The 257,550-nt window shown below is 35.9% G+C and overlaps 3 protein-coding genes and 1 non-coding gene across 7 annotated transcripts; 1 reads left to right on the top strand and 3 right to left on the bottom strand.

Annotated features, from left to right (window-relative positions):
• Positions 1 to 2,478: 2,478 nt before the first annotated feature.
• On the bottom strand, positions 2,479 to 2,551 carry TRNAY-AUA (transfer RNA tyrosine (anticodon AUA)). Its single transcript has one exon. It is a non-coding gene; the product is annotated as a tRNA-Tyr (tRNA).
• Positions 2,552 to 23,848: 21,297 nt separating this feature from the next.
• Positions 23,849 to 67,386, bottom strand: LOC138706638 (protein wings apart-like). Its single transcript, XM_069836172.1, has 14 exons — positions 67,035 to 67,386; positions 61,436 to 61,674; positions 57,199 to 59,072; positions 49,235 to 49,362; positions 45,595 to 45,715; positions 41,513 to 41,761; positions 39,966 to 40,181; positions 38,675 to 38,897; positions 35,583 to 35,698; positions 33,777 to 33,876; positions 32,104 to 32,286; positions 30,338 to 30,426; positions 29,615 to 29,716; positions 23,849 to 25,191 (listed from the first exon to the last, which is right to left on the bottom strand). Exons 2-14 carry the CDS (start codon positions 61,614 to 61,616, stop codon positions 25,027 to 25,029), a joined length of 3,747 nt encoding a protein of 1,248 aa, XP_069692273.1. The 5' UTR covers positions 61,617 to 61,674; positions 67,035 to 67,386; the 3' UTR covers positions 23,849 to 25,026.
• Positions 67,387 to 79,147: 11,761 nt separating this feature from the next.
• Positions 79,148 to 91,909, top strand: LOC138706635 (alpha-2-macroglobulin receptor-associated protein). The gene is made up of 7 exons (XM_069836167.1): positions 79,148 to 79,418; positions 79,828 to 79,969; positions 83,271 to 83,444; positions 85,616 to 85,726; positions 89,007 to 89,097; positions 89,233 to 89,389; positions 91,543 to 91,909. Exons 1-7 carry the CDS (start codon positions 79,230 to 79,232, stop codon positions 91,762 to 91,764), a joined length of 1,086 nt encoding a protein of 361 aa, XP_069692268.1. The 5' UTR covers positions 79,148 to 79,229; the 3' UTR covers positions 91,765 to 91,909.
• Positions 91,910 to 103,715: 11,806 nt separating this feature from the next.
• mask (multiple ankyrin repeats single KH domain) lies at positions 103,716 to 236,475 on the bottom strand. Of its 4 annotated transcripts, none has more exons than XM_069836168.1 (40): positions 236,134 to 236,475; positions 211,819 to 211,963; positions 189,843 to 189,996; positions 189,468 to 189,612; positions 187,796 to 187,943; positions 187,422 to 187,573; positions 183,949 to 184,083; positions 183,754 to 183,849; positions 181,109 to 181,298; positions 180,826 to 181,000; positions 178,331 to 178,457; positions 178,027 to 178,242; positions 175,560 to 175,827; positions 175,366 to 175,475; positions 171,777 to 171,965; positions 169,565 to 169,769; positions 167,288 to 167,598; positions 166,048 to 166,206; positions 163,076 to 163,354; positions 158,859 to 159,272; positions 156,165 to 156,375; positions 152,975 to 153,295; positions 150,419 to 150,598; positions 147,803 to 147,966; positions 146,273 to 146,474; positions 145,858 to 146,188; positions 143,515 to 143,647; positions 143,301 to 143,426; positions 140,023 to 140,335; positions 138,864 to 139,443; positions 135,974 to 136,096; positions 134,081 to 134,251; positions 131,416 to 131,560; positions 129,219 to 129,330; positions 127,556 to 127,672; positions 125,118 to 125,782; positions 122,737 to 122,880; positions 120,835 to 122,577; positions 107,538 to 107,747; positions 103,716 to 105,071 (listed from the first exon to the last, which is right to left on the bottom strand). In XM_069836168.1, the coding sequence occupies exons 1-40, from the start codon at positions 236,329 to 236,331 to the stop codon at positions 105,045 to 105,047; spliced, it is 9,834 nt and encodes a 3,277-aa protein (XP_069692269.1). In that variant the 5' UTR covers positions 236,332 to 236,475; the 3' UTR covers positions 103,716 to 105,044. The 4 variants fall into 4 exon arrangements, with proteins under 4 accessions (XP_069692269.1, XP_069692270.1, XP_069692272.1 ...); XM_069836169.1 differs by having other exon boundaries at positions 183,955 to 184,083; XM_069836171.1 differs by having other exon boundaries at positions 134,081 to 134,230; positions 183,955 to 184,083.
• Between the last annotated feature and the right edge of the window lie 21,075 nt (positions 236,476 to 257,550).

Below are 257,550 nucleotides of genomic sequence, written 5' to 3'. Positions count from 1 at the left end.
CTATTCTGAATTACTTGAAATTTTACAATATTATCTGCAAAAACAATCCATATTTCGTGAACCAATTGCGTTGGAAGAATGTCATATCCAGTTACTTCTAACTGTGGAGTGCACAATTCCGCCTGCTGTGACGCAACTGTGTGTGAATGCTGAGATCAGGCTGGGACAGGCCCCTGTGGATCACACGCAAAAAATTCGCCTACCAGGTTGTCAGCCGATGCATCTATGCGATCCACTCCGGCTCGTTCTGCCCTGTTAACAATTTGCTATAGTTCATAAAAAATCCCAGCGATCCGTGTGGATTTTTGCAATGCAGTGCAATATGCTATGAACATTTACAGTATACTTTTAATTGGACCCGGGGTGCGAATTGAATGTTTTCTCCAGGTGGGGGAGGGAGATATTAAAAAAAAGCTGTTCTTGAAATCTTACCATTTCTGTATTAAAAGATTCAATAGCAAGGATTTTCTCTTCAAGTACTTACGTTGAAATTATGTGTGAATGGCAAAATATTTTTGAGAAAACCTAAAGAAGAAAATAGTTCTTGATGTCAACCAGAAATTTAATGAATCCATATGCCTGTGATATACCTACATAGAGTCCAATCTTCATGGTTCTCTATTAAGCATTAAAAAAACATTAACTTTACTCATTCCTCATGCCTTGAACTGTGTACACGAGTCTTGAATATAATTCTGGTTATCTTTTCTCCTATGAACTGTTTGACTGCAGAGTTCTTTTGAAAATATATAGATAGCCAAGATAATCTTTTAAAAAATAAGAGGCAGTCCTTAGTTTTACAAGCAGACTGCTGTAATACTAAATTTCAGACATACCTGTAGCAATGAGTAAATGTGGCTGAAGGATGTATCTCTTGTACTCACGTTTGCAGGCCAGTTATTTGTTGACTGTCACTTCATCATACATCTGACAAACCAATTTTGATAAACTGTCAAAACTGCCACTCCATCATAATCTGACCAACCAATTTTGATAAATTGTCATGACTGCTGCTCTATCATACATCTGACACACCAATTTTGATAAACTACCATGACTGTTGCTCCAGCATACATCTGACTAACCAATTTTGATAAACTGTCAAAACTGCCATTCCATCATAATCTGACAAACCAATTTTGATAAACTGCCATGACTGCTGCTCCATCATACATCTGACTAACCAATTTTGATAAACTGTCAAAACTGCCATTCCATCATAATCTGACAAACCAATTTTGATAAACTGCCATGACTGCTGCTCCATCATACATCTGACTAACCAATTTTGATAAACTGTCAAAACTGCCATTCCATCATAATCTGACAAACCAATTTTGATAAATTGTCATGACTGCTGCTCTATCATACATCTGACACACCAATTTTGATAAACTGCCATGACTGTTGCTCCAGCATACATCTGACTAACCAATTTTGATAAACTGTCAAAACTGCCATTCCATCATAATCTGACAAACCAATTTTGATAAACTGCCATGACTGCTGCTCCATCATACATCTGACTAACCAATTTTGATAAACTGTCAAAACTGCCATTCCATCATAATCTGACAAACCAATTTTGATAAACTGCCATGACTGCTGCTCCATCATACATCTGACTAACCAATTTTGATAAACTGTCAAAACTGCCATTCCATCATAATCTGACAAACCAATTTTGATAAACTGCCATGACTGCTGCTCCATCATACATCTGACTAACCAATTTTGATAAACTGTCAAAACTGCCATTCCATCATAATCTGACCAACCAATTTTGATAAATTGTCATGACTGCTGCTCCATCATAATCTGACAAACCAATTTTGATAAACTGCCATGACTGTTTCTCCAGCATACATCTGACTGACCAATTTTGATAAACTGTCAAAACTGCCATTCCATCAAAATCTGACAAACCAATTTTGATAAACTGCCATGACTGCCACTCCATCATACATCAGACTAACCAATTTTGATAAACTGCCATGACTGTTGCTCCATCATACATCTGACTAACCAATTTTGATAAACTGTCAAAACTGCCACTCCATCATACATCTGACCAACCAATTTTGATAAATTGTCATGACTGCTGCTCCATCATACATCTGACAAACCAATTTTGATAAACTGCCATTCCATCATAATCTGACAAACCAATTTTGATAAACTGTCATGACTGCTGCTCCATCGTACATCTGACCAACAAATTTTGATAAACAATCGAAGTCCTTGCCGATTCTTACATGTTTGCATAGTGCTTCAGCAGATTGCTCTGCACTTAATTAAGGAAAAAATCATCTTTCAGGCATGTAGACAATTGTGACTTATTTACAATCTGTCAACTCATCTAGCAGAATTGAAACAAATTCAGACTGAGGTATTTCCAGTTTATTAAAGATTTTATTAATTTGTCCTACAGAATAATATCTGTAATATTGACAATTAATATTTGAGGAGAAAAATTCGCTCCGGCGCTGGGGATCGAACCCAGGTCCTTGGTTCTATGTACCAAGTGCTCTGACCACTGAGCTACGCCGAATTCAATCCACAGCACCGGATCGAATCTTCCTCCTTCGATGTTTCCCTTTGTGGCGACTCCAAGTTAGGCATATATATGTTGACGTTTTATGTCCAAGTCAACTGTCATTGTACAAGTGACGCACTCAGCTGAGTGACTGTTTGGCTGGGATTCCGCAGTTAAGTGCACAGTAATCTGTACAGATTACAGCTAGCAGTGCATATTTCTGACCAGAACTACACACAAGCAAATGGTCTAGGGATATTTTTGTAATATTTCAAATTTATAATATTGCTTAATATAATTTATTAGTAAAATCATGTAACCTTACTGTTGTCATCGAGACGAATATATCAATAACTCTGTCATATGTTTCGAAAATAAATTGTTGTAATTATTATTTCCATATTATGTCCACCACTGAGAAGTAACGGTTAGTATGTCCGACCATGAAACAAGCAGGCCCAGGTTCAAATCCTGGTTGGAATAAGTTACCTGACTGAGGTTTTTTCCGGGGTTTTCTCACAACCCATTAAGAGCAAATCCTGAATAATTTCCAGTGCTGAAACCTGGACTCATTTCGCTGGCATTATCACCTTCATCTCATTCAGACACTAGATAAAGTACGGTATCGTAAATAGCCAATTAAAAAAAAAAATAAGCGATGGAGCAAGACGAAAAAGTAGGCCTACTTGCAAAACTGATTCATTAAGAGAAAGAGTTTGGACACTAATTTTATTGTCGACTTAAGATGATGCATTCTTTTTCAAACACACTAAATAAAACCATAACCAAAAGTTGGCAATAATGGCACCAGCAGTTTTGCAATATCTCTTTATGAGAACTGTATGGAAGTAAGAGCTTCACTCAAGTCACTTTCTAAATATGGGAACTTAATGAAAAATCATTTTTCACAACTCTTAAGGTGGTGATGGATTAAATTTATATTTTCTAAAATTGTTAAGGTGGAAATTTGATATTTCGTACACTTCATCTCCTTCCTGCAAGTATTTTTGTAATATTCATTAGAATCAGATGAATGGTATTTAAGTTATTTAAAAAAGAAATCGCATATTCTCAAAATCTATCTCCTTCTTACAAAATGTAAGTTTCATAAAGCTTTTTTTTTTTTTTTTACATCTGTGTTATGGTTAGAAAAGAACTCGGTACCCAGCATTTTAAAATTGCATCTATAAATGAGAGAATTTATTTTAATATACATACACAGTGTTCTGCCAAATAGCAGGTCTTTTACTGCAAACCCAGCAATCTCAAATCTTTCCTATCTTCTGCCTGCCTCTTAGTCTGCACATATGATCCATGTATCTTAATGTCGTCTATCTGATATATTTTCTTCTGCCCCGAACTCTTCTCCTGTTCACCATTCCTTCTAGTGCATCCTTTAGTAGGTAGTTTCTTCTCAGACAGTGACCTAACCAATTTCTTTTCTCTTTCTGATTAATTTCAGCATCATTCTTTCTTCAGCCACTCTTACCAACACAGCCTAATTTCTTAGTCTGTCCATTTCATATGCTTCATCCTTCTCCATATCCACATTTCAAATTCTTCTAGCGTCTTCTCTTCACTTCGTTGTAATGTCCATGTTTCTGCCCCATACAATGCACTTCACTAGTCTCTTCTTTAGTTCTTTTCCAGAGGTCCGCAGAAGATGCTCCTTTTTATATTTAAAGCTTCCTTTGCCATTGCTATCCTCCTTTTGACTTCCTGGCAGCATGTTACTGCTTAGAGTACACCGCAAGTATTTTTTTAAACATATGAAACTTAAAAGTTAAAAAATTTTTAGTGGTCACTAGATATGTTCTATTTTTTTAATTTCTGAAATGCAGTAAGTAGTTTATCAAAACACTGCTACTGTTTTGTTAACTACAGAATATAAGCAGGAAATTCACATGATGTGTATAATTTAACCACAGTATATAAAACCTGCAGGAAAAATTTCATGTTCCTAGCATCAAAACTGGAAGAGCCTTTACATTTTGAATGTGACAAAATATGTTAGAAAAAACAAAAAAGTAAGAATACAGCTTGCAAAGTTTGCATGCCATTCAAATTCAGGAGAGCAGCCATTTAAATATGACGTAATTATTATGCTTCAAGTGCAGCAGATCACTGAAACTTGCTCAACATATAAATATTGGTACTGTAAGAGATTGCCGATTCATTTTTCGGAAGAAAAAATGCGACTTATTGAAAATGACCAAAATTTCATCCATCTCTTCCCTAAACAATCTGTGGCGCTACAGCCTGTGAAGGGCCTAGACCGAACAGCTGGTAGCTGGCCTCACGTCCACATGCCGAAGCAGAGTGGACGATCATCCAACCAGAATGGAGGTATCGTGTGGTTAGCACGATGATCCCCATAGCCGTTATAGCTGGCATTCGCAACCGGATTTCGCTACCTATCGTAGCTCCCAAAGTGCATCACGATGCTGGGTGGGCACCGGTCCCATACACTGGCCGAAATTTCATGAAAAAATTTCTTCCCCCATGAGGACTCGTACCAGCGCACATTCCGTAATGGGAGTCCTAGGCAGGATGCCTTAGACCAACGTTTCTCAAACTTTTTTGAAATGGGGACCACTTTTAAAGTCAGAACAGTTCCGCGGACCACCTTACTCTTGTTCCCTTCGAAAGCAAATTTATCACTTTCGTAGCATATTTTAATACCAGTATACTTATATTTTAAAATTGAATTAAGGTTCGGTACTTTGGTCCTCTGTTATGAATTCGGGTGGTCCCTGGCTGGGTAACAGGCGTGGCGCCAGATATGCAGGGAAAAGATGTCGAGAAGCACTACGTATATAGTGCTTTAAATCCCTCTTTTGTTGCTGAGAGTAGAATGGGAAGTCAATAGACGGGTAGGGTAATAATTTCATAAAATGTCTGTATTGGGAGAAAGAGTGAAATTTGACTGCCATGTGTCATTTCCAAACTCTGAGATTTTAAGCTATAGTGTGATACGCAATTCGTTCGAATTTTATTTTTTTCTTCTGTCTTTTTTGAAGAACCACAAGGGCAGACCTCGAGGACACAGGTGGTCCGCGGATCATAGTTTGAGAAACGCTGCCTTAGACCACTATGCCACAGCACGGGACTTCCCTAAACAATGTTCCAAGAAAATCCTGCATCACTGAGTTTATAATTAGAGGCAATTTAATGATCTCAGGAGATTAACAGGATAATTAAATCAGAAATGTTTAATAAAAAACCAAATGCCTAGTGTGCATCCTCGCTAATTTATTTTAATGGTGAATCCACTTAATCAACTGACCTGGGACACGCATATCAAACACACATGCAAGAAAGTATTTTCCACTCTTCACTCATTAAAAAGATTATACCACTATCCAGCTAAATTAAAGCAGATGCTTGTACAGATTCTTATTATGCCTCATTTCAATTATTGTGACGCTTTATTCAGTGATCTTGGGGTGGATTTATCCCAGAAACTGCAACGTGTTCATAATGCGTGTGTTCGTTTCATTTGAAATGTCCGCTACTACGATCACATTTCGCCTTCTTTCGATAAATTATTGTGGCTCAGGTTAAATGAGAGGAGAAAGTTACATACCCTTTCTCTCTTATACCGAATTTTGCACACCTCTACTCCCTCTTACTTATCTGTCCGATTCCACAGTCTTTCTCGGTATCATAACTTAAATACTCGGTCACAATATGACAACACGCTAGAAATACCACTGCACACATCATCTCTTTATTCTTCATCTTTCACTGTTGCTACTTCTCATCACTGGAATTCTCTGCCGCCTGAAGTCAAGGGCTGCCGAACTTTAATTTCCTTTAAATGTAAATTAGAAAAATATCTTATGATGAGTTGCCAGACCTGACATGTTGCAAATGTGTTCCACTGTATTTATTATTATTATTTTTTCTTATTTTTATTATCTAAATCATGTTTATTTATCACTTAACGCCAATATGTATCCCACTGTGTTGTTGTTTTTTTATTATTAATCTATTTTTGTGTACATTTTATTCAATTGTCGGTTTCTGATTTAATTATGTAAGTCCTACTTAATTGTAATCTAATATTAATATGTATACTAATGTGTTTATTTTTATTTTTACTGTGTACATTTTTCTTTTTTTATTGAATTATCGGCTTCTGTTTTTATGTGATTCGCATTTGATTCTAACAAATTAATATGTATTTCACTATGTTTATTTTTATTTTATGAGGTAAATTTTATGTAACTACCTCTTTTGATCTCATTATGCAATCAGTATGTAATTACTTAATTCTGATCAAGTTTTATGTTCAACTGTGTAAGCAAGTTTTAATCCTGGTTGAGTGTAAGAGAAGGCCTTAAGGCCTTAACTCTGCCAGGTTAAATAAAGCCATTATTATTATTATTATTATTATTATCATAATGGCGTGCATGCCCAGAGCCCAGTTAATGATTGGTACTTGTTCTGACTCTGAAAGAAAAAGGTGAATCAATATTAAGGTAGAAAGGAAACCAATGGTTTAAACAGTATTGTTTTCATATTTATATACATTTGACATGTAATATTAAATAAAGAATCCATGAGAAATAAAATACATAAATCCCTAACTCATAAACCAGATATCTGAAAAAGTATTTGGGTGCTTAAAGATAAGATACCTATATAAACCAACAAGAATTCATTTTATTCGACTCAACACTCTTCGTAGAGCGTCAGAGTGAGAGAAACCTGCAAAAACAACTACATATCATTATTTATCAGATATTTGAGTGATTATGTACAGTACAGGTGTCATACTCTACAGTAATCAAATGCTACCGATCCAACGTATCGTGAAGGTGTCTTGAGAAATACAAATTGTGGATATACAAGAAAAAATAAATTATATTAACCTTCCACTATCAATAAAGAAATAAATTATATTTTCTTAAAAGAAACTGAGACCAAATGGTCAGGTACTCCCGTGTTTTAAACAAGCACATTTAATTTTGTAAAAATTGGTAATTACTAAAAGTACTGTAAATATTTCATTAGAAATTTCCCTCAGTGTGACTGCTCCTGCAGCTGTGTAGCTTCTCTTCTCCCACCAGAATACGTGTTGTTCTGTGAACACACTCCCGTGAGAATTCTGGCTCACAGATAGGGGTCTAACCCCAGCACCCACTCAAGCAATATAAAATGTGTATGTAATAAATATTATAGGTACAGAATTTAAGAGGCAATGATTTACTTGATACTATCCAAGTTCTGTTCTGAGAATATAAATTAAGACATATATATATATATATAATTATATACATATACAGGCAGTATCAGTAACAAATTTTTTTCATTCCCTTTCCTAGTCATTTCCAATAAAACACATGAGAATGCTGGGGTCAAGCAGTCGAACGCATTGCCTTAGCATTGCTATGGTAGCTACTGATGACATTGCATTCGTAACCATTTCCTTGTAAGAGTAAGTTGTACAATTTTGCATTTGATTAAAAGAGTGTCATAAAAGTTCACATTCAAAACTACTGACTGAATCTTCTGAATATTTCTTTTCACACATAGTCAAATAATGTAGCCTCAGAGCAAAGAGTACTATTGAACGTTCCAGGATGTAATTTCACATCTGAGTCCGAGAGACAGTGTATTAGTACATAAAAAGTTGTATAATGGCTAGGAAAGTTTTGCTCGGTTCCCTCTCATATAACAGGATATTTGTCTTTTTCTTCTTTGTCAGGGCTCAGCAGATACAGGGCATTCAAGAATCTGTACATGACACAATCAATAATGTAACTAGTTACATAGCCAAGAGAGCCTTGATTTCCTCTCTAAACACTTCCAATTTCTCCCTTTCTTACTTCATAATGAATGGCTGACTGGCTGTCCAATGGCAAAATGATTTGCATAATTTTCCGATATAGACCAGCTACTGCTGCTAACCTTAAGGCCTGTACAGCACTTTTTAGTGCTTCTCTAGAAAGCTGGTAGTGTTGATACAAGTAATTAAATCTAAGAGTCTAATTAATAATACACGATTATTATAAATTTTCACAAGAAAACAGTGAACAGTCATGAGCATGGACTAGACATCAAAGTATTGCTATACCTTCCTCAAACGCAATTTCAGTTTAATTTCCTTTCTTATTAATTGAAAATAAATAATACTGTAATTGTCTGTCACATTATGTTCTATACAAGAAGCACAAGTGACAATGTATCAGCATTATATAGGAATGTGTCTTAGTAATTACTAAGAATGAGAATTTTATGTACACTAGAACCTCTATTATCCGTGGTAATGAAGGGGGTGGACTGAACGGTTAATCGAAAAAATCGGATAATCTGTATCATAAAACAATTTCATAAATTAAGTGTATAATACTTTGGCCTACAATTTTGTGATTTCCTTCGTGGTCTTATGTTTAACGTGCTTTGTAGTGGATCAGGAGTGCGCTAAAAGTTCGGTTGTCAACGACGGCTTCTGAAAACCAAGGGTTGTTGGTTTATTGTCTGTGGAAATACAAGAGTAGTAGAAGTCTCATGTTGGAGATTTACATACTTTATACACCTTATTCTTATATTTTATTAAATCACTTTCAGTTGTACTCACGTACTTTGAAGCAACATTAACCACAGTTTCTCCTTTCTCAAACCTCTCAAATATTTGTAATGTTTTTCGATATTTAACACAATACGTTTTCTTTTGACAATTGTGGAAGACATTTTGCATAGAAGTTATACATTCGGCCACTCCAATAATAAGGATAGTTCTGAATGGTACACGGGTTTGTGAAAGTTCTTGGGGTAGTAATCCTTTGAAAGCCGATAGTGACTATTTCTATTACCGACAGTGAAGCATTTCTACTAACTATGTATATACTGTGTAAGGGTAAAAGTACTTTTGGATAACTACATAGAAACATATTGTACAGTACTTCATATTTTTTCTGCAGCAAAAAAAAAAATAAATAAATAAATAAAAAGCTAGGAAAAAAAGGTCGGATAATCCGACAATCGGTTAATAGGGTAATGGATAATCGGAGTTCTACTGTATAAGGATATTTTGTTTAGAAGACCTCAAAGCTCCAAAACAGTCCTTCAGATATGCAATCAATCAAGCACCCACCATAATGAACAGAAACAGCATAGCAAAGATACCAGTGACTCATGACATACCTCCCTGGGAATGGAAGAAACCAAGAGCCTTTCCATCTCTGCCAAGCAACAATACAAAACAAACCAACGGTGAAATATTAAAAGGCAGAAGTACTTAAGATCAAAGAAATAATATGATGATCACTATTTGAATAAGTCAAGTCTGAAGCTGGATACTACATCCCATCAACACAAGGAAAGTACTTCATCCTATGCTCTTCTGTTTCAAGCCTTGGCACAGAGTTACTTGCTATTGATGCAGCTCTCCAATACTGCAAACTTGTACCAAATCTACAACCTACAGATTCCCTCGACAGAATAATAAATACTATTCATAACATGATCTTAAAACAAAAGCTCTTTTAACCTATGAAAAATTAAGAAGGCTTCCAAATTGGGATAAATGGAGTAAATACAAAGATTCTAAATTTACATTGAGGACTCAAAATGGATACAAACAAGAGGTAGAAAAGCTTAAGCAAATTCTAGAAATACCAAGTGAAAAGGAAAACTTGATGTCTCGATATAATCCACTTAATAACTTCAAAGTAGACTGCTGCCTTGATCTTGATGAAGTCTTCAACAAAAAAGATATAAATCCAGAAATAGCAAAAGCCTACAAACAATAGAAAATATCCACAAAAGGACTGGTTGTACATTTACACTGATGGATCTCTCATGGATCAAAATGAAGGAGCTGGAGCAGGAGCTACTTGCCAATACTTTTCTCTTTATAAAAATGTTGGCAAGTACACAACAAATTTTGATGGCGAAGTTGAAGCCATTTATACATCACTTCAAAATGTATTTGTTTGGCTAAACCAGTGCAAAAACATAGTCATCCTGTCTGACTCCAAAGCTGCAATCCAGTCCATCAGCTCAACTACAACCCCTAAAATGAAAAAGTAAAAGAAATTCATTGCATGGTAAAACAAATTCAAATGCTAAATAAAAAAGTGGTCTTCCAATGGATCCCGGCCCACTGAACGGTAACGAGAAAGCAGATATGTTAGCAAAGAAAGGAACTTATATCAACTTAAAAACAAATTTCAAGTTCCCATATGAATCAATAAAGCGAGTCATAAAAAGAATAAGTTACAGCGAACAGGCAAGACATCAAAATTCAAACTGCAAAGAATCATTCAAAGATCCAAAACTAATTCCTGATCTACCTCGAAAATCTGCCATGGCCATGTTTAGATTGATTACTGGTCATGATTGCCTCAGTAAACACCTCCATCGTATTGGAGTACTGAATTCACCTAAATGCTTACTGTGCACCAGAGAAGAGGACATGGAGATGGAGCACCTGGCTAATTGTGAAACTCTTACGACATTTGTGGACCTTCCATCAAAATATTGGGAAACAAGAAGGATGATGACTTCATTGTTAAATCCAGAGCATTAGATACACACACACACACACATGATAAACAAGCAATGGACAGAAGATTGGTTAAATGGACGAACAGGAAGAGCACTATGGAAAATTTTGAAACAACCCAACAATATTAAAAGCTACAGTGATATTCCTAGACAGGTACAAACTTTTGCTGCACAGGCTGGAATTGTTACAGAAGCTTACCTGCATTGCTGTAAATTATCAGAGTCACAAGTATGTAAAAAAATGTTTAACAGAAGAAGAAACAATTGAACACATCCTACATCAATATAATAACACCAACCATAAACTGCAGGAAAGATGAAAAACTACCCACTACACGAAATTCTCACCAATCCACAGCCCTGGAAAATTACATATTTAATTTACAGTGGACATTGTGTAATCAGCTTATAGCTGGAGACACGTATTAAGAAGTAAGTAAGTATATTTTGTCTAGAGTACATATATTGCTGATTTTTAGTACGACTTGCATTCCAGCACAAATGCTTTCAGAATACAACATTTCATAGAGAATACAAACGCAATTTTAAATATTTGAGAATATTTGACATGTGAGAGAATATAAATGCATATATATATATTTTTTTCCTCGCTGTTATTTATACTCGCCTGAACATCTCTAGTCATATCGCGAAATCCGAAGGTCTGTGTACTGTTTTGAGACTGGTCCTATTGTTGTGAACTAGATGGCGACCATATATGTATTACTGATTTGTTATGAATATGATTTCGGTGATGAATGAGACCGGTGATATTCAGGGATGTTGTGGCTTGAATTTCCTGGCATTTGCCTTGAGGGAAAACCCTGAAAAAACCTCAACCAGGAAATTCAACCCGACCAGGAATCGAATCCGGGCACTCTACGTAAGAGACCAGCATGCTGACCTCTACACCATAGAGGAGGTCCCAAATGCTTATTTCAAATTGTGTTTACTAATTTATTAATTATTCATTTACTAATTCCCTTTTGGTTGCTCACTGGTTATTTCAGAGATGGAATTAATGCCCATATTACACACATGTGATGTTAAACTCAAACATGTTACGCGATTTTATGCTTCGGGTAAAGAATTGTCGTCCTTTGATTAGTGTTAGCAGCATCAGCATTCCTCCCACTTCATGATGCTTTGGAAACTCTGAAGATGGAGGAAAGTGTATTGAGTGCACATGAAAGAAAAGGGAAATAGTGTAATCTAAATTTAATCAGATATTTTCTGGAAATGAGTTAACCGAGCTCAAAATGATAACACAGGTGTTACATGGAGAGCAGACTGAACTTGGGTTAGTAACAAAGTACACATTCCATTTTGCAAAATGTGTTCAGTGATATGGAGAGGATTGTCTCAGCCTTTAAATAATTAAAGTTAAATGGCAGAAGATTGAGACTCTCAGAAGAGAATATGGATTAGATAATTACTGTATTACAAGGTTATTTCAAGTAAATTTTACACAAAAAATTGAAAGGAAAATAAATTATGAACACTAATAAATACTATTATACCATACTCATATATTATATGAGTGTTATTTCGCATATCATCGGCTTAGAGTGTAAACCTGCTAACCGCCAAAAAGAAAATTTTACAAGGTAAGCAAAAAACTAAGTTTAAATTAACTCTGAAACTTTACAACCAAATCCAAAGTACAGGTGGCATTTGTATCTATACTTTGGATTTGGTCCTAGAGTTTCAGAGTTAATTTAAACTTAGTTTTTTGCTTCCCTTGTAAAAATTTCTTTTTGGCAGTTAGCAGGTTTACACTCTAAGACGACGATGTTACATTAATCAACTTAACTTTTAAGAGAATATTTGGATATAATAGTTTTATTGAATAAGAACCTCCTGAATTTACAGGCTGCCACTGATGACAAGGTAAAAATGGTTTCAAGAAAAGAAAAGAAAACAATAATTAAGTATCTAATTGAGATTGATTTTTAAATAATTGCTGATAAGTTTTATCGAGCGAAAGTTTTTCCGTAAGTATAGAGATGATTCCTCAAAATTCTAATCTAATGTAGAGTCATAATCACTATTTCATGGATGTTCGTCACAGGTAGATCTAGACGCTTCCACAAATCTGAACTGTTGAGGTATGGTACCGTGTTTGCCAACCATTAGCCCTATTACCTCCATCTAAGGGATTATTTAGATGAATACTGACATCCTTTTAGAACATAAAATTCTCATTCCTACTAATTACTTATTAAGAGAATGGAATTACCGAAGTTGAAATCCATCATTTATGATTATGGGACTGAAGCCGGATGGTCTATGGCGAGTCCTTGGCATCAACCCCTTTGATTTGATTACCTGGTTGGGTTTTTCCGAGGTTTCCCCCACCGAAAAGGCAAATGCCGGGTAATATTTTGGCGAATCCTCGGACCTCATCTCATCTCACTACATCTCGCCAAAAAAAGAAAAAAAAAAAAAAATGTAAAAAAATTGTACAAAATTGTAGAAAATTACTAAATTGTAAAACTATAAAAATTTGTAAAAATTGTAATTGTAATATTGTAAAATGTTGACATGTTCCACATCTTAAAGCTTCATTGCTCATGTAAGATCTATGGAATAAAGTAAATGAATGAATGAATGAATGAATAATAAACCCATATTTTTCTGTCACATTAATCTAAAATTTTTAAAATATTGCAATAATTCTTTTAAATACTCTTCAAATATAAAAAAAATTCTAAAATTGAAATCCAACAATTAAATATACGAGAGAATGGAACTCTTAATTTCATTTCCGCACTATTTAAGTGGATTTTAAGTCTGTTTAATCAGATACAGTATTTAACGATGCTGTCAACCATTAGGTTATTTAGCGTACATTGAATTTGTGAAAGTGGGACAATATATGGCAAGATGAGGCAGAGGACTCGTCATGAACTGCCTGACTTTTACCTTACTTACTTACAAATGGCTTTTAAGGAACCCGAAGGTTCATTGCTGCCCTCACATAAGCCCGCCATTGGTCCCTATCCTGTACAAGATTAATCCAGTCTCTATCATCATACCCCACCTCCCTCAAGTCCATTTTAATATTATCCTCCCATCTACGTCTCGGCCTCCCTAAAGGTCTTTTTCCCTCAGGTCTCCCAACTAACACTCTATATGCATTTCTGGATTCGCCCATACATGCTACATGCCCTGCCCAACGCAAACGTCTGGATTTAATGTTCCTAATTATGTCAGGTGAAGAATACAATGCGTGCAGTTCTGCGTTGTGTAACTTTCTCCATTCTCCTGTAACTTCATCCCGCTTAGCCCCAAATATTTTCCTTAGCACCTTATTCTCAAACACCCTTAACCTATGTTCCTCTCTCAGAGTGAGAGTCCAAGTTTCACAACCATACAGAAGAACCGGTAATATAACTGTTTTATAAATTCTAACTTTCAGATTTTTGGACAGCAGACTGGATAAGAGCTTCTCAACCGAATAATAACACGCATTTCCCATATTTATTCTGCGTTTAATTTCCTCCCGAGTGTCATTTATATTTGTTACTGTTGCTCCAAGATATTTGAATTTTTCCACCTCTTCGAAGGATAAATCTCCAATTTTTATATTTCCATTTCGTACAATATTCTGGTCACGAGACATAATCATATACTTTGTCTTTTCGGGATTTACTTCCAAACCGATCGCTCTACTTGCTTCAAGTAAAATTTCCGTGTTTTCCCTAATCGTTTGTGTATTTTCTCCTAACATATTCATGTCATCCGCATAGACAAGAAGCTGATGTAACCCATTCAATTCCAAACCCTGCCTGTTATCCTGAACTTTCCTAATGGCATATTCTAGAGCGAAGTTAAAAAGTAAAGGTGATAGTGCATCTCCCTGCTTTAGCCCGCAGTGAATTGGAAAAGCATCAGATAGAAACTGACCTATACGGACTCTGCTGTATGTTTCACTGAGACACATTTTAATTAATCGAATTAGTTTCTTGGGAATACCAAATTCAATAAGAATATCATATAATACTTCCCTCTTAACCGAGTCATAAGCCTTTTTGAAATCTATGAATAACTGATGTACTGTACCCTTATACTCCCATTTTTTCTCCATTATCTGTCGAATACAAAAAATCTGATCAATAGTCGATCTATTACGCCGAAAACCGCACTGATGATCCCCAATAAACTTTTACCTTACAGTTGGGGGGGGGGGGAACTAGATCAGGTAATTGGTCCAAGTAGTGATCGAATCCATATCGAAGTGCAACTCCAGAACAGCAGGCAAACAAGTTACTGTCTGAGCTACATTAATAGCTCCCGTAAGTGAATTAAGAAATTTATGACTCTTAAGTTCCGTATTATCTCTTGCGGCATACTAAGCACACAATTCATGATTGTTTAATAGCAATGAAATTCAAACTGGAGGGAAAGAGTTAAAGTAAACTGTATAAAATGCTATAGAAAATAATAATAATAAAAAAGTGAATAAATGTTCATAAAACATGCTTTATATTTTAGCCAGTCAACTGCACTGTGCTACGCACATATTTACAACTACATTTAAATTTGTGTCAGGTACACTTCCAGAATGCAATGTTTTAAACCTCTACTACTGCACTTACAATTCCGGAAAATCTGTTGAGCCCTGTTCCTTAAGCATAGTAAAATACCTTGCTTGCAGCAGGGAGTGGATAAACAAGGACAAAGTTGACAAATGGAATTAATATTTTAAGAGAACAGTGCAAGAATAAACTTTACAATTCCTTATATATGTCAACTGAGGACTTGAGAGCTTGTAAAAAAGTTTACATGACAAAAGAAACCATCAGTCCCCAAAGTACGCACACTCCTATATAAGAATACGAGAATACTGTAAAAATTTATGCCATCTTAAAATCACAATACTTTCATTACACTTTGTATAAAAAAAAAGGCTATACTTCATTTTTCGTAACAAAAGTAAAATTATTTAATGGTTGCACTCTTCCAATGCATAACATACACCTCCTCCACATGTTTGCAAATCTTGTCTGACAAATTCATCAGGCTTCACACAATACATTTATACTCAGCCATTCAATGTCTCACAATAAAATTAACCCTTCGAGTCTCAGTGATCAACACCCTTACTCAGGCCATTTCTGGTGAAAGAAAGTAATTTTCAACATAACCTAGGACAAGAGATCATATGTAATCTACACAGACTGCTAGAATAAAGTTAGTAAGTTCTAACTGAAGTTGGGGTATTGCACTTCAACCTGAACCAGTCTTCCTTTAAAACAAATGCCTACGATGCACACACTAAACAAAAAGTATTGTAACAGAAATTATCAAATGAAATATTTTGAGTAGTAAGTTAAAAAATGTTTATTAGATAAACACAGAAACTAGATATAATACAATTTAGTTGAAAAAAAAAAAAAGTCACTGATAAAGGAACAGGAAAAATGAAGTGCCCTATGCATGGGTTGACGAATGTTATAATAAAATAAACCTATACTGTATTACTTTTCAGAATTATTACTCCCTCCAGAGCACATAATAAGATGCAACCAGAATAAGATAATTATGATTATCAGAAGAACTTGATGCATCACTTGATAGCAGTGAAAGAGGTTAATACTAAAGATAAGAACAGGACTAAAATAAAACTCCATATATAACACACATGCTCATTTAAGTCAAATAACAACACAACAGGGAATGTATGTAAAATATAGTCTGGTCAGTTTATCACTGTATGAGACAACTTACGAACTTGAATTCCTTCACTTTTTAAATTTTATTTTAAAATTGTATTTCCTTTAGGAAATGCAAGGCATTCACAGTATTTAATTAATAACTGAGATAAACTGTAACAGGTTCACCAGCGAATAGGGATTATAAAGAATGGACACTTCGCGTCGGTACCTTTGATGTAGCCGGACTGATTTCAATGACCTTCAAGCCAGCTAGAGCGTGAGATTCTGCTTTCTCTCTAGAGTTGGCGCTGACATCACACCAGCTAGCAGTCGACACAGCGGAAATATAACACACATAATTAATACATCTAGGTACATTATGTACTCAAAATAAATTTGATCCATAAAATAATAAATCCGTCATTGACTGTAATGGCTAGACTCTAGAGTTCCTTTATAATGAGAGTTGAGACGTTGACCCCAACAACAATTAAAACGTGTAATGATTTGATAGCACTAAAAATGGAAAAACAAAACTCTTATGAGAAGTAAAACCATCTACCTATATTATATTATATACAAATATTAAACGAATTTGATACATAAGTTTATAATATATTATATTATTTTATAATATAATTTATTATATCTGAAATATAAAAAATTATTATTACAACTAGTTCGTTACTGAGAAATAAGGAAACGCTGTTAACTTGAATTTATTTGAAGCAAAGTGTTACTGGTTTATGGAATAAGGTAGGTGATGTTTGAATGCTGTGTCTCAACTCTATTCTCAATTATTATCTTAGCCTATGCTCGATTACACTAACCTCTAGCACTTGAAAGTAGAACTAAACGCTGGCGCACAGAGAAACAAAAGACACGAAAATTCGCTCAGTGTTCATTCTTTATAATCCCTATTCGCTGGGTTCACTACAGCAACAAAAGCCAAATGTTTTGGGGTAAGAGGTTTTCCCCTCTTACTCTTCAAGTGTTGTCTAGTGTATAGCGTAACTGGGGCTATGCCATGTGTGTGGTGTATTTTCTTCTTTGGCATTACTGATTCTATGCACATTGTGCCTGGTAGAATTAGTAACATTAAGAACTGTAATATTTAACCTAATAATGCTAGAGTGAGGATTATTTTAATGCTTTGTTAGAGCTCTCCAAGTTTTACTAATCAGGAAATAATTGCTACATACATGTTGGTGCATTTGCATGGACTTACTTTACTTTATTGGATCTTAAGAGTATTTATTTCAGTCACTGACTTCACAGCATATGTTTAAGGTGCTACACCTTTACATTACATATTTAAAAGACGTATGAACGTTTTCGTTGGTCTACGCCAACATCAGATACGAAGTACATTTCAGCAGTATCAGTGCTCTCTACATAATATCTACAAATACAAAACATACGAGTATTTAGTGGCATGCAAAATGAGACATATTAAAAACCAACATTGCTGTGATACACATTGACATTCTATATGACTGGCTTGATTGTCACTTACTTAAAATACACGTATAGATTACAAAAAATATTGATTTACATATGTATATAAGTGCAAGTCTTCACATATGAGATAATAAAATGACATGATTTAAAAGTGATAAAAATAATAAAATATAAAACTAAGATAAAAAGTATTATGAATGTGAAGAGTTGCAAAATTACAGTAATTACATAGGAATATAATAAATGTAATTACTGTAATTATATTTTATTATTTTTATCACTTTTAAATCATGTCATTTTATTATCTCATATGTGAAGACTTGCATTTATACTGGGTGTTCAGTTCAAAGTGTGTCATGGCTCACTGTATGCCGTCATGTGGCTAGTCGATGAACCTAGAGAATTCAATCTTCCTACATTTCCGCAGAGGTGTATTACTTATGTGCCAGAGAAGTTGCCTAGCAAGTACGGCGTTCATTCAGAAGAGTACTTACCGATACATACGGTAACGCCGGTAGTGGAAGGAATATGAACTGCTTCGAAACATGTATTGAGATGAGTTTTTTCTTACTGTCGGGATATGAGGAGAGGGTTAAGACGATTACTTATGTTTTGTTGACATTAACTTCGACGGTCAACATGGACACGGAGCATTTGATTTGTGTTGTGGAATGTTACCATACGCAACCGATGATAACAAATACCCTGCGTACGACTTGGCCGCACAAAACATAATTCGAAAGAGGTTATGGTAGCACACAGACTGTACAGACCGCCATCTGTTGCTACGACGTTCAAGTTATACCGGTACCGTACACGTTCTCAAGTTCAGATTGAACGCTTTGATTAATAGGCAACTTCTCTGACACAAAAGTTGTAACTCGCTTCAAATCTCTGACTCATCAACAGTGACGTCATGACACACTTTGAAATGAACACCCAGTATATATATGTAAATCAATATTTTTTGTAATCTATACGTGTATTTTAAGTAAGTGACAATCAAGGCAGTCATATAGAATGTCAATGTGTATCACAGCAATGTTGGTTTTTAATATATCTCATTTTGCATGCCACTAAATACTCGTATGTTTTGTATTTGTAGATATTATGTAGAGAGCATTGATATTGCTGAAATGTACTTCGTATCTGATGATGTTGGCGTAGACCAACGAAAACATTCATACGTATTTTAAATATGTAATGTAAAGGTGTAGCACCTTAAACATATGCTGTGAAGTCAGTGACTGAAATAAATACTCTCAAGATACAATATAGACTTCGCTGAAAATTAAAAATGAATTGCAAAATATTACTTTATTGGGTTATTTTACGACGCTGTATCAACATCTAGGTTATTTAGCGTCTGAATGAAATGAAGGTGATAATGCCGGTGAAATGAGTCCGGGGTCCAGCACCGAAAGTTACCCAGCATTTGCTCGTATTGGGTTGAGGGAAAAGCCCGGAAAATACCTCAACCAGGTAACCTTGGCTTGGATGTCAGGTGACTGAACAGGGACGGAAATGCTATCTTGGATAGATGCTAATGCATTTCTCAATCGTGTTTCATTCTCTGATGAAGTCACCTTTCAGACTTGTGATAAAGTGAACTGTCATATCTCTATTAGAATTTGGGGGAGTGAAAACCCACATGTGGTAATGGAACACAAGTGCAACAACCCGAAACTGAATATATGGTGTGCCCTGATATCGAATTCTGTGATTGAGTCATTCTTCTTTGTGGAAGTCACATCTCACATGGACAATTATCTAAATAAACTACGAAATTATGCAATCTGATAACATAAAGACATTATATTTTTCATCAAAATAGGGCCCTACCACATTACTCAAATCCAGTCAGAAGTTACCATAGAGATGGAATGGAAGAGCAGGTTCCATTGATATTTGTCGGACCACCAAAGGCATACATGTAGAATGCACTGAAACTTAGCGAGTTTCTCCAACAGAGAATCAAAATCCCGTTATTCTAGCATTATTAGGTTGAGAAACCTTTACATTTATTATTGGGAATAATTCCACCAGATACAGTGTATTATGATGCATTATTAATTTTAAAAAATTATTTCCTTCAATTGATTCTGCATAGCAAAGAATGACTATGCCTCAATGAAGTTCTCATAAATGTATTCAGTACAGTAGCTGATCAGATATTATACATTGGTGAAGAGAGAAAAGAAAAGTAGCTATCAATTATATACAGTATAAACATTTTGTGTATGGCATTAAATAATGTAAATTTCAAGGTCATATGCATTAAACATTTCTGCACTTTTAATGCATGATTTGTTTCCTGCGTGTTCCACTAGTTTCACTTATAGTGATGATGTCAGTGAGAATTTATTTTTTCTTTCACTTATAGTGATGATGCCACTAAGAATTTATTCTTCCTTCCTCCAACTATCACTCCTCCATGTTTTGAAAACAGTTCTTTTATAAACACACTAGAAGGCTGCATTTCAAATAAGGCAAAGTTATTTTGAATATAACTTTCATTGTTTCTTTAAAATTAATTCAGTATAATTATTTATTTGGTAGGGTCATTGGCTAAGAAAAAACTGCCTACTGAAGGTTGCACTGGAAGGAATGGTGAACGGAAGAAAAGTTCGCGACAAAAGAAGATATCAGATGATAGACATTAAGATATATGGATCATATGCAGAGACTAAGAGGAAGGCAGAAAATAGGAAAGATTGGAGAATGCTGGGTTTGCAGTGAAAGACCTGTCTTGGGCAGAAAACTGAATAAATGAATTATTTATTTGCTACAAAGTATGTAGGCCTGAATAAATGAAGAAAAAATTCTCCATAAAGTAATATCAATGTAATCTGAAGCCTGAAAGGAAGTAAAGACAAGAGAAGATAGCAAGAAAAAAATATTTTATTGAAAAGATATTCAACAATAATTTGTAACTTTACCTGGTATTTGAGAAACGACACACACTAGAACAAAACCTGAGAAAACTGTGAAAGTCTGATAATTACTTTCCTCACTCCTCTGTTTTAGTCTCTTCCTGCATTAAATAAATCATATTTTCAAGTCTCATTTACCGATATTTGCTATAGATTATGCATTAATGCAGTGATACTGTTTTTAAGAGGTTCACAGGCCAGATTGTGCTAATGTAGCTTTTCTGATATCAAAAGAAAACTTACACTGAACATACAATAAGGAAAGGGATGTATCTATATTAAGTATTGTGTCTGAAACAACATAAATAATGAAATAAAATAAACGAAAACCTTGGAAGTCATCATTTCATCAAAGACATGAATGTTTTGAACAAGCATGCACAAATTGGATATAAAATAAGAACACACAAGCTGGACTGCAAACACGAGAATCTATTACCAATGCTAACCAACACTGCAAAATGAAGCGTTTAAAATGTTTTGATTATGTAACACTGAAAATGCCTCATTAGGAAGTTATACACTGGTACATGAAATACAATTGAACTGACTGCTGTTTTTTTAATGTATACCATATTTACACAAATATAATACGCACCCCAATTTTTTAGCCTACAATAATAATAGTAATAAAAAAAAAAACACAATAAAAAAAATTAAAATGATATCAAACTGGTTGTAAAGACATCCTTATCTTTAGCTGGACTTTCTCTTTAATGGGTTTATTTACACTTAAATCCAGGAGCTGTAGAATTGATGTCATTTCACATAGAATTACCACTAGTTCGGTATTGAGGCTCTGTAGCTTTTTCTTTATCTTTCCAGTTAAGTATCCCTGAAATGTGTCAAGACAGAGCAGTGATGGCAAGTTCAGCAGTGCCCCTGGTCGACAACTCCAAACAAATTCAATCCACTCCACCATTACCTCCAACTCTGCTTTTGAGCATGAATTTGCCGAGGTCTTTGGCGATGTTATCCTCTTTAAAATAAAAATGGTGGAAGTTTGTGACCATCTGCATAACAGTTATTCATTTCTTTTCACCACCAGTTATTAATGGGAACTTCTTTTGCCCTTCGTTCTTCAATAGTGCAGTTGCTTGCCATGTCCAGCCATATAGGCAATGCAGATCTGTCCTATCTGAAAACTGTCTCATTTCCAGAACATGGTAACATATTGTTGATATTTTATAAATTTTTCTTGAAAATTCGCTGGGAGTTTCTGACATAGTGGTTCAACATCTTAGGGATAGGTCGATGCATTCCATAAAGTGATTAAGCCACTCACTACAGTCTTGAACTTCTACCTCAGTATGTTTAAAGTCCTAGCTACCTTACTGGCCTTTTCTCTTATAAGTTCGCTATTTTCCCATTTTATACGAAGTCCTAAACTTGGTTGTCATCTTCAGAAAGTCGCCCGTTTTTTAGCTCAGATAACCTTTTTTTTGTTTGCTTTACATGTGAATAATGCTGACTTATGCTTCCACCATAATCTAACACTGCACTCTTATACATCTGAAACTCTTACAGTATCCCTATTGGCATATTTTTCGGTATACAGTATCAGTCTAGTACATACAGTCACGAAGCTAAACACATAGGGAATATGCATCCATTGACAGTTGAACTTGCTAGTAGCAAGCCACTAGGATCGCTATGATCGCCTCATCACAGACCCCTTCCCTAGCAGACGACAAAATGTATTGTACTTTCATTATTGTGTTCTTTTGGAAAAATTAACACCTTCCTTCTATAATTGAAATATTAAATACATAGGGTTTATTTATTATTTTCATGAAGTATATCATATGTTTTATAAACTCACCTTGCTGGATCTTTCGGAAGAAGGATAACTCTGGCCTCTTTTTCTTATAATTTACAGCACTACAAACATCTCCTCCGTGTCCCATATTATTATTCCAATTATTGTATTTTAGCCATTAACATTTATTACAACCGATAACGAACATTTCACAGTTTACACAACTTTTCATTTTCTTCACAACAATGGGAAATACGGCACAGTCTATTTTTCTTAGTACTCTTAGTTGCTAACCGCTTGGAGCACTGAATCACGAGAAATGCAAAAAATCACCTCAAGCTTCGTGACTATATGTATTAGACTGCGGTATCACTTTACATCATAAGATTTCCTGAACTTCATGTCCATTTTGTCACTAACAAACATTAACACACACAAAATAGTGAACTTGTGAAACACTTGTTCTTACTCTGAACACTGATTCACAATGACTAATGGCATGCCACTTTTTCATCAGTGATTGTTGATAAATTCTTTTTGTTTATTTACAGACATGCAATCGTTAAAAGTTGTATACATAAAATCTCAGAATAAAAAAACAAGTGTCATTAAATCATCATTGTATTTAATGGTAATTTATAGTATAAGAGAGTAAAATTAGATTTTATCTGTGATTGGGAAGTTTAATGTCTAAGGTGAAGCCAAGGGTGATAATTTCTATAAAATCTGTTTACTGTCGTGTGCTATACAATATTTTATCCATTACTGTATCTAATTTTAATTCTAATCTGTAGGCCTTTTCTTTGTAATATGTTGTTTGTGAAGAAGGTATAAATGAACGAATGTATGGATTTTTTTTATTGTTAATGTGTTGGTTGTCATGGAGAAAGTGCTTTAAAAATTTTAATTCACTGCTATGAATAAAGCCATCCGTATTAATAATGATTAACAAAAATAGACATAAAATTATGAATGAAAAGAGAACAAAATACCGAGAAAACAACCACCCACAACTGCTGTTTCCATCAGCAGTTTCCCGTCATATCTTACAGCATAAATAGAAAATTCATTTAAATATGTTCGAGTTTCGAGTCTAGGTTTGCGTGAAAATATAACACATATCCCAGTTTTAAAGGCAACATTTTATCAAGAGGTACATATTATAATTGCGTAAATACTGTAATGGAGGAACAGATATTTCATTTATTTCACATATAAATTGCTAACAATTATCGTCCTCCAATGAGTGTACAATTCGCAAATTACTTTGCTGTCATATAATGAAGTTACTGTAATTTTCAGAAATAAAACAATGCCTATACCAAGACATATAATGTATATGAACTATCCTAGCATTCCTGCAATGTGTATCTTATATGAAGTACAGAGGAAATGCACAATGAGAGTGGAAATCTTAAGAAAACCACATTTCCGTAACTATATTATCTCACAAGGGACAGACCATACACAGGGCACGGTAGGAAGACTACGATATAAACCTTAAGTTCTTTTAGAACAAAGTACGTCCATCCAAAGCTGAATTTAAGTCAAGTGTACCAACTTTATAAATTATTACACAACACACTGTAAATATAAATTAAAAATAATTTTACGTATATAAAACCAGTAACAGTGCCTCTTGCAACCAAATGTGAGACCAACTTCTTTAGTGATATGAATTTATCAGACGAAGATAAAACAACTACATACAGAGCGCACACAGGGCTTGAAAAATCTGGGTGCCAGCCTACTCTTACTAAAAATCCTTTCACTTGTGAAAAATCCTCTGCTAACGAATGAAAAACGAGGAAAAATTGTTTCAAAGCTAAAATAATACACATTCGTCTTCTCTATATCCAATCTGTCACTCTTCCTTAAGGCTACTAAATTTACATCGTCTCTTAAAACATGTCACTATTTTTCAAGCCCTGAGAATGTAACTTGCACCCAAGGTGCCGTCATGATCTACCAATTCTGTTTGAATGTAGTAGTGTAGTCAAATTAAAATGTTTGGACACAAAGAGTCTCGCTGGCTGGCCAGCATTCGGCTGCTACTTGTCCCTCGACAGGCCCGGTGTGATTTGTGAGCAAACACTAGAAACTGACTGCAAACCATGGTTCTCGCAGTTTGATCCCACAATCTGGCTACAGCTGTACCCACTAGGAAATGCTGTCATCGAGCACAGACATGATCGACGATTGTTCCTGGGTCACATTAACAACATCCATGATGGCTAATTCGTGGGCCGCAGCTCGCATGTCTGACTGCTCGAGGTAGTTGATCACACGCTCGGTCTGGGCTATGCCACGACTGCTGCCCACAGCCTGCAACAGAAGACAACAGTGTGATCCATAGAGGACTTTCCACATTACCACTGCACAGGAAATTATGGTCCAGCTACACAAACTTAACACTAAGAACACATCCTGTCTCATTATACATAATAATGTGTTGATGTAAAAGTTCGTAGTTTTTTTTTTTCTTGTGACAAAAATTTTTTGATGAATAAAAGACAGAAATTAATCAGTAATATTTTTTCCTACATTATCCATAACGGCTGCAAAAGGGTATCTGTCGGATACAGGGGGGAGAGCCATTAATCCTTCCCATTGAAGGCTTTAAGGAACCAACCTGGACAAATACCCAATGTCCCATCCCTACCTTCCCGTGGTGCAGCTGTTAGTAAGCATAATTTTACAAGCTGAACTAAAGGGAGGGGCTACTCATCAATTAGCACTGGTCAGCTTGATGAGTTAATGACTGAATTTGGTATAATTTTCCTCTATTCAATACCTAATTCCCTCTTTACCCTTTCCTATCCAGTCCTCTGACTGAACTCTTACTTTCTTCGACCCCGACGGCATTAGAGCATTCGAGGCCTAGGGGCTCATTTCACTTTCCTTTCTCCTCTTTCTACTTTTCTGTTCCATAAATCCAGATATGCTATTTCTATCTTGTCTGTTTCATTCATTTCTTTCACAATTTTGAAATTCATTTTAATGAGCTGATTTGAACCATTTTCTTGAAGGACACCATGTTTTTAAGAGTTGGCGGTTGTACTGTCCTTTCTCAACCCCCTATATGAAAGGAGGACCACACCTGTCTTTGGTCAGCGGGTCCTTCGGACCTAGCTGGGAGGGCTTACTTGAGTCCACCGACCGTTCCCACCTCTGCCTCCTGTGGGACGCATCTCTATGCCATGACAGGCTAGCATAGATAATTACCTGTTGGTCCGCGGGAGATATTTCATTTCTCTCCTACCACTCATTTCTGAGAGGCATTCCCCAATCCGCCAACTGGGGACGCGCCCGGTTCATTGCATGGTAAAACAAATTCAAATGCTAAATAAAAAAGTGGTCTTCCAATGGATCCCGGCCCACTGCGGACTGAACGGTAACGAGAAAGCAGATATGTTAGCAAAGAAAGGAACTTATATAAACTTAAAAATAAATTTCAAGTTCCCATATGAATCAATAAAGCGAGTCATAAAAAGAATAAGTTACAGCGAACAGGCAAAACATCAAAATTCAAAATGCAAAGAATCATTCAAAGATCCAAAACTAATTCCTGATCTACCTCGAAAATCTGTCGTGGCCATGTTTAGATTGATTACTGGTCATGATTGCCTCAGTAAACACCTCCATCGTATTGGAGTACTGAATTCACCTAAATGCTTACTGTGCACCAGAGAAGAGGACATGGAGATGGAGCACCTGGCTAATTGTGAAACTCTTACGACATTTGTGGACCTTCCATCAAAATATTGGGAAGCAAGAAGGATGATGACTTCATTGTTAAATCGCGCGCGCGCGCACGCACACACTTTTCTGCTCCTAGTGCTGACCTGCTATGGCACTAAAATCGTCCTCCAGTGGCTTAAGGAGGGAAAGCTGGTGATCAACATCTCCCACCTAGGTCCAATGGACCCGTCGACCAACAGCAGGTGTGGTCCTCCAGACATTCTGGGGGTTGTGTGTGAATGAAGTAGCCACCAAAACGTTAAAATATGGTGTTCACTTAAATTGGCTACAACTTGCCATTTTCTCTGTGCTTCAGTGGCTGACCATGATAATATTTTTGAAAAATATTGGAGTGCAAGAGGTCAAATGATTTTATTGTCAAACGCCTGGCATTAGAAAACAACAACAACAACATTATCTATGACTCTTTGCCAATACTGAGGAAGTTTCTCGATTCTGCAATTGAAGAAACCTGCCGGTTTGGAGTTAAAGAAATCGTCAACACAAGTTTGTAAAGCATCTTCGTTATCAAAGGAGTTTCTTGACGACTGTTGGATAAAGAACAGAAAAGATGTAAGATCAGAAGAATATGGGAGATGTGAAATAATCTCCCAACCAAGCTTGTCATGTTAGCGGAGTGCAGATGTACATTATCATGTTGCAACAGCATTTGATGCAGTCTTCCCAGTTGTTTTTCTTCAATTGTGGCCGCAATGCATCTGAATTGTTGGTAATAATTGTCACCAGTTATGGTTACATTCCTGGGAAGCATTTCGTAGTGGTGTGTGTTGTGTGTTGAAATGACAGAAGCATTTTCTTGCTTTCTCCTATGGCATTCTCCCAGTACATAGCACAAATGTTTAGAGCCACCTCCACTGCCCCTACTTCTGTATTAAACTCAAACAGAAGAATATGTCGGAAGTATTCGTTTTTCTCCATATGATGCTCCATCTTCTTTAGCCCAAAGGTAGCACAAACTTTCTTAAAATCCGCAAAATTCAAGATTTATTTATAAGCACAACACTCTAAATAACAAATTACAAACAATAAACAATCTCCTAACAATGCAGTGTTGTGATAAACAAAAATGCTACGAACTTATACATAAACCTGATATTATAAAGAATTTAACATAATTACTACACTAGGTAAAACTTTCTTTCACAGTAACCTCAATTTTACTTTCTTATTACATAAAGTATAGAGTGATTTGCTTACTAATACCTACAACCTCTTGGCATATAGCATCTGTATACTTTTCCCTTAAGTTGGTGTTAGTCTGAGAAACTTGGCGACGAAAGATTCTTTTGAGACTTCCAAGTTCTCTCATGGTTTCATCTGAGGCGTGACATCATCTTGATGAACTTATCCAGTAGTTTGTTCATCATGTTACCTAATTTACAAATTCTTTTAAGATTTAAAAGTCGTTGTTGTTTTCTAATGCCAGGCGTTTGACAATAAAGTCATTTGACCTCTTGCACTCCAATATTTTTGAAGATATTATCATGGGCAGCCACTGAAGCACAGATTTTGAGGTCTTCCGAATCCATTTCTTGGTTTGAGTTGCACAATGGGCAGTTAGGGGACTGATATATTCCAATTCTATGCAGGTGTTTGGCCAAACAATCATGGCCTGTTGCCAATCTAAATGCAGCTACAGACGATAGAAGTAGATTTAAAAGTAAACGTCTATGACAACAGCCTGTGAGTGAGTATGTAGAGAACGCCCACTGGATTTTCATACGCTGCAAAATGATTGAGAAAATTGGGCAGTGATACTGCATAACATTTTGAGAAAAGCTTGGTGATACCCAAGAGGAAACCATTTGGAAGATTCAGTAGACTTTGGACAATGATGCCATGGCATCACACAAATAAAGGGAAGTATAATTGCTTAAAACATGGCAGCACACATTCCAGTAGGCCCTCAAAAAGCCTCACTGTATAAAGGTAATGCTAGTGGTAGTGTTATTGTTATATGGCTTGTTCTAGTAAAAATATATGGGAATAGACCTAGAAAGTTATTAAATATGATTATTCAAAATAATGAAATGAAAAAAATGAGGTTACATCTTGTAGATAATCGGACTACTCTTTGCTGAACCTTCATCAACCACAGTTTTAGAATCAGATATGACAAAAATGGACTATCACAATGCAGCCAACATTGCAATGAGGAAGCAAGCATATCCTGAACAATGACTGCCTGCCTATAAAATATAGAGAAACGTAATTCTATAATATCGCATCTGCTTTCAAATGCCTCAGAAAAAGAACAAGTAAAATCTATTATTTTCTGCAATAAGGAGGTATTTTGATCAAACATACATTGTTTTCACATTAAGGATCATAGTACAATCTATTGAAAGATAACTAGTGCACATTTCCCATTATCTACACTTAGGTATTTTTCGTTATGACAGACATTAAAGAGTGTGTGTATGTGTGTGTCTACTCACTTCACTTGCGTGATTCAATTTCCGCATATTGCGGATAGATGGCAGGACTGTGACCTATTTTCAAGTTGCACATCACTTCGGCAGGCCACACTGTGTATGATGTGTATGTATGAAGAGTTATGTTGTGTTGTCATCACCATTATTATAATCGTCACTACTGCCTTCATCACGGTATTTATCCTCTTTCAGTTTATCCTTCTACAGTGCGTATACTAACTGGCTCCGCAATGAAACAAGTGACAGTATTCGACCTGGCAATGAAGAGAAATGCCTGGTTTGAACGTAGGAATATTACGTCTCCTGAATCATTGTTATGATGTCTCCGTCCACCATTCAATGTGGCCAAGGTCACTGACTCAATACCTGCACTGATATCAACACAACTCGAGTCCCCGCGTTCTACTTGCCACTTCTGCTGCGAGCCAGTTAGTATACATACTGTACTTCTAACCCTGAGGCTATTCCTAACAGATTCAAGTTTTCCTGATAAAGTACATAAAGGAACTGTAATATATTGCATGAGTATCTCAATACATAACAACACTCACAGAAGCTGTAAGATGCATGAAATTGTAGACTTTCTGCAGGACCATCACCATCAACTTGAAGTTCTTTTCTGGCAGACATTGTCGCACTTGCAGCTCATACTCCTGTCACATAACATGTTAGAATCAATCTGAGTGCAACACATTCCTTTCAATCAATCTAATTTAGTCAACATCTTAATCTGTCATCATATCACGCTATTTCTTTTGACATTTAGATTGGTAATTAAGTTTTTTTTTATAAAAAGAAAAAGATTGATAAATGAGTAAACTTTTTTTCAGTTCATTAAGTATCGTTTGGAAAGAAATTAGAAACAAGGGAAAAAATTGCGGATTTCAATAAAATGCATATTTTGACATTCTCTCCAGTCACGTCTAGATGCTAACGGAGAGGAAGAATGTATACACACATGATTTCAAGCAAACATGTATTATGAAGATTGTGGACATGACAAAAAGAAAAACTAGTGTTCTTTCTTATTAATAATCCATAAAGGATCATTTTTCTAGATGACTGAAAACAAGAAAATAGATTTACTGAACACTTGCTTATCAACAAGTGGATTACTAAACCATTTCAGTCCGAAAATTCGAAATTTACAAATTTCTTGGAAGTACGTAAACTAGTATGGGAACCAGTATTATTTGAAATTGAAGTTATATCAGCTTAAATAAACTAAACATGCACGGACAAAGCAAAGGAACAGAAATTTGAAACTGTCTCACCTTATTATCCATAATTAGGTACCCCAACAGTAGCCCCACATACGCCCCTATGAGTGTATGCTCCATATTTCGTCCAGCTTTCTGCAACACTAGAGAGCATGCAACAATTACATCTCTAATATACAGTAACGAGATTTCTTTTGCATGTGCTGTAATATACTGAACATTTCACAAATGTCGAACCCGTGGCTGCTTCGCTGTGCGAGGTGAAGGGGGGGGGGGGAGACAAAACCTTCCGAACAGAATCGTGCAGAAACAGGTGGAAGACACTCGAAATCGTAATTTCTCGAAACTATGGCTTAACTAATAAATAGAAGACGCAAGTGAGCTGACAGCAGTTGTTGTAGTATTGGACAGTGAGTTCAGCTTGTGAACCAGCAGTCTAGGGTTCGACACGCGAGTGAACTTGAGCAGTGTCCAGGCGGAAGCAACGCAGTTGGAAGACTTGAGTTCAAGTGCAGTGGACTGTCCCTGAAGTCCTGAATTCGAGTGCAGTGGACTGTCTCTAGAAGCCTTGGGTTCGATATACTGTGAACTTGAGTGAATGAGCTAGAGGAACTAGCCAAGTCAACGAACTGAGAACTGACAGTTCTGTTTTGTAAATAGTGCTTTGTGAACATTAGTTAAGATTAGCAGTACATTGTTGTTCTCGATAATCCAAGTGAATTGTCATTGTCGTCTGTGGAGAGCAATAACGAATACTGTGTTGCGGTGTGGAGTGGAAATCCCATTGTTGACAGGAGTGTTTAAATTAAATTATAGAAAGTGATTATTGTTGTAACAATAAAGTTACATTATTGTTTGAAATAAAAGTTACAGTATTTATGTACCCATGTGTATCAAGTCTCTCCATACTTTGCTGAGAGTGAAATGATCTGTGAAACAACCAATAGAAAGTTTACAATTCTACCAAGGTAACTTGATCAGCCCTCCATATAGATAGATGTGATCAATGTGAGAAAAGGAATCTTGACAAGTGGATTGATGTGATGACAAGAGAAGAAAGAGTTTAGTGGGCTTTGATTTCAAGATGATGGTAATTATTCAGTATCAGTGAAACAAAAGTTTCGTGAAAAATTTTCTACTCAATTCTACTACATTCTGATATTTTCTGTGACTTCATAAATAAACTTTGTGAAATGGGTTCTGCATAGGATGTTTCAAGAAAATGCAATATCAGGCACTCAATGAGTCCTCCAAATCAATAAAGAAATCAGTACAAGAAATTAACATCTCGTCTAGACAGGCAAAATAATTTTTTTTTATTTGATTATTTAACGACGCTGTATCAACTACGAGGTTATTTAGCGTCGAGGCAAAACAATAAAGAATACTGTTTACACAATGTTAGTTGTGCATGGGTTGAAATTTAACACCATTAAAAGAGGGTATGTCAATGGTTTAAGAAAATTCATGAATTGCCATGGTGCTGGCATACTGAAAGCACACATGTATATACCCAAATGCATATATACATGTCAAGTACTTGATATCATCTTGATCCAACCATCTTCTTTAGGATTCATGTTTGAATCTCTAGATCACTTTTTCATCTACAAAGTTACCCATAATGGGCCGTATAGATGGATCCATCATTATAGCAAGGATGATGGTTATGATGATGAATAATGGAAAAATGACGGGACAATGATGAAGGGGAAATGGAAATATGACTACAAAATTCTTTCCATCTTTACCCTCCTTCAATTCACAGTGTGCCTTACTTTCAAAATATTAAATGGTATATAAAAACATTCGCAGCTTACATTTCGCAACAGTCTCTTCTATAAACTCCTCGTGAGATTTTGGTTGTGCTGATTCTGCTTCAGGTACCTCAGTATCTTTCTTGCCATCAAGGATGGCATCTGTCTTCACCTCTTCGACCCTAGCAAGCTCCTCTTGCTGGTAAAACAGGCTAATTAGGGCTTCCACTGCAGATTTTTCATCTTCTGTTAATAAGAAATAACTGAAAGTTATTCTAAGTACTTTATCACGAGAACATTTCCATCTACTACAATGTTACCACAAATATTCACAGCCATAAAACAGCACCAAATGGAATTTTTTTCGAAATCGATTATGTCTGTCCCTTTCAGTACCTTAGCTATATTTGGATAGGTGGGATGACCTTAAAAATCTACAATTTGTTCAAGTTACAGATATGGTAAATGGGGCTCTCAAAGCATATCACAAGTGCAGAAAAACATCAGCCTAAGAGTATGTAAAATCTTTGCTTGACTATGGCAATAAAGTATGAACAAGCCACAAAGCAGATGAGAGTTGACTTGCAGCAACTGGATTAAGTTTATGAGAAAAACTATGACAGACATGTGAAGGAAGAAGCTAATTACATAAAAAATGCTCTTGTACATCACATTTCAAGTACCCGGTACTGCATATTGTGTTTATTACAAACTATTCTAAACATGAATAATTTCAAGGGAAAAATTGTTCTGGGGCCAGGAATCGATCCCGGGACCTTTGGCTTAGCACATCAATGCTCTACCAACTGAGCTACCCAGGAACTACACCCGACACCATTTCAATTTTCTCCTTTATTTTCACACACCTCAAGTGGGCTGACAAGATGCCAGAAACCCAACTTTGAGTGCACACAAACTCTGTAATGTTATGAACATTTATGTATATCTTTTTTTTTTTTTAGTTGGTTATTTAACAACGCTATATTAACTACTAGGTTATTTAGCGTCGATGGGATTGATGAGAGCGAGATGGTATTTGGTGAGATGAGGCCGAGGATTTGTCACAGATTACCTGGCATTCGCCTTACGGTTGGGGAAAACCTTGGAAAAAACCCAACCAGGTAATCAGTCCAAGCAGGGATCGAACCCGCGTCCGAGCTCAATTTCAGATCAGCAGGCAAGTGCCACAGCCAACTGAGCTGTACTGGTGGCCTACTTACGTATCATACGGTCCTGGCATCAAATAATGCAACTGGATGCGAAATTAGTTTTGCATTTCAACATATGTTCCCATAACAATGCATATTTATTTATATACTGTACCAAACATATAGAATTTACTATTTTAAGATTGCAGTGGGCATATTTGTGTATAAATTCGAGACATGTGTTTGGTTCCTCAAAGTAAGTAGAGATTTATCACCATAACAAAAGAATAGCAATCCCCTTTGTCTTCAGCTGTAGCAATGTATTGTATCATGGAGCCCACATGCTCAGAGACCTCCCCTTCCAACCCTTCTGAATGTCTAATACAGCTACACAATTCTCGCAAGAATGGAAAAAAAAAAAAAGGGGACAAATTCGTAACAGAAATTAAAGGATGATATTAATGTCACATATCTACGAAATAAAATTAATATACTGTAATTATTTGGTACAGTCCATGCTATGAATAAAAGAATTACTAACTCATGTAGTCCTGTTACTGAAGGAACCACAGAATATACAGTACTTACGCAGAAAAATGCTCTCTGGATCTGCAGGTGCTTTAGCTTCATAAAGTAACTTCCTGTTCGCTTTGCTATGTTCAACAAGATTGATCAGTAATATCAGTGCCTGCAACACATACACAAAATAGTCATAAAACATACGAGGTACAACTATGTGAGGGAAAGAAGAATGGATGACGAACTGTAATAAAAAAAGGTACTCATACTTTGGATTATGTAATAAAATATAACCAGAAATGGCATTTCCTCATTTTACATCTCATATGTAATTTATCAAACTCCCAAAACTAAATGCTTTAAAATTTCTTCTTCCCTGTCAATTCATAAAGCCTCTGCAATACAGTCCATCTGATTCCCCTCTCAATCTGTAGAACAGAAATAAGGCACTGTTATATTTACAGATGGATCAGTCAGATCACCTGAAGAAGGTACTACAGCTGGAGTTACATGCCCTCTTTTTTTCAATTTACCATAATGTTGGTCCATCTTGAACTAATTTTGATGGGGACATAACAGTTATCTACATAGTATTACAGAATCTGTTACACAGAATAAATGAATTTCAGAAAGTTGTAATTTTGTCAGATTCCCGAGCTGCAATGTAAGAAATAGCAGAGTCATCAACTTCAAAAAGTGTCAAAATCCAGTAATCTAGAAAAATTATAAATAATTTGATAAATTAAAAAAATATATATAATTAGTATACAATGGATCCCATGACATTTTAATATACATGAAGGCCCTGACAAAAATAGGTACAACAATAAAACAGAAGCGAAGCCAGGCATTTTCTTTCGATTCTATAAAACAAATCATCCACAACAAATTTCATTTAATCAAAATAAATTAATTAATTAAAAAAATTAAATTAAAAAAGAAGAAGAAGAAGAAAAGAAAAAAAATAGAGGACAAAATTGAAGCCATATCATGGGAAATAATACTAAGAAATACTGAAGAAATTCCACAAGCACAACTAAAATTTGCTGTTGCATTGTTTAGATTCGTGATAGGCATGAATTTTTATTAAACCATCTACACAGAATAGGAGTATTCAATACACCTTCTTGTATCTTATGCAACATCAATGAAGAAATTAAATATGAAACATCTTAAAAGATGTGCAGCTGTAGAGGAAAAAAGATACCTTGGTGCAAAAGTATTGGAGTGCACACATATTGTATGCACGCGTCCACACAAGAATTAATATTTTAGATAACCTATGGTACTCATGCAACTTCTGGCAATGTTCGACTTGGCACTTTTATCTTTTCTCCCTCTGTCTGCCACATAGCTAAGTTTTGTTAATTCATATAGATTTTCTGTCTAGAGATGTTTTCAGAATCAAAATGTAGTCTTGTAGATAACTACTATTAATCTGGATCAAAATTCTTTGTGCACATAATGAATATGAGAAAATTTCGCTGAATAGTTCGGGGGGGGGGGGGGATGTACACAGATACACAGCATATCGCAAACAGCTTTTCAGTATCAAGATGCTAAAAATGTATATTATTTTCGAAGTTCCAAAATCGAATTTTTATAGCACTATAAAACATACTCCATACTTCGTAATATTACTATTATTACACTTAAAAACATACAGGAAAAGAAAACATGACAATTGCTGTAAAATGCATCAAGTTGGGCAAACATATGCATGCAATCTCTCATTTCTTTCTAAATTCCAATTATCTACTTAAACAACTTGGCACATTTATCTCAAAACCAAACGAGAATTTCAATGACACATTTATCTCAAAAGCAAACGAGAATTTCAATCGGTATATGAAGTTTCAACTTAGTGAAGCTTACCAAAACAAGCAAGTCAAACTTCTTCTCGTCTGGAACGTAATTTGGAACTTGGAGCAGGACATGAAGGCTAGCATCCACAATGCCTACTCTTTCCCCCACCAGTGTGCTTCCATACGCTGTAACAGAGAAGCTCTCTTTTCTACCAACATCACAGAACAATTTTTTGAACAAAATGATATACTGTATAAATTAAATTTAGGTATTCATTTTACAGAAATCAATTCTCCACACTTTGTAATTATTATATGCATAAAAAGTTTTCCTTATATCTAATAATTCTATAACTGTCTCATTTGTTAGACTGAACTGATTTACTGATTTATTTCCAATGCATTCAACTAAGGCTTTTCTAGAATTGTGTTAGTCTGGCAGAGTCTCATACTATTTCTGATGTGGTAGCATCATTAAGGCTTTGCAACATGGCTGCTCATCAAAGAATGTTTCATATAAGATCAAACAGATAATCATGTTTTTGTCTGGTTTTTCAATTCAACACAAGAGGCTCGACAGTTTTCATTGGACAATTAATATTTGAGGAGAAAAATTCGCTCTGGCGCCGGGGATCGAACCTGGGTCCTTGGTTCTACGTACCAAGCTATGCACCAAGGACCCGGGTTCGATTCCCGGCGCCGGAGCGAATTTTTCTCCTCAAATATTAATTGTCAACATTACAGAGATTATTCTGTAGCATAAATTAATAAATCCATAATAGTTTTCATTGGGGTCATTACAAATGTCTAAATATGGTACACCTGACTGACCCAGTCAGCAATTTGTAAGAGTCCAGACAGTCAGAGTGGCTCAGTCAAATACAGTTAGCTGTCTCTTATGACTCCAACAAGTATGATATCCTTTTTTATTATTTGCCCCTTTGTTCACCTGAAAATGAAGGTAGTGATAATCTTCGAAACATTGTGAATTCGTATATTCATTATCACCTAGAAGTCTAAGTTCCCTCTTTCATTATCTCATTCAAGCTGTTAAAAATTATGTATAGCATTTATTTCAGAAGAAAGTCGATAATATTGCAAAACAGGCAACATACTTGCAACCAAGACCTCTTCAAGTGATATCTCTATCCAATGCTTTTGCTTCAGTAAAGTCTCATTTTACAAGCCTATGGATCAACAATTGGCTCTCTTCTGACAAAGGAAAAATTTTAGTCTGTACAAAAGAAACCAAATGGCCTCAAAATGTACAAAAACTTGCCCAAACATGTTTAACAAGAGCCGGAACAGGTCACATTGTCACTCAATTGTACCTACACAGATTTCACATTTCTGATAATCCTACTTGTCTGTGGTGTAATAATCATGATGAAGATCTGGAACACATTCTTCTATACTGTCCATCAATAAAGCACAATGGAAGTAAATCAAAATCATCATTATCAGTTGCAGAAGTCACAGCCCTGCAGAATATATTGACTACACCCCACTCTGGCTACTAGCAACAGGTATCTATAATGAACACCGATCAAAATACCCCTCATTTCTCGTGAAAAACAACAACTGAATAGACTACAGTGGACTATAGTGGACTTTATGTTGTCAGCAAACAGCTGGATACATTAAGAAGATTGATTTATTTCAGAAGTAGATATAGAGTTGTAACATGTGAATATCTCATTTCTTTTTATGGAGGAGGATCCGAAGACTTGCGCTGGAGCCTTAGGTTTATTGTGCTTAATTCCACTGAGAGGGATGATTGTTTTTTTAAGTCTGGACTACATTCCTGTAAGTATTGTGATTCACTGTTTGATATCATCTATCGAATCAGTTACAATCACCCAGTTCTGATTGATTCTCCTACAAAGCTCTCCATCCCCCTGGAACATCTGCAGCTTCCTCAGATCGATGCCATCTGTATATAAGTCACGGTACTACATCCTGTTGCATCCTATATTGACCTGAAGACTGCATTCCTATTGGCATCACGATTCACTATTTGGTGTCATCTATCAATTCAGCCACACAAAATCCAGTTCTAACAGAATCTGTTACAGAAGTCTCTCTGTCCCCCTGGGACTTCTGCAGCTTCCTCAGATCAATGTCAACTCTATGAAAGTAACAGTACTATATCCTGCTGCATCCTCCATTCATTTTCAACTATTGAAAGATGATTAAGTTGAAATGAATGAAGGCGAAATTAATTAGTGTCAGTGTTTCAATGTCGATAGTTACCCAACAATTAATTTTCAATTGGTTAAGGGAGAAAACATCGGAAAGAATCCTAACCAGGGTTTAAACACAAGCCCACATGTTTCACAGTCATACACGCTAACCATTACTGCATGGCAGGGAACATCTTTTTAAGGAATCCATTTCGAAAAAGAAAAAGATTATCATACCAGCATGAACACCTAATTTTGAACAAATTGAGTCTGCAAACCTTTTTCAAAAGCCATAGTTGTATAATAACCATTGTTATCATAACAGATAAATTCTGTAGGTCCAAAATTAATCTTTATGTATATGGCTGTATATATCATTCTTAGTGCTTGAGTTGTTAGCATACTCGCCATTAGAGCTGGGATTTGCGAGTTCAAATCTGGCCAACAGCAATGGAATTTTGAATAATAATGAAATAAAGCTGAAAAATCCTGTATTACTGGTTTATAGGACTTAGGTGAAGAATGATCCTGCATGATAAAAGACTCCAAGGAAAATTTACTAGTTTTTTTCATCGGTGTTAAAATTAAATTGTGCTACTTATCATACTGAGATATCTCTATCACTGAGAGCAAAAAATAAAACTTTACATTTGTTACCATTTCACAAACTACAACTTCAGCAGCTGAACAGGAATTTCAAAAAGGTCATACCTGGTCATATGACTTGTTACATACTCATATGTTGCCACATTCATTGTTAATTTGAAATCATTGTATAGTTGGTGATGGCAGATTAAGAACTGGATTACATCTAATCTGCCATGACGTAAGTACGAAATGATGTAGTAAAATAATAAATAAAAATTAAAAAATAAATCAATAAATATCTGGCCATATTTGAAGATAATAGAAACAGCTACTATATAAATTTACATGTATCACACGCAATATTTCAAACACGCACACTCCAGATACTCACATTCATTATTGAAGTCATGAGTAAGATTGATGAGCACTTTTAGTGTTGTCAACAGAACCTCACGAATCACAGCACCAGCTGAGACTTTGTCTCCCAGATTTGTGACCGGATACAGAGGGATTTCAGCATCACAATGTCGATACAGCTTTATCAATGTATCAATTAGCATTCCATCCCCGTATTTTAGGAGGTACAGTTGATTCTCCTCATTCTGATTTGTCACCTGTAACAAAAGTATAACAAATGCGACTAACTATACGTCATTTGTATTTTCATGTAAAACTGATATTAAGTTTTAAATAATAATTACAAAGTACAACCACATGTAAAATTTTTGTAGTTTAGAAGTGTTAGATGAGAAATATTTCTTGTATCGAACTACTTTGTTCAGAATTAAACAAATAAAACTAAATAATTTATATACAACATTTCAAAGACTAAATTTGCCTTATGCACTTTGAATGGTAAGAATTTTCATTTAGTTGTGACTGACTACTTCATTAAGATGAACTTTCGAACATACTGTAGCACTAGTAAATTAAGGTACAATTAGGAGAAATTAGATGTTGTGCACTCTGGGTTAGAAACTTACTTACTTACTGACTTTTAAGGAACCCGCAGGTTCATTGCCACCCCCACATAAGCCAGCCATTGGTCCCTATCCTTAGCAAGATTAATCCATTCTGTATCATCATATCCCACCTCCCTCAAATCCATTTTAATATTATCCTCCCATCTACGTCTCGGCCTCCCCAAAGATCTTATTCCCTCCGGCCTCCCAACTAACACTCTATATGCATTTCTGGATTCGCCCATACGTGCTACATGCCCTGCCCATCTCAAACGTCTGGATTTAATGTTCCTAATTATGTCACGTGAAGAAAACAATGCGTACAGTTCTGTGTTATGTAACTTTCTCCATTATCCTGTAGATTCATCCCTCTTAGCCCCAAATATTTTCCTAAGCACCTTATTCTCAAACACCCTTAACCTATGTTCCTCTTTCAAAATGAGAGTCCAAGTTTCACAACCATATAGAACAACCAGTAATATAACTGTTTTATAAATCCTAACTTTCAGATTTTTTGACAGCAGACTGAATGATAAAAGCTTCTCAACCGAATAATAACAGGCATTTCCCATATTTATTCTGTGTTTAATATCCTCCCGAGTATCATTTATATTTGTTACTGTTGCTCCCAGGTATTTGAATTTTTCCACCTCTTCAAAGGATAAATTTCCAATTTTTATATTTCCATTTCGTACAATATCTGTATTAGAAAACACTCACATTCTCCAGTACTCGTAGGCAGCGATCCACTTTCCTCAGCTTGTCAAGTAGAGGTTCTGTCCATTCCACAATATAGTCATCAACCTGACGACAACAGTCACATACTGTTTTCACTATGTGTTCAAGACCTCCCAGCTCTCGCAGTTCTTCCTTGAACCATTCTCCAGCACGTCGAGATGTTAGACTTAGAAGTGTCTCCATGGCAAGCTGCCCCACCTAAAATTACATACCAATTAAAACATCGACATGTTTCCTCCAGATTTTAAGTTATACATAAGTTTTTCAAAATTCGTTAAATTTGCGGCCATAATTATTTTCAATCTCTGTGCATAGCTAATAACTACTGCTCACTCCACGAGACTTTTTTTCAACTTCTTACTGGATGTTTTATTAAAAGCTTTTCCATATGAAGCCAGAATTTCTAGTTCCAGCTACTTCGAATCAAAGAGATTTTACTGTATATTCTACCTCTAAGGTCATGCACAGTAAATGCTACATATGATGAAAAACTTTATGATCCTTTCCTCTGAGTGTTTTGCATATAAATCTCACTGCTTGATCTTGAAGACTCATGCCCACATGCATCAACGTTGGATGGTGTAACTACGAGCTGAAATTGCCACCTAACTCCTGGTGAAACATTTTTACAGTGCATCGACCTCGGTTAGGATTTTAAACGATCATTATTGTACTTGGATTACTTGAATAGGGATGATGGTGAGCATGAAGTTTCATTAGTGGAAAGGGAGAATTCTTACGAGTATATAAGGTGACAGAAAATTTCACGAGGGATTTCGTTTATTAAAATCTACCCTGTTATTTATTTCTGCTGCAACAAATTAATCACTTTAAATAAACCGAAAACAGTCCTAGTTCTTCTATGAATCAGCTGCTTACACTACGATTCTATGCAACTGATATTTTCAATATTTTAAGAGGGAACACCCGAGTATCTTTTTTTCTATGTCGCAAGCTGAACAAAGAAAGGTCAGATGGATCTTAGGATATTGCACAATTCCCTGTTATAATTGGGGCCCTACTAAAATTCATAATTTTCCTTCCTGGATATTTCATCTTTTTTTTTTTTTAATATAACATATTTAAATCCAGTAAATAAGTCTATCAATTCTTCAGACTGACATTAGGATATAATCATTTTCGCTTTTTAGTTCATATTTTATAAGATTTTAACCTAACAGCACTGAAAAACAAAGAAATTCAATGAGAAAATATAGGATACTTTCGTTTTGATGTAGAACAGAGTAAGCACAGTCGTTTTTAGACACTGACTATTAACTTTGCACAGGCATAGATGCTTTCCTTTCGTAATTTTCTAGAAACAAAGTACCATCACAAACTTTACCTTGATTAAATAAGGTGTCAGCTAACAATGTGTAAGTAACCAGTGATTATGAACGGTGCACAAAAATTACATTTTAACCATGGTTCGGTTATTTTTAACTGTGGTTTTGTAACCTATGGTTAATACGTTTTTAACAGAGGTTGATGCACATTACCACTTCAGCCATCATCCTAGCACCACTTACTGTGATGTTGTCCAGATTGACGTGCTTGGCATGGCCCTGGCTCTGGATCTCCGCGCACAACTCCCGCACCTTCTGCTTGTTCTTGTGAAGCTGTGTGCTGCTCATCCCGCAGTCATCAAGTGCATTGCGATGGCTTGCATCAGACTCGAGGAGATTCAGCATCAACTCCAGGCTGTGCCGATCCAGATCCATGTTCAAGCGGTCTTGACTCAACACAAACATCACTGTTGCTGTGCACAACCCAAGACTCTGGAAACAGTCACCATCATCAGAAACTGCTCAAGCTCATTACACACTACAGTGTTTTCCAGTAAAATGTATACACATTTGGAATGTTAATATCACACATAAAAATGAAGATAGATTCTAGATGGCAATTCAATATCTGTGCTTTCAACATTTAGTAGTGACACACACTACCACAAAACATTAACAATGTACAGTAGAACCTCAGTTATCCATCTCTCAATTAACCTATCATCAGATTATCCTGCTCCCTCCCCCCTAATTAATTACGCAAATCCAGCTAAAATTCCACCTGCACACTTCAATATAAGTAAAGGTTCTAGCAAGAGACCTTGTGCAAGGCCACTACATTAACACTAAACACGGGATTAGCCATGCACATGACTTCAAAATCGATATGTGTAAAGGTACGGTCACACGTTGCTACTTTTGCTGCGCAACTTTTGTAATGCAGCTGCAAAAGTTGTGTGTTGTGTTCACACGTAACCCAAAAGTAGCGTGCTGCATGCTACTTTTTGTGCTGCGCAACCTGAGTGCTGCAAAGTTGCAACTGGAGGTTGCGAGTCTGTTCACACACAAGGCGCTACTTTTGCAGCTGCAGTGATGCTGCAGGTCTCCATCTCCGTGTTGACTTCTCAATATACATTTTGTGGTTATGTTCGCATTATTAAGAAACTCATGTGAAAGCTTCCTTATCTATTATTTGCTTTTCTGTCCTAACTAGTATTCAGAAATTGGCATTATTTTTACTATAAAGCTTTTAAAAACGTCTATATATTTAAATGATAACCAACAGCATATTCACGTAATCAATGTTGGTAACTTTCCTGATTGAAACTACTCTACGGAAAATTAAAAAAAAAAATGAATTATATCGTCAGCAAATATACTCAACTGTGTTATGCATTTAGTAACTGTTACAAATAATTTATTTTCATCACATCTAACATTAAAATATATCCAAACAATAAAAGTATCATTGGCACATTTGGGTGGCAACACTGGTCGCAACAAAAGTTTCAACAAAACCGATATCAAAAATGATGTGGCTGCAACCCTGAGAACCCTGTTCACACGCCGCTACTTCTAAGCTGCGTGCAGCATGGAAAAGTAGCGAGCAGCAGGTTCGGAGCCGCTACTTTTCGGGTTGCACCGTTGTTCACACGTCGCAGTACGAGAGTTGCGCAGTTTTTTATACTGCAGCGCTGCAAAAGTAGCGACATGTGACCGTACCTTAAAACACAGATCTCTGCATCACTATTTCACGAAAAGTACAATGTCAGACAAAGAGTGCAGCAATATAGACACATTAAGTTTTACTTCAATGGGCCAACTTGGACTTTCGAGTGGAATTCCAGGTTTTACGGGAGACAACATTCAGTGATGATTCTGGCCTATTTTCAACTACAATAACACTCAAAAAATCAGAAAACTTCACAATGCAATTCATGAAGACTGTAAGAGACAATCAGCAACTACACAAAAATGTTGATTGGGCTATGACATGTGTCAGAGAATTTGAACATATGATTTGTTTCCACGAAGTTAGTGACAAGGCTCCTTTCAGATGACCAAAAGCAATGCTCACTGGAAAGCTACAGAGTGTTTCAAAAACAACTATGGCAACGAAACATGGGTCTACTACAGGTTATCACTTAGAAAAAATTCAACAATCATCCCAATGGAAAAATCTCACATTAAGAAAAGAAAGTAAGATGGCTGGCAAGAAATGTCAAGCTGATGTTGACTTGTTTCTTTTACAATCTGCAGTGAACATTCATCCACATCAAACAGCAAATAGGAACTGATACTACACAATTCCGTAGCGTACCCAATACTTGTTCAAATGCTGCCCACTGGCTCACAACTCAATGACTGTGGAACAGTTTATGGACAAAAACCACAATTCCCAAAATGAAACCAAGAACAAAGAGTCAACGTCCTAAATAATTTAATTACAGTATATTTAACATGGAATCTCAAGAAGACTGAAGAGTGAAAGTTTAATGAAGGATTTTTTAGGATGATTCCTAACACAGCGGAAGTGCTAGGAAAGCTGTTAGCCTACCAAGGTGATGGCAGAAACTGGACACGGCATTATGCCCATTTTCATTTATCACAAAGTTGTGGACTATTTTTAGTATCTTAAGGGGCCATGTATATCATTGAGCGAAAAAAAAAATGTAATTTTTAATTTTTTTTTAATATATATTTCATTAAATGGAATTTCCTCTTTAGTTTAGTGCATTTTTTTTTTTTTTAAATATCACGAATATTTCTGGACTTATGACCTAAAATGCGATGACGTGTTATTCAGCAATACACATCTTCAGTATGTTTGTTGTTAAGTTTCCGTAACTTACATTTTTTAAACAATTTCTCTCATAACTCACAATTTTTAGATAATTTAATTAAATTTTGCAAGCATGTTTATTTCATAGAGAAGAACAAAACTGACCTCTACTACTGTTGTATCTTTATTTTATAGTTCTCATTTTATAATTTTTTTTTTTTCGATAAAAGATGTCACATGATATATAGGCAGCTCATTTGTATAAAATACGAATTTTCAAAACAATAAACTTCACTCATGATAATTCTACCACAACTGTGAAGCAATAAAGTAAAGGAAAGCCCTCCAAGTTTATGCATTAGGAACAATGATATTAGTACATACTTGAAAACAAATGTAATCTTGACAAGTCCATCCCCCAAAAGTGACAAATTTTAACAAACATGGACTATGTCAACTACTGTCATCCTCTGAGGAGTTTAGTGCTGAGAGGAATGCAGTTCCGACTAGTCTGGCACGGTACTGGAGTGGGAGGGAACAGTGACAGCGGCAGTCTAGAAGGAAGTACAATCATACTGAAAACATTCGCCCAATTTACGAGAGCAGTATGCCTATTAGTTTTCTGACGTATTTTTGGCGAGACAGAGATACAACCATTCGTACTTACGTGTTCAGAGAAGGAAAGTACTGTAGAAAATTTTATTTATTTATTCTGAAGTTAAGGCCATCACACCACCAGAAATACAAATACAATAAAATAAATAAAAAGAAAAATCATAATAAAACTACAATAATATAAATGAAAAGAAGAATCATACTATAAAATTTAGTGATTAGTAGAATTGAATTAAATTTGTAAAGTAATCATTTTAAATATACTGTACTGCTGAACTCACTTGAGAAGTAAAACTACTTGATTTGTATTTTAAGATATCACCAACAAATGATTTTCGCATGGCATTATAGGACTCTGTTTTTCACGATACCAATCACACATATTCTAAAATTCCAATAGAATAAAACCAAAAACTTTTCCACAGCAAGTTTCCTTAAAAATGACTTGTAACAGTGAAATATTTAATATGAGTAATTCATAGCTAACATCAGGGAGATGTTTGAGCAAAAATTGCAACAATATATTTAATATATTAATAACAAAACCATACAGGCCTAGGTAAACAATATGTATATGAAATATTCACACACTACTACAAACTGACGATTGCATATTTTTGGACGATTAATACTTCCCACTCCGCTCGGCTTGGCTGTAGCAACAAAAGAATCTACCTGCAACACCCCCCACACCGATGGCAAGAATACCTCAAGTCCCAGCGCTAAACTCGTCGGAGGAAGACAGTAAGTGTGGAGTTTTGTAACAACTAATCCTATGCAAATTAGTTACGTCTTGTAGACTACAAGAGAGATAAACACAACCCACTCCGAAAATATGGTAATATTAAGGCCAGTCGTAATAACTTGTCAGCATGAAAGCTATGGTATTGCAATGATTCACATTATCTCCCATCTTGAAGTAACTCACCTGATCTTTGGTGGCATCGTGTAAGGCACGGAAGAACTTGGCCACTGTCCCATGGGCCCTGACATGCATCCTGAAGGCGGGAGCCATGCATTTGGATGCCAGCGTTATAGCAGAGAGGCACCTAAAAGCCGTAAGAGCTGTCGTTCACAAAACTTGCCACTCACAGATGAGTCAGATACAATCTGTGTTACAAGAAAGATTTATCTGAATATTACGTGAAGATCGCACAGTTAACATGCAGCCATTGAGTCAAACTTTCAATGCCTCAACTTATTCCTACAAGTTAAATTATTATAGGTTATGCGTACACAAAAATAAATGTCCGTTCAGAAATGCGAATTACAGTGGTGCCAACTTTTATTAAATATTAAGGACTAAAAGCGAGTAGCGACAACACTAGTATTTAAAGCAGAGACACATGTAAAAAGATAGAGATGACTGCACCAACATTTTCAAGTAACCAGAATTAAAAATCAAATTATTTCTCAAATAATGTTAATCTTGCTTCTATATGCAATACCTATTAAATAGTTATTTGACTGATATTTCTGGAAGACAGATTGCATGTCTATAATAGAGACTAAAATTTGTGACTCTTGATGTTTCGGAAAACAAAAAAAAAGTGAACAAGTACATGACATCTGCTTTTGCATTTATAAAGTTGTTAAATAGCGAATTACTCACTCATTCAGCATAATATACTAGAATAAACCAACACGCAAAGAAGAATTTTAAGACGAATATAAGGATTCAATATAAAAATCGTACAGTATATGGAATGCAAAGTTTGCACAACTTGAGAATCAAGAAACCTGCAAATTTTGTTCATTAGAAGTTTCTTTTTTCTTTCATTCTTTCTTTAAGTTTACTTTGTGTGTCAACAATCAATGTACGAACTTCAGAATTATAAAATATTTTCCCCATTTATTTACAAAAGTAATGTAACTAAGAACTGGATTTAATGTGTAACACTTTTATTAAGCTGCCAATGCTTATCTACTATATTAGTCATTTACATGAATAAGATTTTTACATGAACGTTTTCGATACCATTTTTTGTATCATCTTCAGACAGATTATAATTAAAATTAACAATTAGCATTTGTAAATGATTGAAAACCTAGCCATTGGTGTGTGTGTTCTGTGAACTTCTTTTCATGATTAAGTGTGTGGTACAGTGCAAAAGTGAAATTAATAATTCGTAAGCTAACCCAGTTCACTTCGTAAAAAACCAAGTGATTAAAACAAGTGCTCTACAAATTGCGTCTTACACAACGATTCAGCATTTTAGTATTATAAAGTTTTACATAAAAACAAAGAGAGAACAGTTATAATCGCCCCATTAAGAGGCAAGACACAACAGAACTCAAAGACAGAATAACAAAACGATCAAACAAGTGTTCTTTTATAAAAGTTTTTATATTGGTGTTATACTATAAGTTTTATATTGCATTTTAGAAATTGATTGATATTAAGTAAGCTTAGTATTACTATTAGCACTAATTACTAGTAGACAAGCGACATCCATAAATGTATCACACACTTAATCACGAAAAGAAGTTCACAGAACACACACACCAATGGCTAGGTTTTCAATCATTTACAAATGTTAATTGTTAATTTTAATTATAATGCATCTGAAGATGACACAAAAAATGGTATCGAAAACGTTCATGTAAAAATCTTATTCATGTAAATGACTATTATAGTAGATAAGCATTGGCGGCTTAATAAAAGTGTTACACAATAAATTATAGCAGCTTATCGGTAACAAAACAAAAATGAAATTGAAAGAACTGGATTGCTCTTCCATTTTGTGACTGACTGCATCCTTAACTATAAATATTATAACAATATATGTTGATACCTAAAATTTTGTCTAATGCAAAAATTTTCCTTTCTTTGTTATTCAATAACTTTTAACTCTATTATCCAACACTTTTCAATAAGCCTATCCAACAATTTTTTTCTGTCTTTATCAGATAAGGGGGAGGACTGTGTGAAGTCAGCTGATGTCCCACATTCTTATATCACACAGTGCATCCAATAATTTCATAAAAAAAAAAAAGAATACACTTCAAGAGAAATATGTAAAATTAGTGGGAGAAATACTAAGCAAATTCCTTCTTATAAACTGAAACTTTTGTGTGGCACCAATAATTTCATAAAAAAAAAAAGAATACACCTCAAGAGAAATATGTAAAATTAGTGGGAGAAACACTAAGCAAATTCCTTCTTATAAAGTGAAACTTTTGCGTGACACCAATAATTTCATAAAAAAAAAAGAATACACCTCAAGAGAAATATGTAAAATTAGTGGGAGAAATACTAAGCAAATTCCTTCTTATAAAGTGAAACTTTTGCGTGGCACCAATAATTTCATAAAAAAAAAAAGAATACACCTCAAGAGAAATATTTAAAATTAGTGGGAGAAATACTAAGCGAATTCCTTCTTATAAAGTGAAACTTTTGTGTGCCACATATGAACTCAGACCCAGTTCAGCCTCTAAACGCTACTACATGCACATTTTTTAACATAACACCTCTATGCTTATTTCAAAACCCTTCTCTTATTCAAGACAGGAACTGTTTCGAGGCAATTTCCAGTAAACTATTAGTTTGTCATGCTCCTTCTAAGGTGTAATTCTCGAGTAACATACTTCTCAGATAAATTGACTAATCAATATTAGATTTAAAAAAGTGCACGCACGTACACGCGTGCGTACGTGCACACACACACACACACACGACTAAAATCATATTTATTTTTCATATTTTCACATTAAGGATACTGCTACTGTAGGAATAAATTTTTAGAAACATCACAATACTTTACATTTCACAAAATGAAATAGCTAATTGAGTTTTGTTAGTTTTCAGCATTTCTGGGTACAGTTCTGATATCTGATATACTAAGAAAACATGTGAAAACGAACTCATTACCTCACCTTTGATGACAGTACTAAGGAAGGCCAGCATAGTATAATAAATAAAATTAAGAACTACTAATATAAATCGAGGTGAAAATCATTACAGCTAAATTTGGGAAAATTTACACTGAGTTATTTCATCAAACTATACTTCAATTACAGTACTTCTATTATATGAATAAACCTTTTTTAATAGTTACGCGCATGTTTCTATAAAATTATTTATAAGTACACAACAGACTTCTCAGACAATGCTAAAAATCTGTACATTTGTTATATTCTCGAAATCGATCGTTTGCATAAAAAACATAATCATCATTCTTCTCTACACTTCATTATGAGATACTTCAGACCTCATGGTCCACAAGTCAGCACCACTGGCAAATTAAAATTTTCACTCAGAATGTGAATGGGAACTTTCAGTATAATTTCATTTTGTATGGTATACTTATTCTCGTGTGTTTGGGTAGGGCATGTAACATGCTTGGGCATTAAGAAATTCTAATTTTTGGTTAGTTTATCAAAGTTACTTCCATTATGACAAAATGGAAACGTAAATTGTGAGAAATGTGTCCAGAATGTGAAAGTAAACTTCCAGGCTATTAATTCGTTCTTAGAAATTGATGAAACATAAGATGTCACTGAATCTTACTTACATGGTACATACAAAGAATATCTAACACAATAGATACAAAATGCAGAGCTCGTACCTTGTGCCTATAGGATTATTATCCTGAAGAGCATCCAGGATATATTCCACATCATCATTGAATTCCTGAAATTCTCCAGACTCTTGGATCTGGTGAGCCTTCTTCACATTTCTGACTACTGTGTAGAACTAGAAAAAAAGAGTATACAATCTCTAACACTTTCTACACAATACACATTCCTTCATTTCCTTTATCCTGTTACAAATGATATGATTTACTTTATTTTCTGGAATTGCACCAATCAAAATGCATACATAAATAAAATTCTTTAATGTGGACTCTCAACCAGGACTTGAACTTTCATTTCCAAGATTATAAGTACATTGCACTTACGAACTGCATTGATTAAGTAGATAGACGTAATTAATTTTTCACAAATTAACACAAGATAACTATAATTTATTATATATATTTTGTGATCTTTCCCTTCACTGTTTTGAATACTGACATTTAAATGTCAGAACTATATTAGTGTTCTACCATAGACCCAAATAAATATATTTCATTATTATTATTATTATTATTATTATTATTATTATTATTATTATTATTATTATAAACCTTTCAGATGTTCTTTCAGTGATTTACCCTTACATAACTAAGATCCGTGAAATTCGCGAAACGTGAAAACGAAAATTATTCTCATTTTGCCAGTATTTTGCACTATTTACTCTTCCCATAACCTCAAAAAATGCACTTCTGAATCACGAAATAACGCGTATTCGTATAATAACACGAAAAAAAAAATCAATTTTTTTAACGAATTCCAGCAATACTAGTTTTATTTGTGGAATCTTAACAATAATGTATTTTTCAATAATATTTTCATATTTCCGACCTTTTTACTTTTTCTCAATGGCACATTTCGTTTCGCCATTTTGTCAATAAATGAATGCACTTGTATATTAAAATCAACTGTAAAAACGGAAAATTGATGCTGGAAGTGCTGCATAATAATATACCACTCTTATCGTGTTTAAAATCTTACGCCAGGGTTATAAAACTTGCATATATGGTATGTTTTTTTTGGGTCAGGACACAAGTTACTACACCAATGTTAAATCTCTATGTATAAAACCAATGAAGAAAGAACTTATTCAGTAGGTCGTATTTAGAAATTAGCAGGCTTTGACAATTTTATTTGTAAAACAAGAGAACATCATTTATGGTTACAAAGTCAAAGCCTGATGTTCTCTTATTTTACATACTGTCAAAGCCTACTAATTTCTAAACATGGCCCATTGACTAAATTATTCTTTGCTGAGGCCCCTCTGCATAATAAATCATTTTACAAGTGAACAGAAATTTCTCTTAATAATGGGATCTCCAAATTTTCGATACTATACCAGTTTAAAATAATTCGCAATGAAATGTAGAAATAATGCTACTTCTTCTTCCAACTGCAGAACGAGTATTATTTCCGTTCTACAACTACATAAGAGAACTGATCAGTCCATCTGCGGAGTAGTCGTCCTAAGTCTCTACGTCCTTGGAAAGTATAATGTAAAATCTTGAAAGATAGCCGGTATTGTAGCATCCTAAGAACATGCTGTTTCCATTTCTGTTTGTATTTATGGACTTCGTTAATGATCTCTTATATTTTGCAATGTTTCCTCAAAGTTCGCTTTTTGTATGATTCCTCAGTGTGATCTGACAAGGCTCGTATAAATTTCATTTGTGAGGCATTTATTTTTTTCTTTTCGACCCAATGTCCAACAATGGCTGCCATATAAGAGACTCGGTTTTGGTATTACTGTACATTATGGAATCTCAATTGAATTTCTTTTCTAATTTGTTTGCCAAAATTCCGTTGTAATATCTCATTCAATCTATCATATTGTATTCATTTTTTTCTATGTATAATAATAGTGCTGTCTAAATTTAATAACTTTACGAAACATACCTGTCTGGGAAAATACTGGACACCTCACTCATCTCTCCATCTTATCCAAGATACAAAATAAAGAATAAATTTCTAGTTCACTATCGTATTGTGCTTTTGTTTTAGACCTATTAGCATTTTAATAAAATTATTAACTTTCATGTTCATCATCCCCAAATAAATTGGCTTACACACATACAACATAGTCAGAAGTACTTTTTCAATATCAGGGATGCTAGAAATGTATATTTCTGCAAAAACCTTGCAATCGATTCTTGTCCGATGATAAAGTAAATGTATTAAATGTCTGAAAGCTTTCTAACTACAAATCCAACAGATCCTCATACTGTGATCCATCTCCCTCTCAAACACTGTGTGCATGTCCATTTATGTGTCTTATCCAATGGCCACGCACAATGCTCAGCGAGTCCCATTCCTTGTGTTGGTCCATAATCCTCACATAAATAAGAGTTAAACAACACAATTCTTGAAGGTGAATGAAACGTCTGGCTCAATAAGCTGATGGCTTGTTACCTAATATGAGGTTCGTGTCAGATACAGTACTTCAGCTTCTCCTAATACTCTCAATCCACTTCATTTTCATTACTGCCAGATAGTCTTGTGGTCAATCCAGGTAGCTTAACAAATACAGTAAAATCTCGTTAATCCAGATCCCGATAAACCAGACTTCACTTAATCTGGTCAGCCAAAAAGAAAACAATGTTTGGAAAAATTAAAGAACCTTGTTTTAAGACTTACTTTTATGCATTAGAACTATGGAATTACAATATTACACCTATAGTATTGAAAATTGCACTTTACTGTATGTATTGCTTTACATTTTACTATACTATATAGTGTATTTAGGGGAACAGATGCATTATAGGACCCACCCTAAATATAAGAATATGCAAAGCCACAAAAAAAAAAGGTCAACGGAAGTAGCGTTTCGATCAATTAAATTATCGATATATATTGTTTTTATTATGTTGCCAACCAACGAATATTGTAGTAAATTAGTTTTATTTTAATCATGGCGGGAATTTCGAATGCTATACTTAAATATAAAAAAGAAGTGGATCAAATTCTTCCTGTTGGCTTAAAATGTAAGCCTAGAATTTGAAATTATGGAATTATGAAGAGAACGTTTTTACTTGCCTTATCCATGAATACAGATACAGTATGTTCTATGGTTTTTTATGGTATTGTACGTTCTGCGAAACATGTAATTCCGGGATGAATTTGAAGAAATGTAAAAGTAAACGAGATGCACTCATGTGGAGATGTCATCAGAAACACTGGTATTTTTCTAAGACTAAAAATGCAGCATAAATGGAGTAAAATTAGTATTTTACGTGAACCATACTGACTTTGTGGTAAATATTTTAAGTTTTAAGTTTAGCTTTGGTTTGTTTCTTTAACTTTTGAATAAAATGTTGTTATTGTTTTCTAATGCCAGGCCTTTGACAATAAAGTCATTTGACCCCTTGCACTCCAATATTTTTCAAAGATATTATCATGACCAGCCACTGAAGCACAGATTTTGAGGTGTCCCGAATCCATTTCTTGGTTTGAGTTGCACAATGGGGAGTTAGGAGACTGATATATTCCAATTCTATGCAGGTGTTTGGTCAAACAATCATGGCCTGTTGCCAATCTAAATGCAGCTACAGACGATTTTCGTGGTAAATCGGGAATTAACTGTGGATTTTGATGCAGAGAGTTCCATTTTTTCCCTTGAGATTGTGTTATCAAATTTTGTTTGTTGAAGTCTAAGTATGTAGATTTAATAAATCTTTTCACAGAGTAATACGTAGATTTAGTAACAGGTCTGTAAGTAGCAGTGCTGCCCTTCTTTGCTAAAGCATCCGCATTCTCGTTTCCCAGGATTCCACAATGGGATGGTATCCATTGGAATACAATTCTTTTATTGAGTGATATTAATTGAGAGAGCATTTTAGTTATTTCTGCTGTTTGAGATGAAGGTGTGTGTTTAGAGACGATTGATAGAATAGCTGTTTTGGAGTCTGACAATATAACTGCATTCCTAAATTTATTGATTTGGCAGAGAAGATTCCTTTTCAATAAAATATAATATATTGTAAAAGAAAGGTGACTAATATGCGCTTAATTTCATTGTTGTTGGTTTCATTAAATGATACACGTTTGTAGTACGCTTTAGTTTTGTTAAGATGGCATACTTGATATAATAATCGAAACTATACGATATATAATCGATACTATGGAATACTCGGGGTGGGTCCTATAATGCATCTGTTTCTATTTAGGCCTATGCCATTCAAATACACCCTAATAAATGTGTTTTGTTGCTATAAACAGAGTTTTAATGCACTTTTTACTGTTCTTGTAACTTATTTAAGTTAATCCAGACTTTCATTAAACCGATCAACTTAACCCCCCAATTAGTCCAGATTAATGAGGTTTTACTGTATTTAAATACACATATGATTGGCAACTTAACAGAATTGCATTGGAGAAAGTTTCATGCTTGCCTAAGTTCTATATGACTTCAATTCATATAGAGTAGTAGAGCATTATTCATAGTTCATAGAATGTGACATAATAGAGAGATTGGCTGAAAAAAACTGATACTCAAATCCCATGAAACGCTTATCAGTGTAATTTGTAACATAATGTAACAAACATTTCGTATCCTTCCTCAACAATCACTGAATCTTGACTGAATACTTCAACCATCAGTTTTGGCAAATATATTACGTAAAACCTCATTTATACATTTTACTGGGGGGGGGGGGGGGGGTCTTACTTTGTATACTGTTTTCGAAGAGGTAGGTTCATGGCCTATCAACCACTGGCAGCACTCATAGAATGGATATGATTGTATTCCAAGACCATCTGAGAGATTTTATAATTGATCCTACAGTCTGTTTCAATACTTGCAAGAGCCAGCCACAAAATGTTCATAAGGAAAAACAATTTAAAAGTCAACAATCCCATATTATCAAGAGAAATATCAATTACAACAGATAGAAGTAATAGACTTGAAGGTCGAAGCAAGAGGATCCATCCCGAAACAGTTTGTTGATTTTTGTAAGGCCATCTATAATTACTATTATTTATTTACTTGCATTGAAAGGTTCCCTTATATTGTTAAGAAATCGCCTGAGATAAGACATTGTATTGTAATTTATTTTTCTCGTTCTTGAATTGATTTTTACTATTCATAACAAAATTACCCAAGTAATATATACAGTATCTATTATTAAAATTTTGTTTTGTAAATGGTATACTTTGTCTTCTAGATAATCCCTGTTTAGGAAAGGTATTTTAATAACAACAACAACAACAATAATAATAATAATAATAATAATAATAATAATAATAATAATAATAATAATAATAACAACAACAACAATAACAACAACTAATGATGAGTCCGGCCAGAATTATTATTATTATTATTTTGTTCTCTTCAGTATAAAAATTTGATCTACCTAGTTCATGCAATCAGATACAGTCTTAGATAAAAAGTTTTGTCGCACAGATACTTTAAAAGTCTCAGAAAGGAGGCAGTGCACATGATCAAAGGATGAGGGGCCTGGTTCACAAGAGGATTAGTTGAGGTAATATTTTTTTTTTTTTTATTTTAGTAGGTTATTTAACGACGCTTTATCAACATCTTAGGCTATTTAGCGTCTGAATGAGATGAAGGTGATAATGCCAGCAAAATGAGTCCGGGGTCCAACACCGAAAGTTACCCAGCATTTGCTCATATTGGGTTGAGGGAAAACCTCGGAAAAAACCTCAACCAAGTAACTTGCCCCGACTGGGAATCGAACCCGGGCCACCTGGTTTCGTGGCTAGACGCGCTAACCGTTACTCCACAGGTGTGGACTAGTTGAGGTAATAAAATTAGTTTTGTTTCGTTGTATGTCTGATCATCTGCACTACCTCCTTTTCTTCATATTGTGCTGGTTTCTAGTTACTACAGGTACCTCAAGTGGGAGAAAGTATGTACAGCTGTCAAAAGAAAAAGTGGCCGCTCTCTAGAAACGAAGTTCCCTTCAGGTATCTCCGCTACAATTCGGAGACGGGCGATGTTAATGTAGCGACGTTGTTATTCCCGGCGTGACTCCTCCTCTTTGCTTAAGTCTTAGGAAGTGAAGGCTCTATAAAGTCTAGGTAGGTAGTATCGTTCGCCATTTTTATTCTTTCGTTGCCAAGCTACCATACGAGGAATCTATTTGCCACGCCGTTAAACATTATCATGTCGTAGCTCCTATGATAATAAATCAAACGCACTGTAATTCAGCAAATAATTGAGCAGCAAATAACGTCTTCGTGTGCTTTCTGTGAACGCCAACGAAAGAGCCAAAATGGCGGACGATTATATTAAGCATTTATCGAGCCTTAAGAAATGAATAACGTCTTCATAAGTGAATCACAAGACGCACACGTTTAAATGTAGCCGACCTCCAACGCGATTGGCTGCCGGAAATTAGAGCGATGGGACTATACATGTTGTTGGACCACGTTACCTGATATCTACAGTTATAATTAAAGTATTCTCCGTCTTACTGCTGTAGCATAATGGTAGTGTTTCGGGCTGGTATTCGTGAGGTCGTGTATTCAAACACAGCCTGGCACTTTTTATGTTTTTTCAATCTTTAAGAGAAAGAGAAAATATAATTGCTTCTGTCTCTTATATGACTGTTTTAGTAATTAATATCAGGTTCATGGCTGTTTTATGGCATAACTTTATCATTATTTATTATAGAAAGAAAGATTATATTCTCAACAAAAATATGTTTCGTGGCATACACAAAACAAACTTACTGTCTGCCTTAGAAAATTCAAACAATTAAAAGTTGAAAGAAAGAAAAACAAACCAAAAAGCCATGATTCAATATTTAATTCATCTTCCTCCCATTTCAATCACATCTTGCAGTCGAGTGGGCATGAAATCGACTAATCTTTTCAGTTCTCAGCCTCTGCATTCCAGGCATCCTGGACGAGTTTCCACAAATCATCAGGATGTCTTGGAGAGGATTAGCCCAATTTTTCCGCATACGCTTCGTTACTTGTGCCCCCATAGCTCAATTAGAAGAACATTGGAATTTAGATGTCAACATCTCAGGTTCAAATCCTTATCAGTCCTTTTCATTTTACTGTGTTATAGGATAGTATAATGTAATAATATAAGAAGAAAATAATAACACTAGTATTATGTAACTGAATTGTTTCAAATCTAACATAAAATTTATTTTACTTAGGCTATATCGCTAAAGAACGAGAACAGAATATAAATGATAATTTGAAAATTATTTATATTACTAAAGAACGATAACAGAATACAAATGATAACTTGAATATTATTTATATTGCTAAAGAATGATAACAGAATACAAGTGATAAGGTAACTTCATTATTATTTATATCGCTAACGAATGATAACAAAATAAAATTATAATTTAAATATTATTTATATCGCTAACGAACAATAACAAATTAAATGATAATATAAACAAAACTCGAACTCATAACTTTCGAATCATTAAGCGAGCTTTCTACCGCTGCTCTACAAGAGACAGATATCGAATAACATCATAGTTCCAAAACTGCTTCTAGAAGTGCACTGCATCATGTAACATCACCGTGATCCAAAGTGGACTTAGAAAATAATCATTGTCCATGAGTTCGGCCTCTTTTTTTTTTTTTTTTTTGACAGCTGTACATTAATTAAGATTTGCAATAGGCTACATCTCAACTTCACTGCTAGTAACTCGACAACCTTGGAGCATCACGTAATTTTGTTTTACTATAATTTATTTTAAATCACTGTCACCTAAAACCAGTATCATCAAAACTGGTGATCTCACAAACATACAGCTGCACCTTGCGAGATTTGAAATGGAACAAATGTAGAAATAAACTTGTGCTCCATAACTACTCTGTCAATTTCCATGGTGAAAAGTCATCAAGGTAACTGGGCTGCAGCAGGGTCATATCACCTGATGAAAACCACCATGTGATAACATTATCTTAAAAAGAATGAATACAAAGGAGTGAGCATCTACTTTCATTATTCTAAAACACTTACACCTTTGGCTTTCCTGTTGCACTTGACACTGGTGATGGCTTCTGCCTGGTCATCAAGATCAGAATTACCAGTGGGCCATGTCACCACCCTGGTGAGCTTTGCCGGTTCAAATTCCTCCTCCAAATCGCTGTAGGTACTGGTACCACAGCTTGGCTGCGAGGAGGACAGCGTGTCTGACACTGCAGTACTGGGCTGGGTGCCAGCTCCTGTGCCGTCCTTGTCATCCACCCACTTGTGTTTGTACAGAGCCAGCCGCTTCTTGCTGCCATCCGACAGAAGGGAACGGCTCTTGAAGATGGAGCCCTTTTTGGTGGCTGGTGAACTTGTCCTTTCTGTGACCACTGCATTGCTACTACTACTGCTGCTGCTATGCTCGCACTCTGCCTGACCCTGAGTGTCAGATGCCACAACACTTTCAACGTCACCAACCTTCTCGTCCGGTTCAACAGTCTTAACCTGCACATCAGCTTCACACTCTCCCTGGGAGGACGCAATTGTATTGATCTGGTCCGCAATGCTGTTACTATCCTCACTGTCTGAGAACCAATCATGATCAAGAATAGTCTTTGCTGGTTCTTTTGGTCCCGCCATCAGAAGCTTCTCTGTGGTCGCACTGAAGTCCACGTATGTACTGGAAAGAAGTTCTTGTGCCTTCAATAGCTTCTCTTGATCTTCTCGATCCAAGTCACTGGAAATAGACAAGTCAGGGACAGCCATTATTGTTGCTTCTGTCTCCTCAGGAAGATGCGATGGCACCTCGGGCACCTCCAACACAGGTACCTCAGGTACCTCTGGCACTGGCATCTCGGACACTTCCGGCACCGGCACCTCTGGCACCATGAGTGCTAAAGTCTTCGTCTTCGGCACTGCTGGGTACGACAAGGGCGGTATTTCGACATCACTGATAATGCCCTCACCACTGATGTTCTCCTTCTCGTCGTGCATGGTCTGCATGCCCTCATACACACTGTGCACACTCTCATCTTCCTGCTTTGCCTCCTCCTGCTCGCATATGACCTGCTGTTCTGGATGCACGTTCTCCTGGCTTTTTTCAGTGTTCTGTGGCTCTGGCGTCTTTTCAACTATCACATGCTCTGATGTGCTATGGCTGCGCACAACACTCGCATCTTTCCCCACTTTACTGGACTTCTTTGGCGATGCCGTAATACTGACCTTACCATTCTCGTTAGTGGTCACTGTCCACGTGTCCACGCTCTCCACATGTCTCCTCCTTGTGTTCCGTAAACTCACACTGTTCTCACTCACAGACTTCGAGGGTGGTTGATGCGCACTCGACTGATCCTTAATCTCGTTTACAAGCTGTGCAGTCCCCTTGAATATCCTGAGCACAATTGGAGGTTTATTCTCTTCTCTCAGAGGTGCCGTAGTTTTGGTTGGACTTGACAAATTCATTGCTTCCAACTGCTCACCAACCGACTCACCAGCAGCGACAGATCCCGAGTTCTTCATTGCTGTAGATGTGAAGAACTTCTTAGAGCCAGCACTGCTAGACTGGCTGGATGAAGAAGTATTGCACTGCTGCACCCTCGAGCTGTAACTCCCCTTGCCATATTTCTTCCCTCCATGTGACCCATAATTGACTTCAGAACTACGATTACTCCCCATGTAAACAGAAGCGTTCAGTCTGATTTCCTCCTGTGGAACAATATCTATATTTCGACTTTTGAAGAATTTTTTTGGTTTGGGCATAGGTTTCACTGGGGAGGCACCACTCCCTGCTAACAGTTTATTCTGCAAACCATCCCCATCTGTGTCAAACGTGAAAGGATCCTTTGACTGGGCAGGGTGACTGGTGTTACGATTGCTGTAATCCATTCGCATCCTCTTGTTGCTGAGGACCTCATCTCTGCGTCCTGCAAAGTATTTACACACATATGAAAAATCCATCACAGCATATGACATTTGTATGAAATATCTTATGTATTTAATAATTTATCTTAGTTCAACAATTGCAATCTGAAAATAAATATTTCAGCTACAAGAGGTTCGTTATCTCCTCAGCGACAAAATTAAAGTGTTTGGCAAGAATGGGATCATATGGATGTCTGCCGTATTACAGATGGGGCTCACATCGAGACAGCTGGTAAGTATAGTTATTACAAGAAGGGAAAAAATTAATTTATAAACAAAAATGGGATCTCAATGCTAAATAAACTTAAATCTTGCAGTCTTCATCATTCAGACAAGCTCAAGAGGACACATGGAATGGTAATATGATGAGCTACAGCTCTAACAGGCCAAGATCAACCAGCTGACTGTTACACTCATGACTATTTACCTGCAGTAGAGATGGGTGATCTGATCAACGTGAGTACAGTACATTGGTTCCCTCCAGTCATTGCAGCTGGTTTGCTAGACCAGATTACACTATTCATTAAAGCTCCCCATTTTCTGATCACAATGCTAGGGAGCACTGGTCCCGTACACCAGTCGAACTTCATGTAAAAATGTCTTCCCACATTAAGACTCGAACCAGCATACATTCCATACTGCCAGACCAAAGCATGCTGCCTTAAACCATGGGTTTAGGGTGCAAGGTTCACACTGAGTGATGGATACTAAGAAATTCAGAGGTATGTGTGAAAAACTAACAGTAAATCGAAAATCACTGACAAATGGGTCTAGTAATAAGAAAATTTTCAGAAAGAAATAACCATATTCACATCTTCTGGAAATATGAGTTTCTTGCTTACATCTTATGTTGTTTTCATTGTATGAAAGCAATTGATAAAAAAATAAAGACTCTTATACCATTTTACTGTTCAAATTTTATATGATTATACCCAGGCCATTGTAAACTTGTGCCTGACAGCTTACCGTAATATTGGTGGTGGGAGATGTGACATTGTCACAATGACCATTTACTACACAACATCCGACAACTTACTCGGAGTTCTGCTATTCTGCTCCATTAATTCAAACAGTAATTATTATGCAACTCCTTTATTACTGTTCTCTTAGAGATGCCTGAAGTTTTTTTTATGTCTGCTGTATTAAATTGTTAGTTTGGATAGTTTGAGTCCGTGTTTAGTTGGTATAGCTCATGTCTTTAGTGAGTATAATTTTTGTATTTAATTGTATGGTTTTTGTGTGTTTAGATTAGATAGTTTGTGCGTTTAGGCTGTATAATTTATGTGTGCAGTTTGTATAGCTCTTCTGTGTTAAGACTATAATTTGTGTGTTCAATTTGTGTAGGTTTTTGTGTGAGTTAAGACTGTATAACTGTAAAATATGTTGTGTGTTTAGTGTTGATAGTTGTGTGTTCAGTTTGTATAGTTTTTTTTGTGGGTGTTTAGTTTGTATAATTTATGTGTTTCGTTTGTATAGTTTTTCGTGTTTAGCTTACATAGTTTGTGTTTAGTTTGTAGGTATAGTGTAAGCTCTCTTGGATTGGCTCCCCAAGTGTAGTAGACTTTCAGCTCACCTTACACTCCTGCAGGAGGCCATTGCCCTTGTGGGATTTCAGGCTTTTCATTTCATTTCATATTAAATTATCTGCAGGAATGGATGGATGCCCATATATATGGACAAATTTCTTCTTCTGCTCGTAAAGTTCATGGATGAGTCATCTGTGCCAACTGTGACACCAGACTATTTATGCAAGGATTCTCACTGTATGAGTTACCATTTTTTGAACGACTTTTTTTGCGACATTTCACAGCAGTGCTACAAATGATTTATATCTTATAAAACTAACACACTAGGCATGTGATAGTAACACTACGTAACATAAGAAAACTGACAACACAACAGCGCTCCGCTTGGCAGCATGAGTAGCTGATAGAAAATGTTACGTTCTGATTGGTTCAGAAAACTACTGCACAGTGTTCACCTTATTCACAGGAAAGGTTGCCAACCCAAATAACAACTGTCAAGTGCAAGGTTACAACGGCCTAGTTATAGAGGTGTACAATGATTTCTAAAGGTTTCAGTTCACAAACTTACTCAATTCACCTTTACTTATCTACATGTTTAACTGGATATCGTCATTCACTATACTCAGCTTACAGAAGGGCAGGAGACAAGAGCTAAAGTATCCAGATGTAATTCAATCAGCTTATCTTTCATTCAGAGTCAATGATACTATGTGAAGAAATAACAGAATAAATAGAAAATGGAAAGAGACAGTGAAGTAGTCAGTGAACTCTGTCGCATGCTGTTCCACACAGCACGAATCCCACAGGAACTGAGCCACAGCTGTCGAGCTTGCACTCACCATTGAAGTTTGTACTCCTGAGAGATGTGCACGAGATGACACCCCACTTTCCGACAGTGCCTGCAGACTTTGCTGCTGAGGGGCGATTGCTGTTCTCGTGGAACAGCTTATCAAATTGAATGCTTGTCTGTGACACAGCATTCAACTTGCGGTTGTACATCTTGGAATATCCCCGAGACATGTTGCCAATCTTCACTTAGCACTCTGGTCTCTTGCTAACTGGATTGGTGGTCAGCCATCTTGAACCAACACAAAAGAAACGTTTTTAATTACTGCAGCCTTGTCTTTACCAATAGCGAATTCCACAAGCAAAAACATGTATCAATTACAATACATTACTGAATTATTCTATAAATAATATTTAACATTTATAGAATTGGCAATTCTACAGAACTAGACCATCATAAGACATACAAGCAAACAGATCACCATTTAAATGTAAAACACGATTGTTACTTAATGAACAACAATCTCTGTCTTCACTAGCACTAAAAACACATCCTTTGCTCATGCAGTCCAGACTCCCAAACACCCACCATCCAGAAATTTCCACCTGGATCTCTCACGCAAACTAAAGTACTTAAATTATGTGTCTCACAGGGCATGCCATTATGTGGGTGATACATCCATTCATTAGTATGTACAACAGATGAGTAGTTCTAGATTATTCTGTGGAAAGTATTGGGTGCCAGAAAGTAAAACCACGTGCTTAATACTCTAACCTGTTCATAATAAGCAAATGTTAGAGAAAAAATGGTGCTTCCTGTGGTGTAGTTCTGCTGTAGAATTACCATAAATTAACTTCGTAGCCTAAGCTTCTATTATTACATCAGGTAATTATACAGCAGTCTACAACATTCTGTGCAGGCTCTCAAGTACGAGGGGGATCCAGGAAATAACGATCGTTCGTGCATACCCGCCGCGCAGCTGACTCCCCTTCCTTGTTTGAAGGTCAACTGGCTTCCTTAACATGTGTTCTCATAATGTTGTGAGTACTGGTTGCAACAAGTCGCCATTGTGCATTTTGTGTTACTTCAAAATGAACGACGTGATTGATAATCCCGCCGACTGTGAGGTGAGGAGTGTGATTCGATTTTTGAATGCCCGACATTTGAAACCTGCAGAAATTTACCGGCAATTGAAAGAAGTGTATGGTGATACTGTAATGAATGAAAGAAATGTGAGAAAATGGTGCGAAATGTTCAACAATGGGCGAACAAATGTCCACGATGAAACTCGACCCGGACGCCCATCACTCATCACAGAAGACCTGAAGACTAAAGTGAACGACAGAATCTTGCAAGACAGGCGCACATCACTCGACGAATTGCATATTGCCTTTCCTGACATTTCTCGTTCTTTGCTTGGTGAAATTGTGTCGCAACATCTTGGCTACCACAAAATCTGTGTACGATGGGTTCCACGGCAACTGAGTGACCAACACAAAACTCAGAGAATGGCCTCAGCATTGACATTCTTGATGCGATATCACACAGATGGAGACGCCTTTCTTGATCAAACTGTGACTGGTGATGAGACCTGGGTGTCTCACAACACCCCAGAGACCAAGTGCCAATCACGTCAGTGGCATCATCCCTCATCACCCAAGAAACCGAGAAAATTCAAACAGACTCTCTCAACACAAAAAGTCATGGCTACTGTCTTTTGGGATCGCTGGATTCCATGCCAAAAGGCACTATGATCAATGCAAATCGTTATTGTGAGACTTTACGAAAACTACGGCGAGCCATCCAAAACAAGAGGCGAGGAATGCTTTCGAGAGGAGTTGTGCTTCTTCACGACAACGCCCGCCCGCACACTGCTGCTTCAACTCGAGAATTGCTGGATCAATTCAGTTGGGAAATCTTTGATCATCCGCCCTATAGTCCAGACCTTGCTCCTAGCGATTTTCACCTTTTCACTAAGCTGAAAGACTTTCTGGGTAGTACGCATTTTGGAAGTGATGAAGAGTTGAAGAAGACAGTGAACACCTGGCTTAATGAACTGGCGGCAGAGAAGTATAACACGGGAATTCTAAAGCTAGTGAACAGATACGACAAATGTTTAAATGTAGGTGGTGATTATGTAGAGAAGTAAAGGAAGCTTCAGTTATGTAACAGACTTTGTTTTTTCAAATAAATATTTTTTTTTTAATTATTACAACAAAACGGTCGTTATTTCCTGGATCCCCCTCGTAGTTAGGGGTCCACTAGCCATGTGATGGCAGTCAAACAGAATGCTGTAAACTGCTCTGTAATTTTAACCTGAGCTGTTGTCAGTCATTGTAGGCACAACTGTTTTAACATCACGTTTATTTTTTTCAATACAGAAATTCGCTTACACGCATTCATCAAATAAGTGATTTTTGGACTATTGACATGGTCTAGGGGTAACAAGAGAGGCTTGTGCTTCGAGAATGTCCTCAGGCATAGGAACGAATCTCAGTTGGGATATTTCCAAGGCTTTCCCTAAACTACAAGACAAATGTTAGATAATCTCCATGATGAATCCTCGGACTCATCTCACCAAAAGCAATGTTGCTAAATAAGTAATTAGATCCTCAAAATGAATACTCGATCACAAATTCATACTCTGTGTATAAGAGAACTAAGTACACCTTATATCACAATAAGTGGTCACAGTAATGCCGCAACAAATGTTTCTGCTGTACAAGCAGTGAGGGCTATTTCGTTTTTCATCCTAAAGCTGTTTTATACACGACATGTGAAACTTCTGCAATACAGGGGTTTTAAGTTGGTAGCCTAACTAATGACATCTCTTCAAAGACAACTAAATTTGGAGGTATCGCTGATTACTCTCTCATAATTTATACTTCATTCGCATTTACTTACAAACTCAATCTTTTAATCTCATCATTAAATGGATGTTAATCACAAACACCACATAGGTAGTAACTTTAAACTTTCATTAAAGTCTGGGCTTAAGTACACAATACCATAGCGGACGTACGGTAACTGCATAGAAGACACCAGCTGTTCGTTCAAATCACTTTTGAACTACTCTTACATCTCGTAGGCTCAGGAATAATATAGAAGAGTTATGGCGAAGATATCTTGGGGGGCAGTGGGGAGCTAAGCCCCCCAGCTGTATCGTAAATACAATGAATATCATCTTTGCAAATAGAGAAAGCATTGACACAAATATATATAGATAATATGTCATTTTAGTACTCACCTTATACCTAATTCGCGTCTTCATTCGTACTTTTGAATTGTCAATATCTGTCGTCGATTTGCAAAAGGGGACATCTACAAAATTGCAAAGTGTTGGAAAATCGCAAAAACTATAACTAAATTAACAAATTAAAATGTTTATATACAGTATTTTTTTATAATTAGATTACTATGAATACACACATTCAGGATTCATTAATATTTTAATTTTTTTTGTCTGTTATGGTTTTTTGCGATTTTACAATACTTTGTTATTTTGGAGTGTCCCCTTTTGCAAATCGACAGATATGATGTTTTGAAGTAATAAAACACTATTAACATTAACTATACGGATATCGTTTGTAAAATTGAAGTTGGTTCACTACTCACTGCTTACTGGTAGGCCTACTGTTGATTTCACTCAATGCTGGTTAACTCTGTCATGTTAAGGGAACGTCTGCTTAAACCCTATTTTTAATACTCTGAATTAACATAGTTGTTATCTAGTGTGGGGTTTATATTAATGATATGAAGGTGTATTTATGTTGGAGATTTGGAGGGTGTTCTCGTAACTTGACTTTGTAGCATAGTGGTTAAGTTACTAGTATGTTGAGTTGGAGGATCGAATCCCACTTAGAAATTAGTGACATTATGAGTGATATAAAATAGGTAATAACATATGACAGATGTTGGTGTTGTGGAAGAGAAGGCCTGATGGCCTTAACTACACCAGAATAAATAAATAAATAATAATAAATAATAAATAGAGGAAGGAGAGTAGTAGTAGTGGTAGAAGGAGGAGGAGAAGAGAGCAGGAGTGTAATTTCGTTTTATTTCCGAGTAAATGAGATATCATTCGAAATATCTGCCACTCCGGAATAGTGCACTTGTTCCAAAATCTGTATTTCGAATGACTGTATTCTGCCTAAAGCTGATCAATTAATTAGTCTAGTGAATTCGGAGTTCCTAGTTATAGCATTCTTCTTAAGAGGTCTTCGGACAGAAATCGTTTACTATTTCTTTACAATTGCGTTACCACAGAAAGGTAGGATCTATTTACATATTTGCCTTCTAGTAAAGTCATACAAACCGGAAACAAAAGACAAATTGAGCGGCGATGCCAATTTCGCATCGAAATAAGCGAAAGTGGCTGCCAGAGAGGTGGATCGCATGTCTTGCATGCAATCTTTTCGGTAGATACATAGATAGGGAAAAGCTTTAGTATATACGGTTTCCTCACTTCCAACGATTTATCTTAAAAAAAAAAAAAAAAAAAAAAAAAGGAGAACGAGAAAGAGAAAGAGAGAGAGAGAGAGAGAGATATGATTTGTCTGTATCTGTCGAATGTGCATCATCACGCTTACGAAAAGGCACTTTAATTTGTGCACAAGGTCGGAATTTTGGGAGGAGAGAGGAAGGAAGGTACCCGTGTTCTGAAGTTTATCAATAGAAAATTACTGTACTTTGTGAACATAATTAGCATCAACAAGGACGGGAAACAGCCATTCTCTGAAAGTTTAGCTTCTCCCGCTACAGTTGCTGTTGTACGTAGATACTCATGCTGACTGCTCTGTTTACAATACGAGTTTTCCACCCTGAATATCAATTATTACTGTTAACCTTCATAAAGTTAGGCCTAATCTATAGCATGCTCTTATTATGGTCTGTTGTAGTGGCCTACCATCAGAAAACAACATACCTATCTAAGTTAACTCCTAGACTGTAAATTCCTTAATCACCAAATAGAAACGTTTCTAAACTACTTCCTATATTCATATTCACCAAGTTTATATTGATAAGAACCATATTTATCACAGCCTACTTGCTGTTAATTCCTGCTGTAATTCTCCCAGAAGTTACTTTCAGAATTTCTATTAAATTTCAAATCAGAAGTAAAATTGTAACTTTAACTCAATTATATAAATTACGGTATGAGCACAAATAAACTGAAACATAGCCTAGGCACAAGAAGATAAACCAATTATTCAAATATCTTCATATTATTGCCATATTGAGAAGTGAACGTGCTATTAACAACCACTCTATTGCAGTTATATTACAACAACCTCTTCCAAAAATACTTTACTATAACTTTACTACATTGGAACTGCAATAAAGCCTTTAACACAGGCATCCCATAGGCCACTATGTTTACTCTCAGTGTATTACTAATTTCAGTTCATGGATGCACTATATCGTCGTAATAACAGTACAAACAATGTAGCACATCATCTATATACTATGCAGCTCAGTAAGAAATGGTATATTTTGATTATTTAACCTCTAAAATGGGTAACTTATTGCTGTTCAAACTCTGTAAATGTTTATAACGTCCCAAGCGTGAACTCCATCAATTCCATTTGCGTAATGGTATATATAAACTGTTCTACAAAATATCATATATCGTACAAAGTTTTCTTACTTACCTAGCCATGATTAATATAATGCGGAAAGAACCTCAACTCTTCGTAAAGAATGACACAAATACAAAACACGAAGCGTAAGTCGCCATGTTTCACATAGAATGTTCAACAAGATGCTTATAACCGGGTTAACAAATCCATAGATAAGCGAACGAACATTTTCATTTCACGCTTCACATCCGCGCAATCATCGATTTTTGTCTGTAACAGACATTACGTGATTCACTGCATTATTACACGTTAATGATCAACCAGTTACATACAACTTTTCTAAAAAAGAACACGACACTTGACTTCACTGGTTGCCTACTTTCGTAACAAACGAAAGTGTACGACCCACACGACCGACCCCTGTGGTATCTGTTCAGAAACTTCCACAAAAGCAGAATATCTTGCTGAACTGTCATAGTCGAAAACACGTAATGCTATTGACTACAATTTTTATTAATTTATTCAAATCTGTGCGTGAGATTGATATCATTTACGGTTGCTAGTACCAATCCCAAAACGATCGATAATTGACTTGATTAAAATTGCAATTCATTGTTACCAAACTTCAACAGCTTTAAGTTTTCATTGCAGAACTATGCAAATTCTACATTCGAACAAGAATTATATAAACAATAGCGATTATAAAACCGTTACAAAGTACTAGCGTGAGCCTCCAAGCGGCAAAAGACAATGCTGGTATTATAGCTATACGAAGTACGAACTCTAGTAATTTGAAGGTACTAGAAATGCGTGGACTAACATTAGTTGTTTCATTGTGAAATAACTATACCGATTAATCAAGCAATTTCATTATGTAAACGTGGAATAGTTTTGGAAGATTATTATTAGTATTGGATCGAGGGAAAATAATTGGGTAATATATTATTATTACGCTAGAAATAACGTTAAACCGCTAATTGTACAATCTACTTCCCCATTTACTTTCTGATTGTATATTATATTTTTTTACTTGGTTATTTAATGACGCTGTATCAACTGCGAGGTTATTTAGCGTCGAATGGATTGGTAATAGCGAGATGATATTTGGCGAAATGAGGCCGAGGATTCGCCATAGATTACCTGGCATTTGCCTTACGGGTGGGGAAAACTTCGGAAAAGACATAAGAAGGTAATCACTCCAACTCCGGATCGGCAGGCAAGCGCCTTACCCGACTGAACTTCGCCAGTAGCCTTCTAAGTTTATAAATTTATACTGTATATGACGTGTGCGAGAAAATAGTGTGATATTGTAGAAATAAATGTTCACGAAAATGTGTTCTCAGCATCCCTGATGATCAGGGTGCGAATTAACAGGGGGGGGGGGATGGAGGTGATTTCCCTCCCCTCCTGTTGGAAAGTTATCCCCCTCTCATAAGTTCATATTAACATCCCTGGCAGGAATAACTTCTATCCCCCTCACAAAATATAATTATTGTTTTAATACGAGTATACTGTATTTTATAAAGTATAAAGTAAGCAAAGAAAATGATTTTGATGTACCGTATTATCATCACCGTCAAGCTGACAACAATCAATAACTTAGGAATTAGTCATCTTATCTTAAGCTTGCTCATCGATATTATTATTATTATTATTATTATTATTATTATTATTATTATTATTATTATTATGTAAAACAAGAAACTCAGTGCAACTAGGCGTTGAACCGTAAAATTGTGATTCAATCGTGACACAAAGGTGAGTTTGTTCATTCCTTTATTATTCTAACTTCCAATGTTTACATTTCATCACAGTAATGTCAACAACAGCAATAATAATTATTATTATTTTATGTATAGTATTCTCCATCTAGGATTCTATCCCCCCTCATCAGAAATTTTATTTCGCACCCTGCTGATGATGAAATACTTTTTGGCGTGTCGGCCGTTTACAACAGCCTAGGCGCCCTAGGACTTCAGCCTTCTCTTCTGAATTTTATTCATTGTAAGTTGCTGAGATTCTAAGAATGAAGTCATACAAAAAAATATGCACATGGAATATGTTATTTTATGTACAAAATAATACTTTTCTACTTGACGGTGCCCAAGAATTTTCGTTCAGAATTTTATTGCAAGATATTAAATTTTATTATGCTCCCAAATCCAAAAGAAAAACTTTTTTTTTAGATCTGTCTGTACGAACAGACGAGTTAATTAATGTAAGCAAGAAATGGTGTCCCAAGAAATATGCTTGCAGCCCCTACGTTGCAATAAAGTTGTCTTAGGTTAGGTCACGGTGGTTACGGGAGGGTTAGGACGACCCTTTGCACGTCGGCCATACTGAAGTTGTCTTCGTAGCTCATTTCGTAAAGAACTGCTTTATGATTCCCGTGGACATGAGTTCAAATCTCAACGATGGTAAAGTTGTACTTGTTTTGTGCAAAGTCAAGGTTGTGAGGGTTTTTCTCGGGATTCTCCCGCTTTTCCTTCGCCATTACTCCAATACTTTCCGTTATTTCTCTATTTTTAATAATCCGCAACGCGACAGCCCATGAAGGGCCAACGTTCACATGTCTCATTCAAAAGCGAACGATCACATACACACACCTGTGTAATATTGAAAGTAAGCTAATATATTTTCTCTGGAAAGACAATAACAATCGTCTAGCTGTTGTGACAAACAAGGAAATTCTATTGGCGGTAAATATCGCTTAAGCAACATAGTAGAAAAATACTTTTGCGATGCACTTAGTACTGTACCAGTAATGTGGCGTGGGAATTTCCTGAGTGTTGACGGTTCAAAAATTATATCACAGTGAAGAGGATGAATTTCTTTCGAGTGTTCTACTAACATTTTATGAAAAAAAAAATCTTCCAAAAATAATTAGAATTGGAATAACGTGTGGTCAGAACGGTGATCCCCCAGTCGTTTCAGCTGGTTTACAAAATCGGATTTTGCTGCCTATCGTAGCTATCCAAAGTTACACCACAGTCTAGTATATACAGTCACGAAGATCAATACGCAGTAAATATGCATCCGTAGATAGTTGCTAACCACTAGGATAGCTAATATCGCCTCATTACAGACAATGCGAAATATACTTGTTTTTTTTTTTAAAGATGGGACATGACAGGAGCATTGTGATGGGAAAAACAACTGAATGTCACATAGCGTGGTAGGCCTGTTGCTATGGTAACAAGGGTCGAGTTGCCAAACTTAGTTTCCACATGGCGAGTGCTTAATAGCTCTCTTGCCAACATTTATTGTGCACACAATGTTAGCATTGGCACGTTTCATCTTTGATTCTCTGTCGATTTTTGTATTGTTTTCTTACCTTCGCGTCAATTGTCAATGAATGTTTTAACGTCAGCCATCTTAACGTCACTTGCTAGCTTCCATCAGCTGGCAGCATGGTAGTCCATATTGGCAACATAGCACTGTAGTTCCAAGCTCGGCCGCTTAACTGTCATGTCGCATCTAAAAAAAAACAAGTATAGTACCGGCACAGTCTTTTGTTCCTAGCACCCTCACAACTTAAGCTTCGTGACTGTATATACGATGCTGTGTGTGCACCATGCACTAGTCGAAATTTAATGAGAAAATCCCTAACCCATGAGGACTCGAATCAGCGCTCATTACGTAACTTGAGTCCAGGCATGACGTCATAGGCCACGAGGCTAAGGCACGGGACACTCCCTTATCATTATCATCCAAATATAGGACATTTTGTGTGACGCCGAATTGATTGACCGCCATGTTGGGCGTTCCTCGTGGTTTGTCCAAAGATTAACAGATGGCAGTGGTGGTGGATTCTAAAGTCGAAACATTCCAAATACATTCCATAATAATTGTAGTTTAATTGACGTCATAAACATAAATTAATAGGAGATATATATGTACACATTACGGAATTAAAATTTGGAGCGAGTCTTGATGGAAGTCCATCTGTATGTAGGCAATAATTTCGCACGACTGTCCACAAGTATAAAACGCATATAGCATATACACATGGGCTCTTGTTTAATGCACATGCGCAGTGTGTTGTGAGCGAAACTTGAACAATAGGGAGCTCTAAATTTTATTTCCGTACTATACATGCAAACCGAGATCACAGATCAAATATAAGGAAAAATGATTTTCAGTCTTCTATGTTCTGTGTACAACGACTTTTACTACACTGTTGGGAGGATATTGTTCAAAGAAAGTATATGCGAATCAAACAATAAGGGGATAGGCTATTCTGCATTAATGAAATAATATAAGCATTTTTATAAAAAAAAACTGAACAGTTATGCATTTAAAAAGAAAATTATGCAAAAAAAAAAAATACTGTTTTCTCAAAATCGGCTCCAACGATCTTTTTAAATAATTTCTCTCTTACCTAAGTTCATGTGATAAGTAAAATTATTATTGTTATGGAAAGAGTGGGTGAAAAAAGAATGATGTTGAAACAGGTCAGAAAGAGAAAAAGGAATTGGTTGGATCACTGGCTAAGAAGAAACTGCCTACTAAAGGATACACTGGAAGGAATGGTGAATGAGAGAAGAGTTCGGGACAGAAAAAGATATCAAATGATAGGCCATATTAAGGTATATATGAATCATATGCGGAAACTAAAATCTGGTTGCTTTATATTGGCGCAACATTTTTAGAAGGAGAAAGAGATATTTGATATGATATTTTTATTATATTTTTCATAATGAAATAAGAAATCAAATTTTAATTTAAAACTTACTTGTGGACGCCTGATTAACAGCTCTCGAATCCCCATGGGTACTAATATACGTAGTTCGATTACCCACTCCGAGAAAAATCACCATTATCCGTCACAGAGAGAGAAATCGCTATCTCCGACCAATATGTGACTCAGAGCGCTGATGGCGACTGTGATTACACGTGACAATCGCAATCGCCAAGAATCAGCCGAACACAAAATTCACACTGTGACAAAATCGCTATTATCTGTCACAGTGATATTTCCGAAGTCCTGTGTTTCGGCCTGGGTGGCGCAGTCAGTATAGTGCTGGCCTTCTGTGCTTCAAGTTGCGGGTTCGAACCCGGTCCAGGTCGATGGCATTTAAGTATGCTTACATGCGACACGCTCATGTCAGTAGATTTACTGCCATGTAAAAGAACTCCTGCGGGACAAATATCCGTCACACCGACGACGCTGATATAAACTGGGCAGTTGCGATTGTAGTTAAATAAAACATAATATTTACATTTTTTTCCGGAGCTGTGACGGCTAAACGCTGGCACATCCCACCACTAATTCAATTAGAGTCTGTCTGAGCGGAAGAGAAGGCCTGGTGGCTTAGGTCTGCCAGATCCACAGCTGTTAGCACGTCTGATCGTAAAACGAGTGGGCCCTAGTTCAAATCCTGGTTGCGGCAAGTTACCTGGTTGAGATTTTTTCCATGTTTTCCTTCAACCAATCGAAGCAAAATAAAATTGCTGGGTAACTTTCGGCGTTGTACCCCTAATTCATTTCAACATCATAATTACACTTACCCTCTTTCATCATCATCTCCGTTTCTTTCCTAAGTTTTCGTGCTTGTACCGAAGTAAAGTTGCGTGAGGGCCGCCGCCAAACTTGGACCCCGTGGATATGTGGTCTTTCGCTGTTGGTGGTAGCGGTATGCACCGTGGGCTCTCCATTGAACTCATGATAACTCGTAGGATCGGGATTGAGGGACTGAGGTGAGGCCTACGTGGAAAGGTAAAGGGATCATTAGGCTGTAGGGGAGTTCGGAGGCGGCGCACAGGGGAATCTGAAGTGTGGAGGACCTTAGGACATGCACACCATTCCATTCCGGGTAGTACAATGAGCCCAACCGAGCGGCCTGCGTGGAGTACAGTCCTAGTCCGTGCCCTCCCCTGAAGGGTGACTAATAGATTATTATTATTATTATTATTATTATTATTATTATTATTATTATTATTAATTCAGTATGCTATGCGAAGCACTACAGCGTAAAAATTACTTACCAACTAAGTAACAGTTAAGAGGAGCCGTCATTCTGCCATACATACATGCATTGTTGGTACGTACCCTAATCGACACAAAAAATCTAGTTTCTCAAAAATGAATATTTCGACTGCTCTTCTCAACGGAATATCTGCGCAACAGCTTCACAGTCACACCGCGGCAGGACTAGTCTTCATCAACAAGGTACTTATTATTTATTGGCGTATTAACGTTCACAACTTTTTGTTGAATTATTGAGGAGAAGAATCGACATCGCTGAGGACCCGATCGATATCAGCCTGGATCCTGTTGTATAAAAAACGAACGAAGGGCCCCACGGTAGAACCCCTGCACTCCTCCTTCTGCATAAGCTTTTCTCCAGCAGTTTCTTACGCCCTCGAACTTAAGTAGGGTTCCCATCCGTCCATCTTTCGGCGGGATTGTCCCGGATCCCAGGCAAATACACTTTTGTCCCGCCTATGCTGATTTTGAGAGCAGCAAAGAACAATACCGGTATTCTAAATATGCATGGAACTACAAATGTGAATGAGCATGTAAATACATTTTCTCAGTAATGTTAACTCTATTGGCTGCATTTTTTTACTTCGTTATTTAACGACGCTATATCAACTACGAGATTATTTAGCGTCGATGGAATTGGTGATATACTCTATTTTTTTTTCATGGGGTGCAGTTTCATAGAAAGGACTTTGCCGACAGACCTTCTACTGCCCCCTACTAATTGGTTGTCATAAATAAATGCCTTCCTTACTGTGACGGAAATCTTGTCTTCGCCTATTAGTAACCAATCACAACTCTCGTTCAGAAGAATTGACAGGTTCCCGTCAAATCCACGTGGACGCAGAGTTGTCGCATCTTTTCCGAATTCCAAGAATCCCGTCAGTCTCATTTCAAGGGTCACCAGGATTGTGGCAACTGTGCAATGTTGGGACGAGGGGACAGGATGGAATTGTCAGAGGTGTTTGTGTAGGAAGTCATAAATCTGTAAGAGGGTGTTCAAAGGAGCCACCGAACTGCACTTCTTGAAATAAAATAAGATATAGCGATACGATATTTGGCGAGATGAGGCCGAGGATTCGCCATAGATTACCTGACATTAGCCTTACGGTTGGGGAAAAACCCAACCAGGTAATCAACCCAAGCGGGAATCGAACGCGCGCCCGAGCGCAACTCCGGATCGGCAGGCAAGCGCCTTAACCGACTGAGCTACCCCGGCGGCTCGCTGCATTCATTCATAGTTTTCTGCTTAAGGGCAGGTCCTTCATTGCAAACCCAGCATTCTGTAATCTTCTGTTTTCTCCCTTCCTATTTGTCTCCGCATATGATCCATATAGCTTAATGTTGTCTATCGTCTGATATCTTCTACCCCGAACTTTTCTTTCGCTCACCGTTCCTTTCAGTGCATCCTACAGTAAGCAGTTTCTTCTTTAGCCAGTGATCCAGGCAATTCCTTTTCCTCTTACTGATCAGTTTCAGCATTCTTCATTCTTCACTCACTCTTTCTAATACAGCTTCATTTCTTATTTTGTCTATCCATTTCATACGCTCCATTCTTAGACATATCCACATTTCAAGTGTTTCAAGAGAATATTATAGATATATTAATTTGTCCTACAGAATTCATCTGTAATATTGACGCTTAATATTTTAAGAGAAAAATTCGCTCCGGTGCCGGGGATTCTCTCAGCTAGCAGTGCATAATAACTGCGGATTCCCTGCCAACATGTCACTCAGCTGAGTGCGCTCCTAGTATAATGGCAGTTGATATTGGACATATACGTCAACATATATGCCTAACTTGGAGTCAGGCCACAAAGGGAAACATTGAAGGAGGAAAGTTCGATCTGGTGCTGTGGATTGAATTCGGCGTATCTCAGTGGTCAGAGCGCTTGGTACGCAGCCCCGGGTTCGATCCTCGGCGCCGGAGCGAATTTTTCTCCTAAAATATTAAATATAAATCATCGTTCACGGTCAAATAAAATGTTTAGAATAACGATTTTTACATTATTAAAAAATAAGGGACAAAAATGCTTGAAGAGAAGAAAAATGAGGGAGCCAGAAGGCTTAAAATTAGGGGCAAATAGGGAGATCCCGAGAAATATGGAGGGTTGGTAGCCCTGCTTTATAATAAAATGTATGTATGTATGTATGCATCACGTATGTATATTATGTGTAACTTTATTATCAATAACGACATATTTTAAGTCTTCATACTTGTTACTTTTCAAGATTACTAATATATTTTTTTCGGAGAAGGACCCGAAGGCAAGCATCTCAGCTGGAGTCTTATTGTGCAATCTCCTTATATTGCAGAATGATTGTTGGAGTCCTTAGAACCGCATTCCTGTAAGTACATGATTCACTGTTTGGTGCCATTTTATCGATTCAGCTACAGCTGACCCATCAGGTCTGAGGGAGTCCGCGCGTACTCAGGAACGTCCCTCCGTCTCCCTGTTGATATTCCAGCGCCTCCTCAGATCGATGGCATCTGTTCTCTAATCACTAGGGCTAGGATTTTGATGTCCTATAAGTAATGAAAAAATGTCCTAAAAACAATGCATTTATGACCTAAAAATCTTTCAAAAATGCCCCTAAAAATGCCCTAAAATTGATCTTACATAATTGGTTTAGTAGGAAAAGAGGTTTTGCACTACTTAATATTTTGACTAGTAATTAAATTAAATTTTACATAATTTTTTCTAAGTAATACACTTCAATTATTTTACCTATTGTAATTTCCATGTATGATCGTTCACCTCTCCTTCGGCATATGGACGTGAGGTCAGCAGTCGGCTGGTTGGTCTTGGCCCTTCCTGGGCTGTAGCGCCATGGATTTACTTTACTTTTAATTACCACGTAGTCTACCACAAGGCCACTCTTATCCGGAATTAGCAGGTATAGAGGAGTCTATATTGAAAGGGTGGTTGGACTGATCCATTACATGGGGTGTACTACGTTAAAATGGCAATATTTGTGTAGAAACATGATTAAAATACGAGTATTATACAAAATAATGGGTATTAATGGACAAAATATTTAAAGAAAATATCGAAGGAAAGAAATATTATTTTACATTAATATTGGGGATTTATGGCCAATATTAAACGAAAATGCCTAAAAAATGACTGAATAAAACAAAAGATGCTCTTATGAGTTGAAACAGGCAAAAAATGCCCTAACAAATATGTCTTAAAACACTCAGTTTATCACATTACATATGAATACTAAAGCAGCTATGTTTCTGGCTTACTAGAAAAAAGATGCAAGTTCATCAAAATCCTAGCCCTACTAATCACGTAGCCTACACGGCCTTGCTGCATCCATTGACCTGAAGCTCCTTGGTCTTCCGTAGTCCGCTGTGAAATCCTCTACTCCTCCCAGGGATTTGTGCAGCTTCCCCACATAGATAACATCTGCAGACGAATCACGGCAAGTTACCCAGCAATTCTTCTTCAAGTGGTTGTGAGGAAAACCTCGAAAAAATCTCAACCAGATAACTTGTCTCAACCAAGATTTGAACCAGGTCCCGCTCGTTTCACTCCACAGCGGTGGACAGTTATAGATAGCTGATTAATATTCTTAAACATTCTTACATCGTTCGTTATTATAAGTAGCTGTATATCCTGTATAGAATTCTGGTTCTGTCTGTTCTTTATGTGCCAACCAGTTTTTTTCTATTCACAATCTTACCCATTTTGATACTTTCCATTTGTCGTTAGGTTCACAGATCAGGTTTATGATCGGGTAAAGGATATTCTGAAAGAGGTCTAAAAGATTTTCATTTCTGACGCTTCTGTGCGTTTTATTTATTGTTATTGTCAACGTTTCTCAACTACGTAATAGAATTTGGAACCGGTAACAGTTTCTCTAACCCTCGTCTGTAGGATTTGTTTCGGAGTTCTCATAAGTTGTTGGGATTGATGTGACTTGCTACCTGGATATTATATGACTTTTTTAACATTATTTATTGTGTATATAATAATAATAATAATAATAATAATAATAATAATAATAATAATAATAATAATAATAATAATAATATTTACTTGTCAGAAATCAGTATACAAAGCCTGGATATGACATCGTCAGGTTAGGGTTAGATAATATACGCACACATACATTCACATATGCACAAATAAACAAACACGGTATGATGCAAATTAACAGATTTATACAAAAACATAAAATAAAAATATATAGGCCTCTATATAAAATAAAATACGAAGTGTCGTCTGACGCACCGAACCACGTGATGCTATATTCATTAATTATAATTAATTACTGCAATTCATTCACTCCTTACCGGATTTCAAAATCCATTTTTGTAGCCTCGCCTTATCCATTATTGGAAATCTGAATAACTTAATATCACGACAGTATTTTTTCTTCTTCTGCAGTTAACAAAATCATAAATTTTGCATTCTGAATTAATAATTTGTTATATAGACGTCTCTATTTGAGACAATAGGCAAACTATATTAACACTCGGACTTCTTTATGTAATTTGACTAAAGAAATTTAATATTCGCGCGATTCGAATGTATGGCTTTTCACTATGACACAGTGAGAAACATATTCGTAGAGCCGTAAACGCGCTCTGTAGCCTATGTGTCATCGTAATTATCTTGCAGAGAAGATATCTTCTTAGACAATAGAATATACCATATTTTCTCGAATACCCCATGCATTTTTTTTCCTGAAATATACAAGTAAAAATTATCGATGCGCGGCTTATTCGAAATGAAGTCGACAACATTGCCCAATTTTCCTCCTGTGCAACTTCTAAGGCGGTAGCATGTGCCCACTATCTTCCCTCGAGGGTATTTCAATTGTTGACATTGTTAAATGGCGTTTGGATTAGCAGTAATGTGTCAGAATCAAGTTCAAGTGTGATAAGTGTATAGTTTGTTCATCTTATATTTTCAATTCTGAAAATGAATACTAGCAAAAGTAGAAAGGTAGCGCAAAATGAAGAAGTTAATAGTGATAGCAGGCACGGTATTACAACAAACCACGTAGCATCATACAAAATAAGGGTAGTTAATTAATTTACTAACGCGTGCTATTAATATCGCATGATGTCGTGTAAATGACCGATTAAGCAAGACAACTGACGTGTGTAGTGCGTAGCATAGAATGGGTTTGAATTGCGTCCAGTTTCAGGATAAAATATTTTGTTAATTGAACTGTATTTGTGTTTTATTGTTATTAATTTGTCGATTTGTCATGAATATTTTTGTTGAAAATTTTATTTATTAATTCTATTCTTATTTTCTTCGTTTATTATTATTATTATTATTATTATTATTATTATTATTATTATTATTATTATTATTGCCTTTCATGAGTGAGGTGCGCGGCTTATTCGAGGACGCGGGGTATTCGAGAAAATACGGTATTATAAAAGGATGACCTTTCCTTTGCTTGATTTTGGCGGCGTCAGGATTTCGCAGTTTGGGGTGAGGATGGGGATGCTATATATACAGCGAAAGATGCTATAAGTAATATATAAAACGAAAATCCTTAATATTTTATATTCCAAAATTGACAAACAAAACAATAAGCAGCATCTTTCACTATACTATATTCTAGCCAAGCATAAGATAAACTTTGTCCGAGTTGCCTGAGAACACCTTAAACTGCATCTACACGGTTCAATTTTCCATGCGTATACGCATGCAATCTGGGAAGAATATTGAAAGAATCAAGTTTAAAACGCGAGTTCCTTTAGGATGAATGAAGATTTTGGGTCTGCATCGTTGCTTACGTAAGCAACGGTCTACAATCTACATAGTGCGCCGTTTTGAATATCTTCACCCGTGTGTGTGTGTGTGTCTATGTATATATATATATATATATATATATATATATATATATATATATATATATATATAAAGTTGTTGTTGTTGTTGTTGTTTAGTCAACTGTCCGAAGACAGGTCTGAACCCCACAAGTGATACCAATATGGCACCACTTATGAGGCAAATGGGCCAGGAGATAATGGGATAGTTCATTTCCCCCTCTACTTAATATTAAATATCAATCTTGCATGCATTGCTTGAATGCGTAAAGTTGCAAGTGGAATCCGCGCAACGCTCGTTTCACCAAAATAGGGTATCCAAAAAATACAAAACACGGTAGTAAATACAAAGAGTAAATAGTATTATGCTCTTTGACGCGTGTCATATGACTGCTTATGCGCATGCGTGACGGAAGCTCAGAAGATTTGTCAGATTGGTGTGGAAAGCCTGTGTTGCGTGAAAATTTTGTAGGTTAAGATGTACAAAATAATTACAGCTGTAATTTTGTTATTATCTGTCACTGGTTCTGGAGAAGGGTGGAACAAGTATTCGGCTGAGGCAAACGTAAAGCATGATGTAACGACAGAATCACCTTCTAATTTTCGAAATTTGGAAAAGCCTTTTCGAATGGCCAAGTTGAATATTCTCTGGTCAAAAGCACAACTAGTAAGGAAACAAAGATTTTATTAATTAATTTGGGTGAAACTAGCGCTGAGATAGTTCCGGCGATTTTGGAAGTGAAAATGGTTGGATAAATTTCAGATCACGGATTCCTTCCTTTCCCTCTTACTTCAAAATTCCAACCTTGTGCACACAAAATAAATTATTGGCACTGAAAAGTGCCTTTTCGTAAGCATGATGATGCCCATTAGGTAAACGTAGACGAATCTGCTCTTTTCAGTATTGAAAGATATGTCAGTGAGGAATCCGTATACTGAAATTTTCCCTGTGAACATCTCAGTAATCAACACTACTTTATCAGGATAAGAGTAGAATTGGATAAGTGCTCCGAAATTAGTGCATTGTGCTTGAGTGTGATATTCACAGGTCTGATGAAAGTAAATTTTCTTTTCAGAGACTAACCGAACCAAAACTTAAATCGTTATTCAGCGAACTCAAAGTCCATGATAAAGAAGAATTGGCATGGAAGAGACTTAAGAATGATGGACTGGATAAAGATGGACTCAAAGAAGCTGAATTGAGGAGAAAGTTAACAGGTAACACAGCCTTTGAAAGCTGAAGTGGACTGTTGTAATATTGGAAAGCATCTTTAATTCTTCTGTGATTTTTTTATATAGGCCTATAAAGGGACAACTACATCTTAGTTGATTTGTTGTTGTTTTTTTTTTTTCAATTCAGTTCAATTCGATAACATTTACTTGGTTTATTTTTTAGGTTTGGTTTCATTTACATTACTTCATGTTATGATAAATTGGAAATGTTACATCTAGTACCACCAAACTGGTGGGGAACTAAGCACTGTACATTTTTCTGTGGAGCACATTTTGTTCAAGTGCTTCATTATTCCTTACCATTCTCATTTTATCATTACTGAATTATCGCCATACCATCACCTTTCATTCATTCATAGTTTCCTTACTATTTCAGATGAAATTATTTAGATACCCAGAACCTGTTGCTTCTTTATTAGCTTGTTGTTTGTCTTCATCGAGGAATCCATAGTTATCTTCATTCCCTTATAACTAAGGGGGTACATACACCTTCGAGTGCAATTTTTTTTTTTTTAATTTTTATTATATTAATTTGATATGGACTCTATAGCTTATAGGCTATCTGTGAAATAAATTTTAAGACATCTGTAGAATTGACCAAGCATTAAAATGTCCTGCCATGCAAACAATTCCAGTCAGCAATCTGTATCACTCATTTTCTCAAACATACACTTTTGAAGGTAAAAAAAAATTGATTTTTCATTTTTATTATAGTAATTTAATATGGACTTTTGGCATTAAATTTGTAAAATAAATTTTAAGATATCTATAAAATTGACAAGTTATACATTAAATACCTGCCATGCAAACACGATGCCAGTTAGCACTTAGCAGTATGTAATTTTATCACTCAGTTTCTCAAAATTGCATTTTTGGTAGCTGTTTAAATCATATCTTCCACTTTTTTTTAATATAATTGCACGAAATTTTGCATGGTCCATTTTTTTTAATGACATCAACAAACTGTAGCTCAGTCTTTAACCTGCCTTTAAAAAAAAATTAATGAAAAATTTCTTAATAAGTTATTTTAAATATACGAAGAAACATTTTTTTCTTCCTCTTGCAGTGCAGATGTTCTATAACCAGTGACCTAGAGCTTGTTAATATAAATGTTACCTTTAAGGCAAAAGAAGAAGTACCTACTGTACTACAAATATTAAAAAGCTTTGGAGTAATTTTTTAAATAGCAATTTGATACAAATACCAAAATGAAAATTTTGAGAATTCACAAAATTAAAAAAATTTAAATGTAGGCAGATATTTTTCTTTTAGATCGAACTGCAAGTTTCAGACATTTAGCAAATAAAATTTTATCAAAATAAGGCTTAAGGATATGGAGGAATAGAATTTATAAAACATAAATTTTTAAGGGTCGAAAGATGCATCTACTGTCTGAGTGCCAGCTCTGAAACCGTGACAGGAATTCGGAGTGGAACCCGGTAGACTGTACTATACTTGCCGAGTCACATCCCCCTGCTCCCCCATTTCCTCATACGGTGTGGTTTCAGAGCTGATGCTCAGACTATACACTGTTCAGTTTTGCAGGCATTTACGCTTGCAATCTGGGGAGAATATTGAAAGAATCAAGTTGAAAACGAATGTTCAATGAAGATGCATGCAGATTTTATATATATATATATATATATATATATATTAATTAATAAATATTAAATATCAACCCAAGACTTATGCCTACTTGATTTGCAAAATTGGGTTGGACACTCCATAGCCTCTTGTATTTACTATAATCTTCAATAAAGCTAATTGTACTTGCCATCATTTTCAGCTTAAAAGGTCCACCATCACCAAACAAAAGAATTTGCAGTTTATTCATGGCCACCTAAAATATTAAGCTGCTCGTTACATGTTACTGTTGAACGAATTAACCCACAAAATATCCATTGGCGATGGGTGTTACCAAGTCTCGCATACACTATCATTTTTAGTCACAAAAAGGCATGCTCAATTGAATGCATTCTGTGCACTATTGCATGCATTGCTTGAATGTGTTAAAGTTGAAAGAAAAGTTGAACTGTGTAGATGTACCTGAAGGTGTATGTAACCTCTTAAAACTCATAACTCATGACTAACATTTTCAGTTCAGGCAGTCCTGTTAGTGCAAGTACGGAAGTGTGATGTATACTTAGCATACAGATTGGTCCCAGTATCTGTAGAATTTAACCTTAAATTCATACAGTGTTGTTGTCGTTTTCTAATGCCAGGCATTTGACAATAAAGTCATTTGACCTCTTGCACTCCAATATTTTTCAAAGATATTATCATGGTCAGCCACTGAAGCACAGATTTTGAGGTGTTCCGAATCCATTTCTTGGTTTGAGTTGCAGAATGGGCAGTTAGGGGACTGATATATTCCAATTCTATGCAGGACAATGGCAAGTTGTAGCCGATTTAAGTGAACACCATATTTTAACGTTTTGGTGGCTACTTCATTCACACACAACCCCCAGAATGTCTGGAGGACCACACCTGCTGTTGGTTGACGGGTCCATTGGACCTAGCTGGGAGATCTTGTTGATCACCAGCTTCCCCTCCTTAAGCCACTGGAGGACGATTTTAGTGCCATAGCAGGTCAGCACTAGGAACAGAAAAGTAGAAAGAGGAGGAAGGAAAGGGAAATGAACCCCTAGGCCTCGAATGCTCTAATGCCGTCAGGGTCGAAGAAAGTAAGAGTTCAGTCAGAGGGCTGGATAGGAAAGGGTAAAGAGGGAATTAGGTATTGAATAGAGAAAAATAGAAGACATTATACCAAATTCAGTCATTAACTCATCAAGCTGACCAGTGCTAATTGATGAGTAGCCCCTCCCTTTAGTTCAGCTTGTAAAATTATGCTTACTAACAGCTGCACCACGGGAAGGTAGGGATGGGACATTGGGTATTTGTTCAGGTTGGTTCCTTAAAGCCTTCAATGGGCAGGATTAATGGCTTTCCCCCCTGTATCCAACAGATACCCTTTTGCAGCCAAATGCAAGAAGGTTCAGAGCTGTAAATAAAGATGATTTTTTTTTTTGTTTGCGATAATCAATAGCAGAACTTTGCACAGGAAGAAACTAACCCATAGCAATATATTTAAAAAGTACCGTACAATTTCTAAAATAAAATTTGTTTTACAGTAATTATGCCTTAGTTCAGTTGTCAGGGTTAGCTCTATATAACAGATCCAACAGAGTAAACTATTCTGTATCAGTTATCTGTACTTCCCTGAAGGTAAAAACAATTTCATATTGAAGATATGGACTCACATGAGGATGTTGTGATCTTCCTACAGGAATAATGAGCTCATATGGTCTACTGGAACACTTTGAAGATGTGACTGATTCAAAGAAGATGAAACAACACAAGTCCTTCAATGACGCCTCAGAAGATCACATAAATAAAAGTCTTTTCAAGGACAAGAAACTGAATAAGCTTTGGGACAAGGCTGAAACATCTGGATTCACGGGTAAGTTAAGTTGTTCTTCTAACCAAACTTGAGTGTAAGTTGCATGTTGCGTACAGATTGAACAAGCAATATTGTACAGATAAGGGGGCGAGACCTAGCAGGTGAGCTGTGCGAGAGGGAAAAGAATGAGCTATCAGAAAAAGAGTTTGTTTCATGATGGATTTTATCTCAGACTAAAACCTATCCCCCTCTTGGAGAAATACACTACAATTAGGCCGGGGCACACAGAATCAGATGCAGCGCAGCGCGACGCGTCATTTTGTCTCATGGTACTTGTCTCCCAATGATTTCTTATGATGTGGTGCACACAGAATCAGATGCGGTGCGGAGGTCGTGAGCAGACACGGGTAGACATGGAGAGACAACATTGAATGACTGCTAGAAGTTCGTCGCGAGGAGACTGTCTGATAGCTGCAGTGTACTGCGCATGCATTAGTAGTGGCTATGATTGCACGCTTTCACTATCTACAGACACTATTGTTGTTGTGGAGTGCACATTATTCATAATGGAGCTCGATGCGGATAAATTAGTTGTTTATTAAGGAAATATACGTTCTATAAAATCTTTGTAACAATATCACGACAATAATGTGGTTTCTAAAAAAATGTGAGAAATTACAAGAGAGATGAAAGCCCCAGGTGGATAATAATATTGATAATAATAATTTGTAGTAAGCCTACTTCTCTACTCTATGCCATCATTCATTATTGATTTAATATATTTTTCTTTATTGTGAGTTGTGAAGTAATTATAAACATACAAAATGACGTTTGTGCGAGATCGTGCGTATTTGCTTGTTTTCCGCACAGAACCAATACGCGGTAAGTGTGAAATACCACATTCAGTATTCCCAACATAACACACATAACAATTTCCCTCTTCTTACCGCTTAAGCGCGACATTCATTTTACTGCTTTAGGCTTTTAACATATTATTTTTAGAGACGTTTAACATAGTAATAATTATAAATTGGAAACTTACCACTGCAATTTCACCTAAATTGCAATGTTAATTATTGTTTTTAAATATTTGCAAAAATTAAGTAAAGTCTACTACTCCACGAAAGTCATTACATTCCTGATACAAATAACATTAAGGAAGCCGTGAAAAAATCAACAAGATTCCAGATGCGGATGTTATTACTGCAATATGTTATATAAATAATATTGTTAAAATATTAAAATGAAAAAATAAATCATTACATAACCTTACCGTTTGTTTTAAGTTCGCATTTATAGACTGGGGGAAAAAAAAAGACAGATGTATATCACTGCCTGCTGGAGTATAGTAAACACAGAAAACATTTTATAGCAACAATGTTGAAGAAAGATATTTTGGTGTTCCGAAGTTGCCGTCATTAAACAGAAACCAACATGGAGATTTCATTGCAACTAATTAGAAATTCGTTTTTCAGGTATGTAATAAACGATCTTCGCACAAAATAATGTACGATACACGAGCGGTATGTTTGTTTTCATGTTCTTGGAAATTAAAAAAGCTCAACTATGTTTCGCTTTTTCAATCTTTTCCTCGACCATGAAAACGTCAACATACCGCTCTTGTAACGTATATTACTATTGTGCATAACATTGTAGTATTTAATTTTAAGATTCTTTCAATTCCATAGATTTTTAGGCGTATTAGGCATCCTTAGGAAATAATAATAAAAAATACAACAGAATTTCTCATATAGACAGTCTTCTTTCATTGACGCCATTTTCTAGCCTAGGCCAATTTTCCAAACCCACACAGCCAGCAAATCAGTTGTCGCAAGGCGTTGTAAAGCAAAACATAGCGCCTCGCCGTGTCGCGTCTCATTCTCTGTGCACCCGGCCTTATTATGGACTCTTTGTCGCAGAGCTTTGCCCTTCATGCACCATGGGAGCTGTTCTACATTGTGCAACATAGCAGTATTATGATTATAATTAATGGAACAATGGTAGAATGCTGCTAGGAAAAATGGGAGTACCCCACAAAATCCCATCACTGAACACCATCTTTATCCATCATAAATTCTACGTAGACCCACCAGGATTCGAACTGGATTACTAGCGTGGAAAACTGATACCCTACCCATTACGTTAATAGTGCGTCTTTACTCAAGAATAGACACCAAAGTATTAATTACCGCTGAATTTGAGCACAAGTTGTAATAAATTGTATGTTTCAGTTGAAGAACTTCAAGCACTGAGAGAAGAGTTCAACCACCACCAAGAAAAGATAGACCAGTATTACTCCCTTCTCAAAGACGTGGAGGAAGGCCCAGATGACAAACACGAGAGTAAGGAAACTTTTGATTCTGTGTTTTGATTAAAATTACTTCAGATTTGACAGTTGAAGCATTCAAGGCAGCATTGTCAAATTGTAAAGTGCACTCCATTAATGTGTAACAGTGCGAATTCAACAAAAGTGTCACCATGGATGTCTTTAACATTTGCACACTGCAGTCATTAGAAAGGACTTTCGATTTTACTTTATTTTGTTTTGACGATGTAGATTCTCAAAAGATGAAATGTAAAGAATTTAAAAGACTCGAATGATCATGGTTAACGAAATTACGGATATTATTCTACTTAACATAATTTTATCTTGCCCAAGATGAAGCTGAAACAGCTGCAATTGCAAAAACAAATGCTGGAAGAAAAAGCTGAGGACCTGAAGTCCATTGAAATGAAGATCAGAAAACTTTAGAAACAAATCTGTTGACAGATCATAAGATGACTGAAATGTGATTGTTTTTTTCATAATGCTTATGAGCAGGGAAAGGATTTATATGTAAATACATATTTACTTATAAAGCTAATATAATTTATATTTTGCATTATCTTTATGTTTCACAATGTGTAGGGTTGAAAAATCCTACTTTTATTTTCCATATTTTTCCATATTTTAGAGTTTAGTACATATTTTCGTTAATTTCCATATATTTTCCATATTTCATATAAAACAGTCCATATTATATTAGGTTTAACAATAAAACAAAACAAAATTCCATTAACTTTTAAAAATACATTTCAACAATAGAGATTTAAACACATGTTCAGTAATCCCTTTAACATCAGAGTTATTTGAAAATTAGCAGTCCTATCAACAATGGGAAAGTAAGTTACAAAACTGTATTAATTTAATTTAAAATTTTTAACAGACTTCAGTTGTGCAGCTCAACAGTTAAATGCCAGTCAGAGTACACATAGGTTCAGTTTTGTAAATCATACTATAAAGACGGTAAATATGCCAAAAGTACGTCATTCAGTCAATTTAAAATCAAAACTAACAAGTTACATTTCAGAATTTAAAGAAGATGGTTTATCAACTGACAATAAAATATTATTTTGTAATTTGTGTCAGTGTGCAGTATCATCTACACAAAAGTTCCTGGTGCAACAACACATTACAACTAGTAAACATCAGGCCAACAAACAACTAAATTCCAAGCAGAGACAATTGTTTTTAACACAACCAACAACATCGAATGTAAGATCTGAGTTTAACATCGACCTGTGCCGTTCTCTCATCTCTGCTGATATTCCTCTCTACAAACTAAAGAATAAGGTCTTCAGGGAATTCCTTGAAAAATATACTCAACATACAATCCCGGATGAGTCAACACTTAGGAAGACGTATGCTCCATCCATCTACGATGAGACAATACAGAAGATAAGAGATGAAATTAAAGATAGTTCAATTTGGGTTTCCATTGATGAGACTCCCGACAAAGAAGGTAGACTTGTTGGTAATGTAGTTATCGGTTTGTTAAGTGAACAATATTCTGAACGAATTCTTTTACATTGTGATGTTCTAGAAAAGTGCAATAACAAAACTATAGTTAAACTGTTCAACGAAGCTATGGGTATCCTGTGGCCAAAGGGTATTATGTACGATAATGTGTTATTCTTTATTAGCGATGCTGCCCCTTATATGGTCAAAGCTGGACAAGCATTATCTGTTGTATATCCTAAATTGACTCATTTTACTTGTGTGGCGCATGCATTTCATCGTGTGGCAGAAGTGGTCAGAGACAATTTCCCTAAAGTAGATTTGTTGATTTCATCAGTGAAAAAAGTATTTCTCAAAGCTCCCAGTAGAGTTAACGTGTTGAAAGAAATGTACCCTGAAATTCCATTGCCACCAAAGCCAATTTTAACTAGATGGGGTACATGGCTAGAAGCAGTTGAATATTATGCCGAACATATAGACTCTATTAACAATGTTCTCCTTGCATTGGACTCTGAAGATGCAGTCTCAATTGATACTGCGAAAACAGTTACCTGTGACATAAGTGTGAAGAATGACTTAGCTCACATTCAGCATACATTTTCATGCATCATAAAAACGCTCAAAAGTCTCCAAAATAGGCACCTTTCACTATCTGAAAGTTTTGAAATTATAAATAGTACTGTGGAACAACTGAATCGTGGTAGAGGTAAAGTTGCAGATGCAGTAAGAGCTAAGGTGGACACTGTACTTTCAAAAAACCCTGGATATGAAGAACTACAAAAGGTTGTTGCTGTGATGAGTGGTGAATCAACAGTGAAGATTAACTTGGACTTATCCCCAGCAGACATTGTGAAATTGAATTATGTACCAGTTACTTCTTGTGACGTCGAACGCTCTTTTAGTCAGTATAAATCTATCCTCAGAGACAATAGAAGAAGATTCACTTTTCAGCACTTGAAAGAAATGTTTGTAATCTATTGTTATGGTAACAGACAATAAAAATTGTGTTTTGTTGAAACTACATTGGAAGATAAGGTACGTCCATTATATTTTTTGTTTAGTTTGATTAAAATGTACCAATATTTAACGTACATAGTCATTTTTTTATAATTTTAAGTCCATATTTAATTCCATATTTTGGTAAAAATCCATATTTAATTCCATATTTTGGTAAAAATAACTACATATATATTTACATATTTCATATATTTTTAGTCCATATAAATCCGTTCCCTGCTTATGAGTAATTATTAAGTTTTGGTACCTAAAAAGTAACTCATTTTTGTTTGACATTTTCGGTAGACATCCTGGGAAACAAAACTGCAGGCACAACATGCGGAATACAAGTGTGAAACAACTAGCAAACAAGCAAGAGTTGGCAACAATGCATGACATCAATATTCAGATTGATTGGTATGGATAGTTGCCATGACGACGCATCAAAAACAATGAACTATCAAGTCCAGACTAATTGAGGACTGTTTTTGCAAAACTTGCTAACTGTAAAATTGAGATTTTGATGGATTCATTAACATAAGGCAGGCCTCTACATGATGTTCAAGGCATCTTAGTAAAATTGGGTTATTTCTCTTCATTGTAGTGTGTCAAAGTGTGATCGATTTTTCAAAGCTTGCTTTCTGCTATAAGTGAGATTTACAGCAAAACGTGCTTACTATAGTGTTTTGTCTCTCCTGTAAAATTTAGTTTTTTCAGTTAGCAAGTTTTGCAAAAACGGTCCTCAATTTTAATCAGGAATAGTGATGGTGTGAACTGCCATTTTAAAAATTCAGAGGTTTTATGATAAAACTCGTAATAAATTCGGTATGTTATTTATTTTTTCATAGACACTTTGGATAATACACTTGAGAGATTCAACACAATCGAGGAGCAGGAGAAGACAGAGAAGGATTATCAGGATAAAGCCAATATGCTGAGGTGAGTCATGGATTAGTCAGGTCACTTACCATTATTTCAAATTTCAACCATGCTCACAATAACAATCACGAACAGCATAAACGTTTCACACAGTTGTAGAGATTCAATAAATATCTTGCATTTTTTTCTCTGCAGGGAGAAGCATCGAGACATTAAGGACGGCTATGACCGTCTGCATCGTTTAGCTGCAAAGGGACCCAACAGCAAAGAGTTTATTGAACCCAAAGTCCAGGGATTATGGAAGATAGCAACAGAATCAAACTTCAGTCCTGATGAACTGGAGTCACTCAGGGTGGGTAGAACATCACTACACCTATTTACTGCAGCAGACCAGACAAGTTTTGTATGTGAAAAGTCTGGTTGTCCTCATTAGTTTTTAGTGGTTTTTCCTGTCTTCAGAAAAGTAATGTAACTTTGAAATAGGCTATGACCGAATGCCCATTGAACCTCATAGTTTTATTGTCAACACATTTTAGACTGTAGATCTGTTTCTGTTATGAAGAGGTTAATAACTGTTTGTCCCCTAACTCAACTCAAACCAAGAAATAGATCCGGAACACCTCAAAATCTGTTCTTCTGTGGCTGACCATGACAAATCTTTGAAAAATATTGGAGTACAAGAGGTCAAATGACTATTGTCAAATGCCTGACATTAGAAAACAACAACATAACTGTTTGTCTTTCCATCTTTTCCTTGTGTGACCCATTTTTCTGTAATTAAACAGGTTCTATGGAGATGTATGTGATTCAGTTTTTAAGACGTAGTATTTTCAGTTTTTCTAATTTGCCATGTCGGATGATCTGGTTGGTAGTGAGTCTTTAGCCAGCATAGGATTTTAGAAATATCTTGTAATTTGTTTTCTTGTTGAAGTCCAAGCCTCAATCTAATGCTCTTGATTTAATAATGAAGTCATTCTCCTTCGTGCTTCCCAATATTTCGACACCAAGTCTCAATTTTGTTGTAATTAATCTTTAATCCTGAAAATTTACTTTCAACATTGTAGATTCAGTAAAGATTGGTGATTAATTATTTTGATATCATACCTTTATTCTTTCTCGTATTGTTAATGGTAATTATCTGGGCAGTCAACTTCTATTGTGATGCACTTATTTGTCCCAGTGTTTGTCACTCTTTAACAGGTCCTTGGGAATTGAACTTATCTAGATAAATTCGCTCGTCAGTGAAGTGTGGTACAGTACAGGAGGCAAAACCTGTCATGTGCCATGGTTTTATTATCAATAGGTATGGAGGGGGAAGATAAGTTTTAGTCTGAGATGAATTTCCATGTCGGTAGATTCGTATAATATTAACCATCATGAAACAAACTCTCTTTCTGATAGCTTATTCTTTTCCTTCTCGCACAGCTCACATCCCAGGTCTCACCTCATCTATATTACAGCTCGATTCAGCGTTAATGGCCCCTGTCCTTGGTTGTTTGGCTAGTGAGTGAGCTGTGTGTTGCATCATAAGAAAGAAATTTAATCACAAATGTGCATAGGAGGGGAAGAGGAAGGAGGAAGAATGAAAATAATATCTATGCTCGTAGCTGAGGGACACTCATCAAGAAAATATAAGTCATCATGACATTGTTTAGTGAACATACATAGTAGTTAGTAATGGGACGTGTGGAAGAATATAGCGAGTGCATAGCTTCAGTATCAAAGAGTTACCAACGTTAACCTTTTGAGTGGGACGAAAATTAATTAGATCCCAGTTATGTTGTCCTTCACGTTAATTTTCTGGTTTGCAGTTGTCTGGATTCTGGAACTGTCACATAATTATATGTATATCAGTCGCCATCACTGAGTCTGACATATGAGCCATTCAGAGCAGAAGTGGTGTAAGTCAAAAATGGATAATGAGGGTTAAAGTAAGCTTTCTGTAAAATACAGCGCAAAGTAGCAATTAATATTCAATTTATTTAAACTATTAGTAGTCAGTGGCAAAAAGGCCTTATTAATTGCTATTTTGCACTGTATTTTATAGAATTCTTACTTTAAACCTCAGTACCCAATTTTGATTTACACCACTTTTGCTCTGAACGGCTCATATTGGACAGAGATTACGATTTCTCGAAACTGTAGTCACAGTCAGAACCTGTGACAAAAAAACTATCATAGGAACAAAATCACAGGTCTTCAAATCACACCCCACCACTACTTGGGAAACCAGACTATGGACCAAAAGAATCGGATTGTAAATTAACTTCATTACATCCATGACAGAAAGAGATTAAAATATGTATGTTCACAAACAAAAACACGAACTGCACTCTCTAGTAAGACTGATTTTTTTGCATTCTTCAGAGGCAAAGGTTTGTCAATGCTAGGATTTTGGGTGGCTTTTATTGATTTTTGAGTCATAAACCAGAAAGAAAATTAAAAGAATTTTGATTCTAAGAAAAGAGGTAGTGTAAGCCTATGATGATAATGCGTGTTATGCAGGTGGAGCTGCTACATTACGAGAACCGTCTACTCAAGCTGCGCCATCTGCAGGCGGAGGCTGCACTGGGATCGGAACGGCATGCCAAGAAGGAGAAGATGGCAGGGGAGAAGACAGAGGGACTGCAGGTTATGGAGGAGACGATCAAGAAGCAAGCGAGAAAGGTCGAGAAGCTGCACCTGGACCTGGAAACCAGGATCATGCAGAAGCATGTTGAGCTGTGAAGCTGTTAGACTGTGTTATACTTCGACACTTCGCTCACGTTCTGTTACCTGTAATAATGTTATATATGAATGAATCTGTAAGATGATTTTTTGTATCTCTTCGTAGCTACAAAGTATTATAATGAAATGTTTCAATAGAATTACTTTCTATGTTCTGTTGTAATAGTTTGATATTTCTTCTTCTACACCATACTCATATGGATCTGATGATGTTTTCATTCCTTTATGACTTAAAATTACAGTAAAAATGTTGTCTTACCTTCCTGTCGACACATTTAACTCAGCTCTGTCATTTGGAAGATATCCAATAAAATATGCTTCAGATCCAGACCTTTATGTCTCAGAGTAACTAATTAACAGGATATAAATGAATGGAAAAGGTCGTTGAAATGTTTGCTGTAGTCATATCTAAAGTAACTTCGTACAAGTACAACAGACTGTTCACCTCTTTCTTACAGAAAAATAATTCTCAAGTGCCATGACTTTTGAAAGGCAGGTATATTATTCTGGCTGTAAAATGTGTGTTACTGTTAAGTAATTTCTCGAGTTATATGGCAACAAACTTTTGATTATTGATTGGAGCCAGTGTCACTAATTATACTCGAGTCATTGGCCGCATTCAGCCGGGACAATGCTGAAATAGCGACTTCATTGAATGTCTTGCTGACCGACGGTGCTGAAATAGCAGCTGCCATTTTTCGTAGCAAAATTTTTTTCGCTTCATACCAGCGAAGTGGAGAAGGTAGGCAACAACTAATGATGTCTTATATTCCTAAGCAGATGGAACAAAGGTGTTTTTCTTTGTGAACACAGCGGACATTTTGGAATCTGGTCATTGAGCCACTCCCAGCTGCTGTAACTCAGCAAAAATGAATAGCTGAATTAGCGCTGTCCCGGCTGAATCAAGCCATTGTAACTATGCACTTCACAGTTGTTGAGTTGGCAACCCTTCCCATGAAAAAAGTGAATGCTGCACGGTAGCCTTCTGAACCAATCAGGATGTATTATTTTGTATCAGCTGCTGTCCCAGGCTCATTGTAACATGACATGAACAATTTCCAGTTAAGGCTGCAACGGTATCAAGGGGATCACTTGAAATATGTCATTTAAAAAAAATAACATGCCAATAAATTGCATTGTTCAAGTCATATCCTGTGTTATTTTGAATTTCTGAACCTTATAGTTACTATAGAACACTATGTTTTTTTTTAAGTTAGTTATTTAACGACGCTGTATCAACTGTGAGGTTATTTAGCGTCGATGAGATTGATGACAGCGAGATGAGACCAAGGATTCGCCATAGATTATCTGGCATTCACCTCATGGTTGGGGAAAACCTCGGAAAAACCCAAGCGGGTATCGAACCTGTGCCAGAGTGCAACTTCAGACTGGCAGGCAAGCGCCTTAACTGACTGAGCCACACTGGTGGATAACAGCATGTTGAAATGCCGCACAGTACATAAGTAAATTCCTGTTTAACTCAAACAGTTTGAACTATTCAAAATAGTGGAGTGTGGAGACAAATGAGCTGTAGTGCTTGGTTGCCTCTGATTGGAATTCTTTTGAATTATACTTATAAAGTTTGTTGTCATAGTGTATGGGAAGAAGGTGTGTGTGTTTTTTCTTTTCATAATTCAAATGTGTCTCTAGGAATATGATATGGCCTAGTTCCTTCTGGAAGAATAAGATCTTCCTTTATTCTTATATCACCGACATTTCATTCCTTGTAGTTTAATATTGAGATTTAAATAATCTATATCAAATCTTATGACTTTATATGAGATTATACTGTAACTCATTCTGTAATTATCAGGCAATTCGCAAAGTTGGAAGAAAACTTTTAGGTTGTGAAAAAGTTCTTTCTACAAGTCTGTATTACACGTTTTTGATCTCTATTCCAACTTAGGGTTGGATGCTCCAGAGAGCAGCACAATGCAGGCCAATAAGCGAGCACAAGAGTGATGAACATGTTATTACTATTGTAATGGTGTTCCTTGGAATAACAACTTAACGTACATTACGTTGTTTTTGTTTCCAGCATATATTGAATTCTTAACACATCTCCCTCCAACAAATACAATACCCTCTAGAAATACTTGAATATCGTTCTGTTCTATGCTGTTGTATCAGATCTAAAATATTTGATGCTATCTAAAAATTCAATATTTTGTAGTTAAGTTGTTGTTCCAGACAACCCCTCAATTATTTCTTTCAGGACTGTAGTTGTGTACTCTTGCATTTATATTATTACCAAGAAACTATTTATATGTAATAAAAGTTTATTAAAAAAAACCTCTTTCTTTGTGAAACTAGATAAAAAAAAAAACCTTATACGTCTCTGCCATACAACTAATCCATAGACAGATTTCCTATTCTAAGTAACCTGCATGCCAAGTAACAGGCTATGTATAAGTTTTTTTTTTTTCTTATTATATCCAACTTACCAAGATTTCATCTTTCTAATGACAGTATGTCAGCCATGGCGAAAATGTAATCGTGCACCGAACCACTGTATAACCTGCAACGTGCATAGCACCTATAGTGGGAGGCGGACACCCGAAGGGGAAGTGAAGCAACTGTCTCACTTATTAACAGATTTTCATTTTCCTTACGTCAAGCACTTAAATATAATTTTATACAGTATAAGGTTATAAACTAATGTTTAGTACATGTAACGAAGAAAGAAATGAACAAGAAAACATAGGACACATCACAACCTAAAATTAACTGTCTTCAGAATGTCTCTGCGACAGAGTTTCAAAATCAGGAATTATGTCACTTACTGCCAGTCATAGTTGATCACGAAAGTATTTGTCTGTCAGTCGTGATCTAAATTTGGTTTTTACTGTTTCCATTGTTGAAAATAATTTTTCACAAATGTAAGTTGCTGCGAACATGGCTTCAACGGAGCAAGAGAAAGAACGAAGCTTCGGATATTTATTTTTTGACAAAGATTTCAAAAGTTCAACATTTGCCAAGTCCTTACAATCATCTAGCTTTCTTCTAACATCACATTGTAAGTAAATCTGTGAGTTTAAATTGAAGATCTAACCGCATTATTCGTACATCTGCTGAAAAAGGATCGACATACAGAGATGATGATGATAATAACAACAATAAAACTTAACCTTTTAATCTTTCATCAGTGACATGTACAGTAGTATAATTCCGTTTTATGTTATATAACTGTTTCCTCGTAATACTTGTGAACAAATCATACATTTAATATTCTCATCATATTGGCAGCAAAAAAATGCGTCCTCCCATCCTACTTGAAACTTTCGTTTTTGTAGAGGTACATGGTTTCGAGAGAGACACTGCGACGATACGTCACTCGCAGTTCAGAGACAAATACAAATGGAACGGAGTTTGACTCCAGTGAGTGAGAGGGTGTGGGTTGGGGGTGGTAGGAGGCAAGAGAAAAGCACAGCTATCATTGCGAGCCACAATGTGCTCCCGAGTCGCATTTTCGCCACGGCTGCAGTATGTTAACAATCATGGCAATATTTTACAAGGATTAAAAGACGAATCTATTCCATGATACATTCGTTGTTTAAATACTTACCATTGTTCACAGCTTAACGTAGAATTTTTGAAGACTTCTTCTTCCATGGCCTCTGTGGTGTACACTTCTCACTTAGTTTTGTAATGCAGGTTAAATGATAAGTTGAAAAATATAATAGGAATTCCATAAAAAAAAATTCTTCAGCTGATATTATGATCATATACTTCAGTCCTTCAAATATCTTCAAAATCAAGTTTAATGCGTGTTAAATGCAATCGTATTTTTATGTACTTTTATTCACATTTTATGAATGGTACGAAATTACGATATTGCTGCCTGCTGACAGGAGATGGTGATATACAGGGTGTTTCAGAAATACTTTGACAAACCTTTGGGGCATGTTCCTCACAACAAAACAAGAAAAAAAGTTCATATAAACATATATCCGAAAATCCTTAGTTTTGTAGTTATTAATGAAAGAACATAATGAAACATCTGTTAGATATTGTCAGCTTGGCAGCAAGTATTGCAACTAAAAAACTAATTAAAAACTCATAACAATGAACATTTACGTTCAACGTGTTCCGAGGTACAATCCAACAACTTAACTTAAGTTTGTAACCGATAATAATTCATTTTGTTAGATAATCAAATGATGTTATCGATACAAGTCTGCTGATGCACCCATTGTATCCTAGATAACTATGTGTTGCCAAGAAGACTTGTTTACTACAGTCATTTGTCATTTGAACATTTGATATGAGTTTCTGAATTGATTAAATTTGCAACACTTGCTTCCAAGCTGACAATATCTAACAGATGTTTCATTGTGTTCTTTCATTAATAACTAAAAAACTAAGTATTTTCGGACATATGTTTATATGAACTTTTTTTCTTGTTTTGGTGTGAGGAACATCCCCCAAAGTTTGTCAAAGTATTTCTCAAACACCCTGTATGGACGAACCACCAGCCTTGCTTGAATATCAAGAAATCATGTAGTCACTTGTTTATGAAGCCCATCTCATTACTCTGACAGACGTCTTCTAGTACATAACATAAAATGTAAGCCTTACGGTGTATGACAGAAGTATACCAGATATCAATCAGAATTTTTTGTTGTGTTTCACGTTCCAAGGAAGGACACACAATTTGCGTGAATTTTTCTTACTTCCTCTTTTACAAGTGAGGTATTAATCCCATTAACATGGAGTATTTATTTTTATCCAATAGCAGGTAAATGACTTCACCTAAATGTCCCCATCTAGAAGAGATGTGCTGAAGCTGTAGTTTTTGTCACCACAGGTTGTCGTTGCATCATGGGAGGCAAACTATATAGCATCACATAATTATGATTACTATTATTAATGTTGGAATGCTAGTAGGAGAATTGGGAGTATCCTGCAAAAACCTACCACCATCATCCACCACAAATTCCACTTGGTCCCACTGAGATTTGAACCTAAGTTACTAGAGTGGAAAGCTGGTATGCACCATGGAGAGATTATGGCTTTCTTAAATTGGCAGCGTCAGAAAAATTTACATTTGCTCCCCAAAGTTATCATTTTGCATGCACAAGCTGCCTCAAACAATGGCCAACAATTACTGAAGTGTGCAATAACTACACGATTTTTCATATCTGCTTTTATAAAAGATATTTAAAGAGAAACTATTAAAAATTTCTTTCATTAATGTCAGGAAGAAACATTAAACTACAGTTATTATTAAATGTCACGAGAGAACCTTCCTGAGGGCTATGATCAGGAAAATACAACTGTTAAAAAATAAGGAAGCAAGCAACAGGGAATGGTTCAAGATCTCAAACTTCCTGATTATTACAATGGACAGGGAATGACGGCTGAGATGTGTAGACGCATTCACAAGGTATGTATGAAGTTATCCTAAAATTTGAACTCTACTTCGAAACTTTCATATAATTATTGAACATTAGAAAAGCCTCGCAAGTGGTGAAGAATTTTGCTGATTCCGATTTTCATTCCCAACAAAGACAAGACTTTATATTACTAATAAAAAAAATCGAAATTAATTAAAATTGAATAAACAATTTCTAAGATTTACTTCAATTTTTATACTGTATTTAGTACCGCAGATAGCTACTAAATTGCTTTTATTTAAGCCGCACATTACTTGAAATCGGAGTTTCATTATAGGCATGTCATTAAAGTCAGGTTTTCGATTATTCTCGGATATGCAATCGAAAAACAACTAGCAAAACGTCACGCAGGCTGGAAATCCAATACTGTCGCAGAAGGTTATGTTGTTACTATAATAATTAGCGTTAACTGTAAATAATATTCAAATAAATTCAATTTGTCATCTCGTTTTTCAATGTCGAATTCAATTTCAAGGTTATATCAAGTTTAACGTTTATCTTACTCTCTAAATTATATCAAGGTCGTCGACATTCGTTGCCCGGAAAAAATCAATACTTTCGCACTGCACACATCTCACAATTTACGAGATTGCACAAGATCAGTTCCGCTCCCCAGTCAGATAAGAATAACATGAATACTTATGAATAATTTCAAGTTAGAAATATGGTCGAGCATAAAAAGTCGTATGAAACTTGCCTATAATGGTAATTAAGACGCTCGTATGAAAATTATGAAACTCGCGCACATCTCACAATTTACGAGATTGCACAAGATCAGTTCCGCTCCCCAGTCAGATAAGAATAACATGAATACTTATGAATAATTTCAAGTTAGAAATATGGTCGAGCATAAAAAGTCGTATGAAACTTGCCTATAATGGTAATTAAGACGCTCATATGAAAATTATGAAACTCGCTTGCGCTCGTTTCATAAACATCCTCGCGTTTTAATTACTATCATTACAGGCTCGTTGCATAATGTACTATTCTACCTCTCTTTCTGTGTGACTAGAAAACTACTCTATTAAGTGCATATTCTACATAGTTAAATTTTTTATACCTCATAAAGTATTCAAGGAATTAGTAAAATTTATACTTAAGCCCTACTAATATATGAAATTAAAAATATTATGAAAAAAAAAAAAAAAAACCTTGGGGTATCAGAGGACTAATAAATATTAGTTATTGGCGTGCATACAGCACAGAAAAGAGAGGAAAGATAATTGTTATATTTAAATCAAATCAATCTTCTTAATGTATCCAGCTGTTTGCTGACAACATATTATAGTCCACTGTAGTCTATTAAGTTGTTTTTCTCGAGAAATGAGGGGTATAATCCTTATATTTAATTTATAAAAAAAGTTTTAAAAAATTTCCAATTTTAAACCCTGTCAGTCACTTAGAAAAAGCTAATACAGACTCATACAAGTAACAAGATGGTTTAGTCGGAAAGGCTTCAAAGATTCAAGCCATTGGGACGATGGTTTTGTAGAATAATGATATGTTCAGACATGATAAAATTTTCTGTAAGAAACTACGTTCTCAGATAGGGTTTATAATTCATTCTAATCCAACTGAAAATCCTTTTGGCGTAAGATTTCGGTGAAACTCCGTGATTATTTGGAACTGAAGGTAAAATGTCAGGTGGGTCATGGGTACAAGGACACACACGGCATGACAGAGAATAGTGAGCAAAAGCAAATACTTCTCGAGAGTTGGCCATTGTCTGTTAATAGCTGCTTCAGGAATGAGGTTCTGAAGTGATCTGGAGAGGGTTTATCAATTTTAGGGATGTTCGATGACTAATTCCTTTATCAACATTACAAGTCTGGAGATCACTTCGTTTGTGTATATGCAGTTAGTTCAGGGTGACCAGATTTCTGTAAGCTTCAAATTAGATAACCTACTTCTGCTGTATTTTATATTTGCTAAGTTTGTGGTCGTGATAATTTCAATTGTAATGCATCAAAATGCCTCGCAGTTTGTATTTGAAGTCAAGTTACCATTCTGTATGCCCTTTTTACATTTCAAGGATTACATATACGAATGATAGAAACCCTTGTCAGCATAGTGTGCACACAAAATAGTTTCAATTCCAACTTATCGAACGTGACTGCATTCTTCTACTGAATTTAGATACAAAAATTATCTCCTCAGAGTTGTCAGTGTTAGCTGATATGTATTGCAAAGAAATGATGAAAGAAAAAATTAAACTAAACATGATAATGTGTTATCCAGCAGAATTCTGAGGTTGTGTGTAATATTGCCCTGTTTGTACCTATAAAATCCAATTTATAATAATGAAATTCTGAATCTTATTATATAAAAGGTGGGCTTTCATTAAAGGTAATTTTAAACTAGAGGAATTATTATTGTCAGACAGTAATACAGCACTGCAAAAAAATGTGTGTACGAGAAACTATCAACAAAGTACCTATGTAAATAGGCTACCGGAATTAAGCATTGCTTCAAATATAAATGCTTTATATTGCTTATAAATAGAGTTATATTATAGTTTGTTGTATTTCCAATAACAGAATAAATGGAACGGATTTACTGACCACTGATAGGATGTCACAGACTAGAATATGTTCTTCTGTCATTTCCTCCTGTTTATCACACAATTTGAGAGGACAATTTGGGTTATCTAGAATTCCTATTTTATACAAATGCTCCCTATAAAGTCGTGTCCTGCGTGAAGTGTATGGAGTGGCTTCTAGTTTTATTTTTCATTTTTTGTCTTTGGCCTTTTCTGCAGCTCCTGTTTGACTAGGTCTTTATATTTATAGTTTATGGATATGAAAGCTAGTTATTTGTTTCTTCAGAATATGTATTACTAGTGGCTTGTGCAGCAAATGTTGCAAACTAAGTTCTTTAGACGTTCAAATAAACATTTTTCAGATTTATTTTCAATGAAAAATACCAGACATGTTGAAAGTTATTTGCTTCCATAATAATGAAACATACTCCCTCTGAATGTTTTTTTTTTTAATGTCAAATACTTTTTCTTGAACCCATCCACCTTCAGGTTTTGAGTTTCAACTCGAAAACGCAAGTAAAAATGTCAGGGCGATCAGTGGGTTTTTCATGTGGGAGTAAAGCAATAGCTATTTCAGATCATTGTGGATTGTAGGTGAAAGTTAATAAAAAGTCAGGTTTGCTATGCTTTCGTACAATAGACATAGCATCTTGGTATAGCTGCTGCATGTAGAGGGCAAAATCATTTTATCCTGCTAAGAGATCTTGCTGAAATGATCTGGAGACTACAAAATTTTCTAGGCCTCTTATTTTATCAGTACCGGTAAGTAATATCGTCTTTCCTTAGGAATTGTAATTTTTGCACTTCCTCGAGCCAATACTGAATCTACACCATACCGCCATTAAATATATGAAAAAGACCCAACCCCATTTGATTAATAACTATAAAAATATTTGATTTTAATAACAATATTATTATCTTACGCAAGTTTTGTAGTTTATATATTAACATCATGGCATTAACTATAATAATAATAAATTTCTAATGGTAATAATGTCATCAAACCACCTCAAGTTTTGTAGATTTTAATATCCAATACACAGCTGTACTCAGAAAATTACACACTGCAGAATCAGACCTGTAAATTATTTTTAATAAGTCTTGAAGCTTTTAATAACCAATTGAATATGAGCTCTAAATATGTCAGCAATCCTGCAGGTCATGGCCTTCATGTAATAGCTTATTGTTTATTGTAATGTATGTTTTGTTTTATTTTGAAATGCAATTAGTTCTCAAAACTGACGAAAGATGGATTTTGGAAAATAGGAAAATTATGTAGGAAAACTGACATTTCACTGAAAACTACTATTTTTCTGAAAAACTTTGGGTTTCAAGCTTCAAAATGAGGGGTCATTTATTAAAATCCGTTCAGCCGTTGTCCCGCAATTTCCATTACCAGTTCAAATTTTATATATATAGATATGTCTTTCTTGTGTTAAATTTGTTTCTGTTTTTAATTATACTGCAGCTTTTTTTTTTTTTTTTTTTTTTTTGCAAGCATGTCCATGGTCTCATTACCAGCAATTCCTTACTTACTTACTTATGGCTTTTAAGGAACCCCGAGGTTCATTGCTGCCCTCACATAAGCTCGCCATCAGTCAAATTTAAATTATGAAAAGTGAGTGTTAATTTTGTATTTCTGGGAAAACAGCAATTCTCAGCTTCTCAGTCAATAAGCATGGTTCCTGTGTAAAACAATGGACTGCATCAGGGCCGCACATAGAGGGGGCAGGCACCAGGAGGGCCCAGGTCGATTTTTAGATATTTTTAGAGAGAGGAAGACACAAAATATTAGCAAAGTTATTTTTTTTACACGAAAGAAGAATTATATTAATCACATATTATTGAAATAGTAATTATGATTTCAACAAGTTTCACGAAGTAGACCATTATTGAAGGGTTAAGAATGAAGTAGCTTACTTCTCAAGATCTATAAATCTGATGTTTCAGTTAGGTACTGTACAACAATTAATTAGACTACGCTACAATGATTTAGTTAAATCTGCATATCAATTTTTCTTTAATACATTTTCGGTCTTACTAATAAAAACTCTATATACAGATATTTAACTGTCTTATACAATGAGTAGCTCATTTATACGTCGTGTGTAAATTCCTTACTAATAATCACTGCATACGTCGCGTATAACAGTATAACTGTTACACAGCTACGTCATAGTTTCGTCATTACTTCGTTACGAAAGATAATAGAATATCTGAGGTTCTCTATTGCATCCGGTAGAGCGCTCTAGTGTGGCGTGTTAAGTATCGATAGTACAACTGGCTCTAATCGATTACCATACTATATTTTGGTCAAAGAGTACAAGCTACAGCAATATTATTCTAATTATTCTGTGCTCTTTGGTTTGTTCTTCTTTGGTTACTAGGCAACCATCATCATAAAATGACAGTCGATACGAACAGCTGTTAGAGGGGCGGCCATTTTTTCTCTATATACAATGCTTAAACAAGGGGTTTCGTGTATATAACTACTGCAAAGCAATTCCCATTGTATAGTTACAGGCTGTTTATACGTCCATCGCTTCTGCATGGTTTATTAGTAAAGTTTTCTGTCTCAACTCTGCATAAGTCTAGTATAAAAACTATACACGGTTTATTAGTAAGGCTGTTTAAATATTTTCACCAAAGTATGCCTGCAACAAACAAGATTGCCAAACATTGTAATAAAATCGAAGGGCCAGTTTAAAAGGGAAGAACTCAAAATGTGAAGTTTTGAGATAACTGCATTTTAAAGTTTCATGTTGCTGTAAAAATCCAATTAACACCAGTCTAATTGAAACTTAAAGTAAATATGAAATCTTATTAACAGAATTTGGAGCAATTGAGGACCGTTTTTGCAAAACTTGCTAACTGAAAAAACTAAATTTTACAGGAGAGACAAAACATATAGTAAGCAAGTTTTGCTGTATCTCTCACTTATAGCAGAAAGGAAGTTTTGAAAAAACGATCACACTTTGACACACTACAATGAAGAGAAATAACCCAATTTTACTAAGACACTTTGAACATCATGTAGAGGCCTGCCTTATGTTAACGAATCCATCAAACTCTCAATTTTGCAAATTTTGCAATTAGCAAGTTTTGCAAAAACGATCCTGAATTTCAATGATCCTTGGATTTTTCACAGCAACATGAAACTTTAAAACATAGTTGTCTCAAAACTGTAAATTTGATTGTTTCCCTTTTGAACTGGCCCGTCCAAATCTTCTTAGCTTTTTGTCTTAGTACTGTACTGGTATTTAAATTATAGAATTTCAATTAAAATAATGATCAGGCGGGAGGGCCACAATTCCTATGGGCGGCCCTGACTGCATCTTTACATGGAGTCACACAATTCAAAAGCTATAGTCCCGTCGCTCTAATTTCCGGCAGCCAATCACATTGCAGGTCGGCTACATTTAAACATGTGCGTCTTGTGATTCGCTGATGAAGATGTAAAGCATTTCCTAAGGCTGGATAAATACTTAATATATAATCGCCCGCCATTTTGGCTCTTTCGTTGGCGTTCGCAGAAAGCACATGAGGACGTTATTTGCCGCTCAATTATTTGCTGAATTACAGTGCGTTTGATTTATTATCACAGGAGCTACGACATGATAATGTTTAACGGTGTGGCAAATAGATCCCTCGTCTGATAGCTCGGCAACGAAAGAACAAAAATGGCGAACGATACTACCTACCTAGACTTTATAGAGCCTTGACTTCCTAAGATGTAAGCAAAGAGGAGGAGTCACGCCGGGAATAACAGCGTCGCGACTATAGCAATTACCACTTCCTATTCATGTCTCAGACAACAATATATTAAGAATATTAGAAACATTGCTTCTTGTTAAAATCAAAACCCCCTGTTTCTTGTTTAAAAAATTTAAATTGCAATAAATAGTTATAGAACTTGCAGAGTTCCTTCAGGTTTGCAATGGAAGTACAGCATGATGAAAATCTGGTCACCCTTTGTTAGTAATAGAGAAGCCGCCACTGAGACTCAACACAAAACGTTCACAGTGCATAAAGATATATTTTAAGTCTTCATGTACAAGCAATATTACAGATTCCTTTACTGAATATCCCTACATCGCCAGGACTGGCAACAGCAGTCCCTCCAAGTGCTACTTGTGCAGATAAGGCAATAACTTTGAAGGACCATATTATGCCTCTCAGCCCACAGAAGATACAGTATCGTAGCATGATACTCCTCCTAGCAAAATGTTGGCGCTACTCTGCCGACCACAGAGAAATGGGGGCGAAACACACCCCATCAAATGAGATTAACAAAACACAAAGGCAAGAAATGTTAGTGAACTGTCTCCTTCCTGTATCAGTAATAGGTAAAGATTCTGTCCATCTTCTTCCGTTTTGTCTTCTCTCTGATACTTATACGTAATAATATAATCAATTCAAAATATGGAGAACATAAAATGTCCCAAAATCACTATAAGTTATGAACACTTGAACAAATCCCGCCATAACCCCGGCTTCAAGATCAGCCAAACCTACACGCAGCAAAAACTACTATGATATAATAATGGTTCTATATCGTGTCACTTCTGTCCAAGCTAAGACTTCGACTGTACTGTTTTTTTTTTTATATATTTTTAATCCTTGGAACGTCTTAGAAAACTGAGGACTGACAGAAACACAAAGCTTAACTCCATCAGAACACTTGACTACAAAAAAATATATGTCACTGCAATTAAATTTATACGATCATTTATTCTTTTAAACTACAAAGCAATTATCAAACCAAGGATGAAACATGCAAAGAACTTATTTTCAAAGGAGGAGCTACAATACTTCCTGGTTCCAAAATAGTTATGTACACCGAATCATGTAAATATTAATTGCTACATTTTTTGACATGTCTTGGCGCTAAGTTATCGCCACACTGGAGAAACAAGTGGCCCTCTTATTCGTGCAGGCCACCAACCACGTCGTCATCTATCATTAACAAGGGAGAGGATTCATAGTCGAGTCGGCCAGTCGGTTACACAGCGATACAACACAAGCTCAATGACCAGGAACAAGCAGACTTGCTTATAGTATTATGCATCTCAACTAGTAAGTGGCTCGCTGCCAACAGCAGAAAAATCAGAGTGGGGAGAAATGAAGAGTAGTGATCATCGTACCTAGAAACCAAATAAACTCTATAGACGGCAGGAAGGAAATTCTAACACAGCTACCAAAGGTTTGTATCCCAAACACTAGATGAAAAGACCAAAGCATATTTCTTAGCTACAGATGGACATATTTTAATAAAAAAAAAGTAGATACTTAGAAGAGTTACTATCTCCACATCTGCACAATTCTTCTGCTAATTCCATCGAGGTTTAGTGGCTCCACTTGGTGGTCCAGCCCTGCAACAAGTAATTACAAAAATTACTACGCTGTTCTTCAAACTATTATTCCAGCAAGTTACACAAAACTTACAACTGAATTACCAGTACTGGGAACAAATCCAGTGTTTTGTTATATCGTAACCTCGTAAGTACATTCAATTAACACATTTCTTTCTCAGATGGAAAATGGGGAAACCCAACATGATCTGTAAAAGATAAAGGTATCCCCGTATCATGCCATGGGGGGCATGGAGGTAGAGCCCCATGCTTTCCATGACCTCGGCACTAGAATGAGGTGGTGTGGTCGGCACCACGCTCTGACCGCCTTTTACCCCCGGGAAAGACCCGGTACTCAATTTTATAGGAAGCTGAGTGAACCCCGGGGCCATTCTGAAAAAAATCCTGTCACCACCTGGGATCGAACCCCGGACCTTCCAGTCCGTAGCCAGCTGCTCTACCAACTGAGCTACCCGGCCGCCAAATGGTCTTAGTCGAATGTCAAAATGTAGCCAAATTGAGATTCAATCGAGCGATCATCTGTGAATACTTTTAAGTATAAACATTTTCTTTTAAGGGAGAACACTAGTGAGTTTTCTAACTTTTACAATTTTCAACCAATCTGAATGATTGATCTGTATGACCAAAAATCCTGATAATTCGAAAAACTCATGACATAACTGTCTCAGTTTACATACAGCTTGATTAAGAGATTTTGGCCCTTGCAAAAAGTAAGTAGCTAGACTAAGAGTGAGTTACTCGTCACTACTCGTGGGCTGGGTCGCACAGGTCAGGTCGTACAGTCGTAACACCTAACACTTCCTTCTCATTATGTTGCAAAAAACACAATATTCTTCCACACGTCCCATTACTAACCACTACGTCTGTTGACTAAACAATGTCATGATGACTTATATTTTCTTGACATGAGTGTTCCTCAGCTATGAGGATAGATATTATTTTCATTCTTCCTCTTCCCTCTTCCCCTCCTAAGCACATTTATTATTAAATTTATTTCTTATGACGTAACACACAGCTCACTCACTAGCCAAACAACCAAGGACAAGGGCCAAGATCGTTGAATCAAGCTGTACATGTTACTGCACTTCAGAATATAAAACAAATTATCTACATCTGTATAAGTAAAACTTCTTTTATACATTTTGCATTTTTCACACTTAATCTTTTTTTTTTTTTTTTTTTTTTTTTTACTGTAGTTGAATTTCCCCTTAAGAGTTCACAAGACTATCGCCAGGTAAGTCCAATCGCCTCTGCTTTTTATAATCTAAATGAACTCTATGACATGTAAATGGCATTTCCAAAAAAACAAACAGAGGCTATGTTCCTATAAACAGACGGACCAAAATAAATACAATCCTCTTTGCAGACGACCAGGTTTTTTTTTTTGGCCACTTCAGAAGATCTCCAAAAGTCAATATATTCATTAAACACGGTTGCAAAAGACTATAATATAACCATTTCTGTAGAAAAGTCAAAAGTTATGGCATTTGAAGGTAAATATCCAATAAGAAGTAAAATCTGTATTGAAAACAGAATTCCATAACAAGTGAACACATTTAACTATTTAGGGTACCGTCTTTCATGTGAAAAAGAAAAAAATATCGATTCTAAAATAACTAATTTTGTAAAAGTTATCGGCATTATCAATTCAGTTTTCAAATCTAATTCAGTACATAAACATACAAGATTAAAGATGTACAACATTTTAGCACGACCTACTTTAGTCTATGGATCAGAAGCCTGGACTTTGACAAAAAAAGATGTTCAACGAAATGAAATTCATGACAAAAAGGCTAGAAAACGAAATACAGAAATTTTACGTTACTGCTCTTCTAGACAATAATCTGTTGGAAGACCATTAAAAAGATGGCATAAGACCATTGAGACCGCAACAGATCACTAGGTCTACTGCTTGAATTGGATGATGATAATTCGTTTTTTTTTTCCTGAGCTTCCAGCAAAATTTCTATACTTTTCACGTTAATTTATTTCCGTTATACATTTTATTTGTTTATCCACTTTTTACACTTATACGATCGTATATTAAATCACGGGAAATATGAAATATCATTTATACATTCTAAATCAATTTTACTAGAAATTAAATTCGCCATGTAAATGTAAGAATGCTAAAATACAAGCTTACGTTCATTGAGATGTAACCCACTTTGAAATTCGTGGAAATTCGAACCTGCCCAGTGCCCATGCTTGCCTCCAACAATATAATGTTCTTTAATGAAGAAGCTAATGCTTTAGAAAGATGAAACATTCCGTAACATATGATGTAAATGAACAAATTTGAACAATCATAACAATTTGAGGGCATGGTTTATTTCTTAGGGAGCAAGCAGTTCCAGATGTTATTAAATGTAATTTCAGTTCCACGTTTTTCTTCAGACCCTCCCATAAAAACGTATAAATGAAGTTTTACTGTAGTTTTAATTCAATCGTTAGCATATAGCTTACTTGTTGTTTTTCTTGAATATCTGCTATGCCTAAGCGCCCCCCTTCCCAACTCGGCGCTTCCATTTTGACTCCATCAGCTGTGGTCATGTCTGCACCCAAGCCGGCATTGAAGTGGGGTAGAAGTGGCAGACCTCCATGATGCATCAGGGACAAAGCGGCTGCGGTTCCTCCGTTGTGGAATGAGTGCTGCTGGCTCTCAGTTGGCCCAGGCTACACAACAGCAAATAAGACCATCATTTTACCTCTTGCCTGGCACATTGTTACAGTGAGCAGACATTTTATTTTTATTTAGATTATTCGTTTTCGTAGAGTTAGAAGTGAAAAATTGAGATATGACGTAATCCTTAATTACATCATTCGAACAATGTGAAGTTCCCAGAATAATATTCCAGAACATTATTTTGTTTTTTTGCTACCATGTCACTTCTTTCATTTCTCGCAGAAGTACTTTTGTTAAAAGTAATTTTGTTTTTTACTTCTCAGATGCCATATGAAATTATCGTTTTGGTTCTAATAACATACTCTTTAAGGATAGTTCATCTCGTCATTAAGATTCATCTCACAATACAGTAGAACCCCGATTAACCGCCACCCTATTAACCGACTTTTTTCTAACTCCTTTTTCTTTTTTCTTCCTTTTTTTCCTGGAGATAAAAATTTGAACGTTATGTTTATGCGTAGTTTTTCTACAGAGGGTTATTACAAGCCTTTACCCTTACAAGTATCACAATATGTAATAAGAATGCTTTGCTGTCGGCAACAGAAATAGTTAGTCTATTTGTAAGATAGGCACTACCCACTTTCAAAGAAATTACCCCAAGAAACTGTTTCTTTATCCTTACTACTCGAGTGGCCGTATTGTATAACTTCTACGCAAACTGTCTTCTGCAGTTGTCAAAAGAAAACTTAGTGTGTTCATTACAAAAATGACAGATTTGGGAAAAGAGAAACTGTACGCGATTTAATAAAAACACAAGGATAAAGTGCATAAAGTATGTAAATCTACAACAGGAGAAATACTATTCCTATCTTTCCGCAGACAATAATCAACCACCAACCCTTGGCCCTTAAGAGCCCGTCGTTCACAGCCGAACTTTTAGTGAAGTCCTGATCCACTATATAGCACGTTAAACACAAGACCACGAAGGAAATTACGAAATGTACGCTAAAGTATTATGCACTTAATTTATGAAAATCTTTTATGGTATGGATTATCCGATTTTTCTATTAACCATTCAGTCCATCCCTTTCATTAGCACGGAGAATAGAGGTATTACTGTATACAGAAATATCGGGTATTAATAATGAAGTTCATTTAGTGGACAAATTCCTCAAAATACCACAATCAAAATTCCAATTACAGTAGACCTTCGATTTAACAGAATAATAGGGACTAAGGGGTGTCCGTTAAATCTGAAAGTCCATTAAATCGCGAAGTTTTTAAAGGGTAATATTTTATAATCCATAAATTCGTGGTGCTACAGTCCCTGAAGGGCCAAGACCCACCAGCCAGTTTCTGGCCTCGCGTCCACATGCCGAAGCAGAGGTGGACGATCATCCAACCAGAATGGAGGTATCGTGTGGTTAGCACGATGATCCCTCCAGCCATTATAACTTGTTTTGCAAAACCGGATTTTCGCTACCTATCGTAGCTCCCCAAGTGCATCACATGCTGGGTGGGCACCGGTCCCATTCTCTGACCGAAATTTCATCCCCTATGAGGACTTGAACCAGTGCGCATTCTGTAACGCGAGTCCTAGACAGGATGCCTTAAACCACGACACCACAGCGTGGGACATTTTGTAATAGAACACTGAAATTTTAACAGTACAGTACAGTACAATGTATTACTATTTCAATATGAAAGACTATACAGTATTAGGATCCGATTATAAATACAGTACAGTAATAAAAAATCACTTTACAGACAGTTTTAGTGATTAAAAAACGCCTTTCTGTTAGTCACTGATGGTACAAAAGAATATGCATTTATTTACTCGTAGAAGGTTGCTGTGCAACTAGTAACTAGTAGGCTGAATGAAGAGAGCATCGATTTTCGATTAAATCAAATTTGGCGCATATTTGTTCGGAAATAGTCTAGAAATAGAGATTTTAAAATATGTCTGTTAAATCCGAAGTCCGTTGAATCGAGGATCTACTGTATATCTGAGTTGCATCACCAATATTAAATTCCTTCTTCACTAACATACTGATACTTTTGAAGACCTAAAAATCTATCAAAAGACCTAAAAATCTATCAAATGTAGAACAATGGAAGCTGGAAATATACTGATTACTGCTTCTTTCAGTAAATGTCCAGAAATTACTTAGTATGAAAGTAAATTAAAATTATAAATATGGATACCTACAAGTACGGACTGTCTCTCTGAAATAAACATTATTAATATATTTAAACATACTATTCCTACCTACTGCTACCATTCAATAAAAACATACTAAGTTCAGTAAAGAGAATTTTATGGATAAAATTAATTCGTTTAACTAAAAACTAATATAAAACAGAAAAAATCTGCAAAACTATGGGTTTCTTGGTGCGAAAATGTTGCATACTAACTACTGTTCTGTTAGCACAAAGAAAATAAATTGTACTAACTAAAGATAACCGAATACCTTCAGTACTATTTAAAAACACTTCTATGAGAAACAGAATTTTAAATCAATTCAATATATACTTCAACCTTCCTTAAATAGTGAGATTTCATTACATCATTTAATCATGGCTTACAATCCAGGTGAATACAGGATTAGGCAGACAAGCAAGCAATAATATTACTGAAGTATTACCACTATGAGTGAAGACACTTACAAACAAACGTGAATGATTTTATTCAGGAACACCCAAAGGTTTTCACTTTAATGGGAGCAAAAAACAATGTTCTATTGTTCTTTACTCAGGGTATTTCTACATGGCTTAGTCTGAGGGTCTATTGGGACTTGCTGAACTTTACCAAATTCGCAACAAAAAGCAGAAATTAATCTGCATATAAGAATTAATTTCTCTGAGAAACACATGTCTAGGAATATACTGGACAGCTCATTTCATTTATCTCTTCATATTATGCAAGAAAACAAAATAAAATAATTGTTAGAATCCATTCAAGTTTATCGCAATTTTGTTCTTGATTTAAAATTAAAACCTGTATACTTCTTACTAAAATGTATTACAATTCATTTTCGTAATTTCCAAATATTTTCAATTGTGGGTACTGAATATGAACAAAATCCTTACGTAATTTAGGTGATATTGCTGTAATAAATGGACTGATATCTAAAAATGACTTTTTTTCATCAGAAATGCTGAAAACGTCATTTCCGCCATAATCTCAAATTCGATTTTTTACACATCACAATACTTTCTATAATAAACGCATCTGATGTTGGACTAAAAACAAATATATTTATTTTTCAAGAGCATGAAACTCACCATAGGAAGAGAGGAAAGCTGTACAGAGGGATATCTTGTTCAGACACTCTTTATGGTTTAAGGAAACAAAGTTTGAGAGTCTAATAAAGAAGCTTGCTAATACAATTCTTTAGACATTCCATAACCTCTTTCATAAATTCAGAATTCATTTTACAGACATTTTCCACTTCTTTCTTTCCTTTGTGCTCGATTATCCTTTTACAAAACTGTACAAATGGAAACAATGATGTGTTCTTATACATTACCACTGCCTAACACAAACGATATTAGTTTGGTGTCTTTCATTAACTTCCTCTAACAGCATTTCCACTGCTAGTCAACAATGTGATTCATCAAGTTGGACCTGCCCTTGTGAAATTTATTCCTGATCTCATTTTGAGTAAAAAAAAAGGTCTCATTTCCAGTAACAACACAACAGTATTGTAATAATTTGAATCCTACGAAAAATTGTAGTATTTGTGTTAATTAGAAAAAAAATAAGTGCAAAACTTTTTTGTATATTTTAGTCTGAAAAAAGGATTTCATCATTATTTTATTCAACATTTACAATACTTCATAAGTTACACGAAAGTATGTTATGTATGTTAAATGGCATTTGCACCAGACTTTTAAGATTTTCACTTTCCACTTCAAAGTATCTGACAGCACAAGTATGAGTCACATCTCCAAACAGCTTACTGTAGTACATAGAAAGCTTTTTTTTTCCCCTCCTGGTGGTACACAATTGTACACAGAAACAGCAGCTTTCCTCTTTCAATTTCTTTTAAATTAACATTTCTGTCATACAGTGACAAAATGTTGTACTATTGGCAGCGGTTATAAACATAAAGTTATGATTTTATGAAGAAAGTACCTCTAACAAAATGTCCCAAACTTGGGTGCTATTATACCATAAGTCAGTATAACTTGTAACTTAGAGTACCAACATCTTTTAAATTGCAGGAGTCCAAAAGAGTTCTGATACTTAAGCAAACATATGATTCACAATGTTAGTTTATGACATATCTCTTCAGGCTATGTTTGATAAGCATACTTGGGCAGAGATAACTGAAGATCCAAACTATGACTGGACTGATGTCGTTGCTACCATATTGACAGTTATGTATGCATCAAAGTGCGACTGTATGTATACAATACATACAGAGAGACTCAAATTCCTCTGATCAGTAATCAAAAATTTAATCAACCATAAATCAGTAGTCTTGTTCAACCAATAGAAGTCTGGTTCAAAGTGACCCACTAAGAAATAACTATTTAGAAATGCATCTGTATTCACATGAACCTTCTTGTAGAAAATTACCTCAGAAATAAACTCCTGGAAGTGCAGACCAAACTTCTTGAATCATCCTGTGTACCTTCAATTTTAATTTTGAACTAAAACGGAAATGTGATACTAAAATTGCACAGCAAGGCAAATATTTCAGGATATGCTATAGTATATAATATTATTTGATAGTCTTCTGGATTATTGTAATGATAACGGAATGAAAGCAACAAGAAGAACAGTGAAAGTCTAATATTACGAGTACAGTTTATAACAATAAGTCAATTATGACGTCACTATGTTTTTGCACCATAAAATTGTAATAAGATCATAATAAGTACCCTAAAAATAAATGTTTTTAACAAATAAATTTTATGATCAATTACACTAAAGCTACACTGACTGTGATGCAAGAAATCAATTACCGTGAAACCTGCCTAAAGCAGAAACTGAATAAACCGGAAACTTGCCTTAAATATGATTTTTCTATGGTCCCATGAAGTTGTAAGGCATTTTATTCAGTTTAAAATAGAAACCTAACGTGGAAATAAAAAAATCGACCCTCCCAAATACTAACATTGTAACTCAATTTTTTATGGTTTTGAGTTGTGCTAGTTAATATGGTCTTAATTGTTTCTTCCTTCCAGTACTATCATTGTAGCTCTAAACCTTCCCAATCGTATGTAAAATCCTATTGTTAGTATCTGTATAAACTGATTTACATGATCATTTTAAAACTTCATTTGCTTCTCCTGAAAAATGGAAGAAAGTGAGTTACAATGTTAATACTTGTGAGGGTCGAAATATTGGCAGTTCCACGAAATAAATATCAATTAAACTTAATAAAACGGAATTCCTACCAATGTATGCAATAAAATTAAAACAAAATACTGTAGAACTGTACCACTCATTAGCTTTTTGAACAGGTTGTTGAGTGTGATGCAATGTTTGTTCTGTGACGCTAGTACTGTACTGATAAGCTTGCATTGTAGATTTACCCCTCTACATCTGCAGTCTATTAGTGTGCTTATGCTGCGAGTGTTACCCATGAGTGATAATGGCAAGGGAGACACACAAAATCCTTATTCTAGATGAAATTAAGCTCCTAGAAGCAATCTATTCTGAAAATGGAGGAATTCACACCAACTGCTAATAATAATGCAGAACTACGACTATGTCTTTCAACAAAAATTGTAATTGAGAAGGCTTTATTATCCAGAAAAGTTACGAAACAAAAAACAATGGAGTGCCTTTGACTTTCCAATAATTAGCGGTTTTCATATTGTAATATACCCGTAATTACTTGTTTTTCATTACTTACTTACAGACTTTTAAGGAACCCGGAGGTTCATTGCTGCCCTCACATAAGCCCGCCATTGGTCCCTATCCTGAGCAAGATTAATCCAGTCTCTATCATCATATCCCACCTCCCTCAAATCCATTTTAATATTATCTTCCCATCTACGTCTCGGCCTCCCCAAAGGTCTTTTTCCCTCTGGCCTCCCAACTAACACTCTATATGCATTTCTGGATTCTCATTGTTTTTAAAATTTAAATTATCAATGCATGTACTGAAATAGCAGCACAGAGGTATAAAAACCAGTTAACTTTCCCCCCCCCCCCCCCAAAAAAAAGGAACCTCCCTACAATGGAAATTATTTCTGTTTCCAAGCATTTCTGGTTTAGACAGGTTTTACTATATTATTTTTACTGGTAATCAGCCATATGATTAAATTTTAATCAGTAGTGCAATCACTCACAATGGAATTTCTACATTGTTCCAGTCATACATGCTTGATTATGGGAAAGAAGAGAAACTATGCAATGACATATAATTTAAAACTCAATTATTTCTAACAGATGAACTACGTCATTTACTGTAGATAAATTAACTAAATACTGTAGTAATGAAATTTCCATTATTATGACATTGGTAATAGAAATGCTATGATTACAAAATCAAAAGAATGCCATGAAGATCACCTCCACAAATAAATGCATTTCTTTAGTATTCATTATTTATTTAATGTCCAGGCATTTGGTACAATGTCTTTTGCTTCCCAATAAAATGATGTTGAATCCTGTGGACAGTTCTTTAACTTTGCACACTTAAAAAGATGATCTTTATTCATAACTGCATTTTTTGTTCATCGTTGTAAATAAATCAAGTTCTCTGAGATTACAGCAACCACCTTGATAACAGTATTTCTTTGGTATTCCCTGATAGCAACTGGTATCGAAGCATAGTCCATTATTATTTGTTGAAGTTAGTGACTGCATCGAGAGACTGAGAGAACGTCTAAACTGCATTATGTATTATTTTTCAATAGCAACCACGCAGCTTAGTTGGTAAGCACCCAGCTACAATCTGGACAGTTCAGATTTCAATTCCAGGTGGTGGCGGGATTTTTCTCATTTCCAAAACTTCTAGGATGAGTACTAGGTCTCTTCTGGTGGTAAAAGGCAATTGGAGCATAGTGCTGACTATACCACCTCATTCGGTGTTGAGGTCATGAAAGTCTGGAGCTCAATCCACATGCTCCTTCATGGCGTGTAAGGGGATGCCTTTACTGTATTTTTAATATGGGAGATCGAAAGAAATATTTGTGTTCATTTTATTGCATTATAGCAATGTGTAGTTTCAAGTCCTATACATGGACTTCGTCAGATATATAAAACGGCCAAAAGTAACGAATTTTAATTAATAAGTGTAGAGTTGAAGTTAGCAATAAAATCATAACATTTAAATATGACAATTTTGTCGTACATCTTGAGTCCTCACTACAATGGATTTCTACTACAATTAGGAAAACCTGTTCTACAACCGAGTGTAGTAAAAAAATTCACAGAATCTGATAGAGATCGAACCCAGGTCTCTATTACAAGCAACCTGCAGCTCTGTAAGTTGCAGAATGAGCTACAATCATGTAAACATTTCAAAACAATTTAGCGATTTAAGTATCTAATTAATTTCCAACATAGATCGTAGCTTAAGAATGGATACCTCTTATGAGCATTTTGTCTGAAAGTGGGTATTTGACTTCATTCGATTTCAAAATAATAGTATGAATAGAAAATACGAAAATATGATAATGTTATTTAATGCTCAACATAAAAACAATAATACATTCAAATTTACAGCTTTATTTTTAAAGTTCTTTTTTATAATAATAATGAAGTTATTTTGTGTTCCCTGTAAAATGATGTAAATGCCAATACGAGGTCTCCATTCTTAAGCGATGATATACTAAATATCTGCCTCTTCCCATCACGATTGTCCATCATAAATATCTCAGGTTTAAGTTATAACTGTCAGAAAAACCACAAGCATCACAGGATAATCTGACAGTGAATTAAACTAATCTGTAGCAGATAATGTTACAACGTGAGTCACAGACAAAAATTACTTTATAAACAGAACCTTGTTTTATATTGCAAAACAGTAATGGGACACTTCATCTGGGTTTGAAACTATTATTATTATCGTCAACATTACTACTAGTACTATTATTACTATATCATTATTATCATTACTATTACCATTATTATCATTACTACTACTATTACTATATCATTATTACTACTACTACTGCTACTACTACTATTATCATTACTATTATTATATCATAATTATCATTACCATGATTATTATTATTATATTATCATTACTATTACCATTATTATCATTACTACTACTACTATTATTACTACTACTACTACTACTATCATTACTATTATCATTACTATGATTATTATTATATCATCATTACTATTACCATTATTATCATTACTACTACTACTATTATTACTACTACTACTACTACTACTATCATTACTATTATCATTACTATGATTATTATTATATCATCATTACTACTACCATTATCATTACTACTACTACTACTATTATTATTATTATTACTACTACTACTATCATTACTATTATTATATCATTATCATTATTATTACCATGATTAATTATTATTATATCACAATTACTATTGGCATTATTATCATTACTATTACCATTATTATCATTACTACTACTATTATTATTACTATATCATTATTATTATTATTATTGATATTACTATCATTACTATTATATCATCATTATCATTATTATATCATTACTATTGGCATTATTATTATTATCATCAACATTACTACTAGTACTACTATTATATCATTATCATTACTACTACTATTACTATATCATTATTATAATTACTACTACTAATAGTATTATTATATCATTATCATTATTATTACCATGATTATTATTATATCATTACTATTGGCATCATTATTATTATTATTATTATTATTATTATTATTATCATCATCATCATCATCAACATTACTATTAGTACTACTATTACATAATCATTATCATTACCACTACTACTACTACTACTACTATTACTATATCATTATGTAGCACATATGGGCAAATCCAGAAATGCATATAGTGTGTTAGTTGGGCGGCCGAAGGGAAAAAGACCTTTGGGGAAGCCAAGACGTAGATGGAAAGATAATATTAAAATGGACTTGAGGGAAGTGGGATATGATGATAGAGACTGGATTAATCTTGCTCAGGATAGGGACCAATGGCGGGCTTATGTGAGGGCGGCAATGAACCTCCGGGTTCGTTAAAAGCCAGTAAGTAAGTATTACTATATCATTATCATTATCATTACTACTACTACTACTACTACTGTCATTACTATTATTATAATATTATTATTATTACCATGATTATTATTATATCATTACTATTGGTATTATTATTATTATTATTATTATTATTATTACTACTATTACTACAGTTGTAATTCTCATGTGGTGTTTGGACACAATTCAGAAACTGACATTTATTCCCACAGGAAGAAAAATGAATAGCTATTTGTAATTACTTACTAAAAGTTGTTTATTAAGCCTATATAAGCCTATGATGATCTGTACGTTTTATTTAAAAGATTAGGAAACTACGAGAAAAGCATTTTAAATAATACGTTTTTATATGAATTACAGAAATAGTATTGGATCGGTGCATAAGTTCGTAACATTTTTCTGTACTTCCCTTGATCTGCTGTCCATGTTTTCATAGCAACCAAGTATTTATTTACACTACGAACTTATGCACCAATCCAGTACATCCCTCATAACAAAATAGTTGCTTCTGGAATATTACCTGTCCATGTGTACAACCTGTTCTTCTAAAGAACTGGCCGGATCTCGTTCATATTCATTACTCACATCTTAAAAGTTTGCACATAAAGATCAGAAGTTTTACTCAGCACGGTGTGTTCAGTCTATCTGAAGATCTTAGCCAAAATTAGTGCAAAGTGGTAATTTTCTCAAAAGCATCTCCAACAATCTTATTTCTCCCACTCCACACATAAATGGTAAAGTCTACATTTCCAAACCGCTATAAAGTAGATTAATCAGTGTTATGATTTTATTTATAGTGCTTTCTTGATTACAAGGCTGCCAAAACGACAAAGTTACTGAAATATCAAATAAAATTCATAGGATAAAGGTCAATATGTATTACTTTTGAAAAATTACTGTAAAGTTAGCCATTTCAGAGGCTGCACAAAGTAACATATTAGATACTATATTTTATAGTGAATGAAACATGGTGTCCCTTGCAAAATTACTTTTATGCACATTTAAGTAAAATTATTTTACTTCAAATGCAAATAGGTAGGGGAGCAAACTAAAAATGCATTTGCTACTCTAAACTTTTGTTTTTAGAAACGTAGTGTATTTGCAAACATAGGGTTCTATAAGAAAATTAAGAAAAATTTACCATATAATTCTACATAAAATTGTACTCTTATTACCATGTGTAAAATCTACAACTAGGTGTGCCATCTCCGTAACTACTGTATTTCTAATACCAGTCTCTTCATTGATAGTGAAACAGAACTGCCAAGTAGTTTCCATTTCATGTGACGTATTTTCTTAGTTTCTGTTTTAAGAAGGACTGATGCTTTCCTAGAAATTCTGACATTATTAGAAAGCTCCAAGAAAATTATAATCCATTTAAAACGACAAATGTCACAGTATTTCAAGAGCAAATTAAACTGAAATGACATTCTTCTCAAACAAGGTGATCCACAACTTGGTATTGAATTTTGTAATATAATATCAGACACATGCAATGGTAACTGCCTGTATTTATTATAATATTTTGAAACTCAAAAAATGGTTCCTGCACCATAAAAGTAAAGACAACATAGTGCGTTGGCATTTCAAACGAAAGAAAAGCTACATAAGACAAACAGGGTGGAACTGAAACCAACACACCAAAGTGCTATAGTAATGCTTTTGAAGCCAGAAGGAAATACGGAACCAGGAGTAAAATAAAACAGGTATAAGGGTAATAAAACAGCCCATCAAGCCAGCAACACATGCATTTTTTTCTAGAGATGTGCGAACACGTAAATACTCGTCTTTGGCTTCAAACTTTCACCTGATTTTGTTTTGGATAGAAAATGATTGCACAAACACTCTTTTGAAATAATCATTTCAAGGATTCTAATAAGCAAATTTGATCTGAAATGCCCTGAAGAAATCAAAGTAAATTGTAAAAGTAACATATACTCCATTTAACACTTTCTTTCCCTCAGCCCACTGTAAAACACCACAACGTCAGTGTGGCTTTGTACTATTTTATTTTTATTTTATTGGGTTATTTTACGACGCTGTATCAACATCTAGGTTATTTAGCGTCTGAATGAAATGAAGGTGATAATGCTGGTGAAATGAGTCCAGGGTCCAGCACCGAAAGTTACCCAGCATTTGCTCGTATTGGGTTGAGGGAAAACCCCAGAAAAAACCTCAACCAGGTAACTTGCCTGACCAGGATTCGATCCCAGGCCACCTGGTTTCGCGGCCAGACGCGCTGACCGTTACTCCACAGGTGTGGACGCTTTGTTCTATGATCACTGTCAAAATGTTAGTGAAATATGCATCTCAAAACAGTAAGAGAATATGAGCAAGCACCACTTTTTTCAAAATGGATGTCACATAGTTATCTATGTGCTCACAGTATTGTGCATTATGGTTATGTAAGTCTCTCATTAAATAACAAAATTTGTAAATATGACGTAGCTTGATTCCTTTCCATTCATTTCATGACAGGGCACGACAATGACTTTCACAACAGGCTATACAAATGGCTTCAACTCATCCCTCCTCCATACACTACACAATTTGTATTTATTATTTTGTTTTTGTTCTGGTGATATGTAATAATTCTCCTTCTGCAGAATAACTTTGGGCTACTTCTATGGTGTGGTGGTAGCTTGTCTATAAACTGGACTTCTCGGTTTAATTTCCAGCACACTCAATTATATTTTTCAAGGGCAGAGGGATCCACCCAGCCTCATCATTACAAAAATTGGGAAGCTATGGTAGGTGGCCATGGGAACTTGCAGAACCCCTATCCTGTCTGGTAGTTAGATACGTGACTAATAGATGGCAGGTGTGTGGCTCGACCCTGGTTCCTCATGTGGCTGTAGTGTCATGGGATATCGTTTTAGAATAACTATGAATGGTGAAATACTTCCACGAAAATCTCAAGTGAGAAACTGTTTAGAGTTTCTGGCATCATTTGGGCAATGAGCATATCTCATGACTGCTGTAAAATGTATGAATCCTAAAACACACTTCAAGACTGAAACATACTTTTTTATTATGTAATATTCAGCCAGACATTGTGTATTGCCTGGAAATTTTCTATCACGATGTAAGATGAATTTGGACTTCAGATAAAAAACAAACCTGCTTAATATTTGCAGCAATTTTTAGTGGCACAATTTCATCACCCCACCTCTAGCTGTGCATCACCCACACAACTTTCGAAATAAAAGTGAAGCAAACTCAGAGCCAAATACGTTATTTCATCTGAAATCATTTACTTTAATAGACAATTTCTGTTTACAAATGAGTGTAGGTATGCAGTAATACAATCAAAAACTTACACGACCAACCTTCATAACATACTACTGTATCTCTTTAGACAAATATTATAATAGTAAAGATCCATAGCTTGACAAAACATTCTACTTTCTGTCATTTAAATGCTCAATAATAGCACAAAGCTTAAAGTTTACTGTAACATTTACTATGACTTCCTACAGAGCCAATCATGTCCAATGCAACGTGCAGACACATTCAGTTCAAATCTGACTAGCAGAACTGGCAATAGAATTCCAAGTATATCATTAAATGAGAGTTACCAGCCTACAGTTATTATAAAGACCCACTCTAGTACAATGTATGAAAAATAAAATTTGCTATTCAGTGCTCACAAATAGAAAGCTCGTGAACCAGTGTGAATGGTGTACTGTTTGCACATCCCTAACATTACATACACACGAAATACAAAGAGTGACAATTGCAATGCACCAGTGCTACTTTACATTACTTATTATCCAACACCATACAACATAATCAAATGAAATGACTTCATGCTTGCAGTAGCAGCAGGAAATGTTAAAAATAGGGGTGGGATGTCTTCAAAGGCAGGGCACACTTTACATCCTCATGCTTTTGTACACCCAACTAGTGTATACCTGGAACGTTGCATCCATCATGTGAGGCAGTTCGTCAGTTGTGGGCATACGGCCATAGTGTGAGGCAGTGGCTCTGTAAATCTGGTGCCTTTCCAAGGAGTGGCTCATGCCTGCACCCACCCACGACGAGATGGGCATCTTTGGATCTGCACCACCAAGCATCCAGTTCGGATCCAGATCTCCACCTGTGCCTACTCCGCCCATGCTGCCGTAGTTGTTCTTCCAACTGGCACGCTCGGTGCCGATCGGCCGGGGTGGGATCTTGCGGTCCTCCAGCTTGTGGTGGCCAGGCTCTCCCGCTTGTCCTGGGTTGCCGCTTGCCGGAGATGACGGAGACATCGCAGGAGAGTTGCCTCCCCCCACAATGGCCCCGTTTTCCAGCCCTGCCAGCAGGTCGGCGGCACTGCCGTTCCCAGGGTGTGCCAAGTTTGCGGCGAGATTTGCCAAATGCGCCATGGTGCCAGAGAAGCTCATTGGTCCCATGACGTCAGGCTGCGCGTGGGGGTGGTGAGGGTGGTGGTACGTCGGGGTGAACAAGGGCCATCTTTGCCCATTGGCTCCCATGCTGGTGGTGGGGCCAGGGGTCGGGCCAGGACCCGGTAGTGGCTGGTGGTGGTAAGGATTGAGAGAGGACTTCGCCAATGGGAACGACATATTGGGAAGCATAGTGCCTAGGGCCGATGCTGATGTCTGCATGGAGGAGGGGGGCTGCGAGGGGGGCATCACGTTTGCTCGCTGATGGAATGTTGCTGTAGCACTGAACATGTTGCCGGCCCCTGACTGCTGTTGCTGCTGCTGCTGTTGTTGCTGTGGGGGCGGTGGTGGGGGCGGTTGCTGTTGAGGTGGCTGCTGCTGCTGTGGGGGTGGGGGTGGAGGAGGCTGTTGCTGCTGTGTCTGCTGCGGCTGCTGCTGCTGCTGCGGCTTGTTAGCTAGGTGGAGAGAGAAGTCGGGAGCACTGGGATTCAAGCGGGACATGCTCACCGTCGTGCTCGTGTTCCCCTGGGACGAGTTGGGTTTCGACTGCGAGTAGTTCATGGGGTGGTGGTGGGAGTGCTGGTGGTGGTAGGAACTGAGCATCGGATGCTGCTGTTGCTGCTGCTGTTGCGGAGGTGGTTGCTGCTGCTGAGGCTGCTGCTGTTGCTGCTGCTGTTGTGGAACAGTCTGAGCGTCGCCTCCCCCAGGCACCATCTTCAGTAGGGCCGTACTGTGACCTTGGGGATCTGGCCCGTAGCCCGGTGCAGACACAGGGGTGTACATAGCACTGTGGTCGAGTGTAGACTGTGATGAGGATGCCACGATGCTGTGCTGGTGACTGGAAACTGTTCGAGGAGGATGCTCTCCGCTTTGAAACACCGCTCTGTTTCCAAATGGAGATGGAGTCATGGGACCGCCACTTACATCCATGTGAGATGACGGCTGCTGACCGACGACCCCCACATTCAGGTTGGTTCCTGAATTACCAGAATTAGAATGCATGTCGAGTGTGTTTCCACTCGATACTGGGCGTGCAATGGCGAGGCCACTGTGGGTTGCCTGCACTGGTGGCTGTTTAACAGCCATCGTCATTACAGGGCCAGACGAGTGAGGAACACATTGCTCTGCAGAGTACACGCCAGCGTTCTGGTATGACGACCCAGGAACCATTGGCATAGAAGGGGGGGTTGTGCTGTTGCTGCTTGTCTTTGAAGACACCGGAGAGCAGACCGTTGTTCCACGGTAACCAGGAGCCTTCGCTGCATCTACCTGCAAATCAACACACACCTAGTGTTGTACAGTGTTTACATGTCTGCGCAGCTATTTAAATTTTCTGAGATTACTATCGAATTTAAATAGCTGACTAAATGAATTATATTTCAGTGTTCATTCCTGAATATTAAAATAATGGTCACAGTTTCATCATACCTGAGGCGGAACATTATCAATGAATTTCCCGCCAGAAACACCAGATCCATTACCAGCTACTGCACCCGTAGCAGCCACACTGGCGAAGTTCATCCCCTTCTGAGAGTTGTCATTATCTCGACCCCACATTGACTGCTGTGTGACCTGGCAAAAGTCAGTGCTATGTAAGTACCAACATAATCACATTTAGAGAGAAAGCAATGTGCTACACTTATTATGTTTTCAGAAAAACGTGTCTGTGTCATGAGGAGTAACTAAAAAAAGTCAAATCAACTGCACCTCTTCTCCTATATTTTCTAATTTTCAATAATAGTTTAATATTGTAACAAATACTTAACATGTGAAATTTACTGAAGGAACTTGGAAGACGCAATTTTTTTCCAATTTTTTTTTAACACAGACAGGGCTGACCAAAGTCCTCCATCAGTGCAACCGTAAAGTCTAATGTGCTTATTGACCTCCTTAGGAAAGAGGGATAAGATAAGTGAATTTCCACTGGTGTATTTGCTGATACAGTGGAACCTCATAGCATCCTTCCCATTATTGTCATTTTTCCACCTTTTCATTTTCTTTTGTCTGGAAAATAGTGCCATATAAAAATGCTATTTTTTATTGCTTGCACTATCCCTCAAACTGTCGTTTTATCATATAGATTGCTGAGAAATCACAGCCCAACGCAATATTTTCCCATATGAATAGTTTTCTTTTACTTCGAAAAGATGGACTCTTTTCTCTCCATTATCTTCACACTAAATGAAGACTTAGCAACAGTGTTGTCGAAAGTAATGCAATTTCTACATCAGAAATTCAAAATATTACTGCAACTAAAACGAATTGTAGTGAAAAAGAAAGATGGTGCTGATCTTTTAGGATCAAAACCATGGTTCTTTTTTCTCGATCTTCAACATAGACAATATCAAACTTCCGAGTACGTCACTTTTGAGCTGTACTCCATTACATTCGCGTGTGCTTCGTTTTTTCATACATTTTCATCCTTTATTATACTTTCTGTTGGGTCACTGGGTGAGAAGAAAATGCCTACTGAAGGATGCACTGGAAGGAATGATGAACGGGTGAAGAGTTCGGGGCAGAAGAAGATATCAGATGATAGACAACATTAAGATATTTGGATCATATGAGGAGACAAAGAGGAATGCAGAAGGCCACCCTATGCTACTGGGTTGAAATGATATGAAATGATGGAAAGACTAGGGAGAAATCGACAGATATTGGTGGAATATAAAATTGAGGGAAACAAGATAACCTCACAAGAACTCTCATCTTCTGATCTTGTTCATTACAAGTGTCACTGTAATCAACATCAGGGATCGAACCTAGGTCTACAGAATGATAAGCAAAAGCTCTAGCACTGAGCAACTGAAAGGCCCACAAATAATATGACTTCTCTATGTAAGGGTCAGACAGAAATGCAGGCATGAAGTAAAATTAGATAAAAAACCAATAAACTAATTTAATTTCCTTCTACTATATTCCATTTCTGAACACAACATGCACGTCAAACAAAAGGTGATCTCGGCAATTAGAGCAATGAATGATGTAAACCACATACAGTCACTCACCCTTGACACGGCGATGAAAATATTTAAGGCAAAAATAGTACCCATACTGACATATGGAATACATATAATATGGGCGCGCCTGAAAAAGAGAGACCTCAAAAACTGGGAAAACGTCAAGGCAACCTAGTTAAAGAAGGTGCTCGGTGTGTCGAAATACACACCGTCCAGACTCACATACCTGCTCACCAGAGAACCCTACCTGATTGAAGACCTACGAAACTTGCTGCTGCTGCTGCCGCCAACTACGGAGGCCTACGAGAATCTACTAATCGAGATCCTGCAGAAGAGGAAGGAAGTAGAAGAGGAATTTTACACCACCAGTGCCATGACCGACAGTAGCTGGGAAGGAGCTAATCAGCAAATGAGGAACGTTGTTACCAGTCTGGCGGTACACGGATTCCACCATAAAGTGTGCTGCATAGATAGGTTCCATGAAGTATCTGAAAACTGCATATGCAAACTGTGTGGTGAAAAATGTGGCAAATACCACGTTCTGAACTGCAAGAAGAATGCCAAAACCGTGACTGAACTCAGAATAGACTAACTACTCTGCACACTTGTGCGCATTTTCTATTATTATTATTTCTGAACACAAGAGGAATAACAGTCAATTGTATGTTTCCTATTATTTATTTTTAAGTCGATTATTTTCCAGGAAATACAGGGAACTCTGTAAGGATCACTCAACCATTCTGCATTTCTCTCCACAACAGCAGAGCTACCTAATTATTCATACCGTAACCTGTATTCATTTGATAGTTCTGTTTTATGTAACCCTAGGTTAGGTAGGTAACTCATTACCTTGGTGAAGGTATCGTTGAACAGCGAGTACTCCAGTGGAGTGTTGGCAGGCACAGAATCCAGCTGCTGAGAGGGGACTTGCTGCTGTTGCTGGTCGGAGGGCTGATTTAAGGGAGTGTTGCTTCTACCCTGGTTGCTAGAGTTTGCCACAGAGGTGGACGCTGACACAGCAGACGACGGCACCACTTGAGCTGGCGGACTTGACACAGAACTGGGTCCGGCACTCATGGTCGACGAGAACGGTGCCTTTCCAGGTGTCATCTGGTACTGCCCTGGGATGCTGGGAGGGGCAGAGGCAGCAGGGAGAGGCCGATGGTGCTTGGGGGACAGGACAGTGGAAGCCGTCACCGTAACTGTCCCTTGCAGTTGTGATGACGCCTGTGAGGGAGCAGAGGTGGTTGACAAGGACTGTGTGGTTCCCATTTGTGAGTGCGATGTCCGCGACTTCCCAGACACGGACGCCAGGGCCGCAGAAGGTGGCAGCTGCAGGGTTGACGTCGTCTCCGTCAGCTTGGCAGCAAATGTCTGGGTCGTGGTGCTCGTCACTATCTTGGTCCCTCGTCCAGATGTCATGATGGCCGAAGTGTACGACATGGTTGTCTTTGTGTTGGATGCAGCTGCCAACTGAGCTGCAGCAGCCGCTGCTGCTGCTGCACGTTTCTCAGCTGTGAGCAAAACACCAGAAAGCAATGAACAACCAAACTAAGAAGGAAAGAAAGATCTCATCTCTTCAATGAGCAAAGTGTCATCATTAGATATTAGATTTATAGACTATAAAAACTAAGAATGCCACCAAGTATAATAGCTTGTGCTGTCCTTTGGGGGGTTTTCTAGACCTGCTCTAAAAGACTGCGAATTCTAACTGTAGATAAATAAGTCACATGGACTGTAATATGTTTCAGACTAAATAACTAGATATACACACAATTTCTGTAATAATTATGGACAATTTTATACATTTCTTTGTATCGCTGTATATCAGTTCTAATTCCTTTACCTGATTTTGACTAATCTTAGATTATTGTAGATTTTATTAATTTGTCCTATAGAATAATAAAATCTATAATATTCTCATAGCTGCAGTGCATATGTCTGTGCAGATTACTGTGCATTTAACTGTGGAATCCCGGCCAAACAAGTCGCTCAACTGAGTGCGCTCCTAATATAATGGCAGTTGACTTGGATATATACGTCAACATATATGCCTAAACTGGAGTCAGGCCACAAAGGGAAACATTGAAGGAGGAGGGTTCGATCTCGTGCTGTGGATTGAATTCGGCATAGCTCAGTGGTCAGAGCGCTTGGTATGTGGAACCAAGGACCCGGGTTCGATCCCGGGCGCCGGAGCGAATTTTTCTCCTCAAATATTAATCTTAGATTGTTGTGTTAAACCTGGTATATAAAATATTTGTATTAAAATTAATTTCTTTAATTACTCAAAGAAAATAAACGTATATATATATTTTACACTGCACTACTTTCAATAGACAACAAATCCAAATCATCTTTCTTGTCCTCAGAGGAATCACAGACTTTTTCATTATAGAAGGGATTAATAAAAGACCTTTGGTTTCCCATGCTTATTTTTTCGATACTTGGACTCTTCATGAAGGGAAACGAACATCCCATTTTATTTGAAGTAAGAGGAAGAAATTACGCAAAAGAAAATAAAATTCTGAAAAACATGTCCTAAAAATCTTGGGAGAAATTACTCGAGTAAATACATTACCTAAAACATCCCTGTCTATTTCGAAAGCACTACATCTAAAGATACTTCCTTTTTCCAAATCTGTAAGCAGGGACAAACATATTCTAGAGTGTCAAGCTCTTAGAGTATATTGTTCTCTTAAAGAAATAGTCAATAATGACACTGAAATGAAGGTCTAAGGGCCCCCATCACTTAGTGGAATCAACTCGAACAGAATTTTTCCTCACAATGTATTTAAATGGAAGATATCTGAAAGCGGTGCGTCGAAACGAATCAAACAGAACAGAATTCAGGAGCTAGATATTTATTCCACTGCCGAAACAGAATTTCTTGTTTCGGGTATGATTGTAAGTTCTCATGACGCCTTCATGAGAAAACAAATGAAACAATTCCACTCTTGGCAGCATAATTCATTTACTATTGAAAGTTATTGCTGAAATAATATGTATACAAAAATCACAATTTAATATGAACAAAGAAAAATTAATAAATCTTGTGTAGAATTATCCTCTTTTGTATGACAAAACACAAAAGTACTGTTCCGTTCGATTCCACTAAATGTGAGCGGCAGTTTCGATTCGATTCTGCTAAGTGTGAGTGGGCCCTGACACTTCTCTAAGAGAAATTATATAGCAATATGTATTCAGGGGAATACAAAAATTCCACAGATTAACATATCTCATATCCCTAGTAAATCTGAATCTAATGCACTTCCTTGTGTGACACTCACCTGCAGCCACAAGGCGAGGGGCAGTACCTCTCGTCACAGGAGTAGGGAAAGAACCACCAAGTTTGGTTGATGATGTTGAGCGAAGAGGAGGGATCAGTGACACTGGCGCTCCTACTACTGGAAATAGAAGCGTCACATAATGACAATATGTCACAAAACAATCACGTGTAGGTAATTTGTTCTGATCAGTTATTGTAGTGCAAGGAAAGAAGCAACTTTTAACAGCTCTGTAACATACATTTTTTAACACCCATCTGCTCCTCGAATCTCTCAGCAAATGGGAACTGGATACATCACTCTGGCACCATACATGAAGTGGACATGACGTTGCCACATAGATATATATTCCCTAACTTTCCTTCTGCACTTATCTGTCTGCCTTCCAGCTGATTGCCATCAGAGTGACAAAAAGAGGAATGCTGTTTAGTTGCAATGTCATGCTCTGGTTCTGTCCATTCCATGTGCTTTACTAGAAACGTCAAAAGTTACATCTTTTTCTGCAACCACTATAACATTAAGCACTACTATTTTTTTTTTTGTCTCCACACAGTTAAATAGACTGAGTGATGAATCTTCTAATCTAACCAGCATAAAAATTGGTCTCATCACAATATAAGATATAATGAAATTTTACTGATACCTGAAAGACAGAACTATACTGTTTTCGCTGTAAGAAAAATCCCAATGTAAACACAAGCACGTGGCTGTCATACCCGTGATTGGCTGCCAGTCGAAACACTCACACGACGCAGGAAATATAGTCCGTATTTGGAAACTATCATCTTATATTATTTGAAAATAAAAAAATTGAATTCTAGTTGTTAAATACAATGAAACATATAACTTCACTCATATGTAAAACGATATGTAAAAGAAAAGCTACTTTTATATTTTGTTATGTACTATGAACGTGGATGAATACCAACAGTAATACCAAGGTAGTCTGTTCTTGTAACAAGCTGGTGTCACTTGAGCTCGTAGCTGTTCACTTAAGCATGTGGGCTTCTGCATCCTCGGTGTGTTTGGATATTAAACATAAAAGTAGAAACCCTCTCAAAAGCAGAGAAAAACAAATAGTCTTAAATGTATATAATAAGTTATGCGAGTTTTAATTACAGTAATTATAATTACTGTTTCCTAAGCAAATGAATGCATAGTAGTGAGGTTAGGCCTACTTGACGAGTAACGGGAAATGTTTAACATGAAACAGAATGTACAACAGTGGGCGGGAACACGTACTGAGATTCTATGGCGCCAAACAGCGGCCAATGAAGCCTCACTTCAGTCACGTGCTATTGTTTATATTAGGATTTTTCTTACAGCGAAAGGATTATATAAGAGATGCTGCCAAAGTCCTAACCAATATATCAAGATATCATCTTTTATATCAACTTTTTGCTCTAGTGGGTAGGAAGGTAACAGCACATTTGTTTTCTCCAAGTCGAGTAGCAAATGACATTTCCCCTTTTCTTTCGGAATAATTCCTTAACTCCACAGATTATGAAATAATAATAATTTCATAAGCTTAATACAACACTGAATCTGTGAACATCATGAGCTGGTATGGTAGAGTGACCTCACCACAAGCACTTTCCTGTTACGCAAGATGTTTTAACAGGCATTAACATAATATTCAGTTATGAAGATTTCACTGTGAACTTACCCGCAGAGACAGGTTTTGCCAGTAAGGACGTGGGACCAACTCCAAGCAGAGATGAACTCTGCACACTCACACTTCCACTTGATTTTGCTGCTGATGATTTGGCTTTGGATGTCTGAAACATAAAAAGGTAATAAATGCAAGTTTGTGACCTACAATAGGCAATACTTAGTATTATTTAGAAGACAATTAAGAATAAATTTGACTATATGATATATTCCTCTAATAGTAAGTCCATAATCTCATGTAAACTGAGGTGCTATCTTGCGATATTAAGATTCTTTTAAACTATAAACCTATTTAGTCAGCAGTAAGGGAATGACGACAACATACACAACCTGCACCCTAGGCAACTGGTTTACCACAAATCTGTTAGGTGACAGTGATGTCTGTTAGTAAAAACTGGATAACTTTGCTGACATTTCCTTTACTGCGATTGTAATGAGGAGATGATTTCACATTTGAAAGTATTGTGTCTTACTTCCCAGAGAAAGTCACATTATTATAGTCCCATCTCTCTAATTTCTGGCAGCCAATCGCGTTGCAGGTCGGCTACATTTAAACATGTGTGTCTTGTGATTCGCTGATGAAGACATTATTCATTTCTTAAGGCTCGATAAATACTTAATATAATCGCCCGCCATTTTGGCTCTTTTGTTGGCGTTCGCAGAAAGCACATGAAGACGTTATTTGCCGCTCAATTATTTGCTGAATTACAGTGCGTTTGATTTATTATCATAGGAGCTATGACATGATAATGTTTAACGGTGTGGCAAATAGATTCCTCGTATGGTAGCTCGGCAACGAAAGAACAAAAATGGCGAACGATATTAACTACCTAGACTTTATAGAGCCTTCACTTCCTAAGATGTAAGCAAAGAGGAGGAGTCACGCCGGGAATAACAGCGTTGCGACTATAATTTTGTAGATTTTAGTTCGTGTTCCTTGCCCATTATTTTATTCTTGCTATCCATAACATGTACATCCTATTGTTTATAAAAGTTTTAATTTTGATAGTCATGGTCTGAATTAATAAAAAAATGACAACTTTTTTCCTTGATTTCTGACAATTGTTTTGCTACGTCTTCCTGAAGACTGCCTACTTTTTCTGTGCAACTGCTGAATGTATTTATTTTGAATATTGTTAGGTAAGAGCACACTAACACGGCACTTAATAGCTAGAAAAAAAAGGTGCTATTCAGGTGCACAGGCAGAAGAGAAGCAGAAGTCCTATACTAGAGCAGCTGATATATTAAACATGCTCCAGCTACCTTTAACACATTCATGTGGGTTTTAATTCAGGCTTTTAAAAACATGCTTCTCCATATCCACATTTCAAAACCTTCTATTCGTTTCTCTTCACTTCATCACAATGTCCATGTTTCCATCCCATACAATGCCACACTCCACACAATGTACTTCACTAGTCTCTTCCTTAGTTCTTTTTCCAGAGGTCCGCAGAAGATGTTCCTTTTATATTAAAAGCTTCCTTGGCTATTGCTATCCTCCTTTTGACTTCCTGGCAGCAGCTCATGTTACTGCTTACAGTACACTCCAAGTATTTGAAGCAGTTCACGTACTCCACTGCCTCATTTTGATTTGCATTAGTTTTCTTCTGATGATCATGGTCTTCATCTTGTTTGCATTTGAAGAGTCCACTGCAAGGATGATGGATGTCATTTGGAATACATTTTGCAGGAGAAGCAATTGAAAGTTTGAAATGCTTAGCGCTCAAAGCTTAACTGTGATTTTCCGATCATTACTGCACAATGACTATCAGTGTTAATGCCATGTAGGCTAACTCTATATGTACATTCTATATGTCTTAAGCTATGCATTGACAGTCTTGGTTCATTTTCGACAAGAAAGTGACATCCATCATTCTTGCAGTGGACTCTTCATTTATCTTCATCCCATACCACCCACAGCTGCCATTTAGTTTCATTAGCATATCCCTTAGTATTATCTCCTCCTCTACTAACAATATCATATCAGCAGCAAATCTTATGCATTTTATTCTTCTTCCTCCTACTCTCAAATCTTATGCATTTTATTCTTCTTCCTCCTACTCTCACCCATCCCATGTTCTGAAAATAGTTCTTGACTAAATCCTTCAAATTTACATTAAAGAAGTTAATTTTAGACAGAAAATAAAATCCATGCATATTCGTCATTAGCGAAATGAACAATGCCTGCATACCATTGCTGAAGATTTATCCCACGATGACACAGATACAACAGCTAGTTTGGTTGATTTTGGCAGCATCTGCAGGATATCGACATCTGGGTCTTTTATCAGAGCAGCTATCAAGGTGTGGGCTTGACGTGTAGCATCTGCAGAGCCCCTGAAACAATACAACCACTGTTAATAATGTGTTTACTACTACATAGTTACCTGCATTTTCTGGGCGCTGCTTCAAAATACAGCAAATTCAGAAGCTGGAGTTCTTAAAAGTATATATAATCATGGGTACATAGAAATCTCAAATTAGACTGGTCACAAGATTTCGTCTGATGTCTCTGCATATGAGGAGCTAAGATCTACCTGAACCCAGCTAATCTCAGTGCTGGTAAATTTCAATTACGAAAGATTTTTTGCTCCGGCCCAATACCTGTAAATAACAGAGGACACACAATATCCCAATGTACTACACTGTACCATATACTGCAATAACAAATCAATAAGTTTAGTAAAATGAAGTTACAAATGAGTGAAAACACAATATTTTCCTAGTAAAAATTGACTGTGATGCAAGTAGGAATTCTTTTAATGTACATCAACTGCTACTGACAATTATAGCAATATGTATGTTTGAAGTTTCATTACATATAGCTTTTTTATTTTATGGCCTTGATTTTGAGAATACTGTTATGCAATCTTCACATATTGATGCCAGAGATTCAATACTCTTCCTCTCGGCCATTTTGAACAAGTATATGTAGCCTATATAAAAAAAAATGCAGGATACATCACTTTTATGCAAAACAATCAAAAACAAATTTAATAACCAATCACATAATCTGTTTTTACAACAAAGAGTCCAGATCCATGAATACAGAGATACCTCACGTTAGTGAAGTACAATGTATTTCAAATTATGGCAGTGAAACAATTCAGACCACTTCTGGAATTTAAGATTTATAACAATTAATGAAAATTATGTCAGGAGAGTAATCTGATCAAAATTTCTTTGATGTAAAAACATAATATTAATCCGGTGCTGGTCGCTATATGAGCATTTTGTTAAATCAAATTCATATGACAATCACATAAAAATGTTGAAGGGGTTGCAAGTTTGCCCTACTCTCTAGTTGACTTCATAGGTGTTGGCCAATATCTGCTATATATTTTAATGTACCTAAGTACATATGATATTTCCATGCAGATATTCTGCGTCATCATACGATGAAAGAGTAATGGAACAGGGAAAAATTCTCTCTGGCACCGGGATTTGAACCCGGGTTTTCAGCTCTACGTGCTGACGCTTATTGTGTCAGATCCCGGCCAACTAGTCACTCATAACGAGTGCACCTCAGCACATGTGTGGACTTCAGTCCTACGTTCATAGACATCTATGACGTAGTGCAGAGGGCGGCCGCTAGAGGGAACCCAAGAGTTGGAACTTAAACTGAGACGATTCTGTCCGACACCAGGATGGGTATCCGGTGTGGCTTAGTGGACAAAGCATCAGCACGTAGAGCTGAAAACCCGGGTTCAAATCCCGGTGCCGGAGAGAATTTTTCTCCGTTTCATTACTCTTTCATCGTATGATGACGCAGAATATCTGCATGGAAATATCATATGTACTTCGGTACATTAAAATATATATGATATGCGTAAATCACTTCGTGATTTAAGACGGCGCTTATTCCGTCGGATCCCGGCCATCTAGTCACTCATAACGAGTGCACCTCAGCAAATGTGTGGACTTCAGTCCAACATTCATAGACATCTATGACGTAGTGCAGAGGCCGGACACTAGAGGGAACCCAAGAGTTGGAACTTAAACTGAGACGATTCTGTCCGACACCGGGATGGTATCCAGTGTGGCTTAGTGGATAAAGCATCAGCACGTAGAGCTGAAAACACGGGTTCAAATCCTGGTGCCGGAGAGAATTTTTCTCCGTTCCATTACTCTTTCATCGTATAATATCTGCTAGATTAATTTTCTTCGAACAATACACGGTACTCTGTAGAGAAAATATTAGTCAGACCAATAGCTCAGTTATGATTAAATAATTACTGTTATGCCTTGTAGAGTCAATGGATTTCTAATCTTATCCGGGTTTTCCTTTTCAAAGTTTCTAAATCTTTCCTTGAATGTAGACAGTTCGCCAGGCAACTTAACCCATTCTAAAATGAAATGAAAACATTTTGCAGCACAAAACCCTGCTGAACATAACAGGGTTAGGAAGTACTGAGGCAGGTATGGACATTCTTCAAAGAAACTATATAATGTGATACATCAAAAGAAAGTCTCAAGTGTTAAGACAACACATGTTCTCACTTCATCTCGATATAATAGGAAAAATGCAATGCTGCATAGCCTCAGCAAAATGCCGGGTATGTGATCACCTGAACAACAGTATGTAGTGACTTCTCCCGAGTTAAAATATTCCTATGACAAAGAGAGGGACTTGAAACTGTTTTCATTTTCAATGCTCTGTAAAAAAAAAAAAAATCAAACACTTTCATGTTTATTGTTGACAAATTTCCCACAATTATTTTCTAATACATGACAAACAGTAAAGTACCCACCACAAATTAAAAAAAAAAAACTCTCATACCGTGTGACAAATTAAAAAAAAAAACTGAATGAACATCCTCAGTGTAACATGCCATAAGAGGAGTTATTTACACTCACTTGATCGTGATTATTCTCTCTCCCTGCCCCTTGCTCTGCTTTTCCACCTCGATGTGTGCCCCTGTGGCTCCTCGGATTGCATTGATATTGCTTCCCCCACGGCCAATCACACGGCTTATTGCATTCAATGGCACAGACACCTTCTTGGACCTGAATGGGGAATTTAAATACCTACCCCAATAATTAGAATGGTCAACACATTACAAATGATATCGTTATGAAGAAACGTTGGACACAGAGCAGATATTCGGTGCTATGTGTGTTCCACATAATCTCATTTCACTAACTGCTAATGATCTTTGTTACTACCAGACTTCGGATTTTTAGGCTATAAAAATTAGGTTTTAGTTGTCTAAAATAGACTCAATAAAACTATTCAATAGGCTCTAAAACTATATAAAATTACATTTCATCACATCTTACTCAAAATTAATAAGATATTATTCTTCAGAAATTGCCTTACACAATAACGTATTTTCCTAGCTGACTATATAGAGGTAAACTAAACTGGAATGGAAGTATGAAACGATGACAAACTCAAGAATCGTTTCATTCTCTAAATTTACATTAAGATTAATTCATTTTAACCACATGTACCTTCCATAATAATGCCCTCGCAATGCACAACAAGTGAATTTTACAAATCTGAGGAAGACAATTTACACTTTCTGTACATTAGCACAAGCTTGTAGGAAAAAAATGGAACACTTAACATCCATTGATGTCGCAGCACAGTTTCTCAAGTTGTTACTGCCTCAACAAAACATTCGCAGATGCATTGAGATTGGGAAGTCCAAGATTCTTCCAGAGAAAATTTTCTAGTTTTCCGCGTACTTTTCTCCAATTGGTTCAGATGCTGAGCTAACTCCCTATTATGAGCTAAATGTGAATTGCTTATAAATTCGTTTCTCTGCAGTTTCGAAGGAAGCAATCATAACAACAAAGAATGTAAAATATGACCTGATTTATGCGACCTGGATGTGAACTGAGTAATCCTTAAGAAGATCCTTTGAACAGGAGATTCAAATTGTCTTATCTTCCAATGAAGAAGTAACGCCTTACAAATCAATATTAAGCAAATTGATTTTCATTGTTAGACAGAAAGAAAACAGAAAAGACTGTATAATTAAAATTAAAAAATAGGTTAAAACAGATTTTAACGACAAATTAGGTACTTTTCAGCTCTATGAAATTAACACCTTTACTTTGCGTTATAACCCATGAAACATGTTAATATTATGAGTGCATCTCTTTAGGAACAAAATAGTTTTTTTTACCTAAAATCTGATGTCTAGTTATTACAAACATAGTGCAGTGTGGCTTGAAATACTTCCTAATAGTTTTTCTGTATATCCACATAGAAATGAGTAACTCTGTAAGGGCAGTTGGCCCTTTTTAGTTACTGAAATAACGCCAGAAAGAGGCCAATTTGAAGTTAGAAATTAACTTTCATTCAGAAGAATTAACAGATCTTTATCAACATGGAATAATTCACTCTCTAATTCTCGAGGAGCAACATCAACATCAAAAAATTTAAGGAATTTTGATTGCTCTGAACAGATATCTGACATCTGCATTAAGTGTTAATGAGACAATAATGTCACAGTTGGCACTCCTGCTGTTGCGGTATGGTTTGGTGAAATCAGTATGCAGCCGAATATCTACAGCAGAGCTGAGAGTTGCTCAGAAACGATTCATCATAACGACAGTCAAAGTTACATATCCAATTTTTACCAATCTTGTCTAAGAGTTTTCAGTTTTTTCAAGAATCAATCAATGGATTTTGTGCACTGACCTGTAATGTCAAATTTCATATTGGTGAGTAAGTCTGCCCTAACTTGGAGTTGCAAATTCACAACCAATTCAAGGTATTATTCACAGAATAGGACTTACTTCCTAACCACCTCCTTCCATCCTTCTTCTCTCTTGCCACCCTGCTTTGGACTTGTAGAAGAGACCATGGAGCTCTTTCCAGCAGAGGACCCCGAGCTAGTCTCACCCTCACAGTAATGATTGCTGCAGAAAAATAAATTCTGTCAATGAGCATTATGAACTTGAATTATTCACTCATCATAGGATTGCATTAGGACAAGTTTCCATATTGAATCTGTTTTCATTCCTTATTTTAATTTTTATTTTATATTATATGGATAAGGGGTGGTCCTCCAGCTTGGGGGTTGGGCGAAGGGCTAACAACCCATCACTGTAAAAAACAGCTTGTTACGAAACCTAACAGTAAGCCTCAGAATGGGACTGATTCTCCGGCACGACCACAGCAAAGGAAGTGTTAGTTGGGAGACTGGAGGGAAAAAGACCTTTGGGGAGGCCGAGACGTAGATGGGAAGATTCCTTAAAAGTCAGTAAGTAAGTATTATATGGAAAATGACTATTCCTTTCCATCTACTTATCCCTAATATTCTTGTTCTTACGCATACTCTGGGACAGGCTTTAACATAACTGCCCCATCTCCTCAAACAGTACATGAAATGTTAACATATGGTGCTCAATTATTCCGAGGTAAGTAATATTGTGGTCAATGTTTTCTTTCAAAGCAGATTCACAATCGACTCTAATGCAAATTAAAGTGTCAGCAACACTGGTTTTTGGAAATCAGCAATTTAGTGCAATATGTGGTGAGACCTGCTATCCAAAAATGTCTTGCCTCTACAATCAATGAAAAAACATTTTTATATTTATATCGTATTTTCTGGAATACAACTAGTCCCAGCACTCAACACATGATAAATATATTTTCTAAAATTGAAAGTCACAATAAAAAAAAATACTCAGATTATACATTTTTTTAGAATTTGTGAGGGATACATATTTCCTAAACTCCTACAGAAATTCGTTGAAGATTCATTGATTTTCTATGTATTGATGTACAGCAAAGGACAGAAAAACTTGCCATTGCCTTGTACTTGAAAAAGTTGTCTATCTCCAACTTCAGCTCACTTCATGTACCGGTAGCATGTCTGTGGCAAAATGGGTCAAACCTTTTAGAGTGATGTGTTGCTCTTATCTTTTTAAGGTATTGTAACACTCAATGAGGCAGATGTCACAGATGTTGTAGTAGCTCATAATGAAGATGCTAGACTTGAAATTGAAAGCTTTCAAGGTAGTATTGGTAATGGTTCAAATCCTAATGACTACTCACTTTTTATTTTTTTATTTAAGGCTTACTCTTCTTTTATGATGTGTTAATTATGTATTTAGTAAGTTATTTCTGAAATACAATACTCATAATAATAATTACATAATATTATATGATTAACGTACTGTAACTTGCAAAAACACGACATTTTGTTTTAATTTCGTCGTATTTTGTTCCATAAAGCAGCCAATTTAATACTGTGATCTGTTGATTTTGTGAAAAAAAAAAGTAGACACCATACATTTATAAAAAGATTTATTAAAAACTAATTAAAACAGATCATATTTCTCGTCTTTAATTAAGACATAATCCCCATGAAAGCCACAAAGCATTTACACTACACATTAAGAAATAATTCAAACAGTCATATTTCTCGTTTGTTAATAAAAAGAAGAAGATGCTGAGACTCAAACATTTGATGCATTTGTTTTATACTGACTACCGCATCGGTCTTCTAACCACTTGCACCATTAGAACAGATGTAAAATTACGGTCATGAGTACATATTATAGAAAACCATTTCTTGTTAGAGATACATTATGTATACCAGTAACATAAAAAAACAGTTTACTAGTGTGGATCATGTTTGTCAAGCCAAAGTATTTATTTGATCGACAAGTTTTTCTTTCCTAATCTGTATATGACATTTCATATAACCTTATACTTCATACCAAATTATCTATGTAAGTTTATACTTAGGCCCGGTTGCAGAAATGCAAATCAAATCAGTCCCTGATCACCAATCAGTTGATGTCTAATTTATTTGACTGTTCATTGCGTTGCACAAACGTGAATCTCCACTCAACTTGTCTCAATTTACTAATTTCTGATTTGAGAAAGAAATGCATTTGACAACAGCGCTATTCAGCAACCACAGCCGATTTGATGCTCTTTTAAAAGTCGCGAAACGAATGCATCAAGTGGGCAGTGACTAGGAAAACAAGTGAATGCTCTGCTGTTTTGTTGCTGTTTGTAGAAATGAAACAGGCGGATTCTATTTTTATATAGACTACAATATAGTGGGGGGGGGGGGGGAAACGTGAGGGGATTTCTGTTGTGGGATTTGCTTGAGGAGTTGACAAGAAATTGGAACAAGCATAGCCTCCATAGCCCAAAGAATTCCATTTCCCATCTCTCTATTTACAAATTGAGCTCGTAACATAATCATTAAAAATATTGTGCTGTCATGTGTAGAACCCTGCCAACGGGCTACAACATTCCAGAATTTCAATGATGGTGTACATATTGCCTGTACATTCACAGAAAATAAACCTTTTCTATTTCGATAAAGTTCGGCATCATTTCCACCAGGTGATTGGATGGGGATGTGAGCAGTCTATACAACCAATTACTCTTTGAAATCCTGACATGGCCGAAAATTCTCTCTGGATTTCAAATCGTTCCCTGTTTGAAGTTTGGGGATTTATGAGACCCTGCCATAACAAAGCAATTTCATATGTAACATTTCTAACTATTCGGGAAATAGTTGATTTGTGGACCCTTAGTGTTTTACAAGCCTAAATCGAACTCAAAGCCACCATGTTAGCAAGTCTGTAAAGCTAAAAGACTGCAACATCTACCCATGATTAAACTTTCGATAATACAGAGAACCATGTCCTAGCAACTCACATGTAGGTCTTCTTTCCCTTGGTAGCAGGGACGTAGGTCTCATTGCCAGTGGCTTCAAAATCCTCCCGTTCTGCAGGATGTGGTCTGGAGGCCTCGAACACGAGATGACCCTTCGGCTTCCTCTCGCTGGGCACAGGCCCCCTCCCAGGCAGCTTGCTGCTCATAGTGCTGTTGCTGTTTTCACTGGAAACCTGTGAGGTATTGTGGCTGGACAGAGACAGACCCATTACATCTGTGTCGCTGCGACCTCGCCTGTCCTTTGCTTCCGGCGTGACTGACTGGGACTTGTTGCTGCTTGGGACAACCATTCGGCTCCCAGTAGCTTCCACCGCTGGAGACGCGACAGGAGAACTCTCCTTGTCACTGCTCTTGCTACAACTGGCTCCGCTGTTAACATTGTTGTTTTTCTTTTTTTTCTTGTCTTTGCGCTTCTCTTTCGATTTTACGTCGTTACTGCTACAACTGCCTTGACTGTTGGCATCGATTCCGCTATCGCCCTCCTCCTTATCCATCGGTTCTCCATTTCGAACAGGCGAGTCTGCACCAGGTGAACTGTCTCCGCAGCGAGCTTCTGACACATCTGGCAAAATATAACAACAGGCATGCTAGGCTAGTGCATCCACATCAAAAGGCAGACTAAACTAAACAGTTCTATAGTCTATTCACATTTTCCATCCTGCATATATAATACCAAACAAGGCATAGGCTATTCTAATAGAACATGGTAGTGGAAGTCATATAAAACTCACTAATTCTTAAGAGATTATAAAGAAAAATTTAAATCAATGAATTACAATTCAGATAATACTATATTAAGTTACTAATAAATTACTTTCCTAAGAAGCATGAGGTCTATCCATTTCTTTGTTTTGAAAAATGAAGGGCCTATACAAAACCAAAATCCCATAAATTACAAAATCAGTGCTCAACACTCTCTAACAAGTGCATTTGCTTTTGTTTCCCTAATCAGTAAAAGCTAAATGTTCCGATGTTGATGATGTTTAAATAATTCACTGGTTTCGCCTATTAACATTTTCATTTGAAATAAATGAAATTAATCTATACAACTATCTGACACCTATCAAGGTCACATGTCAGTCAGCTTGTGTATTAAAGACCAACTGCACAAGCAGCTATTGAAGATTTTCATGTCACTCACCTCTCTCGCTTTCTTCTGGTCTTTCAACCTCGTGTTCCGTCGATTTTTTGTTTGTTTGCTCATTCTCCTGGTACAATATTTCGTTCTTTTTATTTTCCTCGTGTAATTTTCTCTTCTCCTCCTTCTTTTCTAGTTTTTTCTTCTTTTTTCGTTCTCGTCTTCTCGCAGCTGCTGCTTTCTTCGATTCTTCTCTTGTTTTCTCCATGTCCAGCTCCTCCAATAATATACTCGCATTCTTGTTGGCCTTTGCTGCTTGTTGGTCCTTCGCAGCTCTGATTATCTTCACACAATCCTGGCATTTTTCAAGGAGCTCCTACATAAACAAGAACATCCATTATACATATAAGTTCTCCTTTCTATTCAACATATATTGTAAATTCTGCTGGACATCAACAGAACTGCAAGCTATACTGCTTTCTGTTTGTCATAGTTAAGGAGTGGATGGATTACAGGACAGTCAAGCACTTTGTTATTCGTATGGACACAATGTGCTACTTCCAAAGTTTAATTTTGATGTGGGCAAGAAATGGCGAGTAAATTTTACCTAGAGCCTCTTATTCAGGATTATTTGCTGTAAATCTACATAGGCCTGCCCGTTTAATTTACCTTCCATAGGAAGACATGTCATTAACTTTCCTTATCCTTACAAAATCTGTTGCCCATGACAAGGTCGACCTCGTGATCCTTGGATCCAATTGCAAGTGTGACAACACTAAGCTACAAAGGTTGATTAAAATAAAGGGTATTTTTTTCATTCTGAAAATCAAATATTACTATTAACGCACAGAGAAACTCTAAGTAGAAAAACTTTTGAACAAATATGTAGCAGTAAATTAATCCACAATTTTTCACTTTGAAACTTGGTTGCAATTGCCAAACTCAATCACGTGATTACATATTACTTTCCAAGTGTGCTAATGTGCAATAACATTTTACTGCAATCTTGGAGATTAAAGTAACAGAACTCTTCCTGGCTCATCTATATAAATCGCTGTCAAGTTTCAAGAAGGAAGACTTTAAATTAAGCTCACACCAGAAATTGGCATTGGGATATAGAGTTCAGAACAGAACACTGGATTTTCAGACAAATCATGTTTTAATGTTTCTCCCTAGAGAAAAACATAGACGAACAGTAATAAAGCTGTATTTTGTTTTTCGGTCACTATTATCAATCAGCTAATATTGTTAAGTTAGCTGCATCTCAAAATTTCACAATAAGTGGTGAGCACTAAATATTAGCACATTTGTAGCTAAATCATGGAAGTCATAACAACGATATTTGATAGGGGAGACTGTTGTATCTTGAAATATTTTTTTGTTTCTAATTTTTGCTCCTACCTAGCCGACTTGAACTGAAGTAGATTGTAGAGAAAGCCACTAGGTAGCTCTGGTCATAGTTCCAGTTTGATTTATTACAAATGTGAGTTCTGTGGATGATACAATTTTTTTGGCACCGAAAGTAAATATTTCGTTCATGGTTACGTTTTCTAACATGAAACCAAACTATATTTGTAACTATCCATCAAGTACGGTGTGTTCCCTATCATCTGGTGAGTAAATACATATGTTAATTTCCGTGATTTATTCTCATCTGTAGTTTAGGCTGCCATATTTGTTTAAACATGCATCCTTTTGTACCTTGAAACACAAAACATTTTGTACCAAGGAACATGTTCCAAGGTACATGATGCTATTGGTTTTTGTTTTTGTTTCATTTTAAGATCATGCCAAGAAGTAAGTCTGGAGTTAGGAGGATCCCACTGATCCTGATGCCTTGAAAAAAGCTGTTGAAGCAGTTATGGCTCCTCCAGGAAATAAAATCTCAATCAGAGAAGCCTGCAAATGATGGCAAACACATTTTTTAAAATGATTGTGAGTTTTTACAGCTATATTCCCTGTGTTCCAATATTCCAAGGTATAAGAGGATATGATCCAAGGTACACGAACCTGTTGTAACATGAAACACTTTACATATCCCTTCATTTAATTTTTTTCATCCATAATAGATCTGTAAAACAGAAAAATACCTGTAGGAAGTTGTAAAGGAATCTTCCACAAATCAAGCATTTTTTTTACTTAAAAAATGTCATTTCTCAAAATTAAAAAAAAATAAACAAAAATAAAAAGTAAGAAGTGATTCAAGGTACAACAGTCTCCTCTACTAATAGCTTTTAAGAAATTTTGCTTCGTTCTCAAGGTAGTTCCCAACCAGAGATCCAATTAGGGGACTATTTTCACTCTGGAATATTTTGTTTAGAGATGCATATTTATAGGACCCTTGAACAATTTGCAACAGTTTTGCTGTTTTTGGTTTCATGATCTGATATTTACGTCACCTACATGCAATCCTAAATATGGAGGACTGCATTTGTCTTTAGTTAGCACATTCATTGGACTTTGACAAGAGAAATTTAATCTACTTATTTTTCCCATATCTATATCATCCACAGAGTGTTTCTATATGCCATGGCAATTGAGCACGAGTATCTGACTGTGGAATTTCTTTCACAGTTATTGGAACAGTTATACCACTGTGACTCAGTCTCTATGACCTCGTTAGTTGACACAGGTTGCACAATAGGCAGGTGAGGTTGGGACAGGAGAGGCTATAAGAGATGCGTTCTTATCTTTTGCAACACTCGTTCAGATATTGCATTAGGAAGCAGGAAGGAAAATGATTTCACTGTTAAGTCCTGAGTACTAGATACATACACTCATACCCAAAATACTTAATTTACATCAAACTAGTCTAACAATGAATTTCAGATAATGAAATCTGGTTTCATTATAATATGAAAATGTATTTTCAGTCTCTGAAATATCAGAGGTATCTACCGAAAATGTCAAACAAAATGTAGTTACTTTTTAGTTACAACTTAATAATTATTTATAAGCATTATGAGAAAACATTAATCACATTTCAGTCATCTTACAATATGTCAACAGACTTGTTTCTTAAGTTCTCTGATCTTCATTTCAATGGATGTGCAGCCAACTTTTTTTCCAGCCTTTCAGACTGTATGACTGGCATATGTAATCACTAACAGCTGCAGCTCAGGCAGTGGCACCAAGATTAAGTTAAACAGAACAATATGCATAATTTGGTTACCCAGGGTCATTAGAGTCTTAAATTCGTTACTTTTGTTACCAATTCCTTAAATTAGTTACAGTTTGGTTACTTTCATTACTTTCGTTACCAGCAGACACCCTGAATATGTTCCTTGAAGATCCTGAACAAAACTATATTGAAAGTTACTTAGAAAGACAGTAACTCATACCTTGTCACTGACAGTTGAAATGTATCTGGTCATTTCTTGGTCGCTTGGGAACTGTGTGACGTGGTTCACCATCCATTTCACAACTTTCATATGCCCTTTCCTGAATGCTGCCATCAAACACGACACCTACAAATAATTGAAAGTTTTCTTACATGAAGTCACAGTTTCAGTCTGATCTTATACAATGATTTTCATTTCAAAGAAGAGTACAAACCTTTCTATTGTCCTGAGAATCTATGTCTGCGCCTGCATTATAGAGGAGCTCAACCACATTAATATGACCACCATTCGCTGCTAGCCATAATGGAGAATTGCCTTTTTTATTCTTTACTTCCACTTGAGCTCCCCTGCAACAAATCAATGCGCATTAAATGAAATGTATTATTAGGAAATGTGTCATGCATTCAATGTGAACAAACACTAATAATTACAACCTATACCTTAAATATACTGATTAAGAAAAGCACGAAATGTCATAGAGCCGCAACTGCAAAATGGGGCTGTGTTGCCAGATACAAGAAGTGAATATGAATCCAAAGAGAATGAAACAATTTTTTTCAATAACATTCAACTGACCTACACATACAAAGTTGCATACTATTCTGTTTCCAATATATTTAGAGTCCTGTGAAATTGGTTTTATTTTTAAGGAAAATTCATTTTAAAATTTAAATATTTCGGTGTTATTGCCAGTTTGGCATTGTTATTTATAATTATGCAAATTTTTGTAGTCCTGGCTTAAGATAATTAAACATGGTAAGAGTGGTAAATGCAGCATTTTCAGTTTTTACAATTTATATGGATTTTAATATATGGCTGCATTCATTGACAAAATAAAGGAATGAAATGTGCCATCAAAAATAAAAAAGAACGGAAATTTACAAAAAAAAATATGATTTAAAAACAAACAAGTATTGCAGAAGTTTAATATCTTGAATTGTTTTTTTTTTCGCATTATTATACAAATTTACATTTCGCGATTCAGAAGTGCACTTTTTGCAGTTATGGGAAAAAGTATAAAGAAATGGTGCAAAAAAAAAAAATTAGCGATATCACAACAATTTCCATTATCGTGTAATGCAAATTTCACAGATCTCTAATTCCCAGATAAGACTGACGTCCTATATATAGGAACCGGACGTTTTATTTTTTTAACATTGTTGTGTAAGATTTTCATAGTCGGCAATCATGATACCATAATCCTTGTGTGTTATAAATTGCCTCCAATTTTTTTTTCTTATATTTAGTCTGTCATAGTCATTGTTATTAACATATTTGTGTGAAACGTCCGGTGTCCTATACATAAGACGTCAGTCTTATCTGAGTTAACAAATTTATGACTGATATTATGAATATAGACAAAGAGATTGCTGGTTCAGCATATTCCCAGTCTTTTTCAACAGAGATTCCCAAATCATTACTTAGATGACATGTTATCAACAGCTGAAAACGAAGTAATGACAGGCTTGGATATAAAATGTTGCTTCTGTTCATGGATAAAGGGATCTTTTTCACTGTGCAAATCTACTACACGAGACAAAGGAATTAAGGATATAACTCTAGGATAAAAAGCTTTGATACACACAAAAAGAGAAGAAAGAATATCAGGAGCGATTCTAAATTCGCCATGTGCATAAAACAATTGGCAAAAACGAAAAAGTTAAATGTGGCAATGTCTGTTTATGTTTACATGAGGACTCCAACCTTGTGTCTCTTCTCTAATAGTTTAACAAATGTCCTGCATCTTCGTTCATAATATTGTGACAGCCGAGATATGATCTCGCGACTGGCAGAAGGAGGGCAAGGTCGGCGGTGGCTCAGTGCGGCAAATGAAGTTGCGCGCGCATCTGCTTCCTGGGGCATGTGCTGTGACGAAGGGAGAGGGGAGAAATCCAGAGAAGTCTAGATAGGTGCCATCTTCGGGACATCTGTAGAAATTTCCAGCATCGTACTTTCCCGAAACTATGGTTTAGTTATAAATACGAGACGCAAGCAGTTGTTGCTAGCTATCAGTCTTGTGTAGCAGTGAAGCCAGCTTCGAGACCAGAGTTCAACTTGTGTGTGTCCGCAACTGGGGGAGCGTCCTGGAGAGTGCAGCGAATCCAGAGTCTTTGGTTCGTTGTGCAGTGGACTGCAGTTGGGGGACCTGAGTTCGAAGTTCAGTGGACTGTCTCTGGAAGACTTGGGTTCGATATACTGTGAACTTGAGTGAATGAGGTAGACGAACTAACCAAGGCAACGAACTGTGAACTGAGAACTGACAGTTTTGTTTTGTAAATAGTGCTTTGTGAACATTAGTTGAGATTAGCAGTACATTGTTGTTTTCAATAATCCAAGTGAATTGTCATTGTCGTCTGTGGAGTGCAATAACGAATACTGAGTTGCTGTGTGGGGTGGAAATCCCATTGTTGACGGGAGCATTTAAAGTAAATTATAGAAAGTGATTACTGTTGAAACAATAAAGTTACATTATTGTGTTTGAATAAAAGTTACATTATTGTGTTTGAATAAAAGTTACAATATAAAGCATAATTTGAGATCTTGTTATCAAAGTTACCTTGACAGCAGCAGCTCCACAAATCGGCAGTGGCCCTTATCGGCTGCTATGGTGAGTGCTGTGTCACGTGATGAAGGAACTGGAGGAGCATTTACATCCGCGCCCTTGTCCAGGAGAACCCTGCCCACTTCCACATAGCCACCACTCGCAGCTTCCATCAGTGGTGTTAAGCCCGTCTTGGCTCGATGCTCCACGTTTGCCTTCCTGTCGAGGAGTAGGCTCACTACCTCGTGCCTGCCTTGGAAGCACGCGAGGGTGAGGGCAGTGTTGCGGTTCGTCTCGATCTGTGCGTTGATATCACTTCCCATGTCCAATAGCAGCTTCACGGCGGCTGAATAAATACAAGCAGCAAGTCGTGAGATTTCAGGCAGCACACCAGGCAACCTGTTTTAATTACTGTACAAAATAAACTCACCTGTATGACCATTCATTGCTGCCAACATAAGGGGAGAAATGCCAAGCTTGCTGCCTGTCCTTGAGTTGATTTCTGCGCCGTGTGCTAGCAGCAGCTTTATGATGTTCACATAGCCACCAGAAGCAGCAAGACTCAGGGGTGTATAGTCGGACACATTGCGGTGCTCCTTGTTGGCTCCTCGTGTGAGCAACAGCTCAACAACCTTAAAGTAAAGTGAAGTCTTTGGAGATAAATTTATTTTTTGTTTTAAATCTCTCTCTCATTTACTGCATGAATGATTTTATGTTTGAGGTTTATATGGGTTTGAACACAATCACAAACACTTATTTAAACTAAAATCTCCAGTTAGCTTCTTTCGAGAAGGGTATAAAGCTGACAGTCTCATGTAGCTTAAGGATACAGTGAAGTGAAATAATGATATTTTTCACGAAAAGTGCCAATTTTTTGTTTTCACTCTTACAAAATGTCTCGATGCTTACAGCTGCTTCTCGGTAAATTTCAGTGACTTGCATCCCTTAGAACACTTTGGCAGTCATTTATAATGGTGTGTGCATTTTAAATACCCAGCAGCCTCTGCTCTCGGTTTTTAGTTTTTGTATTTTACCCATACTTAAAACCTCTCTCTTTCCACAAATTCTGAGCTATCTGCATGAAATTTTTCCACACCTCCCTCAATCTAGGTATGCTCTATGAAAATTCGCACAGATATCTCAGTAGGATTTTAAAAGGATTAAAAAATATTGTAATTGTGTCAATTTTTTTTTTCACATTGAGCTACAGTAATGTAAACTTTTTTTTTTTACAAGACTAATGAGGACATTTAAAATTTCCATGCTAATTCTTATTAATGACAGTATGGTGAACATAATATTCGTAGTAAAATTTCAGTTTAAAACAAAAAAAAATTATGAGATGAAAAATTGAAATTATTTTTTATGAAACACTTTAAAAAATAAAGTACACAAAATATTTACAAACAGAGCTGAAAATCTGTGTGTATGCTATTGATATACCAAATAATATGTTTATGTGTGTGTGTGTGTACAGAAAATGAAAACTGTAGGTCCAATAATTTAAAATTTTCAAATTCACTCCAGTATTCCCTTAACTATCATTCCAATTGAAAAAGAGCATGGAAAGCTCACTGACAATATCTCGCCCATACCAAATTTCATCCGAACTGATCCTTATTCCCACCAGTATGATAATGAATTCTGTGTCATAAGTGCTTCCACCAACAGAAACAGAAGTCTTCATACTACTGAGACAAGCAAAGTCGTACTGGAGGTAGAAGGAGCAAAATTAACTTTGTCACCTATTTCAAAATTTTGTTTACTATAAGAATAATTTCACTTTTTGAGTACTCAATTTTCCATACAATTTTATGGACATTAGTAGATACACATACATGAATTGGTCATTTTTTAATTGTTTTCTTGCATATTTCACGGCTTTATTTGCTCTTATATTTTATTGTCAAATAGTTCGGAACAATATTTTATAATTATTAATTTATTCATGACTACTGACCTCGTAACGGCCACCAGAACACGCCAGTGAGAGGGGAGTGTCTTTAGTTCTCTCAGACTGTGCCTCAATGTCGGCACCATGTGTGAGGAGAATCTCCACCACCTTCTCATGGCCAGCAGTCGCTGCTAGGATCAAAGGTGTGAAGCCCTTCTTATCACGATGTTCTGAAAACAAGAATAATCATATCTCTAACACACAGTTTGTTTACAAGACATAATGAAAATTAACTAAGAGAGTATGTTTTGTTTGAAAAAAAAATACTTAGAGGAAGCGCAAAGAAAGCTTGCCCATTTGACTGATGTCCAGAGAATGATATTCGGTCCTAGTGCCGCCATGCTCGTTACAGGGCTGCTATGAATCACCTAATGCTGATTACAGGGCGCATTCGAAAGCGCGGTCTTGAGCTGTTCGTATCGTGGATTGTATTGTGCAGAGTGGGTAGAAGCCAGCGTGTGTGTGTTACATTTTCTGCATTTTATCACTGATATCAGTAGTTTTATGTAGTTCAAAGTGTGTTTGTTAAATAACAGAGTTCTGTATAACATTCTATGTATTTAACAATGCCCTGTTTCGCTCTAAATTAGGAAGTGCTAATAAAACGTTACACAGTCAAACTAAGGAATTATTTATAACGTGCATAAGTTTATGAAAAGCAAAACAGGCTCCGCTCGTAACATAAGGAGTATATACAGATTAAAATAAACCGACCATAGTACCCTAGTTATCGGAACATTTTAATAAAATCACATAGTATTAATGTTTTATTATGTCAAATAATTATTACACGATTACATATTTCTTATAACATCTTTGTCATTTCATTCAGTGATTTTATGTGTAAAAAAAATTCGTGCTTCTGTATTTTCAACAATGTTATGTTACTAGTTACTCTGCAACTAGGTTTACATTACGTTACATCCGCTGTGATAAATCTCACTCGAAACATCAAGCCAGCAGACGACTGAGAACTGCCAATCAAATCGAAGTGAGGTCGAGTGCACCCGAATATTTCCGAAAGTTCGCGCAGCTTTCCGTGGCAAGCTCTTCTTGCGTCACCTCTACCTCAAAATTATATGCAAGAAGTGCATTACAATTATTTAGCTCAACAGTTTCAACCTGTTTAACAGTGAAATCACAAATATATGCATACATATGTACAGTCTTAGAAAAAGTTTTGTCGCACAGATACTTTAAGTCCCAGAAAGGAGACAGTGTGCATGATCAGACTTACAACGAAACAAAACTAATTTTATTACCTCAACTAGTCCTTCTCTTGTGAACCAGGTCACACGTCCTCTGATAATGCGCACTGCCTCCTTTCTGGGACTTGTAAAGTATCTTGCAACAAAACCTTTTTCTAAGACTGTACATAAACTTAGCTCTTTGTGTTTTATGAGTTAGACAATTTTTCTGAAGGGGTCATTGCTGAATGTTTGCACGAACATATTTAGATAAAGAGAGAACGAGTTTACAGGAAGTGACAAAAGATTTACAAATAATACTGAAAAAGAAGAGAGAGAGTTTTTTCTACTACTAAAGATATTTTATACTGCTAAATAATAATGGTATTTAGATGAATACCACTGTCCTATCTCTGCACAGTCACTTGTTATATCAGAACGTAAAATACACATAAGACTTTCAACCATAAATTCAAATGGTTAAGACTAAAGGCTGGTTCACAATAAACCGGGAACGAGAACCAGAATGAAAACGAGAAGCAGAGGATGTGAATATGAAAATTTTTTATTCATAATATACCGAGAACGTAGACGACTATGCATATCGATATGTATATCAATAACGACATGTAAAGTCGATATTACGCATTCTGATGTTATTTGTGTATAATTGACCAATGGCGTTCCCTCACGAGTACAAGGCAGCCAACATAAACACAGGTTAACCAACTTCGAAATTTCAACTGAAACATTTCATTAGGTACGGTACTATAAATATGCCCATGCATCTTTATTATCACAATCTATTTTAAGTCTACCATAACGTAAAATAATTAGAGAAGAGACATTTGTAATAGAACAAAAAATGAACACAACAGTAGTTATTGAATTGAAGCGTGAATATGTAGTGTGTAATACAACCACTACAGTAATAAAATATGATTCACTTACGATCGGTGTTCAAAGATGCAGCTATTGAAAGCCACGTATTCTCCTTCATTTTCTCATCTTTATATGAGGCGCGCCGCTTATCGTAAACATGAGGATTTTCCTCAACACTCAATATTAGAATCTCATCAAATAAAACTTGCTCCATGATGCACAGCACAGAACAAAATAATGCGTAGGTTATGTCACGGTCTTCTTGCTACAAAATATACGACGACAAAATAGCTTTTAGATGGCAATAGAATGAATCTAGTGGGCTGTGATCGGAAACGTGAACGCCAAAGTTGAAACTTGGCCAACTCTCCGTTCCAGATCTCGGGCTCCGGCAAGCTTTTCGTTAATTGTGAATGCTCACATTTAAATCTATACATTTTAACAATTTTACCGTTTCCGTTCCAATTCTCATTTCCGGCTTATTGTTAACCAGCCTTAAAAAAACAACTTCGAATAGGTCTATTTTTTTAACAAGTAATTTATTTATACTTACCAATGTCAGCCCCTCGAGACAACAGCAATTCTACCAACTCTTCGTGGCCTCCAGCACAAGCCAAGGTGAGGGCAGTGTCATGGTTGCTGTCAGTTTCAGAGTCCACATCCATACAGGAGAATGGAGCCTGTGTGCACTGTGGCGTGGGGTATGGCGTGTTTGCAGGGTACTGCCCGACACCTGCACATAATCCCCATTCATCTTAACAGCAGCAATTATAATATGACTTGTACTACTGACAATGGGGTACAAGCGGAAAAATTCTGGTTTACAGTCTTCATGTTTAAATTAACTTTTAAAATTATTTATGATATCTCTTCAAAAATTATTCTAAACTTACGATTTAATCTAAAAAATTCCATAAGGAAATACAAATACACGTGTCTTCTACTTAAATAATACATTATGAAAAACAAGCAAAATTCTGAGTGCTCTTTGTAGAAAAGTACCACACAAAAGGGTTTACATTTTCTGAAAACACAAATGCTACTTACTGCAATTACTTATTTCAATATGCCAAGTTTTAAGATATGTGCGTTATCAACAGCATATTTATTGACAAACAACAGTTTTAAAAAATGTAACCTGAAGCATCTGGATTAAATCCTAATCAGTATATGAACACTGCACCAGATATGTATTGTATTTAGTCGTGTAATTCCCCTCCTTCTTTTCTGAAAATTCAGAGACGGAAAATCGATGGGGGGGGGGGGAGAGGAGGGGATTATGCGAGAACAAAATATTGAGATGGTCATAAATTATACTCGTATTAACAATTCATAAACTAAATTTACTACTAAATAACTATACATTCATAACCTACATATACTTTTTTAGGAATTATGGCCCTTCTTTCTAGCTCTGTATCTCACTTCTAATGCTGATAGTCTGATCCTAACTAACCTCGGATTACGGTGTTAAAACTTAGAGTATGAAAATTAACTTATTAATTAGGTAGGCCTAAAGGAAATAAACACACATATTACATTATATTTTACACTCTATTACTTTCATGAGAGAACAAATCCAGATAATCTTCTGTATCATCAGAGGAATCATCAGCCTTTTTCAATGAAGAAGGGACAGATAATGACTGGGTTTCCCATACGTATTTTTAATACTGATGCAAGACAATCTTGAAGGGAAAAGATTTATTAATTTTTTAAATGTAAGAGGCGGAAATTATACGAGGAAGATATGATTCTAAAAAATACGTCCTTCAAATCTTGGGGAGAAAAATTACTCAAGGGGAGAAATTACATGAGTAAATACGGTATTCCAAAAGCTATGTTTGCTAAATAAATCACTGAGCCATTACATTTTCTTGATAACCAACTTCACAGGTTATGCGAACTGGTGTGTCTAATTAATAGTAAAGCCCAGGAGCATCACGAAACTTGTCATCTATTGTGGTTGATTTTTGGTTTATGAGGTGCACAATGGGCCATTCGTGCCAAAGTGCTTTTGTAGCAGTCTACTACCCCCTTACTAAGGAAGAAAAAGAAGTCGTTAACTAATCTGAAATTACCATTTTATACTACAGTTTCTTTAAATAATTTTATGCTCGACCATGCTGAAATGTAGTAATTATACACCTGGTAGCAGCCCTTTAATGGACCTCATTAAAGTACACCTATTCATTAAAGTTCAGGTGTTACACCAAAAAACACCATTGTAGCAATATGAAAGCGCAAGTATCGATTATTCTCGGATATGCAATCGAAAGACAACTAGCGAAACGTCACAGAGGCTGGAAATCCAATACTGTCACAGAAGGTTATGTTCTGTTACTATAATAATTAGCGTTAATTGTAAATAATATTCAAATAAATTCAATTTATCATCTCGTTTTTCAATGTCTAAATCAATTTCAAGGTTATATCAAGATTAATCTCTATTTTACTCTCTAGATTATATCAAGGTCAATGACATTTCTTTCTCGGAAAAAATCAATACTTTCGCGTCTGTGCAATCTCACAATTTACGAGATATTGCACAAGGTCAGTTCCGCTCCCCAGTCAGATAAGAATAACATGAATACTTATGAATAATTTCAAGTTAGAAATATGATCGAGCATAAACAGGGTATGAAACTTGCCTATAATGGTAAATAAGACGCTCGTATGAAAATTATGAAGCTCACTTGCGCTCGTTTCATAAACATACTTGCGTCTTAATTACTACCATTATAGGCTCGTTGCATAATGTACTATTAATAGATACTGCCAAATAAATCTTTGCATCTAATATATAATATTAAAGTTTTCTGTCTCACTGAGCATTAAACACTTCCAAAATGCATTTGAGAATGTTGTGGAAACCTAGGTGCAGCCACAGCATCAGATGCTAGAAATCAAAATGACTGAACTAAAGCTGGGCCATGAGATGAATCGCACTCTTCGTGTTTAACTGTGAAATTGTAATTCACACATCCCCCTATTTAGTGAAGTAGTGTATTAGACTGAATACCATGCAGTTTAACAAAGCTCGAAGGCACAACCAAGATGAAGACGTAATACCGTACCTTAGCTACGTTCTTCCAATTGGACTACAAACCTGCACTGGGGTCTATCTGGTAGTTTTGCTGCGTCATGGTCTGAGAGCCAAAAGCCGCAGTGTTCTGGGGGACTTGTTGCTGGTTCTGGGGCTGGCGCTGCTGCGACTGGTAGCGGTTCTTCTTCCCCTTCCCCAAGGGTCCCGTTCCAGTTCCCGAGACAGAGCCCGATGGCGTTGTCACTGTGCCCTTCTTGTCAGTGGTGGTTTGTGTGGCGACGTGTTGGGGCGTGCATGACGAAGGAGCAAACTGCGGAGTGCTGCTGGTCGCAATGTTGCTGGTGAGTGTCGGCTCGGATGGTGGTAGTGCTTGACCAGGGAATGCTGCAAGGTGTGTTCATTGCAACGCTCAATTTCTCCACAAGTATATTAGTGCAGTCATCATGCACAGTTACTTTGTTAGTATGCTACAAGGCACACAAGGTCAAGCAACCACAATTTTTAATATGAGTTATGCCCTCCTCAACCTGAAGTCCTCGTGTATAAAATGACAAGCCATTAGTGTCTGACAGGGAGAGGCTGATAACACAATGTGTCACGTTAATTTCCATCTGTCTGTGATTCAATATTAGCCTAACCTAACAACTTCTCCTCAAAGCTAAAACTAACACAATACAACTGTATCCAAAATACTTGAGCTTTTACTGATTACAGTGAAGTGACATAGAAAGGAATGGTTACATAATTACATTACTGCAAACATAATATCTCATCTTATTCCAATAGGAGTCTCAGTATTATTATTGTTGTTATTAACTAATGCTGAGTTCTTGGCAATAAAGCTATTAACTCTCTTGCTCTCCATTTCTCACTTATAGTGGGTTTAGAGGAAAGGGCTGGACATAGCTGAAGATGATTTTGATTCATTTCTTCCTGAAGACTACACAACAGACAAAGTGGTAAGAAAAAATTCCAAATTGTGATGTAGCAAAGAAATAAGTATAACAGTTTTAACATGGGTATCATATTTTTATATTACGGTGGTTATATCACCTACACGCAACCCTGAATATGTTTGGAAGACCACATCTGTCACTGATTAGCCTGACCTAGCCAGGAGGATTGTCAGACAACTCAACTGACCATATTCCCTCTTCACCACATAGGGGACGCTTAAGCATGCCATGGCATTTCCTCCATTTCTGATGGAACAGGTATGCTGTGACTCAGCCATCACTCTCAATATAAAAGTATCTTACTAGTAGTTACTTATTTGATTTCTTCAGTTTTACAACTCTGATAGAGCGATAATGTGAAGAATTCGCATTTAAGGTAGAATTTCCTTAGCGAATCATCTCTTTGTTGCAGCAGTCAGCCTGCCCGACTATGAACCAGGAGGTCCAGGGTTCGATTCTTCATGCCTGGTTATACCAAGAAATTTTTCAAAGGCATAGGATCTGGAACAGAGTTCCAGCCTTGAAAAAATTGGGAAGCCACAATACGTGACTAATTTCAGATAAAAAAATAAGCCAATTAATAACACTTATGAGGGGCTGTCAGTAATGATCAAGCAGCACCCCTATCTCGTCTAATAGTTACACAGTTGTTACTAGATGGCAGGTTCTGCCTCCTCCTTCATGTGGATAAAGTATAGATTGACAAATCGAACTGAAACCCTGACCGAGTTACCACGTGAGCGCTGGCTGTCTTGGGGGGGAGCAAGTGAGAAAGCACGGAGGAAAGGGAAAGAGCACTATGTGACTATGTACTTGCAGGTCAACTCACAGTTTGCCAATTTTTTTTTATTTTATTGGGTTATTTTACGACGCTGTATCAACATCTAGGTTATTTAGCGTCTGAATGATATGAAGGTGATAATGCCGGTGAAATGAGTCCAGGGTCCAGCACCGAAAGTTACCCAGCACAGTTTGTCAAACCTGCTAACAAAAACATTAAAAGGTTGACTAGTTGCCTGCAATGCTAGCATAATGGAACCTTCCTAGCTGACAGTCGAGGCAAAAATGAAGAATCCGTTATTGTGGTAATACTGGAGAGTGGTTCTTCTATTGGTCGCGATGCCCACACACACCCTCTCAGATATTTATGTGGTGACTGGTGACTGAATGACTAGGAGCGAGGGGAGAGAAGAAAGAAAGAGAGAGATACCAAAAGTTGGCGTGTTTTACGGGGTTTCACTTGAAGTTGTCAAACTATAGTGTAATGTCATTATTCTAGGTGATAGGTTGATATAACAGACAAATGGCTACTAGGTGTTTCTTATGTCTTCTCAGTCACAGGGCAAGTTCATGTACATTTACTTACTGTAAAGTCTTACAAATTTTACGTCTATCTTAGGCAAGCAGTCTGAATATTGATAATTACAAAGCTAATGCTCCCTCATTGTTACTCCTGCAGGAGGACTATTCACGTGTAAATACTGAGTTAAATGACCACTAAAATTAGTATGTATCAAAACTGTTTCTGAAACACTGTTTCTTGTAACTAATATTTTTTATTTATTCAACAAGGACAGACTTGCAAATAATGCTCACTCAATTGGATGTTATGAAGTTGTGACCAACTGCCTGAATAACTCGTGATATAGCTGGTGGCAATCATTAAACCAAACAACCATCTGCCCTCTGCAGAAAACAGATATGAAATCGAATTTTCCTTCCCTTTCTATTCTTGCCTCTAGCTGTAGCTACGACTTCTAAATATCCTCCTCTATTTTCTCTTCTCTCTTTTTTTCCTCTTTCTTTTTTCTTTCTTTGTGTCTCTCTTTTTCCCTCCACTGCAAGTCTACAGGGAGATTCGTAAAAGCTATCAGTGATATTCGTCACAGAGCTAATTAATTGCTGCAGTACAAATTGCAACCGATGAATTATCAAAACACTTGAAAATGGCACAGTTTTAAGAAGCCATATTCTTACGTGGCTGTGTATGCCTCTAGAACTCTCCTTGTGAATTTTATTTTTCATCAACCCTGTAGCATTTTCATTGCATATGTTGTGTCTACTGAAACTTGTAATTTGAAAGCAATAACAATGCTTTCGATATTCACAATCCCAATCAAGTTTTGTAAACAAAAACTATACCACTATCACATCCTTTATATTGGATAGGAAAGAGGATGGAAGATAATTTATTTTTCACTAGTTCTGAACATAACTAATGAAATGAGATTTGCTGTGAGTAAAAGCATCCCTTTCACAGACAGATGGACGAAGGACTTACAATTTCTAAAACTCACCTAGCTGTGGAGTCTGAATCAGCAGCTGGGGTGGGAATGTTGTTCCTGGGACTGTCTGCAGCCGAGGATTGATGGCCTGAAGAGGAGCACCGCTTCCACTGGTGATTTGGATGCCCCCGGTAACTTCAAGCGAACCACTCCCTGCCATCTGCAGGCCTGTGGTTAGCTGATACTGCTGGTACTGTAGGTGCAGGCCTGACCCATGTGGAACCTATTGGAACATGAACAAATTACACACTTCTGCTTCATCTTTCAAAAGAGCAATAACAAGTTAATCAACTGTGGCCTATGTAGTTATTTAAGTAGTAATAGTAAGACCTTTAATGACCCTCCAATTCATAAATCTTAATGCAAAACATGGGCCTAGAAACTGGACCACCTGGATTGCAGTAAATTTTATGTTTGCTGACACAGCAGCATATTTTTGGGAGAATTTTCTAGTCGAAACGAAATGTTCGAAGTTTCCTCGGTAAGCATCTGATGTGTACAGTTGGGTCTTTCTTCTATAAAATTTCCACTTTCCCGAAATTTGTCTATTGAACAATAAACAGTTGAATAAAAAACATCAGCATTAGGAAACTGTTGCTCAAATAGTCTTCGTGCTTTTTAAGCACATTCTGCAAATATTCATTTCCATTCATTCACAGTGTTCTGCCCAAGGGCAGGTCTTTCACTGCAAACTCAGCATTCTTCAGTCTTTCAGATTTTCTGCCTTCTTCTTTGTCTCCACATATGATCCATATATCTTAATGTCATCTATCATCTGATCTCTTCTTCTGTCACAAACTCTTCTCCCATTCACCATTCTTTCCAGCGCATCCGTCAGTAGGCAGTTTCTTCTCAACCAGTAACCCAACTAGGGGCGGCCCGTCCTTATGTGCTACAGTGCTACAGCACAATGATAATTTTGGCTCAAATAATGTATTTGTAATACCACCATAGTATTTAATCTGTCATTTGACAATTTCCCGTGGTTATGTTCACGACGCGTTATAAAGTGTTTAGTCTTCGTGCCTTCTTTGGTGCCTCAGGGGGTTCATTGTGCTACTCAAAGCTCCACATGAAAAATGTAGACAGTTATGCACATGTGCGAAGCTGAAACCACTGCTCTGATTGGCTATTTTTACGCGGGAAAGTGCTGTAGTCAGCTTCAACACAACACAGCTTGGAGATTGCAAAAGTAAAGTTTAACGAAAGAATGCTTGTTTGTGGAAGAATTCGGAACTATGTACAATGTATTTGGTAATTCAAGTGTCCGACTGCTGCTGCCATCTACCAGTTGAAGTTGCTGTCAACAGCTATACTATACTGAACAAAAGAGTGTTCCAGATACAAGTTGGATTTCTATACGGAAGACCTGACTTCCGAAATATAAATGGCTGTTCAATTGTCACAATACATAGTATCCAACAATTTACAGGATCCATTCTGTGAAGTATCGAAGTTGTTAAATATTTTGGTTACAACACCAATGACCACTGCTGAGCCAGAAATATGTTTTTCTTCCTTGAAACGCATAAAAACGTTTTTAAAGAACATTATGTCCCAGGATCGCCTCACTGCTCTTGCAATACTGTCAATAGAAAAGAGTATGATGTCCAAGATGGAGGGGTTTAACACCAAATGACAAGTTCTGCAGTACGAAAGAACGTCGTATGGACTTCATATTTCATCACTAGACGAGACTCCAAATTAAGATAAATACATAAGTGTAGGCCTCTACAGTAGGCCGATATAGAGATTGTAGCACACTCATTATTTTGACCACTAGCCGCTACTGAACCCAACCAATTTCTTTTCCTCTTTCTGATCAGTTTCAGCATCATTCTTTCTTCACCCAATCTTCCAACACAGCTTCGTTTCTTACTCTGTCCATTTCACACGCTCCATCCTTCTCCATATCCATATTTCAAATGCTTCTATTTGCTTCTCTTCAATTCGTTGTAATGTCCATGTTTCTGCCCCATATAATGCTACATTCCACACAAAGCACTTCAGTAGTCTCTTCCTTAGTTCTTTCTCCAGGTAGAAATTAAATAAAATCTTCACAAAAAGACGTAACAGACTAATACAGTACATTATATGTATAATTGAAGGCTGGCAATTTGCAGTATAGCAATGGCTGCCACCTAGTGCCATATTCATCAAACAGTACAACAAAAATAAATATATATATATATTTTTTTTGTCGGTTATTTTACGACGCTTTATCAACATCTTAGGTTATTTAGCGTCTGAATGCGATGAAGGTGATAACGCCGGTGAAATGAGTCCGGAGTCCAGCACCGAAAGTTACCCAGCATTTGCTCATATTGGGTTGAGGTAAAACTCCGGAAAAAACCTCAACCAGATAACTTGCCCCGACCGGGAATCGAACCCGGGCCACCTGGCTTCGCGGCCAGACGTGCTGACTGTTACTCCACAGATGTGGACAACAAAAATATACAGACCTGAATAAGATGTACTGAAAATTATCTCACTACTTCAGACACGAAAGATTATTATTAACACGTGGGTCAATAAAGGTTATCTGTTATCTGCTGTACACAGCAGTTTCTCCGGGTCTCAATGTAGTGACAGGTGTCTCCTGGTGCAAATATGATGATAGCACATGTACCAATAGCAAGAAAGTCATGATGTTGACCTAGCCCCAACTGATCACCTTATATAACTCACGTATCAGTGAAAACTCACCTGCAGCGCAGGAATCTGAGAGCCGGCTGAGGGGACATTGAAGTACTCCACTCGTGCAACATCTGCCTGAGTGGTACCAACTTGGACGGGTGCTTGTGTCGCCACCATCACAGAGATGGCTTCCTCTAACACTGCCTGGCTGCTGCCAAAGTGCTGCACCGCTGGCTGCTGCACTTGCAGCTTCATCTCCTCCCGGTCAGCGATCGTCATGCCTTCAATGTCAAAGCCATTCAGCGTCTGCGCCACTTCATCCATGGCCTCATCTAAATCAATCCGAGATGCCTCCTCTGCCTTCACAGGCTTCTCTGCTTCAGCTAGAGCTTCTTCTGCCACAGCGGAGAACACTTGGCAACGCTGTTGCTGCTCAGACAGTAGACCTGCGAGGTCAGCATGCTCCACACTGCCTGGAGGAATCTGCAGAAACAAGACAAGTCAGTAATTGAAATTACACATTACGATATCACAAAATATCCTGAAGTGCCAGATGCCTCTCTTCAAACTCTCTGAAACTTAAGATTTCAAGGAATGTGATCTATGAGTGTATACTGTGGATTCTTTCAGTGTCATACCTGTAGAAATACCAATAATTTTGGAATTATGGATTAAATCCAACATTCCTAATCAATCAATTAATTTATACTAATTTTAACAATTTTACAAAGATAAAATTGAAAATAAAATCACAAAAATTATACATAGCTGAAGTCCTTCGTCAGGAAGATTCATTTAGTGCTTTACTTTTTAATACTGTCATGAATGAAATTATAAAAGTGTTAAAAACAGAGAGACATATATCTATGAATGTGATCTATGAGTGATATGGTTTGAATTATTTTCAGTGTCCTAGTTGCAGAAACAGCAATTTTTTTGGACTTATGAATTAGATCCAACATTCCTAATAGTTTAAATCAACTAATTTTTAGCAATTTTACAAAAATCAAACTTCATAAATGAAATTATAGAAGAGGTAAAAACAAAGATTAGTTATAGAATGTGTAACATGGAATTGGCTATTCAAAGTTATGCCAATGATACAGTAGTAATATCGAATTCAGAAGATCACTTACAACAAATGTTCCAGAAAATATAATATGAAATTACAGTATCTTTCCCTAAAACAAAGTGTATGGTCATAAGTAAGAGATGCAGACTTGAAGTTGAACGCAAAATTATAGAACAGTTATGTATTTTGACTACCTTGGGAGTGATGACTGCTCTGGGATATTACACACTGAAGTGAAAAATCAAGCAAATAAAGCATTATGGATAGTGGGATGCCTTAATGACATTTTCTGGAGGAATAAGTTCCTTTCTTAAGAAACAACCAACAGTTAGAATCTATGAAACAGAAACAAGACAAATACTAACCTATTCAGCAGAAACACGAGCAGATATTGCAAAAATCTGCCAGATATTGTTAACATGTTATACTTCGGAAAATAACTAAGAAAATCAGATTTGATATGATACAGAGAACAATGTAACATTCAAGCAACTGAACCTGTATCAATAATACAGAATGAGGTGGTCAGCCTGGGTAGCACATAAGTATGCAATGCTGGCTTTCTGTGCCCAAGGTTGAGGGTTTGATTCCGGCTCAGGTAAATGACATTTTAGTGTGCTTAAATGCAACAGGCTCATGTCAATAGATTTATTGCCATGTGAAAGAACTATTGCAGAACAAAATTCCAGCACACCAGCGATGCTGATATAATCTCGGCAATTGTGAGCATCTTTAAGTAAACATATTTTTTTAAGATAAAGTATGCTAATAGTAAGACGTAGTATGGCAAATAACAGGATTAAAGTTTTCCGAAAATTATTCAATCTTAAGTAAACCATATCCACATATCACTCTTATGTTTGATTTTAAAAACAATCCAAATGTTGGTGCAGATAAATAGTTCTGATTTAAAATTTCTTAATTCTTACATTATTTCAAATTTCTCTGCAGAAAAGTTAATGAACTTACCAACAAGTTTCAAGCAAGTCATGCAATTTATTTTCATGAAATACGTATCATGATGTGTGGATAGTTGTTTAATATATATTTTATATAACAAAAAACTATTCAGAAAAATAACCTTGTCAATGTCAGATCTTTTACTAAGTATTCTAATTTTTGTTTAGTCAAATAATGCACAGGTATATGCAAAGAAAGACAAAAAGTCAGCATATTAAGAGAGATGAGGCGTTCTGGACAGTGAGAGAGACTCAACAATGACTTATTTTTTTGTCACCAGAGAATTAGTAACATTGGAGATAAAAACAACGAATTTTTTTTTTAAAGGCATATTGGTTCCGTTAAGTTCAATGTTAATTAATAAATGAGTTCTATTCAGTCAATACTTAACATAAAAACACAATAAAATATGTTATAACAACATTTAAACAGATTTAAAAACAAACGTTTTCGCCAATTTTGATTGGCATCTTCAGGTCGTGTAGGTCGAATAGAACATGTTATGATAAGTGAACACTTGGTATATAAAGTTAAAAACAGCAGTTAAAACTATAATTTAACTTAAAAACAGACAATAGATCTTAGCAAAAAGCCACCATGATGTATGTAAAAGCACTATGTCATACGCTACCACTTAATGTAAAGCTCAGTCGTGTCGCAGACCTCATGGATTCAAGACGCTTTTCCAACTTTTTGTAAGCATTGTTTTAGAAGATTTAAATAATAATTAAATGCTTCTAAATACTCTTTCATTCTATCCTTACAATTTACAGGATTTTTCCTGCTTTCCATAATCGGCCACATGACCGACCTGTTTGTAGCATTGTAAAATCTGTCTTGAAAACTGTATCTGCAATGACGGAAGAGTTTTGCCGTTCCCTTGGGTTACACACGCCTCTTTCAACATAGTGCTTTTACATACATCGTGGTGGCTTTTTGCTAAGGTCTATTCTCTGTTTTTAAGTTATATTAGTTTTAACTGCTGTTTTTAACTTTATATACCAAGCAGTGGCGTAGCATGAAATTTTGAGCAGGGGAAGCTAACTCAAGTTGTCTTTCATGCAATACGAGAAAACGTATTACAAAAATACAGTCTTAAAATAAATAGTAGTCAATTTCAAGTCAGCAGTCGAAGATTGGATGGAACATCGTAAGTAACACCAATAAGGCATGACCTCAAATGATACGTAATAAAATATGATTTCACGGTTTACACATATCTCTTAACAAATAGACACGTATACGTATAACATTAGCTCACTCCCTGTCATACTTAGAGAAATCACAATATTAGTATCATTACGTAAGTATGCGTCTGTCTTTTGGTTGTGTCCTTCATTGACAGCAAGGGAGTCGGTCATTTGTTTTTTAAATCACATTTTTGTTCATAAGTCGGTCTTGATAATACAATTATCCTAAAAAAATTCAAGTAAATTAGTGTCAGGAACTGTTATTTCGCCCATTATTTATTATATCAGCCAAATGCACACTAACACTTCAACTGAACACAACTGACGAAAAGGGATAACTCGGAAACTACTTATTTTAAATGTTAAAGCTAGCTTCTTTGCGAGCCTTGCAACTAGGGTAGCTTAGTTAGAAGGGGATGGAAAATTTGCGGGCTGGATTACACAGAAGAAACTAGTCTGCTTGGAAGCTGGTGTGTGCAGGCTTCTTGTTTACTGCTGCATCACAAATCATCCTCAGCTGCCGCATCGCAATATTTAACGTGTAAATATAAATTCTATTAAAATTAATAAATAATTTTCTACATAAACTGCAGGTTTATTATGAAATTATTATTAACTGGGGAAGCTAAGCTTTTTAGCTTACATTGACGCTACGCCACTGATACCAAGTGTTCACTTATAACATGTTTTATTCGACCTACACGACCTGAAGATGCCAATCAAAATTGGCGAAAACGTTTGTTTTCAAAATCTGTTTAAATGTTGTTATAACATATTTTATTGTGTTTTTATGTTAAGTATTGACTGAATAGAACTCATTTATCAATTAACGAATTTTTGCCAACTTGTCACTGCTGCACATGAGCAACTACTTGCTTCAGGTGACTGTAACAGTGGGTATGCATTTATTGAATTCAGTTATATTATCCAGAATGTCTCATAGAAGATTATACCAATCCTAAAATTTTAGGTTTGATAAATAAGAGAAGAGAACCTGTGCGAGTCATTCAAGAAGTTCTTGCTTTTCGAGTTCCCAACCTCATGGCTCAGGTTTGTCAGCCTACCTGCTGTTGCAGGGTGCGCAGCTGCTTCTGCTGCAGCACCTGCGTCAGCTGGTGCGTGGCCGGGTCCAACTGCTGCAGATGGGCCATGAGTGACCGGGTCATAAGGGCCGGGCTCTTGCAAAGGGACTGCTGATGCTGCATGTTCTGGAGCTGCTCCTGGGAGTCCAGGGGCTGCTGCAGCGGCTGTGCCGATGGCAGTGGAGGAGGTGGTGGTGGCGGTGGTGGTGGGGGAGGAGGTGGGGGAGGTTGGGGAGGAGGAGGTTGCTGCTGTTGCAAGATCTGTGGACATGAGTGAGGCACATATTCAAAATGTGCTGCAACCGTTGCTGCTACTTCTGCTGCTGCTCAGGTTATGCCAATTAAAGTCCAATTCTTCCAATCCTCCATCCTCTAACAAATCAAAATTCAGAAACTTCCACTAAGAGGAAGATTCCTTGAGATATCAAGACAATAACAGGAAGGCAAACAGACCAGCCATGGGTTGTGAACTGTACTGATTTACAAGTCAGCAATGAATCTAAGTTTTTCATAAAAGCAGAATTTCTTGAGTGATTCAACCAAGTCTCTATGTCTGATAATGTAGCTATAATTGACTGTGGTTTTCAAGCTTATTCTCAGCACAAACTCGATATTGACACATCACGATTTCTGCACATACATGTTCCAAAAACAGTTGTTTCAAAAGAAATTCTAGAAACAAAAACTACCTAATTCTCTTTGTCGTAACTTCTGGCATTATTTTGCATTTCATTCAATTCCGAAAGTTTGAAGTTAAAAAGTGGCTGGATCATGTGTGACAATTCACCATCAAAAGAAATGCCGGGCTCTTACAAAGAGACTGCTGATATGAAATTATATCATTTTCTGAGGACTTAGCAAACATGGTAAGGTGAAAAACTATTTTCTTGAGATTAGTTTTTAAAAAATGTAAATACGACTTTTATAACATGTTCACATTATTAATATGAACTGATTTTAAATTATTCATATACTTTTATTTTACAATATTAATAAGAATACTACACGAAAAAGTGAAACTGCAGTTTATATAATATTCCATAGACTTCCTTATTATCCATAAATGCTGTCATTGTTACAATCAATACATACAGCCAGTTACATTTCATACTGTATTAATAAAAAGCGAAATCCTTGTAATATGATATTTCAAATCGATAGCAACTTCGACTCGGCATTTCTTTTGCACCCCAGTAAACAGCAATCAAAGTATGGAGCACTACATGGAATTCAGGCACTGTCTACTGTTACATCAGTGTGCGTTTTATGATATGCAGCATACTATTATGTTGTTGGACATATCAATTTAATGTCTTCAGTTTGTGACATTTTTCTCCCAAAAATGCATGGTGTCAGTATCGAATTCTGCTTCTAATATGTCTTTAAGATGAACTATGTGGGATTAACAAGTAATAATCAGAATGTTGTATTCAGAATAGTAAGGTAATAAAAAGCAGCGAAATAAAATTACTTATTTAAGGTATAACAACAGATTTAGTGATTGCTAAAAATATTAACATCCAAAACAAATTTATATGTAACAATACAGAGTTCCTACACAGACTGGTCCCAGGTAGTAATGTTGCGTCGGCTTAATGACAGTAGTGTGGAGCACCTGTCCTGAGGAAGCTAAGTGGTAAGGAATCGGTTTGCATAGGGAAGCGTGAATGGACCTATCCGTATGCCAACTTATGATCACTTGCCAGCCGTCAACAAATTTTGTTACATAGACATTGGAGTGGGACCAGTACTGCATAGGAACTACCTGTACTAGTCTCAAAGCAATTTAGCAATGCTTGTACTTGAATGAGAATTTGCATTCTGTGAATAACGTGTACTGTACTTGTAATCTGACCTGTTTTCTTTGTAACAGTCTCTGAAGATCTTTACAAAAGTTTGTTACCATATGTATGGCAATGAGTGTGTACATACAATGCCAAAACATGAAGCTCTTAACTACTAGCCTAGATCATATATGTAACAGATAACTCATCGCTATGTTAAAATTGGCAGCACTTTGAAGAGAACAACCGCCAGGATCGTCACCTGTACACCGTAAACGAACACGAGATGGCAGTACAGTCGCTAATGCAATTCAAATGGGAATTATGATGTGACTCCTTATGTAACAACTAGATGGCAGCATAGTAAACCTGACAAAAGTTGTTAATGTCAAAGCCTATAAGGCCAACCTATCTGGGTATATATGATCTAGGCTACTAGCAACACACACTAATGCTGAGTAGATTTTCATCACTGCGTCAGATAATTTTTTAATATTTTGTTAAAAAAACATTCTATTTAAATTTTTTGATAAACTAAATATGTACACAAATCGAAAACATTTTACACAGTCAAAATTTACTATTTTTAATATTTAAGCAACAGCCAATGAGGAAGGAAATTAACATATCCAATTAGGCAATGCAGATACAAATCAGGTACTTTCATGTAATAACATAATTTTGAGAAAGAATTTGCAGTAGCCAATAATAACAATTATGATTTACTTATAGTTATTGACTACTAGTATATGTGGGCATCTTGTCTTATTTAGATTTACTTAGAATAATTATTTCAAAGAAAAAACAATTTTTTTATTTCAATGACAAATATTTTGTCACACTAAGCCTGCCCACAAAGAAAGCTGGACCTGTTTACACATTACAGTAATTCAAAACATATAAAAACAAGTATTCGTAAACAATCAAAATATATAAAAACAAGTATTCATAAATAATCGGAAATGGAGTGCTGAAATGAGAAACTGAAAAGGTAACTTAAGTGGATGCAACAGAGTTCACAGATTATCTCATTTTCACACTTTCTGCCAAAGACATTTCCACTGTTAAGTAGTTATTGTCATTGTCATTTGAACAAGGAAACCACCACTATCAATCAATATACAGTATATGGCAAAAGGAAAGGAAGTCACTGAAGTTATTTTTACTCACCTGCTGATGATTGTACGGTGGACTGTAAGGTTGAAAAGGAATTTGCTGATGTTGTGGATCTTGAGGCAGCTGTTGCTGGGGTATAGGTTGGTAGGCCTTGCGACTACTCTTCCCTTGACTCTTGGCTTTCACTTTCGGCCGTGCATTGATGGGGGTGTCCTGAAGAAGAATGGTTTCATTTTAACACACAGTCGAGAAATAAAAAATTTCTTGCTTATTTCCATGCATTCCAGACTTGATGGTATAAATGTGAGAAAGAAAATTCATAATGCAACTTTTTGCACAGACCCAGAAAAAAAATTTGGGCCACTTAAATTTTCCAAGTTTCAGTTATAACTTACTGTGTATGCTCAGTAAGAACTGGAACTTGGAAAATTCAGGTGGCCCAAATTTTGTTTCTGGGTCTGTACAATGTAAATATAGTAAAAGTTCATTTATGTGTTTTTTATAGAGGTCTGAGAAAAAATGTGGGTAATTCCCTAGTATCAGTTTGGTGAAACTTCGGTATCTCCCCACACTACACAATTCCTCGACCTCATATCACTTAAATAATCCCCTCCACTAGCCCATTAAACTTGTCACATACTCGGCTTGGAAATAATACACAATGTCATATATCTGATCATCGATATAGGAAATTGCCAAAACATGTAACTGAAATGACATTTAATTATATCTGAAATAGCATTTGAAGACTATATGGGAGAACAAGTTAAGTCAATTTAGTAAAATTTTCAGAAGAGAAATTTAGAACTTCCCAGTTAAGCCATGTTTGAGTCTTGAAGAATGCAAGAACAAAAAGTCAACTATTTTGGATTGTTTACTCCTAAGGAATAAACCATGTCCTCAAATTCTGATGACTTCCATAATTTGTTCAGTCACATCATAGTGTGTTACAAAATGTCAGTTAAGTTATATGTGCTTTTTCTTCAGACTACATAAAAACATATTAAGTGTTACTGTGCCTATTAAAAGCATAGACAGAAAGAATGGATACAATGTCACGGTTAACTGAACTCAATTCGAAGCATCTGGCTTCAAAACTGACTTCCACCAAAAAGAATTTCTGAAGCTTTCCTTTGTAGTTGTTTCGAGTTATGAAGTGATTATATGCAAATAATAAAAATACTATATTTCTTTTTTAATTTCAAAATACCTGTTATAAAATATTCTCTCTTATGTAACAAATTTAAAAGTGTATTTCAAGAATTTAATAGAGAGTAAGTAGAATTCAACGAACCTGGCCAACTTCGGCACTTCCCGTAAGATGTTGTGAGGGAGAGATTGGCTGCTGCGGTGGTGGGGAGGAGTACACACCAGGAGTGCTGATGATGGGTGCGGCAGACACGAAGCTGCTGCCTGCACTCACTTCACCATTGGCTGTCAGTGTCAAGGTGCTGGGCTGCTGCTGCTGCTGCAGGCAGGTGTTGCTAGGCAGTTGCTGCTGTTGGCTCTTGCCCCCCGTGTTGTAGAAAGCATTGTGGACTGAGATGGTGGTGTTCGGTCCATGGTGGAACAGTGGTGCTGAGATGGCAGACCCACATACCATCCCTGGCAACAGCAACGGAATTCTGTGCTTAGCAATTACATTTTACACAACAAAAAAATTAGTAGACTTTGAAAATGCAGCGTTATACATATTTTATAAAAAAAAAACTAGTATGGAAAATGAACAAATGTCCAAACCAAATTCGTATCTATATGATTATGGAAATTACTGCATTTTGACGCGAAAATCACGTAAATCTGCTGTTGTGATTTTCAGGTTAGTAACAGGTCATGACTGTTTGGCAAGCACCTGTACATGATAAAAATGTCCCATATATCCACCTGTGCGTTGTGTGACACTAATGAAGACATGAACAACATGGAACACATCAAAAGATGCACAATATTGCTACGAGAAGATGACATCGTACAAAAATAGTGGAGTGCAAGATGGTGAATGACTTCATTGTCAAGTGCCTAAACAATTATTGGTCAACTAAAAGTCATAAGTACACTGGGACCAAATTCATTAAAATTATATTTCACAAGGGAACTATTAATCACCGTATATAGTTCACACTACAGAACGTCCATATGATAAAACCTCCATAATGTCGAAATGTCCATATTGTCAAAATGTCCATACGGTGAAAATGTCCATACGATAGAAAGTCCATATGATAAAACGTTCGTAAGGTGAAAATGTCCATAGTGTCAAACATCCATAATGTCCAAGTTCAAAGGAAAATTCTGCTTGAATAGAACACAAATTTGATTCCATAACTCCTACAAATTAGTAATTAATCGCTGGGAACCGGGGCCCCACTTTTAAGATGGTAACCAGTACTTTTAAAGTAGCTATATGAGAATTTCTCCATTTTCTTTGTACCTGTTGTAGTTTCTCGCAATCTGGAGAATTTGTGTTTGATTCGTCAAATATGTTTTATTCACCGGCTGTTTAATTTGTGTATGCCCCCCCTCTTTCTTGCAATATTTGTCTCCAAATTTCATTTCCTTCGCGCTTTAGGCACTGTATAAATCGCCAAATGGATGGATGAGGTACAGCCAACGCTCTTGCTCTTGCCTTAACACGATTCAAGATGGACTTTACTTCTATACCTACTTCATCGGTACTATGTAAATGCTTATCTGTGACATCCCGCAAAACCCGAATGTTATGCAGGTTACTGTTAGTTATCCTTGTAGCATTACAAATTTTCTTTCCCTGCATCGCCAATATATTTTGTCCTATCTCTATTAAAGTCACGATGTTGGTACAGGTACCCACGAAAAGAAAGAAGTGGCTTACCCTTCTGTGATGGCACTAACTGAGGATTTCGTTCCATTTTCATTTCTGGTTAGTTTTGCACTTGAAAATTTGTACATAGGTTACTATAACTACCTTGAAGAATGGATATAGTGTACATTAAACAGCTATGGACATTATGACTCTGGACATCAGAGTGAAGTGGTCATTATAGAACTATGGACATTTTGACTCTGGACCATTTAACATGGACATTTTCAACGTGGACATTATTCCATGCAAATTTTGATGTATGGACATTATAATCCTAGACTTTATGTCTTGGTAACCGTTTCTGTCTAAACTTTCCCTCAAACTGCACACTGTTAGATCTCCACAGCAGACAAAAAAAGTTGCTTGTAATATTGTCAGATTGCAAAATTAAAGCTTCAATAAAAGATTATGGAAAAATTAAGATTCCCCTAGCTTCAAGTAGATAGTGCTCACTCTGATGACACACATCGAGTGTACGAGCTTCGTCTTGATGCCACATGACCACACGGACTTTCAAGAGGATGGCAACTCAACTATGCTCTCCAAGAACATGGCACTGTTTCTTAATGTAACATTGAAATAAGTTGTCACACTTTCGCCAATTAATAACGAGTAGCAAATTTTTTATGTTTATATATCTGCTGTGTAGATTTGTGTGTGCAGTTTAACCTATGTTAGTTCATGTCACCCTAATATCTATTATCTCAGAAGTTTTGCTGACTTCAGTACCTTGAGTAGCCAGGGACTGGGAGGCGAGCTCTATGTTCAGGCCTAGTGGCTGCACCCCAGGAACTAGCGTCGCAGTCGAGACTGTGACACCTGGCACAGCTGTCATGCCCAACGACCCCAGCTGCGCCGTGGTGCTTCCCTCTGGCAGCGGAGAACTGAGGAGCAGTGGACTAGGCGTCTTCTCCTGCAGCTCTCGCTCCACCCTCTGCAATGCCAGAAAATGCTAACTCATTACAACCTCACAAACTGAAAGATGAACATAATACTTCAATCATAACTTCAACAATATATCAGAAACATAAGCAATGATCCAGACCGTGGGTCTCCAAACTAGCCATAGAGTTTAATCCAGTCAACAGCTTGTAAAAAATCATAAAATTGAGTATCAAAGAAACTTAGTTTTTCAACTGACAATGTTGGGCCATAATCTTTAAACTCGGAAAAAAAAATTAATGGATTTTAATAGTCTTTAATGAGTCTACAGATGTCTCTGAAATGGCTGAAGTTTTGTTGTTTTTAGAGGTGTTAGCACGGAGTTCGAAATTACTGAAGACAACAAACAGGTGAGAATATCTGGAAAGGAGTGCAAATTACTTTAGCAGAAAAGTACAACCTGTCCCTTGCTCGACTGAAATGTGAAATAAATGACGCCAGGAAAAATATGGGTGTGCGAAATAAAGGTTTCATTGAAAGGCTAAATGCAGAATGTGAAGCCAGTGGTGTTACCAAAGCTATGACAATATAGTGTATCCTCCATCAGAAGCACAGTATGGAAAATCAGTGGACCTATCCCGTGAGACGAACCCTCTGATTTCTATATTAAATTTTATCCATTTGCATGGTCTGAAACATTGACAGTTCAATTTTCCTTTTATAGTCAGATTCTCTGACACTTGACCTCCCATGGTGGTTTGAGCTGTGGTAAAATTCTGTCAAGTTTTATTTTGAGAGCTGAGACTGAATATATTTCTTAATGAGAAAAGGAATCCTGTAAAAATTCTGTCTGACAAAAAATGGCTTTGGAAACTATACAGCTTTCTTGGCTGACGTTGCTCTTCATTTGAAAGAACTGAATAAAAGAACTTCGAGGAGAGTTCAACTTATCCATGAACTTTAGACCATGTGAAGGGTTTTAGACAGAAAATTGTACTTTTTGAATTAACACGCTGCACAGAAGAACTTTTCATCAGCTGCCAGTGAATGCAAGGTGAACATGATTCAGAGTTTCCACTCTTGTTTGCAATGAATATTCTTGTTGATATGAGGAAAAGTTCTCAGACTTAGATGCACATTCAACGGCTATGGAAACTGAGGAAGTTCTACCAGCTTTGCAAACTGAACTCACTGATCTGCAAGCAAGTGACCCTTGAAGGACAAGTTCGAAAAAGGAAGCCTTTCTCAGTTTTATGACATTCTTCCAGAGGAAAACTACTCAAAGATCAAAGACTTTGCACGCAGATTCATATCTACATTAACGACTACCTATTGATGTGAGCAAATATTTTCTATAATCAAATTTACAAAATGAAAATACAGACGTAACTTGAGTGACCATTATTTGCCAGAGATTTTACTTTACTTATACAACAGATTAAATTAGAGCTACAGTTTGATGACATTCTGTACTCAACCTCCAATATGTAGTGACCTTTGAACTACATGTATGTACAGTAATGGCAAAAAAAAAAAACCGGACAGACCCTTGTAGCTGATTTCAGAGCCTTGTTCATTCCAGAGCACGATAGACTGGTAACTAAAACTTTCGTGGCTGGAATCTTGCCTGGGAAGGGAACTTTCTTTTTTGTTCCTTATTCAAATTTATTCCCAATTCTTTTCGAGTGCAGCAATATTTTACTACTTAATTAACTTATTATTCCCAGAACATGAATTTTACCAGCAATCGAAAAGTATTGGGAATAAATTTGAATAAGGAAAAAAAAAAAGTTTCCTTCCCAGGCAGGATTCCAACTACGAAAGTCTTAGTTACCAGTCTATCATGCTCTGGAGTGAACAAGGCTCTGAAATCAGCTACAAGGGTCGGTCCTATTTTTTTTGCCACTTCTGTACATTCTGTATAAAAAATGAAGTTTTATATTTCTGATAAAAGTGTTCATCCAGCCTCCACGGAGTCTCAAAACTTGGTATGTGACTATCATAGTCCAGTAATTTGGAAACCCCTGGTCTAGATCAAAGCTGCGCACTGTGTACTCACCTGCAGCTCCTCCAGGATAGCCTGCTTCTGAATGATCGTGTTCTCTGCACACTGCTGCTGCTTCCTCGTCTTGTCTGGGTCCACTGGGATGCTGGTACTTCCCTTGTCCAGGATATTACTATCATCCTTCGCCAGAAGGCTAACAGGTACGAGACTAGCAACACTGTCTCCAAGAGGTTGGTTCCGTACCTGCACAACGAGGCAATTCATAAACACAAGCTACCACTACTAATTGTGATGCATTTATATCAGGCACCCATAATTGTATCATGCAAATATAATTTTCATTCTCGAATAAAATTCAAAACAAATCCTGATAGAAGAATTTCACATGTAAAATCTGAACCATTATTCACTTCTTACTCTGGGTTTCTATTTTCTAGGGAAAAAATACGATGTTTCATGATACCTCCTATACATTTCTGCTACTATTGTCCCGAGTTTTGGATTTATTTAAGATTTCAGTGTAGATGGCTTCCTCAGCAGAGTTAATAATTTTCTTTAGTTTGTTTCTTGGGGGGGGGGGATTTTTTGTATGCAGCATTCTAATTATCTGCCTTTGAGATTTAGTTTCAGTTCAAAAAACTTTGCAGAGTGGATTGTCTGTTCTGTGATTGTATGTGTACTTACTCAAAAGTTTGGGTTTTGGACTTTTAACTAGATGCTCTATTTTGCCATGACTCACTCTTAACATCTGGGAGTACGGATCCTGATTTCAGAAATGCTTATGTAAAATAACGTCAGAAAAGATTTGCACAAAGAAAACAAGCTTGCACTTAATATTACGGATTTTAAATTTATCTCAATTATTTATTTTGAACTACCATTCTAAAAAAAATCTTCAAAGAATATTTAAGTTATCTACATGAAGATCATTTTTTTTTTGGTCCTACAGAATACATCTGTTATTAATATTTAAGTTATCATGAAAAAAAGCTTTCACGACTGATGATGATGATGATGATGACGACGACGACGATTGATGGTGATAATGATAAATTAATAATAGTAACAGCTAGAGCACTGACCTTTTGTGCTGGAGGCTCAGGTTTAAAGTCTAGCAAGTTAAAGCTGACATTTATAGTGGGTAATATGGATTGCCTGAGATAGTTTCATCGAGATACTGCTTCCTCTGCCAATTACTTCACCATCCCTTTTGATTTCGTTATCATGCATATTATTCTTCATGTAGTAGGCAGCAGAAAAGTACTGTGTGTTCACAGTGTTCTGGATACTAGTTCTGGATACTAGTTTTGTTGAAATTTCTAAAATCTTGTCAAATAGGTCTTAATTTTCGAGATATCAACTTTCGAATTTCCTTACAGATTTTACAAGACAAAGTAAGGGGGCATAGTTATGTCAGTCCAGTAGCGCAGTGAATAAGGTGCTATAATCTTTTCACTGTAAGAAAAATCCTAATATAAACAATAGCACGTGACTGAAGTGAGGCTTCATTGGCTGCTGTTTGGCGCCATAGATTCTCAGTATGTGTTCCCGCTCACTGTTGTACATTGTTTCATGTTAAACATTTCCCGTTACTCGTCAAGTAGGCCTAACCTCACTACTATGCATTCATTTGCTTAGGAAACATTTACTTTATAATTACTGTAATTAAATCTCACATAACTTATTATATACATTTAAGACTATTGTTTTTCTCCGCTTTTGAGAGGGTTTCTACTCTTATGTTTAATAACCAAACACATCGAGAATGCAGAAGCCATACTTCAGTACCACGTGCTTACGTGAACAACTACGAGCTCAAGTGATGCCAGCTTGTTACAAGAAGACTACCTCGGTATTACTGTTGGTATTCATCCGCGTTCATAGTACATAACAAAATATAAAAGTAGCTTTTCTTTTACATAGCGTTTTACATATGAGTGAAGTTATATGTTTCATTGTATTTAACAACTAGAATTCAATTTTTTATTTTCTAATAATACAAGATCATAGTTTCCAAATACGGACTATATTTTCCTGCGTTGTGTGACTGTGAGCCAATCACGGGTATGACAGCCACGTGCTTGTGTTTACATTACGATTTTTCTTACAGCGAAAACAGTATAGACTATTATGCATAAGGTTAATGGTTTGAGTACACTGTTAGCAATCTGCTTTTATTCCGTTTTTTTATTATTTTTTATTCTGATTTTTTTCTTTCAATTCAACAATTTTTTCGAACAATCCATTACAACAGGTTTTATATAAATAAGGGAGAGATGCAACAAAGCAACAATTAAAAGTATGATGGCAGGAAGTGAAGGACACATTGATGATAAAGCTGCGATGAAATCAGTGCTGATGAAAAGGGATGATAAACAAGATATTACAGAAAACTTGCACTTTTCTCTTCTTATACTGTAAGAATTTCTACTGGCATAAACTTGTCTTTTATTGATGTTACTGAAGTGTGTACTCTTTCCATGATATTACGATGATAAATAGAAAGAAGAGATCTTCCTGATTCTACTGGGAAGCAAGAGGGTTAATGGTGTGAGCCAATTCCTAACCATTGGATACCAACCTACGATGATAAATAAATATAAGGATAAAATGGACCTGACAAAAATATTTAAACTATAAAAAAATATAGTGAAAGAAAGAAAAATGAGTAACAAAAATAAAAACATTATGGCAAGAAGTAGGCTCGAATTGTCCTCTATACTACAGACTGCTCTTAACACCATCTTACTTTATAGCTGTACCACATACAAAGTAATACACTATTATGCAATACTTATGTGCATATGCCATACATATGACATCACAGTATCTATGATTTGCTGACGTGGAAATGGGGAAGTCACTCCTGTGTGGATGTGTGTCAGAGATGGATTGTGTAATTCTTTGCTGGAAATAATCTACCTCTATTCTTTTCTTTCCTACATCCAAATTACCTTTGAGTGTAGAAAAATCCTAATGTTCCTTAGATTGCACAGCAGTCTTGCTTTCTATCATTATTTTTGTAACCAAACTCTTTGACACGTCAGCAGCCGTGCTAGCCAAATCAGTAACATTATACAACAGTCTATGTTTTTTCTTCTTCTCTTTGAAACGTTGCATAACATTATAAACAGAGTGGCAAAAGTGTTGCGAGCATATCAATAAAATACAAAAGAAATGCTATAAGTCTGACAGACTGGTGGACAACCTGTAGTAACCAGTCCCTTACTAAGCATCATCTAAGTCTCTGAAGTCCTGCCAACATTGTGGTAGGTAAGTACATCCTGTTAGTTCGATTATCATCTAATGGTATAGTCTTAAAAAATGTATACAAGGAAATTTGAACGCTAGTATCTCTAAAATTAAGGCCCACTTAACGGTATTTTCGAATGAGTATGGTTTTTCCATCAATGTAGATTGACCTCATGATAGTTCAACAAAGTTGGTGTCCAGAACACTATGCATTCCCCTTGTTAATAAAATGATGAACAATCCATTCCATTCATTGTCATGAAACTGAATCTGCTCAGGAGCTTAGGAGAGACAAATCTTTGTATTTCCAGAGGAAAGATAATACAATAGTCATAAAATCTTTTCAACAATAACTGGAGCTAGTCACAACATTTTAAACATGCATACATACTTGTTGCACTTCAGCAGAGGTTAGGTTGTTTTCGTTCATCACAGACGAAGATCGACTTTTCCGAAGCACAGATTTTTGCTTCTGCTGAACAAGGTGTTCTACTAGTCGTCCTAAAACGGATAAAAATAATAATGAAAAAATATGTTTATGTAAAAAATATAGGATCTGTTTTTATTCAATACCAGACTGCTTACCTGCTTGGCTTCCAGAAGACTTTGCTGCACCCATACTCTGACTGGCATTGACTTGCAGGTCTTCCTGGGGAACCACTCTGACAGCCTCGGGCACCTCGTGAAGCCCTCCCGAGTTCGACACTGCCCCACTCGCCCCTGCTGCCACTGCTGTGGCCACGTTGTTGTGGCCATGGGTAGTCAACATCACAGAGTGAGGGTAGTCGAGGAGGAGCTGCACCACACTGGTATGCCCGCCCTTAGCTGCCTCTATTAGCATCGTAGAGTTGTCCTGCCAATCACAACACCACAGGATATGAAGGCAGGAAGGTGAATGGCCAAGATGCTCAAATATAAGATTTTTAGTTTCAACTGTTACTGAAAAAAGACAATACTCATGCTTGCCATTAGGAGAGTCCTAATGGAGAAAATTGGGGGATTAGTGTCGAGGAGCATTGGAAATGATATCAGCTCGGACAACATTCGTGAAAATAGCAAGGCAAGCACGACACGGAGTTCATCAGACAGACATGGAATGTGGAAAGAAGCAACTTCAAGCGATCGAGTAAAGCCTATGACGTCATCTGAGGAGGAAATATCAACTCGTAGCAGAAATCTACAAACGCGTAAAAATTTCTGCAATCAGCATTTTGAGGCGATTCCAAGACGAGTATGTGAGTTGCAGAGTCAGGGGAAAACAACGACAAGGCAAGTGAAGAAAAATGGAACGGATTCAGGTAGCAGTGATGAAGGAATAAAGGCGAATAGTAAAAAGAAACATTATGATTTAAGAAGTTGGTGTAGTGGGGAAGTAGTGGGGGGAAAATACAAGAAAATAGTAGGAGTGGGACAAGGATATCAATAGGAAGTGAAGTGAAGTGAAGTGAGGGGAGGATATAAGTGTGGGGGTCAGCAATGGAGAAGTGGGGAAATATAGATGGATAGGCCGGTGAAGGAGAGGTGACAAGATACATTTAAAGAGAACATAAGTGGAAGAGACGGAAGTAAGTTATGACTTGCATAAATTTGCTATGTAATAAGGTGGATGGCACTGTATACAAATATGTGAAGTGCCATCTCACTGGAAGAAAGTGCTTAATGACACATTCATATCATATCATTATCTCCTATAAGCAATTTATTATTTTTTAAGTCTTTACATAATTTGCAACTGTGAAATATCAATGTTTTAACTTAGAAATTGCAGAGTAAGGACGAGCGGGAGTGTGAGGAGAAACAAAGGTTAGAAAGAGGACGAGGAGAAAGAAGCAGAATAATAATTAAGGGAGAGGAAAGTGAGAAACTGTTAGAAATAGAAAGACAAGAAACAATTGTTAGAGGAAGAGAAGAATGAGGAAACAATTGTTAGAAAGAGAAGATGAGAATTAAGGAAAAGGGAATGGGGAGAATGACCACAAGTATCACGAGCATAAGAAAGATGAACAGAAAAATAAAAATAAAAAGGAAAAGCAGTGGAGAAGAGGGAGAAAGAGAGAGAGAAAAAAAAGAAATGTGAAGGAGAGTGAAAGCATATGGTTTTTAGCAGTGTAAAAAGAAAAAAGAAAGAAATAAACCACATCTACAAAAAAAAAAAAAATGCTATGCTGCACTAAGGGGACACTCCATTAGAAATGACAACTTTTTGCTTATATTTTTAACCAAATTGAGAGCATGTTTATTATGTAAAAGACTAAGAAAATCCAAATTTTAAACTCCCAAACGTTTTTGGCTTTTGATTTTTTTTATAAAAGATATTTTCAAACCCAAGTTTCTAGTAGAAGATCTCAATTTTTAAGCTTCCGTTTTATTTTTTGTTACATTCACAAGACATAGAGACACATTTCTATGCATTCATTTTATGAAATATCTCATTTATTCACTTTCAAGAATTTTTTTTTTAAATTTTGAATGTTACCAGTATTTTTTCTATAATTCATGAAAAAAAAATATTAATAAAATAAACAAGCAGCATTTCTTACAAAATAAATGCATAGAAACATAAGCTACCTCTTGCAGTAAAAATTTCATTCAGACTGATTAATATTTGGCATAAAAAGTTGGTGTTGAATCAAGAAAAATGAACTTACAGAAAAATGGACTTAAAAGTAAAATGAATATTTATGTAAAACATAACTATAAAAATCGCTACATTCTTCTAGTAACTTCAGGGAGCCAACTGTAGAACAAAAAGTTACTAGATTTGTAATCGGAAATTTAAAAAAAAAGAATTCCTTGATGAAAAAATAATTTTGACAGCTCTTTAAATGCCACAACCCCTTATAGCCTTAATTTAAAAACATTTTTAAACATATTTGTAATCAGAATTGAATTAAATCCATTTGAGGGTATGAAAATATACTTTCTAAAGACGTGAAATAGCCAATAAAATTTTTTTTGGATAACTTTCATGATATTCAGTGGAGTCTTCCCTTAGAAAAGAGCACAATTTCTGTAAGGCTCGCAGTTTTACTGTCAGCATGAACAACATTACCTTGAGCTTGTGGAAAGGATCAGCTGAATTTGATAACAGAAGCTCCACCACAGCCAAGTGGCCACCAGCGCACGCCAATGAGAGGGGTGTGTGGTCGTTATTGGTTGTCTGCCTGTTCACATCTGCTCTTTTAGTTATGAGAAACTGAACTGTGCATAGGTGACCAGCACGACATGCCTTCATTAGAGGAGTACGGCCGCCTTCTGACTCGTGTTCCTGTTAACAGACACACAGCATCATGAAGAAAGTGTCTTTGCGCCCGAAAGCATACATTGCTGTCACAGAGTTGCAGAACCAAGCATACCAAGTCAGCCCCGTAATGCAACAGAAGATCTGCAACATCCGTATGGCCATTCTCGCAGGCATAAGTGAGAGCTGTGTCCCCTGTTTGAGTCTGGGCATGGACATCAGCTGAGGCTTCAAGCAGATACCTTCAAGGAAAAAAATAAAACTACACTGTAGCCACTCTTAAATAAAACATGCAATTCCCTAATCTGTAATACAAGAAACGTCTAGTTTGGCTTACAAGGAGAGGACATGCTCTGTATATCACTGAATGGAATAAGATTGTGTGAGATGAAAGTACAAGACGTACTGTTTAAAGTCATACCTGATATGGGTGGCCAATGACCCCTCGTTTTGGAAATATTGGCTATTGTTTGTGACATACTTCCATTAGGTGCTCAATAGGGAAGCATTAGCCTGTTTAACAGCCTAGCCCATATGGTTGGATGCTGAGTTGGTATCCAGGCAAGCTGAGTTCGAATCTCAACTGGTTCTATATTTTTTTCTTTTAATAATGATTAAAATTGTGATCACAGTTATCTATTTACATACCTATATCATATTTCTCAATGTATTGAATGCTTCATCATGTTTCAAACAAATTACTAATTAACTAACATTGTATTGTAAAGGATAAATAATGAAATACTGCTCACATAGGAAGGTAAGATGTGTCACTGGCGTCTGTTCTATTTCTGTAGCAGCTATTCCATTTCATTTTGTACCCGATTCATTATGATGTCATAAAAACACACAAAACATACATATTTCCTGCACCATGCACAGCAAATGAAAGAAGGTTGTCCACAGTCACACACATTTTTCTGCACTTCTACTGCAAAACAGATATCCTTCACATTCACAAACACTTCTCGTTCGTTTATCAATTTTGATGCATACCACGCATATTTCAACATGGCTTTGAATATAGGAACTGACAACTGAAAGTGAATTAAAATAATAATAATAATAATAATAATAATAATAATAATAATAATAATAATAATAATAATAATAATAATAATAATGATAATAATAATAATAATAATAATAATAATAATAATAATAATAATAATAATAATAATAATAATAATATCAAGCTTTAAAAAATGAGGAGGCATTAAGATTCGAACTCGGGTTGCCTGGATGACAACTCAGCACCCAACCACATGAGCTACGCCCTTACACAGTCTAATGCTTCCCTATTAGGCACCTAACAGAAGTATGTCATAAACAATAGCCAATATTTCCAAAACGAGGGGCCATTGGCCACCCATACCAGGTATGACTTTAAACAGTGTGTCTTGTACTTTCATGTCACAAAATCTGATTTAATTCGGTGATATACAGAGCGTGTCCTCTCCTTGTTAGTGCTTGTTCTCATGAAAGGCATGTAAGTAGGTCAGTCCATCCACCTGCTCTTTAATGTTTATAACATCTAATTTACAACAACCCCGCCTATCTATTATCCCAATCCCCTATTTCTAGAATCTTTCATTTCAAGCCGTGTGTACTTTATGCTTCCAAGTGGTTTTAGGCTCTTTACTTTTACTTTATCACAACAGTATAAACCCTCACACAAGTATGAAAACCTAGGAAGTCAACAGAGAATTGAATTGAACTGTGCTGTCCCAACTATCCTACAGTCCAGACTTGACATTTTATTCTCTCTGATTTTCAACTTTTTGGAGCACCAAAGAAGCTATTAGCAGAAGGGGGTCAGAAAATGCCAAGAACATTATTCATGCAGTGAGGAAATTGCTACATGAACATGCCAAGAGCTGGTATAGACAAGATACACATGCACTTGTTTCACGCTGGCTTAAAACCATACAAGTTGACGGAGATTACCAGTATGTAGAAAAATAGTATGTGTACAGAAAACACGATCTATTCATAATTAATTTCATATTTTTGAAGTAAATATTTTCACAGAAAAAATGCGGTGCATTACTTTCTGAGCAACTCCTGTAGATGTGCAGATTCCAAACATCAAATTATATAGACAACTGAAATATGTTAATTACATTATTAAAATATGAAATTCTTTAAGACCAAAGAAAGTATATTTTGACACAAAAGGGAAAGTTATGTGTCATGGTGTCAAGTCAACACGTGGTGCTACATTTCATTAATTGAAGCGTCAGCTGGAACAACGTTATAAGTTACATTTCATAAAATTTACAGGAGCTGCAAAAATGTGTACACGTACAACGTTGTTCTTAAAGGGTAGCAAACTTTTGAGCGGACAAATTTCACGTACTGCATTGATGGACAGTTGCAAGCCAAAGAGTAGCAAGGTAACATGACATACAACATTATTACATGGAAACACGCCGAATGAAAATTTTGTAACTTACAACGTTGTTCCAGCCAACGCTTCAATTCGTAATCTGAATACCATTATCTTAAATTTTCATTATGTGGTGCCAATGTTACAAAATTTCCATCATGCAAGAATTCTAAAATGAACATTACCATATTTTCTGCACGTTACAAATGGTGAGTACTTACTTGACAAGTTCTAGGTGTCCTTCCTGGGCAGCTTCCATGAGAGGTGTGGAAGCTCCCAGTTCTATATCTGCCCCTGCTTTGATCAGAAAATCTGCTACGTCTGTGAAGCCTCCACAGCAGGCCAATGTGAGGGCAGTTTCCTGGGTCTCCTCTGTTTGTGCATTGATGTTAGCTCCTGATAGAGGAAATAACATTAGTGTCAATAATCAGGAAAGGACATTCATGAAGCTTGTATCATAAACGCTGTTATTCTACAATCTCTAACAAATTACAAACAACACACCTTGACTAAGTAAGAGAGCGACCATCTCTTCATGTCCTTCTCTAGCTGCTTCCATCAGCGGAGTGTAGCCCTCATCATTCACTTCTTCTATGTTCGCACCTCTTTCTATGAGCAGCATTGCCAAGTCTACGTGGCCTCCACAAGCAGCCAATGTTAAAGGAGATTCAAAGCTGTCTGTTGGCATGTTTACCTGCAAGAGAAATAAAAAAATATATTTAATTATTCGAACACATAAACTTCAAAATTAGGTTGGATTATTTCGGTACAAAGTGTTAAAATCACATCTCAAGCAGTTGAATAAAATATGAATAAGGTGTAGTAACTTCCACCTTGATCAGCTGAGGATTGAAAATTTCACCTTGATGAGGTTATTGGCATTACTTTAAGGGGAGAGGATGGTATTTTTTAAAACTTTTTTTCCTATTTGGTGTAAAATATTAATTTTTTGTATGTAGAGAGCTCATAGCTGTGGCAACTCAACCAAATAAAAATATTTTGGAAAAAAAAAAAAAAAAAGGAACAACTGGATAATACGCACGGCAGACCAACATCGATAGTCGACTCTACTCGCTGGCCACTAGTCACCGGGCCGTACCGAGCCGCATCAAACAAAATATAATCGAAATGGTGGTAGTCAAATTCGCGACTATATTCTTAAATAATTCACTCCATTAGTCAAGTTCAAGGTTTTATGTAGTACAACGGCGGTTTTTTTAATGCATTAAGAGAACATGAAGATGTAATAAGATAATAAACTAGGTTATCACAAGGAAATTAACAGGAAAAAAGGTGTGTTTCACAGAATACCATTAAAATGACGGAAAGTAAATTTCCGGTTAATGTTCGCCAAAGCGTAAAGTACGTAATTATGACAGCGTTGCTGTTTTATTTCTGGCCTATAGAAAAATACCTAGCCTTTTACGAAAAAAAATTTAGGGACCATGAAATTATTCACCGCTTACATTATAGGCCTATTATTTATTAACAATATTACGAATCAAAAACTGTCATATTATATAATTTTAACTACTACATGGACGAATGAAATCAAGCTAATCTAACCAAAGCTAACCTAACCTAACCAAAGCTAACCTAACCTAACCTAACCAAAGCTAACCTAACCTAACCTAACCAAAGCTAAGCTAACCTAACCAAAACTAACCTAACCTAACCAAAGCTAACCTAACCAAAGCTAACCTAACCTAACCTAACCAAAGCTAAGCTAACCTAACCAAAACTAACCTAACCTAACCAAAGCTAATCTAACCTAACCAAAGCTAACCTAACCTAAGCTAACCTAACCTAACCTAACCTAAGCTAATCTAAGCTAACCTAACATAACATAACCTTCGTAAATGCAAGGCCTGTAACCGGAGCAAGAAGGGATCTCAATCATTTAATCTGCAAGTACACGCAAAAATAAATTCAAGTAAGGATCACGCTCCCACTGCATGAGAGGTTCGCGCATGCGCTACAGCAAAACTGTTTCTGTCCCGAGCCTCTCATCTAAGGCACTCGTCATAATTTACTCGCAATATTTACGCAAATACACATTGTCGCTAACAGTGGTGCTCTCTCTCAATAATGTTCAGAACGAAGGAGGTAGACAGAGAAAGAAAAAATTCCTCCCGCCAACTACGCCACACACCAACGTCATGTTCTTATGTTGGTGGCATTGTGTATTTACTTAAATTTGGTGGTAAACGTAACGGTACGGTTCAAAGCGACCGTGCTAATTCTCCAGTATAGCGAAAAAAAATTATTGGGGGCCCAAATTTGAAAAAAATATACCCAATGCAGGATTGTACTAAAACCGATAAATCTAAACCGTTTTTAAAGATAGATTCAAACAATTTTTTGCAATGTATTTGCAAAAGCATGTTCTACAAACTGTCTGTAACAGAATTTTGATATTAGTCCCTATGTTTGTAAAATAAACAATTAAAATTTAATAACAATTTTCTGATTTCCTTTCTTGCAAACAAACGGACGAATTTTTAAAATGAAATCAATTTAAAAAATTCTGTTACAGAGAAACGTTTCCTAATAGTCTAAAGAATGTGTGTTCTAAATTTCATGCATCTTTAATAGTTCAGAAATTATATCCATTTTTGTCTGGCAATGTAACAAAAAAAAATGAAGTTACTGGAAACCGAGAAAAGTGGGCATGTGATTTAAAAATCCATAGCGCAGGAAGTTTAAAAATAGCGACTCAACACCCGATAAGGGCACAAATACCCACAAAATGTTATGCTATGCATTCCACACATATCACTTGGTATTTTAAAGAATTCTTTTTTTTGAAAATTTACTCATTTTTCACCAAAAAATACCATCCTCTCCCCTTAAAATATGTTCCACAAAAATCCCTAAATATTTCGATAATAGCATTGAAGTCTAGCTGTTTAAGGCGAAAGGGGGAGAGATACTATAGTATGCCTACATAACTGTAACAAAATGACTGCAGTTATCATCTTGAAGGGTTGGCATTAGGCTACTTATGACAGAATTTACTCTCTCACTGATAAAAAAAATAAATAAATAAATAATGAAATTTTTTCTAACTTGTCAAAGATTAATTTATTGTGGATTGAAATCAGTGCACTCAAATCCTTTCCAAACAATATAACATCCTATAAACGTACCTGAGCCCCAGAATCCAGCAACAACCTTGCAACTTCCACGTGACCATCCATTGAGGCTTCCATCAGAGCTGTATGCATCTCATCAGTTTTATGTTCCTACAGAGAGACAACAATACGATATGTACACCTCCATGACAATGTCTCGTACCTCACCACATTTAGTAATTCAACATTAATAAAATTAGTAAAACCTACAAATACCTGGTCCGCTCCAGCCTCTAGGAGAAAGCGTACCATATCCAGGTGCCCCTTGTAGCAAGCCAACGTCAGTGCAGACTCCTTGAACTCGTTCGAATGGGTGTTGATTCCAGCTCCATGGTCCAACAGTATCTGCATCAAAGACAGAACCATGTAACTTACAGGGATTCCATCCAACAAGAGATTAGTTATACAGTAATGGAATATGGTGCTGCATGTTGGGATCCTTCACCATTAAAATGGGACACACTCACGGACAGGAGAACGCGAATTCGATTATGCGCACTGTTCAAAACATACAGAGGTGAGCCTGCCTGGAGAGAAATAAAAAGTAGGTTGCAGCTGCCAAATTACTCTTCAAGGAACGACCACTCTTATAAATTGAGGGAAAGAAGACAGAGGACGGACACTGGAAAGTTTTCTTTTCTCAACCATACTATCAGGGACTGGAATGCTTTACCTGCAGACTTACTAAAGGCTTTACCAACAACCAAAAATGTATTTAAAAATAGGCTTAAGGACTTTACTAATAGACGATAATTATACACAGTATTTAAAGGGTGTAATTGATATTTTGTTATTGAAGTGTTGTATCAGTGAAGAATTAAGTTGTGTCAGTGAAGTGTGTTGAGTAAGTGAAACGTGTTCCTGTCAGTGAAGCTTTATAGTTTATAGTGGCAGTGCAAAGTATTTGAACAGTGAAATGTTTTTGAAGTGTTAGTGAAATCAGGATAGAATCAGTGAAATGTGTCGTAGTTCCAGTGCAGTGAGTGAGTTGACAGCGAAATGAGTGTAGTGTTGAAAGGTACTTGTGCAGATATGAACATATCATACTCGTGGGTTTTAGTTCGAACATAGGTTTAAGTTACAAATTAGATTTACTCTAAATGTTATTTTAACTGATCATGCTTCATTTAATTTAGGATGTTCCCTGTTGTTATTATTATTATTATTATTAATTATTGTTAGTATTAATTATTAGTATTATTATGAATTGTATTTTTTATTAATTGTGTTTATTATTGTCTTTATTGAGTGTAATTAGTTACCACTGCCACCGGGTATATACCCATTGCAGTGTGAATAAATACATACATCAAACATATGAGCCTATGGCAACAGTGGCATGAGTTATAATGGAACCTGAAGTATTCTGAGAAAACTTGTTCCAGAATAGCTTTCTTTACTATGTCTGACAGGATCCGAGACATAATTAACAAATAGGGGAGAGTCGGGTAGTATCGGACATCGGGTAATATCGGACAGTGCGATTCTTTCATCTACCACCATATGCTAGTACCTGAATGACATAGTTACGTTTCTCTATGCAACATCACAGAAACGTAACCATGTCAATCAGGTACTATCAACGTGTGGTAGATGAAAGAAACTCACTGTCCGATATTACCCGATGTCCGATACTACCCGACTCTCCCCTACAAGATTAAAAAGTAACATGCATGTGTCACAAAGTGTATACAAAACAGTAATTGCACTAAACCTGTTAAAATGCGTTGTCAGTTACAACCAAAGAAACCTCAAAACAATTGGTGCACTTTGCCGAAAGTTCCATCATCGGTAAATGACTAAGCACGAAATGCACTGTAAGCCATGTACATGGATGTGATGATAATATACATGCTTGTAAGAGTTAGCAGCTCTATGATTCGATTAGAATAATATTCAAGGAGTTCCAAACGTAATCTACCACTGCAGTAAGAGACAATAAAGTTTGTTTATTACGGATCAAGAAAGCAAACCTCAGTTCTATAAGGAAGTAGTAAGAATTAGCACTGAACAAAGTAACTAAGTTTCCACGTGAAGGTCAGCTGCAGAAATATAAACAGATAAGAGGCAAGAAAGATACATATGGATTTAAGAACATGTGTACAAACTTACGCATATTTACGAGTACATGTCACTTTTTAAACATAGCAGAGATACTTCATTAAAACCTTATACTCGTGTCAATCTATCTGCATCAATTATTGTAAAATTAATATTCGTCCTTCTGTGTTCCATTTTTAACATTATCATTATGCATCTATACAGCTTGCAATTTTTAAGTTATAATTAACAGACTATTTCAAGATATTATATTCTCTCTCTATATCAATTGCTTTATTTATACAGTGAAACCTGTTCAAGACGGAAGTGACATGGTCCTAATTTTTTTTCCTTTGTGGACAGGTTTCCATATTATTCAGGTGTTACATAATTGAATATTTTATCATTCGTATACATGAAAAACAAAATGGCATTCCGCAAACTGCAAGAAGTACAAAATATTCTGTTTTAACACTACTCACATTAAATCAGCTTTCTGTTGCTTATTCCGTTGGTGAATCATCTTGATTAAAATCTCATTTTCTGTATAAATGTTATCGTAACTCACTCATTAGTCACTAAACACTACTAAAGTTTACTAATCTCATTCAATTTAATATCTAACACTATACTATAATATTGTTCTGTATACCACTGCACATTATTAATGACCGTAATTGGAGTAGGAGCCATCCATTAGAAGCCTTGAATTCTGGCATATCTAATTTCTTTGCCAGTTCAATGGCTTGCTTTGCAGAATAGATCCAGAAATTGGCATGTTCTTTGAAAGATCATGAAGAACTCACTCCCACAACAGTTAATTTATTTCCACATAAAAAGTTGTTTTTTTGGTTTCTTTTGCAGTATGTCACCAATATTGACCGCAAGCCACTCACTTGTTATGATTTTTATCTTTAAAGTGTCACACCTAAGTTTTCCATAACTGAACTTCAAAATTACTTCACATACACTTTGTTTCTAATTTTCCTTTAACTCTATAACTTTTACTTCATCACTTAATGTTAATGCCACATTTTACGCAACTTTTTTTTTACCAGGAAATCACTACACTTGCGCTCTGTCTAGCTACGACAGTTTACGGGTGTGAAGCATTGAAAATCTTTGAAGGGACTCGTCTGCCTAGTCAACTGGATAATAAAATTTATGACCGACAGACCAACACACCCTCGCACCCTCTAAAATTTTGCAAAGAAAACTTGTTTTTATCATAGTGACCTACATATTTCGTATATTCCTTGAAATTGCATGCTGTTTCAAAATATTGTTACAAAATATAGTGTGTCCAAAATATTATTTCCGTTTTGAACGGTAGCAGGCAGTTTCCGTGTCCGTGTTAGACAGTTTCCATTTTATTCAGGGAAAATTACACATAATACATACGAATTTCGCCGGGACCAATAAATTGTTCCGAAATAGACAGGATTCCGGATTATTCAGGTTCCGGTTCGAACAGGTTTCACTGTACTGACTTATTTATCAACTAACTTCAAAACTGATATCAGTCTTTGTTCAGTGATGAAACAAAATGAATGAGAAACTGCAATGTATTTTATGGATTTTGCTTTAATTTCAACAATTAGACTCATTCTGGATTTCATGTAAAAATCACAAACTGTGAATACCTTGGCGACTCCAACATGACCTGCACTGGCAGCCTCCATGAGGGGTGTGTGCCCATTCTCATTATGGTCTTCTACATTGGCTCCTGCATCCAACAGAGTTCGAACCACGTCCTCATGGCCACCAGCACAGGCATACATCAAGGGGGTATTACCTGTGAGCATAAGTACGCATATTACTGATTTCATCACCACATTGTTCTACAAAACAGCACTTAACACAATACTGCAAGTTCAAGTGCCCTAAATCTCATTATATACACTAAAAACACCTTTTGCAATAACTGATGTAGGTATTCGAAAACAAATTTAAAATATTCAGGCCAAACAATTGGGATGCAACAATCCCAAGGCTCACAGACTCGCTGTATATTTACCTGATGAAGACTGTGCATTCACATCGGCGCCATGAGCAATGAGAAGGCGAACAATATCCACATGCCCGGCTGATGCAGCCTCCATCAAGGGAGTGCAGTCTCCCTTGATGCCACGGTCTTCCACATTGGCATGCATCGCAAGTAAAACCTGAAACACAATGTTAAAATGAACAATTACACAGGATTTCTCGGACTATTTGTTCTGACATTACCCACATATATCAGGAATAAATCATTTACACAATTCATTGAAGAAATATTTATGAATATTCCTGACTCTGACATCGGAAGGGGGGGGGGGGGGACAATTTTCACTGGAGGTAAATTCACTCAGTCAAGGAGTTCTCTGAGATTCACTAATATCACATGAGATAGCTAGGTCTAATTTTGTCTTTATTTTAACTAGTTATAAAATATATTACATAGTTTTTGTTTTGGGAGCTCAATTTTAAGATTTATTTTTTGAAATTCTATAGTTATCCAATCCTGTTTACAGCAAATGAACTACCGGTACCATATTTGCTGGCATATAAGGTATCTCCTTTTCTGTACATATCGTTCAGGAAAGACTGCATCACTGAATATTATAATGAATTTACAGTATTTCAAATATAAAGTAGCATGTAGGTCTACTTTCATCAAATAGTTAATCCAATATTAATATTAAATCCAGACGTTTGAGATAGGCAGGGCATGTAGCACATATGGGCGAATCCAGAAATGCATATAGAGTGTTAGTTGAGAGGCCAGAGGGAAAAAGACCTTTGGGGAAGCAGATACGTAGATGGAAGGATAATACAAAAATAGATTTAAGGGAAGTGGGATATGATGGTAGAGATTGAATAATCTTGCTCAGGATCGATGGCAGGCTTATGTAAGTGTGGCAATGAACCTCCGGAACTAGGAAAGAATACTTTTTAATTTTCTCGTCAAAACTCAAAAATTCATCTCCAGAGCTAAATGAGGAGTCATTTGGAACCTCTTCTAAATCAGAGTCTGAGGCCTCAATACAACAAATTGTCCTCTGTACCATCCAGTGTATTACTAATGTCACACTTCTTAAATGATTTAACCACAGTCTCAGTTTTCATAGCATCCCATGAAGCTTTGACCCATTCACAAACTCAGTATCAGTACATAAGATGCAACCTGTTTTCAGATCTATTTTCAAAGAAAAAAAAGGGGGGCGTCTTATACACCGGAAAATACGGCAATTATCCCCCATTACACATACCTATATGAGGATTTTCTCAGAGCAGACTTGAATGTTTACAAACATTAATTACATTTATCTCAACTATGTTTAAATTATTATTACATGACTGAAGGTCTTAGTAATCATTCAACATCTCTCCTCTCCACATTTTGGAAAGTAACATAAATTATGTAATCTTTTTTTCATCATATCAAGAATCAGAATATCTGTTCCAAAATATGAGCGAGACTAAAGAAATGAAGGCAGTTTGAAACTCTCTTGGACAGAATGCGTAGGAAAACTGATCACATAAACTATATCATGAAGAGATACTTTCTTTCAGCTTTTAATGTACTTGCATTATATTTTCCTTACTTTAAATAACTCTATTATCTCATATAGACTAAAGTGTGGGTAAAAAGTACACACTGAAAACATCATGAAGCTTATATGAGCACGAGAAACTGAGTCACTTACTTGAGCTAATTCGTAATAGCCTGCAGAACAGGCTAATGACAGCAAGCTTTCCCCTTCCTCAGTTGTTTCGTGCACACTTCGGCCTTCTGTCAACAGTTTTCTAACTGTTCCAACGTCACCGTCTGTGCACGCCTCCACCAAAGATCTACAAAGCAACAACAGAAACATAAATGTAATAATTGTTCACGATCATTTTAATAATCAAGAATTTATATGTCCTTTCAACAGGCAGAAAATAAAGTTTCGATAATAATTTTACTTCCTTCTTTGTCCGTGTGTCCTAATATTAATAACTGATTACAAAATTTTCAAAAGATGACGTAAAATTTTAAGTTCATAATGAGTTTATATTGATATCAAATTGCTTAATTTTACCTTGTATCAGTCTGCGGGCGTGGATTCTCACTTCTCATGCGAGTCAGAGCTGCTGCAGCTTCATCCAGAGCACAGGACACACTTGAAGTCAGGCGCCGAAGGACTTCCGGATCTGCCAGGTGTTTTCCATCCCCAGTAGACAACTTTCCAATACCTGAAGTCAAACATAATTACCACTCTTACTAAATTTAGTGGCAAATGCAACAACTCTAAAACACAAGATAACTGAATTCTGTCACTCTAACATAGCACGAACCAGGGCCATCCATAGAGGGGCGGGGGATGGGGATGAGGTGGGAGGAGAGACATTACTTGAATGGGGAGCCAGGCCCGAATTTTGTCAGATATTTTAGAAAAAGGAAGACACAAGATATTCACAAAACTTTTTTTGCACGCAAAAGAAGAATTGTTCCATCCAGGGATGTATGCAAAAGGGGGTTACAAGGTTAGAACATCCCCTCCCCCCACTTGAACTTAAAAAAAATGACATATTTAGATGTGAATTTCTTTTAATACATAATCGTTTTATTTTCTCTAATATTTTATGACATATTTAGATGTGAATTTCTTTTAATACATATTCGTTTTATTTTCTCTAATTTTTTACTGTCGGAGTAACAAAATCCACACCAATATAAGGCATAGTCCTCCTACCCATCCTTCAATATATTGTCGTTGTTCCTGCAATAGCGTCTATGTGACAAAAATCGATTTTCAGATTTTTGCTTTATTAAATAACTTACATAGTGATACAGCAAATAATAAAATCTCCTACATGTAATTATATTTCTTTGTTTCGAAAATGTAACCATTCACAGTCTCCTATGTACGGATGCCATAGGATGAATAAATGTGTTTTTCCTTCCTCCTAAAAGATTTTATATTTTGCACATAGAAGTTATTGCAGGAACAACGACGATATTCATCATGCCAGTTTCATTCTTCATCCTTGGTAGGTTCCATGTTCCATTATTGTCTTTAATTAAATTTATTTCAATATATTTTATTGTTTTCATATACAGTATTTTCCTATTATGTAAAGTAAAGTGTCTTAGCTATCATATACAAATAATTGATGACTAAATATTTACAAATTATTATTGTATAAGTGAAATAATGACACAAGTACTTTTATTATACAAAATTAAACAGAAGTTAAAATTTGTCAAAAATTGGATGGCTGTGATAATATTACATTTCAAAGATTTTATAAGGATATTCATGAATATAATATTAATAAATATACTGCTACAGTATTTAATCATAGTAGTAATTTAAGCCCAAGAATATATAACAAATTAATAATTAAATATCCTAATATTATCAATTCTAATAGTTCTGGTAGTAAATTTAAAAAGTTAAGTATGGATTTTATAAATAATGAAAAATTTATTGTAAATTTAAATTTATATATTCTTATTGTGTAGTAGACATAAGACAAATTGTATTATATATTTCTTAATTTCAATTCAGGAATCCATTCCTGACCACGAGTTCTACTCTTTCAGGAGTGAGCTAAAGTTTTATCTGTATATATTATATTTTATGTTACAATTATTAGCAAAGCTGCATTTAGATTGGCAACAGGCCATGATTATTTGGCCAAACACCTGCATAGAATTAGAATATATCAGTCCCCTAACTGCCCATTGTGCAACTCAAACCAAGAAATGGATTGGAACACCTCAAAATCTGTGATTCGGTGGTTGACCATGGTAATATCTTTGAAAAATATTGGAGTGCAAGAGGTCAAATGACTCTATTGTCAAACGCCTGGCATTAGAAAACAACAACATTTACAATAAAAAAATAATATCAGTATATAAAATAAAAATATCGATAATGTAAACTGTAAACAATTTTAATAATAACCCCCCCCCCCTTGACAAAATCCTACATATGCCACTGGTTAAATCACATATCACTGAAATATGAATTATGTTTTCAACAAGTTATTTAGTAGACTACTACTGAATGTGGGCACTGTAATAAAGTTCCTTAGCATGTTGTCTCAGTATTGTATTTAAATTATAGAATTTCAACATTCATTCAAATACTGGTGAGGGGGGAGGGCAATGACAAATGCTTGTGTGGAAACCCACAATTTCTATGGGCAGTCCTGCACCAACTCAAAATGACAAAGTATCAAAACTAAAGTTCAGCCTTTTTCAGAGTATGAATGTGTATCAAGTGGAGGATAGGCCAAACTCACACAGTCAAGGCCAGCTATACGGATCCATTGTGCTGCTCCCAGAGTACAAGAAATGACAGGTATATTTTACTTGAAGCCCTCTCATTTATGGACAGAGTTCTATTAGACTTGCTGGAAACGTTTGTGATAAGATCTCCCAACTTTATGCCCCTTCCAAATATAGCCATGTGAAGAATTTTTTATTGTTTTTATAGGTCAACATCTTTAACCTGGTTCGATTCAATGACAAGTATGGTAATCACTGGACTACCGAGCACAAACCTTTTCTGAATATAATTTTCTGTCTTTGGTATCAGTTGGCATCTTTATTGTTCTTCTAGTTTCGAATACAATACATCCATTTTTTTCAGGCAATCCACACAAATTTCATTAAGTTAACCTAATAAATTCCTTAATTCTCTTAATGTCACACTATTTGCCCACTGATGTTATGCACGTACTGCCAATGACCTATCTACCAGTCGTAAATTTTACGTGCTCATTATTTTATTCCTGTTTCAACCATATAACGCCAACACAAGTCATACCAACTTATTACGTGAAATCTTTTCTTCTGTCAGAGGTCAATATTTAGGACTATCATCAACTCTATATTTACAGTCTGTACAAAAGAAACCAAATGACCTGGAAATGTACAAAAACTTGCCCAGACATGTTCAAACATTTTTAACAAGAGCCAGAACAGGTCCCATTGTCACTCAATTGTACCTACACCGATTTCACATTTCTGATAATCTTACTTGTCTGTGGTGTAATAATCATGATGAAGATCTGGAACACATTCTTCTATACTGTCCATCCATAAACCACAAAAGAAGTAAATTAAACTCATCAGTACCAGCTGCAGAAGACACAGCCCTGCAGTATATATTGACTACACCCCAACTCTGGCTACTAGCAACAGGCATCTATAATGAACACCGATCAAAATACCCCTCATTTCTCGTGAAAAACAAAAACTGAATAGACTACAGTGGACTATAGTGGACTTTATGTTGTCAGCAAACAGCTGGATACATTAGGAAGATTGATTGATCAACTCTATATTTTATATAGATTTTTTTTTGCAGTCCATAACTGTTATGTGTAACAAGTTTAAGAGAAGAAGATAGTGAAATTGAAATTTTTATCCTATTTGTTGCTCAATTTTCATTCTCTGTATGTAGAAATATCATTGCTGCATTAATTTAAATTCGAGATTCGTTAAAAAAAATTGGGGCCCAAATTTTGAAAAAATACCAGGAAAGAATAATTCACTAAAATGGATATATTAGTCATTTTTAAACGCCAATTCAAAATTTCTACAACATTTTACTCCTAAAAGCGCGCCCTTTCAAATGGCTTGAGCACAATTTTGATATTGGTTTTCAAATTTTTAAGATATAGCTACAATTACATTTTAAGAGTGAATTTTACAGAGACTCTTATAGAAATATGACATATTTTTCAAATGTAACAAAATAACAAATTTCTATTCCAGGGAAAAGTTTCCTAATAGCCTAAAGAATATATGTACCAGTACCGAATATTATGCATGTAGCATTAATAGTTCAAAGAACATATGTACCAAATATGCATGTAGTGTTAATAGTTCCGAAGATATATAATTTTTATATGGAATAAAAGAAAGAACCAAAGGAGAAAGATTCGAGCCAGTGCGGTGGGTTGAATTTCAGCATAGCTCAATGGTTAGAGTACCCAGTGCTTAGAACTGGGGGTCCCAGATTCGACCCTTAGCGCCAGAGCGAATTTTTCTTCATTACTGACAAAAGATTAATCCAGTTCACAAAGTGATAGCAAGAATAAAGACTCCACTGCAGTGGAGTGGGGGGTGGTGGTAGAGGACGGAGTAACAAATCAGTGACATTCCCACCATATTATTAATCGAGCTGACATTGGTTGAGGATAATAAAACTGCTTAGCATGACTTCCTTCACAAAGGAAGTAAAAGTGGAAGTTATGTGTCATACATTTACAGTATGTAAAAGAATCTTGACCCTGAACGAGAGGATTTCAGGCAAAAGTTACCAACCACGTCAAAGTCCAATTCTGAAGGTAACCTAAATGATGTACGTTGATTTATCCCACCCACAATCTATCCAACTGAGCTGACACTTGACAAAGACAAATCTCTCTGTTCTAGAAGCTAGAGAGAGAGTCCAAAATGTTGGGTAGTTGCCCTTTTGTAAAGGATAACCATTAAAAGGTTCAGCCTACTGATCAATCAATAAAAATACAATCTAATTTCTTGATTAAAGAGTTTTTTCCTCTGAATACTGATTTTTATTATTTATAATTTATATATTTAATCGAGGCAGCTATAAACTAAAAGAGCAGCTATCTTTAATGGGTCACTTTTTATTGTTCATTTATGTGATTGTACAAATGATCATTTACTATATGCAATGAGTCTCTCGAAACATTTAGTGCTATTTCTTCCAAAGATGAAATATTAAAACCTAAATCCAAGAATGTAGTAATACAAAATTTTGTAATACTACCACGTGCTCCAATTAAAATCCCAATTACTTCCCAATTTGGAATGTCCTTATTTACTTCTGCTTGATCGGCATCCTTCTCGAATCTCACAGTTGGTTCCAAAATGTATTCGAACATCTTCTTTCTATTGAGCACAACAATATCTGCTCTTTTAATGCAGCCATTCGATGATATGCAATGCACCTCTTCAAATACTTCTAAGATGTTTAATTTCCTGAATGATTCAGTAATGTTGTTTCTCACTTTATGGTGACGATTATTTCGCAGCAAATCACCTTTCTTGCACAAACCAAGAAGATGGGGTAAGGTTTCAATCTCGTTGCAGTGACGACAATGGATTTCTTGGCTTCTGTCTGGAATGCTACAGACGGGAATAACAGTGCAGTTCATTTTCAGTATATTGGTCCATGATAAACCCTTCTTTGTGATAACCCAAGTATCAGTTTTGTGCCAGTTTGAGAAGTGAAATACACCACGATCATGATGAGGTAAATTTTTCCAAATTTCAAATTGCTTATCACGTAATGTTTTCCTTAATTTCCGAACATTTCGACGATCTTCAAGGAGTAATTTCAAGTGCTTCAGACTTTCTGTTATTTCATGATCAAAATTCCTGACATGGTATAAGAGCGGATCAGAGGAAGAGACTAATCTATTACAAATGTTGATATGTTATAAAAAAGCTTCCCAAGTTGTCCTCATTACACCTGGACCTCAAACTAAAGTATTAAATCGCAGATGATACGCATATTTTCTCTCTTGCTCTCTCCATATTACAATCAACACTTCTGAATTCCAAAAGAAATATATATCTTGTGGCTAATATGTGGATTTGTGATACTGGTAGGGAAATATAATAAATCTGGCGAAGCAGAGTTTTTTTTAAATATGCAGATGAATCTCTTGTGTTAACATTTTTAAACCTGCTAAATAAAATTGCTGAAGTAATTATCTACCATCAACTTAGTAGAAGGCTATTATAATTCTACTTTTCAAAAAGAACCATCACAAAAGTTGTGAGAGTTACACAGTGTAAGTCTTACTAATATTTTAAATCTGGTGATAGTACTAATATGCCCACATGTTTAAATATGCGATTTTTTATATAGAAATTTAATTGTAATATAGATGTGAATCCTGTAGTGCTCGGGAAAAGTGGCACAAGTAAAAAAATGTTGATTTTACAGAAGAAGGAAAAAAACTGTCTTCACACTGGTTTATGTCGATGTGATTTTCTTCTGTATGAATTATTGTAAAGGGAGAAATACTTACTTATGTCTCTTTTCCCAAGCGAGCAGATGTTCCGTAAGTTTCCAATAAATTAATAAAAAATGTTTGTGGAAACTGACTTATGCCACTTTTCCCAAGCATTGCAGACTTCTTCATTCAACACTTCATTTCATCTGATATTCATGATAAAAAATACATGTTCCTATGTTAAATGCTGTCATCTCACGAAAGTCTTTTTGTGGCTGGAGCATTTAAAAGCACCTGCACAGGAGTATTTAAATACCTCTGGGCTTACAATGTTAATAATGGTTATAAGATATTTACAAAAATAATCAAAAGAAAATTGGACAATTACTATGAGGATAAAACTGATGAACAGAACCGTTTGTGTAAGTGCAGATCCTGTGCTGATGGGTACTTTATCCTGAAATTACTGTTTTACATTTTGGATCTTGTGTATACTACTTTTAACACTTGAATATAAGTAATTGATTAACTAGCAGACTTACTCATGTTAATTATGTAAGTCTGTGTGGCTTACAGCAGGCAGAGAAGTTCGAGATGACGCCGAGATCTAGTAGGCTCTGAAGATGGTGTGATGAAGCACCGAAACAGCTGTAAGCCACACAGACTTACATAATTAACCCGAGTAAGTCCACTAGTTAATCAATTACTTACTGTTTTACATTTCATTTTGTTTGTGGTTGCATTAAGTTGTATTGAAATTACTGATTGATAAACACCGAGAATTCAATAGAAATGAAATACATTTAGCATTCATGGATTATAAATAGGCATTCGAATAAGTCACAACAACTTAAAAAAATTCTTGCCCAAGATGAAATACCTAACCAAATAATGTAAGTAGTTCATAATTCGTATAGGAATAATTTTATTGCAATTCGATCTAAAACAAAAGTTATCAGACTGGAGATCTATAAATTGTAGGGTTTGACAGGACTGCCATTATCACCTTTACTTTTTATTACTTATATCAACGCCATTATCAGATACTGGAGATTAACATTACATGGAAATATCAGAGTAATAACTCCCTTCATATCCTGTTATATGCAGACAATAAAGTATTGCATAATCTGTGCATTTCAAACTAGCGGATCAAGGTTACATATAAATGTATAAAAGTACAAACTACGCATGATTCACTAAACTGAAAGCTGTGAACTGAAGCACTGGTAATCCTGGCTGTCCCAGCTGACTTTAGTTGAGGAGAATGGTCCAGGATTGGGGTAAGCACATGTGGTAACTACAGTCCATTGTTTGACATTGAGCCGCTAGTTCAAAATGCACAGACTGTAGCTAACAATGAAAATAACTTACAATATTCTGTGCATCACCTAAATATTATAGCAAGACATTTTAAGATGGAAATATCAACTGAGGAAACAAAGGTTCTGGCATTCTAGAAGGAAAATTCAGTCCACAGTAAGATGTCTTTATGAAAAAAAATGTTGAAACAGGTAAATTCTTTTAATTACCCAAAATATAACCTATCCTATAACAAGATCTTAACTTCAAATAGGCTCTCAGAACACACATCTACAGACCAAAGTACAATTAGATACAAGAATAAAAGCGTATAAAAATTCACACACTTGCGGAAATGAAGCATGGATCATTAGGAAATAAGATGAACATCGAATTATCACAGCTGAAATTAAATACTTGCGAAGAACTGCTGGTCACACACATTGGACCACAAGAAAATCACGACATTTTACAAAAACATCAAATTACTGCATTAGTAGATTACTTGAAGCAGTATACAGATACAACAGATGTGAATACAAAAGAGATCCAGGATATCATGACAAATTCTCAGTTACTTTCCTTAAGGGACAGGAAACCCATGCAAGAGATTTAACAGATCACTAACACCAATACATGAAAGGAGGAGGAAGAGGAGGAGGAAGAAAAAGAAGAAGATGATGATGACGAAGATGATGGTGGTGGTGGTAACGAGATGGTAGTGGTGGTGACAGTGATGGTGGTCGAGGTGAGTGATGGTGATGGTGATGGTGATGGTGGTGTTGGTGAAGTAACATTAGCACAATCAGATATATAATTAAGTACGATTTGAGACACTTGTGATGTTTAACATACTGCAAAATCTAATTCTCAAGTTAAATACAGGAGAACTTGGTTATAGCTACCTCGTTTTGTGCGACATCTCACCTATAACGTCAAATATTCTGTGGTCCCAACTAATTCCCTGTAAGACATATGCTTTTCTATCTTGCTTAATACGACAAACGTATATGCGTCTACCTGGCATATAACGTCATTTTCAACCTCAGTTTGGAATGCAATTTTCTAAGAACCATAGTATTTTAAGAAATATTTTGCTGAAATCTGGCAAATCCTTTACTGTTCCCTTCTATCATAGACCTCTGGAATGCAGGCAGATTCCCCATCCCATTGTAACCTGCCCGAATTCATGTGGTATTAATGGTACCTGCATGTGGTCAGTTTCGACAGGAAGTTTCATTAAGTGCACGCATTTTAAGGCGTGACACTTTAGAAGCCATTAGAATTGTGAACATTTCTATGAAACTAGAGGAGGGAGTATGAAGCTAGGAGAAGGAGCAGTGAAATTGCAACTGAAATAATGAACATAGAATTTAATTTAGAAAGTGTATATTGGGCAAGTAGGAGACAACAGAGTAAAATGACTATTACTTCACTCCTCAGAAAAAATAAGTTTGGTGAATAATGAACAAACTGTTTTAATACACAATACTGTATTTATAATTGTACATGTATTTTATTGTGTTCATGGTATGCTTAAAAGTGAATACATAAATCTAAAATAAGCCTAATTATGTTTATTATTTTTCATTTTCCACCTCACTAGACTGATAATATGAATCTCGGTTATTACGACCCTCGTTTAAAACAACATAATTTTCAAGGTCCCTTGGATGTCGTTATAACCAAGTTCTACTGTATTTTAAACTTTCAACAAACTGCACAGACTTGATAAGCACAAGTCATTGTTAAAGTATAATTTACAAAGGGTAATGAAGTTTAAGTGCATTGCAAGTTTGAAACAAATTTTAAAAAATTAAAACTGGGTTAAATATGCACACTAGCTTAAATTCTTTAAGACAGTGAGTCATACTTTGGGGCCATAATTATTTCAGTTATCAGCAGAAATTAGATTTCTCTGTTCACTTGCAAAGTACACCATTATTGATAAAAACAATAAATAAAGTCATTAGGAATAAGCTTACTTACTTACAAATGGCTTTTAAGGAACCTTGAAGTTTATTGCCACCCTCACATAAGCCAGCCATCGGTCCCTATCCTGAACAAGAGTAATCCAGTCCCCACCATCATATCCATCAAATCCATTTTAACATTATCCTCCCATCCACACCTTGGCCTCCCCAAAGGTCTTTTTCCCTCAGGTTTTCCAACTAACATTCTACATGCATTTCTATATTCACCCATACACGCTACATGTCCTGCCCATCTCAAACGTCTGGATTTAATTACGAATAAGTTACACTTATTTAATATGAGAAAATAGACAAAGCAAGAAAAAACTAGCTTCAATATTTACAACTTATATAATTTTACATTACACAATAGACCAATGAAGTTGTTAAAGAAGGTTCAATCAAATGGTATACTAAAGTCATTAAGCAGGAAATAACAGTGCAGTAACATATTACGAACATTGTTTAAAATATTTCTTAACCTTCATCAACGTCCATAGGGAGTAAAAACTATTTTTGAGTTTAACTATTTTATTCTAAAAACAAAAGAAACACAACTCATAAAATTCTTTCAATTTTAAATCAACAAAAAACCTTGAAGACCCTGCTTAAATGAACAATTATTCTAATGCCAATCAATCACCTAAAAGTTAGTATTAATAAATATTTTTTGTAATACTTGATATGTACAGTAAGTTAATAATTTTTAACATATATTTGGCAGTGAAAGTAAAATTTACAAATTAATTTCTTAATTGTATGGCAACAATTCTTGAACAGGTCTGAAATACTTACAGTACTAGTTTGAAAGGTCTGAAACTGAAATACTTACAGTAGACCTACTAGTTTGACAGGTCTGAAATACTTACAGTAGACCTACTAGTTTGACAGGTCTGAAATACTTACAGTAGGCCTACTAGTTTGACAGGTTTGAATACTTACAGTATTTGTGGGAGACCGGAGGGAAAAAGACCTTTAGGGAGGCCGAGACGTAGGTGGGAAGATAATATTAAAATGGATTTGAGGGAGGTGGGATATGATGATAGAGAATGGATTAATCTTGCTCAGGATAGAGACCAATGGCGGGCTTATGTGAGGGCGGCAATGAACCTCTGGGTTCTTTAAAAGCCAGTAAGTAAGTATTTGTTTGACAGTAACATAGCAACCAAGTCATGTGTTACTTGAATTTATGAATCTATTGCAAAATTTAGAAATGCAATTTTGATTTATTATTACTTTTTACATTTTTTCAAGTATTGCAAAAAGTTATTAACCACAAACTATAAGTGACTCATCTGATCTCGAATGGTTGGAAACCAAGATCTCGGTTTCCCAAACTGCATTCTCAACCAGGTAAGTCTGAATTACAGTTTTCAGTATGTAATATACTATTTCATTCACTGATCAGTTTTTGTTTTGTACAGAATATTGTTAAGCTTAGCAACTTGGACCTGTGAATACTGAATATCACCTGGAAGATAAATATTTATATACAGTCAGCATCCCAGTTTGGGGAAATCAAAATATGGTCAGCCTACATATTAGCGTTTCTGAACAATAAAATTGGCACCAAACTAAATTTTGATGTGTGCAATTATGAAAAGAGAATCTCTAGTATATTGCAGGCAACAAAACAATGGAAATGAGAGCAGACGTCTTAAAAATAAGAATCAATGAAGTTCATATAGCAGACATAAATGCAAAATTTAGAGAAAAAGTGAAAATAATTCAACAATAAGCTAGATAACAACCTATAAATAAAATAAGATCTGCTGTAGAATTAAACGGATTATGTGAAATTCATGAAGAAACTGTTTTATTACTTTTCATCACCAAAGTAAATTGTGATAGCACTAAACAAATTCAAATATTTCGAGCTCTACTAAGTAAAATATATATCAGAACTGAATTATCACCATATACATAATGCATGACTTGGCAAAACTTGTATGGAAATCAGATTGATTTTATGTAGTACTTGAAGTAGTCTACGTTAATAGTGAATAAGATAAAAAGATATAGAAGGCCTTCCCTTTATTGTAAAATGCCTACTCCCTCAGCTTGTTCATTAGTATTGAAGTTTCAATTGAAATAGTTCGCTCAGCTTTAAGGTGCCCTACTTTATAATTAGGGTCCGTATTTTTTGGTGAAATAAAATAGGTGATTTCGGTGTTAAACCTGTCATTATTTCGGTGGTATTTCGTGAAATAAGTTATCAATTCAACAGGAATTTCGTGAAATAAGTTATCAATTAAATGTATCTGATATGTTTATTGTAAATATAAACTAAGCATATTAAACATCTATGTTACAACATAATTCATTTTTTGCTAGGGGTGTGTAACTTGAAAATGGGCACACACGCACACACACAGTGAAGATAACGTTCAAAATGACGCACCACGTAGACACAAAATCTGCATGCATCTTAATTGAACGTACATTTTAAACTTGACTCTTTCAATATTCTTCCCAGATTGCATGAGTACACATAAGGAAAATTGACCCCTGTAGATGCAGCTATAGGGTACAGAGTAAAAGTGAGTGTAAAGAATATCTATACAGAAAATAAAAAAATATTGGAATTACGAAACAATTTACAAATTAACTGAAACAAAAGTCACAAACATGTTTCTTAATATTATTGCATACAATTTTGGTGCATATTTCGTAGTTTTTGCGATAGAGGGGGTCTATTTCTTGACTACTGACATATTTCGCATAATGATTCTAATTTCGCGTCATTTCGAGAGTTTGTTTTGGTTCAATATGGTATTTTAGGTATCTAGAAGGGTAAATGTAATGAAGAAAGTAATTGTGAGAAATTTGCGCATATTGCAAATACAGTCCCTATTTAATAATATACGAGGACAATGACCATTCCAAAAATATACTTTAAATTATTTCACTCTGTAAGAAGAATATTCACTGATGACATAAGCAGTTTGAGAATAAAGAATGTATCTGCAAAGAAAAGAAAGAGTCCTGGATGTTCTTGTGTGACAAAAGACGTCTAAAGAATTAGAGTCTATCCAGCAGAGCTCACAAAAATTAAGCTGAGATCCCAAGATAAAAAAAAAACATGAAATTTCTTTTCTACAGGCTTATATGAAATACACTGTTTATGTGCCACCTCTGCTCACAAACCTCCAGGAACTAATAATCATATTGTAGCTGTAATGGGAGAACTAAAAAAAAAGTATGTCAAGTGTGAAAACTATTACCGTACTTAGATATGTGTGGTGTAACAGTGGTGCTGAGATAGAGGGCTGACCTGAAGTGAAACTTAAGACAGTCAGTCATTCTATAGTGTGAAGCAAACGACATTCTTGCAACTTCTCTAATATGCGAAATATAAACATTAAAATGAGAGAATTATTGTTTTAGTGGTCCTGTGCTTCAAAATTTATGTACAGTCTTAGAAAAAAGTTTTGTCGCACAGAGACTTTGTAAGTCCCAGAAAGGAGGCAGTGCACACGATCAGGGAACGAGTGGTCTGGTTCAAAGAGAACAACTAGTTGAGATAATAAAATTAGTTTTATTTCGCTGTATGTCTGATCATGCACACTTTCTTCTTTCTGGAACTTATAAAGTATCTGTGCGACAAAACTTTTTTCCAGGACTGTACATTCAAAAAAATCTTACAGAGGCACTGCATACAAATCTCTAAGAAATTAATAATCATTTATAGTTACAATGAAAGAAATAAGAAAAAAAGTACGAGTCTGGGATGAACTGAATTATTGTTTGGATGTGTGTAGTGTGCCAGTAGTGGTCAGATAGAGAAGGGCTTCATACTTGAAGTGAAATTTAGATAGTTATTCTACAGTCTGAAGCAAACTGCGTTCTTGCAACTTCCCAATATGTGAAATATAAATGTTTAAAATGGGAACATTATTTCTAAATAGACCTATACTTCAAACGTTTATGTACCCTACAATATATAAGAAAATCTTATGGTTTGTTATTCAGGAAGCACAAAGGAACTGCAATAAAGGGAAATCCACAGCTGGCTTGTAGCATGAATGAAGAAATAATACTTCCGAGAAAGTAATGTCTACAACACGATCCACTAGTTCATTATTCTTATATATAAAGGTATATTAAATATCACTTTTATTTAATGGCTCTTTTGAACTATAATAGCTATTAAGAACTGAAATAAGATTATTAACGAAGCAACAATGAATTTAAACTCTCAGAAAGGAATCTGAGGAAATATGCCTTTACACATTTCACAGAATCAAATCCTAGCTCACTGATATAATGTTTCTAAAGTCCAGTTCAAATGCTCAAGTAAGTCGCCAAGTATATCGGAGTTGTGGAGCGTCCACACAGTCTTCATCTTCAGTTCTGACGAATTCACTATGCAAGAAGCTCTCTCTGTAAAAAAAGGCGAAGTAATGCTGAACTCACACGGACCACATCTTTGCGATTATTTTGCAGCTTTTGTGTGGTTGTGCTGTTGGCGGAACCGACCACACACAGACCACTTTTTTGTAGTCACTCGAAGTCCATATCGACCACAGATAACCACACCGCAAGCTTAGTACCACAATGTGCTATTTCGCCGTCATCAGTTAAGTAAGCATCTGTCGTTTCCAACAATACAATGTCGGCAGCTAGTGGTTGGCATATCGCACTGTGTGTTTCGCTTAACCACCGACAGCGACAATTCTGTGGATGATACCGACCACTCATTGCAACAGACGTCGACACTGACTTCAGTTAGTGGACCATGTGAGTTACTATCATCTGTTTCCATACTAATTCCTGACCGTCTACAAGTGAACTACCATTTTGTGGTTATGCTGTGGTCTGTGTGAGTTAAGCCTAAATCGATTAAATCTATAAAGCATATATAGTGGTCTAGTTCGTCCAGGAAATGGCATCTGGACAGTCATCATAGAGAAGACAAAATATGAAATTTCATATTCTAAACCATTCCTGATAGCAGTACGACAACAAGGATTTTCACGATTCATGATATTGTGTAGAACGCTACTAACGTCCAAAAATGTTTAGTATTTTTTAATATTTTGGTAAAATGTTCATTTTTCATAAAAGCTCTATTTCTTTGTAAGATCTTTTTTCCTTCCATTAATATTTGTACAACTACCACTGAACCAGACATTCCAGAGGATGGAGACATTTTCCATCTTCAAAAATCTAACCCATCCATTCTACTAATATTACGAGATCCCTAAGGTTAAAAGATATCTCCAAATTTTCCTATAAAATCACTGAGTTCGTTGCTTCAATGAATTCGGGAAGCCAAAACAATATAAGTGTTTGCTATTCCACCTTTGCTCATTCTTTCGAATCCAGTGAAAGTTTCTTCAGTGTAGTCATTAGCGTCATGCATTACAGGCACTATGTTTTTTTTAGTAGGTTATTTTACGACGCTTTATCAACATCTTAGGTTATTTAGCATCTGAATGAGATAATGCCTGTGAAATGAGTCCAGGGTCCAGCAGCAAAAGTTACCCAGCATTTGCTCGTATTGGGTTGAGGGAAAACTCCGGAAAAAACCTCAACTAGGTAACTTGCTCTGACCGGGAATCGAACCCGGGCCACCTGGTTTCGCGGCCAGACGCGCTAGTCATTACTCCACAGGTGTGGACGGCACTATGTTCGACTCAGGTTTGTCGAGGATGGCGAAGTTCGATATTCACTCTGCAGAAGGAGGCTGTCGTGTTTGTTCCACTTTGCTATATAAATATTCTCTGTCCTCCACTCCGACCCCTTCAGGTTTAAACTCTTTAGGATTTAAGCACAGATCTTGTGATTAGTTTTTCATATTATGAAATAAGACGAAGTTTGTAATATCTTTGTTGCCTCTCTCATATTCAAACATTGCAGGACACTAGGAGCCATGTCTACTTTTATGCGTGTAAATGTTTTGAAAGGATTTCAACCATCTATTTTACTGTCTATTTAATTTCTCCTCTTTTTTGCAACTGAGTGAGGCATTACGAGAAGTTTGAGAAGAGCATCCAGACGCACCAGCTTGCTTGTGCAGTTCTCGGAAAATGATGCTCTAGAGCTCATGCCTCCAACTCAGTATTCAGTCTTCATTCAGTTCTAGAAATTGCTCAGTTTTACACTCCTTCTTACTTGCAATGTTTTGCATGTAGTCCGCCGAGTTAGCTCTGTGGTAGCATATCTGCCTCCAGACTAGCCGCCCCGGATTCGATTCCCAGCGGGGTCAGAAATTTTCATGTAAACTTTCTACGTCTGGACTAGGAGAGATGGCGGTGCACAACTTCTGATCACTAGACTGTGCACTAATATGCCTGGGTTAAATCCCAAATCTCTCCGCAGTGCATATGAAGAGATGGCATATGTCACTGTTGATAGTGATTCATCCATCGGATGGGGACGTTAAGCCTGCCGGCCCCCTTGGTGCTATTTGACAGGAGTAGGCTACATGCCGGCACCGGGTTTTCCCTTCTCCCTTCCTCACCATGATCATCATCATCATCATCACTCATTTCAGATACTACACTTACACATACACTCATCCTAGTACACGACATAACTCTCCACAAATACACATCGTGTATAGTGTGACCCGCCGAAGTGGTGTACAACTAGAAAATGGGTCACAGTTCTGTCATCTATCCGCAATACGCAGAACCCGGATCACTCAAGTGAAGTGGATAGGCATTAGATACACATGTTTTGCATGTGCAAGTAAAATGTCAACCCAGTTGTTGCGTCTGAACCAGACTTAAGAAATTGCATCACAGATGGATTCTTTGTACTTAGTACATTGTGTAATACAATATACAACACTGAGAAATATATCCATCGTAATTTTTATAACCAAAGACTGCTCTTTACACATTCAGCAGTAATTCTGAAAAGACTGTTATGAGTGTAGGTTGGCCAGCACTGTCACTTATATCTCCCAGAACCCTGCCAGTCTGGCAGTGTAGAATTCTGTTTCTAAGATATGAGCTTTCATAAGGTGCAAATCATCATACATCCTTCTCGCTCACCCCCAACAGATGACAGGCGAGAATGATGACTATCATCGTCAATGTAATTTTGACATGGAAGAGAAACAGCACATAAATTTTGTATCAAAAAGGCCATGTTAGGGATTTTAAACACTTTTCAAATTTCAGTACTCACCAACTAGATTTGAACTCATGAACCTGGAATCTAATGGCAAGCATGGTAAACACTGTCACCAAAGATGATATATTAATGTTTTCTACCGAAGTTTTCCTCCATACAACACGAAGTTTACAAAAATGACAAATTTTAACTTTAAAAATTCCAATAGCTGACCATTAATTACATAGTACGTTTTTAAATAATAAATAAATTTGCCTTTCACTGTGATAATGCCAGCATGTGTGAGCCATGTCAGGTTAAGATGCTGTCAGCTGGTGGAGATGTTAACTGCTACTGGTTCAAGTACAAATGTTGACACAAAATATTACATCACTTATTCTTTATTAATATGAAAATTTTAGTCCATTGTTTTTCAAGAGTAACTTCAATAAATGCGAGGAATGAACCTTTTTCTATTCTACTTTTGAAGCAGGAGATCTGTAAAGAACAGCTGATGCAAGCTGATATTATGTTTTAACCTTACAGCCAGTGTAGTGAACTGAATACAAGTCTGTGGTTGTGCTGGAAGTTAAAAACATCTCTGGTTTGAAGAATGGAAAGGACCAAAAAATTCAGATTCTCTCTCTTTCTCTTAAAGGAATGTATCCTAACAGGCAAAACTTCCCTCCTTCTACAGTATTTTGTATCTTCAATGTCACAGTTACAACTTCCGAGGTAATACTGTATTTTGGACACTAACTGGATTATATTATGATCGCCACTGTTTTATCATTATTATTATTATTATTATGAATTCACGACTTATTATACAGGAATATGAGAAGCAATTTACACTTTTCCTCTAATACTTGTTCAGTGTTACAGAGCTAAATAATCTACATATTCAACATTTAAAAATAAAGTAAAATTGACTACATGGATAAGTTTTAATTTCGTATACATTAATTGCTATTAATATTATAGAATATAGGCTATTTATTACTACCATTGTTATTGTCTGCTTAATCACAATAGGCCTATATGAATGTGTGTTAACTTCCTCTTGCTTATCAGTTTTATATCTATTCTTATCAATTTTATCTTTATCTTTATCATCATTAAAATTACATAATTATCGCACTTTTTTCGGCAGTCATGAAGGTAAGTGTATATTTATTTTTCTCGGAAACATTAACGCCTGCCATAGAACTTTGTATATACTAACATCATTTCTTGTAAGTTTCACTTGTCCTCCCCAGTTACGACCGTGTAGTTATGTACTACACATATTCATTTCGTTTTGTTATCAACCATTTGCGTCATCCTATATCTATTTTATTTTAAATCGTTTCATTTTCTCTCTAGGTAAGATAACTTTCATGCCCTTCTGTCTAGACGCACTTCTTAAAAATGATCAAATCTGGTATGTTCACGCAACTAATCAATCAACACTTATAAAGTATTATGCTTTCAGTAACAAAAGAGTTACATTGCGTGCTATTGGCTCCCTTTTCCCAGCCGAAACATGAGGTACAGCATAGGCATGGAAAGGTGTCTTACAGCCCCAAATGCCACTAGCCTCTTTGTATTGTATTACATTATATATTAATAATTTCTCTTAGCCTAACTTTTTTTTGCAGATCCTACGTCATCTATCTCATTTATCAGTATATTCTGCAGAATACAAAAACAAGAAAATCATATGATGATAAGAGTGTCAGTGCCACTGTGTGCTCTTGTTTTTTTTTTACTTCGTTATTTAACGACGCTGTATCAACTACGAGGTTATTTAGCGCCGATGGAATTGGTGATAGCAAGATGATATTTGGCGAGATGAGGCCTGCGATTCGCCATATATTACCTGACATTTGTCTTACGGTTGGGAAAAACCTCGGAAAAAACCCAACCAGGTAATCAGGCCAAGGGGGAATCGAACCAGCGCCCGAGTGCAACTTCTGATTGGCAGGCAAGCACCTTAGCCGACTGAGCTATGCCAGTGGCCTGTGCTCTCGGTTTCAAATAATAAACCCATTAATTTTTTGTGGCATTATTAATGCTGAAATATTCCGTGACAATCTCTATTTGGTTTTTATAGCATCACAAAATCTTTCACTGAGAAAATTAAAAAATAAATATTTCTAGTATGATTTAGTTACATATCATGCTGTTGAAGATTAATCAATTTCAGTTTCAAATTGAAAGTGTTATCTATGGACACTATAGAAAGGCAGTTCTGAACTTACTTCATGAACAGTAACTATTGATCCTGAAATCATAAACGTCATCACTATTGGCTTAATCATCATGTTAATTTGGTGTTCCTTTTTTGTATGTATGTATGTACAGAATGTATATATATATATATATGTATTAACACTACAATTGGGTATACATCCGGTGGCAACATTACAATAATTAAATTAATAAAATTTACAATAATTACAGTAATAAAAAAATAAAATAAACGTAAATTTACTTCTAACTATAAATGCATAGATGCAATAAACTTAGGACTATAAATAAAAGGGACAACATTGCTACTGGTGTCATTATTTTAAATGAAGTGTGATTTCTTACGCATTCAATAGACTTGCCAGTACCAGATATTCCCGTAATGTACTTATGTTCAATTGTTTTAGTTAACTTAGGTTTCACTGAAGATCTAACACTATACAGTCTGCTAGTTCTCTCAACAGTTTCAATATCAATGTTTCGATTCCTATTTTAGTACCACTAACTTCGACCCATAATGCTCAACTGTCAAAGTTTCACGAAACCTTTTCAAAGTTTCAGTTCTCATAATCAGGGTCTCGATTTTATGACATGTCATCTATTATTTGATATTTTACAGATAACGATAATTTATTTATACATTCTGATCATGGTATCACGGATGTAAAAACACGAAAGCAATTTTTTTAATTGCCACATTTTGAAAACTTAGGTCATGTTTCACTTATGTCGTTTCTTTTCTAGTTCAGCATAGCTACTTCACCATTCCTTATGATCTACACTTCATTCTGAATATTTGTTCAGCTTTTCAATATTAGTTCGTCACAAAGAAGTACCAAATGACATACTATTTTAACTGTTCTGCAATAAGAACTAGTATAACCAACAATAAATCAATAAACTGTTCTCATTTGTTTTCTGCAGTCTATAAGACAAAGCTGGAAGAGTCAGGTATTCAAGATAGGTCGGAAATGTTTAGAACAAACATGTGTGTGTGTCTAATGCCTACCCACTTCACTTGCGTGATTCGGGTTCCACATACTGTGGATAGATGGCAGGACTGTGACCCATTTTCAAGTTGCATACCACTTCAATGGGCCACGTTATGCATGATGTGTCTCTGTGAAGAGTTATGTCGTGTACTAGGGTGAGTGTATGTGCAAGTGTTTGTGTAAGTGTAATGTAAGAAATGGGTGAGAATGATGATGGTGAGGAAGGAAGAAAGGAAAACCCAGTGCTGGTACATAGCCTACGCCTGTCGAATAGCACCAAGGGGGCCGCCAGACTTAACGTCCCCATCCGATGGACGAATCACTATCAACAGTAACATATGCCTTCCCTTCATATGCACTGTGGAGAGATTTGGGATTTAACCCAGGCATATTAATGCACAATTTAATGATTAGAAGTTGTGGATCACCCTCTCTCCTAGTCCAGAGGTAGAAATTTTACATGAAAAGAGGGAAGTGCGTCTCTTACTATGAAAACAAGCAAAGTTGTGTATTTTATTCTGAAATTTATAAATAATTTAATTATTTTTAATTGTAGCTATTTTTAATGTCTTAACATCCAGTTTATAGACCGCTTTTTGCAATTTTCAGATTATCATAATTTGCTAGGCACTATTCATTACGAGTCTTTTTATCGTGTAATTCTAAGTCAATACTTCTAGGTCCATGTTGTGACAAAGCATAATCAAAGAAGCTAACTAGCTAATTCGTTTTATTACTGTGTTATCAAATTAAATCGCATTCTACTCTAATTTCATAACTTGTGTTGCCGAAGTCCGTGGTCTAGGCAACATAGGGGTTTTCTTTGGGTACTCCAGTTGCCCTGTGACATCCCAACAAGTCTCCATCATTCATCACCAGTGCAATGTAGACTCACGCCGTGGTGCACTTTAGATACTCTGACAAACTAAGTAATCTATGTTTCTCGGCACTAGCAACATCTATTAGCTCTGTTCATAGAGTCCGGAAAAATAATGACAAGTTAAGAGCCCTACCATTCGACAGATTTTAGCTCTGAAGAGATAATTCTTGAAATCAAAAGTTTCCTCTTATGTTGAAATATTTTAAGTCACGCTTCTTTGCATGATTAAATAATAAAGCCTTTTGAAGACTACCTTCTGCAAAAATTTATAACAATGACTATACCTGCCTACCTATAAAAATGGAAAATCGGGAGATTTTTATTTCAAGAATAAAACTGCAAAAATACATAAGCTACCAGTCTTACCATACCTCGTTGGTTGTTGTGTTCAGATTGTATTCCACTATCAATGAAGTGAACAAACACTCCGCACGTATGACACTATTATTTTCGTTTGAGAAGAAATCATTGTCGATTTTAGGATTCTGTTCTTCACATCGAACATTATCATTATGTTTTACAGTTTTAAAGTGCGTAATAATAAACCTTTATCACCATGAGACACTTAAAACACATTAGCAGATTGTACAAGAAGCGAAAGTGGCCCCTTTCTTTGATTTGGTTATACACTGAAATTCCACAGCATTTGCTTCTTTATAACACTGTTCATACTTTTTACTTGTTTTTGGTTTCTTCAATGACATCGTGTTCATCTTGTCTTCTACACTGCAATTACACAGACTAAAAAACTTATTCCCTTGTTGCAATGCAACTGTAGGGAAGCTTCCAAGTTCCATGTTGTCAACTGGGATGCTCATTTCAGGGCCGTACGCAACTATTTTACCTGAGTGGGGGACACTAATACCATAGTCTAGTACATACAGTCACGAAGCTTGAGGTGATTTTTTGCATTTCTCGCGCTACAATGCTCCAAGCGGTTAGCAACTGAGAGTACTAGGAACAATATACTATGCGATAGTAGTGATCCTAGTGGCTAGCAACTAAAGTTCAACTATCATTGGATGCATGTTCCCTACATATTGAGCTTCGTGACTGTATGTACTAGACTGTGCTAATATGTTATCAGAACAAACGCTCGAATTTACTGCCATGGCCAGCAGCCAATGGCATGGATTTCGGCACACAAAAAGCGAACACAAAGAAAATTAGGGAGAATGACATACGATTTCAGAAAATCGGGATACAGGTCGAAAATCGGGAATCTCCAATTAATTCAGGAGGGTTGGCAGGTATGAATGACTATAGCTAACTTGTGACTACATGAATGCATACACACTAGAACAAAAGCTCAAAACTGAATAAAAGTAGTCTATTTACCTTTGGGAGCAGGGGAGAAGGGAAGAATTGAGAATGACTGTTAGCATAGGAACACTTCAGGATCCATTCAGTTTCAGATCGGTACGCGAGAACTTTCACTGAGAAAATCAACTAAAATATGATGCAGACTTTCAATGTCTTTCAAACCCTGGATGTGGAACATAATTCCTTACATTTGTTGCAAGTTCTTACACAATGTAGTAATAAATAAGTACACATTTAATTACTTATAAAGTGACACAAAAATAATCCACAGTTTAATTTCAGGGCACAAACAAATATGTACCTGCGGCTTCAAGCAGGGCCTCCAACCTCGCCTGTGTTTCTGGATCTACAGCGTGCTCTGTATCCTCTGGGGACAGCAGGAACTTGGAGGTTTCGAGGCGTGACTCTTCGTCCAACTCAGCCTGATCAATCACAAAGGATTCAACCTGCAAAGATAAGCCTCTCATTAGACTGACATCTAAGAATCACCATTTACATATTTTCAGCGATTATGAAGGAAGACAACTGCAAGAACTATTTTATGTTCTTTCCCTGCATAACAAAAACCTTCTTCAAACATTCTGAAATAACAATAGTAAAAATATTAATTACTTTAACCTATCCGAAGTGAAGATTACAGGGGAGGACTTCATCCTGCTGGATACATAAAGAAGATTGATTTATGAATAGAGTACAATTCCAGTATGTATCCCCAAGTCGAGTGATTGCTCTCATACAGACTAGCCATTAAAATCACAATTAGAAAACCACGTTGGACTGACTACAATGGCGATTCAATGCTAGTGTGCTAAAGTTCAAACTCTGGTTGATCCAACCTGAATTTATGTGTACTGGGCAAGCCCATGATCCAAGCAATGCAAACATTGAGAGTTTCTAAATGCAGTAGCATTAAATTGAGTTTCAGAGCAAATACTGTTTTTTTCTTCCTCTTCCTGCCTTTTTTTATTTTGGCATGTCCGAATTATCCTAAATTTCGGATTAGCAGAATTTTACTTATATTAGTGGCTTATAATAAAAAATTAAAAAAATGAACAAAATAAAATCAATATTCCGAGATTCCAGTGGAAAGGACACCCCTGACTGAGATTGTAGGATAATGTGGAGTCAGATTTTAGGTTCACTGAGATGGCGAAAACCTGCAGAAGTTAAAGGAGACTGATATTCTGTGTTAAAGGAGGCCAAGGTTCTCAGAAGACTGTAGTGCCAGGAACTAAGTAAATGAATTCTAAGTGAACTTGTCAAGTTACCAGCAGTAGCTACTGCAAAAGGGTGCTGTTAAAGGGAAAACCGTGAAACTATATTGTATTGTGGGCATTCGCAACTACATAAATACAACTAGTGGAAGCTAATCCTTAAAAAAAAAGAGCTATCGTTAACAACTCTGCTGTCCTGCTTGGCTTTCAAATTATTTGCAATAACAAACGATTTCTCAAAGTACATTTGCAAATTTCTCTATTAAAAAAAAAAGGTTATGAATTAGCTCCCCACTACTTCTGTTACTAATAACTTTTTCCTTTTTACATTTCAAATTATAATGGAAAGGTCGCCATGGTTTTGTTTTTACGAGAACGAAGATGATGATGTCTGAATTGCAGTATAAAGCAATATAAAAATATACTTTTGTTTATTAACTTCATTGTTTGCCTCTCTTTTACTCGAGGTTAAATTGTCTGAAATCATCTCTGGTTGTCATATGTAGCTTTTTGCCATTTACAAGATCACAATTTCTGTATTTGTCCTTCCCAAGTTTCCAGGCAATTTAAAATTGTCCTTATTGGTGTAAATTTTACAAACAAACAAGGTAATATTCGTTCGAATTTCACTGCTTTTACGGTTGCTGTAGTAATAGGATTGCAAAATATAAATTTCAATTTTGAAACATTAATACTTCTCTAGTCGGAATCTTGGAGGAAATTATTATTCTTTCCTTGAAATGTAATGCAAGTTTGACCTGTAACGAAGATACCAATTGTATAAGTCTGACTTTTTCGTTATTGTATGTGAAAAATAATATGCGATTCTGAAGTTTTTCTATTTTTAAATGCTGATTAAATAAATGCTTATTTACAGCATCTCTAATACAAGGCAATAGTTTCTGGCATGTCTGAGTGTAAATCTTTCCACTCTTCCTCTTCACTTCTACTCATCCTCTTCCTCATACTCTTTTTTATCTAAGAAATACACGGAAAAAAAAAAGCTTTTGTCTGTAAAGAACAACGCTTTATTTGAAATTATTTAATTATCTTATTCTCGATTTTTTTCCCCTTATATGAGAAACTGTTTATCATAGTATGCACATGTGACACGGTCCAAAACTCATTTACATACACACAATTTATTTCTATGCATATCTCAAAGTATGAGAAAGCTCCAATAAGAAGGGATGTTTGAAAGTTTGGAAATATGAGATTTAGTACGTAGTAATTCATTTGGAATGCCCTGTATATGCACAAAATGCATAAACCATGCTTTGCTATGGATAGACCAATTTCATTATTAGCAAAATAAAGGGTTAACATTAACAGATCACGTTAATACATTCTTTTCTTAATATAAACAGCCTTAAGTGTAGGGAAAGTAAAGTGCTGTTGACTCATTTTTGTGTGGTTGTGAATAAGAAATTCGTTAATTCAATTTTGAGTTAAGTTTGTTATAAATAGCTTAAAATTAAATTATAATACTATACTTAATATGGATCTGAAATCCGCACATTCACCCTAACTCACCAACCTCAACGAAACTCAGACCCAAGCAGGCCTACAGGTTAAGTCCTCACGAACATAACATAATTTATGTCAAGAGACAAATTTATTAATGCAAATTACCATTAAATAGTAACACTGCAAGCATTAATATCCTCTAACTACTGTAAAGTTCTCATTTCTTATGTAATACGAAGATTGTCAATTAACAAAGAGAAAGCAGGAGCTTCATTCGAAGAATGTGGCAGTGAAAAATCTGAATCTGCTGAGTTGCTTAACACTGCAGGTACCAGCAGGTCACAGCTCTCCACCCTCTCTGTGCTGCAGTCCTGTTACCGCATTTATTCCAAGGCAGACAAAAACAATCAGTCAATGTGAAAGTACAGAATGCAGTTCAACCATAAATTGAAGGCAAATGACTTAATTTTGCATAAAATAAAATATACTGTGATATTTCGGAAGAGACATTACTTATATGCGTTTGAGACCCAATGATTTGGTTTCATTAATCTCAAATAACTCGTTTATAGATCTCTTTTCCTTAATTATATTATAATATTTATATTCACGTAATTCAGGTCCCTCATTTGACTCTAGCAATTATTAGTTTTCTAACATAAAAAATAGTAAAGTATCATAATTGCTCAAATGTCTGCAGTAGACAGATAGCCTATAAAGAACCCAACATAGTAGGCGACCCTTCTGGTCTTACCTATCTGCCCTGATGATGGAACCTGTAAGTACTGAAGTTCCGAAATGTTGAAAATGTTAAATTCCGGGATGCAAAAAAAAAGTATATTTCTGGAAACATTGCTTCTTCAAATTACAAACAATATAAAAAAAGAACTGAAAAAAAAAAGAAAATATTGTTAAAAAATACACAAATGAACAAAAAAAAATACGAAAGAAAGAAAAAATTAAAGAAAGACAGAATATGAATGGAAAAAAAGAAAAAATATGGAAGAACCAAGAAAGGGAGAGACGAAAGATGAAAGGAAATTAAGAGTGAAAGGATAACGGAAAGGGATTGGAAAGGAAGATTAGAAATGGATGGAGAAAGAAAGAGAACACACATTCAAGAAAAACGATAAAACAGAACCGGAAATAAAAAAATGTTCTAAATATGTAATTTAGTGCACCGTATCTATAATAATAATAATAATAATAATAATAATAATAATAATAATAATAATAATAATAATAATAATAATGAACAATTTTTCCCTTGAAATTATTCAAATCTGCTCTACAGGGAGCTTTACCTGAAAGACTAGATTTGCAAAATAATAATAATAATAATAATAATAATAATAATAATAATAATAATAATAATAATAATAATATTTTATGATCCAGGTCAAACGTAACCACTGTTTATTCTTCATTATTATTATTATTATTATTATTATTATTATTATTATTATTATTATTATTATTATTATTATTATTATTAGGGAACGAACTTCTAGGTGTTAAAAAGAGATAAAATGTAATTTTGGACTTTTAGGAGTTTATATGAAATTAACAATTAATTTTAATGAGTAAATATTCCATTTTAGGTGGAATTTATATACAAAAAAAAATAATTATAGTCCCGTCGCTCTAATTTCCGGCAGCCAATCACGTTGCAGGTCGGCTACATTTAAACGTGTGCGTCTTGTGATTCGCTGATGAAGATGTTAAGCATTTCCTAAGGCTGGATAAATACTTAATATATAATCGCCCGCCATTTTGGCTCTTTCGTTGGCGTTCGCAGGAAGCACGCGAGGACGTTATTTGCCGCTCAATTATTTGCTGAATTATAGTGCGTTTGATTTATTATCATAGGAACTACGACATGATAATATTTAACGGTGTGGCAAGTAGATCCCTCGTCTGGTAGCTCGGCAACGAAAGAACAAAAATGGCGAACGATACTACCTACCTAGCCTTTATAGAGCCTTGATTTCCTAAGACGTAAGCAAAGAGGAGGAGTCACGCCGGGAATAACAGCGTCGCGACTATAGTGCTGACAATGCTGAAGACTCGAATTCTATCAGTGAAAGAGACTCGTTGCTTGCTCAGTTTCATTTCGCACAACAAAAGTGCATTGACGCGAAAACTAATTTGCAAGCTCTCGCCTAATATGAATAATCTATCACCCCTTTCATGCTAGATGAACTTTTCCAAACGAACTTCGGTTCCAGGAAATTAGGTAAAATCCTCTTCCCTTCCTTTGTAAGACTAATATGAACGAATTTGCCAGGCCAGTATTTGTCTCTAAGAACATATTTTTAATAGCACTTTTGTAGTTCTTTTTGGGAATTTTTGCATTTTTAGGTACCGGTATTATTTAAATATACGCAAAATATTAAAAAGGAGCTTTTCAGGCACAAATATAATTTTTAGGCATTTATAGGAGTTTATGGTTCATTCACGGGTTTTAGGTCCTATAGAATTTTAGTAGGCCTACGGGAATGCTGTGTACATGAAACATAGAGATATCTGAATAACATAGTCAACGATGTAGAAAAGAAAATAGGTACGAACTAGAAATCCGTTCCCTAATTATTATACAAGTTTATAATGCATTACTTTTTTATGGTCCAGGTCAAATGTGACCATGTATTATTATTATTATTATTATTATTATTATTATTATTATTATTATTATTATTATTATACAGGTTTATAATGCATTAGCATAATTTTTCTACACTATATTTTTTTTTCTCCAACCATTTCTGTCTTCCCTTTCTCGATCATAACCCTTTTCCACACATTGCACTTCCTTCATCTGTGTATTCGAGGTCCACAGTTTCCTACTTTTATCAGATTTTAAATATGTCCAATGAGAGTTACTTAATCTTTTTTGTAAAATTAAAGTCATCCCCATTACAGCCCACAGGGACGCAGGGGGTTAAGCTCCCATCTGTACAATCGGCATTAATAACAGTAGGGATGTCAGTCCTACGTGCCAGCAGCCTTTACTCCCAAGAAAATGTCCTTGGTAGACACTCATTTCTGTTAAGAGCCTGAGTAGACCCCAGGCTCTTAGTGCGACCGGAATGATTAGATCAATGGCGAAAATTCATGACCCCATCGAGAATCGAACCTGCAATCTTAAAGCTTGCAGCGTTATGCCTCAACCAAGACGCTTAAAATGAGCAATAGTCATTATGTCCAACCACGAGGTATTCCGTATTACTAAAAAACTGCTCTCAAAATTACAATCACAAAATCTCATACGTAGCCCCACACACGGATATAGGCCCGAACACAGTTTAAAAACAAGGACAATAGAAACGACAAAAAAAAATTCGTATTTGCATTATTGCTATATGGAACAGTAGACTAAAGCTACACGTTTCTTAGAATGTCATTTGTCTAAGTACAGTCTCTCTTTGCAAAGGCATTTTTTACTTCGTTAATTAAAGAAGCTGTATCAACTAATGGGTTATTTAGCGTCGATGGAATTGGTGATAGACTATTAGACGAGATGAGGCCGAGGATTCGCCATAGATTACCTGACATTCGCCTTATGGTTGGGAAAACCGGGGGAAAAACCAAACCAGGTAATCAGCACAAGTGGGAATCGAACCTACTACCGAGCGCAACTCCGGCTATCCGCCTGAGCTACGCCGGTGGCTGCAAAGGTTTCATCATCATCATCATCATCATCATTATTATTATTATTATTATTATTATTATTATTATTATTATTATTAGCATCATAATAGCTGCTAATGGCGTGTAGAAAACTACTATACTGCAGAAAACTCCTAGGCTATTATAATTTTAGAAATGTATAACAGGCTAACTGAAGCCAGAGTGCAGTGGTATTTATTTTGTTAAATTTATTTATACATGCTTTAACACCTATGGTCATATCGTGTGTTTAGGATTTTTGGGTGTAGATGGCTTGCTTATGTTCATGCAACTGATTTTAGATTCTGATTAATGTTTATGATATTGGTGACTGAGGCGGTAATGAATGCAGGCCTATCTAATTTGCAATCCGATATCTGGCTTTGTGACTGAGGGAAACCATGAAAAACCTCAGTCAGATTGGCCGGCCACAGGGTTTAAACCCGGGACCTCTCGAATGCGAGTCTCAAACGCTACCGTCTGAGTCAACCTCGCTCGTTAAAAATTCAGCAGCCAAGAGCTCTCATTGCTTATAGGGCTTAATAATAATAATAATAATAATAATAATAATAATAATAATAATAATAATAATAATAATAGATTAATTTATTCCATGTAAATACTGTAATAATAATGTTCGAATTTACTGAACTGAAAAATAAATTTCAGTCATGAAGTTCATTTTTACACTGAGATTAAAAAAATTCGGCACTCACTCGCTCACATTTTTATGACCAAACTACAAAACAACGTTTAGGCTCTGAATCTCATATTGCGGTTTAACTGCAAAAGCGCGCCCTTTTATTATTATTATTATTATTATTATTATTATTATTATTGTTGTTGTTTACTTTTATTTCTTTCTGTAAAGCTGTTCATTACAAGCACATTTCCAGTTAATCAAGCGCATTTTCACTGAAGAAAGATTATTTACCTCTGAAAATTTTCGCAATGGGATACTGTACAGCGCCACTCAGAAATGAGGCGCTCAGCGTACAAATGGCCCAACTCACAACATTTGCATATTGAATTTATTGCTTTAAAGAGCTCCTCATATTGTCCTCTTACTTACTTACAAATGGCTTTTAAGGAACCCGCAGGATCATTGCCGTCCTCACACAAGCCCGCCATCGGTCCCTATCCTGCGCAAGATTAATCCAGTCTCTATCATCATATCCCACCTCCCTCAAATCCATTTTAATATCATCCTCCCATCTACGTCTCGGCCTCCCCAAAGGTCATAAGTGTCCTCTTCAAAGTGTAAATCGGCCTAATCATCATACCCAATTTTTCCATGAGATTTCGCACAAGTTTCGTTTGTGTATAGCATTTCGCGCACCGTTACAAAGAGGTGAAGTGGAAATATACAGTAATTTTGTGGGTAGGGTCATTTGAGCGCTCAGCGTCTCAAATATGAAACGTAATGATTTGAAATGTCACAAAAATGCTTTAAAACATAATGGTATGCCCTACACGTTCTAAAATGAAGGTATAACATTCAAATAGCATTAAAAACACAAAATACTAAGGCACACCAATCACTAAGCCTATAAAAGTATCGAATTTCCCATTTACTCAACAAAACCTAAACCTGTCCAAACAGAAAAAATTGTAGATTTAGTACGTTGTTGAATAGATACCGGACTGTAAGTTTCGCAAACTTTAAGTTTTCATAAATCAGTCCTAAAACGAGTTTATTTTCACCAATATGTGTTAGCGTCAAGTTCATATAAATTTCAACTAACAAAACTACAAAATCCTACCTATCAAACACAAATAAAACCTTATAATCCGAGGTTTTAATATGAAAATCTCATCAGGGTATATAAAACGACATGTCTCAGAATTACTCTATTTTCTCGGAATTGCAGTATTGTTAACATAAATGCTCCTACTTCTCTGAAAGAATCTCGTTTTCGAGTATACAGCCTTTTGAATGACATAACGGCCATACTAAAGACATAAAAAATTTGGATTAATGGAATTTAAAAATTACGCTAAGTTTTTCTTAAAAATATGAAAGATTTTAAATACAACATGATAACTTTTTTTAGAATGTACGCTATAATATGTGCGGAAAGTTTCGGCCAAAATAGTTAATTCCCATAATGACCGTTGGAAGGGGTTCAACACTTGTGCAGTTATAAATGGCCAGTTGTAAGGTCATTTTAAAGCTTTCACACGATCTTTCCTGCGGTTCATCACTTCTGGATAAATGTCACAGACATGGATAACCTCAAAGGAAGCGAGTTCTTCCTACCTGGGACTGAACTTATATTTTCTAATACCGGCAATTATCCTTGTGAACTGTAACTGGAAATCCCCAAACTATATCCTAATTATCACTAACTCATACAGGATTTATTTTAAGTGCTGTAAGCGTACAATCAATACGAACTGAAATTGTTATCAATCGGGAGACAAGAAAAAAGGAACATTTCATTCAAGGTTTAAGTATTAACAAATTAAAGAAAAAAAAAGAAGTGAAAATAACTTACTGGCTTTTAAGGAACCCGGATGTTCATTGCCGCCCTCACATAAGCCCGCCATTGGTCCCTATACTGAGCAAGATTAATCCATTCTCTATCATCATATCCCACCTTCCTCAAATCCATTTTAATATTATCTTCCCATCTACGTCTCGGTCTCCCTAAAGGTCTTTTTCCCTCTGGCCTCCCAACTAACACTCTATATGCATTTCTGGATTCGCCCATACGTGCTACATGCCCTGCCCATCTCAAACGTCTGGATTTAATGTTCCTAATTATGTCAGGTGAAGAATACAATGCGTGCAGTTCTGTGTTGTGTAACTTTCTCCATTCTCCTGCAACTTCATCCCTCTTAGCCCCAAATAGCTCCTAGGCACCTTATTCTCAAACACCCTTAACCTATGTTCCTCTCTCAAAGTGAGAGTCCAAGTTTCACAACCATACAGAACAACCGGTAATATAACTGTTTTATAAATTCTAACTTTCAGATTTTTTGACAGCAGACTGGATGATAAAAGCTTATGAACCGGATAATAACAGGCATTTCCCATATTCATTCTGTGTTTAATTTCCTCCCGAGTATCATTTATAACGCGAAAATAACGCGATGAAAAAAAAAATCTCTAAATCAACTTCTGTGGCATTACAATATTTTTTTCTACGTACTCGTTATAATTAGAATATAAATATAGAGATTGGTTAATTCAACATTGGATAATTCGAATAGACGACCCGGAAGACAGGTGCAAGTGCAAACTATGTGGATTGAAATGTGACCGATATCATCTATTTTGGTGCAAAAAAAGAAAGAGCTCACTAACAAACTTCTGTAAAACTGAACAAAAGAAACATGCACATTGTGCGATATTCCTTCCATTATAATTCGAATAGACGTTTATTCTCTTGAAATTCCTATTTAAACCTAAGTTAAAAATTCGCATTTAATTCGAAAAAGCTTACACTCGAAGTCAGGACTTCATTGGTTTTAATGAAAATAGCGTCCTATCTGGAATTCTAGATAAGATTTGTAAGCCTAATGGAAATTTCTGTTAATCATTCCAAGAATTCAAATTCTGTTCTTAAACTTCACAATGATCAGCAGGTAGCGAAACAGAAGAAGGTCGCTGCTACTGTCAATAGATTTCGTCCCGTTATCCATTGACTGGCCGCAGGTAAGAGCAACGGGCGGGATGCCCAAAGCTGTTGTTTACAGGTGTATGGTGTTCCCTTCCCTCTTACCTTACCCACTAACAACTTTAAAGAGTACGAATTTATGAAAATCTTCATTACTGTATGTACAGGAGCTAGTATATTTATATTACTGGCTCTTCTGCATTCGTAATGTCTAAGCGTGTACCATACAAAGTTTAACGTTAACAAAGAAAGTTAAGTACTTTCTTCTGTTCGTAATCAAAGGTTTATGTGAATATAGATGAAACATGTCAGCAGTTAAGTTACAGTAGGCTGCACATTCATTACCCATTACTGCATACAAGTGTATAATTCTTGATATATATTTTCTAAAAAAATAATAATAATAATTTTCTGCATAATTCTATTTTTTTCTAATTCCCCTTTATAGTTCCAATTAAAAAGAGTACGTTGTAATACAATCACTAATCAAGAAATGAATAGAAAACCGAACAGAAAAAATATGTAATTGACAAAAAGTAAAGTCACGGCAATTTAAAAAGGGGGGGGGGGGATAACAGATTTAACACAAAGAAACGAGATAAATTTAACACGAAATTATGAAAAATTACAAAAAAAAAAATATTTTCCCTACTGTGCAATATTTGTCCACTTACGTTTGTTCAATTTATTTAATGTTTTCAATTGTTTATACATTTCGGATGAAGAAAGACAGCGGGAAAAGTTTACCAATGCCTACTTCAAAGTAATATTCTGTTACTTGCATGAAAAAACTGCTGAAAATAATGAAATACTAGGGCAACTCTGCTGAGAAATCAATATCCCACTACAGCTGATCATGACACACAAGCTCCTATTTCACTTTAAGGTTTGTATTCGAAGGTAATCATTTTCTCTTCAAATCAATTTCTTCGCGTAATTCAGTTGTTTTTCTTTGATTTCTCCAACTTCCAACAATGTATAAAAATATCATTTCAATCACTTTCAGTCTTCTTATGATAGCCTACTCATTAAATATGGACTGCAATATTTTCGGCTCGTTGCCCAGCATTATCACGGACATCAAAATGTGACCGATATTTAGGAAGCAAGAGAACTCATGGATCATGATGTATATCAATGCACCTGTCATTATCTTAAATAGATAGATATTTTCGGCTAATGCACTTCACACTTATGTCACAAATTCTCATGTAATCAGACATCCTCCCACAATGTAACTTTACGTAACGATAACTGAGACAAACCCCCCCCCCTCAACGTATACGAAGGTTAACGAATGTCAGCAAGATTATACTTTTCTTTTATTTAGAGACGGTGGAATTATTGGACATACGAGTATGACACTAGTAAAAGCTACGAATGTCCCGAGCTCTGATCCAACAGATCATCTTCTAGCAGTATGTTCGTAATGAATGACGTCAAGGGCACTACCGTCTAGTGTACAAGTCTACTTCAAGAAGTATGTATAGACCTACTTCAAAAAGTTGGTTACATTGGTGAAACAGAAAAGCTATACTGAAGGAGGCACATTAATTTTATTTCTTCACTGCCTTCTGTGAGATTTATAGCGATAAACAAGTTTCTGGTTAGCAACTACATATACTTTCAACATAATCGTTTGACACTGACCTGTTCTAAAGCACTGTTGTACCACAGTCTAGTATATACAGTCGCGAAGCTCAATACACAGTAAATATGCAAACATTAGATAGTTGCTCACCACTAGGATCGGTAATATCGCTTCATTACAGGCAATGCAAAATAGTACCGTCACGTCTATTGTTTCTAGCACCCTCAAAACTCAAGCTTCGTGACTGCATATAGTAGACTGTGGTTGTACCATTGCCCCTCACCCCACGTTTAGGGAGATGTGACTCCTTTAATGTAGTTCTTATGGAGAATCTCCCTTTACCCTCTAATAATTACCAACATAACATGCCAGAAGTTCAGACCATTCCAGGAAGAATTACTAAGGATATGGTCCGTTTCCGTAATATTGCGTCCTGGATGTCTAGAACATTGGTGTTCAATTTATGATAGTAGGCCTATTTATTTTATAATTAGGAACATTAAATCCAGAAGTTCGAGATGGGTAGGGCATGTAGCACGTATGGGCGAATCCAGAAATGCATAGTGTGTTAGGAGGCCAGAAGGAAAAGGACCTTTGGGGAGGCCGAGACGTAGTTGGGAGGATAATATAAAAATGGATTTGAGGGAGGTGGGATATGATGGTAGAGACTGGATTGATCTTGCTCAGGATAGGGACCGATGGCGATGTAAGGGCAGCAATGAACGTGCGGGTTCCTTAAAAGCCATTGTATACTTGTTCATAATTACTGCATATTATAGTTTCTTTTGCAATTTCAACTCTTGTTTTTCCTTGCTTGAATAACATTTTTGGTAAATTATTATTACTATTATTATTATTGCATCAATAACTATCAATAATAATTAATAATTAGTTTTAGTACATCAATCACAGACCTTTATAAATTCTGATATAATTGCAATGCAGTTTGGGGGTATGCTAGCAAAAAAGTCTGAATACCACTGCTCTAGGGTGTCATACTGGTAACAGGTGGAGAGGAGCCTACAACAGCCCATTAGAATATACAGGTAAACATCAAACGATTTTTATGTTGAAAGTATTTGTGGATGCTAACTACAGCCACGTATTCATCACTATATACAGCTCACAAAAGCCAATGACGCAAGAAACAATAAAATTGTGCCTTCTTCAGTGTAGCTATTCTGGAGAATTACCACAGAGGAAATTTTTAACTGCCTATACATGACGCAACAGCAGCAGTATTTTATCTATCGAAATACCTCACGCTGTCAGTGTTACGTCAACAATTTATCCTTCCCTAATCGAACTGTCCATGGGGCATTTGTAATGCACTGGCCCTAATAGAATGAAGTGCAGACCATTAAAGAATATGCAAGATACATTTTCGATAATGTTTCATTCATAGGATTAGGGCAGCATACGCAAAGCATGCTCTAACTTTCTGAATTTTATACAATCAGCCATGGAAAATTGCTAGCAAGTTCTCTGTTATCTCCACCAAGAGCAGAGAGCCTTCGGCATTCTTATCTAAGCACCCAGCATGAAACAAAAGGACGAGGGTTTGGACAACGAAACGTTTTTCAGTTACTCACTGAACATTCCTGTTGTAATTTAAGATAAAGCAGTGAGAGGTATCTACAGGGAAATATAGGCCTATATCTATAATAAATTAATCATTGAAATAACAATACCAGAAAACGATCTTATTTAATACATCTCCCTGAAGTAGTTCATAGTTCTCTGCCCAAGGACAGGTCTTTCACTGCAAACCCAGCATTCTCCAGTATTTCCTATTTTCAGCCATCCTCTTATTCTCTAGATATGATCCATGTATGATATGTATCTTAATGTTGTCTATCATTTGACATTTTCTTCTGCCCCGAACTTTTCTCCCATTCACCATTCCTTCCAGTGTATTCTTCAGTAAGCAGTTTCTTGTCAGCCAGTGACCCAACCAATTCCTTTTTCTCTTCCTGATCAGTTTCAGCATCATTCATTCTTCACTCACTCTTCCTAGCACAGCTTCATTTCTTAATTACCTGCTTGCAGAAGAGTTCTCAATTCCACGTTCCAATCCTCAATCTTCTTTTCTTCTTTCAGTTGGGTTGCATCATAATGTGTCCTTTCTCAGTATCCCCCTCCCAGCCATCTGAATGGGGGGATAGTTTATGTCCGGAATCTTTTACTGTGGAATGACTTATCATGCCAGGTTCTGAAGTAGTATTGTGGAATTACTTATGCTATATTCTGAAGTAATATGAGTTAAAACAAACAGAACCATAAAAATTGCATGCACTTTCTCATTAAGAGTTGTATGCAAAAATAAATTATTGAACCTTATACACAAATCAGTAGGCTATAAGAGACTTAGGAAAAAAAAAAAAAAAAAACTCTTTTAAGACCACACTACACAAAACTTGTAAAATAAGAACGCAATCTTTTATTTTTAACCAGATTTCTATCTGTATATTTGTTACGTAGATTTTATTTCAAGAGTTTCTTCAACTAACAACATCGGTGTATTCTCGCAGACAGGAATTAATAGAAACCTCTGGTCGGATCTTTATAAGTACAAGTCTGAATTTCGTATTATAGCATGTCCAACGAAGTTTCCTAACTCTTCTTTACTGACCAAAGACAACAGTAATGTCAATGACATTAAACAGGAACAGCAACACGGATGTACATGAGAGATAGGCTACCCATTCCACTGCAAAGAAGAACAAGGGAAGATAGAAAAACAAATCTCAAAAATCCCAATCTGCTCATTCATTTATGAACTACAGCTTCAATGCATTCAGATATAAATACAACAGCCCAAGTTTGTATTATCCGTTATTTAACTAGTTTACTTTACGACACTTTATCAACTGCGATGGTTATCTGGAGGCAGTTACTAAAAAATTACAAGTTGGAGGGATTTTTTGTGATTTATCCAAAGCATTTGACTGTATAAATCATAAAATGCTGCTAGATAAATTAGATTATTATGGAATTAAAGGTGTTGCACACCAATGGTTTCACTCATATCTCATAGATAGGAAACAGAAAGTTGAAATCAATACAACTATGAAATGTGCATCGACATGGGGAACTATTAATAATGGAATTCCTCAAGGATCAATATTAGATCCCTTACTTTTTCTAGTGTTTATAAATGATCTTGCCCCCCCAATGAAAGATGTAGGTCATCCCATATTATTTGCAGATGACACAAGTATAGTAATTACAGCCAATAACTCCAACACATTCCAATCTTCAAGAGAGGAAATTCTCTTTAAAATATGTGACTGGTTCTCAGTCAATAAATTAGTATTAAATTGTAACAAAACTAACATAATTTAATTTAAATCCTGTCCAAATTCAACGTCGCAAATTTCTAGCGCAATAATTAATAATAGATCCCTATTAGAAACAACAACAACCAAATTTCTTGGCTTAAAAATCGATAATGTGTTAAATTGGAAAAATCATATTAAAGAAACTACCCCCAAACTAAATTCAGCTTGTTTTGCTATTAGATCTATGCAAAAGATAGTAAATATCAATACCTTAAAAACAATATACTTTGCATACTTCCACTCAGTAATGAGTTTTGGAATAATATTCTGGGGAAATTCCACAGATAGTAACAATATATTTCTATTACAAAAAAGAGTAATTAGAATAATAGTAGGTGCCAAATCTAGGGAATCGTGTAGGGCTATTTTAAAAAAACTACAAATAATGCCCATGGCTTGTCAGTACATCTTTTCATTAATAATCTTCCTCGTATGTAATCGTGAAAACTTTGTAACTAATTCAACAGTTCATAGCATAAATACACGTCAAAAAATGACATTCATACTCCATTGGCAAGTCTATCATGCTATCAAAAAGGAATGCGTTATTTGGCAGTAAAAATTTTTAATAGCCTCCCTTTTGATATAAAAAATAAAACTCAAAACATAAAATTATTTAGGGCCAAATTAAAGAAGTACCTAATTTCTCACGCCTTCTATTCTGTAGGTGAATTCATGACATTCAATAACACTTCATGAAATTGATACTAAAACTTTGTGTTGTACTAGTAGACTATATTGTAAATCTCGTCTATATATATATATATATATATATATATATATATATATATATATATATATATATATATATCATCTAAACTGTGACTATAAATTAATTAAATTAAGATTTTATAATAGTGTTAAGTTTTTTGACTTGTTCCATATTCTAGCTGTAAGCATGTATGAATACCATGGAATGTTAATAAATACAATACAATACAATACAATACAATACAATACAATACAATACAATACAATACAATACAATAATATCCGAGTAAAAATAGAGGTGATAATGCCAGCAAAATGAGTCTAGGGTCCAGCATTGAAAGTTATCCAGCATTTGCTCTTAATGGGTTGAAGGGAAAACCCTAGAAAAAACCTCAACCAGGTGAATTGTCCCAGCCAGAATTTGAACCCGAAACCGCTTATTTCACAGTCAGACATGCTAACCACTACTCCACAGCAGTGGAGACTTCTCCTTAAGCAATCTGCATGTACATCAATTTTCAAATTCAGACCCACTGACCAGGTCTAACGTTCGTTTGTTTCTTTATGTAACAGAGCATCATTTTTCAAGTTACTTAATAATTTTGCACTGTATTGTATTGTATTTATTAACATTCCATGGTATTCATACATGCTTACAGCTAGAATATAGAACAAGTCTAAAAACTTAATACTATTATAAAATCTTAATTTATAGTCACAGTCTAGATGAAATATATATAGACGAGATTTACAATATAGTCTACTAATACAACACATAGTTTTAGTATCAATTTCATGAAGTGTTATTGAATGTCATGAATTCACCTACAGAACAGAAGGTGTGAGAAATTAGGTACTTCTTTAATTTGGCCCTAAATAAGCTTATGTTTTGAGTTTCATTTTTTATATCGATAGGGTAAGGTATCCCCGTAACATGCCATGAAGGCACTTGGGGGGCATGAAGGTAGAGCCCCATGCTTTCCATGACCTCGGCACTAGAATGAGGTGGTGTGGTCGGCTCTGACCGCCTTTTACCCTCAGGAAAGACCCGGTACTCAATTTTATAGAAGGCTGAGTGAACCTTGGGGCCGTTCTGAAAGTTTGGCAACGAGAAAAAATCCTGTCACCACCTGATATCGATAGGGAGGCTATTAAAAATTTGTACTGCCATATAATGCACTCCTTTTTTGATAGCACGATAGACTTGCCGATGGAGTATGAAAATCATTTTTTGACGTGTATTTATGCTATGAACTGTTGAATTAGTTACAAAGTTTTCACGATTACATACAAGGAAGATTATTAATGAAAAGATATACTGACAAGCCATGGGCATTATTTGTAGTTTTTTTTTAAATAGCCCTACACGATTCCCTAGATTTGGCACCTACTATTATTCTAATTACTCTTTTTTGTAATAGAAATATATTGTTACTATCTGTGGAATTTCCCCAGAATATTATTCCAAAACTCATTACCGAGTGGAAGTATGCAAAGTATATTGTTTTTAAGGTATTGATATTTACTATCTTCTGCATAGATCTAATAGCAAAACAAGCTGAATTTAGTTTGGGGGTAATTTCTTTAATATGACTGGATAGATGATTTGACTACAGCCTCTTTTGGCCTAAGAGTGGTTCTAAAGAAAACCACAACTGCAACAGTAAAACCTGGGACTCCAACCTGGTACCATTCAAATATGAAACCTGTTTCCAGAAGTATAACTAGTCCGGTCAGTCCTACTATTGATCCAAGTTATTTGGAATAAAAAGAATAGGTTTTGACTTCAAGTAATATCACTCAACCACACTATCTTACACAACTAATTCTTTGGAACAGTACTGCAGATATGTCCAACACCAAGTGACTGTGATCTGCACAACACACTTGTCACCAGAGTACTGTCAAATATCGCATCTGAGAAATTTGGAAAACATTATAGAAACTGTGAATCATACAAACACTTAAGTCAGACAACTCTTGCACTCAGAAGTGTCACAAATATAGCTTAAGTTTAAATTTATTTCATACATAACCTCAAAAGTGCAAATTACTAGGTTACTGATGTAACAAATTTATCAATTATTTTTTACTAAAAGGTAAAGGTATCCCTTACATATGTCATGAAGACAATTGAGGACCATTTTTTGCAAAACTTGCTAACTGAAAAAACTAAATTTTACAGGAGAGACAAAAAACTGAATGAAGACAAATAGGTTATAGGTGCAATCATCACACTTTGACACACTATAATGAAGAGAAATAATCCAATTTTACTAAGATAACTTTAACATCGTGTAGAGGCCTGATTTATGTTAACGAATCCACCAAAATCTCAATTTTACAAATTTTGCATTAGCAAGTTTTGCAAAAACGGTTCTCAATTAGTAGAGCTCCATGCTATCAACCTCGGCACTAGAACGAGGCTGTGTGGCCGGGACCATGCTCTGACTGCCTATCGCCCCCAGAAAGACCCGATACTCAATTTGACAGGAGGCTGAGTGAACCTCAGACCACTCTGGAAGTTTTGGCAACGAGAAAATTCCTTCACCATCCAGAATTGAACCCAAGGACTTCATGTCTGAAGCCAGTAGTTCTAACAACTGAGCTCAGGCTACCTGACATATTGTTTCAAAAGACTGAAGTTCTCGCTGATAGGCCTATGTATATCTCAGGCAGTACATCTCACTTGACGATATGTGTCAGAGGAAGAACAATAATTGTTTATATACAATTGAAGTCTGATTAATATCATATGTTACTAGTCACCAATGTATGCAATGGAGGGGGCAAGGAACTGGCCATACTACTCTATTATCTCCTGGCTTAGTTGCCTCATGAGTGATGTCTTATTGGTGTTGCTTATGGGTCCAAACCTGTCTTTGGCCAGTTGACTAAACAACTTCACATGTTCTTTATACCACTGTAATCAACAAACCAGTATTCAATTTTTTTCCAGGGAAGAGATCTCTTTCAATGCTCAGCATAGACACGCTAGGCTTCAAATTCATGACTGCTTATTATAGTGAAGTTATACAATTTATGTACGTAAGTATTTAAAAGGCATAAATACGAATAACTGTCGATTAAGTCAATTTACTTTTGCTACTATTTCTCACTGGAACTTGTTTGCACTTAATTTAACTATAAATAAGTAATGTACATGCTAACGTAGGTTCCATTGTTACGCACGCGTCTATCAATAATTTATAAAGAGGAATCGTTTAAAATACAGAACCTGCAACATCCATAGGCAATATTGACCTCTGTATCCTGCAGGCTGGAGTGTAAAGATCGAAAAATTGTGACTAACCAAAAACTAAATTACTGAATAACATGTAGGCCTAACCATAATGCAAATACCTAACAGTACAAATCTCCGCAAACTCATTTCTAAGGATATTCGATGAAGGGAGAGGTGGAGCAGTATTATCACAACTGGCTGGGATAAGTGAATGAGCAGAGGGAGGAAATCCGTCTCCGGACACCTCTACAAACTGCAGCCTGTATCAAAGCTAAAAAAAAACGTTAACAAGTAGTTTTAACAATCAAGTTACAATTGAGAAAACATCTTAACATCTCTGTAATCACAATTTCCAATCATTAGCAGCAGCAAAGAAGCCCTTGGTTTCAACGAGGACTTGCACATAGATAAGGACACATAAGTCATAATATAACACAACAGACAGCTGACAATACCAAAGTTGAAAGAAAATGCATTTGCTAATGAAAACTGTGACAATACCAGGACAGGAATTTGGGTAATTCACGACGTGGCACATGCACTGACAGCTAAGTAACTGGAGGCCGAGGACTGTGACAAGATTAGAGTGGGTTAGATGAGGGGACAGATAAGTGACAGGAGGCTGAGGACTATGACAAATTTTGGGTGGGTTAGATGAGGAGATAGCTAAGTGACAAAGTTAGAATGGGTTAGATAAGAGGATAACTAAATGACGGGAGGCTGAGGACTGTGACAAGATTAGAGTGGGTTAGATGTGGGGATAGATAAGTGACAGACGGCAGGGAATTGTGACAAATTATGAGAGTGGGTTAGATGAGGGGATAGCTAAATGACTGGAGGCATAGAATTGTGACAATTTATGAGTGGATTAGGTGAGGGGATATAGGCCCTATAAGTGACAGGAGGTCGAGAACTGTGACAAAGTTAAAATGGGTTAGATGAGTGGAGAGATGGATGACAGGAAATTAAGGACTCTGACAAGGTTAGACTGAGTTAGATGAGGGGTATGTAAGTGACAGTAAGCGAGGGCTGTGATAAGGTTAAAGTGGGCTAGATGGAGGAATAGCTAAGTGACTGGAGGCCGAGGACTGTGACAAGGTTACAGTGGGTTAAATGAGAGGACAGCTACGTAACAGAAGGCTGAAGACTGTGGCAGGGTTAGAATGGGTTAGATAACAGGGTAGCGAAGTGATGGGAGGTCGAGAACTATGACAAGATTAGAATGGGTTAGATGAGGGGGATAGGTAAATCATAGGAGGCGAGAACTGTGAAAAGATTAGACTGGGTTAAATGAGGCAGATAAGTGACAGGAGGCTAAGACTGACAAGGTTTGTGTAGGTTAGATGAGGGGATAGCTGAGTGAGAGAAGGTGAGGACTGTGACAAGATTAAAGTGGGTTAAACGAGGCAATGTCTAAGCAACAGGAAGCCGAGGACTATGACAAGGTTAGAGTGGATCATATGAAAGGATAGCTAAGTGACATATAGGTTATATTAGATAGTCACTTGTTTTTTTCACTTTACGACCTATTCCAAAAGTAAAGCAACCTTCATAGTCTATAAATTACTGGATCTATTTATTGTGTTGATAAGGGTACCTTCATAATTTCTTTAAAAATCTTAGGTCAATTTAAAACAATTTGTCAGAAGAAATATGTGTGAAGGATTTGTGTTACTCATATGGGAGTAAATTCATTTAATTTAATGTATTTAGTATGTTTAATATTGTTTATATGTATGTAATAGTTTTTAATGTATTTAATATGTATTTCTATAATAAATATGTAATGATATTAAAAAATAATATATATATATATATATATGTACCTATTATATTGGTCATTGTCGGTAAAAACAGTCAAACAATAGTTTTCTTTAAACGTCGCAACCGCAACGTCAACAGTGTATTGTTTCATCATGCTTCAAGTCTAATATAAATTTAAAATATTTCTTGAAATAAATGAAGTAACTCCAGCCCAGTGAGGCCCCTCTCTTCACCTACGCCACTAGTCATTTTAAACGTATGCTCGCGATTATTACTACATACATCAATTCCTTAATGTATCTCTGAACATTAAACGCATAATGTGTCCTTACTAAGAGATGAGGAGTCCCGAAATTAGCATAATGGTACTTAGTAGAAAACTTAAGATAGACACTTGCGTTTACTGCTTTCAAGTATACGTTTTCAATACAATAAAGGTTTCTGAAATAGCGACAGCACAGCTGACACACTATTACTGTACCCTGCATATTATCCTCCTTCGTCGATTTCCTATTTTACGAAAGCCTTCTTAAAATTCTACAGTATGTATGTATTTATTTATTGTGTGTGTATCTAACATACTGTAATGCAACATAAAAAAAAGAAAAAGAAAAAATACATAGCCACGTGTCTTTTCAGATCAATAGGCATAAAGCGCAAAACTAAATTTTTTGTATCTATTTATGTTTTATAAATATTTATACATTTATGAAGCTGTGAACCAATATAAACTGCCAAACTCGTTCTATACGTAAAGAGGTAAAATCTTTTGGATGTGACAGTTTAAAATACCCTAGGTCTAATCTTTCATATGCAGGCGCTGACATTTGTTTCAGAATACAGCAAAGTAAACATAATTTTCATTATAAAAACAAGGATCTACTTCCGCACATATGATTCATGAGTAACACGTTATTACCAAAGTGCATTCTATCACATATTATTCATGAAACCAAACTCCAGCTTCAAGAGCGATTTTGTATAGGATCTACATTACATATACCTAGAACTATAACCCATTTCAGAATTAAGAATGACAAATTTAATTTTAAGACTTTTCTTATATCCTTCTGAGTCCTAAGACATTTGTTTTATTTTTAAAGTTCAATATAATTCTACACTTCAAAAAAAAAAAGTCACTGACATGAGGTAAAATGTTGAAAAAATTCTGCAGGTTACAGTTAGGGCACAAATGCAGCTGTATATTACACTATACTTCCGGTCTCTGGACATAGGCCTACTATACTATACTCTTAGGACTCAAGAGAATATGAAAGGATAACTGAACAGAGAATACAGAGATCCGCATAACAAAGTGATGTAATCATGCTTAAGTAGGCATGGTAAAGCAGGGTGTACTAATTACCGTATTCTGATTAGCAACTGTCAACTTTTTATAACATTCGCAGATGATGAGACAAAATGACGAGAACTAATTTTATTCATCCCTCTTCAAACTGAAGGCGCGAGAAATGTCTTGCCATGAAAAGAAATTTGGAATAATGTGATAAGTTTCATTCATTTCTTTGTGTGTTACGAGACTGACAATGTTTGTTTAGCTGAACACAAATATTTATCCAAGAGGCTACTCACCAGATACCTGCTGCCATTTCTCAAGCCTACCTTTCCGTTTTAGAACCTGTATTTGTTTCTCTTCAACTTCAAAGATCAAGGGCATAAAAAAGTTGTTTTTGGGGAAATTCCATATAGGCTAGCAAAAAGCCATACAACATTCTATGAATTATCACTTTAATTCAGAAACATAAGAAACGACTTACAAACAAAGTTTGTAATTAGATGGTATCAATGATCAGGAAAATAACAATAGTATCAACAAGATTAGTTCGGGATCTGTCACCAACTCAATATTTCAATTAAACAAGTAATGTTTGATGAGTAGGCCCAACTAAGTTTAAGACATTAATACGCAATTTGGTTTGGAAATTGTTTACACCATTATGTAACTTAACTCGGACTCCTATCTAATAGTCTGGATGCAGCATCAACTCACATCAGAGATATGCATGGTCATTAAAGAACGCTACTGGATAATTAACTTCTAATGTAACACCAAAGACAGAATTATTGTGTTCTGAAAGAGAGTTGAAAAAACTTAACAAAACCGTAGTTGACAAAATATGACAATCCGCAATACTATAACGTAAAGAATTAGTAAACAAGACGAAGTAACAAGAAAAATCACATAACCTATTTAGGACAACTACTCCATATGTTAAATACGTTTCAAACTATAAACAAAGATGGTGGTTGTGTTAAAACATTGCTATTACGTATGGAGTGATAAGTGATAACTCTCCAAATGAGAAGATAAATATGTTTATAAAGTTAATATTAATCCGGAAGAGAGTTTTGAAGCTGTCAAATTATTGCCTCCACGAATCTATGTAATAACGCAAGCTAGTAGAGTCTTAAAATAAAGTTACAATATTAGCTCCGTGTACAAAACCACTTCAGTTGAACACACGCCACCCCAAATGAAATGACAAAACATATAATGCTAATTTGAATAGTGTCAGAAATAAATATTGATAAAGTTAAACGCAGCAGTAATTTGAAGCTCTTACAATTAAACATAATATCAATATATTCTATTAAAATCTTCCTTTGTTCTGCTGGGCACCTTGTTTTACCAACTTTTAATGTTTTCAGCACCCTACGCCATGTAAGTAACAAAAAAGCTGCTGTCCTGCTGTACTTTGTTGCTTTCCATACCCGTAAATACGCAATAGTACGAAAACGTTTTATCTTCGTGGAGGAATTTAAAAGCAATTAAGCTTAGAAGTCTAAATACAATGTCAAATGGGGGACAAATAAAAATGTGCATCACATTATCGAAGAACTGCTTTGAAAGTATAAAATACACCACCCTATAGGATAACAAAAGTAAGATTTTGTCGTACTGAAACCAAATCGATATGTATTAATAAAAACAAGGTTCTAATATAATAAAAATTTCATGTTAATGTTATAGATATACATTTAAATCACATTTTAGATGCTGCAATCACTTACACTATTATGAAAAGTAATCTTCATTTATGTCATTCGAATAGATCAGTATAATTTAGTTTTCAGATTCTTGACAAGGCTTACACTACATTACAGCCATCCCTACATCAAGACAAAAAAATTGCACACTGCACTATCACTCTTTTGCTATTTATGTATCTGTACAATTACGGACAATCGATGAATTTGCGTAAACTAGTATAAGAATGTTATTTTAGTAACAAAACTTAACGCACGACAGAAAAGAAATCTGAAATCACAGCAGATTTCTAGCACAAAAAACCGATAACCCTACACTACATGTTACACGCTAAATTAATAGAAGTGATTGCATTTCCTACATTTTCGATAATCACATATCACATCTGGTGCCAAATTTCACATAATAGCATTAAATTGCTACGATTAAATTGTTGAATTGGTTATGTCTGCAATACACAGGAAGTATTTGCACTTTGCCACTAAGCCTACATGGCTGCCTATTCTATATAAGAACTCGATTTTATTTCCCAGACGAGTCGTACATATATAATAAACTATGTAATTTTCGTCACAATGCGTATATAATACAATTACACGTATTATGACTACCATTTTGCACACAAGATGTAAAAGAAACCATTTAAATAAGCCTAACATGAATCAGAAACCCAATGAAACACCTTTCCTTTTCTTTACAAAAGCCAATACCTGATTCATTTCTTGCAATAACGGCACAACAATAATTCCACTTCACATTTAATCACTTCCGAAAGGGTTTAAAGGAAATTTCAACGAACTGTCTCAATAAAAGTAAAGCCTATTGCGAAATTTATTTTACTAGTCTTGTTCCTCGAGTAGGCCTACATTGTCTTCTGGACATTACTATGCCACAAGATGTCTCTCGGCGAAGTTCATTGAAACCTAGGTCTCCTCGAGGCCACCAGTATATCTACAAAATTAACAGAATACGGCAATATTACCTCAGAAACGTCCTCTTCTTCACTTTCCGATGAATCGGTCATAAATCTTGGTTGTAATTCTGAAAATGTCTCTGTTTCAGACTTGGTCGGGCTCGAGTTGGAAGATATGGGAGTCGACGATTTCCCTATATCGTGTTGAACATTCACTTTTTCAGGTTTTTGGTTATCTGAAGTGGATCCTTGTGCTACATTCTGCATTTTTAACTTTACTAAATTTTAAATGACATCAAACTGCGTTGTTAAACTTAAGGAATCACAACATACACAATTATCTGGCAATAATTCTATTACAATTACCGTCATTCACGCAAGTTAATACCCGCCATGTCTACTATGGTGAAGTTCCCGGATACTGTAACCAAAAATACAGGAGCTGCCATCTTTTGGCAAAATGCACAGTTAAAAATTGTCTGCAACGAATGCTGCCCTCTGACGCATAGTTTGTAATCATAGCATATTATCGATGTATACGTCGGTAAAGTTAATGTTTAAAAATTGACGTAAACACAAAATATTTTTATTCTTGTTCATACCATTTATTTTATTTCCATATTATGTATCACTGACTGTTATTTTTACCGTCTGTAAACAGTGTTAAGAGCTGGAATATTTGTTCTATTAATACACTAGTTATAACAATACTTGAGCTTTTGAAAGAAAATAACTTTTCAACAAATGATTATTTTAGCTTAGTAAAAAAGCTGAGAATACGTAATTACATTATACCATATAGTCGAATAAGATTTTGGGACTCCCTGCTGAGGTTCTTTTTTACCCTTTATTTATCGTCTGTATTCAGAAATGGCGGTCGTCAGAGGGGGGTCTCTGAGTCGGCGCCCTCTCTGTGAAAGTAATTTTAAAAGCTTGTTTTGTATACTGCATGATTTTCCATCCTAAATTTACGTTTTTATCTAAAACTTTTACTTTTCATATTCATAACAGTTTCCGTTTAACGGTTTTCATGCTGGCCGTTGAGCCGAAATTCAAGGAATTCAAATGCAGCTGAAGGTGAGGGATTTTAAAGGACAATAAAATCCGTAACGTGGTTTCCTCCACAAGAAAATAAAGCTATGAGATCCGCATCGTAAATTTAGAGGACGTAAAAGAGCCCTGTCATTGATATAGGGCTCCGGCAAAAATTGCGGGCCATTTCTCGCCCACGAACTTCAACTTTCAATAAAAAAAATCTGCGATTGAAAGAAAGAATTGTTAAATGAAATACACTGCTGTTACTACTACTACTACTACTACTACTACTACTACTACTACTACTACTACTACTACTACTACTACTACTATCAATTTAGGTCATTAATCCTTATCATTTTGAATCTATGGCAGGGTTGCCAGATTTTAGATCTACCAAGGAGGGGCATCCTTTTTCCATCATAACTGTATTTACGTTTTGTCTTAAAGAAAGAGTGATATTAATGTGTGCAGAGTTGACATTTTCATGACTGTACAAAAAAAGTATCTCTTTATATGCAGTTGAAACTAATAATTTGAATCTCAACATTGTAATTAATAAATAACATATTGTAGGTACAGATTTCCAAGTACAAAACAAGCGTCTTTCTGAAGGGATTGTAGCAATAATATGTTATGCCAATATTGTTAACTTATTGACTTAGTAGTCATAGTATACTCTTTATACTGTGTAGTAGTTCTGTCTTTAGATTTCCCCAGCTGTTTATTATTAATTGTAAAGCACACATTCGAAAAGATGACATCACATGTGACAAAATATTTAAATTTCAATGTTTATTAATTGATTACAATGGCATAAACTTTATTGATACCCAGGGGCAGGTATTTATGGAGATTAATCTTATCATTTGTTTCTTAATATTGGTATCGGCGGAGATTGTTGGAGATTGATTTGTACTCTTAGCGGAGATTAATGGAAGTTTTGGAAAATACAATTATTTCGGAATTGGAGTATTAACTCAGTATCAATATTATTTTCCAAATAATAATTAACATTAACATTCGTTGGATTCTGGTAAAGGTGCAGTATGGCCAATAGACAATATTTTGTTGGATTGAGACTGTATTTAACACACATTCATTAAAAAACTTGCAGCCCTCAAATTAACACTTTAAAATTATTAGTGAAATGTGGAATTCTCCGTCTTTTGAGTTCACTAATGTAATCAGAACACTTGGAATATCATGTAATGTGGCCTACTTGGATATATAACAAATTGAAGTGAAAAAAAATCCGAAAAAAAACTCAGAATATGAAATTCGCTATAAAACGACGCAATACTAATAATTCATGAATGTGTTCATATTTCGCTATTAGAACTCTATTTCGCGATTTGTCACGATTGTTTTATCCGCATATTATTAATCAGAATCATTTAATTCATAAAATTAGCAAAAATTTATTGTGTATCTATTATGCCGCATTTTCGCGATCTCCATAAATACTCTGTTTATACTTAAATTCATCTTTATTTTATGACAACATATTACTGCTCTAAACCCAACATTTAACATGCAGAATACATTTATATGTACATATTATCACTGCAGTTTAGCATTTTCAACAAGTTTTTTTTCTCCATTCTCTGTGCCATGCATTTCTGATGAACGTTTCCTTTTAAATGTTTCACTGAATTCACTGTCACAAACCTTCACTAGCCAAAATATTAGTTTTTTCCAATGTGCAAACCTATATTGTTAAGAAAATTAATCAAAATTTAATGTAATTATTTAGGCCTAGAAGAAAATAGCTACTACAAAACGATAAAATTACCACAACTGATGTTAATTTTCTAAAGGAGGGACTTTTGCGTCCCGTCTCGAATCGAAGCGGGACTCGGGATTTTTATATGAAAATCGGGACATGTCCCGCCAAATCGGGACATCTGGCAACCCTGTATATGGGAATGTTATTTAAGGGGTTAAGTACAACTAACAGCAGTAATATTTTTGGAAATATTCAACATTTTTTTCCTCCATTACTGTAACTTGTACAATAAAATACTGTCCTTCTGCTATACGAAGAATATATTTTTACAGTTTGAAACAATTTATTTACTTTTTTTTTTTTTTTTTTTCAAAATTCAAAACGGTGGCAGTTCACTGTGCAGTTATGAATCATTTCCCTCATAACTCATAACCTTGTTAACTTTTTCATGTTCTCTCGCTTTTATTATTATTATTATTATTATTATTATTATTATTATTATTATTATTATTATTATTATTTTTATTATTATTATTTTTTTTTTTGCTGAAACTCATGTTTACAATATCATGCTCCTTCATCTACATTCCTTAATAAATAATTTTTTTTTTATTTTGTGTTAGAAGAAAATACTGATATTTGACCATTTTTTAAACAAATTTATTTTTTTATCAGACAATCTATCGAGGTATAGAAGTGAGCTTGCATCATATTGTAGATATAACATGCATAAATACACAAAAAATTTCATCACAGAACGTTGGATAGATTTTGAGTTATGTGGGGAAACGCTTCATCACTGCACAGTGAACTGAATTTCGAAAAAAAAAAAATGTAAATACTTTTTTTAAAGTCTATTTTTTTTTCATATAGCAAAAGGACAGTGTTTTACACACACTAATTTTCATTATTGTACAAGATAAAATAATGAAGGAAAAAATGTTGAATATTTCCAAAATTTTACTGCTGTAAGCTGTACTTAACCCCTTAAGCTCCATCTACCACGATTCAGCTATCCATGCGGGTAAATAGATATGCAATCTGGAAGGATATTGAAAAACGCAAGTTGAAAACGCACATTCAATAAGACGCTTGGAGATGGTGCGCTATGTTGAACATCACTTTCACTATGTACAAAAAAAAGAGTTGATCAATAACAATTTTGTGAATCATGCAGACCTAAACAATGGATTGATATTTAATATTTATTAATGTATATATTTTTTTTCACGAACAAAGTTCTCCTCTGACTTTCTAGGTAGCCACCGGCGTAGCTCAGTCGGCTAAGGCGCTTGCCTGCCGATCCACAGTTGCGCTCGGACGTGGGTTCGATTTCCGCTTGGGCTGATTACCTAGTTGGGTTTTTCCGAGGTTTTCCCCAACCGTAAGGCGAATGTCAGATAATCTATGGCGAATCATCGGCCTCATCTCGCCAAATGCAATTTCGCTATCACCAATCCCATCGACGCTAAATAACCTAGTAGTTAATGCAGCGTCGTTAAATAACCAAGAAAAAAATTCTAGGTTTGTTGACATCCTTCAAAAACATTAGATACATAATCGTGACGACTAATAGCTCTCGTTAATTGCATTGCCACTTTTTATTTTTTTCGTCTTTACATATTCAATTGAAACTTATTGAAAGTGAAAAGCAACTTAGAATATTTCGATGTTAAGAACAACATTCACAATCATTCTAAGTTACTAGATTTAATTACCATCTTGTCGTTCCCAATGCAAAATGTAAAAATTGGTACTCGATTTTGGCAGTTCACATGTTTAATCTCTTGCCTCTAAAGACCCATTTTCTTGGTTTTAGTTTATTTTCCACTAGAATGAAAAAATGGTTAATAGATAATCCATTTTATAATTTAAATGAATTTCTTAATTCTAATATTAGTACTAGTGTAAGGTTATTGTATTTTAACGACCATATTTATAGTACTTTGTACTTATGACAATAAAACTGATAGATTGATTGATTGATTGATTGATATGATCTGAAACTACTAATTTTGCCTATTACTTGTTTGATGTCTAAGTCATAATAATAATAATAATAATAATAATAATAATAATAATAATAATAATAATTATTATTATTATTATTATTATTATTATTATTATTATTTATTTATTTATTTATTTATACTGACAGTTAAGGCCATAGGGCCTTCTCTTACACTCTATCAGGTCACAAAGTATACAAGCAGTTAAAATTTAACAAAAAGTTAAATAACAGAAAACTAACATATTACAAAATAATAATAATAATAATAATAATAATAATAATAATAATAATAATAATAATAATAGCATAATAAAATCGACACAAAACAACGTGAAAATAATACCATAATAGAGAAAAAAAAGAAAGTAAAATACATTGGAATATAGTGAAAGCAACTCATTTATTACAAATGGTTGATATAGAAAAACGTAAGGAAGAGTATATTAAAATGGAATGTAATAAAATAATAATGAAAAAGAAAGAAATACCTTATTTCCTAATTAAACGGGGGACTCTTATGTACCGTTTTCTCAGGAATCAATCGAGGTAATTGGATTAAACTTCGCATGCTAGCTTTTATTGAGTAGATTCACTTTATCTTGCGAAAGAATTGCGAAATATGTTCTCTCTTATTTTTTACATTACGACACGAAGAAGACTGATTTATAATCCAATTTAAAATTAAAAATTTATAAAAATAAAAGGAGGGGAATATGGAAAATTTTCTGTATAAAATGTTATATTTGTGTTCTCTTATTAAGCTGAAAAATGTTCAGATTGTTTCATTAACCAGTTTCCATAAAAAAAGGTACTGTACATGTTCATAGTAATACATGATTTTCTGAAAAATTAAAAACTGGACGTATAAAAAAATTTAAAAAAAATCACAGACCATTACCACACTATTTATTTATTTATTTATTTATTTATTTATTTATTTATTTATTTATTTATTTATTTATTTATTTATTTATTTATTTATTTATTTATTTATTTATTTATTTATTTATTTATTTATTTATTTATTTATTTATTTATTTTTATTGCTAGTAAGTTTGAAATGAATACAAATTAATAAATACAATAAAAGATAAACTAGCCCACTCCTGAATGAGTAAGACTCGTGCTCAGGAGGGGATTCCAATACAGACAAAAATAAAATTAAAATTGAGAGTGAATACAGATTAAATAGTGTTTAATATGTTTAAACCCAAACTATAAATCCAACACATTTTTTTAAATTTTTTTATTAATTTGGAGAGGATTCGTGGTTGAATATTATTGGAATAAAATTTGTTTAATAATCTGGGACCTTGATTCATGCTATGATAAAAACTTGCGTTGGTTTTACATTTTGGTTCAGACAAACGCAGAGAATTCATATTTTTAGTTCTATATTTATGTATATACCTTTCAAAGTTATTAAAATTTCTATGAAAATATTTTAATAAAATAAAATAATACATTTGTTTAATGTTGAAAACTTTGAAATGTTTAAACAACAATTCAGTTGAGTAATCTTTCTGCTTTTTTAAACATATTTTTAATAATTTCGAGGGAAAAATTGTTCCGGAGCCGGGTATCGAACCCGGGACCTTTGGTTTAACGTACCAACGCTCTACCACTGAGCTACTCGGGAACTCTAACTGACACCGATCCAATTTTTCCCTCTATATCCACAGACCTCAAAGTGGGCTGACAACCGTCAAGCAACCAACTTCGAGTGCACACTAACTCCGTGTGACTTAAATTGTGGTTTTCTGTTAACGAACAGTGACGTGTATTATGCAAATCAAGATTTCAGGTAGAGCTCTACGTTGGTACGTTAAACCAAAGGTCCCGGGTTCGATACCCGGCTCCGGAACAATTTTTCCCTCGAAATTATTCAAATCAACTTTACAGGGAGTTATACCTGAAATCTTGATTTGCATATTTTTAATACTTTTTTCTGTAGTAAAATTAAAGGATAAAGGCTAGATTTATAAGTTCCACCCCAACCTATAATGCCATACATAAATATAGATTGAAATAATGCTAAATAAATTACACGTAAACAGTTAAGTGACAAAATATTTCTTAGAATAACAAAGTAACATAATGTTTTACGTAATTACAAATCAGTATAAAAACTTTCACTAATAACCAGTGAGACATAAGAGATAATTTAAGTTTCTACAGCTTTTAGTAGATATCTAAATGTCAAATCGTAATTAGGTTACGTAGTTTAATTTTTACTTTTTAACATTGTAAGTACCGTAGCAAGACATACATTAAATTAAAATTAAAATGCTTCCGATTCCATTTTGAAGGTAATAATAAAACGCAATCAAAAATATATTTGTTCCCGGAACATATGCAATTCGGAATTGCTGTTTTATTCTAAACCAGACAAAAAAATCAATATTAATATTCTTGATACGTTGGAAGATGTAACACATTTTTAGAAATGGGACTATATCACAAATTCTGGATATATGATACACGTTTTAGAGCTTCGATAATGGATACAACTTTGAAAGTGAGTGTCTCTGTTTGAGAATTGCCGGTATTTTATTGCACTTTTCTTTACCCTTTCGGTTTCGGCTAGTAGCGTATTCGGAGTAACAAAGACACTTCAGTAATAGTAACAGCGGTTGCTATTGTCTGCGGCGCCGAGTAATAACAGTTTATCCCGTGCCTCGTTAGTCTCATCTTATTTAAGAAGCAGGTAAGGAATACTGGACCTTGCCATCTGGAGTCCATTCACAAATGTTATACCTGACTACAACCATTCTGGGCGGAAGGTGCGGTGTGAATACTTTCCTTGCACTGCTACTGAGGGAATTTACAACCGCAAGAAATGTTTGAAATGTTTGGTTTACCACGGCTGAGGATTAGCCTATTTTACAAACTACTGTTATATATAGACTTTGGATTTTTAGGGTACTATTCATAGACATTTCGCAGCACTCGCTACGAGCGTACTAAGCTAGCCCCGGCTATCCAGTGGTTACTAATACAGAATTCAAATCATTACCTGGTTGGGTTTTTCCGAGGTTTCCCCCACCGAAAAGGCAAATGCCGGGTAATATTTTGGCGAATCCTCGGACCTCATTACATCTCACTACATCTCGCCAAAATGTAAAAAAAATGTACAACATTGTAAAAATTGTAGAAAATTACTAAATTGTAAAACTATAAAAATTTGTAAAAATTGTAATTGTAATATTGTAAAATGTTGACATGTTCCACATCTTAAAGCTTCATTGCTCATGTAAGATCTATGGAATAAAATAAATGAATGAATGAATGTATCCTATCGCTAACACTGGTTTATGAATATGAAAAAGGCTGATCATCCACCGGAAGCCAGCGCTAAAAATGTCTATGAATACGGCCCTTAGGCTCTAAAAATTAGATTTAGTTGCCTAAAACAGGCTGAATATAACTATGAAATATACCTGGTAAAGTTTATCTTGTCTCAGTAGCAATAAAACCAAGTCCCTTCAAATGAGGGTGGAGATTATAGGAGGGTTGTAAATTTTCAGGATTCCTTTCAAAATCTTGTTATTGTACAGGCTACCGGAACTCAGTTTCTTGAAAGACAAGCTCAGTGACGGAACTATACAGTACACCGGGGACATAACAACTAGAGGCTTCAGTGACGTCACTACGGAAGAACCCACACACAGCAGAATTGTTCGTTGCACTACAAACTGAAAACGTTGACCACTTACTTTCACTGATCCAGCTGCGCTCTCACAATACAATAACTTCCGTTCAGAAAATGTTTTGCAGCTGAATGGTACCGTACATGCTAGTGCGGGAGGAGAGGGTGGTCGGACCACTTAAAAGTAATCGTCTCCAAGCTGCTAGATGTTCTGTCCTCAGTGTACGAAGAGAGATATTTTGTTACTTTATTTTGCGCTACAGAATGTATCAACTAGTCCTTTCCGCCACTGGCATCGCTTCACTCCCCCCATCGCAATAACAACACAGACGAAGTAAGACATATCTCCTTTCTCTCTCTTTTCACAGTGAGACAAGATTCATCACACAGACTTTAGTTTGTAAAAATTAAAAATAGGCTCTATGGAATGGAATGGAAGGTGACACTATGGCCCAGCAATGTGACCTGTTACACTCTATTGCGCTAACCTTCAAGCTAGGCGCATTCCCAAACCCACACCGGCTGACTACACTAAGGTTCGCTGCGTACCCAGGTGTCGTCCCTAGGCCAGCCACCTCCGAGCATCGTCAGCCGGCGATCGGGGAATGCTATGGAATGATGACGAAATGGAGAAATGAAGACGAAATTATGTAGATGCCTAATATGGGGAAAAACGGGAAAACCCAGAGAAAAAAACCCAACTACGATGTTGTTCGCCACAAGTGTCACTATCGATTTTTCAATGAAAAATTCCACACCTGATCGGGACTCGAACCCGAGCCGCCTGCGTGACCACTCAGTCACATGTGATATGATGGTAGGGACTGGATTAATTTTGCTCAGGATAGGGACCGATGGCGGGCTTATGTGAGGGCGGCAATGAACCTCCGGGTTCTCTAAAGGCTAATTCACACGGGGATAGTTTACATGAGTCAAGTGCTTGAAGCAAGTCGACTTTCCTTCAACTTTCCCCGTGTGATATGGTCGAGACCCATGTATTGTGGGTCCCTATCACCACGGCATGGCGCGTCCTCAGGTTGCGGATAGAGGAGACGGCCTCCAGATATGGAGGGTAGCTGCGAATATATTGAATAAGCAGTCGTGGACAGCCGATAAGGGGTGGTCCTTCAGCTTGGGGGTTGGGCGAAGGGCTAACAACCCATCACCGTAAAAAACAGCTTGTTACGAAACCTAACAGTAAGCCTCGGAATGGGACTGATTCTCCGGCACTAGAATTTATAAAACAGTTATATTACCGGTTGTTCTGTATGGTTGTGAAACTTGGACTCTCACTTTGAGAGAGGAACAGAGATTAAGGGTATTTGAGAATAAGGTTCTTAGGAAAATATTTGGGGCTAAGAGGGATGAAGTTACAGGAGAATGGAGAAAGTTACACAACGCAGAGCTGCACGCATTGTATACTTCACCTGACATAATTAGGAACATTAAATCCAGACGTTTGAGATGGGCAGGACATGTAGCACATATGGACGATTCCAGAAATGCATATAGAGTGTTAGTTGGGAGGCCGGAGGGAAAAAGACCTTTGGGGAGGCCGAGACGTAGGTGGGAAGATAATATTAAAATGGATTTGAGGGAGGTGGGATATGATGGTAGAGACTGGATTAATTTTGCTCAGGATAGGGACCAATGGCGGGCTTATGTGAGGGCGGCAATGAACCTCCGGGTTCCTTAAAAGCCAGTAAGTAAGATATGGTCGAGACAGTCAAGTTGTGACTTGGCTGTCAAGCAGAATTTGAGTTGACGACCCGTCAACTTTTGTGTCCACTTTCCCGTCATGTGACCAACTTGGCTCCACCACTTCCCGCATGTGAATGCGAACTTGTAGCAACTTGGCAAGTAGAAAGTTTGTAATTTTAGGCCTATTGTCGAAGTAAATTAATAATTATTAATAATGAGCGCCCCTAAGTGGAATTCAAACGATATCATAAAGTTTTTTGGAAGTGTATGAGAAGTATGAACTTCTATCGAATATACGTGACAAAGAATACCTCAATAAAAACAAGCGGGAATTATTATTCCAGAAACTAGTCAGTGAACTCATGGAACAATTCGAAAACATAGACGTAGAAGTGGTTCGAAAAAAGTTAAAAACCCTTAAAACAGGACTCATTCTGAGATGTTTCCTGTATTCTGCAGGATCTTCTTCAGCTAATTCTTTCAAACAAGGTATTAGATGCACCGTGCATAATTCTTCTACGAATCCATTTCTTAACCCATGTTCTCTTTTCCTTTTTTTCAAGAATATTTTGTAATTCGTACAATAACAAGGCGCCAATTAGCTGCACTCAAGCTTGAATATGTGCTGGTGGCATCTTCAGTTTCACCAAACTAAAAATGCCAGTTCACTATTGATTTTTATTAACTATAACAGAATACAAGAATTCAAACACCACTACGAATACAACATTCAGCACGCGCTTTTTTTCAAGCATGGTTTCAAGTTTAATGTCTCCGTGTGATCACAAATATAGCATCAAGTTTAGAGGCTTCAAGCACTTGACTCCTGTAAACTATCCCCGTGTGACTCGGGTTTGAGAGCCATTTGTAAGCAAGAAAGAATGCTACAGTTAGGTTAAAGGAATTTCAAGAGTAAATTCTTTTGCAACCTGAACGATCTCAGAAGGCCTGTGTGCGGCAGACAGATAAAGATCACTAACGAGCTCTTAATGGCGAGTTGCCAGCACAAGGGCTTTCCACGCCAGGGACCCGGGTTCGCATACTGGTAAGTCTCAGCGGACAAAGGCGATGTTGCGATAAATTTCCTCACCATTTTCCTGTAATCCACTCTCATAATCGTCATCTCATACTCCTACGAGAGCAGTGCCTTGAGAGAAATCCTGATTCATCAGAGCGGAACTTGCCACGCAATCTGTTGATAATTGCAACACATGTAAACTTTACTGCTGTCGTTGACTTGGATTCCAACGGCCATAGGTCAAAGGGCACTTTTGTCCCTTGTGACATTGCTACAGTTGATGAGACGACGCTTCATTTTAGTAATTCGAGTCCAGAAAGTAGTCTGTGTATGTGGGTCTTACTTACTTACTTACTGGCTTTTAAGGAACCCGGAGGTTCATTGCCGCCCTCACATAAGCCCGCCATTGGTCCCTATCCTGAGCAAGATTAATCCAGTCTCTATCATCATATCCCACCTCCCTCAAATCCATTTTAATATTATCTTCCCATCTACGTTTCGGCCTCCCTAAAGGTCTTTTTCCCACCGGCCTCCCAACTAACACTTTATATGCATTTCTGGATTCGCCCATACGTGCTACATGTCCTGCCCATCTCAAACGTCTGGATTTTATGTTCCTAATTATGTCAGGTGAAGAATACAATGCGTGCAGTTCTGTGTTGTGTAACTTTCTCCATTCTCCTGTAACTTCATCCCTCTTAGCCCCAAATATTTTCCTAAGAACCTTATTCTCAAACATCCTTAACCTCTGTTCCTCTCTCAAAGTGAGAGTCAAGTTTCACAACCATACAGAACAACCGGTAATATAACTGTTTTATAAATTCTAACTTTCAGATTTTTCGACAGCAGACTGGATGATAAAAGTTTCTCAACCGAATAATAACAGGGATTTCCCATATTTATTCTGTGTTTAATTTCCTCCCGAGTGTCATGTGTACGTGGGTCTATTAACAAAAATACGAACACTGATTCGTTTCCCAAAAATGGTACCTAGTGAACATTTACCGCTTAGAGAAATATGTCTCTTCTTTTGCATGTATTTATTTACACTGCAAGTGGGCAAGCACCCAGTGGCAGTGGTATACACAATATAAACAATACACAATAAAATTATACAATACACAATACAATTATATACACAATACAATAAGAATACACAATACAATTTAACACAATAATTACAATTAATAATAATACATAAATAAAATACCTAATTTTATAATACAATCTACATATGTATAGGCCCTACTTAAGTTTCAATAGTCTTTCACTTTACTCTCATCTCACTCACTGTAGTGGCACTATGACGCATTTCACTGACACTTTAGCACACATTTCACTGACACTCTGTAACACATTTCACTGACACTATAGAACACATTTCATTGACGCTATAAATTATCACTGATCGGAACTGTTCACTGCACTGTAAAACCATAACTTCACTGACTCACCTCGCTTCACTGATACAACAGTTCAAATAAGTCAAATAATTACACCCTTTTGCATACTTATACACAGAACTGCATTTAAGCTAAACATTTCTAGTCTAAGACCCTCTTACTCGCTATTTTTAAATAATTTACAATTCAAACCAAGGAAATAACTCGTCAGGCTAAATAAATACATGTCACCTTAAAAAATTAAATGTTAAATGTCACCTTAATTTTAATTTTCACTTTATACACAACTTTTTAAGTTATTCTTCAATCTCCTTAAGGAAGGACAGCCCTCAAAGACCGCTGCAGGTAGATCACTCCAATCATTTATAGTTCTATTTAAAAATGAGAATTTACATACATCCGTTTTCTGTTTCCTACATTTGATTTTAAAATCATGATCGTTCCTACCATAGTACGTTGGCTTTTCTAACCGGGACGTTATGTCTACCCATCCTTTCTGACCTAGATGTGCTCTATATAATGATGTTATTCTAGTTTTCCTACGTCTGTTTTCCAAAGTTTCCCATTTAAGTTCTTTTATCGTATCGTTTCCATCTTCTCTTTTACCTTTAACAAATTTAGCTGCCCTATACTGGATTCTTTCTAAGGAATTTATGTGATATATTCTATATGGATCCCAACATGTAGTTCCGTATTCCATTAACGGTAGCACTAACGTTAGATATGCTATTTCCCTCGATTTGGGGCTAGCCTTTCTCAAGATTCTCATAATAAAGTGAAGTACCCTCCATGCTTTACCCGTAACATTATCAACATGCTCTCCCCAAGAAAGTTTGGAGTTTATATACACTCTTAGGTATTTACAACATTGTTCTTGCGGAATTGTCTTATGTTTGTGAAAAATCTCCTCATGCGACGGCTTTGCAACATGTTAACGACGTGAACAAGGAGCCTGCTATCTACCTATCAGTTCTCCTTGAGGGGAGAGGCACGGACTGGGGACTGTCCTCGGGTTACCAGGTTTGAACCCCCCCCCCCCCTTGAATTTTTAGAAAAAAAATACATATTTAGATTTAAGTATTTTTTTTTATCCATAAGCGTTTCCTTGCTCTAATTTTTCACTGTCAGAGTAACAAAATCTACACCGACATAAGGCATAGTCTTCCTACTCCTCCTTCAATATAATCCCTGTGCTTGGTGCTGCGGCACATTCGAATTATAACAATGTTAATATTATGGATTTATTAATTTGTCCTACAGAATAATCTCTGTAATGTTGACAATGTTTGAGGAGAAAAATTCGCTCCGGCGCCGGGGATCGAACCCGGGTCCTTGGTTCTACGTACCAAGCGCTCTGACCTCTGAGCTACGACGAATTCAATCCACAGCACCGGATCGAACCTTCCTCCTTCAGTGTTTCCCTTTGTGGCCTGACTCCAAGTTAGGCATATATGTTGACGTATATGTCCAATATCAACTGCCATTATACTAGGAGCGCACTCAGTTGAGTGACTTATTTGGCCGGGATTATGATGCACTATGAGAATATTATGGATTTATTAATTTGTCCTACAGAATAATCTCTGTAATGTTGACAATGTTTGAGGAGAAAAATTCGGCGTAGCTCAGTGGTCAGAGCGCTTGGTACGTAGATCTAAGGACCCGGGTTCGATCCCCGGCGCCGGAGAGAATTTTTCTCGTCAAACATAACATTGTTAGCTTTATTACAGAGAGACCTACCGCCTACTACCGACCTTGTGATAAAATGAAGCTGACACAATATGAAATTGAAAAAGTTGTTTTGATAGTTCTGCAGTGTAGATGTTAAATATTGTGCACTGTCGTTTTTAAACTAATTTTAAGAACGTTATTCACCCGTTCGTTAGAGTTCTGACTTCATTGTCAAACGTTCGTTTAACATTTCACAGTTCATATTTTTAATACAAATTTCACATTATCGTTTTGGGTTCTTTGATACGTCAGAAGCGACCGCAAAGCTCAATTTTACATTTTATTTTTTTAGTCGCTTAGTGATTCTCGCGAGGTTAGTGAAAATTTCACATTGGCAAATGTTTCTTCACAGCCGCAGCGTGACGATGTTGTCGTGAACCTTTCGGGAACTATGTAGTTTCATATCCCTCTGTGATAACACAGCTGATGAAAATGATAATAATAACAAAATTTAAAATACCGATCACATGAATTGTAAACAATTTTAATAATGATCCCTTCTTCTTCTTCTTCTTCTTCTTCTTCTTCTTCTTCTTCCTCTTCTTCTTCCTCTTCTTCTTCAGGTTCTACAACTCTCGAAAAATTTGGCCTTCTCAACAACTTTCTTCCATTCCTTACGGCTTCCAACTATCTTTGTCCAGTTTTCCACCTTAAACAATTTCAAATCATTCAGGACATCATCCTCCCATCTATTTTTTGGTCTACCCTGCTTTCTGTTAACTATTGGTTTCCATTTGTATATTTGTTTGACCAGTCTATTATTCTCTATTCTATTTATATGACCAAACCATCCTAATCTTAGCGATTTTATATGATTTATTATGTTCCTAAATAATGACCCCTCTTGAGAAAATTCTGCGTACGTCACTGCCCTAAGCACCCCCCCCCCCCAACCTCAACAGATTCCTCTTCCGAACGCCACCGAACTCTCGTACGGCCTACAGAATCCCTTTGTCTTTCCGCGTATGCCTCACCGCTGTCCCTCAACTCCTGTCCCACGAGCTACCACGAGCATACTACTACCACCAGCAACTAATGGCCACATAACACGGCCCGTAGCCGACTCTATGTCGGAGAAAGCCCGAAATATGGGAAAATAATGGAGATGATTATGAAAGAGGGGAAGTGTGATTATGATGGCGAAATGAGTCTGAGGTCCAACGCCGAAAGTTACCCAGCAATTCTGCTTCAGTTGGTTGAGGGAAAATCTGAGAAAAGATTCTCAACAGATAACTTGTCCCAACCAGGATTAGAACCCATGCTCGCTCGTTTTATGGTCAGACGTCAATGATAGCGACTCGATAATAATAAATTGTTTATTGTCGCAGTTTGATTGATCGCATAACTTTAGTGTCCAATATGTCTTCGTTCCAGTATTATTATTATTATTATTATTATTATTATTATTATTACTACTACTACTACTACTACTACTGATACTACTACTGCTACTACTACTACTGCTTCTACTACTAGGCTACTACCACTACCACTACCACTACCACCACCACCACCACTACCACCACTACCACCACTACCACCACTACCACTACTACTACTACTACTGTCTCCAAATATGGATGGTAGCTGCGATGTATTGAATAAGCCTAAGTAGTCGCGGACAGCCGATAAGGGGTGGTCCTGCAGTTGGAGGTGGACGAAGGACTAACAACCCATTCATCGTAAAAAGATCTTGTTGCGAAAGCCTCGGAGTGGAACTGATTCTTTGGCGCGACCATTGGGAAATGCCTATTATTATTCGGTTGAGAAGATTTTATCATCCACTCTACTCTCAAAAAAGCTGAAAGTTAGAATTTATAAAACAGTTACATTACCGGTTGTTCTGTATGGTTGTGAAACTTGGATTCACACTTTGAGAGAGGAACAGAGGTTAAGGGTGTTTGAGAATAAGGTTATTAGGAAAATATTTGGGTTACACAACGCAGAACTGCACGCATTGTATTCTTCACCTGACATAATTAGGAACATTAAATCCAAACGTTTGACATGGCCAGGGCATGTAGCACGTATGGGCGAATCCAGAAATGCATATAGAGTGTTAGTTGAGAGGCCGGAGAGAAAAAGTACTTTGGGGAGGCCGAGACGTAGATGGGAGGTTAATATCAGAATGGATTTGAGGGAGGTGGGATATGATGATAGAGAGTGAATTAATCTTGCACAGGATAGGGACCGATGGCGGGCTTATGTGAGGGCGGCAATGAACCTGTGGGTTCCTTAAAAGCCATTGGTAAGTAAGTACATAAGTAAGACGTGACCTAACTAATGATACCACGTTATAAAATGACTTCAAATTTACAAAAAAAAGTTAGATATTCATTACAACAGAGAATATTTACATTAGGCGCGTAGAAATCTGAATCTTTACTCCAGGAGGCGCTTTTTTTGATAATCCATTGAGGAAATTTCCTTGTTATTGATTTATAAAGTAAACCGTAAGTAGTATCATTAATTTCAGGGGGATAGTATTCTTTGAGATATTTCAAATAAAAAAGTTTAATACAATTTGAAGAGTGTGATCTCAAAACGCTTTCAGTCCATTTTCACGAAAGGACTGGGCTAGCTTTTTATCCACCGGTCTACAGACTGAGCGAGTTTTCAAGTGACATGCATAATAACACAACCTTCTAGACAAGGATTGACGTTGTTTTGGAAGAAAAGAAGGTTGAAATATAGCCTAAAAAGAGGTCTAAATTGAAATCATATACGTATATAATGTAAATAATAAAAATGGCCAAATGGACTGAACGAGTTTTGAGATTACACTCTTCAGTTTTGCTCGTTTTTGCTTCCTTTTCAAGATAAAAATTGTTTTATATGAAACATTTCATAGAGTGTTTTAGGACAGCCATTGATTTAATTCGCAATATGCTCAGTCAATTTAAGAGAGCAGTGTATTATGTTAATAAGTCCTTGAAAGAATTTTAGTTTTGTCCTTCAAATGTGCAGAAATGTAATCCGAACAAATGTAACACTGTAAAATTCCTTTGTAGAACAAAAAAGTTGCATTTGTTGGGATCAAATTTCTGCACGTGAGTATAAGAATAGAAACTGCCTCTGTGATCTGGTGACAGCAAGATGACTTTCAGGGTCTGGAGGTTCCGAGTTCGATTCCCGGGCTTGCCTCTCGGGGAATTTTACTTGAAGAAGAAAAACTTTCTGGGTGCCTAGAGTCTGGAAGTTTGTATGAATGGGAGCGTGATTGCGGTGTGTAATTGTGTGTCGGGTTATTAATTAACCAATCTTCAATATATAAAATACAGCAGTCCACACCTGTGGACGGTTAGCACGTCTAGCCGCGAAACCAGGTGGCCCGGGTTCGATTCCCGGTCGGGGCAAGTTACCTGGTTGAGGTTTTTTCCGGGGTTTTACCTCAATCTAATATGAACAAATGCTGGGTACTTTCGGTGCTGGACCCCGGACTCATTTCACCGGCATTATCACCTTCATCTCATTCAGACGCTAAATAATCTAAGCTGTTGATAAAGCGTCGTAAAATAACCTACTAAAATAAAATAAAATAAAATAAAGCAGCCCTATATCACGGCTGTCAATGGTCAGAAACCTGAACATAATGACATGTAATGCCATCAATTAGCACAATCAGAAAGCACAAAGAGGTGCTAGAGAGTTAACAATAAATAAAAAATAAAAAAGAAAAGCGTACGATCGTCCAAAAAAAAGTGTTACAATCTTCAAACACAAAATGTAAAAAGAAAAGTCTTCGTTTATTTGTCATGATGTGAAAGACTGAAATAATGATGGCTTTAGATTGTTTTACGACTTCTACGCACCAAAAATAAAATAAAAAATACCGCATAAATTTGTCACTAGCCGTACCCGTGCGCTCCGCTGCACCCGTTACAAATAAATATAAAGTAATTACATAATTAAAATAGGACATTTGATCCAGGGAACATTCGTGTTTGATAGAAGGATAAATCGTTTATTATGTTACTTAATTTAAATTGTATTAAAAAATTAAAATTCGATCATTTTGATCCAGAGACCACTCATTTGGTCATAAAAATTATTTTAGGAAATACAGGAAACGAATGCCTATCAAGTTTTCTGTGCATAAGAAGCTATTTTAATCTTATCTGTCCTCGATTCACTCAGAAGTTACTGTAATAACATTATAGCATTTTGTCCATCTAGAGAAACTACACTTTCCAATGGTGAATTCATAATTAATTATACAAATCGGTTAATTTAGCTTACGATATTACTTCATATAAACACAGAAACATTCTCTGTAGGCTACCGTATGTTTCATAGCTTTCGATTGTTGTTGTCCAAGGCCCCTTATAGACGAAGTCATTTGTTTTTTATTTCATTACACCGCCTTAGATGGCGTTGTTATTGTAATTTTGAAACTCATTTATCTCATTAAATATCAGTCCCATCAAAATTTTGCATTGAATAAAACTTATCGGAAATTATTTTTAAAGAAACTTTTGTTATGTAATATTTTTCATGAAAATTAATAATAAGGGAGATATTTCGATTTATTTAATTCAAGCCCCCTTATAACTCCCCTTTTAAATAAAATATTTTGAATGTCATATAGCCTAAATTCTAAGTTACAACGAACTTAATTTATATTCCAATTTTCATATAAATCGGTTCAGCCATTATCGCGTGAAAAGGTAACAAACATCCAGACAGACATACAAACAAAAATTTCAAAAAAGCGATTTTCGGTTTCAGGGCGGTTAATTAGGATGTTAGGACCAATTATTTTTGGAAAATCGAAAATTACCAGAAAAATTTCGGCTACAGATTTATTATTAGTATAGATTATATATAATTTAACACCAAAAGAAAATAAAATGTCTCCGTTCATTTGTCTTTGTACGGAATAATGAAGGATTCGAAATATTCTACGATCTTTAAACACCGAAAAACAAAAAAATAAAATGAACACTTAAACGTTCCACAATTTTACACACCACAAGCAAAAGAAAAATCTTAGTTAATTTGTCATTATGTAAAAAAGAAATATATCAGAATCGTTTAATCTCAAGAAAGCACTTTAACACAAAACAAATAAGTAGTTTTTCTGAAGTTTTAATCAACTTGGAAGTTGCAGGCAGGCGACACAAGGATCGTGTGAGTTGTTGAGGTTATAGACTGCGAACGCGTTCCCACGTGGCGGCAAAGTGGTGGGGGTAGTCGGAAGTGGTAAGGATCTACCTAAGGAACTTCTTTAGGTGCGAACGCGAAGAAGGGGAGCGAGCAAACGAGCGCGTGCGTTCGTCCGTTAGGATCGATAACAGACGCGAGCGGGTGTGGGCCCGACTGGGTCACGGGGCTCCAGCTTCTTTTACGACTTCGCTGACCCGAATCTGACGGGCATCTCCAATAACAATTAAATGGTAGGCAGGTAGTGTAGCTTTGTTCCCAGGAGGTCCAAGATTCTATCCCCGAAGCTGTTATTCTATTTATTCTGCGGTTTTACTCAAATTTTCCAAGAAAATGCTGAGATAGTACTTCAGACGTAGTACATTGTCTGTCTCCTTTCTTCTTCTCAGTTCGTTGGTATTCCGTCGTTACGTTGACGAATAATTTCTGCTGTCATGAAAGGAATCTAATAATTAATTAGAGTTTGTGTTTTTCGCATTATATACAAATTGGAGATTTATCCTTCGAAGAGATGGAAAAATTCAAATACATTGGAGCAACAATAACAAATATAAATGGCACTCGAGAGGAAATTAAACGCAGCAAAATTATGGGAAATGCCTGTTATTATTCGGTTGAGAAGCTTTTGTCATCTAGTCTGCTGTCAAAAAATCTTAAAGTCAGAATTTATAAAACAGTTATATTACCGGTTGTTCTGTATGGCTGTGAAACTTTGACTCTCACTTTGAGAGAGGAACAGGTTAAGGGTGTTTGAGAATAAGGTGCTTAGGAAAATATTTGGGGCTAAGAGGGATGAAGTTACAGGAGAATGGAGAAAGTTACACAACACAGAACTGCACGCATTGTATTCTTCACCTGACATAATTAGGAACATTAAATCCATACGTTTGAGATGGGCAGGGCGTGTAGCACGTATGGGCGAATTCAGAAATGCATGTAGAGTGTTAGTTGGGAGACCAGAGGGAAAAGGACCTTTGGGGAAGCCGAGACGTAGATGGGAGGATAATATTAAAATGGTTTTTTTGAGGGAGGTGGGATATGATTGTAGAGACTGGATTAATCTTTCTCAGGATAGGGACCGATGGCGGGCTTATATGAGGGCGGAAATGAACCTCCGGGTTCTTTAAAAGCCATTTGTAAGTAAGTAAGTAAGTAAGTAAGTAAGTAAGTAAGTAAGTAAGTAAGCAAGTAAGTAAGTAAGAGTCATTCATATTTGTTACTATAGCTCCAAGATATTTAAATTTTTCTACTTCTTCGAATGATAAATTTTCAATTTTTATATTACTAATAATGATAATAATAATAATAATAATAATAATAATAATAATAATAATAATATCATGCAGGTGCTGCTTCTCCCAGTATTATTATTATTATTATTATTATTATTATTATTATTATTATTATTATTATTATTATTATTATTATTATATTGAAAATTCAATAGACCTACATGAATATTCAAAATGTATATTACAAGATTCGTGGAATTACATTATAGTACAATCCTTAAAAAAAAAAGTTAATTTGTGCTTATTTCATTCTCTTAGATTGAAACATTCTCATTTCATTTCTTATGTATAATACTGAATAGTCCTTTTACAGAATTTCAATTGTTGGCATTGCAATATTGAATTAGGGCTTCACTGTTTGTTGGAGCCGAAATCCCTGTTTGTTCTTTTGGTCGTCTAAAAACCCTCACAGTTAGCTTTCATGCTCTTTACAGAAAGAAGAGATGGATGATCACTTACAATAGCTTGCAGGTATATTGGCTTCTTCTGTTTCTAAGCACAAGAGTATGGATGAAACTTTTAAAGATGTTTGGTACATTTATGAGAAATTTCTTTACAGAACTACACAAAATCTTGAACATCTACTGTTACAGCGGTCAAGTTACACTGGAGAATAGGGCATGAAATATTATCAAACTGTGGTCAAGATTCAAGTTAGGAGATCAATTTACAGAGTACATTCTTTATATACGTTGCTGTCCTATAAAAATGTGGTCATGTTATAGAGGTGGTCATGTCATAGAGGTGGTCAACT

The sequence above is a fragment of the Periplaneta americana genome, chromosome 9 (genome assembly GCF_040183065.1).
Source record: "Periplaneta americana isolate PAMFEO1 chromosome 9, P.americana_PAMFEO1_priV1, whole genome shotgun sequence".
Lineage (NCBI taxonomy): Eukaryota > Metazoa > Arthropoda > Insecta > Blattodea > Blattidae > Periplaneta > Periplaneta americana.
The sequence above is the reverse complement of the archived record's forward strand: the minus strand, read 5'-3'. Positions and strand labels throughout refer to the sequence as shown.

Excerpts from the sequence above, each read along its gene's own strand:
- LOC138706638 (XM_069836172.1), bottom strand. The coding sequence starts at position 61,616 with ATGTCTCGGGGATATTCCAAGATGTACAACCGCAAGTTGAATGCTGTG. Across the intron at positions 33,877-35,582 it reads AGTTTGACTTGCTTGTTTTG|GCACTGATATTACTGATCAA; the intron begins GTAAGCTTCACT and ends TATGTGTTGCAG. Across the intron at positions 30,427-32,103 it reads AGAAGAGACTGTTGCGAAAT|TGTTGCAGAAAGCTGGACGA; the intron begins GTAAGCTGCGAA and ends CATGCTCTCTAG.
- LOC138706635 (XM_069836167.1), top strand. The coding sequence starts at position 79,230 with ATGTACAAAATAATTACAGCTGTAATTTTGTTATTATCTGTCACTGGT. Across the intron at positions 79,419-79,827 it reads TCTGGTCAAAAGCACAACTA|AGACTAACCGAACCAAAACT; the intron begins GTAAGGAAACAA and ends TTTTCTTTTCAG. Across the intron at positions 79,970-83,270 it reads ATTGAGGAGAAAGTTAACAG|GAATAATGAGCTCATATGGT; the intron begins GTAACACAGCCT and ends ATCTTCCTACAG.
- mask (XM_069836168.1), bottom strand. The coding sequence starts at position 236,331 with ATGCAGAATGTAGCACAAGGATCCACTTCAGATAACCAAAAACCTGAA. Across the intron at positions 187,944-189,467 it reads GCTATTACGAATTAGCTCAA|GTTTTACTTGCGATGCATGC; the intron begins GTAAGTGACTCA and ends ATTGTGTTTCAG. Across the intron at positions 146,189-146,272 it reads AGCAATGAATGGTCATACAG|CCGCCGTGAAGCTGCTATTG; the intron begins GTGAGTTTATTT and ends GTATTTATTCAG.